Raw genomic sequence first — 228,946 nt, 5'->3', positions numbered from 1 at the left:
GAACAACTAAAGACAACTAAGCCATCTCAACTGTGGGCTGGCAATGAGATGAAGGCAACATCATGAGGACCTGCCGTCTAAACATGGTTACTGGGGCATATTTGTGCCACGGTAAGCATGATGTGAAGATTAGGTCTTAGTCAACGAGTAGACTCCGTGCAGTCAATGCTTTGCCTGGTATTTAATTCTGATTGCATTGGTTTTATATGCTTACACTGACCCCAGTGCTTTGTTTGATAAACAGTACATGTGCACCTGCTGGATGCTTCCGATGAAGTGGATTCTGATACCCGAAGGTTTATGCAATCACAAATGTGTTCATCTTTAAAATGCCACCAGACAATTCTTTTGCTGCAGAAAATTAGCATGGCTAGACCACTTGGAACTGAATCCCCGATGTCTTGTATTTTGACAATTTTTTTAAAAAATAGGCTGCCTTATAAAAGCAGGTGTTCCTAAAGAAGATAGAAATGGAGAATCTGATGGCCTCCAGATGGAGCTGGACTCCAGCTCCCATCCAACAGAGTTAGAATGGTTAACGACTGGGTGCATGGGAGCAATATTTGAAGCCCATCAGGTCTCCCAACTTGAAGGTTAAATCAGAACTTGGTGCTGCCTTTGACTAGTGATTTGTTCTTACCCATTTTGGAGTTGTCTACTTTTAACGGATGGCACAAAATTTAATAGATTCCCATGTGGACTCTTTTCCAAGTCTGAATTCTGTCAAGTTCAAAGCATGCAGAGTAAGGAAAGAACACTTTCACCACCCTGCTGACATGGGTTGTTTGAATCAGTGTTCATCATAGCTGAATCTCTAGATAAAACAGTAATAAAATGCCTCCGAGCATCTGTGAAGAGACTCCCTTCATTGTGGTAGAATAACGCACAGCCAGCCTCTTTGCAACTAGAAGTATATGGCAGAGGAGAAAATAGGAACTCTTAAGTCCCACATCAAAATTGAACCAATTACTTTAAAATAATCTCTCTCTCTCTCTCTCTCTCACACACACACACACAAACTCTAACAGAAGGCTTCTCATCATAGCACAAATCCAGAAGAACGATAACCTGCAGAGTTTTGAGTTCACCTGGCAATATATGGATTCTTTTGGAGCTGTGAGTTTGATTTAGTGGGACTTTCTACCTCTAGGGAATACTTTCTAAATTGACTTGTTTTCCAAAAGAAGTCTGAATATTGAGTATCAGCCAACAGAGCAACCAAAAGAAAAATGAAAAACACTCCAGGCACTTTGTATATTGGGATTCCATTCAAGCTTTCACAAGGGGTTCCGGCTAGGCCTGTTGGGTCTCCCCACTGGATAGCCTCACTGAATATGGTATTACAAGGAAGAGACAGATGTCAGGCTTGCAAGATATACTTGGCTGCTGTTGCTATCATTTTGCTTGAAAACCCAAGTCCATCAGCCGGTTTGCCATTGAATCAGCTTGCGGTGGGGAGATGTAGACTAAATCTTTGTGTTTAGATCAGGAACGTACATTTAATGTGCAGCCCTTCCACAAAAAATTCCACTCCTGCTTTTCCTCCCAAGGTCCCATTAAGCAATGTTTTTCTTTCTTTCTTTCTTTTTCATTTTTTTGCAAAAGCAAGGAGTGCAGATGGAACATTGCTTTTGCAAATTTTAAACAACTGCTGATCTACTCTGCAAACATCCAGAGATCTACCAGTAGATGTCCATCTACCTCTTGCCCAGAAGCATTGGGGTGGCTAGTGAGTTAAGGTATCAGGAAAGGAGTGACGACTGTCATAAAATCAACCCTGATTCTTCTTGGGAGCAAGCCTGTGCACTTTCTCATTGGAAAGGGTGGCCAGCCGCCCTCCTGCAGGGAAGCCCATCTGCCATTCTAGCTTAAGGAATTCACTACAGTAAGTCTCTAAAGAATTCAAGAATACCCTAGGGCACAATTTGAATCAAAGCACTATTGCAAAGACTGACTGGAATTCATCAAAACAGAGAATCCAATTCTAAATGCCCATTTTAGAGCAGACACTGTCGAAAATATAACTTTCTCAGCTACTCTTCAAGGATTTTAAATGTGTATCCTACTGTCCTGAATAGTTTCTTTAAAACATCTAGTTTATTCAAAATTAGAATTTTTTCAATGTAGTAAAATATGAAGAACAAAGAGAAAATAAAAAAGAGAAAAAAGAAATTTTAAAGAAGTAAAAAAAATTAATTATGCTTTACACCACTCTTTCTATCAAGTAATTATCATCTTATACTCTTTTGTAAATAGGCATGGGGCCCTAGGAAGTACAGACGGGGTTCCTTGCTTAAATGGTGAGTGTTAGTAAATGGAACATAAAAACTTGAGGCCTCTGAGAGAAACACAGCTCTGAAGAGTTATTGTGTTGAGCCCGTGTGTGTGAAATGTTATATGTAAAAAAGAGAACGGGCTAGATTTTCAGATATAATGGGTTGGTCTTTAAAGAAAAAAGAATTTTAAAAAGAATAAAACTGACCCTAGCAGGGACTGGACTGCGGTCAAGCTGGAGTCAGGGTCTAAAAAGAGAGAAAAGTACCCAGCATTGAAGACAAAAAGGTAGGCGGGGATCCAGGGAATAGGTTAGGCAGCGCGGGGTGGGGGGGGTGGCGGCGACGACAAACCTCAACTGAACAACATCCCTGAGTAATGTAGTAGAGTAACCCTACGACCAAATTAACTCGGTTTACGCGTCCAAACCCAAACTCCGTCCCGTGGCCCCTCGCTGGCCCGCTTGCCCAATAACCAACAAGGGTCGGCGTCCGGGGTAGTTTGACCCCGTTCCTGGCTGGAAAAGAGGATGCCAACTCCTCACCCGACGGACCGCTGAACTCGCCCGCCGCCCCACCCCGTTCGCCCCCTCCCCATGCCAGAGCCCCTGTTTGAGGCGCGGCGGGCGCTCGCTTACCTGAGCTGCCCGGGAGACAGCGACCATCAGCAGGATCAAGTCCGCCAGGAAGCGCATCGTGCAGGCGCCCAGCCCAGCCCAGCCCAGCCACGGGCGGGCTCCAGCCAGCCGGCTCCCCCCGCCCACTCGCCCGCTCAGGGGTTCCTCCGCATCCCCGCGCCAAGCAGGAAGAGGCGCCGCTGCCGCCAGACTCCAGCGCGCCCCAGGCGTGAGGACGGACGCACCAAGCGACGGACCGAGGGCGCCCGTGGCCTCCCCTTTCCCTTCACCGGGCAGGGCAAAGGCAAGGAAAGGCGGCGGCCGCCCGGCGCGGCTGCTGCTGCAGCGGCCACGGGGCGCGGGGCGGGGGGGGCGGGGGGGCGCGGTGGGGGGCGAAGACAGATCCGGCCAAGGGAGGCTCCGCCTCGCGCTGGGCCAGACAGGCAGAGCGCCCGGTGCCCTCCTCCGACCACAGCGGCACCTCTCTCCCCACCGGCACGGGAAGGAGTGGAGACGGCAGGGTCCCACCTCGGAGGGGGGAAGAAGGAGCCGCTCCTCTCATTGGCCCTCTCAAGCCGATCGCCTGCCAATACGGAGCGCCGGGGAGGCGGGGGGAAGCCCCTTCCCGGGGCTACTACGTTAGGGAGACACACACGGCTTTACTATGCCTGGGGAATCTTGGCTTAAGGAGGGGGGGGACGGGGGGGGGCGGAATAAACCTCCCGGATCGCTAAATGGCCTCCTTTCACCCGTCGTCCTCTGGAATCGGGCAGTGCCACGTCCTCTGAAGAGCCCGTTAACGGGTCTTAAGGCACCTTCGGTGACCGCTAGCCAGATTAGCGTTCTCTCTTGACCCGGGAAAAGCACGAAAGAGCTATGGGTGGAAAGATGGGGAGATGGGATTTCAAAATGTTAAAAGCTTCATTCAGCCAGCCCCATCGAGGTTTCGGCCAATGCCGCTATTCAGATTTAGGCGGAGTAGAGACAAGAGATGTAGAAACCAAATCGGTCCTTCTGCCAGGCTTTAATCATGCTGGGTTTGCACCATATCGCTGAGCGTAAGCAGGTTGTATGTATTGCGTGGAAATGTACGCTCAGAATGCTAAACCTGGGCTCCAAGGGCATTTCCCCTGCCCGTTTTTTTCCCCCCCCTGCTATTGATGGTCAGTGAAGTTGGAATCCAAATAGATGCTGGCAATTTGGGGTAGAAGTGGAACATCCCCTGGGGTTTTTTTCCCCCCTTGCAGATTATTTCTATGACAATTATCACCTTTGCTTCCCTAGTTGAAATAAGGATAAATTTCTGCAGGGGTACAGTTCTTTTTACGTTTTAACCCAGTTCTTTCCCAAATTAGGAATATCAGATGGGGGCCCTCCAGACATGCTGGATTATAACTCTCTTCATCCCCAACCAGCCAATCCATTGGTCATGCTATCTGGGGATTATGTGTATTGTTGTCTAACGTTTTGGGAAGGGATAAGATTTGGAAAGGTGATCTATTTCTGCTGATGCTATTAGACCTAGTCCACCCACCTTCCAGGGATCCTCAGCCCCCGTTACATTTCTTGAAGGCTGGCTGGCCAGAGGGATTCAACTGGCAATTGGGGAAACCAGCACTCCTTTGTTTCCCATCTGTAAACTATGGCTTGCCTGCTGACAAATAAAGACAGGACCCAACATGGCAGGCCAGATTATGTTGGGGTGTGGAGACAGGGGTGGGACTTAATCACGGGGATTAATGGTTATCCCTGCAATGGGGAGGTTGGGATGCAGGAGAAGCAAATTGGAACCCACTGTTGTTGCTGTGATCTTCCTGGGATGGAAAAAAGCGTAGCACAGGTGAAGTGGACCCAGCCTTCAAAGCTCCTCAGCTTTACCTATGCCTCCCCATCTCTCACAGATAGCAGGGATTTGGAGACGTGATCAGGGCTTTGAGAAGGGGTGTTATATCATTTCACACCCCATGGACCACTTTAGGCCTGCAGTCAGAGGGTGGTAGAACAAGACCGATGTATGCAGATCAAGGAACAGAGGGTTTCAGAAAATTGGACCATGACCACCAAGAAGTAGGTGGATTTTCTTTCCACCACATTATTTTCATCAGATGGTCAGCCTTATAAAAATTAAAGGGTAGTGCAGCCTTCTGTATCCTAGTTACATCCAGATATGCTATATTACAACTCCTGTCATTTTCAACCTGCATGGCCAGTGATGGGAGTTCTAGTCTAACACATCTGGTGGACATCAGGTTGGGAAGACTGTTCTGGAAATAACATATGATAACATCAATGAATTTACACATCATACAGGTGTTGGCCTAAATTGTCTGAAGAGACACACGTCAACCTTTCTTATCAGCTGTATGGCCTGGAAGAATCCAAATTCTTGAATTCCTTAACTTGGGTAGTATATTATTCATTGATAATTAATTATTGTGTCCCACTTTCTGTTTTCAAGAGAGAAACTCCATCTGATGAAAGAAATACAAAATGCATACATACAGATCAAAACATTTTAAAGAAAAGGGACCCCTTTCTCTCTTTTTCATCTATTCTAGAGTGGATGATTCTTGGGGGGGAGGCTGATTTAAGTGGAATCAAGTGGGTGGGAGTATTGAGTTGTTATCATCACTGGATCTCAGCATTGGCCTGAAGAAGGGTGACCAGCCCAGGGATGTGAATAGGAAGGACCCCATGCTTCCCATCCTCTTCTGCTGAGCTACAGAGTTATATATGAAAGGGAGACCACATAGATCTTGGGAAAGGACATTTGGTTGGGGAGCAAGTTCAGAGAGCATAGAAAGGAGCAGAGACATGAACTAATGCCAGAAGTACCCAAGAGTGCTTGCATTCCTCCAATATTCAGGTCCTTCCTCTCTCAGATTGATCCAGCTTCAGAGGAAAGAAAGCTTCCTTTACTTTTCATTATACTCCTAATGACTCCAACCTAAGATGCGGCTGCAGTTCCAAAGCTATTGTTAGCTTTGAAATGCACTGTGGTGGCAGTGCCTGTTCAAACAAGCAAGCAAATGGAAAACAAACAAATATGGAATTGCTTCCCAATCAATTAGGAGCCCACATCCTGATTAACTCCCTCCTGCATCATTAGAACCCATGTAAACACACAGTCGTAAATTCTGAGCTTGCATTCTGGGTATAGAGATGAATTCTGGTGGCCACCAGAGATGGTTCCACCTTCAGTCCAAGGCATTTATCAGTGGCCTAGAAAGGATAATGAGGAGCCAATTGTCTTTCAATTAATAGATTATCTGCTTGAGGGTTTTATTTCTCCCTACAACTGATAAGTTAATATATTTAGAAGTCTGCACTGAAGCACACAAAGAAGGAAAAACTTGTGCTTATGAGATATCTGCTATGTATTAAAGTTTGTAGCTCTCCGGAATATTTCCTATCCATAAATATTCTGTTGCGTTTGTGTCTTGGACTATGGTCTTTTAGTAGCTGTTGTCAGATACAGCACATTGCAAATTGTCCCAAATATCAAAAAGCAGAAGGAAAGAGAGATGTTCCATTTCAATTGTTGGTAAAATCGGCATGTATTGGAGTACTGGGTATCAAATTTCTGCTTTCTAATTGCTAGGGAATTAGCAATCGTGTCACTGAATTTATTAATACAAGCAGTTACCGCTTACCTCCCCTTGTCAGGCTTCTTCACTTTTCTAGCTACTCCTTCTCTTCTTTTTCTTTATTTGTTACACTTATATTTTGCCTTTCCTTAAGGACTCAAGACAATATACATAGTTCTCTTTCTCCTGACTTTCTCCTGACCCTACAACTCTGGGAGGTAGGTTAGATTGAGAGTCAGTGACTGATTCAAAGCCACTCAACTAGCTTCATCATTGATCTGGGACTTGAACTTCGGTCCCTCCAGCCCGAGTTCAACATTCTAGCCATGACATCATATTGTCCTATTGTGAGGCAATGGGCAGTTCCAGAAGGAAGCTGAGAGAGGAGAGATCCCCAAGGATTTGTTTTGAAACTGCTCGTTCATAAATGACTTGGATTTAGGCATGAGTGGTAAGATGGTATCAAGTGATTGATGGGAGCGAATGCAAAAGGAGATTGCAAATAGCTCCCGAAGGATCTTTCTAAACTGGATAAATGGACAGTAAAATACCAAACGCAATCCAAAGTGTCAAGTAATGCACATCAAAGCAAACATTCCTAATAGATAGGCTGACAAGATCTGAGTTGCTTGTTGCTGACCAAGAAAGAAATCTGGGTAATAGTGGGAAGATTAACGCTGTATTAAGTATCATTAGGGAAAGGTCTGGAAATAAAACTGTCAATAATCTAATTCTGTTGTACAAATCTGTGATACAACTGGGCATGGACTACTAAAGATTCTTGGATTGCTTGTATGTTCTAATTGCTGCATCTTAAGTTGCAGAGATTGTGACACTGGAAAAGGTGCATAAGGGAAAACTGCACAAGGAAGTTCACCATGCCAAAGTGGGCCTTTTTTACCTTAGAAAAAGAAGACATCATAAAATGTAAGGAACGGAAGGATTCTTCATGATCCTCTACACATAGTCCTCGATTTATGACCATTTGTTCAGTGACTGTTCAAAGTTATGGTGGCACTGAACAAAGAGACTTACGACCGGTCCCCGGAGTTATGGCCATTGCAGTTCCCCCGTGGTCATGTGATCTACATTTGGGCACCTGGCAGCCCATCCACACTTAGAACTGCAGGGGTGCTTCAACTCCCCCACCCACCTATCTCCCCCCCCATCTATGCCCTTTTGGCCCCCTGCTGCCCTGCGCTCCACTGCCCCAGCTGACCTTCACTGTCTTCTTGCTTCCACTGCTGACAAGGTGTGCCCAGCCTGGCCCTTCACACCAAGAAGCCCCTCTGCACTGCACTGCACTGCACTGCTGGGCCAGACTGGGGCTGGGCTTTGTGCTGCAGCTCAGGGGCTTTTTGCAGCTCCGGAGCCGCAGCAGGGTGCAGGGTGGCCAAAAGGGCACCGTTGTGGGGGGGAGATAGGCAGGTGTGGGGAGGCGGAGGCAGTCCCTTACCTATGGAGGCTCAGGGCTGGGAGGAACCAAGTCTGGGGTGGGTCCTCAGCTAACGACTGGTGGAATTCACTTAACGATGGCAACAGGGAGTGCCAGGATTGCTGCCGCTCAGCAATGCAGTCACGAGACATCGCACTTTACGATCACATCACTTCGCGATGGAAATTCCGGTCCCCGCTTTGGTCGTAAGTCAGCTCCCTGTAGTCCCACGCTCTGCCTGGTGCAGAGATCCCCTAGTATGGCATTGACAGTCCTGACAAAAGGCCATCCAACCGCTGTTTGGACAGCTTGAGCAAAGAAGATTCCATTGCTAGAGGAATACAGAAAAGCAGTTCAGAAATGTTTTGTAGTCTTCTGTCATAATGCCACAATCACAGAGCATCCAGCTAAGTAGAACAGTCAGAGATTCAGGACGGTTGAAAAGGAGACCGTTTACACAGTGGAGACTCAAAAGGATAGAATTCACCACATTTGCAGAGGTGAGTAACAATTACGATGCTGATTTAGTATGGATAGGCTTTTGATCTGGCATAAGGTCCTCCTGTAACATGTAAAAGAGACATTTTAAATTCACATTAGGTTTATGCAGGCATTTACTGGCAGTGTAAGTTGACCTTCCTCCCTCTCCCAGATTCAGAATTATTGATATTCAGGGGGATGTCCACATGGACCTGTCATATAAGTGGTATATACTGTATATATTTGAGTCTTTTGAGTCAGTCTTGACTCCTGGCGACTGCCTGGACTAGTCCCTGCAGTTTTCTTGGCAAGGTTTTTCAGAAGTGGTTTGCCCTGCCTCCCTCCTAGGGCTGAGAGGAAGTGACTGGCTCAGGGTCACCCGGCTGGCTTTGTGCCTAAGGCAGGACTAGAACTCACAGCCTCCCACTTTCTAGCCTGATGCCTTAGCCACGACACCAAACTGGCTCTCTGTATAACTGGTACAGGGATTCAAACCACAGTAGTGATATGAGAGCAGGTAAATCAGCATTTGGGTGGATGTTTTCCCACCATTTCTTGGTTTTTTTTCAGATGTGCTGGGCAATCAATTTTTGCCTAAGTGGGCATGCACCAGAGACCTAGTGGAGATGTATAGAGACGTTGAGACCTATGCCCATGGAATAATCTGCCTGCCTGCCTGCCTGCCTTGTTGGGCTGCGAGAAGGTGCCACAGTTCAGCCATAAGATTAGCTATGAGGCTTGACCCATCATCAGTTGACAGCATCTGTCCTGTACCTCTGATTGCTTGCTGGTGTGCATAGCAGCCATGGTCTTTTCCACTCTTCATCAGCATTCACCGATGATCTTGGCCACAGACGGAGAGCACAGAAGAGCATGGCCAGCAGGCCAAGAACAAATACAGCAGACCAGTGTGGAGTCAAATCTTGTCACTGACTTCTGGGTAAAGTTGCACAGCTTCTGCCAGTTGTATCTCCAAGGTGAACCAAAGAGGCCAGCAGGAAGCTCATATGAATGAGGGTCATGACTTGGGTTACCCAAGCAGGGTGGCGTTAAGCAGAGAGGTGCTGCAGCAAATACACACACACACAAGCAGTGAATGTCTGAATCAATATTGGGACAAGCTTCTCTTCACATTCACTGCTATAGGTGAACAGTGGACATACTCTGCAGGCGCATGAAAGGCACTGGGTCTCAGACCAGGACCCTCAGGAGATAATGGTTCCAAGAACATTACGTGTGCCACAACATGAGAGCATTCAAAAGGGATTCAGGGGATTCAGCATTCCTCTCGCACTCAGCTAACAGAATAGCCCTGTTGGCACGCTACATGCACGCAGTCATTGGTCTGATACAGCTATTGCCTCATTGTGGATTTTTGAAAGATAAACACAGTTTGGGGTGCAAGAGGGAAGAATCTGTAGTTGCACTAGTCCTGGGGTCAGTGGATACACTGATTCAAAGTGGGTAAACTCATAACTGGGGCACAGAACCTCCCCATTCTGCCTGCTGCATCCCTCACACATTCTGGAGGCAGGTAAAGCTTTCATTTTGGTCCCGGGCTTCACCACCAGTTGGAATGCTGTCACTGGTATTCACCCCAAAAAGATGTGTGAATGTAAAAATAAGCGTAACTCTAAGGGGAGGGGTGAAGGAACCAGGAGGCTGACAGGGACAATGTTCTGGGAAGTTCAGTCCAAGCTACACATGGATTGACAACTCCCTTCTCTGGCACCCTGTACTGTAGCACTTCAGACCAGTGTTTCTCAACCTTGGCAACTTTCAGGTGTGTGGACTTCAACTCCCAGAATTCTCCAGCCAGCTAGGAGTTGAAGTCCACATACCTTAAAGTTGCCAAGGTTGAGAAACACTGCTCTAGACATTTATTTCAGTGCTTCTCTTCGGAAAACCATATTGCTATCCTCAGGCTGCAGAGCTCTTGAACTAAACTGATTTATCTTCTCCCTCAACAGAACAGCTTTCAGATATTACTGCCCCCAGACCCTGCAAGCCAGGACTCATTGCATATACTGCCAAAAGAGAAGTGACTTGCTCTGCTTTTCATTGTTTGTTCTTCTACTCCAGCTTCCCCCAACTTGGGATCCTCCAGAGTTACAATTCTAGTTATTCCCATAAATCACAACTGTGTTGGATGAAGATGATGGGAAGGCTAGTTAAGAGTTGAAATTCAGTCCACCAGCCTGGGAAGGCTAAACCAATCTCTCCAATTCTCTGCTGGAGGGAATGTTAAGCTTTGGGCTTCCTGAAACCCAGAACCTTTTATATAGATATGTGTTATACAAGCTAGAAGAAAGATTGTGGGAAGAGGGGGGGGAGTCTTTGTTCAGTTTAAATTGCATAATACTGATGATTTTTTGTGTGTGGGGGGGTGAACAATAGTTTGCTGGAGACAGCAGCAATTATCCTGTTAAAATGTACTGCGTGTGAGACACCTCCACTGTACTAAAGGTATACCTCTTAGAGAAGTAGGCGTGTGGAGCAGAAGGAAATATCCCCCAAAAGATAATCCCCCCCCCCTTTCCTTTTCTAAGGTTAAAGGAGCATCCAGGATCTCCTCCATTTTTTTTATCCTTCAAGTCTTCCTCAGCCAGATAGTAGAAATCCATGATTGTCCAGATGTTGTTGGACATGAGCACCAGTCCTTATGGCCAACAGTCAGGAACATGGGAGTTAGAGTCCAGTAGCACCCAGAAGACCAGGGGTTCCCCATACATGCAGGGCCTTAAAGAATGAGAAACTTTATCACACCCTTCAGCATCTTGTCAAGTGGTACCATTAAGCACAAGAGGGACCAAGCAGGTTTTTCTCTGAACTCTGAGTCTTCTGGCCTTGGCCTTCCTGCTCTGTTGTCACCACGTTGCTTCTGCATATGTTCAGCAGGGAGCAAAATCTCTTTTTCATCTTTTTCCATGCCTCATTCATTTCCTGCCCACAATCACAGGCTTCTTAGTATCAGTGACTGGCTGCCTCCTTTGGACTGTGGGGCTCTGCCCTATGGTTCTAGAGCAGCATTACACCTGAGAGCCTGTAGTAATATTCAAACAATGAATGCAAAGCTGATTGCGTGGGGGTTAACTATACAGCCCAAGCCTTGCTGGATCAATGCAGAAGCAAGCATATGTATATGAATTAATGGGTAGAAATTGTACATCTCCTAAATCACAATGCTTTTCAATAGGATCAGCAAACATATTCTTGCTACTTTTTCCTGTAAATCTTCCCTGAGTAATTTTAACAACACCACCACCACCCAGGGCAGGGGCCTATCACCTTGCATTCTGTAAAACAGAATAATATGGTATATAAATAATACATAGCAATCAAGTGATGAACATGTCCATGTGAGCCAGTGTTAACTGCCCACTGAAAGAAAAACCTTGGAGCAAAAAACTGCTTTAGTGAAGGAACCCATCTTTGTTCCCCATTGTCAATATCTGAGAAAGACATATTCATCACTGACAAATAGACTTACGTTTATATCTTTTACTTTGTCCTCTGAGTCCCCTTGCAGCTGTTAGCCATTATTCTTATGAGCATAGTAAGCATTTATGATGCCACCCGGCCAGGCAGATAATTTTAAATGAGTAGAATACATCCAAATGCAAAAGTGGTCTTTGCTACAGCAAAATGATGTAGCCACAAGTCCATCCTGTTCCTTCCCTGTGCTGTCAGTTCCATACTCAACTAGCTAAATCAGGACTTTGACAATCCTTTTGTATCACAAGATTCTGTCTTGGCATACAAGATGGTAAAATATTTTCAGGAATATTTTTAATCATGGGAAACAGATTTCCATTGAAGTTTTTCTCTTCCCATTCTTGGTTTAGTAGGATTCAGTCTGATTCCAAACCCTGACACTTTCAGTGTCTCACTTTAAGTTAAAGCTTTTCCCCCACCGATGTTTTCATGGCTGCCTTGCATTATAGATTTTATTGCATTGATTCCTGCATCCCAAAATAGTAGACAAGTTGCAGAAATTCAGTCAAATTTCATGAGACCACAGATATTTGTGCATGCACAACCCTACAAATGCCTGATGGATTTCAAAATGGTTATAGCCAGCAGCATTTTGCTAGCAAGATTTACAACATTTAATCTGAATTGTATGTCTGTGTTTGGGTGTGTGTGTGTTATGTGTGTGAATTTAATGGCAAGTCTACTGTGTGCATTGTAACTCCCTACTTAAGGAAGACAGCTTTCCATTCCCTGCTAGTTTCTTTGCTAAATATTATTTTATGTATGTTTTAAGAAGATTTACAGCACAATTGTGATTTTTTTCCTCCAGTTTTACTTGTTCTCAGTCTCCTCCTTCAAGCTATTTACATGTATTCTGTTTGCAGAGATAGAATGCTCAGCTAGAATGTTATCATACAGCATAACTTCCATGAAGGAAGCAAGAGGATAATGTCTTTATGACTGGCTAAGATACTGTGAAGGCTTTGTACTAATAAAGGGAAAGATAGAAGAAAGAAAGCTTCAAATTGCTGAATCTTGCATATTGATTTCAGGTGGCTAAGCTTGAGTTACTAAAGTGAAGATTATTTATTTGAAGTGTTTGTAAAATTCCCAGAATAGCTTAAATATAATCAGTGAGGGGATGAGCCTTTGTCCACAAATATAAAATCAGACACCAACACCACCGTGTCCAACTGTGGATCATGGCAGACCTAGATGTCTACAAGGGTTGTGAACCCTTTAGATTAGTCTGCCCATGGTATCTTATGGGTCCAGAGGTTTTCCAGAGGGCATTTGAGCAGTTATATCTCACAACTAGTTGGTCTGTGGAATACAGAGACAGCCAGAGCAATGGATGGGATCGAAGACCTCTGGCCAGTCACTGATCCCATGCATCTCCTTGGTCAATGAGGAGCTGAAGGAAAAGTCACCTAAGGTGATGGTGGTTAAAAAAAATCAGGATTGGGCTCAACCAAACATGAACAGGAGCTCATGTGTCAGCCTACCAGTAGTGAGATAAGAGTGGCAAAGATGTATCAGTTCTTCTCTCTGCATTTTGCATCCACAGGTTTCCATAGGGTGGCCCTGGTCAGAGTATGCAGGACTCTTTTAGAGAACGATGGGCATGACAAAGTGCATGTAAGCACACTGGGTGAGGTTGCAGGTTTCCTGGCAGATAAACTCACTCATATATGCTCTGGTCTGGTCACCAGCTGGGCAAAGTCCACTTTGGTGGGCAAGGCAATATCTTGTATTGTAATCTGAGATCCTTTCAATCTTGTGGAGCCTCAGGAAGTAGACGGGGACCTCTGTATTCTCAGTTCCGCTCTTTGCAGGATTGATCCATGGCCCTCCTAACTTTTTCAAATGTTTAGATGAGATGTGAGCAGTTAGCTCTGGAAGCTGCTCAGCACCTCTCTGGAGGAAGATATTGTGCTGCCTGTTTTGAAAGAGGCTTTGGTGATATCTCTCCTGAAGAGGACTTTCCTGGACTTCACAACTGTCATCTGGTTTATAACCTCTCTTTCTTGGCAGAAGATAGAAGTAGCAAATCAGCTACAGGGGATCCTAGGTGACACAGATTATCTGAAACCTTTTCATTCAGCATTCAGGCCTGAATATGGGCAAAAATAGCATTGATTGCTCTGACCAGTGACTTTCATCAGCATGTAGATTGGGAGAGTGCAAAAGATTAAGCCTGCCAGTTGCAGGGGACAGTTTTAATGGTTTGATGGTTTTCCTGCTGGGTTTTTTCCCCCAAACTTCCTTCCCCTTTATTTTTAGAGGAGAAGAAAGCTTGTTAACCTAACTTGTACTGTAAACTGGGACCTTTCTGGTAAACAAAGGGTCCTCCATTCTCCCCACTAATTTGCCCTCTGAACTATTTCTACTATCAGATGAGAAGTAACTGATCAGGAAAGACTATAGCCAGTGGTTACAGAAAACTGTTGCACCATAGCGGAGGAACAGAACTGGGTGTGGATTGGAAATAAAATGGAGCAGCTGGAACCTTGAGTAGTAACTATTCCATATACTCCAGCAGATTTGGAGCATACGAAAGAAAATACTTCTCCTGGCATTGCATAATTAATTGGTGGAATTCATTACCAGAAGACATGGTGCTGGTCACCAGCTTGGATGGTTTTATGAGGGATTGGATAAATCCATGGAGGACAAGACTAGCAAGGACTATTGGTGTTGAAGACTCACTGTTCAGTTTACACAGGGAACAGCAGTAGAAGAATAGCATGCCCCTGTCTCTTGCTCCTAAGCATCAGAGAGGCATTGGGTTGGCCAATGTGAGAAACAAAATGCCAGACTAAGATGGGCCTTGGCCTAATTCAACAGGGCTTTTCTTATGTTCTTATTTTGTTGCAGGTTCCCTCTGTAGTGTAATAAAATTCTGTGCTTCCACATTCTCTCTCTTGTGTCTTAATTGTAAGAACAACAACAGCATAACATCCAAAGCAGCAGCCTAAACTGTTGTGAACCTTTTAGGCCTTCCACACTGGTAAAATTTCCAGTTCCCTTAATGTGCTTGCTTTTTATTAGTGTCTTGATAGCCAGCTCTGACAGCTTCAGGCTGGGAGATGGAAGAAAAGGTCCCCATAGATACCTGTAAACATTTATTACAAAGATTTAAATACTGCCCAGTCCTCAGACTCACTTTACAACAGCATTTATGGAGTAGCTCATTCTTACTTCAGAGCATTTTGTTGGAAATCCCAGTATCTTTGTGGTTAGAGTGGAAAAATGGTTGCTTTCCATACCAAAGAATTCTTATTTGATAAAACATGAATCTTGAGCCAATGCACTGTTTTAGTGGTGGCAACATTAAAAAAAATCCCAGCAGACCATGGAGCTTTGAAGGCTCAATTAGCTTGGAAAATAAATAGCTCCAAATTAAATGCTTGAGCAGGGGAAGAGATGGAAGCAAGGCTGATGAGGAAGGTTATTGTTTCTTCATGTTTTCTTGTGCTGGCTATAAAGGTGGAAGTAACAGATTATGATCTCCCGCAGCATCAGCAAAAGAAAGTGGTCTATCAGCATTATAAGGGTTTGCAACGACTCAGCCTGTTACCCACCAGTATATTTTTTTCACAAGAAGCCTCATGTTTTCTCCTAAATACATAAAGTAAATACCATAATCTCCCCTGCATCTGAAATATGCATACGATGTATTGAAAGTTTAGGCTGCCAGGTTATAACCTGAAGCTTGCTCCTTCACCTTTAATAATTTTGTGTTTATTTTTTAAATTTATATCCTGGCCACATGGCTTGTAGAACCTCCAGGGAAGTTTTTAAAATATGAATTCAGTGAAACCACACATTAGTAACATTCAGCACGCTTAAACCCATTGCAAAGGACAATCACATTATCATAATGCTAATAATAATAATTTAAAAATCCATAGCACTTTTTACATTTTATAGCTTAAAAGCAAATAGAATCAAATTCTACTGGACCTGGACAGTAACCAATAGGAGGCTGAATTAAAATTCCATTCTTACACTGCAAGCATAACAGAATGAGCCTGCTGTTACTTTCTGTAAAAGGGGATCCATAAAAAGTATGCACCACCAGGTACTGAGAGATGAATGATACCCCTGTGGCAGTCTTCCCAAGTTCCTCTACTTTTCCCCTTCTCTAAAGCAGACAAAGAATGAGTGATCAAAATCCAGAAATTAATGGGGTGGGGGGTCCCCATCACTGCCAAGAAGAAGTAGTCAGTACTATGAAGAAATATTCTGCATTTTTCTTTCCTTTCAGCTGTCATGCAACTGGACAAAAGAGAAAGTTTTCAGCATCCTTTTCAAAATAGAAAATAATTTTTTGGTGAAGTCCTTATGAGTTGGGTATGGTGTTTTTGAATTTATTTAGTTACTGGGCAACTGAAGGGAATGTGTGTGTGTGTGTGTGTGTGTGTATGAATGTCCTATCTTTCAACAATCATTTTGCCAGCAAGCTCAGCCTTCTGGCTTCCCTCACTTCTATTAAATCCTAAGGGAAGTCATCAGGAGGGAAGTCCTTCCAGGAAGCTTTTTCAGATTAGGAACCCAAGAGAAATTCAAAAGAAATTCTCAAGCATACTGAGAGTAGAAAAATCAAAAGTTTCTCTCACAGGACAAAACTTTCACAAAATTGCAAGCAGAGTTTAGCATAGCCTTAAATATAGACTGTCAAACTAGGCTATTCCCAAAATGTGTGGGCTAAGGCAAGAAGAAATATCCCTAGGGATCACAACAAGACACAATTTGCATCGGAAGGTCGGCGGTTCGAAACCGCGCGGCGGGGTGAGCTCCCGTTGCTCGTCCCAGCTTCTGCACACCAAGCAGTTCGAAAACATGCAAATGTGAGTAGATTAATTGGTACCGCTTCGGCGGGAAGGTAACGGCGTTCTGTGAGTCATGCTGGCCACATGACCCGGAAGTGTCCTATGGACAACGCCGGCTCCAAGGCTTTGAAACGGAGATGAGCACCGCCCCCTAGAGTCGGACACGACTGGACTTTACGTCAAGGGAAACCTTTACCTTTACCTATGATGCAATACTTTGACAGAAATGGAAAGGTCATTTGAAAGTGAGGCATGTGCTAAATCACTCTGCAATCAGTGAGTTCAAGAATATCATTTTCTGCTTAAACCACATTGAGTCAAAGAATATGAGCTAATGTTTAATTAAATTTGGTGGCAGCAGTATTGCCCTAAACCAAGCCAGGAGTACCGTATGGCATGTACCATATCCAGTTTTGATTATGTGAGGCAGCCGTTCCAAATATAGAACCCTCCAGAAGTATTGGAACTATAATTCCCTGGCCAGCATAATTAATATTTTCCTACAGAATTCTGGGAATTGTAGACCTATCATTATCTGGAGGCCATCTAGTTGGAAAAGACTATCATAAGTTTTATTCAATCTGTTTGACCTGTTTTAATTAACCTTGTGCCCTCCCTCCCCAAAGGTTAGACTACAATTCCCATCACCTTCAACAAGCATGGAAACAGAAAATGATACAAGTTGTTTTTTTCAAAAAAAATTATTAAAACTTCAAATAAAATAATAAAAGATAATGCAAACTATGAGAAAAAAAGAAGAAATATGAAATGTATGTGTGTGTGTGTGTTGTGTGTACTGTGTGTGTGTATGTGTGTGTGTGTATATATAAAAGAAAAAAACCCTCTCTCCCCCATAAGAAAATAACTCCTGACCCTCATTGTGGCAAGTATAAACAATTCCCTAATCTCTACACTTCCTCTTAATCAACAAATATAAAATGTTTCAGCCCATAACCCATTTCTTAACAATAGGCAAATCAAATAAGTAACATCTTCTTTAATCCATTTACCAGCAAAAGATCCAAACGAAGCTCTAAGATTTTAACATTAATTAACAAATGTAAAACTCAACATTCCACATCTCACCTCTTCACTCTAACAAAATCCCATTTAAAAATCATAAAATGGCCCCGATGTCCTAATATAAACAATATAGGGGGAAAAAAACACCTGAATTTAACATGACAAAAAGACCATATCTCCTTTGAGGATGATATAAGTTTGATCCAATGCATCTGATGGTCACAAGATTGGGAATAGATGCTGCAGGTTATCTGACACGCTCCTTATTTTGGTAGCACAGTGATACGATACAGGAATGGTATGCTACTGCCATCACTTATTTTCCTTAAAGATTTCTATGCACATATAGCTGAGTGAGTGATGGAGCATCTGCCTTGCATGTGGAATCCAGTCTTGGCCTGTCCAGTTTCAATGGATCTAAAAGAGCAGGGCAGGAAAGTAATCCTGCCTGAGGACTTGGCCAACTGCAACCAACCACCTTATTTGGAGTCCCAAAAGAGTCACTATGAAGGATAACAGTAGCTCCCAAGCCTTTTGATTCTCTCTTGAAAAGGAGAGGTGTACAATTTCTGCCATGTGAAGGTGAGCATATGTTTGGTACTTCTATCTACTCCTTTTTTGGACAATACCCAGATACACTGCCATCTGGGTTTCCACTTAGACTGTCTAAAACAGATGTGAGATTCACCACAGTGGTGCTTATTAAATAGAGCGTGTGTCCCATGCCTTGAAGTTGCCAGTGACCGACATAGCATATTCTCATTTTCCTGGGTGAATTGCCTGGATTTAAGAAGCAGGGTGGTGTGTGTGCGTGTGTGTGTGTGTACTTAGTTGCTATTTTCATCTGCCAGACACAGGTTTGTTATTATTTATATCTGCAAGTACCAAGGGGCAAGCAACATGGGGATCACAGAGTAGATAGATTCCAAAATCTATCTCAAGTCAACATTTACTGTATAAGGCTAACACAAAGCTCACAAAAATGTGCAAGTTGTTGAGACTTGCAAACCTCTGCATCAGACAGGAGGCTCCACAAAGCAAGTTTGTTAAAGTGAGGAGAAGAGGGACTCAGTGTTGAAGTCATGATGTCTGCATGGCAAAAGGACCTTGGGAAGATACAAAAAGCATTCCAATGAAGCTCCATCTCTGCTGCAACATTTCAGGTTGCATCAGGGGACTGCCCTCCAAGCTGTTGGAGTGAAGCAGCAAAGAAAAAAGTTGATCAATCTGTTTTGAAAATATATATTCATGAGCCCGTCTTTATACTTAGGCACAAGGCACAGTGCTTCCTTGTAAGTGAAAAGCAGAAGTGGAGAGAAGTTGGCAGTTTTACCTAGCTCACAAGATTTTAAGCACGGCCCATTCCTTAAATCCCTTTTCCTCTCCCTTCATCTGGTTGGCTGAGAATCACAGCTTGAAGATACACCAGGCTTTCTGAAGCCATGGTTCCTGGATCATCATTGCACCCTTATCTTTTCCAACAGGGAATAACAAAAACATAGGAAAGCCAATTCAGCCGAGATATGCTATTTCACGACAACCTTCCTCTTTTCAAAGTGTGTCTGAAATTATCAGAATGAAGGAAAGGGTGGGAGGGTGGATGACTTTCCTTCTTGTTGTCCTTATGTCAACTGATTCACTCAAGTTATGGGATTGAAAAATTTTGTCCCTTGGGTTATTTTCAGTTCTCCACCCTTGTCTGAGATTACAGAAGCCCCATTGCCTCTGGAAATGTTGCTTGGGTTATATTTCAGAACCATGGCTTATAGATATGAAAACCAGAAGTTTATTTCTTAGAAGCAAGCCAATAGCTTTCAGGGCTGTGAAGCAGCAATAAGTAATTCAATTCCTCTGATTTCAATCAATCTTTCAGCACTTCTAATATCCTGAGGGAAGATTCAGGAAGTCAAACAGACAGCTGCCTGAAATCCATCCCTAGTAAATGGAAATGCTAATTTTGGTTCTCCCTAAGGGCTTCCAGAAATCTGTTCACACATTTCCAAAGCCTATCTCTGTGGTTCTAAGGACTGAAGCACTCGCTTTGAGCTGGTTGTGCTTCCCAGTTTGGGGCATTCAAATGCTGCACTGGAGGTCATGCTTCATACTTATGCAATGCTATCACCAACCTGGGGAATGCCACATGCAATTGCCAAGATTCCCTTACTGATCACATCTGGCATAATTAGCCAGATGTGCTAACAGTAACAAACAGCAGGTCTGACTTTCCAGGAGGAACTCTCTGCTGGCTGGTACTTTTCAACTCCAAATGCTACCACAGCTAGAGACTAGTTTATCAATCAGTAAGGGGGGAAGTGGCAGCACTGAGATTAATTGCCATTCCATTTCCTTCCCTGCTGGAGAAGTAATGGCCTTGGGAAGGGGGTCTCTTCTGCACCGAAGATGGAGCTGTCTCTGGCTGTAGAATCAGCAGCTGCTGGGGTCTGACTGGTTGATTTGTACAGAACATAATTCAAACTGGAGAGGAGAACACCCATCCTCCACCTTCTCAACTTGTTCCAGAACCTTTGAAAGGGACTTTGAACCTAGTCATGGATTTCTTAGAAGAAAACTGGCTGGATTGAGGACCATGGCCAGCTGTTTTCTTGCAGGTCAAGTGTAGAGATACTGTAGATATTGTGTCAGTGGGAGAAAACCATTCCTTTCTTATTTCAGTTCATTTCCCCTCTATTGATGCTTATAGGCAGAGTGGTGAGTGTCCCATGGCAACTCAAATACAAATTCTACATCAAGGAGATCCTTATTTCATGATTTGAATCAGTTATGCAATCAGGTTAGTTTGGGGGTTTTTTTGTCAAATGCTCCCTTGAAGCTGAATTTGTAATGGTATGTGAGAATGACCTTGGGAGACTGGACAAAGAGACGCTGCTAAGGGAATGGTCAGATAAGAGACAGCGTAGCCCACAGCTGGATAGTGGGCAGGGCAAGAGGCTCAGAAGGGACCTTCCCTAGTTTCTTGGGTGGTAAAGGTAAAGGTAAAAGTGGGAGAATTGTACTTTCAGACTTGCAAGATTCTGTCAATGTAGACTTACAATAAAGTAGAATTAGCTCATCTGGTTGTGATTCCTATCTAGTCTACCTGGTAAGGCTGACAGAATTGCAAGGCTTTTGCAATGATGTGGATCTGTTTTTCTTAGCTGAAGCTGCAGAGGGGGTGCCCATCAGCTACTCACATGACTTTTGCTGTTGGCAATGGAAAGGCCATCTAACCAATCATATGTACATCTGGATAACTCTTGTCTGTTTTGCAATATTTCTTGTTCCTCCTTGTAACACTCCCTCTTTAGGTACAAAACACCACCATCTCTAACTCAGTTAAGTCTCTCTCTCTCTCCCTCCCCCTCCCTCCCCAATGCTTAACTAAATCTAACTTACAGGACTTCTGTGCTCTAAAGCAGGGGTCCCCAACCCCCAGGCCATGGACCGGTACCAGTCCGTGGCCTGTTAGGAACTGGGCCACACAGCAGGAGGTGAGCGGTGGGTGAGCAAGCGAATTTACAGCCTGAGTATTTACAGCCTCTCCCCATCGCTTGCATCACTGCCTGAGCTCCACCTCCTGTCAGAGAAAGCAAGCCCATTGGCTGCTATCTCCAAGAGGCTTGAAGAAAAAAGAATAAAAGGTCGGGAAAAAGGAAGCACTTGAATCATCCCAAAACCATCCCTGCCCCCCAGTCTGTGGAAAAACTGTCTTCCACAAAACTGGTCCCTGGTGCCAAAAAGGTTGGGAACTGCTGGTCTAAAGGTAAAATGGAAGGAGTGGAACCTTGGAGAAAACGAAGGACTGATATTAAGTAAAGACTTAAATTTAGTAATGCTAGAATTTTAGCTTTCTAAATCTCCTCCCTTTCTGGCTACATTTTTTTCTCGTTTTGTAACAGTTTCCAACATTTTCACATACACCCTCCCCCCAGCTAAAAAAAAATGCATAACCCTCTCTCTGTACAAAACAGTGACTTTGGAACTGATCCTCTTCTCATTCCCTGCCCTTCTCCCCCCAAAAAATATCACAAACAATCCGGCTGTTTAAAAGGAGGCTTTATACAATTTTCTGCATATTAGAACTTCAGGCTGCACAATTCTGGGAGGCTCTGGGGTGAAATTAGCAAATGCTGAAGACTGGAAAGGGAGAGGCTTGCGGTGATGGGAAGGAGCTTGGCAGATTCCCTGCTGACCAGCATTTTGTAGGGTAAGAGTTGTGTATGAACACTCCCTAGGCACTGGCTTAAATGACAAGGGGACATTTTGTCTATTAATGCAGCCTTTTTTCTCTGAAGGAATGGAAAATGATCCAATTCTTTTAGGAAAGGTCTACAAGCAAGATGCTGAATGCTGGAATGAAGGCTGGAATGGAGTAAGAACCACCACCTTGTAGACATACTGTACTTTTCTTCTTTTCTAAGCCAGCAGAATGCTGGGAAGAAATTATATAAAAGACCTCAGGACTCCCTCACTCCACCCACCACAGCACCATCTCTCTCTAAAAACTGAACGGAATAGGAACAAATTTGGTGTGTTTTGCAGGGAGAAGTCAGAAAAGGAAGGATCATGTCTGAAGATGGGCTAGATATGGCTGGGGACAGAGGTGGAAAAATATTCTAGAAAAATTTCACCCCTGCACCCATATGGGACAGGCACACGGGCAGGGGCTGGAAATGCTGCTGACTCCTCCATTCTAAGCCTCCCTCCTGGTCACATGACTCAGAGCAGAGCTGCTCTTAAGGTGATGGGAAGAGCTGCAGAAGCTGGCTGTGGTGTGCACACCCCCATCCATTCTCATGGTCATGGTCAGGATATTATCTCCAATATTACAAACAGTATTAGCTGCTGGGGAACAAAAGTTAATGGCTGCTGCTTCTCCCTCTGTCCTTTTTATGTTCTTCCCAGTGGCACCTAGTTGGTCACTCGAACATTGCAGACCCTTTGATCTGATTTATTTTGCTTTTCTTAAGTTCCTAAGTTGAAGATACATGAAACAATGAAGATATTTTGCTCGGTTCAGAATATGTGAAGCCTGGTTTTCCTTTGAGGCTGATCATTTGCCGGACAGTTATTGATGAACATCCTAGCATTACTAATATGTATTTCTACCACATGATTTGGATCCCTTTTTTCACCATTGATTGTCTAAAGGGTGAATAAATGATAAATGAGCATAATTACACATGTGTTTCTTTCTCTGGTTGATACACGAAGGAAACAAAAGAAGAAATCTTTTACCAGGTTGCACTATTTCTTGCCTATATAGCTCAGCACCAGAGTTCTGAGCAGAAGCGGTTCTCTAGGGATTCTTTCCCATCACTGCCTCCTTGAGAGCCTTTTAACCACACAGGTCAGGAGGAGAGCCTGCAGCTTTCTGTAGGAAAAATATATCCTGTGCCCTTCAGTAAGAGGCCACTCCATAAAGAGACTGGCTTGAGAGGTGGCTTATTGGCATGTACATTTGGACCCCTTGTTGCAAAGCAAGGTTGTTTCTGAAAATAAAGAACCCAAGGCTGGAGTGGAGAGTGTAAAAATAACCCTCTACATCCATCCTTATTCTTTAAAGTCAAACAGGATGCATCCTAAATTCACTGCTTTACCTTTTAAGGAAATCAAGTAAACAAATCATAGCAGGTGTCATGTTCACTGTTTCAATGTGCACTGTACATCGTAATGTTTCACATGCCATGGTGCTGACGCGCGTTTCTGTTGGGAGGGAGCTGCTGGGAAACCTTGTGCCAAGCTCTGTATCTATGTTCATTTCAATGGAATGTGTTTGGGTTATGTGCTCTGCTCAAGGTCTTTTCCCATGGACCATCAGAAGCCGTTAGGAGCACCTGGGATTGTGAGCCTGGGAAGATTCTTTGAGGGGGAGGGATCTCGTTTGTACCGAGGGTTTTTTAGTTTGCATTTGGCACGCTTTTTCCATTCTCAGCTTTCTTTGTGATCCTGCATACTATTCTTTAATAAATCAGATATCTTTATGATCCTGTTTATGAGTCTGATGGTGTTTTAGAAGAGGCAATCCTTACATAAAGCTGAGAATCATTAAAGTTGTACCATCAGCTCCTACCAAGATTAGTTTCTTGTGAGGGAAAACAGTTAACGATGGCCAAATCCAAACCCATGACCGGGAGACTCGAGGAGCCGTCTGGCTTGATGCCCGAGTCAACGGCCAGGAGCGAAGAACTGAGCCTCACCCCAGAACCTTCAGGTTCACAGCAGCATTCGAGTTCCAGCCTGGAGGGAGAGGGTTCCGAAGAGGGGAGAGCACCAGAGCAACCAGCACCCAGCGAATCGCCCGCAGAGTTGATCACCTGGGATGAAATGGGAGAACCCCAGCCAGGGGCATCCCAGGCGTCCTGGAAGTATAAGTTCCCGCTAGCCCCAAATGTAGAATCTACCATGGTATCAGAAGGGAGACAGCCTAATGCACAAGGGAGGGAGGAATCTCAAACCCCTGAAAGGCTAAGAGTGGTAGAGGCCAAATTAGAATCGATGGAGTACATGCTAAAAGCCCTGTCTCTGTCATGGGGGTGGGGGGGCAGCCGAGGTGCAAAGGAGATTTAGCTCCACACAATCATCCTCCATCCCCTCACTCGGACCACAGCGGAGCGGGGCCGGAGATGGAGCCAGGATGAATCTCCACCCCGCAGAGCTCGTCTATCAGTGTCCTCACCCCGAGACAGGAGAACTACTGTAACCTGGAGCCCAACCACTCAAGCAGCCGCTAATTCAGCTCCAACAGGAGCGGGGGTGAAAGACTTTTCTGTCAAGTTTGACAGGGATCCAACTAGGCTGTCTTTCTTCCTCACTAATGCTAAAAGTTATATGAAACAGTTTGGACCCTGCTTCCCTTCCGAAGAAGCTAAAATAACTGCCATTGCCACCAAGCTGAAGGGACGAGCGGGTGACTGGTATGTTCAATTAAGTGAGGCTAGCTCCCCTGAGCTTGAGGATTTCGAGGAATTCATGTGGGCGTTAAAGCTGCATTTTGAGGATCCTCTAGCCAAGGCAAGGGCTAAAAAGGCACTGAAGGATCTTATCCAGGGCCAACTGTCTGTAGCTGATTATGCTCTGGAGTTTAAGGCTTTAGCTGGGAAAATCCCCAACTGGTCTCAGTCAACCTTAATAGAACGATTTAAAGAGGGACTCAACAGGGACGTCCTGTGGTGGGCGTTGTGTAGAGATGACCCAGAGACATTGTATGAATGGATCTGTCTGGCCGGCAAGGCTGAGCATGCCCAGCATACCTACATGCAAACCAAATGACCTGAAAAGCAACCAGCCACCATGAGGGGACCCCAAAGTGCCACAACTGCTACCCGGCCAGGCTATAGAGCCTGGAAAGAGGAGAGAGATCAGCGCTATGCGAAGGGTCAGTGTCTCTGATGTGGAAAGGAAGGGCACCGAGCAGTTGATTGCCCGAAAGTCAAGGCTGGAGACCGAGCGGGCAAACTGCCAGCCAAATCGCCACCTTCATCGCGGTGGATGATGGCAGCCAAGGGGGCGGCTGACGCGAAGAAGTACCCTACTTCTTGGGAGAGGCTGAAGACGACTCTAAGGAGCCAGTGGGAAACGCCAGCCACCTGCCATGAAAAGCGCCTGCGGGCAGGTGGAGGAGGATGGGCGCGAAGATGCTATGGTGAGTGCTGACTGTCCCACTCTAGCAGTAAAAGTGAAATTGGGCTCCCACACAAAGACTACAGAGGTCTGGGCTTTAGTTGACTCTGGGTGTTCCAGGTGTCTGATTCACCCTGATCTGGTTTCTGCTTTGGACCTGCCTAGCTTCCCCCTCCAGCAGCCTTTGATCTTCACACAGTTGGATGGTTCAACGGCGGAGGGGGGGGGGGGCGGCAGCGACCCATTTCACTGGAACTGTCGCAATGCAAATGGGCAGCCACCGTGAGACTTTGAAATTCATTGTAGCACCCGTGGGCAACCCCTTAGTAATTCTGGGAATTCCCTGGTTGACTTTTCGAAGCCCCCATATAAATTGGGAACACAGAACTCTGACTTTTAAGGATGGGTTTTACCAAGCCCCTACCATGGAGAGGGCTTCAAGAGCGGGGGTTGGAAGGGCTGCAATTGCCACGCCGTGCCCTAGTCTGGCATGTTTAGAGGGCTTGCCCAATCGATACCAAGATTTTGCAGATGTTTTTGGAGAAATGGAAGCAGATCAGCTACCCCCTCATCGGAAAACTGATTGTGCCATAGAGTTGGTTCCTAATGCTCAATTGCCCAAGCCAAAAATTTATCCAATGACTCAGAAGGAGCTTGGGCATTATGGGACTTTATCGACAAATATCTGTCAAGGGGGTTTATTGAACCTGCCAATTCCCCAGTTGGGGCCCCTGTTGTCATGACCTCGTTGCAAGGCACAAAGAGCCTCACAACGTGGATCATGATCATTAAGGAAAAGGGGGAAGAAGATAATCCAATCAGGGATTAAAACAAGCACCCAAAGACACCCACACCCATGATCCCATCAACACCTGAAAAGAGGGACGTCAGAGAAGTGAAGATAAGGAGCACATGGTGCCCCGGAGAACTCAACCGTTGCAGGAAGACAAAGAGGACACCGGGGAAAACGCCCACGCAGCCATCAAGGATCCCATCAAGAGGGATCGGGGCATTGAGGGGTGGGGAAGCCCGGGGCAATACAGGAGGGTATAAAAGGGGCACCCCCACACTACCTACCCCGTTCCCGTTTTTCGATCTGTCAGCTATCATTCCAATAAACCAGAAATCCTTAATACCCATTAAGTGAGTCTGTGTCTTATTGCGAAGAGAGGCTGGCCCTGACATAAAAACGGGAACCGCAAAAAATTTTTTTTCCACCTGGTACCTATCCAACACATTTGTGAGGGACCCAGCCAGGCATGGAGAACCAGGAACCGAGGACGCGCAACCCTTCGGCGCCCGGCGACGAAGCCCCGCTCTCGCAGGGCGGGATGCAGCTGAGGTCCGGGCGATGCAACGCCCCGGTAAGTATGGGACCCAGCTGGGGGGAAGCAGCGGGGGAGGGACCCACCCCGGCGCCCCGGAGCCCGCGAGGCACCGGGGGCGAGACGAGGGGACCCTCTCCAAGCCTACAGGCAACCCCGGAGGAAGCGCGAGACGAACCGCCACCCTGGGCGCTCGAAGGCGAGGGCGCGCCTGGCACCGCGGCGGGATCGAGGGACGATCCGTCCTCTACCACGGCCAACGGCGAGGGCGAGCGGAGCGGTGAAAACCTCGGCGGGAAGCCGGGGACGGCGGAGAGGCTCGACGCGTTGGAGGAAGGGATGCAGGCGGTGCGGCAGATGCTCCAACAGCTGACGGCGGCACAGGGACTCCGCGACGGAGGCGGCACAGAGGCACCCCCGGTCGAAAGGAGGCAGGGCGAGCGGGGCGGCGGTGACGGCGGAACCCGACCCAAGGAGCCCAACCGACGACCTGAGGCGCACCGGGAGGCGAGACGGGGCGGAGACCCAGCGGACGGCGGCGACCACGGCGGGACCCGACCCCAGGAGGCCACCCAACGAGCGGAGGCGCGCCCGGACGTGAGACGGCGGGACAACCTCGGCGGCGGCGGCGTCCGGCCCCAGGAGCCCACCCCACGACGGGAGATGCGCCAGGCTGAGAGGCGGAGGGACGACCCGGCGGGCGGCGACGGCGACGGCGGAGCCTGGATCCAGGAGCCCGACCGAGGGAGAACACCCCGCCCTCCCCCCCGAGCGACGGGACGACGACCTTGCGAGGAGCCCCAGAGAGAGGCACCAATGCCGCAAGAGAACCGGAGACACCCCGACCCGCAGCAGCTCCTGCAGAGCCCGAGGCACGACGCAGAGGGGGCCAGGAGCCAGACCAGGACACCCGCCAAAGACTTTGGCATAAAGTTCGATGGGGACCCCTCGAAACTCTCCTTCTTTTTGACTAACGCGAGGTACTACCTCGAAGAATGGGGTCCCTGCTTCAGAACTGAGCGGGGCAAAATCAATGCCCTGGCCATAAAATTAAAAGGACGGGCCGCCGATTGGTACGTCCAATTGTGCCAATCAGGCGCCCGGGCGCTGCAGGACAGCACTGAATTCCTGCAGGCACTAGAAAGGCACTTCAGGGACCCCCTGGAGCAAGAAAAGGCAAAAAGGGCGCTAGAGACACTTAAACAAAGCCCGCGCTCCGTGGCTGAGTATGCCATGGAGTTCCAAGCCCTAGCCGGAAAAGTGGACACTTGGTCTCAATCGACACTGATTGAGAAGTTCAAACATGGACTCAACTTAAATGTCCTCCGGTGGGCACTTGGCCGCGACAACCCCAGCTCCCTCATGGGGTGGATCCAGCTGGCAGCGGAAGCGGAGAACGCCCACGACACGTTCCTCCACGCAAGGAGGGAAACGCAACAGATGGAGACAGTGAGACCCCCACGCACCAACGCAAGGCAGGTGGGGGCGAGACCCCAACCTTGGAAGGAGGAACGGGACAGACGCTTCGCAAAAGGGCAATGCTTCACGTGCGGCAGGGAAGATCACAAAGCAGCCGCATGCCCCAAAACGACGCCCAGAGAGAGCCCAAGGAGGGCACAAACAGCACCAACCCCAGCGCCAAGAAAGCGACCAGCAGCAAAGGGGGAGTACCGACGCAGACATGGCCCCTACAGTTCAGAGGAGGAGGAAAGCAACCCCGATGAGGCGGCGGGAAACGACAACCACCTGGCCTAAGGGGCGCCGAAGGACAGGTGGAGGACACTGACAGGCACTTCGACAAAGGGGTGAGTGAGGAATGCCCCACCCTCTACGTCCGTGTCACCCTCACCCATAGAAATAAAACCGAAAAGGTCTGGGCACTCATTGATTCGGGTTGCTCCAAAAGCCTCATGCACCCTGACCTGGCAGCCGCACTCGACCTCCGCTGCTATCCACTTCAGCACCACCTGGTGTTCTCGCAGCTCGATGGATCTGCAGCGGGAGGGGGCCCAGTCACCCAATACACCGGAGAAACCGCGCTACGGCTCGGCAGCCACGAGGAAAAATTGGCTTTCATCGTGGCACCGGTGGGGCAACCCCGACTCATACTGGGGATCCCATGGCTCGTGCAGCAAAACCCAGTCATCAACTGGAGAACCAGAGAGATTAAGTTTGCTGACGGGCGTTACCAAGCACCTTCAGGGAACAGGGTTCCCCGAGCAGCCATGGGGGGGGCGACGACGACTGTGGAACACAGAGAGACAGCACTGCCAGAGGGACTGCCGACCAAATACGGGGATTTCGCCGACGTTTTCGGTGAGAAAGAGGCGGACAAACTCCCCCCCCACAGAAAGACGGACTGCACCATTGAACTGGTCCCGGGGGTACCCCTACCCAAACCAAAAATATATGCTATGACCCAGCGAGAGCTAGCTGCATTAAGGGACTTCATAGACAAAAACCTGGCGAGAGGTTTTATCGAGCCAGCAAACTCTCCAGTGGGAGCGCCAGTCCTCTTTCGCGAGAAAAAGGACGGGGCATTGCGGCTCTGTACAGACTACCGCGGATTAAACGCAGCAAGCATTTCAAATAAATACCCCTTACCCTTAATAAAGGACATTTTGTCCCACTTGGTAAAGGGTAAGGTATTCTCCAAACTGGACATAAGGGAAGCCTATTACCGCATACGGATACGGGAGGGGGATGAGTGGAAGACTGCTTTCAATTGCCCATTGGGGGCGTTTCAATATAAAGTACTCCCATTCGGATTGGCAGGAGCACCGGGGGTATTCATGCAGTTAATTAATGAGGTCCTGCGTGACCACCTTTTTAAGGGGGTTTTGGTTTACCTGGATGATGTATTGATCTACACAGAAACAGAACGTGAGCACGAACGCTTGGTAAAAGACGTGCTCAAGAAACTTCGCAAGGCAGAGCTGTTTGTAAAGCTCTCCAAGTGCGAGTTTCACAAAAAACAAATTGACTACCTAGGGTATAGGATTTCTGCTAAAGGGATAGAAATGGACCCCAGCAAGGTCCAAGCCATCCTGGCGTGGGAACGCCCACGCACGAGGAGACAGCTGCAAAGCCTCCTGGGATTCACTAATTTCTACAGGGGGTTCACGCCCAGGCTGGCAGAGACTATATTGCCCCTAACTAACCTGCTAAAGACTAAGGGCTTGGGGGACACGCGCAAATCGAGGAACCCGGGGGCGCTACTGAATTGGACAGCTGACTGTCAAACGGCTTTCGAGAGACTGAAAACCCTCTTCACAGCTGAGCCAGTGTTACAACACCCCGACCCCACCAAGCCTTTTGTGGTGCAGGCAGATGCCTCCGACTTTTCCATCGGAGCCATCCTGCTCCAAAAGGACTCCGACAACCACCTAAAGCCCTGCGCCTACCTTTCCCGCAAATTCTCCGAAACGGAGCGGAGATGGCACGTATGGGAAAAGGAGGCGTTTGCAGTGAAGACAGCCTTGGAAACGTGGCGACACCTGCTGGAGGGGGCCTCCTGCCCCTTCGAGGTCTGGACGGACCACAAGAACCTGGAGGCACTCAGCACACCAAAACGACTCAGCCCGAAGCAGGTGCGATGGGCTCAGTTTTTCAGCCGGTTCAATTTCACGCTGAAATTCATACCGGGCAAGAAAAACTTCTTGGCAGACGCCCTTTCCCGACGGCCACAGGACGACACGCAAGCCTCCGACATCGTAGGAACAGTATGGACCGAGAAACAGCTCGGCTGCCCAGCTGTCACGCGGAGCCAGACAAGGAATCAGCGCACGCCAGCACGAACGGCGGGGAGCGATCGGAGCCGACGCTCAATTTCACCGAACTGGCAACAAAGACTCACACAAGCACTACAGCAAGATACATGGTTGCAGAATAACCAACAACATGTATCTTTCAAAGACAACATCGCCTGGAAAGAGAAAGCCTTGTACGTGCCCGAATCACTGCGGGGGGAAATCTTACACAGAGCGCACGATGACAAATCTGCAGGGCATTTTGGGTTTGTAAAAACCCTCCACCTAACGAGGAGGCAATTTTGGTGGCCAAACCTCAGAAAGGACGTAAAAGACTACGTAGGCAACTGCCCCATATGTGCCACCACCAAACGTAAAGGAGGGAAACCCCACGGGCTGCTACAGGCGGTAGCCAGCCCCTCCCGGCCATGGGAAGAAATTTCCATGGATTTCATTGTGGACCTCCCACCCAGCCAAAGAAAAACTGTGATATGGGTGGTAAAAGACTATTTCTCGAAACAAGCACACTTCATCCCGTGCGCAACTATCCCCTCCGCACAACAGCTGGCACGTTTATTCCTAACACACATATACAGGATCCACGGCGCCCCCTACAGGTTGGTGACCGACAGAGGAACACAATTCACGTCAAAGTTTTGGCGGGAATTTTTAAAACTAATCGGAACCAAGCAAGCACTGTCCACTGCGTGGCATCCAAACACAGACGGATCAACAGAGATCCTAAACTCAACACTTGAACAGTTCCTGAGGGCATTCATAAATTATCAACAGGACAACTGGGTAGACCTACTACCTTTTGCAGAGGTGGCCTATAATAACGCGGTACACCAGAGCACTGGCCACACCCCTTTTAAGGTGGTCTATGGAAGGGACTTTGTACCGATACCAGAATTGCCGCAACCTGAAACCCTGCCCTGCTCACCAGACGATTGGGCGGCACAGCTGGCAACAACCTGGCCTATCATCCAAACGGCCCTAGCAGACGCACAAACAACGTACAAAAAATATGCGGACAACCACAGGGCGGAGGCACCGAACTACAAAGTGGGAGATAGGGTCTACCTCTCCACTAAGTTCATAAAGACCTCGCAACCCTCGAAGAAATTGGCACCGAAATTCATCGGACCTTTTAAAATCATACAGGTAATCAACCCAGTTACGTTCAAATTGGAACTGCCTTACAATTTGAGACGGGTCCACCCAGTGTTTCACTGTGCACTACTGAAACCAACGAGCACATCCAAATGGCATACGGAAGAACCTCCACCCCCACCCATAATGATAGACAACCAACAACATTTTGAAGTAAAAGAAATACTGGACTCAAGAAAGCAAAGAGGAACACTCCAATACCTCGTGAGATGGAAACATTTCTCACACCCAGAGTGGGTCCAGGCACGACACGTCATGGCTAGACAACTAACAAGACAGTTCCATGAGGCATACCCAGAGAAACCAGCACCATAGAACATCTTTGGGGGGGCAGCATGTCATGACCTCGTTGCAAGGCACAAAGAGCCTCACAACGTGGATCATGATCATTAAGGAAAAGGGGGAAGAAGATAATCCAATCAGGGATTAAAACAAGCACCCAAAGACACCCACACCCATGATCCCATCAACACCTGAAAAGAGGGACGTCAGAGGAGTGAAGATAAGGAGCACATGGTGCCCCGGAGAACTCAACCGTTGCAGGAAGACAAAGAGGACACCGGGGAAAACGCCCACGCAGCCATCAAGGATCCCATCAAGAGGGATCGGGGCATTGAGGGGTGGGGAAGCCCGGGGCAATACAGGAGGGTATAAAAGGGGCACCCCCACACTACCTACCCCGTTCCCGTTTTTCGATCTGTCAGCTATCATTCCAATAAACCAGAAATCCTTAATACCCATTAAGTGAGTCTGTGTCTTATTGCGAAGAGAGGCTGGCCCTGACACCTGTGCTATTCCGGGAAAAGAAAGATGGCACACTTCGACTCTGTACAGACTATCGGTGGTTAAATTCTGTCTCAATCTGCAACAAATATCCTCTACCACTAATGAAAGACATGTTAGCCCATTTGTCAAAGGGCAAGATTTTCTCCAAGCTCAACCTTCGTGAAGCCTATTTTCTCATCCACATACGAGCTGGAGATGAGTGGAAAACTGCTTTTAATTGCCCATTGGGTTCCTTTCAGTACAAAGTCCTCCCTTTTGGGTTAGTAGGGGTGCCTGGAGTCTTCATGCAATTGATTAATGAAGTATTACATGATCATTTGTTTAAAGGGGTCCTGGTTTATTTGGACGATGTGCTCATTTACACTGAATCTGAGGAGGAACACGAATGCCTTCTCAAACAGGTGTTAAGTAAGTTTAGAAATGCCAAGCTTTATGCCAAGCTTTCCAAATGTGAATTTCACAAAACCCAACTTGACTATCTAGGCTATAGGGTATCTGACAAAGGCATTGAGATGGACCCTGAAAAAATTCAGGCAATTTTAAGTTGGGAACGTCCCCGCACCCGGAGGCAACTACAAAGTTTCCTAGGGTTCAGTAATTATTATTGGCAGTTTATCCAGGGATTTGCTGAGATTGCTTTGCCCCTTACTGACTTGCTATGTACCAAGGGTTTGGGAGAGACATGCAAGGTGAAAAACCCTGGGGCAGTGCTGAATTGGACACCTGAATGCCAGGCAGCATTCGAGAAGTTAAAAACCCTCTTCACTGCTGAGCCTATTTTACAGCACCCCGATCCTGAACGCCCCTTTGTGGTCCAAGTTGATGCTTCTGACTCCTCAGTTGGGGCTATATTGTTACAGAGAGATTCTGACAATCACTTAAAACCCTGCCCTTATTTGTCTAGAAAATTTTCTGAAACTGAATGCCGGTGGCATGTTTGGGAAAAAGAGGCTTTTGCTGTAAAAGCCGCTTTGGAAGCCTGGTGTCACCTCCTGGAAGGTGCTAAATGCCCTTTCGAGGTTTGGACTGATCACAGGAGTTTGGAAGCCCTCCGCACCCCTCGGCATCTCAGTCCTAAACAAATTTGCTAGGCTCAATTTTTCAGTCGCTTTAACTTCCAGTTAAAATTTATTCCAGGAAAGAAAAACTTTCTGGCCGATGCTTTGTCACGTTTACCTCAGGACTCTGACCATGTGGCAGATATAGTGGGGACTGTTCTTACTGAACCACAACTGGGCTTGGTTGCTGTCAACCGGAGCCAGACCCGTGCACAGGCAACCCCGCCCCCAGCCCCATCTGGGAGGCGAAAAATGCAAGTTCCTTGTCAGTTACAGAAGGACTTTCTCCAGGCACTGAAATCTGACACTTGGTTGCTAGCCAATAGAGACAATGTTTCTTTTGAAGATGGTCTAGCGTGGGTGGTGTTGAGGTTTTCCTACTAACAGATTAAGACTGCTATATGTACCTAGTCATTTTGGCTGGGTGAAAAGGTTGCAAGTGATTGTCTCCTCTCACGTGCTTCATGCAAATCACCTGGGGGGGGAGAAAACCTGCCCAGACTTGTTCTTACTTCCTCTTTTTCTCTCTGCCGATATGTAGCCAAGCAAGGCTTGCTCCAAGGGAGCTAAGTCCTTTAAATGTTTTGCTTTTGTTTTTGCTTTCTGTAAATAAATTATTTTTATAGAAATGCTTGGTGTGTGACTTTTTTGACCTCTCCTGGGCTAAAGGCTTTCCCAGCATCTGCCAACAGGTGGAACACCACCTTTATGTGCCTGAAACTTTAAGGGCTGATGTTTTGCAGCGTTCCCATGATGATAAACTTGCTGGACACTTTGGTTTTGTCAAAACATTGCATTTGGTTCACCGTCAGTTTTGGTGGCCAACCTTAAGGCATGATGTAAAGGACTATGTTGCTTCCTGTCCTGTTTGTGCCATGTCAAAGCGAAAAGGGGGGAAACCACAGGGGCTTCTGCAGCCAGTGGCCAGCCCATCCTGTCCCTGGGATGAGATTTCTATGGACTTTATTGTGGACTTACCCCCCAGTCAGAAGAAAACTGTCATTTGGGTTGTAAAAGACTTTTTCTCCAAACAAGCCCATTTCCTTCCATGTGCGTCCATCCCGTTGGCCCAGCAATTGGCACACCTATTTCTCATCCACATCTACCATCTCCATGGTAGCCCCTCCCGTTTGGTCAGTGACCGCAGGACACAGTTCACTTCCCAGTTTTGGAAATCATTTTTGAAATTGATTGGCACCAAACAGGTGTTGTCCACATCGTCACATCCTGAGACTGACGGATCTACAGAGGTTTTGAACTCTGCCCTCGAACAATTCCTTAGAGCATACATAAATTACCATCAGGACAATTGGGTGGACTTGTTGCCCTTTGCTGAGGTGGCTTACAACAATGCTGTCCATCAGAGCACCGGGCAGACCCATTTTCATGTGGTTTCTGGTCACGACTTTGTTCCCATCCCTGAGCTGCCACAAACCCCTCCCCAGTCTTGTTCTGCCTCTGACTGGGCTGTTAAGTTGGCTGATTCCTGGCCGGTGATTCAACAGGCTTTGGCTGATGCCCAGGCTGCTTACAAGTTCCAAGCCGATAAACATCGTTCTTTGCAACACGATTTCAAAATTGGGGATCACGTTTATCTTTCTACCAAATTCATCAAGTCCCCACAGCCCTTGAAAAAGCTTGCTCCCAAGTTCATTGGTCCTTTCCCTATTGTTGGTCTTATCAATCCAGTTACTGTTAAGTTGGACCTGCCTCACAATTTGAAACGCTTGCACCCTGTTTTCCATTGCAGCCTGCTCAAGCCTGTCCACCACTCTTCCCGCTGGCATCCCCAACCTCCTCCGCCTGCTCCGATCATGATTGATGGGCAACAGCACTTTGAAGTCAAGGAGGTCGTTGATTCTTGCAAGCTTCGGGGCACCCTACAGTACCTGATCCGCTGGAAACACTTTCCTCATCCTGAATGGGTGCCTGCTCACCACATTAATGCTCCTGATTTAGTTAATCATTTCCATTTGGCTTACCCGTTAAAACCTTCCCCTTAATGTTTTCTTTCTTTTGGGGGGGCAGTATGTCATGTTCACTGTTTCAATGTGCACTGTACATCGTAACGTTTCACATGCCATGGTGCTGACGCGCGTTTCTGTTAGGAGGGAGCTGCTGGGAAACCTTGTGCCAAGCTCTGTATCTATGGATTCAATGGAATGTGTTTGGGTTATGTGCTCTGCTCAAGGTCTTTTCCCATGGACCATCAGAAGCCATTAGGAGCACCTGGAATTGTGAGCCTGGGAAGATTCTTTGGGGGGGGGGGGAATCTCGTTTGTACCGAGGGTTTTTTAGTTTGCATTTGGCGCGCTTTTTCCATTCTCAGCTTTCTTTGTGATCCTGCATACTATTCTTTAATAAATCAGATATCTTTATGATCCTGTTTATGAGTCTGATGGTGTTTTAGAAGAGGCAATCCTTACAGCAGGTATGTATGGGCACTTGGATTATTTTATCTCGGAGGGGATTAACCTCATTTTCCTATTGCTCTGATCAAAATGGATAAATTGTGATCAGAATAATGGGGAAACGAGGTTAATCTCCTATTGGACTTTCATCCACAAGCCATTAATAAACCCATGGTGGGATAACACCATGTGTTTAATATTGGCTTGTGGATGAAAGTCCAACAGAAGTTCCTTTCCCACATTTAATAGAAATATCCCCAGGAATCCACAATGAAAGCAATTTGATTGATTGATTGATTGATTGATCAATCAACAACACAACAACAATCACATGATGTGGGTTGCACTGAGAAAGTGACTGGACCAAAGTCATCTGGTGAGTTTGCATGGCCAAGGCTAGTCTTGAACCTGGATTGTCCCAATGTGAGTTCACTTATTTCTCCATCACACCACTCTGGCTCTTAACCTGCTTGGGGTGCTTCAATTTGATGACGCTTCAGTGGAATCACTGTCAGTTCAGTCCATTTCAGAGCAGCGGATTGAAGCAGGTGGATTCAAGTTGCTTCAGAGGCTTTGGAAACGCTTTCCAAACTAGCTCCTGCTAATTTGGAGGTAGTTCAAGAAAAGCTACAAGGTAGGAATGTCACTTCCTTCTATGAAAAATTATGAGGGTGGGGCTGAGTGGTATGATAGGACACTGACATGAATGAATTCTATTGTCTCAGTAAATTCTCTGCCTATCAAAGCTCTTCTGGCATAGCAAGGCTAATATTGTTGTTTATTCATTTAGTCGCTTCCGACTCTTCGTGACTTCATGGACCAGCCCACGCCAGAGCTTCCTGTCGGTCGTCAACACCCCCAGCTGCCCCAGGGACGAGTCCGTCACCTCTAGGATATCATCCATCCACCTTGCCCTTGGTCGGCCCCTCTTCCTTTTGCCCTCCACTCTCCACTCTCATCAGCATCTTCTCCAGGGTGTCCTGTCTTCTCATTATGTGGCCAAAGTACTTCAGTTTTGCCTTTAGTATCATTCCCTCAAGTGAGCAGTCTGGCTTTATTTCCTGGAGGATGGACTGGTTTGATCTTCTTGCAGTCCAAGGCACTCTCAGAATTTTCCTCCAACTCCACAGTTCAGAAGCATCGATCTTCCTTCTCTCAGCCTTCCTTATGGTCCAGCTCTCGCAGCCATATGTTACTACGGGGAACACCATTGCTTTAACTATGCGGACCTTTGTTGTCAGTGTGATGTCTCTGCTCTTAACTATTTTATCGAGATTTGTCATTGCTCTTCTCCCAAGGATAAGGCTAATATTACTTTGAACTTAATTTACTTCTTCAACCCTTGTTTTCATCATCCAGATGCAAGTTTCAACTTTGCTGCCCTTTGTGCTGACACCAGACTATATTTCTCCACTGGTTCTTCCTACCAAATTGGGAGTTCAACACATCTATGAATACAAGCTCATGGCTCACCAGCCCTATAGACATTCTTGGACCAGAATTTATTAATCAATTCTCCATGATTATGCGGGTTTTGGTCTCTTGACAGTGAGTGAATGGGTGTCAGGCTATCACTTCAAGCACTGTCCCAAACACTTCCTATTTGTAAGAATGGTGGGGAGGCCAGACAAATGTTACTGTCTCTATGCCAGCCTCTTTCTTTGCCACCTGCCAATCTCTGTGGCTTTGTATCTCACTCTGCAAGCCTGCTTTTGTTGCCTCTGCTAATTAGCTTGCTAAGCCACAAACCTGCCCTGACAATAATGAGGGGGTCTTGCCAACTAGCTATGCCAAGCTTTCTGGCCTTCCAGAAGACCAAGTGATCTCTGGTAGCAAAGAACACCACCCCACAAGGGCAAATCAATGGACATTCTTCAGTGTCATATGAACCCTGGAACCCCAGAAAAGTAGGATATATGAGTTTATTTTTTAAAACAGGTTTTGAAAACATTTATTTTTAAGGTTAAGACACGTTCACATTGGTTCAGCACAATTCCTTTTCAGGCTTTTTGCTTGGCAGTTTGGGGGCTCTTGTTCTGCCATGCCTGTTATCTTTGCCTTAAAAGAGGTACAGCAGGAATGTTTGAAGGAAGTACTGAATGAAGTCTAGCAGTTGCAGACTTGATGCCCCCCATTATAGCATTATAGAGATGAATCTCAAAATGGCTTACCTTGAATTATTTTGTCCTTGAATAGCAAATGCAGATTGAACCACACTCTCTTCAAATCTTGAATCTCCAGTTCGAACTGAATCAGGGCTGATTTGAACAGATTATTAACAGAACCCTAAGAGGATGCTCTTTTTCTAGCTGTTGTGGCTAATAACCACTTATTGGTGCCTCTTAGCCAGGTGATTTCTCTGTCGGATGACCAGCGTGGGTGGCATTACATGGGTGGGTGAAGTTGCCATACACAGAGTTATGGGAAACAGTGAACGCTTCTCTCCTGCTTTCTGACATGCACAAATAGAGAAATGGATACTTTCCATGAATAGTTGATCTCTCAAAAAAGCCCAACACAAAGGTGGGGAAAGAACAGTTTGTGCACAGATATACATTTCATCCCAAGGCACAGATATGTAATAAATAAATACAAAAGGTGCAACAGCAGAGCAAGCAAGTGGCTGTAAATTCAAGGCACGATAAATCAGGTAAGGCAGAAACCCAAATACTCAGAACTAGACCTTTGAATGGGGTGCCTCCACAGTGACAAATCTTGACTGCTTGTCGGCTGCCCTCCTGCCTTTTGCAAGGGGAGGCATGGTAGCTCATTTGTCTTTGCCTCCCCACTTCCTGCTCACTTGCACTCCTCCCAGCTCTCTTCCTTGCAGCCATTTTGACAGCTCCACTTCTAAAGCTGCCAGTGCGAAGAAGCTTCTTTCCACTTCTGCAAATCCAGCTGCTTTCCTAGACCCGTTTCTCATAGCTGCAGTGTTGGCCTTGAACCCCATTCCTGCCTGTCAGTTGCATGAAGCCTTTGTTAGATGCCTTGCTTCCTTTCCTGTAAGGTTACCCCCTCTGCTCCCCACCCCTGGTTTTGTGCTTTGTGAGAAGTAGGAAACCCAAGCTATGGTTAGAGCCTTCTCCATTGCTCTCTAGAAGCATTGGATGCAGACTTCCATGTTCCCAGCCATGCTGACAGGGGATTATGGAAGTTGAAGTCCCAAACATTTAGGATTACCTGGTTGGTAAAGCTGTTATGCAGCATTACTTGCCTTTTTAACAACACCTGAAGCTCTTGATACAAGCTTTTCATGCCTCCTGGAAAATGCTGAATGGGGCCCCACTCCAGGATTTCCTAGGATCTGAAGTGTCCCCTTAGTTGGCTTTGCTCCTCCTTATCTCTGTTACTGCTTTGCATTTGCTTGCCCTCTCCCTGTGTATACAATCTGCACAAGACAATTAAAGGATGCAAGCAGAAAGTCTCTTTTTATCAAAGACAGAGAGAGTCAGCCTTCCATACAGCAACTTTGCACCTCTCTTAAAAGCACTGGGCGGCTTGATAAAATTGCCTCATGGATTTCATATGGCCTGTGGGATGTCTGTTAACCATCACTGTAATAAACATTCAGCTAGCAAGTGAAATTCATAGTTCTCTAGAGAACATACAGCAACCCATGAATGACTCAAGATTATTAGCACAGTGTGATGGCCGGAACACCTTGAGATTCATATAAACGGGTCCACAGGCTCGCTTGCTCTTTTTTTTCTCTCTTTCCCTCCCCATAAGCACACACTCAGCAATCAAAGATTGTTTTCTTATTTATAAAGTCTCAGTTTCTCCAAATTCTAGTCCTACTTCCAGAGCAACAACAGAATGGAGATGGCAGCACCATGGACAGCACAGTGTCAATGACATCATCTCCAGCATACTACCTTTTTCACATTTCTGGGCATGCTGCTGTGTTCCACGTTCTAACTGATCAGATGTGGTTGAATGTTTTACCCTAGAGAAGTACAAACCTTACATACATGGATAGATGGGTGATGGCTAGAGAAAGAAAAGGGGGAGTTGATCTCTAATTCTGAATTTAGCCAAACCCAGAGAGAGTTGGGCAATTTGGGACAGATTTCTACACACTTAAGTTGGAAGAGCTGTCTCTGATCCACCCTGTCCACCTGTGCAATTGTTACGGCAAATTTTACTGCATTCTGCCAAAGAAAAAATGTTATGATACTTTTTAAAAAGAAAAATCATATTTAACGGACTGTAACTTGAAAAGCCCAGATCTGGTTTCTGTGACATTTGAAGATGAATATTTTGAATATGAATACTCCGCATAATCTCTCTTTCCTATAAATTTCATTCCATTGTGATGAAAAGCAAAAATATTATGGTATTTCAATGAAGCAAATTTGAAAAACATGTCAGTAAAACAAAGAACAAAACAACGAATAACCTTGCATTAGAAATGTCTAGGAAATTTGGCATGCCTTCAATATTCTTGCAAATATTGTCAATTCTGGTAAAACTAACAAACAAGCCAGAGGTGGCAATAGGTATAGATGTTTTCCCCATGTTAGATAATGGAAGGATAGAGTTACTTCTATTTGAAATAAGAAACAAGCCAGAGTGGGCTACAACCAGACCGACATGAGTGGGATGGTTTATCACTACACATTACATCCAGCCCTTAAAGAATCCAGTATTTTCCACAACCCTCATAAATATTTGTAATTTTATGATTTATTAAACATGCTATACTGCCAACCAATGAGGTAGGAAAAAAATAGGAAGTAGATAGAGATTTGTGGGTAGATAGATCAGTGGCTAGACAAATAAGTAGATAAGAAGGGAGAGAGGGAGATATGTAAGGAGACTGGTAAGATAAAATGAAATATTAAACTCTCATACTCCTGGGTGTAAATGTAAGGTTTACCAGATCAATAATTATGTCTAACTTCTCTGTAGGGTTACTTAATTAATTTTGGATGATGTCAGGAAAACATTAGGTTTCCTGACGATGTGAAGTTACTGAATAATAATAATAATAATGCCACTCAAGTCCCAGCAAATAAAATTTGAAGAAATTTGGGTTTCTTTCTAAAATGTGCAGGTCCTTGTGATTGATGTATTTGTAACCATTTAACCCGCCCTTTCTCCAAGGGGCTTAGGGCAGTGGGGATAGTTCTTTTGGGAGCCCTCATTTTTTGCTTTTCTGCTTTTAAAATTTCTTTTAACACTGTTAGCTACCCAGAGTAATGATTTTGAGGTGGATGGCCCTACAGTCAATAAATAAATAAACCCCCTTGAAGTAGCTTTAACTGAGAAGCAGTGGCTGACTGGACTTCAGTGGTCTACTGGGCTTCATGACTGAGTGGAAATTGGAATCTAGATCTCCTGAAGTCCAGTCCTTTGGCTCGGATGAGATAGAAGTGGACATCTGCTTGCCAGAGTAGCAACCTGGAAACCTTAGATGGTGATTAGGTCTGAAATGGCACTTCCTTTGATGGCTGGGGCTTCAATGGCCAATCATTGCAAATGCAGGGCAGAATCCTTATTTTTAAAGAGATCACTGGATCGCTTTTAAATATAGTGGCCAATCCTCTATCATTATAGGACTCTTGGGAGCTTGGCAATAAGAAGGTAGTACTGTCAACACTTTTTAGATTCAGAGCATTTTGGAAGTTGCAGCTTCTTTTCCTAGGTGCTGCAGAGTTTAGAAAAGATGTGGGTTGGATATAAAGCTGTGCAAAACTGGGCAGCCTTTGCTTTTTCCCCTGGGAAGTTATGTTTTGTAATGAGTTGTTCTAGATTTGACTGAAGCCTGCCCCTTTCTCCTAGCCTTCCTGATGGGCCTGCCACTGAAATCTCAGCTGCCACTTCCAATCTGCCTGCCCGTTACTCAGACATCACTGTGATCGGATGAGATATCTTGTCAGAGCTGCTGGTCTCAGCCACAGCTCTGTGGTAGACAGAAATCCAAGTTGAGCCAAGGTAGTATAAGGGTTGACCACAATGACTAAGGGAACAAACAACAACAGGCCTACAAAAGATGGGGCTCTGCTTATGTGGACATTCCATATTCTTCTGCAACTTCACAACCAGTTTTCATGGAGTCATCCTCAACTGCAATCATGATACAAAGGAGATCATTTGCCTTGCACATATAAAGCCCGGGACTAACCTTTCATGTGCAAGTCCATGGCTTTTCCTATGCTTTTTAAAGGGGAATGGCCATAGCTTTCCAGCAGAGTACCTGAAGATGGCCCAAGCATCCACCTCTGGGATCTCTCAGTAGGGCTTGAAAAGTCTTCTGGCTGAAATTCTTCAGATGATACTGGACTAGATGGACCAAGAGCTGTCTGACTCAGTGTAAGACAGTGGCTACTATTTCTATGTGCTGGAGTTCTTGCTTTGCAAGCTGCAATGCCTCTTTCTTCCTAATTTGGCTATCTGTCTCTGTTCCTGGTTCCTCTCTGAATGACTAATCTGTATGAGAAAAGGAAGATAATTAGAAGAAAAGAGGGCAATAGCACGGAAACCTGCATGAAAACCACCTAATTCCAGATGCAGAGAACTGTAATGTCCTAGCAGTGGGAGAAAAACAGCCTGCACATGGTCCTAAAGTAGTTTCCTTTCCTTTTCCCCCCTTACCTAACAGGTTCACAAACAACACATGTCATCACACGATTCAACAGCAGAAGTGATTCTTGTTGTAGACCCAAAACAGCTTATTTGAATTCAATAACTCATTAATTATTGCTCATTCCAGACTGAAGGGTTCCTATCCAACTTCACTGAGTATGGTCTGATTTAGAAAATTGGGGCAACCTTCTTACAGGTCACCATTGCTTGCAAACCTTTGAACGACAGTGGCCCACCAGTGATTTCTTTGACTACATTAACTATGTGGTTGCACTCATCTTGAGAGGGATTGGAGACTTTCTTCTACTTTGCAAAAGAAAACATTGTGCTATGGTCTCTTGGGCAAGAACAAACCAGGAGGATAAGTAAATTAATCATGCCCTACACCCTAGTTTGCCTCTGTAGAATAGGATTAGCTCAGTCTCATAAGGATGTTAGCTGAAGCTGTAAGATTATCCTTCTTTAGAAGGGAGCTATCAGTGTGGATGCATTGATATTTAATTCCACTCAAATCCAAGGTTAACTGTAGAACTTGAGTCTTTGCTAGTCTATTCATTAGCTGGGGGAAAGGAGTCTTCTCCAACCTGGTGACCCCCACATATGGGCTTCAAGTTTCATAATTCCTAGCCAATATAGCCCTCAGTTATATTGGCTTGAAGCCTTGGGAGAAGAAATTCAACAAATCCAGAAGGCACCAACTTGGAGAAGCCTTGACCAGAAAAGGGCATCCTGATGTGTCAACTTGCTCCAAACACTTCTGGATTGAAATAATCTGATATGGACGTATTAAAGAGGATTCCTGAAAATTAGTAAATGTCATCATTAACCAATTTTTTGTCATTCACTGAACACTCCAGATTTGCTTTCACTGAAATTAAATAGCCATCAGATGTGATTGATTTAAGAAAAACCCACAGGGAGGCACCTTACAGACTAAAAGATTTGGGGAGGATAACTCTTTGTGAACTTGATGCACACTGGTAGAGAGCCAGTGTGATGTAGAGGTTAAAGTGTCAGACTAGGATCAGGGAGCCCCCGGTTCCAGTGCCTTAGCCACCAAAGCTTACTGGATTACTTTGGACTAGTCACTCTCTCTTAGTTCAACCTAAGTCAAAGCACTGGTGTTTGGGGGAAAAATAAGAGAAGGGAGCACTTTCTATATATCTCTATCTCTCTCTATCTGTCTCTCTTCTATCATCTATCTATCTATCTATCTATCTATCTATCTATCTACCTATCTATCTATCATCTATCATCTTTTTGCTTCTGAATGAAAGATGGGAGGGAGGGAGGGATTTCATTTACTATGTACCATGGACTTCAGTCTGCAAATCTTTATTTAGTCCTGTGATTTTTCTTCCATAATAAGCTAACACAAGTATGCCTCTGGAAATGGATCTCTTGATGTGATGACTATGGTACTAACTTTTAACAATAATGACAGTTTTATTTGAAGAAAACAATACATCTTATCCTAAAACAAGGTAAGTAAAATTAAGTTTAATTGTGACCAATTAAAACATCCTTAATCCACAATCAGGTATCCCTAAATCAAAATCAAATATGCACAAAACTGTGGGCAAACTTTCACAAAGCAGGTGTAGGGGATGAGAGTAGAAAAAGAAACTTTAAGACGGTTAAATAGATAAAGTGAGCCTGGTCATTGTTTTAAGACATGGTGCAGGAGGATGTGGACTGGAATGGACTAGATTCTGCTAGGTTGTCATGCAGGTTTTCAGCCTTAGGTCTCCTAACAGGGTTTTTGATACTGAAAGTGAACCTGGTTGGAGAAAAACAGCTGGAGGGAAGGTTCAGAAGGCCATCGCTGAAGAGAATCCAGAAAAGCATCTGGTGATCTGGGACAGGGGTGCAGAACATTTTCATGGCTGACAGCCACAAGTGACTGTTGAAAGCATGCCAAGGGACCCCAGTCCCAAACAAGCTGCAGCAGGATAAAGAAATTGGTGTGGCCAGGATCCAAGCTAAATTTGATTTAGTGTATGTAGTTCAAATTAAACTGATGGAATATTGTTAACCCAGTGACTCCTCATAATTTTCCTCTTCTGTTATCGTAAAAAAAGTGTTGGTAAAATTTGGAGTTGCTCTAGGAGCTGCAGCCAAAGCTTTCAGAGCCTACGTATGGTCCTTGGTCTTCACTCCTGATCTAGGACAATGTTCAGAAAAACTTTAGGGAACAACTCAGAGAAAAAAAAAATGGAAGATGGTTCAGAAAATCATCTGAGAGGAGAGTTCAGCAAAGCTTCTGCAAGTTGGAGCAGGCAGCACTGGATTATGTTAAAAACAGTCTTTGATATACTATAATTCTTCTTGTGCTCCTAAACCATACCCATGGTCTGCTATAGTTACTACAAGGGGCAGTCCATTGCTGATGGGCAGGGTTCCGTGGCTGTTGAAGATCACTTAGTCTTCCTCCTCTGCAGCTTTATTCTTCTGACCTTTGCGCTGCAAGGGGTAAATCGCCGCCTTTCTGCATTCTCTCTCGGCTTTGAACAAATTCAAAATAATCACTTTGCTTTTGCCAATCCACAGTTTCTTGTATTTCAAGTTGAGTAGCAGGGCCATTTTCATTCCCAGAATGAGCCCACAAAATTGTGCATAGGATCACTTGCTTGTCGATTTTGATTGCTCAGACACTTTTCATTTTTCTCTGTTCCTTTCTAAGTAGTCTGGACTGAGAAAAGAGAACTTTCTTTTCTATGCTGGTAGTCCTTGGGGAGAGAAACATATAGACTTTTCAATATCCTAGGACCCCAAATGGGCTATTATGATTGTTTTGACTGAATAAATCACACCTGCATGTCTCGGCTATTACAGCCCCAGGAGGATTTTATCCCAGCTGGAAGGGGAGCACCTCTTCAGACCTTACTTTAAGATTAACCACTGAGCAAGAGAAACTCATTGTCTCTTTGTGAACAATTTGCATGTTTTAATCTATTATCCTGCCATGAACCTGCAAATCCTTCTATGGCAGTTCTCTTTCTCCATGTGCCTCCAGCTTGAATGAAGCCTTCAGGTATCACTGAATATATACTTTACCTTCCTGTTTAGTTCAAGCTAGCGGTATCTTACAATGAACAAAAAATAATCAGAGTATGAGACAGAACCATAAAATTGATGCAATTAAAATCAAAACCAAATTTAAAATAAATCTTGAAAATAATTAACAATTAGGAGCTTGGCAAAAGAGATGTGTTTTTGCCATCTTCCTCAGTACTGAGAGTGGGAGCCAAATACACCCCAGGGAACACATTCGATAACCTGGGAGACACCCAGGAGAAAGTTCTTTCCTGCATATCCAAGAGCCAGGCTTTTGGCAGCAACAGCATCTTCAGAAAAGCTTCACCTACCAATCTAAGTAACCAGGCGATTACTTACAGACAGAATGATAAATAGAAGATAAGCAGGCTAATATCTGTAAACAAGACATCTTCCAATCCAGCAAATGATATAAAAAGATCTCTGTTGATCCTTCAGTCATGCTTCAGCCAAACTGTAAGTATCAGGCCTTAAGTTGTTTAGGGCCTTAAAGGTCAACATCAACACTCTACATTTTACAAAGTACAACTATTTCAGTAGAAGTGTCAGATGATCCCTGTTTCTTGTATTGGTCAGCAGCAACCTGAGTGCCACAATTTGCACTAATTGTACTTTCCAGACAATTTTCAAGGGTAGCCCTCATAAAGCAGAGCACCATAGTTGAGATGAATTGTTGGTGCACTCACCTTAATTGTGCAAACTTGTTCCTTTCAGGTCAAAGTTGAGAGTCAAGGATCATTACCAAATGATGAACCTGCTTTTCTTGAGGAGCACAGCTCCATCCAGGGCAGGTTTCACCTCAATCCCAGACTCCAGTTTTCTCCAAACCAACAGTAGCTCTGTCTTCTCTAGATTTAATTTCAATTTATTCTCTCCCATCCAGCCCATTATCAAGATTAGGAAATGTTCAAGGGTATTGATTGCTTCTTTGGAGATAGAAGGAGAAGTACTGCTGGGTGTCATCAGCATACTAATGGCATTTCACTCTAAAACTCCAAGTGACCTTCTCAGACAGTTCCATGAAGATGTTAAACTGCATAAGAGACAAGATAAAACCTGTAAGACAGCATCAGACAGTGACCCAGCTGTTGAACAGTTGTCCCCCATAATGTGGGTCTGACCCAAGAGGAACACCAAAACCACTACAAACTGGTGCCCTCAAGGTTAAGCCCTGTTGACAACACAGAAAGGTCACAGTGGTTGATGTACTGAAAACTGTTGAGAGATCCAGAAGAATTAGCAGTGTTCCATTCCCCCTCTACTAAGGTCATCCCCTAAGGCAACCAAAGCAGTTTCAGATCCAAATGCTGAAGGAAGCCCTGACTGAGAGTTGCTCAGAAAATGCATCTGGAGCTATGAAGCTACCTTATCCAAGGATGGAATACAGCTTATGGCCTATAATTAGAAAGATCTTTCCAGCCAGTGGAGGATATTTTCAGCAAAGGCCGCTATTTTCAGTAGAGGTCCATATTCCAGGAGGTATTAATTACCTCCCTTAACAATGGAACCAATCCCTAACTGGCTGATTTAAACAGTCAAGAGTTAACCAAGGTGCTGATTATTACCTTTAAAGCCCTACATGGCTTGGGACCTGGTTATTTGAAGGACCGCCTTTTTCCAATTACATCTACCCAACCCACCAGACTGAGGGGGAGGGATATGTTATGGGTCCCCCATTAAGGAGGCCCATCTAGTGGGACCAAGAAGAAGGGCCTTCTCGGTGGTGGCTCCCTCCCCCCTGCAGAGATTAGATTGGCCCCCACATTAATGCTCTTCCAAAAGGCCCTGAAGACATGGTTTTGCCAGCAGGCCTGGGGATCCCAGGTTGATGAGGAGCCCATCAAGTGGTTTGTGTGACTGTATTGTTGCCGCCGGGGGGTGGGGGTGCAGTGGGTTTTGTATTTGGGGTTTTATTTTTGTAAGCCACCTGGAGTCACTGTGAGTGAGTTGGGTGGGCATAGAAATCTCTTCAATAATAAATAAATAAATAAAATAAGCAGTAGCTCTCATTTATCCACATACTTAGTCTAAGTCCTTGAAATCAACAAGGTCACCCTATGAACTAGACAAGTAGTTGTCATCGTTATATGACCCAACACCAGAGCCCAAACCAAGGCATATGTGATCAAAGAATGACAAAAATTGCTCATAGCAAACCTCCAACTGTTCCAGCCACCTCCCCAACCTTTTCAAGAAGAAGATGCTTCACAGCACCAAAAAGCATCACCAGTCTGTTCTGTGCAGACACAACAGAGGCAGAGAAGTAGATCCTATTTACTATCCTCACTTCCACTGAGTAAGATTGCAAAGAAGCCTGAAAAGGGGCCCACACCGTGATCAATCCATTTGCCCCAAGGGTTCCTCCATCTGCACTCCATCCTTCTACCTATTTGCTTCATTGTTATCACCCCTCTGGTACATCAAATACTGAGCTTTGCTAGAGGGAAGGGGATGCTTAGGAGTTATAGTGTCAACCACTCAGGCCATCTCCTTGTTCCACAGATCAGTCAAGGCTTCCATAGTAACACCAACAGACAAAACAGAATTTCCCCAAGGAAATTAAGGAACTCATTTGGATACAGCAGGTGACTAGGTTGGACGTTTCACCAATCATACTTCCCTAGAAAGGATTATAGCAGCTGCCAGTCTAAAACTGATCAGAGAGTAATTTGTCAGTCACACAGGAATTTCAGAAGGCTCTTCTATTTTCAGATCACTGACAGTAGCAGAACACAATATCATGTACATGAGACCAGATGCCAGTTGGGGCAAATCCGTGTTTCTCATGGCAGACATGAAATCTTGATTGGGCAACCTCAGCAGGGATATTGAAATCCTCTAAGACAAGAAGTATATGATAGTCCAAGGCCACCACACCCTGGCTAGTTTAGACTGCTTTGCACTATCCGGAGCACCCAGACCAAGTAGCAAAGCCCCAGTGTTGGCCAAGTTGTCAGATGGAGCATGTGATCAGTAAGACAGAATTCCTACAGGCTCTGGTTCCACTCTCAGCTCTGTCCTGCTGCATCAGAGAATGTCCCAGTGGAGAGAGGGGGAGAAATTAAATCCCCCCCACTTTCAGCCAGGCCTTTGAAATACATGCCAGGTCAACATTCTCATCTAAGATTATATCCTGAATAATATATGTTTTACCAGCAACTGACCTAGCATTGAAAGGCAGAACCTTTAACTTGGAAGGTCCTCCTTCACTGTAAAGTAGGTTTCCTTAGTTAGGGCAGCAACCTCCAAGGAAGAGAGGCCAGCCACCAGTTTTCCTCCTGTCCTTTCACTGCAACAGCTGGCTTGCAGCCTCCTACACCTCTCCCTTTGCCAGTTACTAATTCACTACTTGCTCCTTGGCCAAACCCTATTTCCTCCCTCTCCCATCCTCTCCCTCACAGACAGTATCCCACAGTACCAGTGAGCAATGAATAAAACCAGCAAAGAAGTGGTTTTGCTACAAGCCATTCAAGCAAGCCTTGGTATTTTGTTGACCTTGCTCATGCCTTTAATATGCATGAGCCTTAAACAATAGATGTGTGCCTTCCATCTGACAAGAAGCTTTGGAACAGCAAAAGCACAGGCGTCTTTTTAGCAGGTACCCAGCAGCAGGTCTAGGCAACGTTTGTAGATCACCTTCATTAATTTTTCCTCTCTGCATGCTTCTGAATGTTATTGCTGGAAGGGCTCTGGCCTTTTTAAAGTGTCTGCTTTGGTTCTGGGAACCAATTTTTAGCGTTAGAAATATTAGTAGGCATGGAGGGTAAGTGTGTGTAAGAGAAGGAGAAAAGGAGACCAAAGAGAAGCATAATTCATTCTAAGTAGAGGTTCTGGGGTTTTTTCCTCTTATAGAAAGAGGTGTGATACCTTGCAGGTAAGGCAAAATAATAGGTGTAACGCTGTGTAGGTTGCCCTTGATGAGGAATGAGATGGAAAGCTGGGTCAAGACATGTTGATGCTTAATACAAAGAACAAAAGGCACTTTTCCCATTCCATAAACAAAAGCCTAATGGACTGGTAGTTGCATTTTTCTTCAGTGGTTGTTATGGGACGTGGTTTTCCACTGAACCTGGAAGTAGGTGGCTAGCTTGAGAAGTACAAAAACGCTTGCGCTCACCACCAAATCTTACTGTCACCTGAGGCAGCTGCTTCAGTGGTACCTAAGGATAGGGCCAACTCCAAAGGTTCTAGTAAAAGACAGCAGAGGGAACCAGCAAGTGGGGAAAGGGATCCCCAGTCTTATTCACTGCTTCAACAGCAGTTGGAAAATAGCAATATCCAACGTTTTGGCTAAGCCAGGAATGTGCAACTTACTCTCATCTCAAGGAATACACCAAGCTTTGTGGGCCAAAGTGGGTGAAACCAGGACCCATTTGAGGAACTTTGAGCAATGAAATGGGTGCCTTAAGAATCTTCATTGCTTAGACACTGATTTTGCCCCTTAAACTCCCTAGAAATACAAAATGGTCTGAATATTGGGCTCCATCAACTTTAGGGGCCAGAAAAGAAAAACTACTGGAGTTATGTTTTTGCACCCCGGGCTAAAAACGTAACTAAACCATAGCACTGGAAAATCTGAAGATAATTAGCAAATTTGTAGGTTGTGACCTGGCAGTTGTATATGACACAAAGTATGGGCCAGCAGATACAGCTGCAATTTCTTTTTCCCTTTAGACCTCCCGTTTTTCTTTTGGATAGATTATATGGGTGCAAAATGTGTGGCTTTCCACATGGTGCTCTAACTCCCAGCATCCCAGCCAAAATGGCCAATAGTTCATTTCATTAGTGTTTCTCAACATGCTGCCACTGATAATTTATAGCTATCTTGACTATGGGGCTTTGGTATGCTTATTCTCCATGAATGTGTAGAAGTCCCTTTTAATACTGCCCAAATTGGCCTCCAGTCCTGCATCTTATGTTAGCAAATACCCCCATTTGACTGTGGTGTGGTGTGAAGAAGTGATTCCCTTTGTCTATCCTGAGTTTCCCACTGTTTGTAAAGCCATCCTGCCAAGGGAAGGCTGATCCATACGGACCAGCTCTTTGTTACACCTAGAGTGCCTCACCACCTCCTCTTGGGACTTTGGCAAGGACATTTATGAGGGCAACTTTAGAGGGATTAGAGTAGAGACACAGATGCATGGATGGGTGGCCTTTAAAGAACCTCTAGTCTGGAAAGTAGGCAGAGTCCCCTGGCACAGTGTATGCTAACTGAAGGGCCAATGGTGCTTTTCTTGGCATCTTGTTCTTCCTTTTGTAAAGACTTGTGTCTCAGTTAAAGAAGGAAAAACAAAAACCTCTGCCAGAACATTGCTACCATGCAGAAAATGCTGGGCTATCTGAACAAATCGTTCTGGCGCGTGGCAGCTTCTTATGCAGGAACCTTTGACAGGATTTTACTTGCAAAATCACGGGTCAAATAAAATTACTTGTGTTCTTGTTTAAAACTTGGTAGGGATTTCTGCTGCATGTATGGTTGATGGATGGAGATGCATTCTGACCTAGAAGGAGCCCTGTCCTGGTGGCTGATAATAACTTCATAGCCATAAAGCATCGCACCATATGATCTGCATATGTTATGCAAATGAAGCAATCTTTTTTTAAATAGTGGGAAGTGAACTGCATTCTATTTCTACTGACCATGCAGTGGAACAAAAAGTACACATCGCTAGGTGGGTTATCTCAGTCCAGCAGGGTTGCAAAACCATACTGTATCTATTTATCTGGATAAAGGAGCCAGTGAAATCAATAGGACTTACCATTGACCAGACAAGTTGAAGGTGGAACACATACAATGTCCTGGCTTCTGAGACCTCACTGGATTTGCCCACCCAATAGAAGAGAAATCAAGTTTGGATTTTCAGAAGACGCTTGAATTTTCAAAATGTGTCTCATTAAAAGCTTTTGAATAAACCAGACATGGGATAAGAGGGCTTGTTTACCCTTTTATGGATTGCTAATAGGTTCAAAAACAGAAAGCAAAGAGTAGGAAGATATGGATTTTTTTTTTAATGGAGGAAAGGAAGAAGTGGAATACTGCAAGGATCTATGTGGAAACCAGTCCCTTTTCACTTGTTCATCAATGATTTTGGCTTAGGGGAAGTTTGCAAAGGATACTAAAATATTCAGGACAAGGGGTATGTATAGCTCTTAATTGTTGTTCCTCCCTAGCTTGGCTTTCATTACTTCCAGAACAGAGACAGAACCTCCAAATGGCCCGCTCGGATAGACTGAATGCTTTGGGTGACAGTAGGGTTGGGCTGACAGATGTTGGCTTCCTCTGGATACATTTCTGAGCATAGAAACTGCAATCCTGGCAGTCTCCTGCCTTAAATATGAGATCTTTTTTATAGGAAAGAGGCAGGAAAGGGGGGCAAAATGCTTACAAAAAGAAAGGGTGACTTCCTTTCAGCAGAGCTTGTTTTAGATGGAATCTCCAAACCAAGCATTAGGAACAGTCTTTTGGTTCAAAGGCAAAGAGGCCAAAAAGGCATTGTCTGCATAGGGACAAGTTTACATTATAGACAGCAGCTTTGAAAGGCACCTGTATTCCCATTGGGACATCAGCACAATCCAGAAAAGGTACCACTTCTTCTATTATTCTTTCCTTGTCTTTTTAGCCTTACTCTTAAGATAATCTTCTCCACTTAGTGTCATGTTCACTGTTCCAATGTGCACTGTACATCGTAACATTTCACATGCCATGTTGCTGACCTTGTGCCAAGCTCTATGTATCTATGTTCACGTTAATGGAAAGTGTTTGGGTTATGTGCTCGGCTCAAGGACTTTTCCACCGCAACGTCAAGAGCCATTAGGAGCACCTGGGATTGTGAGCCTGGGAAGAGTCTACGGGGGGAGGGATCTCGTTTGTACCGAGGGGTTTTTAGTTTGCATTTGGCGTGCTTTTCTCATTCTCAGCTTTCTTTGTACTTGCATACTATTCTTAAATAAACCAGATTTTATTCAGCTTTTGCTTGTGAGTCTGAGAATATTTTAGGATAGGCAAACATTACATAAAGCTGAGAATCTTCCAAAGTATACCGCTAGCTCCTACCGAGATCAATTGTTGTGAGGGAAATAGTTAGCGATGGCCGAGTCGAGAATAGGGTCCGGGGAGCTCGAGGAGTCAGTTAACCCATTGCCCGAGTCGACAAGTCAGAGTGGAGAGCCGAGCCCCCCCCGCCAAACTTTCATATTACCAGAAGGAGTCGAGTTCCAGCCTGGAGCTGGGGGGATCTAGCGATGGGGGAGAGCTAGAGCAACTGGCACCGTGTGGATCACTCAAGGAGCTGATCAGCTGGGAGACGATGGGAGAGCCCCAGCCAGGGACGTCCCAGGCATCGTGGAAGCACCGTTTCCCACTGACTCCAGAGGTGGAATCTACCATGGTAGCAACGGGGAGGCAGCCTGGCGTGCGACAGAGGGAGGAATCTCAAACCCCTGAGAGGCTGAGAGTACTTGAGGCAAAAATGGAATCGGTGGAGTATCTGCTAAAAAACCTGTCCTTGGCGATGGGTGGCCAGGTGAGAGACGATGGAAGTCCTAGCTTCATGTGTCCATCACCCATCCTCCCTCCCGAACCACCGGCGGAGCGGGGCCACAGACGACTCTGGGATAGATCTCCGCCCTGAAGAGGAACCACTACCGTGTCCTGGAGTCCCACCACTCGACCTGCTGCCGGTTCTGCTCCAGCCGGAGGGGCAGTAAAGGACTTTTCTGTCAAATTTGATAGGGATCCTAACAAGCTATCCTTTTTCCTAACTAATGCGAAGAGCTACATGGAGGAATTCGAGCCATGCTTCCCTTCAGAGAAGACTAAGATAACGGCAGTGGCCACTAAGCTAAAAGGCAGAGTGGTAGACTGGTATGTCCAACTAACAGAGGCTGACGCCCCTGAGCTATACTCTTTTGAAGACTTCTTGTGGGCACTAAAACTGCATTTTGAGGATCCTCTGGCCAGGACAAGAGCTAAGGAGGTGCTAAAGGATCTCATCCAGGGCTCCAAGTCGGTAGCCGACTATGCCCTGGAATTTAAAGCCTTGGCAGGCAAGGTCCCCGATTGGTCTCAGTCAACCTTAGTAGAAAGGTTCAAAGACGGACTCAGCAGTGAGGTCCTAAAATGGGCACTATGCAGAGACAACCCAGAGTCATTGCATGAATGGATCTGTCTGGCCGGGAAGACAAAGCATGCTCAACGCACCTGCCTGCAGGCCAGAAGGCACGAGAAGCAGCCAGCCACAATGCAGGGGGCCCGAACCAGGGCAGCGGCTACCCCATCTGGCCACCAAACATGGGACGAGGAGAGACAGTGACACTACATGGGAGGCCAGTGTATCTGATGTGGAAAGGTTGGACATCGAGCTGCAGACTGCCCAAAACCCAAGGTTAGAGATCGAGCGACTAAAGTGCCGACCAAACCGCCCCACCACCACCACGACGGATGTCAGTGGCCAAGGGGGCTACGGACGTCGAAGAAGAGATTTACTTCTCAGGAGAGGCTGAGGTTGCCTCTCTGGAGCTGGTGGGAAATGCCAGTCACCTGCCCTGAAAAGCGCCTGCGGGCAGGTGGAGGAGGATGGGCGCGAAGATGATATGGTGAGTGCTGACTGCCCCACTCTAGCAGTGAAAGTGAAGTTGGGCTCCCACACTAGGACTACGGAAGTCTGGGCTCTTGTTGACTCTGGGTGTTCAAGGTGTCTCATTCACCCTGATCTGGTTGCTGCTTTGGACTTACTCAGCTTTCCTCTAAAGCAGCCTTTGATCTTCACCCAGCTAGATGGGTTAACGGTGGGTGGGGGTCTGGCAACTCATTTTACTGGAAATGTAGCAATGCAAATGGGCAGCCACAAGGAAGCTTTAACATTTATCGTGGCACCGGTTGGCAATCCCATGGTAATTCTGGGAATTCCCTGGTTGACTTGGCACAGCCCATGTATAAATTGGGAGCACTGGACTGTCAATTTTAATGATGGGTTTTACCAAGCTCCTACAGAAGAGAGACCCTTACATGTGGGGGTGGTTAGAGCGGCGATCGCCACACCGCACCCCAGCTTACCATATTTAGAAGGCTTGCCTGACCTATACCGAGACTTTGCAGATGTCTTTGAGGAAGTGGAAGCAGACCAGCTGCCCCCCCATTGAAAGACTGACTGTGTAATAGAGCTGGTACCCATCGCCCAATTGCCCAAGCCGAAAATCTATCCAATGACCCAGAAGGAACTAGTGGCATTGCGAGATTTTATTGACAAAAATCTGTCAAGGGGGTTTATTGAACCTGCCAATTCCCCGGTTGGGGCCCCTGTCCTTTTCCGGGAAAAGAAGGATGGCATGCTTAGACTTTGTACAAACTATCGGGGGTTAAATTCCATCTCAGTCTGCAACAAATATCCCATACCTCTAATGAAAGACATGTTAGCCCATCTATCAATGGGGAAAATTTTCTCCAAGCTCGACCTTCGCAAAGCTTATTTTCGCATCCGCATACAAGCTGGGGACAAGTGGAAAACTGCTTTTAATTGCCCATTAGGGTCATTTCAGTACAAAGTCCTGCCTTTTGGGTTAGCTGGGGCACCAGGAGTCTTCATGCAATTGATTAATGAAGTGTTACATGATCATTTGTTTAAAGGGGTCCTGGTTTACTTAGACGACGTTCTGATTTACACTGAAACCAAGGAGGAGCACGAACGCCTCCTCAAACAGGTGTTAAGCAAGCTTAGAAATGCAAAGCTCTATGCAAAGCTTTCTAAATGTGAATTTCACAAAGCACGTCTTGACTACCTGGGCTATAGAGTCTCTGACAAGGGCATTGAGATGGACCCTGAAAAAATTCAGGCAATTTTAAATTGGGAACGCCCCTGCACCCGGCGGCAACTACAAAGCTTTTTGGGGTTCAGTAACTATTATCGCCACTTTATCCAGGGGTTCACTGAAATTGCTCTTACTCTTAAGATAATCTTCTCCACTTAGTGCTGTCCACAGACCCTTAACTACTATCCCCATAATCTGGCTAATGGAAGTTCTAGCAAGCACTTCTGGATGGCACTAGACAGTCAATGCTTGACACCATTTCCACAAGGTTGGAAAGACCTTCATTGCCAGGGTTCATTAAGAGTTATTTTAAAAATGTATTAAGAGTTGGACAGTCATGAATAAGGTCATGGGCTGACCTGAGGTCACTCCTAAGTAATTTCATCATTGTCCTCAACAATGTGGATCATGAAGTCAGACATGACACGGGAATTAAACATGAACATATCAATGAAGGACCAACTTGTTGTCCAGCTTTTTGGTCTTCCCAAATGTAGCTTGTATATTTCATTTTTTTTTTAAAAGAAAGGTAGCAGTGGAAAAATGATCAATGAACAGCAAGCGGTAATCCATATGCTCAAATTTGCCACAGGAATAGAAACTTGATTTTTCAAAATAAAAAAGGAGAGGGGGAAGGACGAAAACTACAATTTTTGGACTAGTTTCATGGTCTTCCAGCCTGGTGCCTTTCATGAAATACATCGTTTTGTTCATCAGGATATGCTTTTGTTTCTCCCACCCATTGGAGCTCAAGCATGAGGAGGCCAGAAGGCCTCTGTAGGTGACATTCTCTGCTGCTTATTAATTGCTTTCTCTTTTTCCCAACTTACTGAGAGCCTCTGAGTATTTGGGGTGCTGCAGGCTAAGCAAGATGCTGTGGCCATGTGGCCAGAAGGCTCAGAGATCATCAGCATGCAAGACGTTACCTGCTGCTGTTCTCGGCTTTTGAATACAAGTTGGACTTGGCCCTCAGTTTTGCTAGGCATGTTAATAGCCATTTCTGTTATGCACTCACTCTCTCCACTTGCAGCTCGTGACGCTGACAGAAGAGAGGATGGGAAGGCACAGTAGAGGATTGTGAATATTCAGTGCCTGCCGCGATGACTGCAGCAAACGCTGTCTGAAGATGATCCCTCTGTGAACTGGTGCAGTGCTGGGAAAATGTGCCGAGCCGGCGATTTCTAGAAAGCTAGGAGGCTACAAGCTGAAAGATTTATGAAGGTCATGGTGGATCTCTTGTCCCCCAGAAGGCAAGTCTCCACTTCTTGCTGTGGCTAGGAACAGGATGCAAACGTCAGTCATCAGGTGCCTCCAGGGAGGTTTCTAAAATGTCTCAGAGTCAATCCCCTTTAGGAAAGCCCAAGATCAAAAAAAAAAAAAAAAAGCTCAGTTCACCTGCTCTGTATGCAGATGGTCCCAGCTTCAGATCCCAGTGACCCCAATTAAAAGATTTGAGGAGCAAGTAAGAAGCCTGAAGCTTTCAAGGGTTATTGTTATTCAGAGGATTACAGTTCCATCTGTTCTACCCATTTAATATGAATGTTCCCTGGGTTCACAAACAGGTTCTTTTTTAAAGACTCCCTTGAGTTGAGCTTCACTCCAACAAATACACATCCATGCAATTTTTTTGGCAACTGTATGGAAATGATTTGTCACTACTTTCTCACAGGATATTTTCTGGAGCTGCCTGTCTCATGACTGCCCTGGGATTTCTTGATAGTCTCTTATCTAAGTCTCTTACCTAAGCACTAGCAGGTTGAACCCTGCCAGAGAGATTCAAAAAAATCAGCGTGATTATCACAACTACTGTATGTGATCAAAGCCCTGCCCCCTTTTATGTCTGTCATTGAACCCCTTGCAGAACCCTCCCCCCTTATTTTGGAATTAGATCACCTAGGTGGTGTCACCAATAACAATACCATACAGTTATGTTTTATTGCTCAGAACCCAAACTTCAATGGTAGCATTCCAAACTAATCAAAATCTGTATGAACTATTGTGATTGTGTGAGCTTGGTACACTCTTAGGATGCATTTATTTAAGAATAAGGGTAGGTCATCCACAACTCTCCAGGTGTTTTGAAGTACGTCACCTGCAATCCATTGTCTTTGCTTTTTATGGGAATTACAATTTGAAACATCCATTCTTAACCTCATTCATAAAATCCAGCTAAAGTGTCTTTCTCTAAACTTGTGCTTTCCAGAAGTATTAGGCTACAACTCTCATAATGACAATCACAATTATCTTTGGAGGGCACTCTTACATCTGGAAGGCATCAAATAGTTTGGTGTCTTCCAATGTTTTAAGGTCACATCTCTTAATTTAGAATGTAGCAGAGAATGGTAGGACACATGCAATGTTAGATGAAATCTAGAGATATTTAGCATAGTCTTGGGAGCCCTAAACCTCAAGCCACAAAGGAAAGTGTCCACTGCATCTCTGGATGATTTGCTCCCCTGGTATCCTTTCTTGTGTACTGAGTAAGATTGGAGTCATTACTACTTCTAAATATACGTACATAATGGGACCTCCCCTGATAATTTAGTGACTGTCTAAGTCTGTAATGGTGAAGGCAGTCTGATAGGTATCCTGGTGCCAACTGGGTTTGTGTCTTATATGTCATAATAAAAAATCGGCAGGCAGTGCCATTACTTCAATCAAAGTGTGACATGTGCACAGCCACATGCCCTACTCAGCCAGCTGGTAATCTGTACCTCCTGCAATTTCTGCACCAAAGACATGGGTACTTCCACACAGAGCTCATTAAAGTCATTTAAATGGGAGATTCCCAGCATGTGAACAATTCTAATAGAAGAGAATATCTGGAGTTCCTGATGCCCTCTGAGCTTGGTTGTTTGCTTGCAGACATTTCATTTCCCAACTCGGTAACATCATGACCAGCAGCAAAATATGCCAGCTAACTGTATGCTCCTGGAATGAATCTGTGTTGAATCGATGCTTATCTGGCCTATGTAGAGCTGTGCATTCTCTCCTCTTGATGTTTCAATTAAAATAATGTGGCTGAGTAATATATTCCAGCCACGCCACCAGCCTGTTTAGTCTGAAGAAATTACACTTTTCTCCAGTTCTGTTTTCTCCTGTTGCTTCACCTGACACTGCTTTGATGCCATAAACCTGGCTGATGAAACTGTAATTGCGCTGTGCTGTTTCCTTTTCAGTGCATACTTGTGACTGGTCAGGGTATTATAGTGCTGGGCAAATCTGGCTCACCGTTTGTCAGATTCAATGGGATCCAACTCCCATTGGCTCTCAGGAGCATGATGGTGATGAAGATGGTGATGAAGATGATGATGATGATGGAGTTGCAATATTTGGAAGGTTGTAGGTTCCCACCAATGAAATACTAGCTAGATCAGTGCTCCACAGCACAGGCCCTTCCAAATGGGTCAGGTCTCAACATTATAATATCCGCTCCAGTTCAATCAACTGAGAGCATCCAATAACAATACCCCGGGTTGGTGAAGCCCTAGTTAGTGTTGGATTCAGACTGGTGAAAAGATCTTCTTCAGATTTCTCCCCCATTCAGGGTGCTCATGTGAGCAAGTTCTTCCTTGCTCAACCTTATCTTGCAGAATTGTTAAAAGGATGCACCTTTCTAAGCATCCTCAAATAAGACAAAGGAAAAAAAAGGGGGAATCAGACAAGTTTTACAGTGGCAGCTCCACACACAAAAGCAGCTTTGAGGATTTTTCTTTTTTAAATGCCCTTGTTCACTGTATGTCTAATCACTCCAGACACACACAATTTAAAATGCCCACACCAAGTTTAAGGTCAGGTCTCTCTTTCTTCAAGCAACATGTATTGCTGCAAGCCAACATTTCTAAGGAAAGAAAAAAGTCTGTCTTTTAAAGAGCTCTCTTGAAAAAGGAATCTCTGGTCTCAATCATCTTCTTCAGTATGTGTCCAGGGCCATTTTTGTGTCTGTGCATTACCCGAGTGATCAAATGCTCAGTGCAATCAAACGCTTAAGACCTTTTAACACCATCCATTGCCACTCTTGCATGTATGGAGAAGCAGGTTTAGCACCCCCAGCTTCTGATCACTGAGGTCTTTCTTACCAGCTGCTTTAGGTATGTTGATCAGTGATCAGTTGATCAGTTCATAGCAGGCAGGAACAGGCATAATGGAACAATTGTTCTCTTGGATTAATAATTGATGTGAACGAGATGGAATTAGGGAACCACTGCAGAGAGTCATCACAAACCTTGACTTTGATGGACTTTTTAGAATACAGACATCACTGCTTCTCCACCCCCTGTAGTAAATGATCTAATCAGAGTCTTCTACATTTTGGAAGTAACCAAGTATCACTGTGGTCAGCTTTGGTCCAGAAAAGCTCCAGTTCATATCTCTGCTCAGTCACAGATGGTGTAGGTAATATTGAGGGTAGTCACTTTCTGGGGAGGTAGAGAAAGCTAACAGAGATCATGTGAGATTTAGGCATGTGCTGAGTGTTTGCAATATTGCTGACCAGGTAAGAATCACTGCTAGAAGGATGTTTCAGTTGCATCTTTATGACAACTTTATGTAGTCTGCAGAAACCAATCCAACTTCATATTAGAAGGCTCACCATTTGAAAACTCTCTCAAATATAATGACAGCTGGCCCAGCCCATCTTCCAGATGTGGTAAGTCTTGAGATGTGTTGTGCCAAGACACCCACAAGCCTCCAGCCAGAACGGGTTAGGGTGAGATCTGGGGCACTAGAGATGACACGGCTTTAGAAAAGGAATGTGCACTTTTTATAGCTGGAAGCAATCTGCATGGTGAGGGCTATCTATAGTTCATAAGCTGCATGTGTTCCCCTTAGTTTTGACACCCCAGGAGCCCCTTTCAGCATGATGAGGCCATTCTGTGGGCAGTCCTGAGGAGTGGGCAGTTTTCATTACAGTGCCAGAAAGGAGCATTTCTAAGATAATACAGGGACTGAAGATAACCTTGAAATATGTTTGATTGCCACCCCAGTTACAGCTTCTGTAAGGATGATGAGGATTTTAATCCAGCGTAAGTAGGGATACCATATTGGAGAGGGCAATTACAAAACAAAAAAGACTATTTGACTATTGCAGGCTTATTTCCATCACTAAATCCATTTTTCCCTTCTCTTCTAGGGCTACAGTATCTGGCCTGCCAGTTTGGACTAATGGTTAAGGCATCAAACTAGAAACCAGGAGACTGAGAGTTCTAGTCCCGCCTGAGGCATGAAAGCTGGCTGGGTGACCTTGGGCCAGTCACTCTCTCTCAGCCCAACTCACCTCACAGGGTGGTTGTTGTGGGGAAAATAGGAGGAGGAAGGAGTATTAGGTATGTTCCCCACCTTGAGTTAATTATAAAAATAATAAAGGCGGGATAGTAAATAAATAAATAAATAAATATTGAAAGCACAAATACTTTGCTCTGACTGGAGTTGGCAGGCCAACAATAGTAGCCTGCTTCTCTCACCCCACCCCATTTATCCCTGTTGAAAATTTCTGGGAAATTAAAAGCTTGCCCTTTCTTTTGTGATTTTTTTGGGTTGCTCCTAATAGAAAGGTTTCTTTTTTAAAAGGGGCAGTTTAACTCTACCCTTTCCACAGCCACACATTAATCTAGCTAAGTTGGGAATGAGCAAGCTATTTTCATTTATTAAGTAAGCCGTTTGAGAATTAAGGAACAAGGCAACAGCGTTACTGGAGTTGGTTAGGCCAGAGCACTCCCTCCTTCCCATGGGAATTAACTATGAGGTCTGTGGGAATATTTGCAGCTGGAAAACTGCTTAGCTGGCTTGAATGTTTTAACTGCTGAGAGCTTGGCTAGTTGCGGTGGGTATAAATGTAAACATGTGTGGGTGTGTAGACACACATACACATGTATAAATAAATAATATAGGTTTCATCAATCTCCCTTTCCTTCTGCTCCCTTTTTACTTCCCATTTCTCCCAGGCACCCCTTAGTGGATATATCATGATTAAATAAGATTACAAGAGCTAATCTGCCCATGCTGCTGTTACTGGCTTTGAATTGCATTAATTCTGGGCCTCATTTTATAAGGCAATGTTGACCAAAACTTGGCCAGACATTGTGCAAGTATTCAGACACTAGCTGTTGTCCTTGCCACAGATGGTGCGTAGTCCATAGATTCAAAATTACGATCCCTTTGAAGGTCTGTGTATAAGAGAATCCTGTTTGGCATAAGTCAACATGCAAGTGGGATGTGTTTTACTTAGAGAAGAAGGACACGTACTCTGCTGATGATCAGAGGCACTGTCCTCTTCTCCCCTGCCACCCACTCCCTTTTAAAATATTACTGCATAAGGTCAGGCCCTTGTATTAACAAGGAAATGGGCTCTAGCAAATCCCTGATTATAATTAAGTCCCAAGAATGGCCAAGAATGAATAAAATGAACAGCTCAAGAAAGTATGGCAAGAGACAGATAAGAAACATTTGAATTTAAGAGCCCATTTGCTCTATTTAGCAGTCCATTTGCTGCTAAAGCTAATATCCATTTATAAAAACACATTTCCATTTTGCTGTGAAAGTTGCAGTAGGAGAAGGGAATGCCTTCCCTCTTTAGACTTTCCCATTCACCCCGCTGAGCCTTTATCAAAGCCATTATACGATACGGGCTCTGATGGAAGTATACCCCTCTCTTTCTTAAACTTGCTTTTCTTAAAAACTGCAGTGCTAGCAAATCAGAAACCCTGATGTGACATGATGTTACAGTGCCATCTACATACCCCATGTGATGTCTGTGTTGACATCACAGAGGAAAGCTCAAGCTGTTGCTGACCTCTCACCAACTGGAGAGGAAAAGCAGAATACAATCTTTTGTGGCAAGTGGTTCCTGTTGTAGTATCCACTGATTGCATTTTCACTTCGTGCCACTACTTCATGCCAAGACCCTTTAGCTGTAGACAGAAATATGAGCACGGTTGGTATGAACATCATGAGCTTCTCATTTAAACACTGCAGATGGGGCATTTTGGATTCTATAACATGAAGCCATGAAAGGGCACATTTGTGGGTGGGAAAATATTCCTTAACTACGTTCTTTCACGTTTCAGCTCAGCACTGGTCCCTGTTGTCCAGAAACAGTTTTCAAACCAAAATTAAACCCTGTCTGATGCCAAGAGAGATGCAGTTGGCTGGGAGAGAAAGGCTCAGCTCCAGAGTTATTCTCCTCCCTAAGGCAGAAGAGCAAAAGATGTCCCTTCTCCTGTCAAACACTCAAGGTACCAGCGATAGTTGGTAAGTTCCACATGTGGTTCTTTCCCATCTCAGCAGTAAAAATACAACAACTATCAAGTTGATGTCTTCCCCAATTAGTCTTCACTCCACTTAAGGCTGCCTCTGTTTCAGCAGGAAACATACCGGTTGTCTAACAATCAGGCAGAATTCTTATTACCGCCCAAAAAAACCAAGAGGAAGCCTTCAGTGCTCATACGGCATTTGGGGTGCACTTCCAAATTCCGAACAGCCAAAGTTCAACCCAGCCATCTCCTATCAGACACTGGCCCTAAAATCCTGGCTTAGGTAGTCTCTCCAATCCAGCTGATACAGAAATGGTGGGCAGTCACGTTTTGTGGTTTAATGAAGGTTGTTAGGTGAATACAGTAACCATCATACATGTGTGGACACACACATACCCAGTTTGTGCCACAGCCTGAGATACAAGGAAGCATAAAAATAGGGGCACTTAGCACCAGAGTGTGAGGAAAATTCAGTGGCAAATGGTGAACATGGCACAGTGCAGAAGGCAAAACACTAAGTACAAGCTCCAGCCTTGTATGAGCTGTTGGGCTACAAGGAGCAGGTTAGACTTCCTGGCTAGCAGGGAATCAAGCTTTACAATACCATCTTTCCTCCACAGAGAGACAAGAATTTCAGAATCACCAGCCATCCCTTACAACAGCCTTCCCCAACCTAGCGCCTTCCAGCTATGTTCAGTCTGCAGGTCTCAGAATTTCCACCCAGTTTTCCCTCCCAAGACTAATAGTGTTTCTAGGTTGGGGAAGGATGCCCTTTAGGAATCTGCTGAGCATGGACAGAATAGATAAGGATGATGAGGGACTAGTGAGCATGGCTCCTGGTTCCTCTTTCCAACACGAAGATGATAGTGGGCTTACGGGCCTATGGTGAAATTCTTGTGGTGAGCATAAAGAGGGGGAGACAAGTTCTCTTTTCTACCAGCAAGACTTTGTACGTCTTGCTACACAAGCACCACTTGATCCTAAGACAGGAACCGAGGGTAGTGACTCTTTCTCCCAGGAGGATGCAGACTCTAGGCATAGTATCTAGATAGCTTTTGGTTGTTGGAGAAGAGTATATGTCAATTAATCTCCATGGTAATTGGAAGGAATGAGAAGAAACAGTCCTATACAGATTATCCCAAATTGCCTTCCACTGTCATGTCAAGACACTTATCAGTTGAGTTGAATTCAAGACAAACAGTTTAAAAAATATGGATATCCTATGCTTATTAAATTTTATATCAGTATCATTTTTTTCTGTGGTTGCCCATTGGTTCCAAAACTATTACTCTACTTCTCCATTTTCTCCATCCTTGCCCACTGCCATGCCTTATAGTAGATGGCTGTGCCAATGGATTGCTCCTGAATTTCCAGTTCCCAACATGCTTCAGGCATAATCTTGACATCCCTGTGTCATTTCTGGGTGGAGTTCAACAGTGTAGAATGGGGTCTCCATTGCCCCATCGCTACAGGTGGCCAGAGCTGGCCAATCAGTCCAGTGCTTCACTAAGACGGCATAATAGCACCAATATTGGAGCTGCAAAAAGAGAGGGCCCTGGCTCAGTCTGAGCCCTGTGCAACTCCCCAAGAGTCATAGCCCTGAGGGACCTTGGCCGCATAAATAGGAGGCTGTCATCAGGTTAAATACAACGGCAGGTCTTTGCAGGGCTGACTCCATTCCTGCATCCCTCCCCCCGCCTCCACCAGTGCAGAGAGAAAGGGCTTTTAGTTCTCTCTTTTCTAGAGGTGGTCCATCATGGTCTAGAGGGAGTGTCCATCTCTGGAGGGCTCAGCCACTGAAGCAGACAGGCCCAAGCTCAAAGCCAAACTTCTGGTTGGTATCTCCAAAATCCTGAACAGCCACATCAACCAATGGTAGATGCTCCACACGTTGCGTCACTACTTGTAGAACTGTCCGCTCCTGGCCTTTGCGAACCTGAAAGTAGAGAAAATAATTTCAAAAGCAAAATCTTGGGGGTGTGAAATAATGGCTGCTTCAAGGCATGAAACTGTTCCACCAGAGGCTTCAAGAAAGCAGTAGGATCCAAAATGGTTGAGAAAGCATAACATGCCTCAGTTTAGCAAACACGGACCAAGCAGGCAATGGTCCTAAATTCAGAAAAGCATGGGTATTTTTCTCAGAGTGGAATGGAGGGGAATATTTTATTCTGGTCTTTTAACATGCCTCCCTTGTTATGGCTCACCTGAGAGCTAGAAAATGCTGAAAAGAAATGAGAATGAAAGGGAAGAGTAGAAGCCACTGAAAGGGTTTTTGGAGCAGATGATTTTCCTTCATGCTAAGTTTGGAATGCCCATTGTTCCATCATGTGATGGTGATCTCACAAGTCAAGACCTTCCCTTTAAGGTCTGGGTATAAGCGCTGTGCTTTGCAATCCACAGAGCCATTTCAAGTTGTGGGGATGAATGTCAAGCAGCACTGGGATAGTCATAAGAGATATAAAAGGTGGAAGAATGCTCTCTCACCTGGCAGCCATCATATAAGGCATGGATGGGAGCTTCTGTGCTGTTGTGCATCAACTCCACATCATTGAAAGCCCGAAAATGCAGGGCCTTCAAGTGGCTGCTGGAGTCAGCCTCATACCAAGCAGCCATGTTTTGGCAGAAGAGAGTGAAGTTCTGCCGGGCAATGGCACTCAGCAGGCGTAGGAAAGTGAGTTGAGTGACCAGCACAGGGTTGCCATCTGCATCCACATAGGAGAACTGGGAAGAAAAAGCAGAAGAAGTAGGCAACTGGTGAGTTAACAGAAAAGCACTGTGTTTCTTCCAGTCCACACTGCAACCTTCTCACAAATACAGAGTGGCTACGTTTACACTACACACTAAGTTTTTTTGTGATCCATTTGGCTTTGGCTTAGCATGGTGTGAATCCAGCAATTGCACTTTGTAAACAATGGTTTATGGTTTAGATGTATTGTCTGAACCCAGTCAGTTATAAATCAAAGCTGAAGAAAGATGGCTTAGCCCTGTATATGGTCTTGATACTGCACTGGGCCATGGACTTGATTAACAGAAGATGGGAAATAGTACTGCATGCCCTTTCCAGACTTCTTCTAGGGATAAAAGCAAGGTTGACAGAATGGAAAATGTTACCTTTTTGCCTCTTTTGAAGGTGCTGAACCAACTTCCTGGTTGCTCCCTGCTCCAGGTGGCAAGTCGTACCTAGAGGCATAGATTCCATATTTGTTCCTCAGCTTAGGGTTCTAAGTTCGGGTTCCTGAGCCAAGTAACCTGTTTGAGGTGCCAGGGCAATTTACATAGCTTCTGATCTTTTTCCTGGCCATCCCTTTAGTGGTCAATTGTAGCTACTTACAGCCTCAAATTTCTTGTCAGGGAATAAGCAGGTTTCTCCACCAGCTGTGAAGTTGCAGTAAACTTTGAAGGCATCTCGACTGCATCCTTGATTTGGATCAATCCAGTATTCACCTGAAGAAGAATATTGGGATGTGTGTCAGTGCAGAAAGGGTTAGAGAGACCATGAGGAAGTGGTCCCTTCACAGTCAAAAAGTTACAAGTTTTGCAGAATCTCCCTATTCCCCAGTTACCAAAGCAACACACAGATCCCTTTGGCTATCAGAATTAGGATGCACAGCATATTCCATTCCTATCCCACTGCTTGGAATTTCACCCTCAAACTCACCATCTTTGAGATGAGCATGACAAAACTGAAGCTCCTTGCAGACCCTGGCTGGACTGTCCAGAGTGCCCAGCGGGCATCGCAATTGCTCTACCTCATCACGTAGAGAGCTCAGGGCTGCCAGAACTTCTGCCAGTCCATCGGCATCAGGATCAGCATCCATTTCCCCTGGAGCATCCCCCTGTTCTTCTACTTCCCAGTCTTGACGGCTTTTGCGCCCACTTCCCAGAGGTATTGGATTCTGCAGTTCAGCAGAGCGGCCCTAGATGTAGGAAAAAGAAAAACAGAAAGGAGGATGCAATACATAGAGGAGGATGTGGGAAGTTGTGGCCCAGTGAAAATCCTTCCCAAAAGCCTGTCTGCCTCCATTCACTGGTAGGGATAGAGAAGGAATATGCTTTGCCTCTTATAAAATAATTTACACTGGCATTTGGAAAAGTTAAGGAAGGTCAAGAGAGCCAGTCTGATGTAGTGGTTAAAGGTATCAGGCTAGAAACTGGGACACTGTGAGTTCTGGACCCACCTTAAGCACAAAGCGGCTGGATGACCTCTGGCCAGTCACTCCCTCTCTGCCCTAGGAAGCAGGCAATGGCAAACCACTTCTGAAAATGTTGCCAAATATTGCCTGGACAAGTCCCTATAGTCAACCAAGAGTCAAGATTGACTCAAAAGCATGCACACACGCGCGCGCGCGCGCACACACACACACACACACGGTCAAACCTGATTAGTACTTGGATGGGAGATCACCAGGGAATTCTAAGGCTTCAGGCCAGGCACGGAATTTATAAAACTTCATGGACGAAAGGAAGAGAAAACCATTTCTGAACTGCTATAATGTACACGTCCAGAAGATGCCAGGAATCAAACTTGAATCAAAGGAGACCTTTTAAATTTATACTGCCAAAACTAAAAGCAAACCTTTCATTTTTTGCATTTCTTTGAATTTTGTAACGTGTTAAAAACATGGACACATCCAATGTTTACACTGCTAGAAATGTACACAAAAATGTATGCATTTTAATATCCGTCTCTCCCAATATGGGAATTTCTGTATGCATTTATAACCCTAAAATGTATTATTAAGAGAAAATACATTAAGCATGCATGCCATGGGAGAAGATGGTTAGAAAAATGCATATAGATACAAAGTGCATATCCTAGAGAAAGCCATATAAGAATATAGGTGAATTTTGTGTAGACATTGTAGTAAATCATTCACTTACTGGTGGTCCTGGTGGCCCTGGTGGTCCTGAATCACCTTTTGGTCCAATAGGCCCCTGCAGGAAGAGGGACCAAGATCATGGTACCAATGCACATAATTCCCTTTTTACCACTGGTCATGTTGTCATGTTGTCTCAAGCTTCTGGGAATAGCAGTTTAGCGATATCTGGAGAGCCCAACTCTGCTTTAGTCACTAACCAGATAACCCGTGACCTGTTGGGTCATTGTTTCAGAGATATTTCCTTACCAGATTCCTCAATGCCTTCAGCAATGGCAGAGCTTCTAATGTACTGGAAAAGTTCTTAAAAATTCAGGGAGACATTCAGAGATGTCTCTGCCTTAAATGTAGCCAATTTGAACTGCATAGCACAGACAAACCTCAGGAATTGACCACAGGAAATGTTTTATGACATTTTGTATTATGTCATGAAGTTTTATGGTAATTTTTATGTCATAAAATGTTTATAAAATTTGCCAAATTTCAATTCCATGAGAGTCATGGGTCCCAGATTTTGAATATATTCTGTAAGTTAGCCCATTTGGTTCAAAAATTGTCCTATGATGCACTGTTTCACCCAGTTAAAGGTTACAAAGTATCAAACAGACACAAGAGTTTCATTAGTATATAGGTGTCAGGAGCTAAGCATGATAAGCACTATTCAGAGCCTCCGATAAGCGCACTTCCCTCCCCATGATAACAACAACAACACATATATCAACCAAATGTACAATTTGCAGTACATTTGTTTCCCTCTAGATTACAGCTATCATCTCTTGTTGACCCAGAATTTAAGTTCCTTTGATATAGGCATTAAAAATTAAAGCTATAAGAATAACAACCCATGTATAGACATCTCTGGTTTAGTCTCTTCCTCTTCCATGAGCCCTGCAGTATCAATTGGGACTTACCAAAGAGCCTTTGTTGCCTTTTTGTCCCAGAGGGCCCTACGGAAAGACAGAAAGGATCAACAGGCAAAAGGGGCTCCTGGATGTAAGAAGAGGATGGCAAAATGCAAGGAAACTAAGGAATGAATACAATGTCAGAAAGTATCGATATGCAATGATGAAATAATGATAGTGATGAAATGCTGTAAAAGCAAATGCTTTTATATACAGTAACTGGAGAAGAACAGATGAGAGAGGCCCAGCCACACAAAAGGAAAAATGAGCAGGGTATGGAGGAGGGAGACAAAAGTTGGAGAGTCTCAGGGAAGAAGATCTGATACCAACAGGCCCATATCTTTGGGCATTACTGAGGGGGATCTTTTGAGGAATTATTTTGGAAGCTACCTAGAATCTAGCATGAAATACTTACTGAGAGGCCAGGAGATCCAGGTGGGCCTGGAGGACCAAGAGGTCCAATATCCCCCTAAGGAGGAGGAAAAAGAATGTCAGTATTGTGTGCTTTAGGGGGCTCTTCCCAGCCAGACTGTGAAGAGCCCTGTTCACTTCTTTGCTCCCCGCCCCTCTCCATCTTAACCAGCTTCCATGTACTCACAGGGTCGCCCTTAGTGCCTGGTGTTCCCTGGTTCCCTGGCAGTCCCTGGTCACCTTTCTCACCCATCTCACCTGGGGGGCCAATCAACCCAATGAGTCCTGCATGACCCTAGAAGGAAAAGGGAACTGCTTAGGGAAAAAGAAAGCGAGGGAGCACTCTGACAGAGCTGGGAGAGAACTTTGAAACCAGTGTATATTAAAAGGTATGTGAAATAGGTATGGGGCACTTCACATCACAGAGACAAGGGGCTCTGCACTGTTATTTTGACTAGAAGTATTAAGGAGTGCTGATCTATCTCAGTTGTTTGCTGCTTCTCTTCAGGAGAAGTGGCTTTTGTCAAGCAAAGCAGCCACTTCATTGCTGAGAAGCTGCTTCTCTTCATTGGACTGAAGTAGTCCAATGAAGAGAACACCATCGCTGTCGGTTCATCAAAGCTTTGTGAAAACAAAAGGCCATTTTAAAGTTCTGCACAGCCCCCCCCCCTACATATTCACAACATACATACATACTACTGAATCTTGCTCCCAAGCCAGAAAAAAAGAATTTCCTTTCTCCAAAGTGAAATACAGGCTGTGTTCGTACAATGAATCTATCCATGGTTGCTGCTACTGCTGGGTAGCGATGTACCCTGGTAAGCCAGTGGCAGGTATGCCATGATCAAAGAGGGAGCAGCCATCATGGCAGAAGCTGTCTCTCCTGATCTGCATTTTTGTTTGGGGAAAACATTGCTTGAGGGAAGGGAAGAATCAGACAGACAAGAAGACCCAGAGCAGTCCTATTTTTGCAAGATCATTCTGGGTATTTGCTTCTAAGCAAAGAAGCAGGAAAAGCAGGTTAACACTTCCTTAAGCTTTTATTCTGAGTTTGCTCAATGTAGTTGGCTGGGGGATGTTAGCTTAATCCAAAGCAACTTCAGGTCCATTTCAGATTAAAATTAACCCTCTACAACCATACGACCAGTCTGGGACTAATAGGCTGCTGAGTCAGTCACTCCCTGGATAAAGTCCCCCGATGGGAGGATATGCAGGGGGACAAATTGAATAAATAAAATAAATAAAAAATAAAGATCTACCCCTGGGTGACAGCAATGCACAATTGCTAATGTCTCAGTTAACCTAGATGAGGAGATGGGCTTCCATCAACTATCTTACCTTGTTTGAACAATACAGCTGAACAAGAGGAGTTTAGGTGGTTTGGGGCTACAACTGACCTCTACCCATCCACCCCCTACAGACTGTGTTCACACAACTATATACACACCATGTTGCTCCAGTTAAGCATGTCATGAGAACAGAGCCAACCAGTATTCAGTAGACAGACAGGAAGCCCACATCTTTGCTTAATACAGTATCTGAAACCAGATCACAGAGGGCAAAGCTTTGTAATGTGCTCTGTATTACTGTAGGGCAGCTAGGACCCTAGAGAAGCACAATGGCACTCCCTAGCACTCCATGCCAAAATTCAGTACCAAATGGGCAAACTTTGGCAGTTTGATTTTTTTTTTTTTTTGCTTTCTATTAAAATTAAAGATGGAAATGGGAGTTGGAGGTCACTGCTCCTGTTTTCAACCCCCCCTCAAAAAACCTCAAAAATAGTCACAATCATTCTGAAAATGATGATGTTGGGCTGTTTCCTAGGATTTCTGAGTGGCTTTAAGGATAGAAATGGGAGCAGTTTGCATCCCAAAGGCCTCCTTTTCCCTTTCCCATCCTTTGATCTCCCCCCTGCCAAAAAAAAAAAGGCAAACAATGCCCCTTCCCCTTCTAGTGATATCAATACTAGAATGACCTCTTGTGGCCCTTTGGAAGATCTAGAAGTTGAGTTCTGATCCTCAGATGTTATCTACCCCTGCTTAATACTGTCTTGCTCTCTTTTCATATGATCCATTCACAAGCTTTTCTTAAAAAAAAATAACTTGAGCCGAGATTCTCCCTTCTCCAATAGTGCATTGCTCTGTTGGTCTTGTGTGAGTTAACAACATCCTAAAGCAATCCTGCCTGACAGTTGGTGAGCTCCCCCCACCCCTCCCTGCAAATAGATGTAGCACTGAACACCACCAGATGCTTAACCATCTCCTCTTTAACCTAGCTGAATTACAGCAGTTCTGGGCAGGGAGGCAAATATAAAATTCTTGTTGAGCATCTCTCTAAGGTTCATCAGCTCCCTGGGTCACAAATTATGCAAGGCCCCATCTAACAGTTACAGCAATTGAAGAGGAAGGTTCAAGATTTAACAAGGCAGTTGCTGAAAAAAGAACCCTTTCTAGGACAAGAGATGATTCAGTTTGGAGACTGTAAGGACTTTTATTGTTTACCCAGGTAGGATTTGTCTACCTGTATTTACCTTCTCTCCCTTGTAGCCAGGATCACCCTTGAGACCAGGGAGCCCAGTAGGACCCTATAAAGAGGAGAACAGCTCCATTAAGACTGGAGTTCAGCAAACACCCTCTGGAAGCCTCATAGTCTACCAGCATCTCGTGAGGCCTTCCAGCGTAAGTGGACCCAACATTTTCAGCATTTGGGTCTTTTTTTTATATTTGGGGAGTTTGGGGAAGTTTAAAGGACTACATGTGTGCTTTGCAGAGGCCTAGGCATTCATTTCATTCTTTAGTATCCCTAAATCTTCCCCACCCCAGATGAGTAATGGCCCCATCCACTTTTCGAGTATGGCTTGCAATATGCTGGACAAGGCTGGATATGGCCCTTAGGTCAACAGGAACTGAGCACTCTTGCAGTAAAAGGCCATTTAGAGTTGGAGTCAATAGCAGGCCACCATCCAGAGATGCCAAAAGAGTAGGACTGTTGCTCATTTGGCCTCCCTTATTTTGCTGAGCCTGACAACTGGTTCCTTCATATAAGTCCATCCACATCTATTGTTTGATATGGCATCATTTTATAATGTAATCTTGGCTAGTTCATTAAACTCATAACTAGCAATCCCTGTGTGAATTGAGCCTTAATCAACCATGCACTTTGGTGTAATAACTGCTCAATGAGTCAGAATAAGCAGCTGCTTCCCTCACTTCTTTTCTTTGAAAAATAATTTGGAAAGCCTACTTTACTGCTGGACTGCTTTGTTTTTTGTTGCTGGAACATGCTCCTAACATTGCTCCCCCCCAATACCCATGTAAGGCTACCCTAAGTTGGGTGGAAAGGGGAAAGTGATGGGGACTCAGCACTGTTAACTGATAAGAGTCTCAGAACAAGAACAGCTATTGTGCAGAGGCCATTTCTTTCTGCTCACCATGGGACCTGGGGGCCCTGCCTGTCCTGGAGCTCCCAGTAGACCAGGTTCACCCTAGAGGAGAAAGAAATTGCAACATTAGCGACAAGAATGAAAAGGTTTGGGAGCTACAAAGTAAATCTGTGCAAGGTCCCACGTACACTACATCATTTCCTCCTTGTGAAAAAGGCTTTGTTCTATACCTGTGCAAAACTTTGAGGAGGTAAGCTTGAAGTGGCTTCCCAAAACCACTTTTCTACTGGTTATTGAGTTGGTTTTATATATGATAATTGTCACCAGGATACTTTATGCTTTTTACTGGAAATCATATTTAATTCCTTTAGAAATGACAGCTTCAACTATGGGAGTATGGTGGGGTTTTTTTAATCTGTTCAATCATGTCTGATTCTCAGAGACTGCCTGGACCACTCCCTGCAGTTTTCTTGGCAAGATTCAGAAGTGGTTTTCCCTTGCCTCCTTCCTAGGGCTGAGAGAGAGAGAAAGTGGCCCAAGGTCACCCAGCTGGCTTCATGCCTAAGGTGGGACTAGAACTCTCGGTCTCCCAGTTTCTCGCCTGATGCCTTAACCACTACACCAAACTGGCTTTCATGGGAATACATAACAGTCTAAAATACATTAACTATCTTCCAGAAACAAGTCTGATGTTAATTTCCATTTAACTTGGAAACTCTTTATGGAGTACAATTCTGTACATGGCTTTTTTTCTAATTATTTTTAAATTTTGCCTTTATTATTTTTATAAATAACTCAAGGTGGCAAAATACCTAATACTCTTTCCTCCTCCTATTTTCCCCACAACGACTACCCTGTGAGGTGAGATGGGCTGAGAGAGAGGGACTGGCCCAAGGTCACCCAGCTGGCTTTCGTGCCTGAGGCGGGACTAGAACTCTCAGCCTCCCAGTTTCTAGCCCGGTGCCTTATCCACTAGGCCAAATGGGCTCTCATGGCTTGCCACTACATCTGAGGTTTGGGTTCTCTTAAAATAAGGATTCTGAACAATTTTACTATAATTGTTTATTTTTATGATATAGGCCTCAGCTAATCTAAATTTGGGTTTCAGTAATAGTTAAATATAACAGTTTTGAAAGTGTTGAAATGTTAAAATGGTTGTGAAACTATCTTCATATTTGTTTTAATCCAAGTTGACATATAAGGATAAAAGTGAGGTGTTTCTTTCAGCTGAATAGCTTGTATCGTCTTTTACTTTTATCTTTATCTACTCTGCAAACTTTGCCATGTAACATCTGTACTTTATGATTTCTATGTATTTGTCTTTTTCTCTCTTCTTTTCTTTTAAAATAAATAAACAAATAAACAAGCAATTAATTATTTGAAGGTTTTAGCCATGCTCTAGCCTAAGAGCTGATGTACTGTAAAGCTGGATCAGAACTTGCTAAGAGGAAATTCTTCAATCATCCCTCACTAAGACAAATAAAAATAAATGGGCTATAAACTAAAGGAACAGTGTGTGTGCATCTAAGGAAGATCCATATTCAGCTGGAGCTTTCTTTGACATCTTCACCGCTTCATTTCCCTCAGCTGACAACGTGAACAGCTTTAAAATGCTGTGTGGCTCCCTACTGATGCACCAAAAGCTCTTTGAACTACAGTCACTCATCTGAACGGGATCTAATAAATGACCCTGGAGTTAGTCCATTTACTCCTTAAAACTGAGTTTGTTCCAAGGAATAGGATATTTTTCCACCACCTTTCCAACTTTGCTTTTCCTTGCCCAGGTCTTCTAGCATTAGAAAGACATTTTCTAATTTTTCAACTAAAGCCACCTGCCAGTAATTCAAAGTTCATTGCTTCTGGTCCTTTATTTTTAACTGAAGAACAAATACTCACCTTCTCCTCAAACTCCTTTCACACTTGTAAAGAAACTTGATTTTCTGCCTTAGAACTTTATTGCTAATATTTGCACTTTTCTTCATGCAACACGATATAACATTAAGTTGCAGTCTATTCTCCTTCATCCCTCTTGTCAACCATTTGCCAAAAGGTGAAGGTACTTACTGCTGCACCAGGAATTCCACGCAGACCTTCTGAACCAGGTTGACCTGGAGATCCCTGTGGACCCACAGGTCCCATCTTCCCTGGGGGACCTTCTGTGCCAGGCTCACCCTAAGGGCAGAAAGAAAGACAGAGAGGAAAGACATCCATTTGTAATAGAGATATTTAATTATTTCAAGGTAGTCTGGTGGTTATGCAATATTTTAATGGAGCAGATGGCTTAAGTTAATTTGATTCATTTTGCTTTTTGAGGTGAAGGATAGAGATGGCTATTGTAGAATGACTTGTTGTATAGGATTATCTCAAGATGTTTTGTTGTCTAAAATCAAGAACAACAAGCCCATCTCCTATGCATACCATACACAGAAATGAATTAGACTGACAGTTGAATTTACTTCCTCCAATGCACTTGAGGGTCTATATGGCAGATGTTGTAACACAATGTCTCTCAACTTTAGCAACTTTAAGGTGTGTGGACTTCAATTCCCAGATTCTGGGAGTTGAAGTCCACACGTCTTAAAGTTGCTATGGTTGAGAAACACCGTTGTAACATATATAGATCTGTCTTCCATCACAGAAATGCCACTGCTACTTTTCAGAATCTTCTGTCTGAGATATTTGCCACACCTAGGCCCAGCCCTGCAGAGAACACTGATGCTGCAATAGGTGGAAGAAAAACAAACAAAACAAGAGAGAGACTAGTACTCCTCTATTGGACACCAGAATAAAATTAGCTTGGTTTCTATCACCTTGGTCCCTTTCTCACCCTGTCGACCTTCACGGCCAGCTGGCCCAACAGGTCCCTGGAATAGAGAAACAGAGTCACTGCATAAATCACTTGGATTAAGTTCTTGTGGTTTCACATTTCTGCCCTTCTTCTAGAGAACAACTTAGTTCTTTGCACACCCACAATCTTATTAAATAAACATGTACAATTTTGTTCTGACCATAAGCCCATACAAAAATTAAACAACTTGTTATCGATTAAAAAACGATCAGGCAAATCACACATAATAAAATGGACAGCATACAAATCTTTAGAGGAGCCATGGAACTGGTCCATGGATATAATCAACAGCAACACAGAAATCAGAGATCTCAAAAATCTTCCAAAAGCACATGTGTTGGTATGAATATTGTACATTATTCAGACAATTAAAGAGATGAGAATTCCTATACATTTGCTTAACTTTAAGCAAAGCCAATGAAAGAACTATGATTTTCGAAGTCAACCTCAACCTTCTTTGTAAGCAGGACATCAGTGTAATTTTTTTCAAGGATTCTTTTCATTTCAACAGCTCAGAAACAAAACCTTTATTTTATAGCAGGGGCAAGAAAGAAAAGCTGCATATTTTCAATTTCACCTAACATGGCATATATACAATTGCAAATTATATACCATACTTTGGAATCTAAACTAATCTAACCTAAAATTATAAAGTCAGCCTGCCCAAAGCCACTGTTCTTTATCAGAAGGACCAGTACCAGAAGAAGCTAAATTGGGGGGTGTCCTTGATTCTAGAATGTCCTTGATTCTGGAATTTCTGCTCAAGGAGAGAAGATTACATCTATTTTCAGTTGAGTTTCTGATATGAAATTGCAAGTGCATGATTTCCTCTAAAGGCCTTAGATGCATTTTAATATTGGTTCAGCTTGTTTACAAGAAATGTTTTCCATTCGTAGATGAGAGAGTAGGGCTGGGAAGGAGCCTGACCAAACAGAATTCTTGATTCCCTGGAAGCATCTGTGGGAAGCATTCTGTTTTACTGGCTGCATCATAGGGCTGTATTCAGGTACATCATTTTTTCTGGCAGTTTTTTTTTAATCCCTTAAAAAAGGATCTTGCAAACATTTTCTTTCATGACTTTTTCTAATGTAAGGAGCTTTTGTATAAACTTCTCATAAAGTGTGTTTTCAACATGAATTCCCCAAAAAGTTCATTTTGTTTTGCTTTTGCAAATTACCTTGATGTTATCCTTTATTACATAATTATCTAAGTGCAGGCTTTCTTGAATGGACATTTCCTCATTTTTTTTACACATATCAAATTACCATCTTTTGGCTAAGGGGGCTCTTGTGCCAGAAATATCACATCTTTAATCTATGCCCAATTTTCCTTTAGCTGCTTTATAGCCCATCAAGAAAGTAGTTAATAAGAATTTATACTGATGTACACTAATCTTCTATAGCAGAAAAAAAAAGCATGTGTTCGAAGAAATGAAGAAGTTAACAACATGGATCATTTATGCTATTCAAAAAAAAAAATGAAACTGCACTAAATATCCCGAAATTGTATGACCTAATTTTGCTGGTTGCAGTATATTACAAAAAACTATTTGGTCACAAAGACTGCCTATGTCATTCCCTTCTCTTGTCATGGACCTGAGATTTGGGCCGTGCAATACTTCAGATTCCATTCCATACAAGGGATTACAAACATAGTATCTCCCTGCAACTCCTTATGCAGCCGTATCATTTTCCAGGATTGGGCATCAGCGGGCAACTAAGGGATCCCAAGAAAAGATGTGGTTGCTTTAAAGAGTCATAGACAGATGCCATGGATGTACTGTTGCATGATCTGAACCACCTTTTCTAAGGTATTTCTAAAGCAACACCCATTTGCTTGAGATAGCTCTTTAGATGGGCTGCATAAGCCAGCTGTGCAAGCAGCTGTTGTACAAGGAACCCAGATATTGATGTGCAAGGTGAAACGTTTAGTTGAAACTGCATGTCATTTCACAGGTTTCCTCTGAAAAAGAGAAAGCTAGCAGTACATTGGTTATTTAAAAAAAGAACTGAAAAACTAACAGCCTACATTTATTTAGTTATTTATTTACTGCCTTCAAGTCAGTGTTGACTCCTGCCAACTGCCTAGACAAGTCCCTGCAGCTGTCTTGGCTAGATTTCGGAAGTGGTTTGCCCTTGCCTGCCTCTTGGGGCTGAGACTGGCCCAAGGTCACTAATGGAGATTTTTCCAAAGTACTATACATTACAAGGTAATTGAGGACTTGAAGCTTCTTGGGCATCCTTCCTATTTGTCTTCAGGGATGATAGTCCCAACTTACCCTCTTCCCTGGTGGCCCAGGAGGACCTGGTTCCCCAAAAGCTCCAGGGGGCCCCTAAACAAAATAGAAAAATAAAACAAATAGTATTATTTCTAAGGACATCATTTGGGAACTCATGTGCGGTAGTGTGCAGAGAAATTCTCCTGATCCCATACATGTCAAGCCAGAAAAAAATGGCCCTGAGTTCAGTGGTACTAAGTTATACCTGAGTGGATCAATATAAGATTCCTACTGTATATAAATATCCCACTACATGTGAACGGCTTTCTACTTGTGACAGTCATTATTTGGAGCAATGGAAGTGACCTTTAGGAATATACCAGCATTAATACTTTAAGTGACAACTGTAGAGTGTGCAATATTCTCACATCAAAATGCTTTTAGCATTTTTAATGCTTTCAACTGTTTTCATTTTAGGTTTTCCATATTATTCATCTCAGTAATAGCAGTAATGTACATACCCCCCCACCCCACACACAATATTGATTTATCATAATTTCCCCTGATCTGCCTCCAAATCCTGGAAATTTCAGTTAGCATAATGTTGAAAATTTATTCAGATTTCCTTATTGTCTCCTTTAGAGAATTTCAATTCTCAGATTTTATTTATTTATTTTACTAAATTTAGAAGGCTGCCTGGCTCCCAAATCCCACCTTACAAATTTAAAAATGGTAAACTTGGGGAGGAAACAAAATAACCAACCCAATTTGGATATATACTGAACATGTGGATTCACATCGTATATATAAGGATGGGATTTGAGCTGTCTGCAACTAACCAGGAAAAAGAGTTGAGAATCAATGAAGATGACAACAGTGTGTGGTAGGGGACTTTAGAAAAGGAATGGAAAATAAAACTGCCAGTACTGTAATGTCCTTATCTGTACATCAAAATCTGGAATAATATATCATTCTGGTCACCAGTTTTGAAAAAATTATATAATAGAGCTGAAAAAAATACAGAAGAAAGCAATCAAAATGTGTGTGTGTCTGTGTGTCATACCTTCCCTATGAGAAAACAGTATAATTTGAGGATTATTTAGTCTGGCAAAAAAAAAAGATGGTGGGGAAGATATGATCAAGGTATATAAAATCATGCATGCTCTGGAGAAAGTGGACTTACATCTGTACATAGGTACCCAACCCACTATTCACTTTCAGGATGATCAGTGACATGCAAAGCACAGAAAAGGAGTAAGAAATAGAAAGGAAACTAAACTAAAGATATGAAATAAGAACGAAAGAAAAGGAAATAAAGCTAAATCTAATTCACCACACCTAGAAACTAGGCGACTGAGAGTTCTAGTCCCGCCTTAGGCATGAAAGCCAGCTGGGTGACTTTGGGCCAATCACTCTCCCTCAGCCCAACTCACCTCACAGGGTGGTTGTTGTGGGGAAAATAGGAGGAGGAAGGAGTATTAGGTATGTTCCCCACCTTCAGTTATTGATAAAAATAAAAAAGGCAGGATAGAAAACAAACAAATAAATTCTCTATGCCTTTCCCTACTCTTCTGTTCTTGCAAACTGTTGTTTCAACCACACTCACATTCACTACATCCATTACTTTTGTTGTCTCTGTTTTTGAGGATCTTGTCAACTCCATTCAACTCAGTCTTTCTCTTTCTCTCAACCCATTCACTCTATATATATCAGTTTGCAATTCAGTCCTCACTGATTTTCCCTACATAATCAGAACACCTCAGTGTACTTCTCTCATATCAATCACCTACTTTTGTATTCAATCCACATTCATCGAGCACTCATTCGTTCTTGACCCTCTCTCTTCTTTCCTGTCTTACCACACAAACTTCTTCCCCCCAGCATTCTTAGTTTTATGTTTCTTCTGACATTCCCAACTCTCTCTTCCATATATCAAAGTGGATAGAAGCAGGGCCTTAAAAACATTTTCACTTCTTTTGACAAAGAAATATTCCTCACAACAGATCACATGCTACCCATTACCTTTCTTAACATCTGAACATTTCTCCATCCATTTTGCCATTTTTAATGAATATTTCACCTTCAAGATACATAAATTCATCTCCCTTCACCATGTTTCCATGATTTATGAAAAACTTGCAATGTTTTGCTGCCTTTTCCCTGAGAAATACAACCACCTTGGCCTGAAAATTTAATTTTTAGATTGATACTCCTTATTGCATCATACAATTTATCTACCATTCAGTGCAAATCATTTGCGTTATCAGATGATCACATGGCATTCTTTGCATACAAAACTACACACACATTCCCACCCTCAGCCAACACATTTCTAAGATTACTGCAAGCATTCCTTATTCATTTATCCATAAATATGCTAAACAACCAAGGGCACATCATATATCCTAATCTTTCTCTGCTCAAATGATTAGCTAAGCATCCTATTAATTCTCATGCATGTTTTACTACCATAAACCATCCTTATTGCTTTCAATTCCATATTCATACAACATGTTTCATAATTCAGATCTTTTTATGTCATCATACACTTCCTCTATGCCAACAAATGTGCAGTAAACTTTCCCACATCCTTGCATTTCTGAACAACCTTGTCATGAGTGCCGTTGAGCTGAAGACATCAGCACAACGGCACACATGACAATACCTAGGAAGCAGAGGAAGGGACTTAAGATAAGCAAAGCTCGCACAACAACAGACACAGACCCCGGCCGGATGATTCAGCCATCAAGACACAAAAGAGGAAGAAGGAAAGACAAAGACAGGGCGGATCACGAGGCACACCTGAAGCTGTCAGCAAAGCGCAACGGAGATCGCCCAGCTGACAGCAATCACCGGCCGAAGGAAGAAACAGATTATGGGCAATCCCGGGGCACCAGCAGGGGCCCCGCAACCCTTCACCTACCGGCACAGAAGCATGCAGGACAAAGGGGGGGTGACGCAACCCAAAGTGAGGGGGCGCTGACCGGCGCGGGGTATTTAAACCCCGCACCGGCGCGCTCCCTTCACTCTCAGCTTTTTCTGATCCAGCACTACGCTGAAATAAACCTGAACCTGATTCCCCTGAAACAGTGTCTGTGTTTTACTCAGCGGTAGGCAGCGCATGACATAAAGCTGAGAGTCATAAACTCAGCCTCGCCAAGCCCCACCGGACGCCAACGAGCCGCGGGAGGAACAGACGGCGAGAAGAACACGAGCGGAGGGCGATGCGGCCGAGCCGCACGGCGAGAAGAGGAGGAGGACTGACCGAGGCCAGAGACAACGCGGACCCCAGGAGCCACGGACACCCTCCCGGCCCACCCTGAGCCTCAGCTCCAACCCCGGAGGGAGGCGGAGGCGGAGGCGTCCCGGCCACGGGAGGGAGCAACATACCTCCCGGGACCCGCGGAAACCTCCCCGCCCCACATCGCACCCCAGCCACAGGCGTGGAGCTTCAGCCCAACTGCAGCAAGGACGGCGGAGGACGGAGAGGCAAACCAGCCGAATCACTTCCGAACCGAGGAAGCTGACCAGCGGAAGGGAACGCCTGAACCCCACCGGTGGCTCAACCGTCCAGAAACGCCGACAGGTCCGGCCACAGCTGCGGCGCGGATCTCGGACCGAGAAACGCAAGCCAGACTCGCGGCCATGGAGGCCCAACTAAGGGACCTCGGGACCACACTGCAGTCGCTGATGTCCCCCATACCTCACAACTACGTCCCCGTGCAGGTACACACCCCGATCCAAACCCCGAGCGGGCCTGAGCACCCCCATAGGCCCAATGCTAACCAGCAAGCGCCCCAGGTGGACGACGCCATGGATCGGGAAGCGAGAAGAGGGGACTCACCGAACACCCGGGCCCCAAAGGACTTCCCCATTTTCTTCGACGGGAACCCCGCGAAACTGTCGTTCTTCATCACAAACGCCAGGGAGTTCATGGGGCGGCACGGACACTCCTTTAACTCAGAAGCGGACAAGATCGCAGCCGTGGCGATCAAACTACAAGACAGGGCGGCGGACTGGTACGTCCAAATGTACGAGTCCAACTCCCCCGCCCTCTCTGACTTCCATGCCTTCATCACCGCGATGAAGCACTACTTTGAAGACCCGCTAGCCAAAGAGAGGGCTAAAAGCGCACTCCAAAGCCTCAAACAGGGCGCACGAACTGTCCTGGACTACGCCCTCGAATTTAAAGCCCTCGCAGGGAAGGTCAACGACTGGTCCGAGACCACCCTGCTAGAAATGTTCAAAAGGGGCCTCAACCGCGAGGTACTCCAATGGGCTCTCTACCGGGACGACCCGGAGACCCTGCAAGGCTGGATCCACCTCGCGGGGAGAGCGGAACATGCGCACCGCACCTTCCTAATGGCGACGACAGAAGACAAAACCAACACCAGCCCAAACATACCCGCGCCACACATGGGGCCGGCCGGCTCCACATATCAAAAGAAGAGGTTTACTCGCGGGCCCTGCGGGAGGTGCGGAAAAATGGGGCACAAAACGGCAGATTGCTTCTCCAACCGAACCCTAGCTAGCGCTCCCAAACCCGCACTGAAACCTAGCCTCAAACCAACTAACCTGCCGCCGCCCCCCCACTGCCGAATGACCGGAGCCACAGCGACACCGGACGAAGGATGGGACGCTTACTTGGGGGGGGAGGACGCCGAAGGCCCAGACCAGCCGGTGGGAAACGCTCCCCGCCTGCCCTAAAACGCGCCGCGAGGCAGGTGGTGGAACAGGGGCGCGAATCACTTTGACAGAGCGACGAAAGCTCCATAATAATGGCGGCAATCAAGCTCTCCGCAGGCAACAGAGCCACCACGACCGCGGCACTAGTGGACTCGGGGTGCTCCAAAAACCTGATCCACCCCGACATAGTCGCCAAGCTCGACCTACCTTGCCTCCCCCTCCCCACGCCGCTGGCATTCCACCAGCTGGACGGCTCAACAGCGGGAGGGAAACCAGCCACGATGCAGACCGAGCCGGTCACCCTACAAATGGGCACCTGCACCGAACGAACATCGTTTGTAGTAACCCACATCGGGCGGCCCATCGTAGTCTTGGGAATACCATGGCTCGCGACAAACAACCCGCGCATCAACTGGAAGACCCGCACCTTCCAATTCGACGACGGCGCGTACCAGGCGCCAGTTCTGGTGGGCAGGACCAACCGCACTGTGGGACGGGCAGAGGCGGCAATCCAGGACAACATAGCTACCCCAGAAGACCTACCTGAGCAATACGCTGACTTCTCAGAGGTCTTCGGAGAGGCAGAGGCTGATCAACTACCCCCCCCACCGCAAGACGGACTGTAGGATCGACCTGCTGCCCGATGTCCCCTTACCTAGGCCGAAGATTTACTCGATGACCCCGAAGGAGATGACAACCCTCCGGGAGTTCATCGATAAAAACCTGGAGAGGGGCTTCATCGAGCCGGCATGCTCACCGGTCGGAGCGCCCATCTTATTCCGGGAGAAAAAAGACGGCACCCTACGGCTCTGCACCGACTACCGGGGCCTCAACGCAGCTTCCCTATCCAATAAATACCCCCTACCCCTCGTGAAAAACATGCTCGCCCACCTGTCCACGGGCGGAGTATTCTCCAAGCTGGACCTTCGCGAGGCGTACTACCGAATCCGAATCAGGGAGGGGGACGAATGGAAAACTGCGTTCAACTGCCCCCTAGGCGCCTTTCAGTACAAAGTGCTGCCATTCGGACTAGCAGGGGCCCCGGGGGTGTTCATGCAGCTCATCAATGAGGTTCTGCATGAACACCTGTTCAAAGGGGTCCTGGTCTACATAGACGACATCCTCATCTACACACAGACGCACGAGGAGCACGTGACCCTAGTCAGACAAGTCCTCGAGAAGCTAAAAAGGGCGAAATTCTATGCCAAACCCTCAAAGTGCGAATTCCATAAAGCACGCCTAGACTACCTGGGGTACCGAATCTCCGGGGAAGGCATAGAGATGGACCCCGCAAAAGTCGAGGCGGTGGTGAATTGGGAACGCCCCCGTAATAGGCGCCAACTCCAGAGCTTCCTCGGCTTCGCGAATTTTTACAGGTCATTCGCACGGGGGTTCGCGGAGATAGCCCTCCCCCTAACAGACCTCCTCAAAACTAAAGGGGTGGGGGACACACGGCGCGCCAAGAACCCAGGGACAATACTAAATTGGACTCCCGCGTGTCAAATCGCATTCAACAGGCTGAAAGCGCTCTTCACCACGGAGCCAACCCTAGCGCACCCGGACCCAGAACGGCCGTTCGTGGTCCAAGCCGACACCTCAGACTTCTCCCTGGGGGCCATCCTACTCCAAAAGGACCCCACAGGAGTCCTGAAACCATGCGCCTACCTGTCACGGAAATTCTCAGAGACAGAAAGGCGTTGGCACATGTGGGAGAAGGAAGCCTTTGCAGTAAAATCGGCGCTAGAAACATGGAGGCACCTACTGGAAGGAGCCACCCAACCATTCGAGGTCTGGACGGACCACCGGAACCTTGAGGCCCTCCGGACGCCCAGACGCCTCAGCCCAAAACAGGTCAGATGGGCCCAATTCTTCAGCCGCTTTAACTTTCAGCTGAAGTTCATGCCGGGCAAAAAGAACTTCCTGGCTGACGCCCTCTCCCGACTGCCCCAAGATGAAGAGCCCGCCCCAGATATGATCGGGACGGTCCTATCCGCTTCCCAGCTGGGGATGGCTGTGACTACCCGGAGCGGCGCTCGGAGGCAGCCCAACTCCACGGAGCAACCGACGGGGGGGCAACCAGTGACCAGACGGCGCCACCCGCAACTGCCAGGGGGTATACGCGCGGACCTCACCGCCGCCCTCAAAACCGACCCCTGGCTACTAGCAAACCCCGACAAGGTGACGATGGCACAGGACCTGGCATGGGGGGAAGGCAGAATATATGTCCCGGACTCGCAATGCCAGGTGATCTTGCGCAGATCACACAACACCAAGCAAGCGGGACACTTCGGGTTCCTAAAGACCTTGCATCTAACACGACGTCAATTCTGGTGGCCCGCGCTGAGACGGGATGTGAAAGCCTATGTAGCGTCCTGCCCGACATGCGCCAGGGCCAAACGGGCACCAGGTAAGCCCCCGGGACTTCTACAAACGGTGGCGGAGCCCTCCCGCCCATGGGAGGAAATCTCCATGGATTTCATAGTAGATCTCCCGCCCAGCCAGAAGAAAACGGCCATTTGGGTGGCGAAAGACTACTTTTCGAAACAGGCCCACTTCATCTCCTGCTCATCGGTCCCGTCCGCCCAGCAACTAGCCAAACTCTTCCTTATACACGTGTACAGGTTACACGGATGTCCCGCATGCCCCGACAGGGGCACACAATTCACCTCGAAATTCTGGCGGGCCTTCCTAAAACTGATGGGGACCCAACAAGCCCTATCCACGGCCTGGCACCCCCAGACGGACGGAGCCACGGAGGTCCTCAATGCCACCCTAGAACAATTCATACGCTCATACACCAACTACCACCAAGACGACTGGGTCGAACTGCTCCCGTTCGCAGAAGTCGCATACAATAACGCCGTCCACACAAGCACGGGGAAAACCCCGTTCGAAGTAGTCTTGGGGCGCGACTTCGTACCCATACCGGAGCTACTGCAACCCCCGGGACCCCAAGTGGATGCTAGTGACTGGGGATGGAAGATTGCGGAATCGTGGCCAATAATCACGGCAGCGCTGAAGGAAGCACAGGCGGCCTACAAAGAGCAGGCCGACAAGCACCGGCGCCAGCAACCAACGTTCCAGGCAGGGGATATGGTCTACCTATCCACCAAATTCCTGAAGTCACCTCAACCCTCGAAAAAACTGGGGCCTAAGTATATCGGGCCGCTTCGAGTGACACAGATAGTGAACCCGGTGGCAATACGCCTGGACCTGCCGCACAACCTACGGAGACTCCACCCGGTATTCCACACCAGCCTCCTGAAACCTGCAACCACCTCTCGATGGCACCCAAGCACGCCACTGCCCTCCCCAGTGATGATCGACGGCCAACAACATTTCAAAGTAAGAGACATACTCGACTCTCGCCGTCAACGGGGAACACTACACTACCTAGTAAGGTGGAAACACTTCCCCCACCCAGAATGGGTGGCAGCGCAACACGTCAAGGCGCCAGACCTGACCCGGGCATTCCACAGGACGTACCCTGACAAGCCAAAGGGGCGCCAAGCCGAACCGGCCCCTGAACACCCTTTTCCCCGCGGGCCCCCACCCACCCGCCGCGCCCCCAGGGGAAAGGGCCCCCCAAGCCCGTGACTTGAGTAGACCTCCTCCCCCCCCCGGGACTCACCCTCCCCCCATCCCGGGCCCACGAGGGAGTGACGATTGGTCACCAATGCATGCCTGGGGGCAACGCCCAGGATGCACACATGACAATGGCGATCGCACAATGCAAAAAGATAAGGTTCCTACCTGGAGCTGAAAAGCACCCGACCAGCCACGCCTCTTCCCACGACGAACTGAGCCAAACAAGCAGGGTGTGGCCGGGGCATGCGCACTCCCAGGGTGTGGTCGAGGCATGCGCACTCAGAACACACCCAAAAGATGGACACGAGGTAGAGGGCGGAACACGGGAGGGGCGAAAACACTCCGGTGGGAAATTAAAAAAAAAAAAAAAACTTTTGACAACTCTCCCGGGAAAACCGGAAGGCCGGGGGGGGGCACTATTCGGACGGGGGGCAGTATGTCATGAGTGCCATTGAGCTGAAGACATCAGCACAACGGCACACATGACAATACCTAGGAAGCAGAGGAAGGGACCTAAGATAAGCAAAGCTCGCACAACAACAGACACAGACCCCGGCCGGATGATTCAGCCATCAAGACACAAAAGAGGAAGAAGGAAAGACAAAGACAGGGCGGATCACGAGGCACACCTGAAGCTGTCAGCAAAGCGCAACGGAGATCGCCCAGCTGACAGCAATCACCGGCCGAAGGAAGAAACAGATTATGGGCAATCCCGGGGCACCAGCAGGGGCCCCGCAACCCTTCACCTACCGGCACAGAAGCATGCAGGACAAAGGGGGGGTGACGCAACCCAAAGTGAGGGGGCGCTGACCGGCGCGGGGTATTTAAACCCCGCACCGGCGCGCTCCCTTCACTCTCAGCTTTTTCTGATCCAGCACTACGCTGAAATAAACCTGAACCTGATTCCCCTGAAACAGTGTCTGTGTTTTACTCAGCGGTAGGCAGCGCATGACAAACCTGCTGTAGAGCAAAACTCTGGTCTGTATTCCTCCTGCTTGTCATGGAGCTACATTACCCAGATTTAACTCATTGTCACCTCTCATACCTTTTCAGTCAGAATTCTCCCAAACACTTCCCTCACATGCTTAATCTCCCTGCAGTTTTTGCTTTCAGTTTAGCAATCTTTCCCTTTGTACAGGAAAAAAATATGACATTCCTCCAATTATCAGGCACAGATGCAGTCTTCACACACAGCTTCGCCATAAGTAAATCACATCAATAATTTAACATTTTTCTTAGTAAAATTCAAAACATTTCAGTTTTACTCTTTGACATAATACTTTCATTCCCGTACAACTTTAACATCCTCTTTCCAGCCGTCTCTCACTTCACTTTCATCCCAAACAATTTCATTACTTTTATTCTTAATTCCACTTACTCCGTTGGAGATCTATTCTTTATATTTCCTTCAGAATTGCTTTGCCTTTTCTCTGCTTCTTCTAAACAACCAAAGCTCTGTGAAAAAGCCTATATAGCCTCAATATATACTATTGTTATCAAGGTACGATATGCACTTTTTTTTTTTTTGAAAAAGTGAACAAAAATACCACTACAGAGTAGGAGGCACTGTTTCTCCCCCACTATGTTTTCTATACTTACTGCAAGTCCTGGATCTCCCATGCCACCTTTCTCACCAGAAGCTCCATCCAGCCCCTGCGCAGAAGAAGACAGGAGCAGAGGAAATCAGATGCTGAGTATAGAGAATACAAATGAGTGCTACAATTCAGGGTTTCAGTCACTGGATTTGTCATACTGCATTCTAGGCACCAAATTGCACTTCCCCATTCCAAATTGAAACAAGATTCTGTAGCCATTGACCGTGCTCAGACCTCATCAGGATATTTAGGGAGCTTTACCCTTAGAACTTTTTCCTAAACAATTTGTTAACTTCATCAAACCGTGGCTTCTTCCCAATCCAAGTGAAGTTTTATCTCCAAAACCCTTACTCATATGCATCAGGAATACAACTAAAACCTTTTTATTATTTAAATCATGGATAAGAAACCTCTGCAGATTTTGCTGAACTATAATTCCCAGAATAATTCATCACCGGACCTGCTGGCTGCAGCTGCTGTTAACTATAATTCAGTGACACCTGGAAGGCCACAGGTTCCGCATCCCACTTCTATGTGATTACTCATCCCAACACAAAAAGGAGCAAGCTCTTGCCTCTCTTGCATCCAAATAAAGCTTTGATTAGTCATTTGGAAATCTAAAAAACAGCAGCTCCTAAGAGATGGAAAGGCAAACAAGCAAATCCTAGATCTTGAGGGTTCCTCTCAAGAAAAAGAGCAAAGAATATTGCAGCTTTCATGTAATTAAACGTATGAAAGACAGGATCTGAGCAGGATTCTAGTTTGAGATTTCTCTTTGCCCTTAAAGCTAAGGAAAAAAAAAGTGGTGGCTTTCAAACTTTTCTCCTACTTCTTACCCCACCAAATCATTTCCCAAAGCCAGAAATGAAATGTGACAGTGTTGTGACTCAGTTCAAGGCTGATACTCACAGGAGGACCAGGATCTCCAGACGGGCCTGGGTCACCAGGGAATCCTATCAGACCCTGTGATGGAGAGATGCAAGCCATAAATATCAGAAAGACCCATTCCCATGAAATACCAGTTCTCCAGAGCTGAAAGGAAACTACTCCACCTCAGCCCTAAGTGAAAATATAACCAATTGAAGGCTATGTCAGTTCGTCTTGTTTGTGGATTTCTACACCTCCTGAATTTAAGATCTGAACAGGGAGAACACTCATCTTGAATTATCCCAACTGTGCTAGTGGATTGCAACAGACATCCATGTGGTCTCTTCCAGTTTTACTAATTAATATCAATTTTTGAACTCTCTGAAGAGATGCAGTTCACTCCGCTCCACTACAAAATGAGAGTGCTCATTCTGCTGCCCAATCAAAGTAGCTGTGGAATCTTTCCTGAACATTCCTCTAGAACTGGATAGTCAATAAGGCCATAGAGTCATTTTATGTGTCGTTTGAGATGGAGCTGACACATCTTTTCATACAAGAGATAGGACCAAATAGCTGTTGCCACTTTGAACTTCAGAAACCATTAGCTCACCAGGTTCCCTTTGGATCCATCTTCTCCTGGGGGGCCTTTTTTTCCAGGTGGCCCTGCTGCTCCAGACTGGCCAGAATCTCCTTTTTCACCAACATCACCTTTCACTCCCTGTGAATGTACACAGATATATCTCAGAGTCTCCTACTATTGTGATGGGAGACTCCCACCAGAGTATATCTTCATTAAATCCTCCTTAGAATTAAGCTGCTCACTTAATCCAAGAGAGGGGAGTGACATCTCTGCTCTAAATCAATGTAATCAAGTGACTCAACACTTCAGAGATCTATCTAGTGTAGGGAGACATTGGGTTCCAAGTAGCGTGCCCTAGAAAGAATGGGGAGAGACCACCACATTTGATTTCTCCTTCTCAAAACTCAGAAACTCACTTGCTGGCCTGGCTCCCCTGGTGGTCCAGAGTCCCCTGCTTCACCTGGTTCACCCTAGAAGGTGGGGGGGAAAATTAAAGAATGAATCTACAATCCAGCCATGTTGTCTTTCCATGTTGTCTTTGAGACCTGTTTTCAGAAATGTACACTGAGACACTTTAAAATGTATCCATCAATATCATTTCTAAAAACTGGACTCCCACAGTTTTTACCCATGAACCACTTCATTAGTCTCTGCCAAGCTGCCTGCCCATTTTTCTTTAAATATTCTTTTACTTGAAAAAAAAATAACTACAGCATGATCTTTTATTTCCAATATTGCCTTTGGTTCCTAAAGGCACTTTTAGAACAAAAACAGCAGCTGAAAGCAGCCCATGCTTTGTTTGGAAGTATATCACCTCTCCACACCCTCCCCCCCCCAAAAAAAATGGCACGGTGGACAGTTGGAAAAATCTGGGAAGTCCAAATAGGATGGTGAGGGGCATCCTTGTCAATTTGATTTTGGTGAACGTTTTTATTAGCTATATAAACCATGGCACCTTTTTATGTGAACACTTCTAATACACTCTCAACATTCCAAATACACAATTTTCTCCAAATCATGGACCACAGATGGAAGTTTCTAACCAAGAGAAGAGCCCTTCTGGTTAGAAACTGTCCAAGGGAACAAGATTCAGCTTGTGATATATCCAGGAACTCCAAGAGTCCCTAGAAGTCACTGGATCTAGATTTCCTGTAGTGATCTTCAAAATAACTAGTCTCCACCACCTACTGAGCTGTGAGAATTACTGGGCTTTCATCTTTATTTTCTTGACTTTGAATTTCCAAGCTAGCTCACAGGACCAGATACGGTGATCCTAGAATCCACCTAAATCAGAACCCAAGTAGTTCCAAGATTAAGCATTATTTAAGGAGCATATCAACACCTGGGACAAGTAGTAATTGGAAATAGTTTTACACAGCCTCTTAGCCTTTGCCCCTCCTTTCCCATCTAGAACTGTCTTTTTAATCTGACACTCAATTTATTCATCATGCCATTCTAACCTGCCCATCATTCCTCCACTCATTCTTCTGTTACACAGTTCAGTTCATAAAGTAAGCAGAATTCTTCTGGTTTTTGCTTAGCTAAACCAAATCTATTATTATGCAGACTTTTGTTAGCTTCCTGTCTACAGATGTGCTCTGCAAGCTAAAATGCTTTTCATAATTGTCCCTCTACCAGTTGATAGCCAAAGCATATGTCAACAGTGGGCATACACCAACCTCTTGATACCTCCAGCTTCCATCATATTCTCTTTCCTTCCTATTTACAGTTGCTACAACACTGAATTTGCTTCCTCTTGAATAACTCAAAGCTCCATGTATCTGCTGCTAGCAAAATTCTAGGCTGCCAGAGAAAAGAGCATGTATGCAAATGTTAAGGGGAAATTACAACCTTCCTTTCCCTTGCAGATGCGTGGATGTACTGGGGAAAATGCTGCGACCCATGGTGTTGCTTCCAAAACCATCTCATAGTGACAGGCCATTAATTCATTGGCTTTGTATTTTAATGCAGACTTATCCCACTTGCACTTTCCAAGCCAGCACATGAACTAAAACACAAATCTCCTTCCAGGTATACTCTTTTTCAAATTTTGCAATGCCATTTCCAAACAAAAGGAATTATGTGCAACAAAAATGCATCCAAAAATGTGGATAGAATGAAAGTAGTGTTTCAAAATACACCAGATTAAATGGCCTACCAACATGCATCTATTACGAGAAAGGCATATGAATTTTCATGCATATTTTGGGAGGTGGGGGTGGAGGGAGATCACAAACTAATACAAAAATGGGATAGAAAGAACTTAGAAGCACAATCTGACCTCACAGATTCCCTCTTCCTGCACCGTGACTGCTTCCCCTCAAGAAAAATCCCAAGCTCCCCAATTCTGACACCAAATGCTTCACATTCCCTAGCCCCTGTTGGGTCAAGTCACCTGTATATTACATGGGTTACCCCTCCACCTGAAATATCCTCTCTTGGCCTCACCTTTTCACCAACAGGACCAGGCTGGCCTACCCCACCACGTTGACCTGGTGGGCCCTAAAATAAAAAGACACACAACCAATTCAGAAAAAACACCCAGCCCTAAGTGTTAACTGCTGAGCTGTCTATCTAATCAAACAGCTCAAAGCATTCTCTTCCTTCTTCAACTAATATTGCATCTGTGTGCTATCTGTTGCCTTGTGGTTTTTACTCATCCCCTATTGCCTTATGCCACAGCTCCAGACCAAATAATTCACTGACATTTATCATCTTTGGATGCTGTGAAATTTAACAGCCAGAGCATTTCTGACACCAAGCGATGCTTCTCTTTTTGCATGCAGGGTGCTTCATGCACATCAGAAGGCCCTACATATTAATGGATGCTGCTGAACCCAGGCACTTACCTAAATTTATTTTCAAGGATCCTCATAAGATTACTTGACATGCTGCATTACCTAGGCATCTACCTGCTCAATAGCTACAGCTATTGAGATCTCCTGGGGATGCTTCCCTGGTGGGACCATCCATCCATCAAATTTGCACATCATGGAGACACATGAAACCATTTTTGGCAGTTGCTCCATTTGCATGGACCTACTTTCGAGCTGCTATTGATAAAGGGAAGACTGAATTTGTTTCATGACTGTATTAATTTTTTCTGTCTCTATCAGTTTAATCTATATGCTGGGTTTATTGTCAATACCCATTAGCCTGTTTAATTTACTTCTTAATTTTCTATTCTGTCTTTCGACCTGCAAGGATCCCCAGGAGCATCCATGCTTTATGGTTCTGATTATATTGCATCTAAAACTATTAGAATGAGTAATGGTATAAAACTCAATCAATAAATGAAAAAAAAATGTGGTCACCGTAACCATAATTGTTTTGAAATCATTGTTACAAAGTCAATGGCTGCAGATCATTTCCATTTAGGAGATTACTCAATATGCAGTGTATACATTACACAACAGCTTTCATGTAAAATGAACATGTGAACTCTGTGCTATGAATAAATGCCCTGGTCTATGACTTGGAAAATATCTGGGATATGGTTTAATGTGGTAAATTGGATCTATACAGATATTCTGAATTTTCTCTTGCCTGCCATATTTTCATATTCAACCAAGAACACTTCATAACACGTCTTTCCAATATTCCAACTACAACTGTATTACCAATTCATATAATGTATAGCAACACCTCACAAAACAAAACATCTCCAAAGGATTACTCAAAACTATCAGCCTAATACTTGTGCACATATTGATGCCTCCATCCTTCCCAAGAGGAAGACGGGAATGTGGTTTTGAGTTATCCAGGATACCCAAATGTCTGAAATGGCCCTTCTCCCCCTTTGCTTTACACAGGAAAAGAAATATTGCTCACATCTCCACCACTGGGACCCTGTGGGCCTCGGGCCCCTGGAGCTCCAGGTGGGCCCTAAAGAAGAGACAAGGGGAAAGATTCATAAGTGATCCTGGCAGTAAAATCAAGGACAAGGTCAAAGGTGAAGCCAGAGAGGAAATGAATGGCTCTTACCATTGGGCCAGCATCACCACTTTCGCCCTTCTCACCTGGGGGCCCTGGCATTCCCTGTCAGGGGAACACACACATATACATATTACAGTGACCAGTAGAAAGCATTCCCTTCATTTTCTGTTATTCCTGTCTTCTGGACAATGCTCAGATTTAAAGAGTATATTTGAAATTTGCATAGGGATTTTTTTCTTTTTTTTTAAATAATTGGGAATAAATCTCAGATTTAGTAGGAAGATCAGTGTAGGCATAGACATGCAAATTGTGTAGCATGATTGTGTAACCACACCAAAATCTGAAATGCTCAAATGACATGTTTTAGCATTCCAGATGTCAGCAAACTATGATTAATGTCTGTCCACTTTAAATTAATCCTCAATATTTGGAGGATCAGATTCCCAAAATATCAACTTTCAGCATATCAATTAGCATTCTGAAGAAAGATTGGCTTTAGCTATGAATATCAACCAAAAACTTTTCATATCTAAACTTCAGGGGCTTGGATGTTTGGCTATTAACTCAACAGTTAATTTGCAGAATACATTGTCTAATGAACCATCTAAAGATAATCGTGTTTGCATAACACTAAGCCAAAACAAAGCTACCCAAGTCTTAAATTACTGAAGTTTAACATGTTGTGTGAATGTAGCTGCTAGGTCTTTAGCTGATTTGCCTAAACAAGTTGTGCAAAGCTAGCCACTGAATATCACATAGTGGTTAAGGGATTAGTCTGGGACTGGAGAAACCAAGTCCAAGTCTCTACTCAAACATGGAGTTCACTAAGTGAGTTAACAGCCACTATCTCTCAGCCAACCCTACTTCACAGTGTTATGAAGATAAAATGGGTAATCCCTGTATGCACTGTCTTCAACTCCCAAAGGAAAGCAGGATTTAACTGGGAAAGGAAAGGGGAAAGAGGAAAAAGGAAATCTGATTTTTTTTAATCCTGCCTTAAAGGCTGTTTGATGTTCTCATATTCACCTGTAAACCAGCTGGGCCACTGACACCTGGAAATCCACGGGTTCCTTCATCTCCTTTCTGGCCAAACATGCCCTGTTGCCCTCGGCGCCCAGGCTCCCCATCAGCTCCCTATCAGCAAAACATTGTGTTAAGGGTTAACAGGTCCTCATCTGGCACTTCTCTAGGAGAGCCAAAAATCTGGGATAAATGCAATAGAATGGAAAGCAGTTTACCCAGGCAGGATCTTAACCACTACCATGAGCAGGAACATCATAATAAAGAAAATAGGGATAAGGGAGAGGAGCTGAACAGTGCATGGAAGAGACAAACACTTTAAAAGGAAATGATCTATACGTACTTGAAAGAAAGACAAACATCTCAGGAAAAAAAAAAACTTTAAATGTTATGGTAAGACTCACGGCAGATCCTGGATGCCCAATAGGACCCTGGATCCCAGTAGGTCCCGGGGGACCCTGTGGGAAGAGAAAGAACACCAGTGACACTCATTCCCCTGTCCCTGGTGCTGAATTCCTGCCCTTCCAATCTTTTTAAGAAATCTCCCTGGTCCAACCCTAAAGAAATGGCAAGCAAATGTGGGAGTAGGTTTAAAGGGAAATAGTCAGAAGTTACATCAAAGACTTTGAGTGCTCTCCTTCAAACTCACCGCTTCTCCTTTGTCCCCCTTGCTCCCCTTCTGTCCTAGGCCACCCATTTCTCCCTACACACACACACATTAAGAGACAGGACAGAAAAATCAATGAAACATATAAAGCAGAGAAAGCATCACTGCAGCGATTATTTTCAGGAACGTTTGTCCCACTGACTAAAACCTTGGCTGTGGAAGCCAGCTATGGAAATAATTGCTAGGGAAATCTCAGTAAAGTTGTTGCCAAGCCATGTGTTGCCAAGGAAACAAAGATTGGTCTATGCAGTTGAATGGACCCAGTACGCCTCCCACTTCCTTTAAAATCAGGCCAAATGCAGGTCCCGTACTTTGTCACCATCCTCTCCAGCAAGTCCTGGTGGGCCTGGTGGGCCTGGAAGCCCCAGTGGACCTTGGATTCCATCATGACCAGCTGGACCCATTGGTCCTCGATCACCCTGGGAAAAAGCAAATGCAAGAACGGGGTGAACCGAATTGTCTATTATGGAAAAAGCAGTTTTGACCATGCACAGAAAATATGGAAACCTTAGTTAGACACACTTTGGGAATAAACTTTCTTTAGAATGCTCAATTTCACTAACTGGATGCTGGCACTCAAAGATCCACTGCAGTCCACAAGTTATATATAAGGTACAGACATACAACTCTACATCTGAGTTATTACAGACTGAGGATGCTGATACAAAACTCTCAAAGTGGCCACAAAGCAGCATAAAAATCGGATTGCCAGCAACCAATCAATTAATATTCCCCATTTTATGTGAGGAATAAGAGATAAATACTCAGCATGGGCCAGTAATGGCCAGATTTTTTCCTTTTCAATTTTACTTATAGTAATTTCTACAAATCAGCTTGGGACCTAATGAGCAGATTCCAGTCTAACAAATCTTCACATTTGACTTTGACATTATTTATACTGGGAAATTACAGCCAAAAGCTTGCAAAAGTGCCACTGTTTCATGTGTTGTCCTGCTCTGATGGACAGTTTGCTTCTTAAAGTGCTGAAATTGGCAATTTATAAGGCAAGTATTAACCTCACAGTACTACTTCTTAATAATACGAGTGGACATCTGGAAAACTTCTTCGTACTATTCATTCTTGCTATTTGGCTTCCCTAAATCCATTTTTATCTGCAACAGTTTTCTTTTTCCGAGTAGTATTTTAATCTGATAGGGACACTTCTTTCAGATTTTAATTAAAACTTGGCTAAGTGCACATTTTTGTACACTAAGAAATGCAGAGGCTTGTTCTCCATCAAAAAGACTAAAAGAAAAAGTGATGAAATAGGAGGAAGACATGTTTATATGCACAATAAGTCCAACATGGTTGCTAGGCTGAATTTATACTATCTCACATTGGATAGGGCCAGACCCATGATGGAGCAAGTGATGCCACGCATGGATCTGAGCAGAGGATTTCTTTGCGTTGGAAGTGAAAGAATCAGTGCTTAAGGATTTATTATGGCTCAAGCCCTGGATCCTCTGGTTTCATCTTAAAACCCTCTCTAAGCTGTGCTTCCCAATCTGAAGCTCTCCAACCAGCTGGGCTACATTCTCATCGCAGAGAGGGAGTCGTGACACCTCTGGAACCTGGGGAAGGCTATAATAGGCATTCACTAGATGACTTTCCTTTCCCAAAGCTCCTAGTTCAGCCTTTCTTTAGGTCAAGAACATGGTCTGCGTGTTAATGGAGCTGTGAATGTCTGTTTTTAAAACTGATCGCTAATGGCAAGTCAGTGGCTTGTACTTACCGGTGCTCCTTTCTCCCCTGCAGGTCCAGGCGGTCCTAGACTACCCTTTCTTCCTGGTAGTCCAATGCCTCCAGCTGCTCCAGAGGGGCCTCGCTCCCCAGAAGAACCCTGTCAAGAGGGAATATATCTATGGACCCCATCTCTTCTTATCTGAAGTTATCTCTGATACAGACCTCTCCTTTGAGTCATGTTTGCCATTACCCCTATTAATTCTGGCTGCCACATCACTACCAAGAGTTTAAGACTCTATCTTGCTGCAGTAAAGGTGTCTTCGCTTCACTGATAATGAGTATTTGCATATCCTCTCTCTCCACCACATGTTGGATGTCTCTTGTCTTCCTTTTGATGTTATGGGAAGATGCCAGTTTGCTTACCACGGGGCCTGCTGGACCAGGTGGTCCTTCTGCTCCTTTCAGCCCAGTTGGTCCCTGTGAGGGGAAGTAAAACAGAGGAAGATGACTTTGCATGGAAACGCCTAAGTTTCATCTTCCCTCTTTATTCTCTTTCTTCTTTTGTACTGGATCTCTTAGACCACAAACCTGCAGGCAGGAACAGGAGAACTTCACTGTGGTTGATCAGAGCAAAGGTTCATTTAAAAACCAGTTTCCAATAGCAGCAAGGAAACTGGTCCATGGAATCTTTTACTCAAGGCATACACAACACAGTATTCCTACCTTGCTCATTCCAAGCAAATTGCAACTAGAGGAACAATATATGGAACGTGATGGTTCCAGCCAGATAACCCAGCTAGATTATATCAGCCTGGCGCACCACAGAGCTTTCTTCTGTTCCATGCCTGGCATGACTATCAAGGTCCACATTGATTCCTTTCCATGAGTCTGATGAACACTTACAGTCTCTCCAACAGGTCCACGAGCTCCAGTGAAGCCTCTAATTCCAGGAGGACCATTTACGCCTGGGATACCACTAGGTCCAGGATCACCCTAGAAGTAAAGATCTAGTATTACTGTGCAGATACTTCTAACAGTTTTGATGTGGGATGACTTCACTGGCCCTGCCACAATTTAGACACGACCAATTGTTTCCTTTCATTACTGGCCCCAGGTGGATGGATGCACATGTGCTTTGCTACAGTCCCCCCACAAAGGGTTTATGCAAAGCTAAGCTCTTAATCCTTGTACTGAATATGACAGAAGTACAGAATGCTTATTTCCCTAGGACTAAAACACAGTTCTTCTGAGATGTATATATGGCAATCCATTTAGGTCAATGCTGATACTGGTTTAGGGATGCTCAGTGGCATTAGGGAAATCCATTCCTTTTCACCTGCCCCCACCCCTTGCTTATGACTATGGCACCTACAAGCGCTCACCTTGGCACCTTCCCTGCCAGCAATGCCGGGCAGCCCCTGCTCTCCAGGAGGACCAGGGGAGCCTGGGTGGCCTCTCTCCCCCGTAGGGCCAGTTTCTCCTGTGTTTCCCTGTGATGTAGAGAAGACACAACACTTTTGAGAGCAGGTTAAATTCTGTAGTAATAAGTAGCTATGGGAGTATTAGAAATGCTTTGGGTCATTCTTCAGCTCACCCGTTCTGCATTCGAAAGGTTTCAGCAGATGCTCAATAAGGGTCCAAGGAGGGAATAAGCAAGTCAATCTCTTCTCCTCCCTATGCCTGGACTACACTACTGAACCGAAGGCTTGACGCTTCCACCCCAAGCTATCTAACGGTTTCCCGTATAACATGTAGCTGTCGTATCTATATATTAACTAAGGAGGGAAGCCCATAAGAGCTTGAAAGAAAACTGAACATCATTTAAGCTAATCAAAGATCTCAGTGGAGGATGCTTTTTACAGTATCCGTGGTGGAAAGCTGTCCAGCTCAAACAGCTTCAGTGAAGAAGGCAAAGTCACCTCCCAAAGCAGCCTATTCCACTGCTGCCAGCTCCCCTTGCTAGGAAGGATACTTCATGTTTAGCTAAACCTTACTTCCTTATGTTTTCTGCCTCCCTAATTCTAGTCCCAAAGATGATTTCAAGTCCCGGTATTGGAAGGAGGGGGTGAAAGCAGGAATAATGTACCTCCAGCAGTTTTCAAAACATTTAATGTGAAAGAAGGGGGAACAATTAAATATAGAATACACAGGAAATAATCATTGCACTTAATTAACCCTGATCTAGTGGCATCTGTAACAAAATATAATGATGTCAAAATAACAACAAGTGTACAATAACATCATCGTGCGACTGTCACTAGCAGGCCCCCAGAACACCACTCAAAGATCAAATATAGCCCTCATTCTAAAAAATGTTATATATCCTACTGTGGTAGCTATAAACTCTGGAACCTTTTTCATGTATAGCATCTACTAAATTCAAAAAGGAAATTCTTAATTTTATATATCAAGCTTGCACATGGGTCTCACTGCTACCTTAGTTGCCAGGATAATGTCTCAGCCAAGGTTGCTCAGTTTTAATTATGAATACATGTTTTAATTATTTATATGTGAACTAAAGAACCTCTTTACCTGTGGCCCCACAACTCCAGTTGGCCCTGGTGGGCCAGTTTTGCCATGAAATCCCTACAGAAAAGAGAAAGGAAGATCACTGTACAAAATGACATGAATATCAACTAAGGAGTCCCATGGAGATCTCCCTCATGGTTCGCTCATCCAGGAGCCCAGCAATTCCCACGCCGTATTGGAGGATCACTTTCAGAATTCCAGCCAGTGTGGCCATTAACCAGATTGATTGGGGAATTTTAGGAGTTGAAGTCCAACATATCTGAAGAGTTGTATCAGGTAAGACAAGCCAAAATGCAGTGCCCAACAACAGGGGTATAGCTGAAACCTAGCTGGCTATTTTACAGTTTTCAAGAGTGATCATCTTAGAACTTGTGGAGAAAAAGGTGTGACTGACGTTTTTTTCCTTCAGCCAGTGGAGAAGTAAAAATCATTTTGGAGAGGCAACGATAGAATGCTGAGCCCATTAATGAAATATAGAGAAGGCAGTCAGACAAATTTCCAAGGCAAGAAATCAGCAAAGGGGGACAAGGCGGAAAAGTAGGCTGCTATCCATGGCACCATATGGCAAGAACCAACCTTGAGTGGAGCTCACATTAATACTTACTGGCTCACCACGCTGGCCCGGATGTCCTGGTAGACCATCTTTCCCTACAGGACCCTTCCAAACAGAAATAATTATTTTTTTACAAGGTTGTAGGGGCTGTTCAAAGCCACTAAATTTGGTGCCTGTCAGGATCCTTCCCTCACTTAACTTCATCATTTATTTATTTATTTATTTATTTGCAACTCTTCAAACTCAATCAATCAATGGAAAAACTGGCATATTGTAAAGGAAATGTCAGATTCTGTGAGGGAATGTCCAATAGACCCTGGGAACACAGAGGAGGAAGCAAGAGTGTTAAAGGAGGGAGTTGGGCCATTACAAAAAAGACTCCTTGGCCCAGGGGAGGGGAAAAACACAAGAGGCTCAGAGCAATTCCACCTTAACAGTGCTAGGTGTCATGAGTAAGGATGGCGAGCAGGGGGCTCCCATCCAGACTGTTAAGCGCATGCGTAGCACTGAGGAATTGGTCAGCCATTCAAAGAGACACAGATCGGGACCGCCTTAACCTTTGGGGTTTATATGTCTGGGTTTTTCCCACGCTTCTTCAGTTTGTTAGGATTACTGTTATGTATTAGCAATAAACATTAGAGACCAGTTCCCTGTCTCAGTGTGTTTCCTGGCTGTCAGGACACTAGGTATAAGTTGATCTGGAGAACTGTTTTGACAGGCTTTCAAGGATCTCTCTCTCTCTTTCTAGAAATCCAAGTGGTTCTTATTTCCTGAGTTTGCCTGCCTCCAGCATCATCTTTCTTTACAAGAATAACACCAAGTCCCCTAGACAGTTGTAGAAAATGTACAATGACTGCAGCTCAGCAGTATGTTTAGAGGTTTGCCCAGCTGCCTCAAAAAAGGACAGAGATAAGCTGGAATGGGAGGAAGCATTGCAGGAGAATGAGGGTGTGGTGGGAAACAATCTCATCAGATTACCTTCTGGTAAAAAGTTGCTTTGCAACACAAAATGGCAACCATTTTGTGACAGCAATCCTCCTCCTCTTAGCAGTGATTTGTTGAAAGCATCCATGCTGTTATCTTAGTACTTCAGATAGATCCATGAGCCACAATGTTTTCTGTCCAAGTCAAGGGATACCCAGGGCATACTACTGCCCCAGAAATTCCCCTAAAGCAGTTACCTTCCTTAACTTCGTGCCCTATCTTTCCCAGCAATGTGGATTCTCCATGCTAGTTGGGATGATGAGAATTCTCCTTTAATGTGTATGGAGGGCACATTAGAAGGCTTTAGAAGGCTTCCTTTGTGGGCTATGCAGACATATTCTACACATAGACACACACTTGACTGTTCGAAGGAAAATCTGTAGAAGCTTTATGGATGAAGACTTGATTGGTCTTACAGTTGCAACCGCTCTTCATCATCTATTGTGCTACTATTTAAAATATATGTATCTCACAATGCAGCATAGATGGATAGCTATACTGAGCCAGACCTAATAAAATAGTTATAAGCATGCAATATTTCTAAGGGGAAAAAGTTGGGAAATTTGGAAAATATTGCATGTCCTCAAAAAGCAGACAAGGACTGCACTTTTTCAAGAGTTCTGATCATGAAGATGGAAGGAGAAGAGACTGAAATGTGAAGACTGCCCTCCAGAGCTCTCCTACTGAGGCTGAGATGGGAATAAGATAGCTCTGAAAAGAAGAGCCTTATTAAAGAAGATCTAATAATAAATTCTGCCACCTAGTCCCCTCCAGGCAGCTTTAAAGGAACATGTCAAGCTATTAAACTGTTATGATAGAAATATGCCCCACAATTTTTATGCTGGTTCATCTCCTTTGTGCAATTAATATGTTTTAGGTAAAACTAATTTGGTCAAAATGAATGCCCATGGCAACAAAAAATAAAGGAGGTGGATTCAAATACAGTCATGCTTCAAATGCCATTCTTTAGGTTCTCCAAAATCTGACACTGGTGGCAGTCTTTTAGGTATCTAAACCTTTAGGTATCCTGTATGCCTTACAAAAGCAATCCTAGCCATTAGGGGCGGGCAGGCAGGCAGGCTGGAATCCAACCTCATAATACCAACTGTGCCAACAACCAATTATCCAAGCCACTATTTTGCAGCAAAGTAGATCAAATCTCTTTTATTTTGCAAGTAAAAATATAAGGCTACCAAGACTCTGAAATTCTGCACCTATGAGTTTATTTACTTACAGGTGTCCTGTAATGAACAGTAAGTGGTATTGACTGCTTAAGTCTTTGAATACACAGTAAGTTTTTAACTTGGACTTTGCACTCTATCCATGTATAATTCAAACTGTAAAGGTTTATTGGCTAGATTATAATAATAAAAAAGGACAGTCTGCTCTCTCATACACAACTGTTTTGTGGGGATGTTGATCCTTATCTCTTCCTGTTTCTAGATAAGTAGAAATTTCTGCAAAAGGAGCAGTGGGTTACTTACTGGTGGCCCCTTTAATCCTGGGAATCCACTGGGCCCCTGTGGCCCAGTGGGACCCTGTGGAAAAAGAAAAGTTACTGTGAGATATTCTAACTTCCTATCCTTCTCCTCCCCGCTCCATTTATCACATTGTAATATTTAGATTTCTGAAGTCAGTTCTTGTTCTTCCCACAGACTATACAGGGACCTGTTATGTAGAGATTTTTGCTTTTTGCTCTGGCAAAAGTCTGTCTCAGGAAGAGAAGCTATGACATCATAAAGGCATGCTATTACTGAGACTGTTGGATCCATGGAGACTTCTCCATAGATTCAACAGCCTCAAAGATATCATGGCCTTTATGATGTCATTGTTTCTCTTCCTGAGACAGACTTTTGCCAAAGCAAGAAACTGAGGCTACTGTCCCCAGATTTCCTTCATTTGCAGGGATTTGATCATTCATCTTACCTTTTCTCCTACAGTCCCTGGGGGACCATCATGGCCAGAGTCACCCTGGAGAAAGAGATATTGGTTAAGGAACAGGGGGAAAAAACCCTCCAGATTTTGACTGCAATTAACATCAAGGGCTACCTTGACAAGATAGCAGGGACAAACACAAGCATGGCATCAGTGCAGATAGCGAAGTACACCAGAGCCTAGGCATTCTGCTACTCATCTACATAGTCAGGTAAACCACATTTTATTTATTTATTTACTTATTTATTTATATATATATCAAATTTAGTCACCACCAATCCCACTCAGAGCATGACTCTGGGCAGTCCAGGATTCCTGAGATACCATTTTGGACAGCATCTTTTAAAGTTACTCCACAAACATTCCTGTCTATAGGAAAATTGGCATCTTAGGGAGCAGCTGATAGGTTTTAGAAATAAGATACATCTATCAGCCTCTCCCATACATGCTAATATTCCCACAGACAAGGAAATTAGTGATTCCTTAGTTCTGTCTGGGGGGGCTTTCTTACAGTTTTTCCAATGGTGTTAGTCTTAATGTGTGGGAACATTTGAAAATGAAATCGTGCACCTGTGGATGAAAGGTGTACAATCTGTGCAATCTATACAACCCTTTTGTATAATGTAATTCGGTAGACTCTCGATGCACAACCACCACTTCAGTTCTAGTGGAGTTATATAATTTTATCAGAAAGTTGTGAGTAGGTAGGGTTCAAGGCAGCCAGGCCTATACGCCTGAGAGTGTTCCTTAGAAAATACGTTCGACATAATCCAAGAATAAATAAATGTTTAAAGTCTTGATTTGAGATAGTGGCCTAACACATTAAAAGAGGCTGAACAGGGCTGTGCTCTGTTGGCACACTGGCCACAGGTGATTACATGCATATACCACACTCTGCACTGAGAAATGTACAAGGCCATGCACATCGTACCGAAAACAGACATACCATTGGTCCTGGTTTCCCTGTAGATCCCGGCAAGCCACGTTCACCAGGCATACCCTGGAAGGGGGAAAGGATATCAGCTTTAGATTGGTGTCTGTAACCTGAAATTTGGAGCTGAAGCAGGCTTTCGAGATCCCAGAACAGAGGTGGATTACCATTATTATATGGGCTATTTACTAAGCAGCAAAGCCCTGAGTACTTCCCAGAATTCAGGATCCCTCACTCTTATTTCAGCACTTGTGTGCCAAGTCTGGAGTAGAGGAAGGTAGCAATACAAATAACATCCCCACTGGTTTTTGCAATAACAATGTATACTTCAGCCACAGGGACAAGTCCTCTATCTATAGAATGAATCAATAGGGGAAAAGAAACAAATTCAAGGTTGGAGAAATCATATATGGGCTGAAGACGACACAGACTAAAGGCATGTTTCTGTTTTTCAAAACTGACAACTCGTTCATTTCATTCGAGTGAAACTTTACCCAGTGCAAAAAGGAGGAAAATTAAGGGTTCAAATCCCAAATTTAAGTTTACTTAGAATTTATTTGGGAAACTGGGGGGTGGGGGGGATATTTCAATGACTTTGATACCTATGACATTTTCTTTTGCTGCTTTCTGGCTTTGTTGAACAACCCTTTGGGATGGGCCATTTAATCTTAACACGTTCCTGTGATTTCTCCCCTTTCCCCCATTTTTCTATCTATAAAAATGTCAATAATTTCATAATTAGAACACTGAGTGAGGGAATTCAAATGAGAATATACATTCAACCCTCTGCAAGCAAATTCAAATGTGGAGGATTTGAACTAAGATTCCTCTGAATTAATTTGAGCTTTGTAATGGATATGGCCCAAGTGGCTACTACATTCATTGGCATATTATGGGAGAAAGGGAAGAGACAAGAAATACTGCTTGGCTCTGTTAATGACAATTTAGCTGAACCATCATACTTTTGAGAGGGGTAGGGGAGTTGCAACAAAAAGCACCTTTTCTCTTTTCCAGATATCTGAAGTTAAGAGAGATACTTCTCCCGGCCTTCAGACACATAAACATGGGCAGTCCAACAACTACAATTTTTTAACTGAGTCAGTCACATATGACTTTACAGAATTAAGGTGATGCTGCTCCTTCCTGGCCCTCCCACTAACCCTGTTGCTATTAACGGAGTCCATTTTTCAAAATCCCTCAATCCATGGGAAGCATTTTAGATAAACTGTCCTTCTTCCACTCTCCTCGTAATGGGTTTCCAGAAAATACAAGAGCTCCCTTTCCTCTATTCAGAGCCAGGAACAATATTACAAGCGCTTGGTATGATGTCTGAAAGACAGAAAAGATGCTGCAGACCCCAGGGCTACCCACTGTCATATAAGGAATATGACAGCCCTAGAGCATTGCACTTGCACTATATCCTTTTTTCCACTGTCTCAATATTCTCATCAGGATGTTTGCATCATTGTAATTCATTGTTCAGTGAAGGGATGCGGAATGAGGTAATGTGAAATTTTAACGTAGGACCTCTGCTAGCCAGAGGGCATATATATCAGCCTTTTGTTGATAAACATTAAAAAAAAATCTCCTTGGAGAGTCCTTGGGACTTTGTTAGCATCTGTTAGATGAAAGCTCACCGGAGGACCACGTTGTCCAGTCTGCCCTGCCTGGCCAGCTTTGCCCTTGGAAAGAAGGAAAACAGGAAAGGAGGGTAAGATGGATTTCAAGGGCCCCCCACACACACTACTACCAGGCATAAATGGCACATTACAGAGAGATGCCCAAGTGTCCCTTTATCTCTCATGCCACCTCTAGGATGGACTTTAATGTGCATCACTGCCCATTAACAGAAGAACTGAAATGAAGGTCTAAACTTGAAATGTACAATAGAAATGCTAAATACTGCTATAAATATATCTGCCAAATAGTCAACATCTGGACATTTCAAATGTAAACTTGGATAAAATTTGCCTAAAATTAAGGTTTCTGTTTTATATGCCTTGGTTATGGTTGCTAACACTTATCTAGCAAGTGTACCACCAGATACCAAAAAAAAATCCAATGCAAAACAGGATGATTCTTCCAAACCCCAAACTGGAAAGTCACGTTTGATGAGAATATTTGAAAGTAGGGAACCATTTCCCACTCAGATTGATTTCAGTGCAAACAGCTGATAATTGGGTAATCCTGTTCCTCAGACTGTGCTCCCTTGCTGTGATCCATGCTGAAGTGCGAGCATTAGCAAATAAAAGCACTGCTGTAGCAAATAAAATGAGTCGATAAAATGTGTCAAGGGATGGAGGACAAACAGTCCTCCAAATCCTGATGCATTTGTATTTTGTAAAGAAAGCAAGATCCAGGCTGCAATGCAGTCCCATTTGTTCCTCTCTGGACACGGAGAGGACTTGAGATCGCCACAAGTGTGCCATACGGTTGCTCCTCACAAGGAGACCGCAAGACAGAGATCTCCCTCCGGCAGGTTTAGAGCTCTGGGAGACGAGGGAATAGTCCTCTTGCTTAAACCATGGTTGGTACCTTCAAAAAGGACATGGGGTTCACATACTTCCTTTCCCAGTTCAGTCCCATTTGTTGAATCTCCCCTCTTCCCATATCCTCCTCCTCCTCCTCTCCCATGTTCTGCAAATCTTTGGAGACTGGGAAAAAACCTCATTAGTTCTTCCAAGATGTATTTCCTGTTTCTCTCCCAGTTTCACTCACTCGTTTGCCTTTCTCTCCAGGGAGGCCTAGGGGCCCTGGGAATCCAGTCGAACCCTGTGGAAAAACAACCCAGTCTCAGGGGAGGGCAGGATAGGCTGGGACAAGATTTCTTCCTTGACTCCAGCATCTCCCTCCTGCTCACCTTGGGTCCTTGGCGGCCAGGATAACCTGGCAAACCTGGCACGCCCAGTTTGCCCTGCAGAAAAAGGAGATGATCAGAGCCTACGTGTGTCCAGGGTTATAGCAAACAATCCCTTGCGAGTGGAGAAAGTATGAAACAAATTCCTGCTGCAATCAATGAGTGGGACCACAACTTAGTAACAGGGCTCAGGCCCTGGATACACAGTCTCCTGGGTTGGATTTCTTTCTTCTTCTTTTATGATAAGGTCATAATGAGGAAGACCCCTGCCTGATATTCTGAGAGCTGCTGAATGCCAGAGTAACCAATATGGGGACAGACAAAGAGCTTCCTATGTCCTGAAAGCTCACCTTCTCACCAGCTGGGCCAAGTGAACCTGCTTCCCCAACAGGTCCCACCTGCCCTTTCAGCCCCTCAGGGCCATCCTCACCACGTATGCCCAATGGGCCGGCATCACCCTGTTAAAAGAATGAAAGAGTTAAAAGAGTTGGGCTGATCGTGATGGCTATAAAGTTCTAGTTTCAAAGGACATTCCCAGTAATTCAGAGACATCCATGCATTGTGACTGCAGTCATTTCAGAGAATGATACAATGGACTGCATACGCTAACTATTGACACTAATCTGAGTCGCGCAATTGTCCTAAGGGAGAAATGTATTTGTATTATTTTATCAATCATTTTTGCGGGGGGGGGGGACGAATCCCAGGCAGTTGGGATTTTTCTACCCTTGGAGTTTACTGCATGTATGTGTGTGTACGGGGGTCTCAGAGAGAGAAAAAGAGAGGTGCTTTACAACAAAGTCCTGCCAATGAATGGGAATGAAGATAAACAAAGCTATATATATATCAGGAATTCAGTAACACAAGGCCACTTGCAAGGAAACATCAATGGATGGGAAAATTGCGGATGGCCCTTCACCCACCCATTGATTTTTCTTCCTGTGATTATTTTCTCCCCCTCACAATTGGTCTCTGAAACAACTCCAACCCAGAGAAAGCAAGATTGATTCTGAAGGGGTGAACTGTGAGTTCTGCAAAGCTAAGCTAAACTCTATAGCAGTCTCCTTCTACAAATGCTCCCTTCCCACTATTTACCAAATTTAAATTTAGAAAAACACATTTGTGGAAGTAATATGCAGTTGGAAAAAACATTATTGAACTGGAAATTCTGTTTGTTGTCCTGAACTGTATAGATACTGTAGTAAAGGTAAAGGTAAAGGTTTCCCTTGACATTAAGTCCAGTCATGTCCGACTCTAGGGGGCGGTGCTCATCTCCGTTTCAAAGCCGAAGAGCTGGCGTTTGTCCGTAGACACTTCCATGGTCATGTGGCCAGCATGACTACACGGAACGCCGTTACCTGTCCACCGAAGCAGTACCTATTAATCTACTCACATTTGCATGTTTTCGAACTGCTAGGTTGGCAGGAGCTGGGACTAGCAATGGGAGCTCACCCCGTCACGTGGATTCGAACCGACCTTCCGATTGGCAAGCTCAGCAGCTCAGCGGTTTAACCCGCAGTGCCACCGCATCCCTTACTATAGATACTGTACATCTCATCAAAAAATGGTGGCTGGAGATGCCACAGACTGCTACAAAATGCAGGTAACGTGTCTTTGTCTTGCTGGAAATTTGGACCATGCCATATACATCCAGGTCATTTAACAGGACCTCATTGACCTTCAGCAGCAGCAGATGCTTTGATGCAAACCTTGCAGAGTGAGGAGTACCAGAACTGACGCAGCAACAAGCCTGAGGTGCAGCTAATCAACATGTATCAAACCTGACATCCTAGGATGACCACATCCCAACACATGCCAAGCAGAACATTTTGGATACAGCCCAGATACACTCCATGTCATACTCAGAGATCATAGTATCTAAGACTGGGATGGAGAATCCCTGTCTTGTGGGACAAATATTCTCCAAAAAGAAAAATCCTTTTGTGGCTTTCTAAAATTTGGATTAAAGCTTCTTCCCTGAATGTCAGCCTTTTCACCCAAAGCTCATCTATGATAAATCTTTTGTTCTGTGCACTGAAAAACATAACATGAACTGGCATAATCCCTTTGTGCCTCTCAATGCTTGGGAGGCTGACAAGAGGGATTTTGACAGGATAGCAGAGCTTTGATCCTGTGCAATGTTATCATGTGGTCTCCAAAAGGCGATCATCCTGCTCCTTGCATATAGGAACCCTATCCTTGATTTAAAGAAGGCATGGACAACTTATTTTTAATAGGTAAAGGCTTTCATTTTCAGACATTTAGTCTGAAGACCAGGGGGGCTATGGCCATATAAGCCACTGTATTTTGGGGGATGTGGGCACCAAACAAGGGTTAAGAAGCAACATTGGTAGACTAACGTTTGCATATGCTTAATGCACTCATTGTTCCTCAAGAGTTTAGGCCGCTGAAAATAGGTGGTTTTACTGCCGTTAACAAAAGGGGAGATATGCTGGGGGGCACAAAGGTGGGTCTGAGGCATTTGTAAGTGCCCACGGGTTGTCCAACTAGTGGTATCTGTTGGGGAACAAGGGTGATTAGAGTGATGCAAACAGCACTGTGGTATCACAACACAAGCCCCACCCCTTTAGTTATTCTGACAAGTTAAAGGCTCAGACCAGGAGAAGATTCTACTTCCTATTACCAGTGCTGACTGTAAGGAAGGAATTTCTATAGCCTCAGTGGTGGCATATGCCTTCTTTGAAAAGCTTCCCCACATATTCCAGAGCCACTGGAATACTGGGAGGAACATTGCTCACCCGATCACCTTTCGGCCCCATATCACCTTTGAAGCCAGGGAATCCATCTTCACCCTAGGAACCCGTAAAAGGTCAAAACCGTGAGAATAACAGATATGTCCATCTTATTTTAGTGCTGAAATATGAAGAAAAGATCATACATTTTAATGGTACTCAGAAATCCTTCTACCTCAAATCTACACTTGTAACTTTTGCTCTTATTGGCCAAAAAAGGGGAAAAGAAACAAATAAAAGAGCATATACATCTCTTATGATATAAATACTTGGCTAGTAGACTTGCTGGTTAAGATGTCCCTGCCTGAATTTGAAATTATCTTCACCTACTTTTGACTCTCAGCCGGGTCAGTTATGGCTTACTGTCTGAATATAAGGATTTTAGAGTATGAACAAGCAGTTAATTTATTAGCCAGAAAAATACTTCAAAGATAATATTCAAAAGAAAATTTTCAGAAAAAAACCCCAAGTATGAACATGTTTGGATTTTATTAAGAAGGGAGATTCTAAGATATGGATGAATTTCAAATGTGGGCAATATTTTAACTCTGCTATGAAATATTTTCCAGCTCACCTCTAGCTGACAACCAGAACATGTTCCTTCTCTTTTGAGGGTTGTTTTTTTTTGGGGGGGGGGGTTGATTCTAATAAAGTTATTACCCAGCTGCAGGTTCCAGATTTGTTGCAATCTAGAAACTGAGATAAAAATCCAAGAGAACTAGTCATCAAGGGTTTATACCCAGGTGGAGCCTCAACGGTCAGATCAAACACATGCCACATAATCACTGCGCTGGAAGAAGGTCAAAAGATGTAATACCCGTTCCACTCCCTCCAGTTAAATGTTCATAATCTGTTCTGAGCATCATGTTAGCAATACAGAGAAAGCAAGAGCAGTGAAATGCTATCCTACATTTGATGAAATCCATGGAACCCTTTCTCTGATATTACCTTGCACTCTTTTCAGAAACTTACCTTCTCACCTTTGCTGCCTTTCAGGCCCCTTATTCCAAAGGCCCCCTATGGAAGCATGGAAAAAGATGACAATGGTAGGATTTTTTTTTAAAAAGCCAACTTTAAACATTCACTTTGACATAGAAGTCATGATTATAGGCAGCCAGAAAGCCACATGCTGTGAAGAACATCATTCAGAAAGAAACCAAGGCAGGTCCAAGCAGTCATGCAGTATCTACTAAATTCTGAAGGCTGGCAGTCTAGTTCTTTGCCCTGAAGTAGTACATTCAACCTTCAGGGGAGAGGAGGCTTTGACTGCATGACTGCAGCCACCATCTTGACTTTTTTGACACCTCCTTTGGACATCCCTGCCTCAGGGTTCAATTCTTTTCCTGCTCCTGTTTAGCATCTACATGAGGTTGCTCGGTGAAGTCATCCATTGGCATAGGGTTGGTATCATTATCCATCTCAACCCTTGGTTGGCCAAGCAATGCCACTGAGATTCTGTCTCAATGTTTGGAGGCTGGGGGGGTCTGGATGGGGAGAACAGGCTCAAACTGAACCTTAGCAAGACCAAGTGACTGTGGGTTTTACCTGGATCCTGAGAGTTTCCATCTTTGGTTCTGGATGGGATTGCACTAGCCCAAACAGAGTTGTTGCTCGGTTTGGGGGTCCTCCTAGACTCATGGCTGCTGCTTGAAGAGCAGGTAGCAACTATGGCTTGGAGGCTCTGCATAAATCCATCTTGTGCAGCTGTCATGTTCATTCCTGGATCAGGAGGCCCTACTCATAATGATTTATACCTTGGTCACCTCATGCATAGACTATTGCAATACAGTCTACTTGCAACTGCCCTTGAAGACCACTCAAAAGGTTACATCTGGTCCAGAATGCAATTGCATGAGTAGTTATGGACACATCTCAGTGCACCCATGTAACACCATCGGTATAGTATTTGCAAGCTATGCTGGTTGCTAGCAGGCTTCCAGGTACAATTCAAGGTACTCATTGTTACCTGTAAAGTCCTCAGTGACACATAGACTGGTTATTTGAGGGACTGTCTGTCTCCAATTACTTCTTCCTATCCAATAAGATCTGATAGAGTGGAGTATGCTCCAGGTCCCGTTGCTTAACTAATGTCCTCTGGCAGGACCCAGGAGACATCCTTTCTCTGTCACTATGCCTATGGAACAGCATTCTCCTTGAGATCCAGATGGTCCTGACCCTACCCTCTTTTCAGAAGGCTCCAGATACCTGTTTCCCCCCCAGGCACAAGATCAGGAGGTTTTGTACCCATCTTGATTGTTTCTGCCTTTAGTTCGACATCGCCTCTGGTGCAACATATTTTACTATATTTTAGTGTCTTCTTGCGGTTGTTGTTATTTGCTGTTTCTAATTGTGTATACCACCCTGGTCAGATGTCCATTGGGCAGCTATGTAATTTGATTTCATAAATATATAAATAATAAATAGACTGGCAATAAATGGAGGCTCTAGCAAAAGAGAGAGGGAGAGAGAAAGAAAAGGAGAAGGGGAAGAAATTCCAGTCCAAATGCTCATTCTAGAAGTTGACGGAAAGTGGTTTCTTTTTACCTTGACTCCTCGGGGACCTGGGTAACCAACTGGCCCTGCTGCACCAGATGAACCCTGGAGGAGAAAGACGTTTGAAACAAGTCCGATTCTTGTCTGTCAGGCAGCCTCCCTCCCCACCCTCAGGTTAGTCTTAAAGATGCTAAATCCACCTGTTTCTGGGTTTTTGTTTTTTGGCACTGGTAAGAAGATGGGTGACTAGAAGGAACTCCCCTCTCTAGTTTATGGACTTCAAGTGCCTCTTTAGCAAGCTTATATTTCTGCCTGTCAGAAAGAGGCTTTTTTTTTCCTTTTACCTGAGCTCCTTTCTCTCCAGCCAGCCCTTCTCTTCCAGGATGACCCTGAAAAACGACAGAAGAGACAGCCTTGAGAAGTAATTGCACTGTGAATGCTTGCTTAAAAGTACTCCACCACAATGAAACGGTTGCACTGGGAAACAGATAAAAAACACTTCACCCTTATTATTGATTTTGCAAGTATAGTTAATACACAATAGTGTTAAATATACTGACAGTTCTGGTGGGGATGCGGCAGACTGAAGAGCTGTGCCCACGGACTCAGCAGGCAGAACTGACAATGCAGCAGTTTTTTTGGCTCAGGCAGGTTTTTCCTGAAGCCCAGGAGTGTTTTTCCGGATAAAGGAAAACACCTGGAATCACCCCCATTTGTCCTCTAGAGGGCTGCTTGCAGCCAGAAGATCACAAACAGTGTTCGCGTTTGACTGGTAAGAGCTAGCCGGGAGGTTGGGATGTCACCGTTTCCAAGCCGCGCTGTAGCCTTAAAGGGACACTAAGACCTGCCACCCCATTTCTAAATCACCCAATTTATATTTCTTTTAAGTACACGTACCTTAAGAGAGGCTTTCTACAGCAAGGAGAAGTGGGTTCTCTTGGTGCTTATCCTTGTTTTTGGGATCAATTTTTTTTAAAATTTTTTTTAAAGTTTTGGACTTTGTTTTCTTTCCAAATATTGAGGATTGAGAGTAAATAACTGTCTCCCTGTTGTTATTTTTGTACTAAATTTGAAGATATTAGCATTTTCCTACACGTTGAATCGGCTGTTTTGAACTTTCAGTTTTCTGCTTCTTTCCCTGGGGAACTGTCTGCTATCTTGGTTTGACTTGTGTAAACATATTCTGGAATTCTTTCATATCTTCGACTTTTGCTGGTTAAGCTCCTAGAGGGTGCCATAATCTACTGCATGAGACATGGAGGATTTTACAGAGTCTTTCTCTGACTTTCACTGAGATTTTAAACAGATTCTCTCAATTCCTACCAAGTTTTTATGCAAGGCATTCAGGACATTGTGGAAAAAATGAGGTCTAAAATGTGTCATCTGGTTGGGGATGTCGTGGATGAAACTGAGGAATTTAACAGCAACAGAAATGTCTCTTCTCATAGTGAGATAGGGATTTCTGTTGAAATGCTGGATGAAGATCAGATAGTCGAGTTGGAGAATTAAAGGGAGAGATCGAGTTGCAAGCCACAAGTGAAACTGATCTTCTTGTGAAATGCCATGGAAAAGAGGGGGGCATTACTATGTATGGGAGGTCTCCTGAAGAGAAGTCGGAGTTTTTGAGGGGGGCAGTTGGGCTGTTTGATCTTTTTAAGAAAAAAGCTTTGTGTACATTGTGGAGATATGTAAATGCTCTGGTTTATTTTGAAGTGGGATAAAGGTTGAAGAATACTTATCTGGATTGTTTTTAAGGCTTGGCTGATTTCATTTATCTTTAGTGATTTGGATTAAGATTAATAAGGTATAAAAAATGTCTACTTGGAGGGTTTGGGGTTTATTAAGATTAAGATCATTAAAATGTTGTATTACTAAGTATAATGGCAGACAATTTATGTGCTTTTTAGTTTGATCTTTATTATAGTAGACAGAAATGTATAGAATAGTAGTAGGAAGGAAATCAATGTTATCTGGGGGGAAGTTGATTAGGAGGTTTATATAAATTTTTCTTTTTTTTCCTTTTAATATAAGGGGATGCGGTAGCGCTGCGGGTTAAACCGCTGAGCTGTCGATCGGAAGGTCGGCGGTTCGAAACCGCGCAGCGGGGTGAGCTCCCGTTGTTAATCCCAGCTCCTGCTCACCTAGCAGTTCGAAAACATGCAAATGTGAGTAGATCAATAGGTACCGCTTCGGCGGGAAGGTAACGGCGTTCCGAGTCGTCATGCTGGCCACATGACCCGGAAGTGTCTATGACAACGCTGGCTCCAAGGCTTAGAAACGGAGATGAGCACTGCCCCCTAGAGTCGGATTCGACTGGACTTTACGTCAAGGGAAACCTTTACCTTTACCTTATAAGGGGAAGGAATAACTGTATTTAGTGATTTTTACTATGTGCCAATGGAATGATTTATAGAAATAATATGTTTTTGGTTTAATATAGAGTAAGGGATTGATTATGGAAATTTTTGTATATCCTTGCTGTTAAAAGTCAGAAGTTAACTCTTTCTGTAAGTTTGAAAAAAATTTCTCTTGTGTTTCTACACTTTTTTAGTTTTTTTTTCTTTGTAGTTTTTTGTTTTTCTGTAGCTTTTATCTTTGCTTGAAATTTAATAAAATTCTTATAAAAATAGAGTTAAATATACTGTATAATATAAAATACTATTAAACATACTGTGAAAAAAAATAGGCATAGGGGGACGGTGGGGAGTCAAATCCTAAAATACTTTTACCTTACACTTAAACCTGGGTGTTTCTAGATGAGGTTCTCATTGTGCAATCACTCTGCCTCCTTCACAGGGTTTTTTAAGGGAACATAGTCCAGAGTAGCAGTACAGTGTCTTTTGATGGATAGCATCCTGAAAGCACTCATATGTCCTCAACTGATTCTCTTTGAAGTATTTTGGGCCAACAGCAAAGGAAGAGAAGGTATGGAACTAGGATTTCTTCTGGGCATAATGTAGTGTTCCAGGTGTATCTCTGGTTTGTATCATTCCCCTCTTCCCAGAGATTAGAGCTACTGCAAAAGAAGAAAACTGTCCTGGTTTCATCTTTGAGTACCATGTTCATGAAGATTGCAATAATGTTGGTATTTACCAGAGGTCCATCCACTCCAGCCAGTCCTGGTATCCCTGGTTTTCCTGGAGGACCCTGTGGGAAGAAAGTGGGGGGACATGATCAGAAAACCTGGATAGGACAATCTGAACTGTGACATTGGATTGAGTGATATACTGTAGTTCCATCAGCTCTCATATCTCCTATTAAATACATGACTAAGTATATCCAGATACAGGAGGGAATGTAGACGGAGCCATCGGCAGATTTCTCAGGAACTTGTAGCAGATTCAAGCTGGATATTTTTCTTCCAAATTACAGAATAAGATCAGCAACAAAATGTAATCTTCTCCCACCACAAATTGTATGGCTGAAATAAAGAAAGCTTGGCCTGACCAGGAGGATTATTAGGTAGAGGCACAATGAAATCAGTTTGATCTTGATGGTTAAAGCAAAATTCTGTGCACAACACCCTTTTGCATCAGATCCCAGTGGTGGAACTCTGCTGCCCACTATTATAGCAACCCTGGAAATCAGTATTTTCAGGCTAGTTCTGATTCTACCACTCAGTTACACGCTCCCTGACTCCACTCACCTTTTCTCCTGGAAGCCCAATGGGGCCCTGGGGACCAGGCAGACCCTAGGGAAGAAAAACCAGATAGTGTGGGGAAATGTGACAACTTACAAGAGGATGTTTCTTGTATTTTTTCTACGGATAAGGCATATTTAATGTTTTCAGAGCCCTGGGACTATCCTGGAAATGTCCTTTCAGTTCAAAAATATCTATTCCTCTGCAAGGTCAAATTCTTAATGGAAAAAAACTTGTATTTCGTACAGAAATTTGCAAAGCATTGATTTGTTCCTTTCTTTGATGAAGCAGTTTTTACTGCAGAGGCAATGTGATGCACTTTGCTATAGCAGTTTGGGTGTTTCAAATCAATTCACACTAGAGTTATAAGAGAAGGTTACATCCAGCCATCTCTCCCAGGGCTGGCTGAAGGTCTTCCAGACTGAATGGCTTCTGGATTGCCTGCAGCATGAGCAGAAGCTATCCAGATAAAAGATCTTCTGGGCAGGCTTCAGGCAAGAGGACTCCAAATTGCCTCTCCAAAACTATTTGCCTCCTCTGATGAGTGCTGCAGAGAATATGCTGCTTGCCTCCTCCAGACCACTCAGCAAAGTTTTTGGCAAATGGCCCAGAGTGAGTGCTATAGGACTGCCTGCAATGTCTCTCAAACCTAGCCACCCAGAAGACCTTCTGCATACAGTTAGTCCTTGTTCAGTGATCACTCATTCAGTGACCATTCGAAGTTACCACAGCGCTGAACAAGGAGACTTACAATGGGTCCTCGTAGATGTGGCCATCACAGCGTCCTTGCAATCATGTGATCGGGATTTGTGCACTTGGTGATTGGCTTGCAATTACAATGTTGCAGCATCCTGCAGTCACGTGATCTCCATTTGCAACCTTCACTGCTGGCTTCCGACAAGCAAAGTCAGTGGAGAAGCTGGCAGGAAGTTGCAAAAGGCAATCAGGTGACATCACGCTTAACAACTATGCGGGATTTGCCTAATGATGGAATTGCTGTCATAAGTCAGCGCAGTCATGTGACATCACACTTTATAACTGCATTGTTAGTGATGGAGTTGCTGATCCCAATTACCATTGTTAAGTGAGGACTACCTGTACACCAAGGGCATTCCAAGCTAGCCACCTTCAGTCCATGGTGCAGGCAATCCTGCAGCATTTGTAGCTGTAGCCTGGAAGCACTTACTGTAGTCCAGTGCTGTAAGAGAAAGTTCCTCAGCCTTTTCCTGCAAAGTTTGCTGAAGACGACTTCTCTTGGCCTTCTCCCACTGCATGAGCTCTGTAGGAGAAGGCTGAGACGGGCTCTGAAGGACAGCAAGGGAAGGCAACATGGCCACCTCATTCTGTTCTTAGATGCAAGTGAGCCATGTTGCTTCTTGAGGCAGTTTTGAGGGAGTGTTTCATTTGCCTTATCAGGAAAGGCAAGCTTCCCTTCAAAGAACTGCACCGCACTAGCCTCTCTAATAATGCTTCAGTTTTCTTTAAAGTTACCATGTTCTGGTTGATGAGCAAACACAGGAATATGGGTCTATTCAGATGGCATAACTAAACCTAACCAGGTGCACTTTACCCTAAATATATGGATGAAACAAGGAATGTGAATGAGTCAGTGTTCAATGTGTTTCATCCCAATATCACAGTGGGATGAAGTTAGCACTTCAATGTTTTCTGAACTCTGTTTTTCTATCACATCTGTCCTCACTCTATGAACCCAGCTGCTAATAAACTACACAGTCAGAACCAAATTAGACACCAGTGGGGACTGTCCTCCTGGGGCTAATAACAGCCAACATGGAGATTGGAAAATACTAACAGCATAATCATGATTGAAAGAAAGGGTGAACCCACGCATTTCACCATTGTAACAAAAATCATTCTCACACATGTGATACTCTCCTCCCTGTTCTTTAAAGAAAGACTCACCAGCGAGTGACCTGCTCATGTTTATTCCCTCCCCCCACCACATCCCAGCCCTCCACATGTACATGGAAACAAAATACACACCTGAGATCCAGGGTTTCCTTGTTGCCCAGGTGGGCCTGGTTCACCTGGAATACCCTGAGGATGGAGAACCCTGCAGTCAGCCAACATTCAGTGCATGCACATATTTATATATGTCATAATGGAAGAGACAGCAACATGTAAACAGCAATGGCGCAATAACTAACATTACTAAAGTGGAGAGGACACAGAGTTGAAGAATGAAGCTTCTGGAGAATATCAAGATCCAGTTTCTAAAGCATTTGGGAAACTGATGCTGTGGTGCTAGGGTTTCATTTTCAACTCCTTAATTCTTCATTGAGGGCTAGAGTTTGTTTGCAATACATTCCCCAGGATTAAAGGCTTTAGCTGAGAATTATTAGAAGTAGGGTGGTAGAGACATATTATTGTAGATAAATAAATAAACCTTCTTATCCTATGTGAATACAGACTGCACCTATCTATTTATTGTGGAAAACTAACATTCATGACCCAGTATGGAGAAGTATAACTGAAAGAGCATGAACACTTACTTCCATTCTGTCCCACAGTAATTGTTGGACTCTACCATCAGGCTTAGAATGAGGGAATTGGCGGCATTCCAAGCCGCTGGCCAACCCCCCCTCCCATAGGGATGCATTAGGGGGTTTTTTTTCCCTCCACCCCCACCCTGCCAGAACTAGTCCGCTGTCTAACTTAATCTTTCTTTGGTTGGCTTCTCCCACCACACCAAATCTGGTCCTGTTTGGATCTGTTCAGTGTCCTAATGATGGAAAGACAGACAGATACATTAGCAGAATCCTGAGACCCTTTACATGATTCCTTCCCTGAATCCTGTTACACTGAAAAAAATAAACATGGGAGACATAAAGCTGGATATGCTTCACATAGACCTGAAGTTTAGAAGTATATTGTTTTTTCGGATATTTTAAAAGCTAATGTGCTTATTACAATCCATTGCATTTTTTATTTTTCTTTACCATATTCTTGTATTTTTGCTTTCCTTTGGTTAAAATAAAAGGGAAGAATGATCAGCTCTAACTTCTCAGATATTCTGGTCATGTGGGCCATAATCCAGCAAAACATTTAAATATTTGAAGGAAGGAACATAACCATCTTCAGAACAAGTAACAGTATTTAAAAATGTCCTTCCAAGGACACTGAAAACAAAACAGAAATTATTATCCATCATTACAAAATTGGTTCTCTTGATTTTAAGTAGACATAGTTTTGCACTGCGAAAGGATGTGGGTAACATAACCAAATTATGCTCTTGGGCATTAGGAAGATTCTATTTAATTGAAGACCAGTTTATTTATTTATTTACTGCATATATCGAATTTTTAATGCTAATTGTTATAGCAACCAGTTAATATCTACTAATATTAGGAAACGTATGAATTATAACATGGCACATTTAAGCTGTACCTTTTTTTTCCTCCATGAATTAAATTATCATGCTTAATTTTTTTTAAAAAAAAAATCCACCTTATATTTATCACATCACACATATTTCCACTGTGTTAGGAATATAGCCACCTCTCTCATGTCTTTACAAAGTGCACATATATACAGTAAGAGAAAACAGGATGAGCTGCATCCTTCCATTAAAGCGATTTATTTAAAAAACAACATTTGGATTAGGACAGTAACATTCTACCCAGACTGGAACTCAGTCTATGTTATGTCTTTTCCCCTTTAAAATTAGTTTACTAAATCAAACTGTAATGGCTGGTTTGAAGATTGGTATATTCTCAGGTTGTGCTCTAGAGAATCTTCTCACAGTTTAGGTTGAATTGGATCAACCTATAGTATTACAGAAGAAAACCAAAGCGGATACTTGTTTGGTGTTTAGTATTTATATATTGTTAATACACCATCCTTGCTTGCCAGACAGACTTAATTGCTCAGCCCATATCTGTGAGGAAGATACGCTCTTTGTCAGTTGTTTTAAACATTTTAGATAAACCTAATGGAGAAGCTGTGAACCAAGGCTGAGAACAGACAGGGCTAACATCATCCCCCACCAGCTTCATATTCAAGTCCGGCAGTCCAAATAAAAGAAAGGGGTTTTGCTTCAAGAAATGGCTATTTAAGTAGAAATAAGCACATTCAACTGTTTTTCATTTTTTCATTAGATTGTTTTTTCTCTTTTCTCTGTGGCATTACACCAAATCTAATGATTTTACTTCTCTGTACAAGCTAGTCAATTGTATGCAATTCAGCCTTTATTCCTAGTTTAGGCACTGTTCAAATTTTCTGCTTTGAAATCTTTCTTCCATAAGCTTTCGGTTGAATAATCTGGGGATCAATAACATTCTGAGAAAAAAACTTTATTTGTAGAAAACCAGCACCATCTTATCATTTGCCTGGAGTACTGTATTGTCCTTCATAGTCTAGTTTCTAGCCAAGCAGCATGTATTTCCTGCAGTGCTGAAGGTCTGTAGTTTCATATTTTAGATGGAATAAACTGGAATAGATGTATTGGGTAGCAGATCCCATTTCTTCTGAGATAACATGGAAGGAACTGGCTCCAAGGATCAGCTAGAATTAACTAAATTTTATGCTCATAAAAGCAGGGATGCACCTAATATAGTTAATACTCAATGTGCTTTGGAAAATGATTTCCATAAGCAAAAAGCGATATGGCCGAAGTTCAGAGCTTTTGACTGACGTGGGGTGGGTACCAAGTAGTCTAGCCATGTTCTACAGCAGCTTTTTTCAATCTAGTCACTCTTTGAGATGTGTGGACTTCATCTACCATAATTCCCCAGCCAGGAGGTCCATTGTTGAAAATTCGGGAAATGAAGTCCACATATCTCAAAGAGATCCAGATTGGGTAAGAGCCAAATCACATTGGCACCCTTTAGGCATGCTGTGGGGCTGGAAGAATGAGCTCTAATATTTGCTCCTCAGTTGTTGATGTTTTTCTCCCATTTTTTTTATCCATTCAATCGTGTCTGATTCTCAGAGACTGCCTGGACAAGTCCCTGCAGTTTTCTTCAGAAGTGGTTTGCCCTTGCCTGCTTCCCAGGGCTGGTAGAGAGCGTCTGGCCCAAGGTCACCCAGGTCTCATGGTCTCCTGGTTTCCAGCCTGATGCCTTAACCAGTACACAAAACTGGCACTCTTTTCTCTCATAACTGGTTATAAAAGAGCCCAAAAGTAAGCAATGAGAACATGAATATATGCATGGTGTCTGTTTTAAGATCCAGCTCCACATTCACAATCGTCTTCCAATGTATATCGTATTATTCAAAAATTCTCCAAGACATAGAACTTATGGCCATTTCTCTTTGCTCAGTTTAAGAGCAAATGGATGTAAGGAACATCTGACCTTATCACTTAACATGTTCCTCGCCTCCCTAAACCTCATTTGGTATTCATATTCTTCTGCTATAGGCAGACAACCCCTTTATCATATACCAAGGAAAGTCCTCATTCTCTTTGTTTACCTACCATGTTGCCTTTATGCCCAGGAGTACCATCAATACCAGTGACACCCTGTGAGAGGCAAACAAGATCATGACAGTCAAAGGGAGATTTTTTTACAGAACAATCTCAAATGAAACCACTTTGCAAGTCCAAACTGGAAAATTAAAAATTCTAATCCTGATTTCATGATTCTGTCTGTCTCCATTTTGGAAAACATGGTCAGATAGATAGAACTGGATGACAAAGAATGTACATCCGCTTTGGCAAATTGAGTTCTGTCTCTTAGTCCCTGCACAGTTGTTAATGTTTCCTATCTCCTAATCAGGGTTATGACATTAGGAACACTTCTTCCTAATTCTTCTCTTCTGTGATTTATCTTAACCATGATGCATGTTATGACTGCACTGAGATTATATTTAAGGGTAAAGCTTGCAAACTAAATAAGCAGGAAAATTTGAATTTGACAAATTGTGACTGATACTCATCCAGATAAATTGATACACCATGGTTAAAACATTAAGAGTTTTCATATGAAAGAGAGGAAAATAAGGAAGAGGTGAAGAGGGCAGACAATTTTGCTATCTGCTCTTAATCTACTAATTATTATTCAAAGATCAGACATGTAGGTTCACACACCACACTAACCTATAATAGCTAGGTTCACTCCTTGGGTTAAATTAAATGTGTGCGCTTTGGTATTAGCTTTGAGTACTATGTGTCAAGGGGCTAGCCCAAGAACAATGTTGAATCAGTGTATTCCAAACTCCAGTTCTTTATTTGCTCTTACCATACAGACAGAATCTTGCCAGACTAAAGCTATCCTGACTAACCTAAGGGGAAATAACCCAGGAGACTCTAGGGTGGGGCTACTCTAACTTTCTTTGTCTCTCTGCCAAGACTTTCCAGACTGTGAGTCCTCTTATCTCCCTGGGATGCGCTCCCTCCCTCCTGAGAACCAGCAGCAGCCTCAAAATCCATCACACTGTGCAAATCCAGATATTTGTGATTTATTCAATAAACTATAATAACATAAAAATGAAATCAATAAACAATGGTTTAGTATGATGGATGATCCCAACTCATATGATTTGTTTGGGTTTTGTTTTGTATGATATGTGAACCCAGCTACTGATTTGTAAACCATGGACTGTGGCTTACCTATGTGTGTGAATCAGACCAGTAATGGCTCAATGAAAATATCATGTCTTAGTGTAACATGTGCACCCAGCCAATATATCTGCTCTGGGCTTTCACCATTACATACTGCAGCATGATAAACAGAATTCAAAACCTAATTGCAAATTCAAAAACTTAGTGCTCAAAATTTAAAAGTTATGTTCAGGTTAAATTTCAAAACTTGAACAGAGCTTAGACTTATACATTTTTTTTCTGGTTGTACTTCTTCCCATTCCTTGAACCAATTCCCTGCTCAAACCCCATTGATCATTTTTTAACAGAAGGGGACAGGGAAGGAAATTCATACCAGCTGGCCAGGGGAACCATGAGCACCTCGTGAGCCAGGCAAACCACGTATGCCCTAGGAAAAAAGATGGTTATATTAGGTTAGAAGACTCTGAGGAACATTTTATGTTCAGTGGAACACACTTGCCAGAAACTTGGTTCCATTGAAGAAGAAAGGCATGAGAGCAGTACACCTATCACTCCCCCATTAAAATGGCTTAGATTAATGCCATCTCAGAACACCCAATGAATGTGGTCCTGGCAGCTAGATACTCACAGCTTCCCCAGGCTGTCCTCTGGGCCCTTGTATACCTTCAGAGCCCTTTGAAAATAAGGAGGAGGAAATGAGAAATCTGAGTATTAGACTGTGCTTCTTCCACCCATCTACTCCCCCAGCTATGATATATTCACAGTGGATACATAATGAGTAAATACACTATTTTTTTTTTTCCAACAACCTAAGAGACGGCTTTATACATGGACTTCACCAGATGGACAACACCGAAATCAGATTGACTACATTCTTTGCAGCCAAAGGTGGAGGACATCTATACAGTCGGTAAAAACAAGACCTGGAGCTGACTGTAGTTCAGATCACGAACTTCTTCTTGCACAATTTAGGATCAGACTAAAGAGATTAGGGAAGACCCACAGATCAGCTAGATATGAGCTCACTAATATCCCTCAGGAATATGCAGTGGAAGTGAAGAATCGATTTAAGGGACTGGACTTAGTAGATAGGGTCCCGGAAGAACTCTGGACAGAAGTTCGCAACATTGTTCAGGAGGCGGGAACAACATACATCCCAAAGAAAGAGAAAACCAAGAAGGCAAAGTGGCTGTCCGCTGAGACACTAGAAGTAGCCCAAGAAAGAAGGAAAGCAAAAGGCAACAGTGATAGGGGGAGATATGCCCAATTAAATGCAAAATTCCAGAGGTTAGCCAGAAGAGATAAGGAATTATTTTTAAACAAGCAATGCGCGGAAGTGGAAGAAGACAATAGAATAGGAAGGACAAGAGACCTCTTCCAGAAAATTAGAAACATTGGAGGTAAATTCCAGGCCAAAATGGGTATGATCAAAAACAAAGATGGCAAGGACCTAACAGAAGAAGAAGAGATCAAGAAAAGGTGGCAAGAATATACGGAAGACCTGTATAGGAAGGATAACAATATCGGGGATAGCTTTGATGGTGTGGTCAGTGAGCTAGAGCCAGACATCCTGAAGAGTGAGGTTGAATGGGCCTTGAGGAGCATTGCTAATAACAAGGCAGCAGGAGACGACGGCATCCCAGCTGAATTGTTTAAAATCTTGCGAGATGATGCTGTCACAGTGATGCATGCCATATGCCAGCAAATTTGGAAAACACAAGAATGGCCATCAGATTGGAAAAAATCAACTTATATCCCCATACCGAAAAAGGGAAACACTAAAGAATGTTCAAACTATCGAACAGTGGCACTCATTTCACATGCCAGTAAGGTAATGCTCAAGGTCCTGCAAGGTAGACTTCAGCAATTCATCGAGCGAGAATTGCCAGATGCACAAGCTGGGTTTAGAAAAGGCAGAGGAACTAGGGACCAAATTGCCAATATCCGCTGGATAATGGAAAAAGTCAGGGAGTTTCAGAAAAACATCTATTTCTGTTTTATTGACTATTCTAAAGCCTTTGACTGTGTTGACCATAACAAATTGTGGCAAGTTCTTAGTGATATGGGGATACCAAGTCATCTTGTCTGCCTCCTGAAGAATCTGTATAACGACCAAGTAGCAACAGTAAGAACAGACCACGGAACAACGGACTGGTTTAAGATTGGGAAAGGAGTACGGCAGGGCTGTATCCTCTCACCCTACCTATTCAACTTGTATGCAGAACACATCATGCGACATGCTGGGCTTGAGGAATCCAAGGCTGGAGTTAAAATCGCTGGAAGAAACATTAACAATCTCAGATATGCAGATGATACCACTTTGATGGCTGAAAGCGAAGAGGAACTGAGGAGCCTTATGATGAAGGTGAAAGAAGAAAGTGCAAAAGCTGGCTTGCAGCTAAACCTCAAAAAAACCAAGATTATGGCAACCAGCTTGATCGAGAACTGGCAAATAGAGGGAGAAAATGTAGAAGCAGTGAAAGACTTTGTATTTCTAGGTGCGAAGATTACTGCAGATGCTGACTGCAGTCAGGAAATCAGAAGACGCTTAATCCTTGGGAGAAGAGCAATGACAAATCTCGATAAAATAGTTAAGAGCAGAGACATCACACTGACAACAAAGGTCCGTATAGTTAAAGCAATGGTGTTCCCCGTAGTAACATATGGCTGTGAGAGCTGGACCATAAGGAAGGCTGAGAGAAGGAAGATCGATGCTTTTGAACTGTGGTGTTGGAGGAAAATTCTGAGAGTGCCTTGGACTGCCAGAAGATCAAACCAGTCCATCCTCCAGGAAATCAAGCCAGACTGCTCACTTGAGGGAATGGTATTAAAGGCCAAACTGAAATACTTTGGCCACATAATGAGAAGACCGGACACCCCGGAGAAGATGCTGATGCTAGGGAGAGTGGAGGGCAAAAGGAAGAGGGGCCGACCAAGGGAAAGGTGGATGGATGATATTCTAGAGGTGACGGACTCGTCCCTGGGGGAGCTGGGGGTGTTGACGACCGACAGGAAGCTCTGGCGTGGGCTGGTCCATGAAGTCACGAAGAGTCGGAAGCGACTAAACGAATAAACAACAAACAACACTACTTTTAAAATCCATCATAGAAGATTCAACTGTAAGTGGGAAGTATAATCTGTACTTTTTAGTCCAGAATGCCTAGCATTCTTTCTATACTTCTAGGTAGCTAGAAAATAGGTATTCTGAGTACTTCAAGGTTACTACAGTATCCTTACCGAACTCAAAGGAAATATTGGGATTACATTTCCAAAGGGCCATGTCAGCTAAGACTCTATGTAGTTGTAGTTCCAATATATCTGGAAAGCACCAGGTTCATGAGGATTGAATACAGCTATCTTGAAACACACTTAAGTGTTTTCCTCTAAAACACTCAAGTGTGTGTGTGTATGTGTGTGTGTGTGCATGCATGCATGTATGTATGTGTGTGTTACTCTTTATAAATGGAGAAATACAAAAAACTACAGCACCAAGAAAAATAGTAAAGGAAGAAAACATAAAATTATGATTAAAATAAACTAAATGTTACAAAAAACTAACAAAAAATCCATATAATAAATATAGACAGCAGTATAAAATTAGTTTGATCCTCAAGCTTACCATTAAATCTAGAACATACAGAAACACATTGTATCATCATTTTTAGAGTACAGAGACTTTGCAAAAATAGACAGGAAACATATATCCTTGATCCATTCTTAAAAATCAGGGAAGTAATTTTTTTTCAGTTACGTAAAAGTATCATCTTTGCCATGTCCCAAGCTATATAGGACCAAATTTCTTCATGAGATGCCAATTTTTGTTTTAGAAATATAATTCAACAGCACATTAATATTCTTAATTATATTTCTTCTCAAAATTGTATTGACCTATGTAGTGATTTGAAATCAAAACAAAACTGTACAAGACCAGATCATACGTAAAGAACCTTTCTTTTCATATTTCTTATTTATTTTATCTTATCAAATGTATACTGTATAAGGTCAGCCAACCCCATGGAGACTTTGGGTGGCATACAATATTTAAAAAAAAGTCAACATTAAAAAATCTATTGACCATCCCTTTCTAAACATTCTTTAAGGGGTCTAGGAATCAGAAAATAGTATTTTCTGATGAATTAATTTCATTTAGAAATCCTAAGAAGTGTATTTCAAGTTTTTTAACATGTGGGTCCACCAATTCTTCAAAATTGGATAGTCCGGTTCTTCATTCCACAATTCAGACATATCGCTAATACTTTCATTTTACTTTTTAATTCCTTATAAAATTGAGTTATTAGTTTCCATTCAAGTTCTGCATCTCTTAAGGATCCTAAAATTGCAGGTACTTCAGAGGCTGAATCTGTGCCATACTCTTTCATTAATACATTTTTCAATTGTATATATTCCAAGTAAATGTTACAGATGAGTCATATACAACATGCTATCTCTCAAAGTCTTTAAAAACATTAGAAATCACCTGATTTAGTGCTGACCCCTTGTTTGGCCCAAGCATTTCAATAAAACATCTTTCCCTTTATTTTCAAATGTGGGTTATTCCATAGAATCAATTTATCATGTGATTTGGGATCAAAACTTAATTGTTTACCTATTAATGACCAAATGTGCCTGACAGCTTTCAAAGCTAGAAACCAATATCCCTGTTTAGTACACCTAGACCCTAAAACTTGCCAAGATTTCAGAAGTGTTATACGCTTGCTCTCCAAATAGGCCCAAAGAGAAGAATAATCATAAAAACCCTCATTCTAAAAAAATTAAGATGTTAAAATAAAAGTCCAATGATATAGTTGGAAATCTGGGAATCTGAAGCTGCCATTATCATAAGGAAACCTCAATTTAGCCAAGGATATTCAAGAGGCTTTAGCTTTCCATAAAAAATGTTCTTATTAACATCTGCATAAAATATCTAATAATAATTAACACTGGAGTCCCTCTTAAAATATACATTAATCTCAATATAATATTCATTTTGAGGCATTAATCCTGCCCCCAAGACTTAATGCAATGGTCTTAACCATCAACTGAAACTGCATTTATATATTTAGATATATTTGGTTCAAGACACTAGGATATATTTCAAAAAAGATATAAACCTAAGTATTTTATGGAGTTGGTACAAATTGTAAAACCAAATTTCTTACAATAATCTTTAGACATAATAGTGGATCCCAAAGGCAGCAAATTAGGTATGTTCCAATTAATAGTGTAGCCAGAGTACAAAAATATTGTGGATGACTTCCGTAAACATTGGTAATGACACTGCATAATTATCAAGAATAGTCATAATAACATCAGCATACAAAAACAATTTATATTCATTGTCAAGTGCCACCACGCCCTTAATATCTTGAGACTGTCCAGTAAAAGAAGAGCTTAAGTATAAAACATTGTTTGTTTTCAACATTTCTTTCATCGTAGACTACTTGTCCCAAGGATCTGTCTGCTCAGGATCACCTGTCTACTATCCAAAAATCAGGAAGAGTGTGGTAGCACCTTTTCAGAGTGATGAATTTTATGAAAGGTACAAGCTTTCATAAGAACAGTTCATTTCATCTGATGCATCAAGTGGCTAAATTGATGTAGGATTTAAATGATGATGAAGTGGAAAAGGAGGGAGGGAGGGAAGGATGGAGGGAGGGAGGGAGGGAGGGAAGAAGGAAGACATGATGATTATGCAAATATAGGTTAGATAGGAGACAGGTTACAAGTATCATTTCAATTAACAACTGTAATTGGTTTAAAATCATTGGGTTTGTTGAGATCTTTGGTGATAGCCTGAGCCTTTTTGATGTATGTGAATTCAGTAATCTCTCACTCAATTGTGCTGGCAGTTTTTTTCCAAGGTGGCTACTTTGAGATCTGTAATGGAGTGTCCTGGACTATTATTTTGTTATTTTCACTCCTTTTAAATCCCCATGTGCTGCAAGTGATTCTGGATATTATTCTGAGGTACCTATACAATTGATGCTGGGCACTAACCAGGCCATAACTTACTCCTATGAAGAGAAAGCATGATTTACAGAACACACCTCATTTATTTGCACACTGTAAGAAAAAAATCAGCAAAGTACCTTCCTAGAAGGTTGCCTCCCATGCCCAACACTGTAGAATCCCTGATAAGCTTCCAAAGAAATGCTGTTTCCTAGATCACCTTTTGAGATATGAGTTAAAATAAAGGGCCTGTCCTTACAATAAATACATTGCCTGTTCTAATTAACCTATAACATGAGAGGAAATATTATTTTAAACCTTTACTGGATTGTAAGAGAGTGTCACTTAAAGTTAGGCCATTGAAGTGACATACAAGTATTCAGAATAATTAAATAAACAGTGTCCTAAATGTTTTGCAACATTTAAATACCTTTTCTTTTTTTCTCTTATCATTTCAGTAATATGATATGTTTGTTGGAGCCAATTCAATTAAATATATAGCATCTTTTAAAGACAATCTTCCCCATCCAATGCCTCGGAGATGGACTTCGTCCCCAGTCAATCTGCCATGGAATTATAATGACACATGATTTGGAGGCCTCCTCAAGATGATGTTCTGGACTACAAAACCCACAATCTCCTAAAGGCTCATAGCCCTTGATGGTTGAAATGAAAGGATGCTGTAAGACAGGGCAGGTAAAATTTTTTGCTGAGGTACATAACTTTTTTTTTCAGTCTTAGAGGATCATAAGAGCTGTGATGGTGATGGAGTGACATTACAATGAGGACAGGGCCCATTTTTGGCCCATTTTTGTAGTTCTAATTTAAAAAACAAAACAAAATAGCCAGGGATTGCATTTCTGTTTGGTACCTTATTACTGGCTCCTCAGAGCTGCTGGGTAGGGGAAAATGAAATTGTGATGTTGCTGGTTTGAATGAGCCTGAAAAGTTGGCCTCGTTTTGGTTTTCAGTGGCATGGCAGTAATAACAGAAAAACGGTGTGCTATTTTACTATTGAAACTTTTAAATTATTAAAAAATCAAAATACATTTTACTGTTAACTCTTTTGTTTTAATTATTTTACCATACTTTAAAACAGAGAACTGTTAAGCTTTGATACTGAAAATGCTCAACATGGAGAACATGTATATTTATTTTAATATCTTTGAAATACAGCCATTGTAAATCATATGCTGTAAATTGTTGCTGAATTTTACTGGCTTGAGTTTAGAATGGAGCAGAGGGTAGTGTGTGTAATCCACTGTTCTACAAGGCAATAATACCCCCCATCTCTAAAAGTTCACCCCTACTTTCAGTCAATGCTTACCTTAGCACCATCTGCACCAGGAGGCCCAGGTAGGCCTGGCTTTCCTATATCTCCCTGCAAAGCAATACAGTGGGGAGTGAATGTTGGTGGTAGCTGAGGTAGATGATACTAATATTACAGATATTGTAATGGTATGTGGGAATGACCTTGGGAGACTGGGCAAAGAGACACTGCCAAGGGAATGGTCAGATAAGAGACAGCATAGCCTGCAGCTGGATAATGGGTGGGCCAAGAGGCTCAGAAGAGACCCTCCCTAGTTTCAGGAAGTAAAGAAGACAGGGGGAGAATTGTACTTTCAGACTTGCAAGATTCTGTTACTGCAGCTTTGCAGTAAAGTAGAATTAGCTCATCTGGACATGTTTCCTGTTTGGTCTACCTAGTAAGGCTGACATCAATCTTACAAATCTGAAAGTACAATTCTCCCAATATCTACTTTACAGCCTAAGAAACTAGGGTGGGTTCCTTCTGAGCCTCTTGCCCACCCACTATCCAGTTGCAGGCTATACTGTCTCTTATCTGACCATTCCCTTGGCAGTGTCTCTTTGCCCAGTCTCCCAAGGTCTTTCCCATATACCATTTACAGATACTGGGGTAGACTTACCCTGTTTCCGTTTTCTCCAGGAAGCCCTGGGAGACCATCAAAGCCCCTGTCACCCTAGAAATAAGATGAAAAGCAGATGAGCACTGACAAAAAGAGACCAGTTTTGCAGCCAGGAGATCTCTGCCTGTATTCACACACACAAACCCATACATACGTACATACATACATACTCTTTTCCATGCCTAGGGGAGGAGGCTGTCTTGCCGATCAATTTGCCATATTTTGAAAGGCAACAGTGGTGCTTCTGAATTTAGAAGGAAGCCAAACGTGATAAAGAGGTTTAAATTTGTTAGATCCTAAGGCAGAGGCAAGGATTTGCTATTTTTCTGAATATGTGTGTCTTGGAAACTAGCAGCTGAGACAAATAACACTCAGGAATTCTGTGGTTTGACTTTCAATTCAGATGAACTAACTCAGCTTCAACCCCATCTCCCTTTTTGCAATATGCAGGAAATTAAATGAAATATTGACTTACTTTATGTCAGCAGGGAGACCCATTTTATATCAGTAGTGGACTACCTGTGACTCTATAGATATTGTTGGACTACAACTCCCATCAACCCCATTCTGTTGGGTCAATCATTAAGGATGCACAGAGTTGTAGGATGTATGAAATACCACAGAGTTCCTCTCCCTGTGTTGTAAAGATTACAACAAATCTTTTTTTTTTTTTAATAAGGTCTGATGGGAGAAGGGAAGGATGGATCCCTGCATTTCTTTCCTTTTGAGCAGTGAAAATGGCAAGCATTATGGGTATCAAAGGGACAAAGGTTTGAAGTCATCTTATTCCACATACTAGAGTTCTTGGTATAAATTTGGGGTGTGTGTGTCTGGCAATCTGCCTGTGGGGGATACATGCTGCATTCAAAAATAGAACTATGCAGTTAAGCTCATGTGTAGTTTGGCCTCAAGACTTCCATATGAAATTACATTTTCACTGTTACTAAAAAGACTTCTATTTTCCAAAAGCTTTTGATTCTTTTATCCCAGTACTCAATAACTGCTGAGAAGAAGCTGTGCACACAAAGCCCCCAAATGTTGGATCCCCTCCATTCATTCCTTTATCATCATTTTTTAAGGCTACACAGGAGAAGTCAATGACTTAATGATAAATCACATATCTAATATGCAAAAGGCTCCAGCTTCAGCCTCTTGCATCTTGAGACCAAAATCCTGGACAGCTGCTGACAAATCTCAGACTAGGTTGGCAAATTGCACAGTTTTCTATATACTTACATTTGAAGGCTTTGGCAGTCAAGAAGATGTGTTGCCAATGAGCTAGTTCAAACATTCTTCATGTTCAGAGAGGAATTATATCTCTGAATTCCAGATGTTAGGAATCAACAATAGGGAATGGTTGCTGCTTTCCTACCCTGTGTGTGCACCTGTGGAATTATCTGGCTGGCCAAGTGCTAGAAACTTCATGGCCTAGATGGGCCTGCTTCTGATTCAGTGGGTCTCCTCTTAATTTCCTGCCCAGCTTCCTCTGAGTTCTGAATGGGTTCCAAGACCACAATCACAAAATACAGGGGAAAAAGTTGGATTTTCACGTGGCATGCATACCTATTGGATGAAAATTTCTTCTGAATGTGCCAAATTCAACATAAAAGTGGAAACAACATTTGACTCAACTCTATTTGCACCCTACTACTGTGTTGCTGTTTCAGGAAAGACCAAACCACCATGGAAGTGGGAATCTCAGAGCTCTCTCCCCCTCCTTCGTGTGAATTCCACCCTACAATTAAGGTTTAGAAAACCTTGGGTCCTGTTTCTCCTGGAAGTCCTCTGGCACCATCAGCTCCTGAACGACCCTTTAAAAAAATGAAAAGGAGAAAAAGAATAAGAAAAGGGGGCAGGGGAAGCATTCCTACAGATTAACACCCAGGTGTGTGTGTGTGAGATGTGGTAAATCTTACCCGCTTGCCAATTTTCCCTGGGGGTCCAACTGGTCCCTGTATCCCAGGGGAACCCTGTAATGACGGTTGAAATAAATGAGACCAACAGTTGTTCTACATGTTACTTTTTTTTTTTCATATGAAAATTCACCTCTGTTGGGAAAATGCTGTGCCTTGACTTAACCCTCACATGGAAGTGAGGTTATATGGCCATCAGTGGCAATATGTATTTTACATTCACATCAATAGAAAAGACTTCTTACAGATACCCTAGTCTACAGTACCGATGACAATGAAGTTATATGTTAAGATAAACAAACAATGACTAGTCCAGAATACAACATCTGAATTGCCAACTTATATCAGCAATTACATTACATTTATATACAACTTATAATAAAATTATTCCAAAAAAAGAGAAGATTTTAAAGCCTATTCCCATAAACACACACTCATCTCTTCAGAATCGTAAGAAAAGACTTCTTGTGTGTATCCTGGCCTTCAAGGGAGATTCAAGAAGGCAGAGGTCTTTTTCGTTGTGAATTCTGCTTTTTGAAGCATCTTCCTGAGAAAGACTCAGCTAATTAATTCCCTTCCTGCTGTTAGATCAGAAGCAGAGAACTTGGGGACCCTCTAGACATCGTTCTCTCCATCAGTTCTCAATTCCCATTCATAAGATATGGCCAAGGATTATGGATCCTGAAAGCTGTTTGGGAGAGCTATGGATTCCTCATCCTGGGACAGAAGATGGTCAAAGATCCAGAATTATGTTTAATCTCATTTCACTTCTTTCTACATTCTGAATACATTTTATGACACACTTCTTCGAAAACATTTGTGGGGAGGATGGGACTGAAATAGGGTATAAACATAAATAATGAATAAATCACAAATACTTTTCTATCAGGCATGGGTAGGATGAGGGTATCATAGATAAAATAGTAGGAAAATCTTGCAAAAAGACCTACATTTCTTCCATACTTTATTCCCTATGAGTGTCTTTTCATTCCATGAATGGTAATTGCTTATGATGAGGGGAGGGAGAGAGAGAAAAAAGAAACTGATGGAAAAAAAGAGTTCATCTACTTACATTGCTACCAATGCCAGAATTCTGTCTGCTAAGGATAGCCTAAAAACCTTCTCATTTGAGCATGCCAGGAGAAAAGAGCATATTTGAAATGGCTACAGTGAACCTTCCAAATCTGGGAGAATGGGTGAGTTATTCTGAGTTTTGCAAAGCTGCCTATTCAGATTCAGATTCAAACTTCATGCAGTTCAATAAGGAGAGTGTAATACAGTAAGACAAAGTAAATCAGGCTAGAGAAATTCAAATGTGAAAGACACATACACTGAACAAAACTAAAATGGGCAGGAGATAAAGAAGTGAAAGAATAAGGAGGGAGAGCCAGCCTGGTGTAGTGGTTTAAGCACCAGGCTAGAAGCCGGGAGACCGTGAGTTCTAGTTTCATCTTAGGCACGAAGCCAGATGGGTGACCCTGGGCCAGTCATTTTCTCTCAGCCCTAGGAAGGAGACAAGGGCAAGCCATTGGCAAAATCTTGCCAAGAAAACTGCAGGGACTAGTCCAGGCAGTCACCAGCAGTCAAGACTGACTTGAAGGCACACACACAAAAAAGGATAACAAAGCCTGGCTTGAAAAGAGAGTGGACGTCACCCTGGCATTTTTATACTTCATACTTTGCCAACGTTGTGTCCTCTAGTAGTTTTAGACTTTCACTCCCAGAATTCCCTACCAGCATACCACATGCCCCTCCTGTTCATCTTCAGCAACCAACCTGGGGTCCATCATCACCTGTGTCCCCCTTTTGTCCTGATTTTCCTGGTAGACCCTGCAGAAACAATGTTATAAATAAGTTAATTCCTTTCAGAATCTTCCAAAGATGAACAATCAAACCACAATGAATAGATCCAGGATTTGATGGGGGGGTGGGGGGAACTATTCTATCTGTTAATTCTAAAAAATACCAGCAAAGTAATACATATGAGGGAAAGTGCAGGCATTCTTCTCCTGAAAATCACTAGATTCTCCTCTGGCAGAAGTGATACGTGTTATGCCATAGTTCGCGCACTCTGCTCCTAGTCATCAATGGAGAAGTATGGAGAGTTGTGATTTCACAGCATAAGGTAAATTTGGGGAAATGGTCTGGGGCAGAAAATGGGAGCTAAAGATGTGATCACCTGTGTCACTGGCACCTCTACATTTGCCTAAGCAAATTAATTTTCTATACGTGAACTGCTATTATCAGATACCAGAAGTAATGCAGTAAAGAGAGGAATCAGTTAAAGACATTATGCCCCACTATAGTTTTCGCCCCCCACTTTGCACTCCCTGTGTGTGGGGGAAAAGTCCCATACCTAAGGGCAGTATAGAAATGTGCAAAATTTAGCAATTCATGAGTGGAATGTTCCAGAAAACTCAATAATTTCTCCTTCCAGACCGTACAAATTCTTCTCTGGGCCATGCCATTTTGGGAAGTTCTTGCATGATCCAAGAATGATGATTACTCACTAGTGGTCCTGGCCTTCCTGTAAGTCCCATTGGGCCAGGGGGGCCTTTCATGGAAAGCTGAGAAGAGAAAGAAAATGATGAGTTGCAATAAAATCAAAAGGAACTGGGGAGAAGTTCATTGAGTAATTGTAAGCAAGGAGGGGCAAGAAGATGCTGGCTTGAAGTAGGGGTGAAAGAAGGGAGAGAAAGCAATGTTTGTGTTGAAATGGTTTCATTCATCTTCATTCTTCTGATTGTACCACTACATGTGGAGAAGTGGACAGGCTGGGCTCTGGAATAGTCTTGGTTTTGGCTGAATAGCTATTTCATCTTTAGGCCATCATTGGCCTAAGAAATGAAACAGAAACAACACAAATCAATCTGATTCAAGAAAAGGCATGCTATTCATCTTATTTTAGGGCACGACTACATCATTAACCTAAATTAATTATGTAAAAGATCATCTGTTCTTCAAATGAACTCTCAACCCAGATGCAAATTTAACTTAGGACCATTTTTAAAAAAATCCTAAGTCAACAATACCCAAATCAGTTTGCCATTGGGCTGGGTGAACATTTTGTTTCTCTTCTATATCCTATGATGACTCATCTGCTTATGTCTGATTTACTACACTATTCCTTGAAACAGAATGTGACTTTTCTATATGGGAAATCTTTAGCCTTAGAATGGGTTTGCATGGCACAGGTAACACAGCTGCTACATTCTGGAGTAAACATTCACGACCATGAGTGGCAACTGACAACATGGATGCCCTGATCAAATGGGGAAAAGCCATTACCACTATAAACTTGGCTGGGATGTTAACATTTCCTGTAGTTTTATATCTTCCAAAGGAAAAAAAATCTGTCCCTATTTCACATATGCACACATACAAATATGATTTCAAAAGTGTATGAGAAGTAATCAGAAAACAGGAGTTCCTAGAGAGGCTCATTTTTGTGGGGCTGCTCTAGCCTCTTGTCTTTATATTAGTTGCAAGAAGGGATGGCTAACCCTCTATGATTCCTTTCTTCCAAGTTTGCTTGACATGGATAATCAGATTAACCTAAACCCAAAGAAACACAGAATCATTTGAGATCAAACCTTTGCTGATCCCACAGTTGACTAACTGTTTGTTTATTTATTTGGTGCCTTCAAGTCAGTTTTTGACTCCTGGCAACAGCCTGGACTAGTCCCTGCAGTTTTCTTGGCAAGGTTTTTCAGAAGTGGTTTGCCCTTGCCTTCTTCCTAGGGCTGAGGGAGAATGACTGGCCCAAGGTCCACCAGCTGGCTTCGTGCCTAACATGGGACTTGAACTCACAGGCTCCAGGTTTCTAACCTGGTGCTTTAACCACTACTCCAAACTGGCTCTCCCTTTTTTTGCAGTATACTTTTGTTTATACAGTATACTGATTCTGTCTATGACCTGCTGAAACAAACAGCCTCACTGAGGGGATCAGGACGCTGTGACTTAATAGACAGTCTATAAATGGATTAATAGAGTGATTTGGGTAATTTGATTAGCTGATATTCTGTGATGAGCCATATGATTTAGAAATCACTTGAAAACCCGCAGTATTATTATTTTGATTCATTCATTATTCTTCACATTTTGAAGGCTGTCTATAGGGAGGGTTGAATGCTGCGGCAAAACAAGTTAACTACTTAAAGAAATAAAGTTTTAAAACAAAGCAGCTTAGCGTATGCACATATATTCATACATCCGCCCACAATGTTTACCTTGGCTTGCTGTAAAATAGCCTGGGCTTGGGCCTCCTGGAATGACACCGAAGGGCCTTTAGCTAAGTCACCACGAAACTGGAACTGGAAATGGATCAGTAAGGCAAATTCATGGAAGGGAACAACAGAATAGTGAAGCTATGGCTACATAAACCATTATGCCATCACTATGACACGCCTACCAAAAAAGCAAATCTTCATTTTTAGCATTCTTAAGTGAAAGTATCATGCACATTTTAGTAGCGGAAATATTGCTTTGATGCTTGTTTGGTGCCAGGTGGGTAGGACGTAGGTTCAACTACAGAAAACCCAAAATGTTCTGGTTCTGAAGATCATAAACTTTCCTATTCTTAACAGAAGGACAGACTGTATATTTGAACTGAGCTTATCAGTCTCCAAACTCTGTGAAACTATCTGTTCCGTATCACAAACCTTCCCTCCTGAATACTCACAATATCCTCCTGGGTAAGAGTCTTGTTTTATAATCCATGTCAACACTTTTTTTCACCTAGAATATTTTAAAAATAATGCCCCTGGAAGCTAGAAGAGGGCTCTCTTTTTACATCAAATATCCACAAAAACTGCAAATAGCACCCCTCTAGAATCTGTTTCTCAAAGGGACTGGTTGATGTTGTTTCCTGCAAGTATATCTCTTATTCTCAATTCTGACTCAACTCCCTATATCACCTACTGGCAACATGAGCATTGTCCCAGGAGGTCCACGTAGCCCATCAGCTCCTGGAAGGCCTGGGAGTCCTGGTGGTCCCTGTGCAAAAGTGAGTAAGATACTCCTGTCAATAATTCCTGAGAAACGTTGGGCTAAAAGAAAGCAACATCAAGCTGGGACTTGTCAAAGAGGTATGCTGAAGACGGCACATGCCGGCAATTCTTATCCTCTCTTCCCCACACCCACCATTTTCAGAGAAGGTGAAAAGTCCCCATGGGGGAGATGGAGGAAACTATCATTCCTTTGAACAGCACAGTGATTTCCTTACCTGCTCACCAGGATCTCCGGGAAATCCTGGTGGCCCTGCTGGTCCCATTGGACCCATCTCTCCCTGGGAAGTGATACAGCAGAAAATTAAGATCAATGAAGAAAATTCCACACACAATTCCTCTTTTAAAACAGAAATACTATGACACCAGTAATACCCTACATTGCATCAAATGTGTCTACAGCAACAATACTATGCCTGATTGTACTAAAAATCAGACTGCAGAAAATGACGTTTCAAAATTATGTATACCTTCCTTTTCCTCCCTATGAGTAACAGGAACAGACTGAATAATGCAACTAAATACAAACACCAGTCCCTTAGTTTGCTTCTGCAGATGCACTTGGATTATACCATTTGCAAAACTCTTGTACTTCTGGACTAACATTTCAAATACATAGGGCATGTTTTATAAGTAGTCTACAAATAGGCAACAGAAGCTGACATGACTGTATTGAAAAAAGAACTTCTCAGCTCTAGCTCCTCAAATCCAAGGCTGATTTTTTTCCTCCATCTGACCAAACAGGTACTCCTGTTTGCTTACTTCCTTATAATGAGTTTGAATGGGAGAACAGTTGGTCTTTTCATTCTGTAGAAGCCGAGAATTTGTTATAGGAAGGCAATATTGGGGAAATAAGTATTTAAGAGATCAATGATCAGAATATAGATTGTGACCTGGATGATTTTTGATAGACTGATGAAGGTCTCAGACTCCCAGCTACTCATAACTTTTTTCTCCTAAGTGAGGCTTCTGAAATGAACCTCCAAATGTGCTCAGAGATACCCTGTTCTTTAATTTTTATACTTCTTTTGCAACTGACTCTGGTTGTTATATTTCTGTTTTGAAGAAGACCTTGAAAACAACAGAGCACATGTCATGATTTAACTGTGAGCTCCTAAGCTCTCAAGAACATCTGAAGATCATCAGGATTTCCAAAGTTGACATAGTCCATTCAGAAGCTATGCAAAGGATATCTCTGATCTAGGTATCAGAACAGAATTGACAGTACAGGCATGTCTGGAAAAACCCAAACGGAGAGAATACCACCGTTATTTTCATGCCAAAATATGGGGGTCACGGGAGAAGCCAGAGAGACATTCAAATTCCCACTCTGGGAGTTTTTAGGCCAGTCACTGATCATGTACAAATAGCATACTTCAGTGGGTCATGTTAGTGGGAGTAATCATGCTGTATGAAGTTTAAATTTATATTTTGGCCCACAAACAGCCTGATTGTGTTTGGGATTAAACCACTTATCCCATGCCCTGCAAGCTGGTTTCCTGTATGTTAAATATCTTTTCAAACATCTATGACCAAGATAAAATCCTACAAAAGGCCTATGGCAATCAACCCTCTCAAGGCATTCCTGTCTTTTTGCATCTCCCATCTTAGGAAACTTGGGGGGAAGGCAAAAAAGGGAGCAGTTACTCATGGAGATAGGCCTATCCCCTAACCCTTTTTGTAATGGCACCAACCTGGATTGTGCTATTGCAAATCCTCCCTCCCTGCTCAGAAAGAGGGGAAAAAAAGCCAGGCACACAGGAAGGAGGTTGTCATGAGTAAGGATGGCGAGCAGGGGGCTCTCACCCAGACTGTCAAGCGCATGCGTAGCACTGAGGAACTGTTCAGCCATTCAAAGAGACACAGATCGGGACCGCCTTAACCTTTGGGGTTTATATGGCTGGGTTTTCCCACGCTTTCTCAGTTTGTTAGGATTCTTGTTAAGTACTACTAATAAATATTAGAGACCAAGTCCTCGCCTCAGTGTGTTTCCTGGTAATCAGGACAGAGGTGACCTAAACAACTTCGTAGTATCTGGGGAAACTGATGACATCATACTTATTATGTCTCTTACCTGTGGACCTGGGTATCCAGCTGGCCCTTCAAAAAGCATACCCTGCAACAGAAAGAAAAGAGAAAGATTTACATACCCTGAACCGGGCTAAGAAGGGAAAGGGTGACTATATGGCCTATGAATATTCCCTAAGTTATATGATGTGAATATAGTTACCTTTAAGCCAGTGTTTCTCAACCTTGGCAACTTTAAGATGTGTGGACTTCAACTGCCAGAATTGTGGGAGTTGAAGTCCACACCTCTTAAAGTTGCCAAGGTTGAGAAACACTGCTTTAAGCACTGAAATAAGTCCATGCACCTGTAAGAAAGGATAAGAGAAGTGCTAATGATTCTTTAGCGCCTGAGGTATAACCACTTGCATGCTTATGGTTGAGTGCCCTGCACAAGCAACAAGCTTGTAGACACCACTGTTGAATGTATAAAAAAATAGGTAGCTAATTGTTGCATAATTACACCACCTGTACCTATGTCATATTATGGTGATATGCGCCAGTGATTCTGAATAGAAAATGATGCACAATTAAGCTAACTATGCTCAGGAGAGAAAACTATATTGTGACCTATACTTTACGGAGGGAAAACCCAGCATATCATTGCCAAAAATAAAACAGACACAACATTCAACTAAGATTCAGAAATCACTCTTTGAACACCATAAAGGAGCAGGTTTCCCATACTCATATACTGTAAGCATTTGTTTTTATATTTTTCAGCAAGATTTTTGTCCTCATCCAGGACCCAATTGCTAGTTTCAAGCTCAAATTCCAGGGCATATTGCTGGTATCATCTCTCAACTGTTTGGAAACCACTAGAGTTGTGGGTATTTATTCTGCCAAGAATCAAAATGAGATTGACCACAAATCCCAAGCTACCATTTGGTGGTGAAATTCAGTCTCCAACCAGGCTGATGGATCCTGGCAAAGCCATAACAGAAAACATATCCTACTCACAGGTTCGATGACGGCCGGCTCCCCTTTCTGTCCCTTCAGATTTGGCTGCTGCTACAGACACAAAGAAAACAATTGTCATGATGGCCAGTGGTTATCATAAAGTGAGAATCTGCATTGCCCTAGAGTAGAGGAGACTGAACAAAAGCAATTCAAGATGACTGTTTCTTCAGTCTGATTTACTGCTATCTGCTATTCAGACAGAAACAAGTTGCCATACCTAAAACAAAGGTGGATTTGATTCTGGACTATGTGGGTTGCTGGAAAGAAGTGTGGGATTTTTCTGAGTTTGCTGAACATGGGAACTGGCACTTAGGGCTAGTAGTTGCTTAGATAGGGAGCAATCTCCAGTGATTTCTCCTATAAAGTGAGCTATCCCACTTTTCCCCAGGCTTAATGCATGATGAGTGAAATAGGAGCAAATGAATCACTTAACATCTCCAGACACTGGCAGCAAGCTTGAGAACCGAGTTTCCATGAATTGGTCCCTGGATGCCAAAAGCATAGGGCAAGAAAGCAAAGGCAACATAGAGTCAAGTCGAACAAAGGGATAAAATCAATTAAAATCCCATCACCGTAGTCCTGAGCACCTATGAATTAAGTCTTACATTTTTTATTACCACCAACGGCCCTGAGCAGAAGGATCCGAGAAGAAAGGATTTTTTAAAACAATATTTATTGTGTTTTAATTTACAATGGTTTACAGTGTTTGATCTGAACTAGGTGGCAGCACTGAGGCAATTTTGGCTGATCTCAAGAAGCTAAGCCAGGCTGGACATGATTAATACCAATAGGAAATATTAGGGCTATTGACTAGACTGGAAAGTCCCCAAAAAATCCCCCAAAAAGGCAGCGGCAAGCCCGTTTTCTTCCTGCATATCCATGTGGGTGCTGAAAGTTGAGTCTGACTTGAAGAAAATGTTTGCTGTTGCTCAAAACCAATTTGTTAGCCCAGAAGGTGGAACTGAAATCCTTGCCATGAGAAATAATGCACCGTGGGAATCTGTGATGCACAGCCAGTTCAGCACTGCACTGGACTGAGTCAGAAGGCTCAGAAGATGGCAAGTCCACCCTGATTGGCTGGTTTAAATGCCAAGGTTCCACCCCAGCCTGGTGGCAATTGGCCATTGGGAAAAGAGTGGGTGAGGTGCAGGGACAGGGACAGCCAAGTCATTCATAAATAGATGCTTATGACTAATGTCATAGGAGTCTCAGTGCTCCTAAGTCCCAAATAAAAATAGGGCACTCTTGGCAAATACCTAGATGAAGATAAATATATCCCTTTGAGAAGGAGCAGAGTCTATTTTTTAGGATTTCTTCTCTTTAAACACCGAAAATTCTCTTTTTAAAATCATCTGCAGTGAGCTCTGTGGGAGATAGTTTGGCGTGTTTGGGGCATCTTGCACATGAGAGACATCTGAAAATATGTTTTGGGCACCAAACGCACCTCCTTCTCATCTCCACATATAACCTTTAAATTTATATTTGTGACTTTTTTTAATATAAAGTAAGGTCGTGATTGTGTATATGGAATTAACAAACCCAGCCTGATGCACAGTGGAAGCATGACTGAAAGTGGATTCAGCTTCTTTGATGGGCTCACAATGCTGATGACAAAAATCAGGCACCTGGGAGCAGCTTTCCAGACTATCACATTTTATTCAAAAGCATCAGCTCTCATGAGCTGCAGCTCCCTTCCTCAGACGCATAGACAGGTTAGACTGATGTAGGATTTAAACTGGAGTGAGGTGGAGGGAAGGGAGGGCAAGACAGCATGGTTATGCCAATGCAGGTTACATGAGAGGCAGATTACGAAACACTCTGTAGCTCTGTTGGTGAGCTACCACCCTTTGCTATTCCATCTTCTGATGGATTTCAAATGAGTCTGGGCCTTGACCCTCAACAATCAGTGCAACTGGGGGTCAGGGCCTAACAATGTAGCAACAGAAAGAGTTTATGGGGGAGTGCAAATCAGGAGCAATTTATGTGCAGGAATGCTAGCATAATTGATAAGACTCTCTTTGCTCTGGCAAAGGGAAGAGCGTTAAGCTGGCTCTCAGACTTTACTATTATTTTCAAGATATTCATACAAACAGTATTTCTAATACAAGACAGAAAACTGCCCTTCCCTTCCCTTCCCTTCCCTTCCCTTCCCTTTCCTTTCCTCTCTTATTCCAACAGCTTAAACCGTTTAAATGTTTGCAAGATTATCTTTTAATTAGAATTGAAATAGTTGCATTCCAACTGGTTAAAACTCAGTATGTTTTTGAACTTATACAAGCAAAAACACGCACTGAGTAAAATGGAGCTTGATTCCAAGTAAGCATGCACAGGATTGCATGCTAATGCAGATCCATATCAGAGGAATGCATCCCAGAATGAAATGGGATTATTTTCTGCAGTGCTCAGATTGTTAACCATTGCTTAGAGAGATGTTTGTAAAGTTGCCACCTTGGGAAATTGGAGGGTGGCTTCAAGGCGCTCAGCTGGATCATACTGCTCTGCCTCATTGGCCCCTCGTTGGGCATAGTAGTCTTCATAGACTTTATTGTCAAGTCTCTCATCAAATGCTCTGTAAGTGCCATTGGCATTCAGGTCTGTGTTCTCGTTGATCAAATACTCCTCTCCAAGAAGGTCCTATTGGGATTAGGAAAGGAGACATGAAATACAGCAGAGACTCTCATGATGTATTCAGTGATAATTACTTTGCACACTCACATTGGACTCTTCCTAAATGTGATTCTCTCCCCCCACCCCCCACAGTTACACTCTATTTCCCTTGAAAAGAAAAGAAACTTTGTTCATCGAATCCTGTTTGGCCAGCAGATATGCATATTCTAGAATCTGGGTACATGATTTGGTATGGGATACAGCCTCAAGTATGCATATTCCCCTCCTGAACACAGTATTTTGTTTGATCTACAGACTTTTGGGTGTTTATTTGTATGCATATTTGCCTGACTGTGATTGGATCTAACAAATTATGGAAATGGTCGTATGTAGCTTCTTATTAAATTAGATGGGATAGGGAACATGCACCCAAGATTCAGTCCAGTGGAAGTTTTTCCCTCTAGAATACACATGACAGGGCTGGGTATTAAACAATTGGAGTACAACTGAAGAAGTTATGGATTTGCATGATAATAATGTTAAATGATAAGGGAAATACAATTTGTAGTTTACTCCCATATTAATTTATAAGCGATGGCAACAAAATTCAGACTTTGGGGATCTACTTTGTTTTTATTTCATTTATCTTTGTTTTCCTTTGTTTACCAGAACCTCAAGGTCCACCAAATGAAGCAACAATATATACACTTAGAATTAAAGTAGTTTAATTGATTAATTAATTAATTAAATTAATTAAAGCCGCTCAAGATTTTCTTTGTATTCCAGAAATGAATCCAAGTCCAACCCAAAAATCTACTCTTTGTTACTCCCTTCCCAATTTCATCATTTCAGCAGTATATTTTAGGGTAAGCCATTTTGTTTTATCTATTTTTTCAAATTATATCCCCTCTACCCACTCTTACTATGCTCAAACTGATCAAGGGACAATCAATGTCATAGCTAAAAACTTAATCCAATTTAAAAAGCCTAGCAAGATCTCTCCCAAACAAACCAAGATTGGAGATAAGTCTCAAGGAGCAAATTCCATAATTCTGAAGAAGTGTGGATAAATAATCGGAAGTTCAACATCTTTACTGCAAATCATCTAAAGATCTACCAGTAGATCCCAAACTACTATCTTCCCACTCCTGTTCTATCCTAAACTAGGTTTACACTTCCAATGCATATAGATTAAATTACGGTTTTACTTCTTTGTTTTTGCCACACACTGAGAAGGAAAATGAATTACTGTTCTTGCGTTGGACAAGGGAGAATAGAGCTGCTGCCTTTGAAAGGGAAAGGCAGCTCAGTGACTTCTGTCCCAGACAGTAATAGTTACACTGTACTCTAGAAATGGTCATTTCTTACAATTATCCCATGGGAAATTACTGCAACATACAGCTGGATTTTCCCAGCAGTAATTTAACCACCAAATTGCTACTAGTTATGTGCAACCCCTATGGAGATAAGAGTATGTCCAGTTACTCTTTCAACAGTGAGATCCTGAAAGCACATTCCATCCAGCACTTTCAACAATTCAATACGGCTTTTTATAAACTCTCTTTTGAGGATCTTAAAGAAAAGGTTAGACACTGGATCTATATGACAGGGGTGGAGAACCTGAGGCTGATGTCACTGAACTATAATTGAGTCATGATGTGGGAATTCCAGGTACAATCTTTGCTCAGCATACAGCTTGGGGTGGCTCGAGACAGACAGCTTCCATCACCATGATTTTAACAAAAACAGTTGTGACGTTAGGCAAAAACACGTGGCATAGCTTCTCTGGGACTACAGCACTTACAGGGTGGGCATAACTAAACACACCCAAGTGCCAAAATATCACCACTTATAAAATACATGAATGTAGGGGTTGCAACAGGATCAGTTATAACAGTTTAAGGACTACTTTCTGATCATGGATAATCTTCTTGAAGTTGCAATACAGTGGTAGGTAAGGTCAAAGCCATAAACATGCTCCATTTACACACAAAAGAAGATGCTCCTCTATTCTGCACAGCCAGCAAAACTAAAACTAGGAAGATTTTGGGTGTCCCAGAAGGACCTGCAACCTCAACTGCTGTCATGAGCACTGATGGTGAGCAGGAGGGGGCCCCTATCCAGGGGGGAAAATGCATGCGTAGTACTGAGGAGTTAAGCAGCCATTCAAAGAGACACAGATCAGACCCGCCTTAACTCTTGGGATTTATCTGTCTGGGTTTTTCCCACGCTTCTTCAGTTTGTTAGGATTTTCTGTCTAATGTAGCAGTAATAAACACTAGAGACCTATTCCTTGTCTCAGTGTGGTTCCTGACTGTTAGGACAACTGCCTTCTCTGTACATTGTGCTGGCTCCATCCCCCACCCCAACCGCCACTGTCACTCCTCCCATTCTCCCTTCCTGACAATGCCTCCCCATTAAAGTCAGCCATTGGGCCCCATGAGTGCCCTGAAGAGCCACATTAGTGAGGTTTCTGGATGGGTGCATCTCTCTGGTATGCAGATTGCCAGAAACCTTACTCTGAACATTCCTCAGAGCAAGATATCAGGGACAGCAACTACTCTGAAGAACTTTGCAGCTGCCCAGTGCCTTTCTCCGAACAGCATTCAAAGCAAGTACTAAAGAAGCCCTTGAGAGTGGCTGCCTACCCGTCTTGATGCCTCATTTGCGGACTCTGAAAAGGAAGGTACTAGAGAAGGAGCCACTTTGCAAATACTAAACTCCTAGCCTAATAACTTATTGTGGAAAAACTGCCAGAGCAAGCAAAACATTGAACAACTGGCCGCTCTAGACAGCAGCTTGGGAGGACAATGGGTAGGGACCTGGCCCCAATCCAAATACTTCCCTGATAGCTATCTGAGTAGACCACCTCACTGTACCTAAAGGTAGGACTGGCAATAGAAATTCTTTAAACATGTTATTCTGGATTCTGCATTTTGAAGTGATAAAGTCCTAGGAAAGAGGGACCATGTGCTTGGACTGAAGGCATCTTGCAGCCTTAAAGTCTCTATAGGATTCATGAATTTTGACATAGACCATAGATGAATTAACTGAGGCCCCAGAGCTTCATGTAGACCTCAAAGCATTGAGTGTATCTTCTAGAGACCTTCAAAATTTGATGCCAAATTATACTTTCAGTGAAACAGGTGAAATAAATTATTAAATGCATGAATGGGGAGTAAATTAAATCAAATTAACTTTAGCTGTTTCTGTGCCCATTCACTATATTTTGGAGTGGGGCCTCTGCTGGCTCAAAAATCAAAAGACAGCTTTCAGTACAGAAAAAGTACCGCATCTAGACTTTTCCATCTTTATCTCTATCCCAACAAATGCATTTCACCCCCTTCCTACGTTCTTTAGACTCTGAGAATGAAAGAACACCCCTGGTGCCTGGAAGCCATCTTACCTCATAACGATCTGTAAGGTTAAAGCTAACTGTCATGGTGGTAGAGGTGAGGACGCCAAGCCCTGCATCAGGATTCTCTTCCCAGAACTCAGTTGCTGCCTTTGTCGGACTAGCATCAGTTGGAGTCTCATTCTTGAGGGTGACAGGGAGACATAAGATGTTAAAGAAATCTGTGTAACTTATTTGGTGACATACATTTAGCAGCGTGCACATAGATTTGTACAAATTCTTCAGGGGTTAGAAATATGCCAGCAGCCAAAAGCCAACTAAAGTGGTCATGACATAAGAGAAAATTCAGGCTAAGAATCTAGTATCTTGAAGTTAGAGCAGAAACAGCCTTTCATACCTCTGTGTCTAGAAGATGTTTTTGGAATTTATTATACAAGGTTAAGCTTTCAGTGTAAAATCTCCTGGCATCGTATCTACCAGGTTCCCTGAGGGCCTAAACACTGAAATACATTTGGCAGCACCTACTAGTTAAACAATGATTGCTAGCAGATCTAGGGGAGGAGTTTGGTAAGAAAGGGCAAAAGCTCTAGTGGATCAGAGGCTATGCCATATGGGGAAAGAGGCAGAAATGCAGCTGAGCTTTCAAGCATATTAAGTATGGTCTCTCACTCTGGGACTTACGAAACTCAGAACACCTGGTATGAAAATTCACATTTGGTGCCAATTCATGTATCTGGAAATCTGAAAAGAGACTACAAAATCTACATGAGGAATAGAGTTTCTTCTGCCAATTCACCCAACCCTCCAACCATATCTAAGTAAACTGTGTGGGTTATTGGACATCTATGTGCTGGGAATATCTTCTTCTAGGACTGATGTGCCTGAAGTCCAGTGAATTTTGGTCTACACTACACTGTCATTTTCTGATTTCTATGTGAGCTCATAGCCATTCATGTAAAATCTACATCCAATTTATGTATCCTATGCATTATGTTCACAAGCAAACATCCAGCAGATCCTGAGACAAGACATAACAGCACCCTGGTAAAAGTATTATTTTCCTTTCTCTTATGACCTCTACACATAGGTAAATTTCCCCTGAATTGGGCCTTGGAAGAAAAAAGGATTGATGAATATATGTAACTGCATAAGGAACATCACTCAATTCTAAGAAAGAAATAAAGATTGTCCATTACCACTGCTGAAACTCAGGGAGATCATATAATACTGGGGTTACTCTGATGATTCCAGTAGGCTGCAGGAGCAGGATGCAAAGACAACCGATCCTAAGTAGTCATATATCATGGTAAACTTTTGCAAATGCTTTTGAATGCACCAAGTCCTTCAGTTTAATCTCAAGTGTATCCCAAAGTGGGATCTGAATCTGGATGAACTTGCCAAGGCTTGGAAGCTTTGTGGAAGAAGGCAGGGCCTAGTTAATATTTGGATCAAGTATTAACTTGGATGCAGGAAGAATGCAATGACAAACCACTTTCAAACTACTGCCAACTTTACCTAAAGATGCCCTTTGGTAGAGTTCAAATCCTAATGATTGCATGGAAGCAATCATATGGGTATTTTGGGCAATGATTTGTTGTGTGTATGTGTGTGCGCATACATGGACACAGCCATGCATATACACCCCAAAGTAACTCTTCTAACTCTGTCTTCTTCCATCTACCTTACTACTGACTTAAGCTGCTCCTGAAGTAGTTTCTTTATAGACTCCTAGAACTGCATAGCAGCCACTCCCTAAACATCATTCAAAAATCTCCATGGACAACTTTTGAAGGAGTTTCTTTTGAAAAGGCAAATCAATCTGGCTAGGGTTCTAGAATGTGAGCATTGCATAGGTATCTCAGGATGCAGTAGGGCATGATTGCAAAAATGGACTGATTATGCCAAAATCTACCCAAAGGATTAACTTTGTGGGCTGCAATTTCACTCACATACAAAAGGAATCTGTATAAAAGGGGTCCCATGACTGTCTACTTGATGAAATACACAGCAAACCTGAACTGTATTGCTAGACAAGCGTTTGCAGAGTTAGATGAAATGAAGTGTGCCTACGTTAGGAGAGAGAAAAAATATATATAAGTGGGTAGCGACTTCTTCCTGAGAAAAGATTAGAAACGGAAAAGAGAAATGCTCTGTTGTTGCCAGTGCTGAATAGCCCAACAGCTGTAATTCTGATTCTAGAGAAAGGAACTCTGCCAGCTGCTCCATTTGGCAGAGAAAGGGTTTCCCCTGGCCAAGGCAAGAATGATTCACTGGCAGGATGAGGTCAGCATCCCCCGTTCTGTATTTCACACACTTGGGGATCCTTCCCTGACATAAAAAGATAATTAGTGGAAGACAAGGGGAAAACAAAATGCAAATTTATTGCTTTGACCGTAAGCTAAAACAATCTGAATAATCACAAAGGAAATTCCATCAAAACTCTATTTATGTTCAGATTCCAATATAAAATTATTAAAATGCAATATATAAAGCCTAGTTATGCCAACAAAATTAAACAACAGTGGCATAGTATTCAACTGCCATAAACCTATAATTTATAATCAACTTAGATATGGTTATATTATATTATATTATAATTTATAATCAACTTAGATATATAACCAAGAATAATGGTTGAGTCTGTACCTGTCATGAGTACTGATGGCGAGCTGGAAGGGGCCTCTATCCAGGGGGGAAAATACATGCGTAGTACTGAGGAGTTAAGCAGCCATTCAAAGAGACACAGATCAGACCCTCCTTGACTTTTGGGGTTTATCTGTCTGGGTTTTTCCCACGCTTCTTCAGTTTGTTAGGATTTTCTGTCTTATGTAGCAGCAATAAACACTAGAGACCTATTCCTCGTCTCAGCGTGATTCCTGACTGTTAGGACAGTACCTGTTATTATGGCTGTGAGCTATTTGGTATCATCTTTAACATCCTTCTCCACTGTGTAGATGATGCCAGCAGGAAGTTAGGAGACTCTCCTAACAACCTTTAGACCTTTATTAAAAAGCAGACGGTCAATCCTCTGCAGGTTTAACCAGCATGCTTGTGATTGAGTAAAGTCTGGAACATACTTATCCTTGATATTTTAGGATAAGGGCAGTAAAATAGTGGGGGAGATATTCTATGCTGCCTGAACTGCCAGGACAGAGGCCTAGCTCATATGGAGTTTTTGCTATCCTCCTTTTCAAAGCCACCAAAGTAGAGAAAACAGGGACAGGAACATGGAAAAAAACAGAATAAAATGGGTAAAGAGAGATATGAAATCTATTATCACTAGGAAAGCATTTTCTTCCAGAAAATTTAGGCAGTTTGCAATTCAAAAAATCATTTGAAAGAATTATGAGTAGGAAAGGTATGTAGAAAATACATACATTAGAAGAGTACATTTGTATACACATAATTTTTGTGCATGTTACTGTTTCTCTCAATCCTATGTTGGCTATGCAGTACCTAGAATATTTTCACTACATTTTGGAAGGAGATTGAAAAATGGTGTGTGTTCAGAGGAGAGCAGCCAAAATGATTAGGGACCAGGAAGGAAAAAATTATGAAGAGCATCTGAATATATTTGGCCTGGACAACAGAAGACTGCAGGGAGACATGATAGCTGGCTTCATGTCTCTGAAGGGCTGTCACACAGAAGATGGAGAGGAACTATTTAGAATTGTTGCAGAAAGCAGGAATAAATAACAGTGGATTTAAATTATTTTATCTGGACAGATTTCCTAAGATAAGAGCTGTTCAACAAAGGGACAACCTGCCTCAGAAGATGGTAGACTCTCCTTTAATGGAAGCATTTAAATAGAGACTGCACGGACATCTGTCAGGTATTGGACATCTGTCAGGGATCTGCAGTAGCAGATTCCTGCACAGCAAAGAGGGTTCAACTAAATGATCTCCAAGATCCCTTCTAACCCTTACATTCTACTATGTTATGTTTCCACTTGGCCTGTTAGCTCCTCTGAACAATCAGCGTACCTATATTCTGTACTTCTTCGGTGTGCTAAACCACTGCTATTTTTTTACCTACAGATAACAAAATACAAAACCTGAGAGGGTGATGGGAGTGCTTCCATGATGTTGAGGCATATATTTAAAATATCCTTTGTTTAAAAGTCATTTAATAGTCCAGATTAATAGCTGTTTTCTCAGATTTGTTCTTTGAAGACAACAAGCCCTGCCTATGGTAGCTAAGGAACCCTGTGGTATTTTAATCATAAGCCATTCCGAGAAGGTGGACTGTATACAGGTAGTCCTTGTTTAGTGACAGTTCACAGTGATGACAGTGATGAAAAAGTAACTTTGTGACCAATCCTCACATTTACAAGCTTCGCAGGTCTGTAAAACAAAGGAAAGCTTCAGATCATAAGCACAATTGCAGTTTCACGTAGTGACCACTTTGCTTAATGACTGAGTTGCCTGTCCCAATTGTGGTAACTAAATGATGACTACCTGTATACCATTCTGATAGTTTTTCTATCCTGCAACTGCTCAGCACCAGGATCTAGACAGCTCCTAAAGCTAATGCATTGTTTATAATCACCTAAAGTGCAAAGGTCCATGAGTTCAATTCCCAGTAGAGGGTTTGAACCCCATAGAATAACATATGGCTACTTGCATCTGAAGATTCCCAACGATGATGAAACCAGTAACACAGTGTCTCCTGTTGGTCACTGTAAATGATCCGTATCCATATAACTGGATATTCAATCAATGGAAGATGCTCTGCCATTGGTTTCAGAAGTAACGATTCACAATAATATGGCTCAATGAAAGTTTGCATCCTGCATAACTTTGAATTTTAAAAAATCTTTTAAATTTCACTTTTGAAAAACCTGTACTGCCAGAGGCTGATGCCTTCACACCAGGAAGGAGCCAGCTACAGTCTATCCAGATATTTCCCTAAGATATACCATCAATTCCAGCAGCCCATCCACACAGAAATCTCATCCCTCTTTGCCCCAGCTTTCTGAACTGATCATGGGCACTCTTGGCTTTGACTGATCGTCAGAAGGAGATGTGAGCATGGATCGGCCTGGCACTTGATGGAGGAGAACACGTCTTCAGGCATGAAAACTTACCTGTGTCTGGGACTTTGCAGTCAGTCAGGGCTAAGGGAACTGGAAGCACAGAGGTGAGCCCAGCATTCCTGGAGTCCTTCAACTCCTCAGTCAGAGGCTATTGCATATGACACCATCAGCCCCCAAGCAAGGCAGTCAATGGGCACCCATAAGGGCAGAAAGGTCAAGTGCTCTGCAAGCAGTTCTGCCTGAAGAACCATGGATGATAAAGCAAGAGGAAGCTGCAAATTAGGTGGGTTAGGCGTGTTAGGGGGCCATGGGTTAGGCTGGCAGGGACCCGAAGTTATGAGATCAGCAGAGAGCAGTTAGTTGCACTCTCTACCTCGCCTGGGGCTGGAGTGAGCAAGGACTTCTCGAGGGACTCTTTGTTCCTCTTCTTCTTGCCTCTACCTTTCTTCCTGCCCTTGCCCTTTCCTTTGCCTCTGCCCTTGCCTTTCTTGCCCTTCCTCTGAGGAACATTCTGCACAAAGGGTGGGGGGGTAGGACAGAAGAATGGGAGGAAAAGGGGAAGGGGAGGGGAAAGAGAGAGAGACAGAGAGAAAGAGAGAAAACAGGCACTTGAGAAAGAAAAAACACCTCCCCATTTCCTTAGAACACCAGGAGTCACTATTCAAACATCCAGGCCCAGCCACCAGGAACCCATTCCTAAGAGACAGATTTGAACGTGGCACCAACCCCTCGGGGAACACAGAGGAAAGACCCATCACCCAACAGATCTACTTGGGGGTCAGTATGCCTTTCTGGAGAAGACTGATTTGGGCTGGTAAGAATGCATATATTTCTTTTTACCCATATACACACAATTTGCCCTAATTCCATCCTTTTCAGGGCCCTGGGGAATAATCCTTCTTTTTCTTTCATCTGTCTGTTGATCATCTAAGAGACCTAATGGATCAATTCCAACCAACCCCAGGGAGAAGTAATCCAAACTACTTATTGACCTTATTTTTAGGAGATAAATCCAAGGGCAGATCATTTTATGGATCTAAAAAAGGTGCAAAGATTTCCACAAATGGTGGAATGACTACTGTTATTCCAACACAGGATCCAACTAAAGCAACACAGGGTGGTGTTTCAGCATTCCCACCATCCACCAGATTACTACTATTTACAGTGAAAAAGTTCCAAAGACAGCGATGTCTGCAACACTAAAATGATGGTAAACATGTGATGACATCATCATGTAGATGCTGTGATTATGTACTTGCCTCCTAACCTCCAATCTTGTATGTAGCATGTGCATGATGATGTCATCATCCACATTTCATTATCTCTCCCCAAGCAGGTGCCCACATTCAGACATCTGCTTTTTCCAAACAAGACATTAATATTAACTGATCCCTGAATGTACAAAACTCTGCTTCTTCATTTAGCTGACATGGCTAATCATCTTGACATATCTCATCCCATCTACTTGGGTATTCTCTTCATTTCCAAGAGTCATTTTAAGAAATTTAGGCAGCATGAATCCATTAGCCCTTTTAGCAAAATTTACACTTGCTCAAGCAGAGGGCTTAAAGCCCTTGGTATTATCATTGCTAATCTCACAAGGACATGCCAGTTTATACATTTTTTGATCCCAACTCTACTCATATTATTTCTATCACCAGAACACCTTCAAAATCAAAGATTCATGTGCTGGGAACTTTCTTTACCATGAGTGCTAAGACGTATACTATACGAGGAATGCATCTGAGGATGCCACATTCAACAGGCCCAAATGTCTCAGAGGCAGGGACAAGATCTAACAAATAGACAAGCTTTCATCTTTCCAATATGCCACACTTCCCCAAGGATGTTGGAAAACACATGTTTAAAATAGCCATAAGAGGACCGGAACACAGTGAGACATGAGATCACCCAACCATATAGCCAGATGAGGGATATACTCTCTCCCACTGCTCTTCCTTGTATCATGTATACAGCAGAGGTGGTGGTGGTGGTGGTGGCAAAAACTGTGTTTCCTCTGAAAAGGTCCTTTAGATTGCAACCAATTTTCTCTGTCTTGCCTAACTGAATGGAGAGCAGGAACTGCAACTGGCAAAACCCTAAGTGATGGGAGAAGATAGATTTCCATAAAAGTGAGAGGCCAACAGTTTGTAGAGATGGGGTTACATTCCTCTATAAGGATTTTCCCAGGTAGCTTAATGCCCCTGAAATTCTCTCATTCCCAATAGCTACCTTCTTGATTTTAATAAATCAGCAATTTTAGGTGTCAGATTCAGCCCCATTCACCCTAACAAGATTAAGTGAATCTTTAAACTAATCAGGGGGAGTTTGGGGGCACCTTTTCCAATTAAAAACTATCAAAAAGCATAAACTGTCATGTGCTGCAGCTCACTTCATCAGAAGCATCTGATGGAATGAGCTGCAGTTCACAAAAACGTATGCCTTTTAATACAATTTTTAGTTGGAAAAGGTGCTACCAGACTCCTTCTGGTAGCTTAACATGGCTCTCCTCCTACAATGACTATAAGCTAATGAACAGGAAAAATATAAAGTTGCCTGGTGTAACATTCTAAAATCTACAGTAAATCCTTAGAAGAGGAGAGAGAGCCATTTAGACTAACATGGGGGAAGATAAGCTTTTACTACTTAAGAAAAGGGAGCACGGACTCCAGTGTGCTAACTGACCAGGTGCTAGTTTCATTCTCACAAGCAGATGTCTTCCTTTGGGTTCTTGCAGGGGATTTTGGCACCGAGGGTCATCCCAGGGACTTGGCCAGGAACCTGGCAATTAACAGCTCCTGCCTTTTGGTTGCCTGCCTACCTACCTCTTCTGCATCCTGGGTCTGCAATTTATAGACGAGTTGTCTGTCACAATCAGGCATATAATCCTGGCAATAATGGGTAGCAGCTGCTGGGTCTGGCACAAGCAGAAGCTGTTGGAGATCACCCTGAAGAGGAAGAAGCACAGCACAACCATTCAGAATCTTTTGATGAACACATGATACGCCTATGCATTTTCAACTTAAGGCTTTATTATGTAGGAAAGTTCATATACAATATATCTTGCACTCTTAAGCATGACTCTAAAGAAGAAGTGGGATTACGGTGCATCCATCTAAAAAAATTACACATTTTAGCTGCTGGCTTTTATAGAATATTAACATTAACCCAGATAGTTATAGTCCAGAGCTTAACCTTCCCCTACCATTGTAATGGGCTGTGAGAATAACCCCAGGAGACAGGAGGAAGAGCCGTAGCCAGGGCAAGGTCAGACAAGAGCTATCTCAGCCCACCGAAGGGATGAGGGTGCAGAAAGCATCTCAGAAGGGACCCTCCCTAGTCCTCTGGAAAGTAAAGGTGAGGGAGGGGAGAAGTGCTTTGAGACTTACAAGACTGATGCCAAGCCTTCAAGGTAGTCTGGTCAGGAAACCAAAAGCATGAGTACTAACACTACCTTTATTGTAAGGTTACTGTAGCTGAAACTTGCAAGTCTCAAAGCACTTCTCCCCTCCCTCGCCTTTACGTTCCAGAGGACTAGGGAGGGTCCCTTCTGAGACGCTTTCTGCACCCTCATCCCTTCGGTGGGCTGAGATAGCTCTTGTCTGACCTTGCCCTGGCTGCGGCTCTTCCTCTGTCTCCCGGGGTTATTCTCACAGCCCATTACAACCATTTGCTTAAAACTGGATAAACCTCATTGCTGTGGATCAGTTTAGCCCTGATTGGCACTCAGCTGCTAAGTTCTAAATTGTCTGGAAGCCTCACACAGTATATCCAGATCAATTTAACTATGGCCCTGGATGTACCTAATTCTGATTCCATCTATTTGTGTGCAGGTCTCATCTCACTCCTTACTTGATTTAATATGGGTGGAACAAACCAGCTGATCTGTTAGTCACTCTGAATTGTGTTGCCTTTTAACCCTGCTCAAGAAAGCCAAGCACAGATACATCCCGCCAATTATGAAGTTTGCAAACAATTCTGGGCAATCCGAAAGCTTGGATATTTGTATATTAACCAAAGTTAGTACGACAAAGAATGTTCAATCAATCTTTTTGTCCTCTCCCTCTCTTTATGGCTTGGAATCAGAATGCCAACAACAGCCATATTAAATTATCATCACTGCAGATGTACACAAACACGCTCTCTGATGCAGCTGAACATGCCCCAGCTCCTCTGGCTCAGCCAGTGTGATCCCAGCAGTCCTGGTGGACACAGAACATTTGCTCCCTATAAATCATCTCCCAAAGTATGGCCAGTAGGCCTTCTTCCAGAACAGCCCGCAGAACTGCTGATCCCACCTGCTCAGTTGGGACTCACAATTAATCTGCTCCCAGCATTTTTGAGGTGATGGAAAGGAAGAGAAATTAAGAAGCAAGATGGAGAGTGGACTACAGTGAGTCATAGCCAAGGCATGGGGTCAGGCAGGGACAGAGGGCTAGATCAAGGCAAAATAAGCTGTGTGATTAAAAAAGGAAGCTGCAGGGGAAGGAGCAGAGCAGCCAGAATTGGGAAGATGTCCACATTCCCACAATTCAAAAATAAACACAGAGAAGCATATATACACACAAATGAACCCAAACATCTGCATATTCCAACTATGTACACTTGCAAGAAAACCAAACACTGAAGAACCAGCTGATATATAGATGACAAAAGCACATGGCAGTCAGGCATTTAATATGGTTCAGAGCTCACCTTTATTCCTTTACACATTACAGCCGTGTTTCTCAACTTTATCAACTTTAAGATGTCTGGACTTCAACTCCCAGAATTCCTCAGCCAGTCATGCTGGCTCGGGAATTCTGGGAGTTGAAGTCCAGACATCTTAAAATTGCTAAGGTTGAGAAACACTGCATTACAGTATACTCATGGCTGCATTAGTTATGTGAGTTCCTGAGGAACTCAAGCATCCTCACATTCCTTGCATAGCAGTTCCTGCCTCTGATTATTTTGCAGGTCCCTCTGTAGTACCTACCCAGCCACTTGCATTCCTGACAGCTGCCCCTTCTGGTTGGTGAAAGCCTCCAGGGAGGTGACAAGCAGCTGAGTCAAGGCAACATTAACGTGTCCTTGAGAGAGGGAATGTTACCCCCTCCTTGAGAAGCCACTGCTTGGCCCAGATATACTGGACAATTATCAGCCTTTCTCCAGCCTTCCCAATACCAATGTTCAAAAGCATTAATACTCTTTCTATCCTGTTTCTCCAAAGTCCAGCTTTTGTTTCCAGGATGTCAGAGGGAAAACCATTGTCTGCATGATCACAGCATCTGAGTATCTTCTCCAAGGCCATCACTGTCACTCTACCAAGCACTTCTCTGCAATGTATTTCTTGATTGCTGGTTCCTTTACTGTTGATAGTTGATCCTAAAAGGCAGAAACTATTTATCACTTCAATATTTTCCTTGTCAGTACTAAGGCTGGTTGCTGTATCTATTGTCATTAGTTTGATTTTCTTTAGATTTAAGCTTAGTCCTTTTCTCTTTATTGCGTTTCTTAATTTTCATTATTAGAACTTCCAAATCATTTGTATTTTCAGCTATCACAGTAGTACCATCAGCATAATGAGGGGTTTTGATGTTTCTTCCTCCAGTTTTAAAACCAGAGTCATCTTCTTCCAATCCAGCTTTCCTCAATGTATATTCAGCATATCGGTTGAATAAATAAGGAGAGAATATAACTTTGCCTCATTTCTTTGCTGACCTGGAGCCAGTCTGTTTTGCCATATTCCATCCAAACTGTGGCTTCCCGATCTGTGTACAGGTTTTGCATGAGGACAATGAGATGCTATGGGATTCCTGTTTTCCTAAGCTCATATGGTTTGTCCAGGTGGCTTTCTTGATAAAATAAAGGAGTGGCTTCCCATTGTCTTCTCCCATTTAGTTTGAAATGATGCCTTTGATCACTAATGCGTTATCTCTACAGCATCTCCCTATATTATTGCTGCCCACTATAGGTGCCTGCTTGGTTTAGCTGGGAAGCTGGAATGACCTTCATGTCTTGAGTGGCTCTACTTGGAATATATACTTGGCAAACACTCTGGAGTTCTTTGCTCACCCTTTTCAGAAACACCCCTCCCCACCTCCACGATGAGGCAACACAACAGGACTTGAGGGGGAACAGTGGATGGGAATCCATAAATATGCAGTGAAAACACACTGAGGAGCTCTGAAGGACTGAAGGCATGTGTCCACTGATTATTTAAAGGTGCATATCTGCCCTTCACAGATTTAACTTTACACTTTACCACATTAAAGCCAATCTTGCCACAATGAACATGACTGCAGCATACGCATAGACTTCACAGAACTGGAAGAATGGCATTTTCACAAGGCCCTTTCACCTAGCTATAACTGAATTTGGCAGAACAATGATAGTATATAAAAGTCTTCAGTTCTTCCTGCACTTGCATAGTTTCATCTTGAATCCCACATCCACTAGTACCCAATTCTTCTGAAGGATTAGATGCACGTTTTTTTGTCGGACGTAGACGGGAGGATTACAAGATAGAGAAGCACCATGGAAAAAAGGCATATAGCTTAGGTTGGGAACATTCCTCTGGATTCCACCCCACCTGTCCCCCACTCAACTGTAGGGAGCCCTGCCACCACCTTCTTTACAAAAGGGAGCTGCTCCTCAGCACCCCCACACTGCTAAGCTGACATTTCCAGGCATTCCCTCAGTCACTGCCCAAATCACCAGAGGTAGATGGCCCTAAGCCAAGGTTTTCCAAGCATTACAACAAGAAGTGCTTGTTCTTGGCCACCCCCAAGCCAACAGCCTAGATGCCTTCAAAGATCTTGTGCCCTCTGACATTTATGCCTGGAGAAAGAATGTGTGGGGAGGGGGGGGAGGAGGGTTTTTTTCTCTGCTTCTAGGACTGTTGAAACTAATATTGTCCTTTGCAGACTAGAAATCCCTGAGTTCTCTTCCTGAGAAGTCTAATCCCAGTTAAAAGAAGGGCACGCCTATTCTGGAATGCTACTAGTATACAGAATCTTCTCTGCCTTTTTCTTCTTCTATCCTTTCCTTGGCTTCTATTTCTTGACCCTCTTTCATTAGCGATATTGTCTTTTGAGTTCCCTGTTCTGTAGGTTTTCTGCCTTTTGTGAAATTGTTCTAATCACCACTCTGCCCTTAATCCAAACTGTCAAGATTCCCTTCCTTCACAGATACTTAACTGAAAGCCTTCCAACAGCTTCATTCCTTGGGGAGATGAAGATGATTGTGACTATTATCTATGGCATATACTACCTATGAGCTAATCTTCTTCTCACAAAAGAGTTAATTGATCCCAAATCTTAGCACTGTCCTTTTGGAAGCCCTCTCCCCAATGATTCCCGTGTCTGCTCATCCTGCCTGCCACAAAGTCGGGCCTATTTCCATAAGGAAGGCCACCACATAAAGCTGCCAGCCAGTGTAGGCATACAAAGGCAGACTCTGCTGAGCATTTTCAACCACACAGGCAGCAAGTGCTGGAGAGGGAAGGCTGGAAGCAGATGGGAAGATGGTACTGTGCCCAACTCACTGGCTTTCTATGCTTGGAAATCAATTTGTTTTTCCCAAGATAGCAGAGCAGGGGTAGAGCAGAAAAGGGCACCTGCATTCTGTGAGGCTTTGTAAATGCACAAAAAATATGCTGGTACAATTTGTCAATCCCAGGCTCCTAGCAGCCTCATGGAACCTTGCCAGGCACAGTGAAAGAGATGGCACAACTGGCACAGAGGGAGAAAGATGTGGATCAGGAGATACTAAGGGTCGTTCCATGAAAAGATGACGTGAGGCGACTTGTACTCTAACAACATAATAATTTGAATAAGTTAGCTTCAGCAGTCAAATCGATTTTTTCTTTAGAGTGGCAGAAATGATTTGAGGTTTTTGAATAAGTCCTCCTACCTCAAAAATGTCTTCATCTGGTCGACGTGCCCCTAGCAAGGTGACCCCATCAACGCTGACAACCGGCTGCATGCTTCGCTTCAGGGGTAGTGTTACAGCATCTTCACAGTCAATGCTCAAAGATACACTCTCACCTTTCACACTCAGAGCAATGCGATGCCATCTGCCAAAGACAGTAGAGTTAAGCAAGTTAGTGAGACAAAGAAGGTGTCAGCTTTCTGGGGAATCCAGAGGTAGGTCCAGATGAGTTTCTTACTGTGCAATCATTCTGCCTTATTCACAAAAGTTTTATCTTCCATTTGTAACCCTCCCAAGATCTCTTTTATCTCATTCATTCATTCATTCATTCATTCATTCATTCATTCATTCACTCACAGACACATATTATGGAAGAGATGACAATAGCTGCAGAATGCCTTTCCATTAATAGTGCAATAAGCCTTCCATTTGGAAGCATCCCAGATAGATGCAGTCGAACACACACACTCTGAGCAAAGAAAGAGATAAAGCTTACTTTCATCTAGCAGCAGAATGAGTTTTGCTGACATGCTAAACTGCCAAATATGTTTTATAGGTCCCACCCTTTCCCTTTATGTGAACCACTATATTTCATGAAAAGCCAAGGACAAGGCAGAATACATGAACCCACCTCCAATTTAAACTTTTAAAAAGTGGTTGAAATCTCATGACCAAAAGTCACAAGATTTTACTCTTCCCAATTGAACTTGGTAATTTTAGATAATGTTTGTTTATAGTATTTTTTTTCCTACAGTATGTTTTACATATCAGCTGAAACTGGGACCAAGGGTTGAGGCCAACTACAGATCTGGTCACTCAGAAGAAAAGATAATAGGTGTAAAGAAAAGAGCCAGTTATTGATCTCTTCTGCAACTTTTAGAAGGTCTTAATTTATTCTCACAACTGCCCTGTGTCTGGGCTGAGAGTCAGATGGGGAAAAGAACTGGCTAAGACTACCCAATGCTATTCATGCCTGGGGGGTAGAGATTTGAACAAAGCTCTGACATAAATCAAGCTCAGTATTCTATGCCAGCCTTCCCCTACCTGTACTCTCCAGCTGTGTAAGGCTACAATCCTCACACTGACTAAGGATTAGGGAAATTGTGCTCTAACATATCTAGAGGGTGCCAGGTTGAAGAGAGCTGTTCTGGACATTATATTACAGGCACTGAAAGTGGGTTTTTTTTTTAAGAAATACTGGTAATATTTGATTTTCTTGTAGTGCTTTGATCATCAAGGAAGTGTATTTAACAGTGACATCAGTTGGATAAACATTGATGCATATAAGAAGGGAGAAATTATCCTTTTGTCAAACAATTTTAGCTCTATTAAAATATCAAAGATACCATAGACTTGGTTATTACTAGACTTAACTTATTTGGTTCTTACTAGACTTAACTTAGTAAAGGTTTCCCTTGACATTAAGTCCAGTCGTGTGCAACTCCAGGGGGCGGTGCTCATCTCCGTTTCAAAGCCAAAGAGCCGGCGTTTGTCCGTAGACACTTCCGTGGTCATGTGGCCGGCATGACTAAATGGAATGCCGTTGCCTGCCTGCCGAAGCGGTACCTATTAATCTACTCACATTGGCATGTTTTCGAACTGCTAGGTTGGCAGGAAGACTTAACTTACTTGGATATTATTAGACTTAACTTAGTAATTACTCCTTTTTTAACTACCTAACAAGCTGTACTTAGTAGCTTCTGCAAACCACAATTGTCTAGATTTTGGGATCTTTAATTCTGGGATTAAAATCAAGAGTGTTGGGGTGTGTGTGTGTGTGTGTGTCTGTCTGTCTGTCTGTCTAAATATTACCTACTCTCAATCTGCCACAACAAAGGAAAAAGAAGAGCCTGTGATGCATCCCTTGAAAGACCACTGCAAAAATATTCCTATGAAAAATCACACTGAAACTAAGTAATATTTCAGCCTCGTCCACATTTATATGATAATATAACCATTTCTAACAGCTTCCTCCTATTTTTCCCATCCCAGTATCCCGACTCACTTGCCATCAGCCAAGTTGACTCTGTGAAAGTGAGGATAGTCCTCAGGTGCTGGGAAACCCAGCTGGTCTTCATAGAGGAAGACAGGGGAACGTCCAATCTCTACGCCAAGCTGCTGTACACCCCGTACATCGTACAGGGAAAACAAAAAAGATTGGCTGCCTTTGAGTGCTCTCACTGTGGCTAATATTGAAAAGTCCACTGGGAAGTGGCCATCTGTAAGAGGAGGAGACAATGCATCCTGAGAAATCAACACAGCCAGGAACCAAACCCGCATCTCAACCCATCCCCAAATGGCTCTCACTTTTCACCAGCTTGAGGACTCTGCACATTTCCTAGTAGTCCCACATCCCTGAAGGATTTAGACATAAGTGCAGAATTCAGAAAAACCTTAAAGGTATGCCCATCTAATTTCAAGCCAATCTTAGCTTCCCACATACATGGCCACATACACTGCATGCATTTGCACTTAGCCTTTTACAGTTCTGGAAAGCATGTTCTAGAATACATCTGTCTTCCACACTTTGAGAAATCATGTTGAACACGTGCAGGTGATGAGGCCCTCGGATACATATGTTAACCCGCCCTGGGGTTCGGCTAACTATGCAGATCCGCATAGACAGATTGCTTAGCATTACCAGGAAACAGCTGCCTGGTGGGGGTGATGAAATGAGTCTGGTTCTCCAGGCGGAAGGCCAGGTCAGTTTCCTCCGATCCATTCCTCCGGGTGCAGATCCCAGCAGCGATGGTGACCCCATTCTTGCCCTCCCGCACACCAAATGCCTGGAGCACATCCACAAGGCCATCTGGAAGGGAAGCACAGGACACAGTCCATCCCAGCCTCACAGCAAAGAAAAATAAGGATGGCTCATGCTTTCCAGCTCACTGGTTTTCCCTTCTTGCAAAGCCTGTTTCACCCAAGGCAACAAGAAGATGCACTTAGGAAATAATGGGAAACCTGCCTCAAATCCCTTTCAGCTCTAATACAACCATTGTCTCTCAAGAGTATTAAGATGCAGTTGAACACACATTCTCTGAGCAAAGAAAGAGATAGTGAAAGGAAAATTGCAAAGGGTACCCAGAGAAAGATGATTATTTACATAAGGCCAAACCATGCTGCTTTTATATATAGTTTCTTTGTATGCTGTTTCCCCAAGCAGTGATATTCAGTGTGGTCTTTCCAGGGCAGAAGATGGCAGTGAAGCATATCCTGAAATAATGTATATTTATTTGCTGAATACGAAGCCTCTGAAATAATTTATATTTATTTGCTCAGGTGGAGACATTCAAGGGAAATCAAATCAAGAACATAGGAAGGCAGAATTTGTAACAAAGCTACACCAACACCTTGACTAGATCTTGAAGTACCATTCAAAAAGGATATTCAATCACAATTATAGATCATAAAACCCTATCAGCAGCCAGCTCTGCTTGAAAAGATTAATGAGACAACCATTTCTTTGCTTTGAACAGCAAAGCTATCATAGCCCCACATGAATTCTTCGAAAATCCTTGTCTGCTGCAAAGATGGGTCGGGTCAGGGCATGTAAGTTTGCCAGATAAGGGGGAAAACCTATCTGGTCCCTAAAATATGCCACATGCCTTCAATTTCCAAGAAATGGAAACTGAATTATGCACTTAAAACTCAAATTGTCACCATCACTACATTTTATTTCATGATCAATAATCATTACTAGAACTATAGGCACACCTTAAAATAAACATTGAATGGATGAGGGAAAGATCAGCATGACTCCTTCCTGACTTTCCAGAAGAAAACTTTTTAAAGGTGTGCTAAGCCCTTGAACGAGTTCAGTACTCAGATAATAACCTGCAAAACCCAGATGTTTTTGAAACCTGAAAAATTAACTCTTTCATTTGAATGGCAACATTATCTAGCTTTCTGTGGTCACTGGCCACCAAATACTAAAAAATGTGCAGCCTGATTACAAAGGTTTGGAAACACAAGATTTCCATCCTTGGCCACACAAGGATGATGAACAGCAGCTTGCACTCTGGCCTGATCCAGTGAATGACAGCATACTTTTCCACATCTGGTGAAGCCAATCCCACTCTTGGCTTCATTATCTTATTTTGCCAAGTTCATTCCTTCAAGCTTTGGCTGTGGCCCCAATCTGTAGGCATCCCCAGCACTGACAGCAGCTGTAGGGTATAAAACAACACACTGCTAGCCTAAGCACCTTCTCAACCAGCATTCCTGGCCCTGCCCCACCACACCCCCCATGTTGCCTGATCCATACGGCTGCCCCACTGTAGATATGGAATGAAAGGAATGTTAAGTAAAACATAGTTAAATAAGTCTCTAATACTACTGGCAAACCACTCTCAAATCCTTGGCTGTTAGCCTTCATTTCTAGGCGCATACTTCCAGGTAAGCACACTTAATTGAATAGCAAACATCTTCTAGGGGTGCAACTTAGGGGTTTCTAAACCGGAAGAACTCCAAGCACCTGCTTTTCATTGTACCAAATACTTTTCTATTGTTGTTTATTCGTTTAGTTGCTTCCGACTCTTCGTGACTTCATGGACCAGCCCACGCCAGAGCTTCCTGTCAGTCGTCAACACCCCCAGCTCCCCCAGAGACGCGTCCGTCATCTCTAGAATATCATCCATCCACCTTGCCCTTGGTCGGCCCCTCTTCCTTTTGCCCTCCACTCTCCCTAGCATCAGCATCTTCTCCAGGGTGTCCGGTCTTCTCATTATGTGGCCAAAGTATTTCAGTTTTGCCTTTAATATCGTTCCCTCAAGTGAGCAGTCTGGCTTTATTTCCTGGAGGATGGACTGGTTTGATCTTCTGGCAGTCCAAGGCACTCTCAGAATTTTCCTCCAGCACCACAGTTCAAAAGCATCGATCTTCCTTCTCTCAGCCTTCCTTATGGCCCAGCTCTCGCAGCCATATGTTACTACGAGGAACACCATTGCTCTAACTATGCGGACAGTGTGATCAGTGTGTCAGTGTGATGTCTCTGCTCTTAACTATTTTATCGAGATTTGTCATTGCTCTTCTCCCAAGGATTAAGTGTCTTCTGATTTCCTGACTGCAGTCAGCATCTGCAGTAATCTTCGCACCTAGAAATACAAAGTCTTTCACTGCTTCTACATTTTCTCCCTCTATTTGCCAGTTATCAATCAAGCTGGTTGCCATAATCTTGGTTTTTTTTCAGGTTTAGCTGCAAGCCAGCTTTTGCACTTTCTTCTTTCACCTTCATCATAAGGCCCCTCAGTTCCTCTTCGCTTTCAGCCATCAAAGTGGTATCATCTGCATATCTGAGATTGTTAATGTTTCTTCCAGCGATTTTAACTCCAGCCTTGGATTCCTCAAGCCCAGTATGCCTCATGATGTGTTCTGCGTACAAGTTGAATAGGTGGGGTGAGAGGATACAGCCCTGCCATACTCCTTTCCCAATCTTAAACCAGTCCATTGTTCCGTGGTCTGTTCTTACTGTTGCTACTTGGTCATTATACAGATTCTTCAGGAGGCAGACAAGATGACTGGGTATCCCCATACCGCTAAGGACTTGCCACAATTTGTTATGGTCCACACAGTCAAAGGCTTTAGAATAGTCAATAAAACAGAAATAGATGTTTTCCTGAAACTCCCTGGCTTTTTCCATTATCCAGTGGATATTGGCAATTTGGTCCCTAGTTCCTCTGCCTTTTCTAAACCCAGCTTGTACATCTGGAAATTCTCACTCCATGAATTGCTGAAGTCTACCTTGCAGGATCTTGAGCATTACCTTACTGGCATGTGAAATGAGTGCCACTGTTCGATAGTTTGAACATTCTTTAGTGTTTCCCGTTTTTGGTATGGGGATATAAATTGATTTTTTCCAATCTGATGGCCATTCTTGTGTTTTCCAAATTTGCTGGCATATAGCATGCATTACCTTGACAGCATCATCTTGCAAGATTTTGAACAGTTCAGCTGGGATGCCGTCACCTCCTGCTGCCTTGTTATTAGCAATGCTTCTTAAGGCCCATTCAACCTCACTCCTCAGGATGTCTGGCTCTAGCTCACTGACCACACCGTCAAAGCTATCCCCGATATTGTTATCCTTCCTATACAGGTCTTCTGTATATTCTTGCCACCTTTTCTTGATCTCTTCTTCTTCTGTTAGGTCCTTGCCATCTTTGTTTTTGATCATACCCATTTTGGCCTGGAATTTACCTCCGATGTTTCTAATTTTCTGGAAGAGGTCTCTTGTCCTTCCTATTCTATTGTCTTCTTCCACTTCCACACATTGCTTGTTTAAAAATAATTCCTTATCTCTTCTGGCTAATCTCTGGAATTTTGCATTTAATTGGGCATATCTCCCCCTATCACTGTTGCCTTTTGCTTTCCTTCTTTCTTGGGCTACTTCTAGTGTCTCAGCAGACAGCCATTTTGCCTTCTTGGTTTTCTCTTTCTTTGGGATGTATTTTGTTGCCACCTCCTGAACAATGTTGCGAACTTCTGTCCATAGTTCTTCCGGGACCCTATCTACTAAGTCCAGTCCCTTAAATCGATTCTTCACCTCCACTGCATATTCCTTAGGAATATTAGTGAGCTCATATCTAGCTGATCTGTGGGTCTTCCCTAATCTCTTTAGTCTGATCCTAAATTGTGCAAGAAGAAGTTCGTAATTGGAACTACAGTTAGCTCCAGGTCTTGTTTTTACTGACTGTATAGATGTCCGCCACCTTTGGCTGCAAAGGATGTAGTCAATCTGATTTCGGTGTTGTCCATCTGGGGAAGTCCACGTATAAAGCCATCTCTTAGGTTGTTGGAAGAGAGTGTTTGTTATGCAGAGTGAATTGTCTTGGCAAAATTCTATCAGCCTATGTCCTGCTTCGTTTTGTTCTCCCAGGCCATACTTACCTGTAATTCCAGGTGTCATTTGACTGCCCACCTTAGCATTCCAGTCTCCCGTGATGAAAATAACATCTCTTTTAGGCGTGTTGTCCAGTAGGTGCTGCAGATCCTCATAGAACTGCTCTACTTCAGCTTCTTCAGCATCTGTGGTTGGGACGTATATTTGGATCACTGTGATGTTAGATGGCTTGCCCTGAATTCGAATTGAGATCATTCTATCGTTTTTTGGATTGTATCCAAGCACTGCTTTAGCCACTTTATTATTAATTATGAAGGCTACTCCATTTCTTCCGTGGTCCTCTTGTCCACAGTAGTAGATCTGGTGGTCATCTGATGTGAAGTGGCCCATTCCAGTCCATTTCAGTTCACTGACACCCAAAATGTCTATCTTTAATCTTGACATCTCACCAATAACCACATCCAATTTGCCCTGGCTCATAGATCTTACATTCCAGGTTCCAATGGTGTGTTGATCCTTAGAACATCGGATTCGCTGTTCACCACCAGCACCATCGGCCGCTAGCCATCCTTTCGGCTTTGAGCTAGCTGCGTCATCACGTCTGGGGCTAGTTGAACTCATCCTCTGTTCCTCCCCAGTAGCATTTTGACCATCTTCCGACCTGGGGGTCTCATCTTCCGATGGTATACCGACGTATCTCTGGTTGTACTGATCCATTTAGTTTTCATGGCAAGAATACTGGGGTGGGTTGCCATTACCTTCCCCAGGGATCGCGTTTAGTCTGACCTCTCTGTCATGACCTTCCCGTCTTGGGTGGCCCTTCACGGTTTAGCTCATGGCATCATTGAGGTACACCACATGAATAGAGAATATTTAAGAGCTGATGGCAACATTTGGAATTTTGAGATAATGCTCTGGGCATTCTCACTAAATGTTAGCAATTGAGGATTTGATCACGCATAAAGTAGCTCCTGGGGTGGATCTGACCAATTAGAGACATCCATTTACCAGAAGACAAACCTGTGAGGTGGCTCTTTATCATCTCATCTAACACCCCAAATACTCCTTATCGTTGCTGCCACTGCTGCTTCTCCTCCTTCTTCCTGAACCACTAAACTTCAACCATCCATCATTTTTTTCTTAATTTCCAAGAATCCTAATAGTGCTGAAGGCTGGTGCTTGGCTTTGATGCTTGCTAGCTTCCCTTTTTTTAAAAAAAATTAAAAGAACCTAAAACTGAAGTCAGATGGGGCAGGGAGCCTATTGGGCACCAAGAGAGTGATCTGCAGACACATTCTTGCCATAGGCATCATGTTGTCCACCCTGGCACATTCATCATTATTACTATTCGTTCACCCATATATGTAAAACAAGATTCTTCTGCATCTCCTCCACCAATAGGATCCAAGAAAAACTATTATCCAGTGATGAGCAAAGCAAGTTGTTTCCCGCTTCTTTCTCTCTCCAAATATAAGGAATGCCAGTCATGCTCTTGCTCTCTGACTCTGGCTGCAAAATCCTTTCCTTTCTTAGAAGATGGATGGCACTGTATCAACAAATGAGGATTCTCCATCAAAAGTATTTCCCTTCTCCTATGCAATAGAATCTACAACAAACTTGGGGCCTTAAGTCAATTGCCATCTTCCAGATACAAAGCATTTTGTATGAACATCCTCACATTGGGTTGCTCATGCAGAATTTAAAATCAGCTCCACCGTTTAACAAAGAGTGAGGGGACACCATGCTTGTGCAGACTAGTCTGAAATGATACCTTGTTGCAGTGGTTGAGGCACCAGTCTAAAAATGGGGAGACTGTAAGTTCTAGTCCTGCCTTAGGTATGAAGCCAGCTGGGTGACCTTGGACTGGTCCCTCTCTCTCAGCCCTAGGAAGGAGGCAAGGGCAAACCACTTCCAAAAAGTCTTGCCAAGAAAACTGCAGGGACTAGTCCAGGCAGTCATCAGGATTCAAGACTGACTCAAAGGAGTGCACGTGCACACACACACACACACACACACACAATGCAATTTTGTTCCTAGATAAGTGTATTCAACACCTTTCCTCAATCTAGCGCCCTTCACCAATCTTACAGCCAACACTTTGGAAAACTGAAATTTAAGGAACACTAGTTAGAATAGGATTGTCAGAAAACATAAAACACCTTCCCTCTTTCATGCATATACATGCAGGTGCATTTTTAAAGAAATCCACTAATGTCAAAGGTGTTTTTAAAAGTTCCTGTGCTCACACATTGAATGATGGAATGCATATAAACCATGAAGATGCTGGGGAAGGATTAGGTTACCCTCCTCCACTCTGCACTCTGTGATTTCACCCTGGATCAGGCCACCATGCACTTCTCTTTAGGGTAAATACAAACAGAAGGGCTTCTACATGCTATACATTTCATATGCCGTGTACATGGCCCCTCAGCGTGCTTAAAAAGAGAAATCAATGGCAGTTTGTTATAGAAATATGGAGTCCCAATATTTCCCACCTCCCAGAATTAGGTCTGGAGGATAACTGCTTGTAGCCATTTTGTTTTACTTGAAGAATTTCAGTCAAACCCTGTTTCTTAAACGTTTGACCTCTAATTGTAGCATGCACTCAGGACCTAACTGGAACAGAGCAGAAGACATCACACACTCATCATTGCCACCTTTGAGAATACTGGGAAAGAAGCTGCAGCAAGTTCTTCCCCTCTGTGCCTGGCAAAGTTGCAACATGTCCTGACTCACGGCGAAGGGGGCGGGGTGGGGGAGGGAGAAGAAAGTTTTTTAACCTTTGCAAGGAATGGAATGGGAGGGAGGGAGTAAAGTCACAGTAGCTGTCTAGCAGACCACACTATGTAGCTGTCATCCAGTCTTTTCCATTAAATTCTTTCCAGCCCCAACAGAGAGATGGGAATATAGAATTACTGTCCTCAGAAAAGTTCCATCTCCGTTCCATCTCTCATGCTCTTTTGACCTAGTTCTGTAATCTAGTTCCGGCTGAAGATGGTCCCACTGGACCCATTATCTCCTTTCCCACCCCCACGCATCGGTCCGAGCAAAGCATTCAATGTCGTTTCCACGTTACCTTCTCATCAGCCACGTGCTCATCATTCAAATGCTGGGATGGCAGCTGGGCATGGCATATAGAAGAGGCTCTTTTTTTTTTTTTGTCATTACATTGTGCACAGAAATGCAGAATTGCTCAGCAAACATGAGGTTGAGAATAGAGCTTCTGCCAGCAAGCCTTCTAAAAATGTTACCGATTGCCTGTTACCAGTGTTGGAATACTTAAGAGCAAATACGGTCTTTAGGAAGCAGGAGCAATGAACCAGGAAGGCATCAGTGAATGCTTATCATCAATGTACAGTACAATTTAAAGGCCTGTCACTGTCAAATGTGCAAAAACACTACAAAATCCCATTCTGCGTGTTAGGGAGTACAGGATTTGCATGTGCAGCAGAAAGGGCTAGTATAGCAGACTACAGGGGGGGACTATAGAGTCCCCCTCTTTGGGGGGAGATGGGCGGTGATAGAAATTTGAAAAATAAATAAATAAATACATGTGTCAATCTGTTTTGCAGGTAATTGCATTTCTGACTGTATGTAGAGGATACCATTTTGAACTCCTTCCCATATGCTTTGCATTCACTCCTCACAAAGAGAAAACACCAGGAAAGGTTCTTGTTCAGATTTCTCCCACCCAGATGAATTTCTTTTCTACAGCAGTAAGAGTAGATACAACCTTAGCCTAAGCCCGTTGAGAGGAGAATGGCCAACAGCCATTGAGAGGTCAATGGCCAGCACTGCAACTCTGAACTCCCAGACGAAGGCAGCGGGGGGAGATGAGCAGCTACCCTTGCTTTTATGGACAGAATTCTTTAATTCCATGAGAAAGGTTTTGTTTATTAAAAGAATAGAGGATTACAACTCTAACATGCAGGACACCTCTGCAGAAATACAGTGACTGGCTAAATTATTTTATGCGGGCTTTTATTCCAAAATGATTCATTTCTTGCTTCCCCCCACCACCCTCACCAAATGTGTACATGCCAATGAAACAGACGGCTGCATCTTGCCCTATTTATGGACGGCCATTCATCTGCTGCAACCTTCAAGACTTGAAGTTTCAGGTATGTCCTGTGAATTGCTGATTGCTCATAGACTGATGTTTCCTGCAGACTGTAGAAGAGATCTAAGCAGCAAATTTTCACACAGCAAATAACAAAGTGAGCTAACAGGAATTTGCTTATGAAGAAGAAAAAGAGAATATGGCTGCAAAGCGTACCTTTACTGAAGAATAAGTCAAGGGCTAAACTGTGATGGACCTAATACTGCATGAGATTAAACTGCTGTTTCTCCGTTGAGGGAGGCTAAGTCAAGAAACAGACACCACAGGAATTCCAGGAATACCATTTGATTATTCTAGGGCATAGTAAGAGCATCTTGAAAGCCTGTTTGTTTGCCTTGTCTTATACTAAACAAATTCAAGGCAGAGTTATTTTGATTTTCTTTCTCATGCTTGTTTCAATCTCTGGTCTGTGTAATTGCTTCTCCAAATTCCTCCTTAATGGCTTGTTTCTTCCTTTCCTCCTTAAAGGAGTTCCATTTAGTGGCGTAGCCTTTTTGGAAAGCTTCTGCTCTACTTCAGTCCAGGAGGCTTATAGAATTAAATCCTCCATGCTGTAAGCTGGAGTGAAACAAACTCTGGATGGAAGTCTTGGTGCTGATGGGTGGAGAGGAGGCTACAGTATGTCAGCTAGGAAGGCAGAGGACTCCTGATTGATGCAAGATGTGATGACAATGCAGTTGGCTGAATTCCTGCTGATCTTTGCCATGACTTTGGTTAACAGGGTAATGAACAGAAAGATACTGACTCTTAGAAAAAAGGAAGATACCACTGGGAGATTGGGAGTTTAGGCGACCCCTGCTACAAACAGTTAAGCATTGCCTTTGTCCCATGATGCAAACAGATTGACCTTGGGGTTGCTTAAGTGGGATTTGAAGATCGTCATCACCAACTGTAATGGTGAGAATAACCTTGGCAGACAGAAGGAAGAGCCACAGCGAAGGGAAGGATCAGGCAAGAGATATCTCAGCCCACGGAAGTGGAGTGGAATGCAGGGGAGGGGATGGGAGAAAGCATCTCAGAAGGGACCCTCCCTAGTCCTCTGGAACATAAAGGCAAGGGAGGGGAGATGTGCTTTCAGACTTGCAAGATTCTGTTACTGTAATCTTACAATAAAGGTAGTATTTGTACTCATGGTTTTGGTTTCTTGTCTGGACTACCTCAAAGAGATGACATCAACAAATGCAGTTTCTATTCATGCAGAACCTTTCTAGTACGGCTGAGCTGACCAAGTGTGTTGCCACTTCCAGGAAAAGGAATTGCCAGGATGAAGACAGACACATTAATGCCATATTTGCAATGGAACTGTGATGCATAAAAGGAGTGGATTTCGTTACCTTGTTTGTTTATATACTAGACTCACACGGAATTGCCCAACGTAACTCGGAGAGTTTCGTCACAGAGATAGTCTCAGAAGCTGAGATATTCATGGCTGGACCAACCACTGTAGATGCAGAAAGCCCAGAAACAAGCCCTCTGGACATGGTTTCATTTGGAAGGGAGACAACAAGGAACATCTCTGGGAAGACTGTCTGAAATCAACTACCAATGGATGGGCTATTTGATGCAGGGCTGCAGAGGAATTTAGCTCTGGCCTTGAGAAGGTTGCACAGCCTTGGGAAAGCTGAAAATATGAGAAGGAAAGAGAGAAAATATGAGAAAGAAAGAGAGAAAATATGAGAAAGAAACAGCCCTGCCTTGACCTTGTTGCCCTTAAAATGGGTCAGTGAAGGTTTTGGACAGGTTTTCAAGATTCTGTTAATATACCCTACAACAATAAAGTAGCATTTTTGAAATCCTGCTTGGTGTATCTGTTTCTGATCCAACTTGATGGGTGGACAAGGGTGAGTGAAGAGAAAGACCTACCTACCACATCTGTAGCTGCTCCAACAATGCTGGTTTTTGAAAAATAAGGCCCATCAGAGCATAATGCCAAAGGGTAAAGCCCTGTGACCAGAAGACAATGTGCCCTGATAAATGACTCTACGGGGCTCTGAAAAATAGTGAATTATTAATTAATTTAATTTATGCTAACATTGTGGCAGTCACAAATGAACCGAAGGATTTGGCGAGAGCCCCGCCTAGTGACAGAGTACACGCTGATGGGAAAACGTCCTGCCCAACACTTCTGGAAGCTCTAGAAAATTCTGAAATTCTAAGCTCTACGTGGAAGCATGTATATGATTCACAGAGGCAACCATGAAGGAACATGTATTTGCTGAACCACAACAAGCTTTATCAAGAAGCTTTAAGCTGAATCCTATGGGCACTGGAGATGCAAACCGTGAACTAAGGACTTTGAATAAAGATTTGTGCACTGTAAAAAGAAGTGTGTGCTTCTCTAATGGAGCCTATTATTCTACTTAATGAAAAATCAGGAAGAACATTAGCTCATAAAATTCATGGCTTTTGTTGTGAAAACACTAATACTCAGAATATGGGAAATAAACAAGACGAGCTTAAACTCTTTATCGATCAGAGATAAATCTGAAGCCACCTTGAAAACAATGTGGTAATTACCAGAATGTGTGTGGATTTGTTAAGAACAGGTCTTGCCAGACTAAACTCATTATTTTATTGGAAAACTCCATTAAGACAAAATATATTTTTATTTCAGCAAGCATTTGACAAAGTACCCCATGACTTCTTGATCAGCAACCTACCTAACTATTGTGCCTTTGAGTCCATACTTAAGTAACTACTTTGCACACCTTATTCAGAGTGCTCATCAATGTTCACTCACCCAGTTAAGATGAAGTATCAGATGAGATGCCATAAGATTTAGCCCTGGGCCCCCTGCACTCTTCAATGCTTTTATTAATGATTTGGATGAAAAAGTAAAAGGAATTTGCAGATATCACAACATTAGATGTGATAGCTAATATCCTAAAACATAGGAATAAAAACCAAAATGACCATGCTATATTAACAGAAATGGGCTGGAAATAGTGAAATTTAATAGACGCAAAAGCAAAGGTCTTCACTTAAGAAACAGAGATGAAACGTATAAATATAAGATGGGGGATTACCTAGTTCGGCAGTAGTATTTCTGAAAATAATTTTGGAATAATTGTTGACTGTAAAGTGAATTGTGAATCAGCAGTGTGATATGGCTGAAAAAAAGGAAATTGAATATTAGGCCGCATCAACAAAAATATAGTTTCTAAGACAGGAAATAATTGTTCGTTTTCATTCTGGATTGGTTACGTCTCACCTTAAGAACTGTGCCCAGTTTGGATTCCAGTATTAAATAGAGAGTTGGACTTGATGGTCTCAACGGCCCTTCTAACTCTCTGATTCTGTATTCTAAATTTGGTCCACAGCAGGCAGTGGAGAAGAGGAAACCAGGGAAGGTATGCCTGAGTCATGTTATCCAGCCTCCTTGGGTAACATGACCAGTATGCCAATTGTTCCTGGCAACCTGGCATGAGCAAAACCATCAATTTCTTCAGCTTTGAGGGTAGAGAAACCATTATCTGGGGGACTGGGTATGAAGCACACATACAGTTTGAAGACAAGGGAGGGTTCAAACAAACACACACATGAAAATATTGAAAGAATGACAGTGTTGATGTTTCTAACCAAAATTTGACTACGCAGATAGATTTCCCACAGAAATCCACTGCTTGAGCCAGCAAGGTGGAATCAAAATGGAATTCTGCTTGTATCTTTCATGCATGCCAAATTAATCTTTAATGTGGTTTGACTCTGCTAATGGGAAAATAAATGGAGATAGAGGCATTGTGTGCCAGTATTCCGAGCACAGAGAGGTGAAGAAAATTTATTTTCCATCTGACCAAGAGTTGTACATTTCACATCAAAAGCTAAAGAGGAGCATATCTAACAGGATAGGTTAGCCTTCCAGCTGTCCAGGAGTGTATGTTCACAGATGCAACATGTCATGAAAGACAAGTGTTCATAGATTCTGGTGGCAAGACCATCTTCAATCTGAAAAACACATTTTTTTTCAGTTTCTTAGATCAAGGATGATGTCATGTTAAAGATGTAAGAGCTCTTTACTCAGATTGTACCATTTCTCACCCAAGTGTATACTGAGATAAATGATCACATGTGGGGGGGGGATGCATTTTAGAGAAAGAATGCATATACCAGAAGAAAGCTGCCATTTAAATAAAACTAGTTCAGAGATGACTGGTGGGAAATTGAAAGCACAAATACCAGGTTGTTTCACGCTGAATAGATGGCATATGCTTTTTGAGAATGTTTGGAATCCTAAACTTTAAAAAAAATCTCTAATTCTAGAACATAGAAAGAAAAAAGAAACTGCTGTTGTAATTACTGCATATCAGACAGATGTACATCAACTTAACTTTGGAGAAAAATATTGCAGAAATTTGCACTTCTTTGTATTCTTTAATGGCTGAATCTGGCAAGGTAACAACCAGCTGTTCCCAGGCTAGAGAAGATAGCTACATAAATATGTCTGAGCTGCCTAAGGCTACCAAGATAATTATTTGGAAACCATTTATTTGGAAAGGTGGGAGGTGAAATCTAGATATTAACTCTGGAGCATAAACCTCTATAAAGTCTTGAACTTCTTTGCACTGCAGAGGGCAAAACATCTGTGTTCATATAGCTTCATTCTTGCTGCAATAAAGAGCTTAATTTTACCAAATTGTGCCTGAGAGCTGTCCACCAAGTTAAGCCAATTGCAGAATAAGGGTTAAATGTGTGAAGAGCTGAGATTTCCTGCTGTGTCCTGCTGTGAAGCCTGACAGATTGAGAGGCTGAGGAAGCAGGCTTTTAGAGAACTGGAACAATAGTCAGTATTTGAAGGGCAGAGATTAGGAAGCCTTTGACATGGACTCTGTGCTGAAAGAATACTAAATAAACACACAACTGTGTGGCCTTCCCTCTGACCTCTATCCATTCAAGTTTCCATCTCCATCAGGAACTTAGCTGAGTATGTATTAAGTCAGCACAATTGGTACCCTGTGTGGGATCATGTTTACATATCTAGATACTTGTACTTAAAAGTCTCTAAACATATGGAAGTCAAGTATAAAACCAGCAGGTGTAGTCAGCACACACCAGACCAACTTGTTACACACATATACACACAAGCAGTTCTACATAGAGACCATACACAGTTTGAACATCTCCACAGGGAAGTAAAGATCCACCCAAGGACAGATACATTCACAGCACTTGCAATTTATTGCAATCAAGCTTGACTGATCAAGCAGGGGACGTGCTGTAATTATTGCTCTTCTGCAACCACCCATCCACTGGTTACTAAGCCAACAGTCTAACATGGGTGGGGTGGGATGGTAAGATGCATATCTCCCTGAATTGTATCCGAAAAGTTGCTAAAGCAGCAATGTGATAAGCATCTTCCTTCCTTCTTTTCCCACATGTCACTGGCCATCACACCTACCCTTGACGCTGGATGCTTTCCAGAATCATATTAGGATCCTGTCTTGTCCATGCATGTTTACAGTTTTGGAAGTTGCATAATTACATGTTCTTCTGAATCTCTTGGAGACCCTACTTGAACTGGTCTTAGTGATGGCAATTCACACCTTTGGTACTTCTTGTCTTGACTACTTCAACACACTTAGATCAGCAAGAAAGGCATTTCAAAAAAACCCTGCTACCAGAAGCTCACATATCTAGTATGCAGGATAGGTCTTTCTCCTTTGTGGTCCACAGTCTATGGAATGCAATCCCCCTAGGTGTGTTTGGCCCCAGCTTTCACAGCATTTAAGAAAATGGTCAAAGCCCATCTCTTTCACTGAGCTTTTAATTGTTAGTTGAATTTATTCTGATTTTGCCTTGACTTTAATCATACTGTTTCATTCACAGTGTTTTATAATTAAAATATAGGATTACTCTAGACGATTAGAATACAGACCTAGTAACTGTTAATACAATGGTCTGAAGTAAATTACAGTTCTTTCCAACGAATAAGAGACCCACAACGTTGTAACCAAGAGTTATGTGTGGTGTAGTAACAAGTTCTGTAAGCATACAGTATATTGGGGAAAATATATTAAGGGTTGATGGAGCATAGTGGCTAACCATCAGGAAGATCATGTATGTGAAGTGCTTTTAAGATATTTTAGTGTTATATATGCAATATTAATCAACAGAAAGTTTCAGACAAAGAAATACTTCTCTGTGCAGTAAGAATTGACTTGCAGAATTGACTGTTGAAAAAATAGGATATGATGAAAGCCCTTGAGAGAATGAGACAAAGAAACTGAAAAAAGAAATGAAATATTGCTGGATAAATAAAAACAGCTAATGGTTATTAGGAACACAGAAAGTTACCTTAAATTTGCTCAGAATCTTTGTTCATTGAGCCCACTATTACCTAATGTGACTGGCAGCAGTTTTCTGGGTTCTGTGAAATTTTTGGTATCTCATGGTCCTATTCAATCAACATGCCAGGGATCATACATTCAAAGTGTTCGAATGCAAGACACGTGCTCTCCTACAGAGGTATACTATACCCTCAACATTTGGGGAGGTTGCTAGAGAGCCAGAAATTATACTTGGTATGGATTCAAGAAATCAGGCATCATGCTCTGGCCCTGGGCAAATACTGTACCTTTCATCCGTGAGGAATTAACCCCATCTATGGAACTCTGAGCTCCCTGAAAGGAGGGCAAAGGACAAATTCAGCAGAGCGAATGCATTCTCTGAGCGATAAGCCTGAACTACTCAAAATAGCAGAATATATACACAGTAAGGAAGGATATTCAGACCTTAAGATTTGCAGAAGTACAAAAAGTTCATCACATGGAAATTCCTCAGAAGGGAGGAAAAAGAACAAAGTAGCCCATTAGATGCAACATGACATTCTTGACTGGTGGAAGATGAAATGGGAAGGAATTCTACCTGCTGCCCAATGAAGATTTCATTCGGATTTGTGTATCATGGGAGATTATTAAATCTCCAGACACTTTAAATGAGGGGAGGAAAAAAAGCTGAAAAACAGCCATAGGAAAATGGAAAATTTACATCAGGACCATGGCAGAGGAGAAAGGGGATTTAACTGTACACACACACATGTGCCTCATTTCCTTGATCACATTTGTTCCACAAGGCTGCTATTAGACTGACCAGAAAAAGGAAAATAAAATCTCGGTGCCTGTCATATCCCTTCTGTAGGGCAAACTGGAACAGGGGGAATAGAACTTAATCAGGAAAGGGATGGGATATGGGAGGGAAAGCATAGACACCATTTCCTCTCCATGTACTCAGTATTACGCTAAGGGAGAAAAAGATCTTATCTCTGCTGTAAGATCTAATCACAGATCTCTTGGCACCATCTGTAGTTTGACCCTGATGTTGGTTAAATGATGGAGGAGGGAGAAGGGGCTGGGCTAAGCTAACAGCATGTGGGTCCAAACCGAAGGGCAGAAGCAAAGCTGGGGAAAGGGGCAGGAGAGGTTTGATAACAAAGCTATGGCTTGGGAGCAGAGCAAGAAATCCTGAGCTACAAACGACTTGGAAAAAATGCACCGTGGGTGGTCTCTGGCCGCCTTTAGGTTCCAGGCTTGACCTGTTCTGACCCAGGTCGAGCCAGTCCCAGGCCCCACCCCATAAGGCAGGGTCTCTTCCTTGGGAACTGAATGTGCTGGTACCGAAGGATGGAGGGCTAAACAAAAGCAGTAATGAAGATCAAGTTACAAGATGAGTGCCTGCTTCTCACAGAGTTGGTAAACCCTGGGTTGTACTACTTTACCCTGTATATGGTCAGCATAATTTAAGCTTCTTCTGTGAAGAGCCAAGAAGGAGGATCATTCTCACATAGCTTTCTCTTTATCATACTCACAAATTATTTGGGGGAGGGGCTTTATTAAAATGAAGAGGCATAAAATCACATGAAGTGGTACAGCCTGGACATACACTGCCAGATCTCAATAAAAACTAAGCTTGAATTAAACGTAACAGAATCTGAGCTTAATTTCCCAACATGCCAACTCTGCAGTGGAGTAGGTCCCAACTATGCAGAGAAATCAGAAGATAGAAGTAGGTATCACCACCGGGCTGCATGTAGACTACACCTCCTAGGTACATATGTTGACTCCTTAATGTACCTGGACAAAAAGGGGAAGAAGAGGGACAGAGAGAGAGATGGATTTTATGGTGACCTCTATGAGTGTCCCAGCTCTGCTTCTGACCACTTTCACAATGGGAGCTATTAGTACTTTATTTTATCTAGCCTTTAAAAAGTAGCAAAATAAATATGCAACATGGGACACGGGGGCGCTGCCAGTTAAACTGCTGAGCTGCTGAGCTTGCGGATCAGAAGGTCAGCGGTTTGAATCCGCCTGGCAGGGTGAGCTCCCATTGCTAGTCCCAGCTCCTGCCAACCTAGCAGTTCGAAAACATGCAAATGTGAGTAGATTAATAGTACCACTTCGGCAGGCAGGTAACGGCGTTCCGTTCAGTCATGCCAGCCACATGACCACGGAAGTGTCTATGGACAAATGCCGGCTCTTCGGCTTTGAAACGGAGATGAGCACCGCCCCCTAGAGTCGGACACAACTGGACTTAATGTCAAGGGAAACCTTTACCTTTAACAGCCCAATGGAAGATTCTCATCTTGCTTCCTATTTATACAGAATAGCTGGTTTCTGCTTAGAGTTGAAAATGAAAGGAGCCACTTGACTGTCAACCCAGGTAGGTGAATGGAAGAGACCTTGCTGTCTCTGTTAAGCTGCATTAAGCCACAACTCACCTCTCCTGATTCCTCTCCCAGGAATTTTACTCTCATTCTTTCCCCCTCCCCCACCATCCATACCAAGAAGCAAAACCCAGACATAATAACAGAACAGAGCTTGCAGGCATTTAAAGCCAATTTGGCTAATAAAATTAATGTTCAGCATATATATTTTTTCAGCATTCCAAAAAAGAGTCTAGAGACTGCCCCTGGCCCAGGCAAGGAATACCACTGCTTTGCTTCAGGGACTGTTAGGATACTAACTGCCAGCCAGGGCAGTAACTGCTTTATTGAAAAGGAAGCAAGAAAAAGCAGCCAGGCAGCGAGGCCTTCCTCCACAGGATTCATGGGCCATAGAGCTCCAGCCAGACTTCATGCCTGCCAGATGTTCACAGCTGGGTGTATGTCACCCTTGACTCATCGACACTACCTGCCAAAATCTGGATTTTCCATTCCCAGCTGTAAAAGAGAAATTCCAGGGCAACCCCTGAGCCAATGATGTCAAAACTGCACCACCTATTGTTATAGGCACAGGTGCCCTCCCAGATGACCTGTCCATGGTGCTGAACCACATGCAGTACAGCCCAAGGGAATCTTCATTAAATCTGGAGCAGGTGGAATACTGACTCAGAAAGCTGATTTGTCCTCCGCAAATGCTTGGAAGAACAACATAGGCAGGTATTTCAGTGTGATAAAGTATGAAAGTCACATTAGCATTTTTCAAATATAAAATATTTCACCATGTCATAGAACTAAGAAATGTGTTTTTTTTCCCCAGAGCTCTATAATCAGATCACTTCATGACTTAATTTCAAGTGGTAGATAGCTGGAGGAAAACAGAGCAAAGCATATACCTTATGGGCTAGATGTTCCAAATTCAGTCCCATGAATTTCCTGGTATGGCTGAAAAAGAAGCCTGTCCAAAATTACACAGAAGGGCACAAAACCACAGTTACATTTTAACCTTCTCTCAGTCTAGCTGTAGCTTCCACAGCCCCACAAAAGTTATCAACAAGTTGTATTTTTAATGTGATTAAAGCATTATGCTTTCTAACACTGAGTCTAGCCCTCAGCCCAAACATTTGTGTACAGGTAATCCTGAGCCAATGGTCTGAGCCAGTTTAGGGCAGAGATGATGTTGCTTAGAAGCTGAGCACCAGTTTGGATGTGTCTATGCAGTACTGGCAAGTATTGCCATGTCAAATTTACAGCCCTGTCTTACCAGCACATAGCTGCCTTGTTATCCCAAGTGGCATGAAAATGCAGATCCAGCATTTGGCTTGATGTCCTAAAAGAAGCTGCAGCTGAAGGCATGTTTATTAGTATTAGCTATCCCAGAATTAGGCCAAATAACAGAAGGCAGACAGCTGTGTAAATTCTTGATTCCAAGCTGCCTGCCCAACCCTTGTTCTTGACCACAGCTTTGTATACAATGAACCAAAACAAGCACAGAAATATATTTTGGTATTTTTAGAGAAGAAGAAAGAAGAGGAAGAGGGGGAAGAGGAAGAGAAAAAGGAGTCAATAATGCAAAGTACTGCCTTACATTTTTCCTAATTTATGTTTCTGCCCTTTCCAAACATGGCTGAAATGTCAGTAAGAATGAAAAATATATAGAGAGGAAGCAGAAAGAGCTGGGATGCTGCAGATGCAGAGGAGCCAGGAAAACAGTACTAATAAGAGGGGTGGTAAGGGAAATGTTAAAGTAACTGAGTAACTACTTAATAATTTGCCCCTTCAAAAAAAACCAGCTCAGGTCAAATTTCAGCTGATATTTCAGAGAAGCCCTCCACCAACACTAAGGCCTGAAAAATCTTTAAGATTTTGGAGAGAAGTTAATTTTCTGCAGTTGTTAAAATTTGACAGATGCTCCAGACATACAAGAGGCTGGTGAATGTGAAATACACATTCTCCCATACAAGTCAATCATGCCATGCTGAAGGGCTAAAGCATTTCTTTCCTCCTAGCAGAAACAGGAACAAAACCAAAAACGATAGCTACTGTGGATAACGCAGTTGCACTAGGACTAGGGAAACCAAGCATTAAATGTCCTCACAGGACAATTAACCTTGGCCTTGGACCAGGTATTCTCCTCAGCCTAACTTACTTATTAGCCTAACTTACTAGCCAGTTAAAAGGAGAAGCAGGGTTAGTCAAGTGCAGCACCTTGAGTTCCTGGGTGGAAAGGTGGGATATGAATCCTTACTGTTTCATAATACCTTGCATGGGTAAGATCTCTATTACTATTCCCATTCACAGAGGTGGCAAGAAAGACTGGGAGAAAGTAGTTTGCCTATGGCAAAGAAACCACATCAAAGCTCAGAAACGAATTGAACTTTGACTTCCCAGTTCACAGCTCAGCCTTTTCCCCATTAGTTCTCACCAGAGAGATGGAAAAAAATGTTTCTATTTGGTCACTAGGAGTCGAAAACAACTTGATGGCACAATCAATCAAACAATCAATCTCACCAGAAGCCCTTCATAGTCCCATTCGCTTCGATTGGTAGTCCCATTCTCTCTCTAGCTCTTCTCCAGTTTTGGAGAAGGTCTTTAGGAGCTGCTGCCTACATATTTGCAAGCTTTCTTTGCTATCAAAACAGCTAGAAATTTGCTTCATTTAATTGAAAACAAACATATTCAAGATGTTAAATTCTACATCAAATTCCTTTTATACACATTTGAAGGCTTCCAGATGATTTTTTTCCATGAGTCACAATGATCTCAGAGTTGAAGTGCAACAACATTCCTTTTTTTCGTTTTAATTTGTGCTGTATATAGATGAATGAATCTGAGCTAGCTTCTTCCCCTATCATTATGCAGATCTCTGCTAGTGCTTTCCAACACAACCAGGGAGTCTCCAAACTACACTATTAAATAACATTACATATCATTACTCTGCAATATTACATATCAGAAACATGATCCATTATATAATAGGCCTATGCAAAGGTCTCCTGTTCTTCCCAGCTTCTAAAGGCAAAGTGATTGGATGTTTTCATTTTGCCTGATCTGACTGTCTCCACCAGCAGGTCCATTAGTCAGAAGAGGCTTCTGTGCATGCCCAGGAACCTTTTCCAATGCTTCAGTCATCTCACTGGAACTGCCAGAAGAGGATGCTGTGCATATGCAATACGTGAACAGGGGCCTCTTCTGATGCTTTGTTTGCAATGGACTTGCTAGACGCAACTCTGAAGCCACATGAAGCACCTTTATCAGATAAACTGAATTCACATTGAACCTGCAGGGAGTAAAACTGCACAGCTCCCAGGGCATAAAGCACCTCACTGAGTGGCCACTTTGCACATCCTTTTCAACTTTCCACAACTGATATAGCAAAATGGTTCCATCAACTTTATTGTGCCACAGAGGTGACATCTTCTAAAGCAGAAAATGTGCTTCCTGGGCTCCCAGCCCCTTCTTACAGCTTCTGAGAGCTCTTCAGGGTTATGTTGCCAAAATGTTAATGCTTGATAAAATAATCTCTCACACACACACAAACACACACACAGATTGCACAATGTGTTTTTCTGTAAAAACCAACAAAAAACCATAATAAAAACAAAACTTAAGTCCCTAAAAACTGCATAGGCAGAAAATTTTAACCCCATGGATTCCAATGATATCACTGGATCACTAACAAACATCACCAGCTTTCAAAAATCTTTTTAAAAAGTAGTGCCCTCCCCTACCAAAAAAAAAAAAACTGTCTACCCCAATCGTCAAAAAAGTACAACTCCTCCCTATTGTGCTTGTCTCAGGCAAACCTTTTTAAAGCAAAGTTTAGGTGGGTGGGTGGGTTTTTCATTCTCCCAGGCTTTTTAGGTAATTACTTTTGGCAAACCCTTTCCATTTCATTGTTTTTACTCTTAAATACTGTTTTATTGCTGCTTGATTTGTAATTGCTGTCAATGCTATTTTATTGTTTTAATATGTTGCAAACTATCCTTGAAGTCAAAGGCAGGCCATCTTTTTTGCAATCAGGGGCTGCATTTTTTTTTAATTGGCTGCCAAGAACTGCAGTGGGTGGAGCACTGATGTTATGAAGTCATTAGAGGAAAAGGAAAGGGACTTGGGGGGCACTTTAACCCTCCCCTTCAGGGTTTTTGGATGGGATTTTAAACTTCTACTGTGTTAATACACCTATTTTCCTTTAATACCCTTTGAAAATCAGTGGGAAATTATATTGACATTGTTCAATATGATTTGATACCAAATTTCAATAGTGTAATCTTGGGAGATCTAGACGTTGCAAAAATGGGGCTGATGGTGCTTCATACTGCATGTGTTGCCAGCTCTGGTGCACATGACAGAGAATTAAAAACATTCTATAAAATAAATATTAAGGAGACATAATAACTCCTTTCCCCCTCTCCAGCAATCCTGCTAATCCATGTGGACTAGCAACAATCATATGACAGATTATTTTATACCCTTCTTAGAGACAACATTTGTGGATAACAGTTCTTTGGTTCAGAGTACGGTATTAATAACTCATAAGTTGCAACAACAATAATACCTTCTTTTATTGCTTTCATAAAGATGCAGTTACAGAGAACAACAGCCAAATGCACACAATAAACCAAACAGGGAGTTACCATAATAACATTATCATGCATCTTCCAAAAAATAGGCAGTTTAACCAATCTGCATTTTTATGTTGGAGGGAACAGACACTGCATTCTGTAAACCTTAAATCAGAGATCACATCACCTAATTCATTCTGAACTGACAAGCTCACCATATTGACAGATTACTTTTCCACAAATAGATCATGGTAAAACAAGGGGTGTGGATGGGAGTACAAATCCTAATTTGAACAGATGGCCATACAAAGTCTCGCTGCAACAGTAGGGCAGCAAAATGTAAAATAGAAACATACACACAAATATAGAGAGAGAACTGAAAGGTTTTGATTGTTCCCAGATCTCAGTGTTTAATATAATGGTCACTTCCCCAGAATTGGAATGTGTAATTAAAAAGATATCCTGTGGGTGATGGGTGAGGATTTTCAACTACCTTTGAAGTTACCCCAGACAACAGATCTTCTGCCTCGCCCTTCCCAACCCTGGGGCAGAGGCGTCCTAGTTCACCAGGGCAAATAATCCCTGCACTGCTGTCTGAACAGATGGATTGCGACATCTGAACATGGAGAGTCATTCCCCTAGAACTCCATATACAGCAAACCTGAATTTAACAGACCATTTGGGGGATAGTCATTAAATCCAAATTTACATAAATTATGTTTTTACATTACATGAATCAATGGACACAAAGGAAATAAAAACACCAATTACATAATGAAGCAAATCACATAATTCATGTCAATGGTCTGAACTGTTTGAAATAGTAGACCTTGTCCCTTGTTTTGGGATGGTCTCAGGAAAAGTTTTGTCCGTTGCACCTGAGATCTGCAGAATGGAAGTCCAGAGAACTGGGGATTTACTGCATAGCATTCATATATATCACAATTCCTTAACCTGATGCCCTCTGTATTTGTTGGTCTGTGTTTCCTATATGTCATTGAACATATTGGCTAGGGATGATGGGACTTGAAGCCCAGCCAGATACTAAGTTGATGAAGGTTATTATGCTCACACAGCACATATGCCCACGAGCATTTAACCACATTTTACTCAGCCCAGTTAATGATAGTGAGAGACATCCCTCAGAAAGAGAATGGAGGAGCACATGAAGATTCAGAACTCTGATCTTGACCATTATTTGATGTCCTTGGGTTTGTTACTGCGTGTATGTACATAAAGCATGTCTAGCTGTCATCTCTTTTCCCTGTGGCATTTCAGGTGCAGGCACTGAGCTCATCTGCCTGAAAGACCCCTGGTTTTTCTCCCAGCCATGCCTGAACAAGTCTCTGGCAACCTGGAATGAAGTTGAAGAACTGCCTTGGGCTTCTGCATTTGGGGCCTCTGTTCTACTGATAATGCTTAGCTTTGGATTAAATGTAAAGAGAACAGTGTGTGAGGGACTGTCCCATTCTGATTGAGGACCAAGCCATCCAATAATTTCATGACATCATATACAGTAGCCATTTTTCATCTCCCACTCCCTCTTCCCACCCAGGCACTTATTAGAGGCTGAGATCCCCATTTTTAACAAGTGAAAGAAGGGAATCTTTAAAGCAGGGATGGAGAGTCAGAAGTAGCTGATCCACTACAAAACCTCTTACTGATTTGCAGTAAGTCAGCTGGTCTGAACGATGACAAAGAACCCTGCCCTTCCCATCTAAATCTAATGCTAAAATCAAAAAGCTCAATGCAGAACAGAAGCAGTACATGTCAAGCAAACATATACTGGTCCACAAGGAAAATGTGTGTGTGTGTGTATTTCTTTTTCCATAAGGAATATATTCTTTGTGTATGTGCAGAGGTGTATATATATATATATAAACTATATAAAGGGGAGTCTAAGCTTTAAAGTTCTCCAGAATTTTTCCTCTGGATATCTGATGCAGAAAACAGAAGTTGGATATAAATGAGTCTGTAAGGATTACAGCAGTGTTTGATTTTCAACTCCAGAGCTGACAAACAATTCCTGGGCTGAATACATGCTCAGAGGCAGTTTGTCTCTTAATCCTACATTCTCTTCTTGAGCCATTGTTTTGCACCTGATCCAGGATTAGGTAATCCTGGATTAAAGAAAGGAACAGCTGGCAAGGTACGATCCTTTTGAATCCTGAGAAAAAGGGGAATCAATAAATTAGAGAATGACAGAGACCAGGGAGCCTGAATTAGCAGCTCTGTATCTTTCATTTGTTTTCAGTCAAACTATTTTTGTTGTTGTTAATGTTGTTGTTTTGCCAGCTTCCCTGGAAAAGCGCTCCTGCCAGGAATGTCCCATTGTGAATGGGTGTGTGCACAGAGAGTAGATAATAAAAAAGAATTAAACTTTGAAGAGCCAAAGCAGCAATGGGAAGAAAAGATTAATGCATGTACATTTGTTTGATTTGCACATTTGTGGTCCCCAGCTGAAGACTTTAAAGAAGAGTCTGAATGTCCAAAAGAGTCCAGGCTTGGTCAGGGATCATGGGAGTTATAGCCAAATACCCAGAAGCCACCAGGTAATCTACCTCTGCTCTAGTATGTTATTTTTGATGCTTTTGAGTTGCTAACATAAGCCACTCTGGCAAGAGGTTTGAAAAATAAGAAACAACATAAGAGACAGTTCTTAAGTAGCATGATGGAAAGAAGCATCAATACTGTACCGGGACGCATTCATTCTTGAGAGCTATTGCAACAATACAGTGTTTTTTTCAAAACCTTATTTGATACTCTAGATACTGTTTAATAGGAAAAAGATCCAGTTGATATAACTACACTGAAGTTGATACTGAAACTGAAGAATACACACACACACATAAATAAGTGAGATCTAAGAGAGGAATATGAGGTTTTTATGAGTTTGTTCCCTGTTTCCAATTTACTGCATTTCACTGAAACCATGGTTCCTCCCTGCTTCTTCAAAACACAGCAGCTGATGTGGGAACGGAGAAAAACACAACTCAGAAAGAAAAAAACAAAAAAATGGAACAGAGACTACACTTAAGGAGGGGAAAAAACAACAGTGAAGTAAAACAAACATACAGAAGGATAGAGCTTCAGCAGAATTAAGCAGCAGATTAAAAATAAGAGGGCAGGGTAACAATTCCCTTATGGCTTCTCTTCAGATGCCTGTGTAAACAATACAGATTTAAGCTGATGCTTCCAGGGAAGAGTAGTCCAAGCCTGGGGGGGAGGGGGGTGGATTCCATCAGATCCAATATCCAGCTTCAGTAGAGCTGCATCAGCATAATGGAGCAACCCCTGCCCCATCAAACTGGATCTCAGCTTGCTGCTGCTATCATCAGTCACCCCTCATGCCTTCTTGGAGTTCCTTACTCAACTGAGCAGCAACACTTCCAGACAGGAGCTCAGCCACTATTTGCTTCTGATTCATTGCAAAGAGTTCCTGTCTCAGATTTCCTCAAAGGGGGGATTTAATACAGCAATTCATTAAGAACTGAAGACTGGCAGCTCAGTTCCCATCCATAATCATTCCCTATCCAGAATATATGCCTGAGTGGATGGGATGAATGACTGGCAGAGGAGCAGCACTGGAACAAAACCCCAGAGAGGTGGCAATATGGTTTTGGACTCACTGAGGACTTAAGTTTGAAGGGCCACATCAAGGTGCACAGCCCCCTGCCCTTTCTCCTGACCAGGAAGATCCTGCTGTGAGCAACTACCTGCCTCACCTGTAATGGCAGTGGTATCAAGAGGAAGGCCTCATAGAGGATATGGTGGTCCAAAGATGGAGACAGGATGGAGACTCAGAGAATTAAGTACTAGAGTACATGGTAAATTCCAGTTGAAGTGGGCTGTAGTCCACAAAAGGTATCCTGCAATAAATGTGTTATTCTTTAAGGTATGTCGATTTGTGCAATAAATTCAGCTGCTCTTCTAGAATACAGTTTTATACTGTATGGGAATTCAACCAATTCAGCTGTCTAAGTGTAGATCCTTACACAAGCAAAAGAACACCCACAAAAGCAATGAAACAGAAGGTTTGGGGGAACTCTTAATAAGCTATTTAAGAACTGAGCACACTCAGTGGCCATTGAGTTCGGGAGGAGACAGCACCTAGCCAATCTTGCTGATCTCAGAAGTTAAATAGGGTCAGCCCTGGTTAGTATTTGGATGGGGGTTCACCTGGGAATTTCAGGGCTGTTAGCTGGATGAGGAGGTAAAAAAAAAATCAGAAGGCAACTATGGCAAATCACTTCCATACTGTTGCCAAGTAAAGAACGAAGATGTGTCCATGAAATCAATGGGATTTGCACTTCATTGGAAGGAGATTTCACTTTCACTGGGGGTAAAGAAAACTAGATGAAGAATTTTGGGAAAAGGGCATGGTTGGTTGGCATGTCAGCCGCCATGCCCGTTTTCCAAGATTCTTGGATTTCTAAGACCAGAACACACTTAAGTTACAATGGTCAATTACAAGTCTTTGTTTGGAGAATTGCAAGTTTTGGAACACTGTTCTCTCAGGTAAAATTCTGCAAGATATCTGTTTAAAGTTCTCCATGGCATATTTCTGTACATACAGCAGTTTTTAAGTAAGTTTTTAAAGTGCCACAAATAACATTGTAAGAGCCAGTAGTTCAGAAACAATATAACGTAAAGGAGCCTTCAGGCCTGTAGCTCACAGCAGTCTTTCCGAAGACAGATTTGAAGTATGGCTGAGGTAGTGATACGATTCTGTAAAAGCATCTTATAGAAGCATTCTTTAAATTTCTGGGACATGATATGTGCCTGAAATATCTAATACTTTATCCAAGATGTTTCTGCTTCTGGATAAATGTATTATTGTTGATTCACACTTTTTTTCTGAACCAGTGTTATCTAAAGATGCCTTCTTCTGGGAAATGGTTTTAGAGAAGTTTTAATCTGAGACTGCTTTTTAAAAACCAGGATCTGTAACATGATATCCTAACTGTGAACTTATTCTCCAAGTGTAGATTCTTTTATACTACCAATAAAAAGGGAAAATGTATCTCTAAGCTTGGGGGAAGCCTAGATTTGCCAAAAAACAAAAGAACTGGGAAGGGAGAAAGTTCTTAAAGTAGCCCAATGAGATCAGTGGCATCAAAACACTCTATGATAATTGGCTGTGAGAAGCTAATGAACAGAATATTTTAGAAGATGACACGATGGATAGGTTGGCGTTATGAAAGGGACAAAACCACATGGGGACAGGTCTCATTTGTAGCCTTCAGTACGGGCAAAGAATTACAAGCTACCCCCATCACAAACACACACGCACACACAAGATAACAACCTTTTATTTATGATTAATCCACAGAGACTACTGCCATTTCTTCTATTTGCTGTTAAGGGTATGAAGTTAGTTTAAATCTACCACAGATAGAGTAACATTTAATAACAAATTTTCAACATGTGATCCTATGAAGTAGACATTGGCAAACTGAGATACTGTAATACTAGGACTGCATATTGTTTAAATTGTAACCTATTCATCATATCAGTTAATCACCCTGCCACATAACTTTGCAAATGAATAAAAAATATCATTGAAACAAGAAGTATATTTTCTTTGTTTTTAGGTGTTCCTTACACCCATTTCTCAGGAGACAGCATCTTAAGTTGTGGGGGAAGTAGTGAAAGTCAGTGTGGTTACTCCCCAGCTGCTTTGACAAGCATCTGTGTTAAAAACAATATCCTTTTTTGTTAACTGCAGTAGCTTTGTTTTAAAAAATGGATTAGACTCTTTCAATTTAAAAAAAATGTTATTTTTATCACCGTTATCATCAAGTGATGGAGCTTCCTTTGAGGGGGGTCACAGAAGCCTGCAAAAGGTATATATAATGGGGGGGATGGCTTCTAAAGCAGGTGGCGCCTCCTTTTTTGTCCTAAACAAGCCAGGACCTATTAAACATCCCCTGAAAGAAGCAGCTACTTCTTGGTTCCCAATGAATTTGTGAGGTGAATGCCAAGAACCCACTAGTCCATTGCTTCAACCAGGTTAATGAAGTTCCTTCCCACACCTGCAGATACATTCACCTAAAGCACTGAGCTGAGTTGGTGTTAATCAGTGTTTCTCAACCTTGGTGACTTCAAGATGTGTGGACTTCAACTCCCAGAATTCCCCAGCCAGTAAGGGGTTGGGGAATCCTGGGAGTTGAAGTCCACGCATCTTTTAGTCACCAAGGTTGAGAAACACTTGTGTTAACCTTGTTAGGTTCCGTTTTATTCTGTCCCTCAGTTTGTTGTGGGAACACAATGCGGAAGGCTTTTTGCGCTCTACCTGTGGAACAGGTGATGGGCGGGGAGCTGTCAAATACCAAGGGAGGTCACTCTCGAGGCTTGAGAACCGCTTCTAAGCAGCAGCAGCAGCAATCCCCCCCCCAAAAAAATCTGGGCTGCCCAAAGGACCATCGCTGTTTGTTTAGTCCGCTAAACCTCCGCCCTCTGTGCTAGGCGCTGTCTGGAGGGCGCTCGACGGTCGCCCCCGTCCCAGAGCACACCCTCCCCGAACTGCCCCCTCTCCGGAGCCCAGCCGGCGTTACCTGCCCTCGCCCGGGGAAGTTCTCGCAACAGGAGGGCCAGGAAGCAGATCAGGTGGCCCCGGAGTCCCGCGGGGCTCGCCGCCATCCTCGAGCCGCGCCTGGGCTCTGCCTCGCGTGCGCTCTCTCCCTCTCTAGCAGGGGGGCTCGCAGCCAGCGCCGAGCCGAGAGAGCCGCCTGGCCCCGCCCTGCTCCTCCCCCCTCCCCCGCTCGCACGCTCAGGCAAGCCGCGGCGCTCAGGCAGCCCCGGGCGGGCGGCGAAGGGGCTTCCCGGAACGGGGGCAGCCAGCCCTGCAGACCCACTGCCCGGGCTGGGGCGAGCTTGTGGCGAGGCAGATGCGGGCCTTTTCTGGAAGGCCTGGCTTCCGGCCTTTCCCGTGGCACCCGTTAGTAGCAGCCCCGCACGCAATCCAGGCTCGGGCTTCGTCCTGTGGGGCGACTGGCAGCAGAACTTGCTGTGCTCTGCTCCACAGAGTTTGGCCTCGGTGAGGTCGCCGTGACCCGTTGCAAGCCTCACTTCTGTTTGGGCCAGGGTTCCTCAACCAGGGTTCCGTGGAGCCCTAGGGTAGCACGAGAGGTCACTAGGGAGATCAAGATTTGTTAAAAAAAATATTTCAAATTCGGGCAACTTCACATTAAGGAGGTAAGTTTCATTCTTTATTCTGAGTTTAAGAACACTGTTCATGCATACTTACAGGCCTACCCATGAAACATATAATAATTTTGTAACTTCTGGCCTATATTTGAGACTTAATGTTCAGGGGTTCCCCGAGGCCTGAAAAATGTTTCAAGGGTTCCTCCAGGGTCAGAAGGTTGAGAAAGGCTGGTTTGGGCCTTTCCGGTATTCAAGGGTACCTCATTGGTGAAATAAGGCCTTAAGCCTCCTCCAAGGCCTTGGGTGTTCTGCCATCTATCATTCCCAGAATCCAGATTCAGTTGTGTTCACCTTCTACTTCCTCCTTCCCCCTCCCTTTCTCATTTTGTCATATTTTAAAATACATTTACCCCATCACTAAAATATCTCATGGCTGGATGCTATGACTTCAAAACCAGAGTCTGGGATATACCCCCAAATCCTTGAAAAACCTACCTCTTGTTTAAATCTGTACTTGACCTTTCAAATTTTTCATTTCTCTTCCTTCCTTCATTACTTTGTCCCTCTCTCTATCCCTTCCACCACACACGCCACCATACCCAAACAGTCCCTGACACCCCTTTTCATCGCATTCCTCCTAATTGAAGGGACTGGCAATGATATTTCAACAAGATCTGGCAAGCCACAGATTTTTCGTACCTGCCAGCAGATAACATCTTTCAGAGTGTTGACCGATCCAGAGCTTCCACGATACAGTCTCTTTTTCTCTCTGGAGATGCATGCATGCCCACAATAGCACTCTCCCAGTCCATAGAGCCTCCCTACAATGGAGACTTTGTGTTTGACATGCAGAAGGCTCAGTTCATGGCATCTGTTTCTCCTTTTTAGAGAGCCACTGAAACTCTGTGCAGACAATTCTGACCTAGATGCTCCAATGGCCTAACTTGGCCTAAGGCATTTCCTTTCTTCAGTAAGGATAATGTGTAAATGTTTCCCAGGTATCCCAGTACAGCTGGACAGTAATGAATAAGTTCCAGGGCAGAAAGAGGACTCCAAACTGTATTCATGAGCACAGATTTCAGCTTCAGGCTATGTATTAATGGAGATTTTGCCGACTGCAGAGGGTGACGGCTATAGTTGCAAGGCCATCACAGCATCAGCACTGATACTCTCATTGTGCCTGCAGTACCCAAGGATATGCACATCAAAGTTTTGAAGAGGGGTAGGGAATAAGTGTGCTTTTCTGCAGGGCTCCCTCAGAGCTTAGATTCAGTAGCAGTAGAAGTGGAGCGTTAATTAGTATTCAGCCTTGCAGACCGAGAAAGGCCCCTGGGAATCCAGGCGTGTTGGGACACAGGACTTGAGAAAGCAGGGTAATGAAAGCTATGCAATGCAGCTCTCTCCTCCTCCTCTGCGTTCCTCTGCTTCCTCGGGATGGAACATCTGTCAAGGCAAGCAAAGGAAGACGGGGTTGAAGCACCAGACACCACTCAGCCATGCTGAGCTTCAGAGACTGATCCAGAGATCACCCAGACCTTTCTCCATTATTTATTTATTTATTTCGTCACCACCCATCTCACTCAAAGAGCAACTCTGGGCGTTACACTCAAAGAGCAACTCTGGGCGTTACCTCTACCAATCTCTTAACTGACCAAATCTTTTTACCCTTTAGTGCTTCTTTCTTGCTTCTGTCAATCAACACATCTGATACCATTATTTGAAAGCATACTGGTGTCATGGGACATTGGTGCTATGACCTAGAGCATCTCTAGCTTTGTTCCTAAGGTTGAACGTCCTTCAAACTTTGAGTGTTCATCCAGTCTTGGGGATTTCCCCACACAAGCTTCTTGTCAATGTATCCCAAGACACTACAAAACTCTTACCTGCTTCAGAATTAAGAACCACATGGGGTGAAATTCATGACCATGAACCACTAGAGAAAGAAAGGCCCATGGCAGTAAGATCACATGGTGGGACAGAAGCACAAATACATACACAAATATACTAATTTCCCCATTAATGGCTTAGAGTGTCTTCTAGCATCATCCAGTCATGGTTTGAAGGGATATGAAGCCTATCCTCATTGTGGTTACATTGGCACAATAGTTGGACAACTCTAGAAGATGTTTCAAGTCACTACTGGAGATCTTGTAATAAACAGAGAGAGATGATAGATACATTGACTCTGCTCCTGTGTGATTAAGCAGCTGCCCTATAATACAGGCATTTACATTTTTCTCATCCCTTGTTCCTAAGGCTTGTCAGGCTTTTCCAGCTTAATACTTACAGGTCAGGCAGTTGTTTGAGGCCAAAGATCAGGGCCACAGGCAAAGAAAGGGGAAAACCTGAAGGCCAAACATCTGATGCAGTGTTCCTCTTGCAAAGCAGGACCACTGATGAATGAACTTTCCTCAGATCAGAGAGCAGGTCCCCAGATGGATAGTTGGAATCTATTCCAGTCACTTCTCTGTTTTGCTGGGTACATTTGCTAGATACGACAGAAAAAGCTAGACTCCCTGAAGATTTCATCCTTGCCACTCCAGGTTGGCCAATTTGAGGCAAGATGCTCCATTTTTGTGATACTTGATCCAATCAAAACATCATGGCAGCCTGTTTTCAAATGGAGCCTGTTTAACACTGTTTAGCAGTGTTCCTTCCCAGACAGAGGCCCCACTCAGCTTTTGCATAGAAAAGCAGCCATAAAGTCCAGGCCAGCAGGAAGGATGGGCTGGTTCCAGCCCGGGGGCTGAGGGATGTTACTCCAGCTACAGCTGTAAATATTTGCTGGGAACTTAAAATCTGGGTCAACAATTTCAGAGCTGAGCCAGTGACTCATACCCTAAGGCAACAGGGTGACTCAGGCTAGAGCCCCAAGGACTTTGGGGGTGGGGGGGAAGAAGGGGAGAACAGCCGCAACAAACCCTAGAGAGTTGCCCCTCATCCTTTCTCCACTCTGCACAAAGTTAGGTCCTTGTCTGAGAATATGGTTCTTTATAAAGATTCCTACATCGCTGGTCACAGCTGAAAAAAACATCAACAGCCCAGCCAAAGAATGGGGAAAACGGGCCATGGAAACCCTTCCATATGGCAAGGTTGCCACTTCAAGCATTAAGTGCTGGACAGTATGACAGTGATGGGAACAGACAGAACTGGAAGTCGCTGTAGAAGCCCCTAGGACAGGGATGGGCAATCTGGTCCTCTGGTTGCTGCTAAAGTGGCCCTCACTGAAATGGAAGGGAAGATTGCAAAACCGAAGGGAATAATTTCTCACTGGACTGTATCCAGTGTACCAAACGGATGAGACTGGCGTTAGGGACAGCAACAGCCTTGCTAATCAGAATCAAGCCCATTACAACACCAGTAGCAAAATACTTTGACATTGATAGAAAAAGGGGGAAAGAGAATGAGGAGAGACAAATGTGGTTTTTCAAAAGAAGTGGGAATCATACTACAAGCTGAGTAGAAAGGTGGGTACATATATGGCACTTGGAAAAAAATGTGGGGGAAAGAATAGATTAAGTCTTCTGGGGCACCAATATACAGTGTGTGGGTTGTTTATTTGGTTACTCTGATCTTTGAGTAAGCATACTGTCAGGGGAAAAGGAATGGAATAAAATTTGAATGAAATCAAAAATGCAGGTTACTACAGCTGATTCCATAGCCTTCTGTCTTCTCTCTCATATGTAATTCTTGTTAGAGGACACATTGGCCAGGTTCACCCACTATGCTAAGTCCAAATTCACAGAAACGGCCAAGCAAATAAACCATATTCATACAGTATGTTAGGATGATGGCTGGGTTTTCACATCAAATTGACCAAAAAGTATCCAGCCCCATTGGAACCTAGTCTACCCTGTTTTAGAATTCACATGATCTACAGTATGTTCAGACTGTTCCTTAAGGCACTTGGTCAAAAGGATTGTCCACGTTCTTGGCTACGACTGTCCCGGAGAAGTTGAACCAATTCTCCAATGGCGCATTGAGGCGGCACTTCTGCAACCATGCATTTAGGAGTCAGCGTCGCTCAATTCATTGGAACTCCATTCTGGGCAGAGCAGACATGCAAGATAGCAGAGTAAAGTAAAATAAACATAACTTGGGTCAGATATTCACTAAGTACATTATTTATTTTCCCCTGGACAGATCAAAACAGAGATTTTTATTTCACTGAGACAAATCTTCCAAGAAAGCCAAAGAGGACAGGAAAGACAAATAATGAGAGAGTTCAGTGAATAGAGTATCTAAGCCAAGACATAAGCTCTTCAGAACTTGGATTCAGGGTTAAGGGAAAGCTTCTGCAGATTTAAATAGTTAATGGGATTTAGCACTAACAGTCCTTCTCCCAACTGATTGATTTTTCCAGCCCTGTCAGAACCTGGTCACAGCCAAGAGGGGTCTGTTAAGCCCCTGGCAAGGAAGCTAGTATCATTGTTGGTATATATTGCCATCTAGTGAGAAGAAAAGTGCTCTGAAGAAACAAGACATATGTTCCTATGTGATCCTGAAACTGTTTAGGCGGATGGTGTCATGCTTCCAATGTGTGTTTCCGTTCAAAGGAAATGCATTCAAATCAATCAGATCAGATCAGTTTGAGGCCTCTCATTCAATCAGCTGCCTTGGAATCACTCCAAAGAAATTTAGAGGTAATTTGGAGATTGGCTGGGTTTTCTGGATTTGATTAATAAAATTGGGGTGGAGGTGGGGATAATAAAGTGGTACAATGATATTGACATGAGTAGGCAGCCTTTGATTTTATTTGTTTATATCTTCCACAATTGGTGGCATCTCCAATTCAGGTACTGACTAGTTGTAGATCTGATCATCCTTTTCTCAGTCCATAGTCAGAGGGAATAAAAGAATAGTTGGGCTACATTTCTGTTCCAGTAGAAATATATGCATTAAGTGAACTGTTGGGTGTATGTGCATATCTGTATGTGCGTATGAACCCACCTCTGCAAAATAAAACAAAATATTAAATCAAGCAGATTTTTAATCAGTGGATTTTTAAAGAATGTGTGTGTGTGTGTTTTCAAAATAATTATCTAACCATCTTCATCAAGAGTATGCCAAAGTAGCATTCATTTGAAAAAAGTATAGTTAAAACTTTGGGAGAGGATAAATGTGCATGTTGCCAGATATGTGCAGGAACTAGGCTAAAATTTTAGATCACCTCGTAAAGCATATCCACCAAAGGATCTCTCGATAATGTCAGTTCTTGGTGAATTAAATCCAGTTACCCACATATAACAAACTCTTGCAATTATTGTGTTTATTATTGACCCAACATAAAGCCTCCAGAATCAAAGTTATTCAGAATTCAGTATTTAAATATTAGGGAATTCCTAAAATACAAAAGACAATGAGGATTTTAGTAGGTATGAATAACAGTCCAATCCAAAATACAGAATTAAGGGTAAAATGCAAATAAAGCAATGCACAAAGTATTAGTCATATGGGGTACAATAAATTTTAAATTAAACATTGTGTGGTGGGTTTAAATAGGGCTTGGTCTCAGACTTTTGGCCTGGGTAGGCCCATCAGTTCAAATTCAGCTCCCTTTTACTGATGGGGGAGCTGGATTTACTTGCAGTACATTTGGGCAGAACCGAAGGAGGAGAAAAGGGTTCACAATAATGGTAAAAATGAGATAGGCATCCAAAGAAGAGACGGGGCTCTTGATGACTCTGTAAAAGCTTGTTGCCTTCTGTGAGAGAGTATTTGGCAGAAAAAGGAAGAGGGTTAAAGATAGAAAATTATACAAATGCGAGTACAGAAATGCACATCAAGGGGATTAGGTGATATTTAGGGAGGCACCAGTCTGGAAACAAAAATCCTAAGAAAGAAGAAGAGGGGTTCAAAAGTTTATCCTTCCTAAAGTCCCCCTGGACCAGTTGAAAAGGAGCTGGAGCACAAAGACCTGGATCAAGGCCACAAAAAAAGCATAGCCAAGTCCTGGGTTCCCTGTTCTCATTTCTGGGTTGGAACTGCCCTGCTGTAATTGGCTTTTGCACTGAAACTTTTCTTCACTTCTATCCTAGCAGCCCTGCATAAACCTCCAGAAGGAAGTCCAGAGCAGCCTTTGGGAGCAGGAAGCAGCTCTGTGTGAGAAAACCCAGAGTATTTCTCTCTGCGGTTCAAGGATCATGCCTTGGACTTTATGGCTTCTTACAGCTTATGGTGGGTCCTTCCAGGTTTAGAGTTTCTCTGAGTTTCCCTGGATGATGGGGGAAGACAGAACGTAGGGGTTCTGGCATCTCTTTTCTGTTTGGCTAGGAATGTCAGGTCAGCTAAACAGGGGAGCAGGGTGAATCCCAAACCGCTGACCTGGGGAGGCTCCAGTTTTGAACGAGCAGCAAAGGTTAGTACACACTTGGATTGGTTTTAGCTCATCAGAACAACAAGGCATTTTGGAACAAGGAGACCGGAGTGGGAAGGGGAGACAAGGGGGGATGTCTGTTTGGGAGACTGGCCGGAGAAAACCAAGAAGCAACTGCAAGGAACTCTTCTACCCAGGGAAGCAAGTAGTACCCTCCACCCAGACCCTGGGATCTTTTTCAATACTGAATTGCTGAGATGACTCTCACCCACACTGTTCAGACTTTTGTTACAACAGAACCCATAGGCTGCATATGGCTTTCTGGCACCCCAAGATGTAAAGTTGTGGCTTTGAGTCCGTGTTGATGCATGGCAACTGCCTGGGCTAGCCCCTGCAGTTTTCTTGGCAGGATTTCAGAAGTGGTTTGCTTTTGCCTCCTTCCCAGGGTGGAGAGGGAGGGACTGGCCCAAGGTCACCCAGCTGGCTTTGTGCCTAAGCCAGGACTAGAACTCTCATCTCCTGGTTTCTGGCCTGGTGCCTTAACTACTGCACCAAACTGGCAAATTTGGCAGTAAAATAATCAACTTACAGTGGTACAGTCTCAGGCCATTTCTCCTGTTCCTGCCCTTAAAAGACACCCCAAAATAGTATCAATGTTTTTGGCCATGCCCTTCTGGGGATGTCCTGGTGGTGTCCCAGGAATGCTGGGTTCATACCTGGGGTGCTACAGCCCAATGAATCACACACCAAGGGTAGAGATAAGAACAACTTTATTCTGTGCAGGATAGGCACCTGGGGATTGTTCCTCAAAGCGGGCGCAACCCTCGATCAAATCTCAAGCAAGCATCATGTGGTCTTAGAGGTTAACGAAACAAGCAGATGTCTCCCTAACAAACGTTTCTTATTTCTCAGATCTGCTATATAACACGTAGGCAGCAAAAAGCAAACTTAGATCAATCAAGTCAGTAAATCAGTCAGCCATTCAAGGCAGAGTTACCTTACTCAGATGCCAGAGCAACACTTTAGCTGGATAGATGATTTGCAACATGACTTCTTGTTACTGTGCAAGCTTTTCTCAAAAGGGGTGGAGAAGGCCATACAAAGTATTAAAATGGCTGAAAAGGATAAAATGGCTAGACTCTGGCTCATCACTAGGGTTACCAGATAGCCTCCTGCACCCCTCCAAAAAGTCACAAGGCTAAAGATATTGACCACTCCTGTCAGGATCCCTCATATTTTGCAAGTTGCAACAGAATCTCAGTTGCTTGAATCTCCATTGCTTCAAATACACCTTCATTCCACTGCCATTCTGTACAGGATCACTTAAAAATATTAATGCAGCCACATCAGAACACTTCAAAATGTGAATACAACTGCTTGAGTCACTGGTCAGTTTGGTCCGTTTCTGTTGAGTCTGCTCGTTAATATTGAGGCTAAAAAGAAATTATTTATCCCCCGGGTTATAGTTACTTGCTCTGAGTACAAAAATCCAGATGACTACTATATGGCAACGGAGCAATGTAACAGAAAACTCTAACTTGCTGTCTCCTAGTGGTTATCTGGATTTTTGCAGCACAGAGCTGGAAGGTCTCTTCTGAGTGTCACTCTACAAGTTGTAGACTCGTACAACGATCTCGCAAGGATTAATTTCATTTTAAAGAGGGAGAATAGTGACATGCCACCCTACATTTCCAAAGGCTGAGATGCAATCTGAGGCAGGTCCAACATTTCCCACAATTTAACATAGAGGTCCAGTGAACTTGGTACCAAACATGGACATGAATTAGGAGTTGGCTATAATGTAGCACTTGCTTCAAGCAGTTCCCCAGAAGTTCAGACAGTTCAAATTTTCATCTCCCCTTTCATCTCCTTTGTACATTTGATTTAATTATAGGCAATCTTCTAGGCTTGCATTCACAACCCTGTTACAGAATCCCAATGCAATTTCCGTGTATGCAAGATTTCCTGGATGAAGCAAAAAGCCTTACAAATACCCTGTAAGACAGAGCAGTATTGTTATCCCCAGATGGCACATGGAGAGAAATGTGTGGTTGACAGACAGCTGCCTGCTAAAAGCCACTGAATTCTAGGCAGAATATATTGGGACTTGGAAAGTTCTTTTCTGTTGTCGTTGTTTTAATCATTGTTTTGGCCATTACACTAACCTTGAAGCAATGTTGAAATCTGATGACTGTTGGGTGGTTGTAATGATTAACAGCTCACACAATGGCAAAAATCTATAATTCATTCTCATTTTTTTTCTCTATTTTTTAAAAAGCCCACAGCTTGGCAGCTATTAATCCATTAGAGTAGGCTGGATTCATGGCCTACCAGTGCTGAGCAAAGATAGAGCTGGTGAGAGGGATGAAGAAGTAGAGAAGCTTTGGGAATGGCCAACCCAGGTTTAGAGGGTTAACCATCTGCCCTGTAGGAGTTAGGCACTGCCTCACCTTGTCAGCCTCTCAAGGCTTCCGCTGATCCCTGGATCACATGCTGGGTTGCTCTGTTACTTTCCACCCTGATCCCTTCAGGCACACTTCACTGCTGCTCAGCCATGGCCGAGGCAGCTCCACGCACCGTGCTTATCACTGGCTGCTCCTCAGGCATCGGACTGTGCATGGCTGTGCAACTAGCACGGGATCCAGGAAGGCGATTTCATGGTGAGATCAGGGTATCTGGAAGGGTGTGGGGGTAACTGAGACATGATACTCAGCAGATGGGACATTCTGGTCTTTCTAGATGGGGTGATGTTAAAGGAAGAAAAGTGTGGGATGAAAATTGTGGATGAAAGACTTTTCAGGAAGGGATTCTAGAACTAGAGGTGGGGTTAACTCAACTTTCTTCTCAGGGCTCTATCTGACATCTGGTCTGTTCCCCAACACTCATCATGGCACCTTCATGTCCAGTGAACTTTTGGCTCTTCCTCGTCAACTCAGCCTGAGACCTCTTTGCTCAAAGTTACCCCAAAGTCAGGAGGCCACTTGGCTTCCAATATTATATTTTGTCTGCTTTCTTGTTTTCACACACTTCCCTTTTTGACTATTTTGTGTGCTGTTGGGTCTCCAGCTTCATGTACTGCATCCTCTTCATTTCCCCATTCTTTTCCCTGTCTCCATAACTGTCGCACTAACTGCCCTTTGCTCAACAAATTGGCTGGGTGTGGATGCAGAATGTCTCCAAAGGCTGTTTGTGTACCCAGGCTTGAATGCCAGGAGACTCAGGAATGGTAGGAATGTCACCCAATGCCAACAATTCTCTCCCCACCCCCCAACCTTCCAATCCTGCCTCCCTTGCTCTGTCTGCCAAGGAGGTGGCATTTCAGCAAAATGTCTTGTGCTGTTGACAAGTAACTGGGTGATCAGGGACACACTGAGTCCAATAGGCATCAGAGGTAGATAAGCCTAACACACCAAGGTTTCCTTGGAGAACCTACATTTGTATCCTTACATTGTATGCTAACATGAAAGGTGTGCAGTGATGGAAATGTTGAATGCATAACAGCAGACAATATGCTGGACAGAAATACATGCCACATGGACAAATGTCTCAGATATTTCACGGAAGTGCTGTTTTGTGATCAGGAAGTAGCCATTGACAAATTAATGCTCTGTAATTGTTGTATATGTCTTTATTAAGGATGCTTAGCAAGTAATTTTCACAGCTTATACCCCTATGGTATACACACAAGGGATGTTACAGTAATGGCATTATGCCGAGTCAGCACATGATACATGCACATTGCACATATATAACTCATTTCTGGGCTTGCTTCCCAAAGCTGAGCAACCTTGTGAAGCCCTCACATAAACACAAATGCCATTGCCAGAGGAATTTAGAATTTCCCTTTAAGCTTTTTTTTTTTTCATTTAAATTCCCCTACCAGATAATCCATTTCTGCTCTATTTAATTATATGGGAGGAGATGTTAGCCTCTTTTGTAATGAGAAGGTGGGGGGCTTAATGCGATATTGAAGAGGCAAGTTATTGGTCGGGTGCATGAATAAGGAAAGTTAAAGGTAATGTCAGAGCAAAGACAGTAGAAAAAAGACTGTCGTAACATTTAGAGTCATTTCTCTTCAATCGTGAGAACTAGAAGCTAAACTTTTTTTTTTTAACAATGGAGTCTGAAAATGATAGGGTTCTGCACAGTATCTTAGCTGTTCCTAGCACTGCACTCTTCTGGACACAGAGCTCTGATGTTGCTCCTGGGATCTGTTGGAGTCACCCTCCCAGCTTGGGAGTCACAGCCCCAGGTGCCCCTACCACCACTGGGACCACTTTGGCCTTCGCTTTCCACATCCTCTCTCGTTCCTCCTTCAGGCCCTGGTACTTTGCCAGCTTCTCATACTCCTTCTTTCTGATGTTGCTGTCACTTGGCACTGCTACATCTATCACTACTGCTGTCTTCTGGTCCTTGTCTATTACCATGATGTCCGGTTGATTGGCCAGTACCTGCCTGTCTGGATCTGGAAGTCCCACAGGATCTTAGCCCTGTCATTCTCCACAACCTTCTGTGGAATCTCCCATCTGGACTTGGGAGGGTCTAGCCCATATGAGATTGTTGTTTCAAAAGAGGGCATGCAGATATATTTATATAAAAAATCTAGAGAAAGAGAAGGAAGGATGGATGGATCCTTTTATCGTTCATTCTCTTGACAACAAATTATGTCTCCCTGCCCTCTTTCTCTCCTCTGCCCATAACCACACACACACATGTACAGAGTTCACCCTCAAAGAGGAGATTAGACCCAGAGGGATTTAGCATTATGACCCTTAAGCAGCTTACAAAGCATGAATCCTCAATTACCCTCTTGCACCCTGGCCAACAGCCAGCATTCCCCTTTTTTGAGCAGCTCTTCAGGACTTTGGGCTGCTGCCACAGACTGTCTGGGAGGGCTCCCTAAATGCCAGCATCCCAGTCTTTCTGCTCCTTGTAGCTTCCAGTTCTTGGCTGCCATCACCCCAGGAAAGTATTGAGGAGGTGTGACTTACTGAGATAGATCGTTATTTGTAATGATTGCATTGAAACTCCCTTTTGCACTTCCAGATACCAGGGCAGTGTAATTTGTAATGCATGCATCCAGGTAGGTAGACAATCTCAATCAACTTCTTTAAAGTTAAGACTGTAAGACTGTGGAGATCTAAGAAAATTATTGAAGCTGCATTCCATACACGTTTTCAAGTAAAAGATAAGCCTGTTCCAGGTTTCCAGTGCAATGGCTAATACATGCAAGGACACTGGGATAATTGTTGCATCATCACCACCACCACCATCACCATTACTGTTACTACTTTCTTTAAGTTATTTAGATACCTTAAAAAATCAATTCTGGCCCTCCTCACGTAAAAGTTTCCTATCCTCTACTTGTTATGGTCCAGCCTCGCTTCCCCGATCCACAGAATGAGCAGCTCTGCATCCATTCTTCCTTCTAGTCATTGCCACGATGCGTGACCTGCGCAAAAAGGACAAGCTGGAGGCAGCAGCGGGTGACGCACTCAACCGGACCCTCAGCATTCAGCGCCTTGATGTCTGCAGTGAGGAATCTGTAGCTGAATGCATTAACAGCCTTCCTGAGAAACAGCTGGATGTGTTGGGTAGGTGTTCTGGAGGAAAGGTTTCCTAAATAGGCTGCTGGTTGCTCACATTTGTGACACAAAGCTAAGGGGAAATGTACTTGATACTAAATTATTTTGATGTACACAAGTCCCTAATTTCAGAGGAGCTGGGCTACAGCTCCCATATTCCTGTGTGTGTGAAGGAGTGACAGTGTGTCACAACTATACTGACTGATCATCAGAATTACAATCTGTAGATCACCAGGTAGAGAAAGGCTGCTCTAAGTATTACACTGCATTACACCAGTTCGCATAAGGAAGGAAAGCCGGGCTGGGTTCTGCCCCAAATTCCTTCAAACTAAACAGCATCACCAGATGTTTTAATTGATGGGCTTTGCATTTCCGTCTTTCATAATCCTAGTTCAAGCCCAAGACCTGGGGCTTTCCTTACTGGGCTTGGGTTCAGAGAGTATCAAAGTGGAAATAACATCTTTCCCCCCTCCTCCAAGGCCAAGCCTGACCCCTGCTTCTGGTCTTCCCCTTCAGTCCTTGAGAATCGGCCTCTTCCCAGGCTTCCTCTTGGTCACTCGAGCCTCTTGGCTCCAAGATGAGATGGAGCTGGCATTAGGTAACATAGATCGTTAATATTTCTGACAATATATTCCAAGTCTTTCACATATATTACTCTCTGTGCAATATACAGTAGAGCAGTGTTTCTCAACCTTGGAATTTGGGAGTTGAAGTCCACACGTCTTCAAGTTGCCAAGGTTGAGAAACACTGCAGCAGCGGGTCCAGAGGAATCCTGCCATAACTTTAAAACAGATGTTTCAAAACATCTTTTTTTCCCCTTCACCTGCTTTTAGAGATTGTGATGATTTATGGCCAATACAACATTAACTTTCCAAACTTTCCAAATACACTAAGCACACTTTATTGCGTGCATACATACAAACAAATTGCCAAATTCCGACTGAGTTCCACACTGGGAGTGAGCTCTTGAAATAAGATGCATGCCCTAAATTACTAGCACTGCGTATTTCCATTTGACTGTTAGGAATAATGCCTTTCGGTGTCAGAATTAAAGCCACATTTTATATCACCATATCAACGCAGATTGCACGCAAATATGATCCAAAGTATGCTCATCCCTCCAACCAGATTACTGCACATAAGCAGTTCACAGAACACCTTATAAAACAAGGTAAGGAAAACATAGCATGGGTTCTGGAATTCTTTCCAAACCCTTAACCACATGGGGCTGTTGAAGGCACTTGTATCTCCTTCTCTTTAATGCAGTTTCATGGGTACATTTCTGCACTCCCCTTGTGTTGCTTCTGTGTGGTGGTGTGTGCATACACCCCGGGAAACCCAGGGAGGGCTGCCTATGTTCCACTCTGGGGTGGAGAAGGGAGGGGGCTTAGAATGGAGCATCAGCAACATTCCAAATCAGCATCCAGCTACATCTCCTCTAGGGATGGTTTTCCTGGATTTTTTCATCTGCAGCCCCCACCTTGATCCAGCTCATTTTTGAATATTATCTTTCTTTTGCCAACTTCTCCCCCACCCCCACCCCACCCCACCCCACCCCACCCCGTTCTATTCGGTTTTCAGAGAGCTATTGTTTGCTGATTCATTTATTCATTTAATTGGTTTATATGGCCGCCCATCTCATGAATGTGACCCTGGGCCGCTAACCACACATTGACGTGATAAAAATCAGTCATGGGCAGATGATGGGCAGACCAGACCAAGTCTCAAGCTCCATTACATCCTGTAACATTTTGTTGGGGTGGAAAGAATAAAATCCCAGAATTGGTATCAAGCTTAGAAAAATTTGAACAACTTTATGTAATCTGATGCCTTTCAGACATGCAGACTGCAACTCCCATCATCCAACATGACCAATGCAAATTGTACTCCAATGCATCTACAGGGTGCTGGACTGGGAAGGCCTAAAACACTTGATTCTCTACAAAAAGCCTTCCCCCAAGTAGTAGAGGCAGTATGGTACATAAGTAGACTGAAGACTGGAGAGACTCAGTCAGTCATGAATTGAGGGAGGGAAGAAGAATTGGTATGTTCCTTCCTGAGCTCTTGGAGGAAAGACAGGAAATACTTGCAACATTTTTTTTTAAAAAAAAAGCTCATTCAATTACCTACTAAATTAACTGAAATAGGTTTCCCCTCTTTGGGGGAAAGTCTAGGCAATTCTTGCTTTATTTTTTAATTAGTCTTTTATTCAGTGTTGCATGGTTGACATTTTTCATTTCTTTAAAAGGAACATAATTTAAAAGCAGAGCTACTTTTTTTAAATGAGGTAGAAATATGGCTTGAGGGAAAAAGTGGGGAAAAAAACCTCAGTTGAGAGATTCCCAGTTCGGGCGCTGAGATATCAAGATTCACCCCATCAAGTGAAGAATTCTGTTTCCATTTTTCTAGGTGTGTCATTTGTAAACACATTTAGAGCTGACCTTGGGGAAGGTATGAGAAAGCCATTAAGGGAGGAAGGAGCAAGCTGTTAAGGAGAGAAGAGATTACACAGTCCAGTGATAGAAGGACATGTCCAAAAGAAACTCAAAATAATCCCATTCTGATTTTGTTTAGTATAAAATGGGGCAGAGAGAATTTTCAAGATTCTGTTAATATACCCTACAGCAATAAAGAAGCATTCCTGGAGTCCCTGCAATGTGGTTTCTTGACCTGATCTTGTTCTAACAAGCAGGAACCACGTCGAGACAAGGAATAGATCTCTAGTGTTTTATTACTGCTACAGTAGACAGAAAATCCTAACAAACTGAAGCAGCGTGGGAAAACCCAGACAGATAAACCCCAAAGTCAAGGCGGGTCTGTTCTGTGTCTCTTCTTCGAATGGCTGCTCAACTCCTCGCTACTACGCATGCGTTTCCCCCCCTGGATAGGGGCCCCCTCCTGCTCGCCGCCGGTGCTCATGACAGATCTACCTCAAAGGGCTGAGTATTTCAGTCCTGACCTGGTGCTTTGGCCATGCTTGTGATAACTAGAGTCTTCTATTGCATTGGCTAAGCCCAACCACAGAGTTGCTTCCACGTAGCAGTCACATTGCTTCCCCTTGTGAGTGTCCAGTCCTCAGTGGCAAAGCAGGTGAGCTTTGATTACAAAAATGTCCCAGGGCAACCCTAATCTGAACTGAGGAAAACCACTTCTTCATAGGAATGGCATGCCCATTCCTCATAACTTCTGTAATGAGAGCTGTTGCATGAACATTTGAAAGGAGGAGGAAAAAAAGGGATCCTCAGCAGAACCCAAAGCAGAAATAAAATTGTGGTCTCCACAGAGGACATTGCTGCAGGAGTGCAAGAAACTGCACAACTAGGGGGATTAGTAGAGGATAATGTTGTAAACTCTGGAACCTGTGTTTCTCAGTGAACAATGCTGGTGTGGGGCTCATTGGCCCTCTGGAGTCCATCAGCATCGATGCCATGAAACACATCTTTGAGACCAACTTCTTTGGTGCCATCCGCATGATCAAGGCTGTGCTCCCTGCAATGAAGCAGCGTCAGAAAGGACACATTGTAGTCATCAGCAGTGTCATGGGATTACAAGGTATGAACAGTACTCCTGGCTGGGGATTGGGGTGGGGCCGGAGAGGAAGCAGAGATTCCTTTATCCAAACAATGCATCTATAAATCCTTGCCTAGTGCCCTAGTTCTTATGGCAAAAAAGATCTCATGGTCTCTTGCAAGATCATATTCCTCACATCACAAGACTGAGATATCACTGAGATTAACTTTCAAGGACATCATTAAAAATATTCTGAACAACTCCAATTTTCACATTTGCAGCTCATCTGATCTTGGCAAATAAGGCTCTGCATTTGCCAAGATAGTAACACAATTCTGGCTTTACTTGACTATGAGTCTCTTTCTGTCTCTCACTACAAAATACCTGTTTTATATAAGCTATAATGTGTACCTCTCACTTCAGGACCTCAGTGCCCAGCCCACCCTTTCTCAACCTTTTGACCCTGGAGGAACCCTTGAAATATTTTTCAGGCCTCGGGGAACCCCTGCACATTCTGGCTCAAGTATAGGCCAGAGGCTACAAAATTGTTACAGTCATTTCATGGGTAGGCCTGTATATATGCCTTAATAGTGTTCTTAAACTAAAAATAAAAAATGAAACTTACCTCTTTAATGTGGAGTTGCCCAAATTTGAAATATTTTTTAAAATAAATTGTGATCTCCCAGGGAACCCCTAGTGACTCTTCTTGCAGAACCCAAGGGTTCCACAGAACCCTGTTTGAGAAATCCTGGCCCAACCATTCAGTGACTCTTCAATTTTTTATTTGAGTGCCAAATTCTTGTTAACAGCATCAGCCTTCCCCTGTTTTGAAATATTGGACTTCAGCCCTCTAATTTCCTTCCATAGAAATGAACTAATCACATTGAATGGAAATGGAAGTCCAGATCTGTCCACTTATCTAAAACAATGAAGGACCCCTAGGCTAAGTGAAGAATATAAGAATAGATGGAACAAACTACAAAAACTTATATCCCTTCTGCTTTCTTGCCAGGTATCCCTTTCAATGATGTCTACGCTGCCTCCAAGTTTGCCATAGAGGGTTTCTGTGAAAGCCTTGCTGTGCAGCTCCTCAAATTCAAAATCTTGTGAGTGAATGAGAAAATGACCCAAACTTACAAACAGAGCCAACTCAGTCACTAGGCAGAGCGAGGTGGCAACCAAAAGTAGTAGAAGCTGGGAGTAGGGAAAAGGGGGTGTCAGCAAGATCCTGGAGGGCAGAGTTGCATAGGGCAGTCAGGTTCTATCCTCCTAGAGCAGTGTTTCTCAACCTTGGGAACTTTAAGATGTGTGGACTTCAACTCCCAGAATTCCCCAGCCAGCACAGGAAATTCTGGGAGTTGAAGTCCACACATCTTAAAGTTCCCAAGGTTGAGAAACACTGCTTTAGACTCCCTTGGTGCTCCCAGGTGCAGTGATGGACACTACTCAACACCTTCTGAACCGAGATAGGGTTCGCCATATAAACAGAACTGAGAGGGGAAGTGACCTTGGGCTCAGAGTCCAAGGAAGGGGTCCTCTTTTGTTTTATTTTGTGTTCTAAATACCAGGTGGAAGACCCTTGTACAACATGTGGGCAGCATGTTGGGAGAAGAGGCAATATAATGACAGGCTGTATCAGAACCAGTCTCCAGGTACTGGTTGTTGTTTATTCGTTTAGTCGCTTCCGACTCTTCGTGACTTCATGGACCAGCCCACGCCAGGGCTTCCTGTCAGTCGTCAACACCCCCAGCTCCCCCAGGGACGAATCCATCACCTCTAGAATATCATCCATCCACCTTGCCCTTGGTCTGCCCCTCTTCCTTTTGCCTTCCACTCTCCCTAGCATCAGCATCTTCTCCAGGGTGTCCTGTCTTCTCATTATGTGGCCAAAGTATTTCAGTTTTGCCTTTAATATAATTCCCTCAAGTGAGCAGTCTGGCTTTATTTCCTGGAGTATGGACCAGTTTGATCTTCTTGCAGTCCAAGGCACTCTCAGAATTTCCCTCCAACACCACAGTTCCAAAGCATCTATCTTCCTTCTCTCAGGCTTCCTTATGGTCCAGCTCTCGCAGCCATATGTTACTACGGGGAACACCATTGCTTTAACTATGCAGACCTTTGTTGTCAGTGTGATGTCTCTGCTCTTAACTATTTTATCGAGATTTGTCATTGCTCTTCTCCCAAGGATTAAGCGTCTTCTGATTTCCTGACTGCAGTCAGCATCTGCAGTAATCTTTGCACCTAGAAATACAAAGTTTTTCACTGCTTCTACATTTTCTCCCTCTATTTGCCAGTTATCAATCAAGCTGGTTGCCATAATCATGGTTTTTTGAGGTTTAGCTGCAAGCCAGTTTTTGCACTTTCTTCTTTCACCTTCATCATAAGGCCCCTCAGTTCCTCTTCACTTTCAGCCATCAAAGTGGTATCATCTGCATATCTGAGATTGTTAATGTTTCTTCCAGCGATTTTAACTCCAGCCTTGGATTCCTCAAGCCCAGCATGTCGCATGATGTGTTCTGCGTACAAGTTGAATAGGTGGGGTGAGAGTATACAGCCCTGCCGTACTCCTTTCCCAATCTTAAACCAGTCCGTTGTTCCGTGGTCTGTTCTTACTGTTGCTACCTGGTTGTTATACAGATTCTTCAGGAGGCATACAAGATGACTTGGTATCCCCATACCGCTAAGAACTTGCCACAATTTGTTACGGTCCACACAGTCAAAGGCTTTAGAATAGTCAATAAAACAGAAATAGATGTTTTTCTGAAACTCCCTGACTTTTTCCATTATCCAGCGGATATTGGCAATTTGGTCCCTAGTTCCTCTGCCTTTTCTAAACCCAGCTTGTACATCTGGCAATTCTCGCTCCATGAATTGCTGAAGTCTACTTTGCAGGATCTTGAGCATTATCTTACTGGCATGTGAAATGAGTGCCACTGTTCGATAGTTTAAACATTCTTTAGTGTTTCCCTTTTTTGGTATGGGGATATAAGTTGATTTTTTCCAATCTGATGGCCATTCTTGTGTTTTCCAAATTTGCTGGCATATAGCATGCATTACCTTGACAGCATCATCTTGCAAGATTTTGAACAGTTCAGCTGGGATGCCGTCGTCTCCTGCTGCCTTGTTATTAGCAATGCTTCTTAAGGCCCATTCAACCTCACTCTTCAGGATGTCTGGCTCTAGCTCACTGACCACACCATCAAAGCTATCCCCGATATTGTTATCCTTCCTATACAGGTGTTCTGTATATTCTTGCCACCTTTTCTTGATCTCTTCTTCTTCTGTTAGGTCCTTGCCATCTTCGTTTTTGATCATACCCATTTTGGCCTGGAATTTACCTCCGATGTTTCTAATTTTCTGGAAGAGGTCTCTTGTCCTTCCTATTCTATTGTCTTCTTCCACTTCCGCGCATTGCTTGTTTAAAAATAATTTATCTCTTCTAGCTAACCTCTGGAATTCTGCATTTAATTGGGCATATCTCCCCCTATCGCTGTTGCCTTTTGCTTTCCTTCTTTCTTGGGCTACTTCTAGTGTCTCAGCAGACAGCCATTTTGCCTTCTTGGTTTTCTCTTTCTTTGGGATGTATTTTGTTGCCGCCTCCTGAACAATGTTGCGAACTTCTGTCCAGAGTTCTTCCGGGGTCCTATCTACTAAGTTCAGTCCCTTAAATCGATTCTTCACCTCCACTGCATATTCTTTAGGAATATTAGTGAGCTCATATCTAGCTGATCTGTAGGTCTTCCCTAATCTCTTTAGTCTGATCCTAAATTGTGCAAGAAGAAGTTCGTGATCTGAACTACAGTCAGCTCCAGGTCTTGTTTTTACCAACTGTATAGATGTCCGCCACCTTTGGCTGCAAAGAATGTAGTCAATCTGATTTCAATGTTGTCCATCTCGGGAAGTCCATGTATAAAGCCATCTCTTAGGTTGTTGGAAGAGAGTGTTTGTTATGCAGAGTGAATTGTCTTGGCAAAATTCTATCCGCCTATGTCCTGCTTCGTTTTGTTCTCCCAGGTCATGCTTACCTGTAATTCCAGGTGTCATTTTACTGCCCACCTTAGCATTCCAGTCTCCTGTGATGAAAATAACATCTCTTTTAGGCGTGTTGTCCAGTAGGTGCTGCATAGAACTGCTCTACTTCAGCTTCTTCAGCATCTGTGGTTGGGGCGTATATTTGGATCACTGTGATGTTAGATGGCTTGCCCCGAATTCGAATTGAGATCATTCTATCGTTTTTTGGATTGTATCCAAGCACTGCTTTAGCCACTTTACTATTAATTATGAAGGCTACTCCATTTCTTCTGTGGTCCTCTTGTCCACAGTAGTAGATCTGGTGGTCATTTGATGTGAAGTGGCCCATTCCAGTCCATTTCAGTTCACTGATGCCCAAAATGTCCATCTTTAATCTTGACATCTCACCAATAACCACATCCAATTTGCCCTGGCTCATAGATCTTACATTCCAGGTTCCAATGGTGTGTTGATCCTTAGAACATCGGATTCGCCGTTCACCACCAGCACCGTCGGCCGCTAGCCGTCCTTTCGGCTTTGAGCTAGCTGCGTCATCACGTCTGGGGCTAGTTGAACTCATCCTCTGTTCCTCCCCAGTAGCATTTTGATCATCTTCCGACCTGGGGGTCTCATCTTCCGATGGTATACTGACATATCTCTGGTTGTACTGATCCATTTAGTTTTCACGGCAAGAATACTGGGGTGGGTTGCCATTACCTTCCCCAGGGATTGCATTTAGTCTGACCTCTCTGTCATGTCCTTCCCGTCTTGGGTGGCCCTTCACGGTTTAGCTCATGGCATCACTGAGGTGCTCAAGCTCCAGCACCATGACAAGGTAATGATCCTTTGCTGAAGCTCCAGGTGCTTACATTACCTTAAAGCAAAAATCGGAAGGGCAACTGCATGCTATTTATCCTCATGTGCATCTGAGCTCATCTGTTCATGCTCAGCAACATTTTCAGGCTCAGCAGAAATAGCGCAAAAATACTAATGGAGGAAAAAGGAAAAATCAGGGAAAACTGTTGAGATCTCTTGTGATAAGAGGGAAATATTTCAAGAAGAGGTGCTCTTCTGAAAGTTGTTTTTTTTTTAAAAAATGTTTTGAGGTTTTTTGGGCATCATCAAGAAATGACATGGGTGCTTTGTTGCTTAGCATAAACATAGGTGCACACACTAGCAACCTTGCACAAGACCAGTTGGACCCTCACCTTTATTTTTACCTGTCTCAAGCATTAGCAAAGGATAAGAAGGTTCTCCTATTCTGGGCCATCAGACATTAAAGTATTCTGTGTTCCTGACTGGCTGCATTAGCAACAACAAATAAAACTTTTGAATGAGTGCTACTGATACCCCAGTACCAACTCTGATGCTGTCATTTCATGTCTGATATTTCTAGCACAGAACATATTTCTTAAAAAATAGGCCAAGGGAGCTAACAGGCTATTCAACCAATAATATGTAATTGATAATTAAACAGCCTTAAGTGGTGAGATTAAAATCCAGTCTATAAAAATGGCAGCACAAAACATGCTAGCACTTAGTACCTTCTAAACAGCACAAAACATGATCAATAACCTAACAAGCAAGACATTGTAAATAGACTGTCTTACTTTTTTATAAAAGCCTTTGCCATTCAGCAAAATATCATAATCGAGGGTTTTGCAGCTGTGGAAAATCCTTTTTCTCCCTGGCTAAAGACATTGGATCATTTAAGAACTCCTCTAACTCTGAGCCCATGCCAGGGATACACAGTGTGAGGCTCTAACAAGGCCCGGGGGCGGGGGAAGGGTATCTTACTGAGATGGGAGCCAGGACCATGCAACTGAAGTCCCACCCCTTTTTACAGCACAATGCACATGAAAAAGAAACAGGGCTTTGATTGCCCAATTGTGATTGCCATCTTAACATTTTTAACCCCGCCCTCATGGGCACCCCTGGGTCTATTGCTTCTAATGGACAGCTCCAAGTAGCGATACAGCCTCCATATAACGGACACGCCATAGTATCCAGCTGTCAACCCTTCAAGGTAGGTGAGGTCAAGAAATAGGCATGGCAAGAATTCCAGGAAAGCGTTTTACTGTAGTAAGGTGTGCTTTGTTTTGTTTTGGTGCCTTTAAGTCATACTTGACTCCTGGCAACAAGACTCTGCAGTTTTCTTGGTAACATTCTCAGAAGTGCTTTGCCTCTGCCTGCTTCCTAGAGCTGAGAGGGAGTGAGGCACCCAAGGTCACCCAGATGGCTTTGTGCCTAAGGCAGGACTAGAACTCACAATCTCTTGGTTTCCAGCCTGGTAACTTTAACCACTACACGCAGCTGGTTTCCACTGTAGTAAAGCAGTGTAACAAAATCTTGAAAGCCTGTTCAAGTTTCCCTCTGCCCCATTTTATACTAAACAAAAGGTGGGATTATTTTGAGTTTCTTTCTCATGGTTCCCTTTCTCACTACTGTGCAATCTTTTCTGCAAGACTCCCTCAATAGCTCACTCATTTATTCCCCAAGGTCAGCTCTAAATTCCTTTACACCAAACATTTTTGAAAGACAGCTCTAGATAAAGCATCTTGAAGACAAATGGTAATTTTAGGCTGCGTTCCATATTTCTTGCTCTGCAGATGAGTTGCAGTTCCCAGAATTCCTTGCCTTTGGCCATGTTAGCTAGGAATTCTGGGATTTGCAGTCCTATCATGTCTGAAGAGAACAAAGGTAGAGAAAACTGACATGGCTAAAGCTAGCAAAATCCAACCCGCTCACAAGACAAGGTGATGTATACATCGTACATACAATCTTGCAAGTAAACATTAGATGTGGAAATGGCTCCATGGATCCCAAAACCCATGAATTATCATTCCCCAAAATCTGGTGGATTTGACATCTGCATTGTAAATCATGGTAGTATTCGCGATGTGCATTTGAAACAAGACCTTGCTGGATGCTTTTGGTATGAAATACAAATTTTGCACTGCTGTTGCAAGCCAACATTTGTTAATCATTTAAAAACAAAAAATCTGTTTTAATTAAATTCAGAGTCACCATATTTCTTGTTCACATCCAAAGCCAAAGCTGGAAGAATTGGCAAAGATGCAGTAAAGTACAAGAGTTGGCATGAGTATTGTTATGAATCAAAGGGAGTCATTCTGGGTTAAGCATGTTGCAGCTGGCAAGAAAATAAAGCTGAGAAAACATTAATCGTAATTACTATTATTATAATTCCATGTTCTAAATTTGACTTTCAAAACTTTATCAGTGTGTGAAGGAGGAAAGGAAAAACAACCCTCCCAAGGAAGTATATATATTTCTGGCACAAACTCGCTAAAACAAAGCAAAGGGAGAGTTAAACCTTATATATTGAGCTAGTAGTTGATGGCTGTGCTAGTTGGGGGTAATAGTTGTTGTAGTCCAGCACATCTGGAAGTCAGTGGGTTGGGGGATGGTTGTACAATCCTACAGATGCTTGTAATCGTAGCTGCAATAATTTAATTCGTACTAGATATTGGCCATAATCAGATATCCCATCAACCTGGAATTATTCAGAATTCTGGCTTAGTATGAATGAGCCATATCCTGGTGCACTGTTGTTAAATAAAGCCCATTTGATTCCTCCAGCCAACCAGAACCACTAAGAAAATTGGGCTCTCCTTCCTGAATTTAACATGATGTCTGGTCTGGGACAGACCACAGGCTCGTTTCCAGCCTAACAAGCCAAAACTGGAAGCCATGAACAAACCACTAGACAGCAATGGCTAATTATGTGGGCCAAAAGCAGGCACAGCTGAAGAGTCAGGAACTACTTTCATGACAGCCCCACCTTTGATCAAAGCTCACCAGGACACCGTTCATGTCAGGCAAGCAGGAACTTCAGAAGCAAGCAGGTTAGGGAGCTGAAAGAATAGGGCAAGTGAGTGGCAGTCTGGAAGGGCAGGCAAGGCCCTAGGCATCCAAAAACCAGCAGCTTTGCAAATCTGGTGTCATATTGGCCTGCCAGCATCAAGCCCACTCAAGCCATCAGGAATCAGGGGCTGCTAGATTAACCTGTAGTTAATCACCTGTAGTTCCTTCTTCCAACTTGCAACTCTGATACAAAAGTTTATCAAGATTCCCAAGACAAGTCTGCTGGAGCTTGAACATGTGATGAATTTAATCCAAATCCCTGCAATGTATACTCAAGATAACAGGGCATTATCTGGAGACAACTCCCTTGATCCCTCCTGAGAAAAGTCCTTCTAAAAGAGCACAGATTTAAGAAAATATTCAAAGTGAGAAAAATTGATTCCATGGGGTTGGGGGGTAGGGGTGAGTCCTTGAGTCTGTCTCAGAACAAAACAGGATCTATCAATTTGTCCAAAAAGTGTTGTTTCATAGACATTCACCAAAAATTCCATGCCCATTTATTCCTCAGAAGTCCATTAGTATGCTTCACTGATGAATTAAGAATAATTAAAAGACTCATTGGAGCCTCTGTATGTCTGTTCATAAAAGAGGTCTACAGGTTTTCAGTGTTTCCTGGCCCAATTTGCAGCACTGGCAATAACTGCAACAAGATGGGATAGAATGATCCAAGTGTGTTCTGTGAAAAAGATGTAACAGTGAAAAGCCTCATTGAAGAGGTTATCTAGATTGATAAGAGGAAGAATGGGATAGATGCTCTGGATATATAATTCTTATACGTATTAAAAGCTTTGGAAGCCCACAAAGAAAATAGGCCTTTTATGGGAGACCTGGAGGTGGGGGTGGGGGCAGGGGAAAGGGCTGGTCCATCTGTGAAAATAACATATTGGCCAATTCTGATGTGATGGCCTCAGGGTCCAAATGCTGACTGTTTCTCTTTTTCCTGCACAGCATCTCTCTGGTAGAACCTGGCCCTATTAACACCGAGTTTGAGATGAAGCTGATGGAGGAAGTGGCCCACTCTCAGTTCCCGGGAGCTGATGCTACCACTGTGCACTACTTCAAGGAGATCTACCTACCAGCCTCACATGAAATATTCACCACCCTGGGCCAGTCCCCTGAGTCTGTGGCTAAGGTAGGAGCAGTCTCACAAATGATGTAAGGGGCCTACAGAGGGAAGGCTCTTCTACATCTCTTCCAGATGGATCTTGCTTACCATGTTCTGTTGTCATCACACAAAGCAGAATCCATCCTCTTCCAGTGATCAGTACTGGCAGCTGCGCCTCCCTTCCCACTCTCATCTGCCTACCCTGTTATGCATCTAGTATTCCATGAGTAGCTGCAGCAAGTGAGCAAACAGCAAGCTGCCTCTGCTTTAATCAAGCATTTTGCCTGGTGTTCCTGAATGACCTAACAAGACTCTTGTTACGTCTCACCTGCTTTCTCGCCTGTTTTGATTGGCTCAGGCTCTCCAAGGGCTCAGCCAAAGGGTATCTTTCCTAGTCCTATTAACCTAAGACCTTTTTAACTGGAAATTCAAGGGACTGACCTGGGTGTAATGCAATATGCTCTACCCTTGAGCTATGGCTTTCTGATGCTCAAAAAAGAAGGAATGAATTGTAAGTCAATCTCACGCTTCAGGAACCATGTCTCTAACAGCAAGGAGGAAGCAGAAGAAAGGATGTCCATGAGAGGGAGTCAGCTCCACTGGGGGACTGTTTTAATGATAAAGTGGAAGAGAAATGATTAGGATGAATACTTTTAAAAATATATCAATCCACCAATCTCTTTCCACCTTGCCTTTCAACAGGCTGTTGTGAGTGTCATCGCCAAAGAACACCCACCATTCCGGACCCAGACAAACCCCCTGTACACACCATTGGTAGCCCTGAAGTATGCTGACACCTCAGGTGAATTGTCCATCAGCACCTATTACAACCTGCTTTTCCGTTTCACCAGACTTTTCTACTTCAGCACAAGCTTCCTCAAATGCATTACATGTAGGTGTTTTCGGCGCCAGATCACACCTACCTGAGACCAAGTGGAGAATGGCCTTGACGGTATCCTCATCCCTCAACTGTCTGGCTAAACTACAAGGAATAACCAGATCCATTTATGTGCATGAGAGATTTTACTAGGGACAAACTCACTCTTGTTTTAAGCATAGTAGGTTCTGGTGATCATGTAGTGTGGGGTCAGGGTGATGGGAGGTGGCAGATCAAGCAAGTTCTTCAGGACTAGCAGGTTGATTCCACAGCAAAACCAGAAGGTCCAAATGTCCTGCCCTGTGGGCACAAACACTGGGAAGAGCAGAAGCCCAAGATTCATCAAGGCATATTCTTGCAATGGCAAATCATGATGTTACTTCCAAATGCAGCTTTTAACACAAATAGGAAAGTAAAAGCTATGAAATGCCTTGATTGGAAGCTCTGGACCAGCATCCACAAGTTTCCTCTGTGGTCTCTTTACCAGGTTTAGACCCTCAACAATTGTCTGTCCTGCCTTTTTTACTTAGCCAAAAGAAAATTACAAATCATACAAATGAGTATTATTACAAATAGGAGCTGATTTGTCACTCTGAATCTGGAAAAAATTGCTTGGCATACCTACTTTTAGTGGCCAGCGTAGGGTGGGCAATATTGTTTCAGGTTAGGTCCCCCAGCTCAGCTTTCCAACTGGCCACAGGTAGCCTTTTGGCTATGTGGCAAAATCACTGAATGACACAAGGCTGAAATTCTGTAGTTCAGCTTTGTGTTGTCGAGTTTTTTGCTTTGTACGTAGGCAAGGGAGTTGCATGGTGCCCACTGCCTCTGGCCTAGAGTCTAGCTTGTACAAAAGCCGTTGGAAATGTGCAAAGTCCTTCACTCTACTGCCTGTTCACTTGATTCTTATTCCTCCCTGGTGATCTTTATGGATATAAGGAAAATCATGAATGATGTTCTTGAGATGGCTTACAAATGCTGCTCTTCTCCCAGACCCATGTGATTTGTTGAGATAGCTGTTATGAGCAGAGGTGATTCCATTCCAAACGTGACATTGCCGATTTTAGTATGAGCAACTCTCCATCATTCCGACCTTTCATACAGAAACAAAGTAGAGATGCAAGGATGACAAACATGTCTGTTTGACTTATTTTTGGAATGGGGAGGTGGCCATTTAGATTACCTTTAACAGGACTACCAAAACAGTGCAGAAGGTGCTGTTTTGGGTTCTCTAGAACTCTTTTGGAAGAAAAAAAAGCTACAAAAAAGCAGACAGTGAGGAAGAAACTATCCTTGCTTTTTGCCCTACCTCATCTGGAAAGGGTTCTGGAGTGCTTGAAAGCCTACACACGTTTTTGTGTCATTCTGGTTGGCCCTAATCAAAATATTAACCAACTCTAGGAATTTTGGTCTGTGAGTGCATGAATGTATGTCTGCGGGTCATGTGCCTTCTAGGATGGGGCTAACTGCATCACCATTACAGGGCAAGCTCCAGGTTTCTGTGGATTGTCTCCAGGAGAGCAGAGCTCCATTCACTGTGGGCACTCAGACCGGCAGACATTCCACTACAGCAGCAAAAGAGGGTAGACCTGTTGCTGTCACACATGAAGCCTTCTCCTCCTGGGCCACTAGGTGGCAGCTCCTGCATTTGAATACTGCACTCTAGTCCAAGGAACCAAGAAGGCACCTTTAGCAGCTACAGCCCAACTTTTTCTTCATTGTAACTCCCTTGCTGGCTTCTCTGCTATACCTGGAAGGGGCTGCTATTCCTGCTCCTTTTTCTTGCACCTCCATTGGGTAACCCCAGAAGACAGCTCTAGGTCCCTGCTGCTCTTCTTCCTCTTCCTTGTCCCACTGCCTCAGGAAACTAGGCAGCCTACGCTAGTTGGAGCTTAAATCCACAGCACAATCCAGGATGAGACGGTTGTATCCAGTTGCATCTCTAAGCTAAACTCTACTTTTTGCCCAAAGCAAAAAGCACATTGGAAATAAATTTTGTAAAACATCTCAGGGCTCTGTTCATCCATCCGTCTGACAGCAGGCTAACTCTCCACAAACAGAAAAGAGTGGAGCCAAATTTGCAGGAGGGGGCGGGGGAAGCCAACAAAAGAAAGATGAGAGTTGAAAATGGGCCAGATCAGATTGGGAACTTCAAAGGAAAAAAAATCCCTATTCGTCTCTATGGGAGAAGTGGCCGGGCAGTGGCTCAGAATGCTGCTCATCACTCCATTCTAACCACTGCGCCTGGTCATGTGACCCACAGCAACGCTATTAAAAGGACTTGGTGGTAATACCAGCAGCTGTGGCCTGTCTGTTTTCCAAACAGGGACATTATTCTTACATGTGCATTTATGATTTAATCTCATAACTAAGTAAATCCATTATGATTGGTATATTTGTTTAATCAGGAGACTGCAAATCAGGTTGCCACCCTTGTCGTCCGGTTGGTCTCTTCACTTCTGCTGAATCCACATCCATTTGAAAGCTGGTGTCCAGAAAGATTTTATGTTAATTGGGGGGGAAGCAATGGAAAAAAAGCAATGGTGGTTTCAGTGTCATGTGTGTGCATCAGGGAAGAGCATACAGTAATCTGGTAATCCTATAGCAGACCTCCTAGTGGATTTCCTTCAGTACCCTTGACTAAATGCTTCAGTCTTAATACTGCACAGACTGCAGAAACAAAAGCAGCCCTTTACTGAATGCAATAGTTCTCCCAAATAGCAGACATCTCTTTAGTTCATGGCCTCAGTCATCCCTGTGAATTTTGGGGCCATGGAAAATACAGTCTGCTACCATTTTAACTTCTTCCCTATTTGCTTTGGGTTGGCTGGGGAATTCTGGGAGGTGACATCCACACATCTTAAAGTTGCCACAGTTGGTATACTCTTTTCTCAATGCTGAACCATTTATTTGTTCCATATGCCATTATTTACTCTTGCTTCCTGGTCATCATACAAATGTAACTCCACCTAGGTGAATAATTAGTCTCAAAGAGATGGAAAACCCAAGATCTCGCACCGTATTCAGCCTCTGTCCACCCAAGTAAAGACCTCCTGCATATTTATTTTATTTAAATTTTTATCACCGCCCATCTCCCCCACACGGGGGACCCTGGGCGGTTCACAATAAAATAATCCTAGGGTTGGTGAGGAGTCTGTCGCTTTCTAGCCTTTCCTCGGCAGGAAAATAATCCCAAAACATGAAGACCCCGATAAATCTACAACCCAGAATGTAGTAACACACGTTCCCCAAACAGTGCGAAAAAACAGCCTTAATGGCTCGAGAGCAGGTGAACGATACGGATTTTGAAGTAAAGAGAAGGAAAAATATTAGGAGAAAAATAGTAAGCTTGGGAGAGAAACAGTCAGTTTGGTATTACTGCTGTCTTCTCACAAGGGGCAAGGACAACACTCTGACCTGGAATCCAAGAACGGGCCACCGCTTTCTTGTCCCCGCTCCTAAAGCAAGCTTTTGGGAAAGACCGCGCTGCCTGGGAACTACAGAATCCACCGAGCTCCGCATTTGAGCGACCAAATTACTCGCCGGCAGCCCTCAGTTTCTTATTGGCTACCGATATTACATCACAATTGAGCAAACAAAGGAGTTGATACAAAGAGGGCTGGGAAATACGCCTTCGTAGTTGCTGGCGGTGGAGAAAGAACCATTGTTTGATAGGACGTATCGCATTATCTGGTTGTGCCTCTTAGGAAGCCCATCAAAATTCCTTTATCCCTACGAACCTGCTAGGTTGGTCTGTTAACGATTGCATCCAACTCTGAGGTTACCAACGGAACCGGAAAATATTTTAATGATAAAAAAAATGAATGTGATAAAAAAATGAAAACTCGAAAGCTGATTCTTCCTGGTCTCCTAACGACTCTCTAAGCAGGTTTGGTTTTTGGTCTTTACAGCCCCCGCCTCTTTGAGCAGTTTACTTCAACCAACGCAACCCCATTTCTACCTGGGATGCACTAGTTTTAACCCTCACTTCGCATTTACAAAAAAACGGCAAATCTAAAAATCCTAAGGTTATTGGACGAGTAGCTTTCCATGTAAGCTCCATAGTAAACCATAGCGATGGAGTACTCATAGAAACTCAGCTTTTTTATGAAAAAGTGGGTGGCCCTTAAAAGGGCCTTTTGATTATTTTGATCAATTCGCAGCCGTAGTATTTAACCACCAAATCCGTAGAGAGTGCGGCCTTGGCGCTTCAAAGCGTACACCACATCCATGGCGGTCACAGTCTTTCTCTTGGCGTGCTCGGTGTAAGTCACGGCATCCCGGATGACGTTTTCCAGAAAGACCTTGAGCACCCCGCGAGTCTCCTCGTAGATCAAGCCGGAGATACGCTTCACCCCGCCACGACGAGCTAAACGGCGAATTGCAGGCTTCGTAATGCCTTGGATGTTATCCCGCAATACTTTGCGGTGCCGTTTGGCGCCTCCTTTTCCCAAGCCCTTGCCACCTTTTCCACGGCCAGACATACTTCAACCGTCCACAACCCAAAACCACAGGAAAACGTGCTCTGTGCTGGGGAACAACGAAGTTATATTGTCTGGTTCCCGACCAGAAAGAAACCTTGCTTGAAGAGGCGGTTACTAGTAGCCGCTAAGCCTATCCCGCCATAGGTTCCTGCGGCTCAAATTTATCCAATGAGAAAGGGAAATAGTTCGAAAATACCAATGACAAAGCACCGTTTGACACTGAAAATGCTGGCGCCTTTTTTTTTCTTATTCTACGTATGCTGAAATCCCTTGTTGCTCAAGTGTCGAGTTGAATAATTAAATTCTGTCTACTTCTGTAAAAGAGAAATTACTGGTTTTTTGGGGGGCGGGGGGAGGTAAGGATATGCCTTCGCATAAGAGGGACCGATCAGGTCCAAAATTGCCACAAACTTAACCGTGTGAAAATTGATACAAAACTTGATCGGAATCCTCCTCCCGTTGCCTTTCCTATGAGCCACTTTGTAACAAAAAAAATTGCAAGTCGGCCAAAAGAAAACGAAAATAATTCTTTGAAAAAGGAAATGCGGTTGTTTCGGTAACACTGTAAATAAAGCGAAAGGAGAATGGGAACGTATGGTCTGAAGTTGGTTCGTGTCATATTTAATTCAAAAATTATTTTGCATACCACTCAGAATTATAGATGGTCTATCTATGATGAGTCACAGAAACCGTCTTAACTATGGCTAGGCTGGTGTGGAGCTTTTGATTTTGAATGTTTCATTGCAATGAATTCAGGACTTAATGTGCTTTAGAATGAGCTGGAGGTGCTAGACTTCTATTGTTTAATCCAGGTATTCAGTACTGAACCTGGTTCTCTCTCTGGTCTGAATGCTGGATCATGACACAGCCCCCTAAATGCAGTCATAAGCACTCTCACCCGCTGCAGAGAGCTAGGAATAAGTTTTGGAATGAAGAGCTAAGATTGAAATGTGGTTTAAAATTAATTGGATACTTCTTAAGCCAATCCATTTTCCCAAGCTGTAACAAGGAAGAAGTATGCAGACGCAAGACACAGAGACACATTTTTTTTAATTCCTTATGCCACTCTAGATGGCACATTACTAATGTTGTTTATTCGTTCAGTCTCTTCAGACTGTTCGTGACTTCATGGACCAGCCCACGCCAGAGCTTCCTGTCGGTCGTCAACACCAGCTCCCCCAGGGACGAGTCCGTCACCTCTAGAATATCATCCATCCACCTTGCCCTTGGTCGGCCCCTCTTCCTTTTGCCCTCCACTCTCCCTAGCATCAGCATCTTCTCCAGTGTATCCTGTCTTCTCATTATGTGGCCAAAGTATTTCAGTGTTGCCTTTAATATCATTCCCTCAAGTGAGCAGTCTGGCTTTATTTCCTGGAGGATGGACTGGTTTGATCTTCTTGCAGTCTAAGGCACTCTCAGAGTTTTCCTCCAACACCACAGTTCCAAAGCATCGATCTTCCTTCTCTCAGCCTCCCTTATGGTCCAGCTCTCGCAGCCATATGTTACTACAGGGAACACCATTGCTTTAACTATGCGGGCCTTTGTTGTCAGTGTGATGTCTCTGCTCTTAACTATTTTATCGAGATTTGTTGTTGCTCTTCTCCCAAGGATTAAGCGTCTTCTGATTTCCTGACTGCAGTCAGCATCTGCAGTAATCTTTGCACCTAGGAATACAAAGTCTTTCACTGCTTCTACATTTTCTCCCTCTATTTGCCAGTTATCAATCAAGTTGGTTGCCATAATCTTGGTTTTTTTGAGGTTTAGCTGCAAGCCAGCTTTTGCACTTTCTTCTTTCACCTTCATCATAAGGCTCCTCAGTTCCTCTTCGCTTTCAGCCATCAAAGTGGTATCATCTGCATATCTGAGATTGTTAATGTTTCTTCCAGCGATTTTAACTCCAGCCTTGGATTCCTCAAGCCCAGCATGTCGCATGATGTGTTCTGCGTACAAGTTGAATAGGTAGGGTGAGAGTATACAGCCCTGCCGTACTCCTTTCCCAATCTTAAACCAGTCTGTTGTTCCGTGGTCTGTTCTTACCGTTGCTACTTGATTATACATTACTAATGAGAACTAGCTTAATTCAAAGTGTCTAAATGCAGAATTTCATTTTCAGCCCCATCCTATTTTTAAGGCCAATGCTGCTTGGAAGCGGAGAATTTTTATTTTGGTTATTATCTATCAAGGAACCTGGCAGGTTCTGAGAGAAGAAAGCAAATGTAGCAGATCTAATGCAGCAAACTGGCTTTTGGGTTACTTGAATATTAGTAATGTAGGTCTTCAAACCACAGGATCCTACATTTTAGGAAGATCATTTATGCTACTGGAAGCTGGGACCTTAACTTCTGAAGCATCATTCCCTCCAACACACTAGGCCAAACCACCCAACTTGGTTTGATTGGCCTACTATGAAGAATACCATATAACATTATCTACAACTTTATTAGCACTTTTTCCTAGTCTCAGGACATGGCTTTATCCCAGCATATAATAAAGTGTAAATTTGAATGCTTGAAACTTATTACATTTTATATTAAGATTAATATCATGGCAAAGCAGAGATTCCATGGTTTCTACAGCAGTCACCACTGTATTTGTACTTTACTTTCTAGCTAGCCTGTTAGAGACCAAAATATATTGGAATTAATGACGTGCAGTCAAATAAATGGGAAAAAAGCATGCTTCAAGATGCGGCTGATTTTTTGGAAAGCTTCAGAGACCTGGATGTTTCCCTGGGCATGAAGGTCAGGAAGTTAGTTGGAGCATGTGATGTTATTGATTTATTGATTGGGTTTTGTTTCCTGTTGCCATTATAGGTTTTTTATATTGATGTCTATTTTGTATTTCATGTGGTGTTAGCCACCCAAAGTTGCTATGGTGAGATGAGAGGAGGCATATAAAGCAAACGAATAAATTACCCTTTTTCTCCTGAATTGACCATAACCTCATGCCCCCATCACTGCAACATGCTTGGGCTATGATTAAATTAAAAGAAGGCTAAACTAATAACAGATCAGCAACCAGCCTTAGAACTGACAATGCAGATACTAGAATAGTGGATAGATTCTGCCTTTTAGGATTGTCTATCAACAATAAAGAAACTAATAATCAAGAAATATGCCTCAGGCTAGCATTTGATAGCCTTGGAAATAAATACTCAGATGCCATGATGTATCTATAACTACAAAATCAGAATCATGCAGGCAATGGTTTTCCTCTTGATACTCTAAACTGGGCTTTGAAGAAGCAGGATAGAAAGATTATTGATGCTTTGGAACTTTGATGAGAAGACTCCTCAGAATGCAATGGATAGCCAAGAAAACAAATTGATCACAGAATAAATTAATCCAGAATTCTTTGAGGTACAAACATCCAGGCTCAAACTACCACATTTTGGACACATTATGCAAAGACTTAAGTCTCTGGAGAAGTCCATAATGCTGGGGAAGGGAAGGGAAGAGGACAACCAGCAGCAAGGTGGATAACTCAATTACAGCCGTGTTGGGTACCCAGTGGAAGACTTGAAGGACCAGGATGGGAGAGATCACCCCGGAGCCCTATCTATGGGGATGCTGAGAAAAAACATGGACTTTATGGCACATAATCAAACCACAGTGAGCTCCTGAGAAGTACAACAAACAAATTTAACAAATGAAATATGGAGGAATGTTTTTCCCCCCTCCTGAGTCTTTATAAATATTTATTTATTGAGTTTATGTCACCAACTCCATACAGGCTTACACAGGGGTAGAAAAACTCATCAACTGTCGGATCAGATCCAGAAGCCAGGCTATCAACTCTATGAAACCTTTCCGACTGTTATTTGCATTTCAATTCACCAGAAGCTAATCTGCTTAAAAAAATTAAGTACCTTGAGATGTCAGGCTAAACACTCCTGTGCTGTACAGCTTTGCTCCTTGACAGTTTAACCTGTTCTGTGCTGTAGTACATAAACTACTCCCCTTAAACATCTCCCATGATCTTTTTTTCTTGAAAAGGAAACCCCATCCTTGGATATATTGCTAAGAATTAAAAGCAGGGTCTGGCAATCCCAAGTTTCATGCCTCTTTAATTTAGCACGGCTGTATCAAAGCAGCGACTTAAGCTCTTTCGCGAGAAAGTGGATGGCTCTGAAAAGAGCCTTTGGGTTCTGGGTCGCCTCGCGCCGCCGCCTCACTTGGAGCTGGTGTACTTGGTGACCGCCTTGGTGCCTTCCGACACGGCGTGCTTGGCCAGCTCCCCGGGCAGCAGGAGGCGCACGGCCGTCTGGATCTCCCGCGAAGTGATGGTCGAGCGCTTGTTGTAGTGGGCCAGGCGGGACGCCTCCCCCGCGATGCGCTCGAAGATGTCGTTCACGAACGAGTTCATGATGCTCATGGCCTTGGACGAGATGCCGGTGTCGGGGTGCACCTGCTTCAGCACCTTGTACACGTAGATCGAGTAGCTCTCCTTCCGGCTCTTGCGCCGCTTCTTGTCGCCCTTCTTCTGGGTCTTCGTCACCGCTTTCTTCGAGCCCTTTTTGGGCGCGGGGGCGGACTTCGCCGGCTCAGGCATTCTGGATAAAGCACGTTCTGGTAAATGTTAACAGGACCAGCAACTAAAGCAGCCGCCTTCCAGCAGAAAAACTACCTACCTACACAGCGTACTTCAAAAAGAGCGAAACAAGTTGAGCTTCCGTCCTCCCAATATTTAAAGGCCTCCTATGCAAATAAGGGGAGCTGGACTCCCATGTTCTTATTGGCTGATGTAGCTCCTGCATCACTTTCGCTGCGCGCGCAGATGCAAATTATAGGGCTACGATACTATGGTTCCTATTGGAAGGAGCCGATTTCTATTCTTTCGATTGGTTATGTTGGCAAACCTGTGTTCCTATTGGCTAAGAAAGCCTGGTGTCTGGACAGCCAATCAAACAGTGCAGTTTCAGACATTAGGAAGGCATAAAAGGCCCCCAGTTCGCTCATTTCTAATCACTGCCGATTTGTGTTAGGCGTTTCGTGTGTTGTAGCAGCCTCAGGAGCGACGTCATGTCTGGCCGCGGCAAGCAGGGAGGCAAGGCGAGAGCCAAGGCCAAGTCTCGTTCTTCGCGAGCCGGACTCCAGTTCCCGGTCGGCCGCGTGCACCGCCTGCTGCGCAAGGGCAACTACGCCGAGCGGGTGGGCGCCGGCGCTCCCGTCTACCTGGCGGCCGTCCTGGAGTATCTCACGGCGGAAATCCTGGAGTTGGCCGGCAACGCTGCCCGCGACAACAAGAAGACCCGCATCATCCCCCGCCACCTGCAGCTGGCCATCCGCAACGACGAGGAGCTCAACAAGCTCCTGGGCAAAGTGACGATCGCCCAGGGGGGCGTGTTGCCCAACATCCAGGCCGTCCTCTTGCCCAAGAAGACGGAGAGCCACAAAGCGAAAGGAAAATAGAAGCTGCTCCGGAGAAAATATTATTGAATTTTAAAACCCAAAGGCTCTTTTCAGAGCCACCTACAATTTCAAGTAAGGAGCTGAGTCTGGGGTCTCGAATTGGTGAATTCAGTGTGTCCGTTGCCAGATCCAGAAGCACCTCCCAGTGGCTGGCGCTTTCCTAGCCCAGGCAATTACTTGGCTCGAGACGTGCTCGCGAGTGTTCTCACTTTATTTAGAACAGATTTAGGGAAAAATACGGTTAGTTTCCAGAAGGCTTCAGCTGGTACATTTCAAACATCCACTGCCTAGCTAGTATAAACGATAGCGAGGGGAGGAGGTAATACCTTAGCCAATCGCCGCGTCCGGCAGGAGTTTTCAAACCCGTGTTCCTGCCGCGACTTTCTTTTACGAAAATTCGCTGAACCATATATTCTTTGATCTACAATAACTCACAAAAGGAAGCTTAGCTGCGGAACCCCTTTTCTTCAGTATTAAATCCATTTAGAGATATAGGTGAAACTGCTGTTGAGACAAAGTTTATAATCTCTCGGATTTAGACGACCGAGTTCGTCATTAGCTCCTAATGCAGTTTTATGCTTCAGTAAAAGAAGAATGGAGCCCTTCTTGGAGAGCCCGACCTGCGTTTTGCCTTCATGGGCGCGTCCATGCAGATCGTGGGAACAACGCGGAAGTAATTTGTGGTTGTCTTCTTTCCAGTCTATATCCCTAGGCTTATGTTCAATTAACTGGGAGTAAACCATTCCTTTCTGTGGGATATCCATATATTAAAAAGTTCATCTGCCCAAAGAGGCCTCTTGAAATTTCAGCAGTCAACCTGTATTGTGAACTTAATGCATTTGAAACGCACAATGGGTTTTATGACATAGGCGTTTATTAGATTCAATGTTCACTTTCCGTATAGGAGCTCAATACACAAAAAACGCAGGCGAGCATACAGTGTTCCCCCCTCCGTTTTTCCCTACAACAACCCTTTGAGGTAGGTTGGGCTGCGCTGACCAAATCACCTATAAATTTCTGTGGCTGAGGGATTAGAACCTGGGTCTCCTTGATGCCCTCACACTGGCTGTCATCCATAGTTGCTAAACATTTTCACCCGTCCAAAATTAGAACACTTTGCAAATTATATTCACGCTAAGTGGATGAATATACAGAAAGTATTTTGGAGGCTTTTAAATCTGGGTTGCAAAAATATGGATAACTACCAGGTTGCAGCAAAGAGAAACCAACAACTCCAGATCGGTGGTCCGGATTTTTGCAGCGCAGAGAGGGAGCTTCTACCTGCAAGATATTGTCTGTGAGAACAGCATTTACCCTGAGCTGAAAGAATTTGAATGTCCTGCTGCTGACTATCCACTGGAGTGCAAAAGAGGGAAGAGGTGGAAGACTAGAAACATTGTAGCCAATCCCTTCCAAGCCCGGGAAATTCAAACGTCCTCAGCCAATCAAGAGAGGAGGACTCCGGTATAAATGCTCTGCCTTCAGAGGCTACCTCCGTTTACACGTTTCAACTCCAGTGGGGTCCGTCGCTCTGAACTATGGCCCGTACTAAGCAGACCGCTCGAAAGTCTACTGGAGGAAAAGCTCCCCGCAAGCAGTTGGCTACCAAGGCTGCTCGCAAAAGCGCCCCAGCCACCGGTGGGGTGAAAAAGCCTCATCGTTACCGCCCCGGCACCGTCGCCTTAAGAGAGATTCGTCGCTACCAGAAATCGACCGAGCTGCTCATCCGTAAGCTCCCCTTCCAGCGCCTGGTCCGAGAAATCGCCCAAGATTTCAAGACCGATCTCCGTTTCCAGAGCTCCGCTGTTATGGCCCTGCAGGAAGCCAGCGAGGCTTACCTCGTTGGGCTCTTCGAAGACACCAATCTGTGCGCCATCCACGCCAAGAGAGTGACCATTATGCCGAAAGACATCCAGCTGGCGCGCCGCATCCGCGGAGAGAGGGCTTAGGCCTCCACTCGCCGGCAAGTTCGGCGAGCGCGACAAAGCAATCAAAAGGCTCTTTTAAGGGCCACCCACGTAACTCAGGAAAAGGGCTGCCGCTTCGCTTCCCCTCCTTTTGAAAAGAGCTACCCGCCTAGTAGCGTGCACGTGCAACTACGTCAGGAGGGGGTTGTACTTTCCTTGCTAAGGGCTATAGTACCACTGCTGTTACAGCGGCCCGGGCTCTAGAATTTGAATTTGCAGATATATATTCAACGTAGCTAGGGATTCTGGTTATGGGATCCTGTTTATGCACAGTGACCATTTAAGTGGCGTAGTGCATTGTCAACACCACAATCCCAAGTTTTCATAACTGGGTTATGAAAAGGGGCCCACTGTGGGTATGTCCTTTTTTTTTTTTAAAGGAACAGCATTTTCCTGATTTTAAGAGTCAATGAAACATGTCTAAAAAAACCTGGTTAAAGGCTCATGTGAAATGTCTGCATTTTATCCAGGACCTGGGGCATTAGCTTGGCTGTAAAAATAAATTACGTGAATTCTGCAGATTCATGTCGATACCCAATTCTTTAAGGAACCCAGCTGTTATTTTACAGCAACCTTTCCCAACCTTTTGATCCTGGAGGAACCCCAGGCCTGGGGGAACCCCTGCACATTCTGGCTCAAATGTAGGCCAGAAGTTGCAAAATTATTATATTTGTTTCATGGGTAGGCCTGTAGATATGCCTTAACAGTGTTCTTAAAAATAAAGAATGAAACCTCTTTAGTGTCAAGTTGCCTGAATTTGAAATAATTTTTTAAAGAAATCATGATCTCCTGGGGAACCTGAGTGACCTCTCGAAGAACCCCAGGCTTCCATGGAACCCTGGTGGAGAAACCATTTTGCGGGAATACCCAGGGATTCATTCTCGGAGGATACTGTCTGGGGTGGGCTGCATATTCTGTAACTAGCAGGGAGAAAAGCCTAGTGGATGTCAGTAAGGCCTGCATCTCAGTAATCATGTAGTGTATATGACCGTGCTACAGTGCTTTAACACATTTCTCCACTGCCGATCTCAGCAACTGACTTTACTTCTCTCGTACAGCTTTGTAAAGATTTTAATATTAAGTCCCATATTTCAACAGCGTTCTTCGATAGACCAGTCGCAGCTAGTTTGTTTGCAGGGAATGTGTTTCAACTGGCTTCTGCTAGAGTTGGGCAGTCTCACCGAGACAGAAGGTACTGTTTGCATTTTGGATGCATGTGCTCAGCCTGTTCAGAGGGCTACTGTGGGAGATTTGCCTCTGCCCAAAATGGCTGCTCTGGTGGGCAAAACCAGTTGATTAAAAACATACATTCATAGGAACTACTATTCCAGGATGATCTCTGCCATATCTGTAGAACCTTTGTGGGACCCAAAGTTTTGGGGTGTGATGCTTTTCCTTGCAGAATGTCTGCTTCTTTTTATTAAAATGATTTTTTTAAAAAAAAAATTAGGTTACTCTGATTATGGAGCATTATGGAAGTGATTTGAATCCATGGGCCCCAGAATGCTTACCCCAGACACACGGTTTGTCATATCAAAAATCCATCTCTTCCAGTATTTGTTCAACAGAGATCAATAAGCTGCTGCTGCTTAGCTCAAAAGCAGACAGTGTGGAGACTGACATCCTTGTTTCTACAGTACTATTCTGTCTATGTTGGCTGCACTTAACAGCCGTGACTGAAAAATATTGGCAGATTGGCAGTCTACCCTTAATGAATTTGTTGGAAAGCTGGCTTGCTTGTAGAAGCACCTGCTGTTTGTTGACGGACTTTGTGGCTCTCATAAAAAACCAGGAGATTCTGCAGGTTAGGCAGGATTTGGAGTCATCTCTGAGCTTTTTGATGCCGCTTTCGCACCTGAAGGATGAGAACACCTTTGGGATGGTTTCTTTTTTCCCCTCGCTCCTTCAGAAGACCGGAGCGTTTCAGCACATGGAGAAGCTGCTTGAAAGAAATAGGAGATACTCTCAACCGCTTCTTCCATCCTCCTTTGGGAGTGTTGCATTTTATGCATGAGTTCAAATAACTAGAAAACCAAAGACATTCCATTAGAGAAATTCTATATAACACAGATCTGTAAGGGACTCCATAATTACAGGCTAGGACATGATTACTGTTTTGAAAGGAAATTTAAATGGGAAATGCTGCCAGACCAGCTTTTCGGTATATTTGGAAATGTGTGCCTTTCACTCCCAAACACTCCTGTCCATACACAAAGTGACACAAATTTAATACATCTCCTTAGTTATTCCTACTGTCTCATGTCTGTCCTAGAAAATTACTGGTGCTTGTCTTCAGCAGACATTTCTGAGGCATTGTTCATGATCTGTCATTGCTTTGGGGAAAGGCAGAGAGAGAGAGACAGAGCTTACTTCACATTCTGTTCGTCTCCAGGGGCTCTCCAAAACAATACTGCAGGAGATTACTGTTGTGGAAAATTCAGAAGTCCAGAGCGCAATGCTGAGAAGAAAGAGGAACCCCAAGCAAAGGAAAGATTTTTGTAGGAGTTGAGGTCTGCAAGGCAGGAAATCCTACTTTGATTTGCTGGCTGGTTTGGGGAAGATAGGCAGATCCTCGTCAGTGTACCCACTGTTAGGACAAATAGCCCTTTCAGCAGCTGAGCTGAGCAAGGCCACTGTTAAAGGAGATGGAATGCTGAGGTCATCAGTTGATGGAAGATAGAAGGTTGGGGTGTCTCACCTCCTTACTATGTTGCAACTCCCTTGTAAGGGCTGCCCTCAGGCT

At 43.5% G+C, this 228,946-nt stretch overlaps 6 protein-coding genes across 7 annotated transcripts in view; 3 read left to right on the top strand and 3 right to left on the bottom strand.

Moving 5' to 3' along the window:
• Nucleotides 1-62,871: 62,871 nt before the first annotated feature.
• COL5A3 (collagen type V alpha 3 chain) lies at nt 62,872-188,611 on the bottom strand. 2 transcript variants are annotated; one of them, XM_063293983.1, is made up of 67 exons: nt 188,463-188,611; nt 160,377-160,544; nt 159,741-159,954; nt 157,718-157,880; nt 152,650-152,772; nt 150,198-150,335; nt 144,840-144,971; nt 141,275-141,460; nt 138,827-138,877; nt 137,877-137,918; nt 136,021-136,083; nt 135,717-135,791; nt 135,026-135,109; nt 133,307-133,363; nt 132,573-132,626; nt 130,800-130,853; nt 130,641-130,694; nt 128,884-128,937; nt 128,283-128,336; nt 121,635-121,679; nt 121,380-121,433; nt 119,921-119,965; nt 116,488-116,541; nt 114,490-114,534; nt 113,937-113,990; nt 111,188-111,232; nt 110,895-110,948; nt 109,323-109,367; nt 108,357-108,410; nt 105,948-106,055; nt 105,601-105,654; nt 105,459-105,512; nt 104,378-104,422; nt 102,756-102,809; nt 101,801-101,845; nt 101,359-101,412; nt 98,942-98,995; nt 98,341-98,394; nt 97,191-97,298; nt 96,712-96,801; nt 96,232-96,285; nt 95,858-95,965; nt 94,437-94,544; nt 94,108-94,161; nt 93,863-93,916; nt 93,465-93,572; nt 92,487-92,540; nt 92,334-92,387; nt 90,951-91,004; nt 88,919-88,972; nt 88,533-88,640; nt 87,965-88,018; nt 87,060-87,113; nt 77,247-77,300; nt 74,931-74,984; nt 74,185-74,292; nt 72,169-72,222; nt 71,269-71,322; nt 68,926-69,033; nt 68,743-68,796; nt 68,337-68,372; nt 67,430-67,483; nt 66,207-66,465; nt 65,880-65,992; nt 65,660-65,728; nt 65,033-65,269; nt 62,872-64,484 (listed from the first exon to the last, which is right to left on the bottom strand). In XM_063293983.1, the coding sequence occupies exons 1-67, from the start codon at nt 188,545-188,547 to the stop codon at nt 64,338-64,340; spliced, it is 5,385 nt and encodes a 1,794-aa protein (XP_063150053.1). In that variant the 5' UTR covers nt 188,548-188,611; the 3' UTR covers nt 62,872-64,337. The 2 variants fall into 2 exon arrangements, with proteins under 2 accessions (XP_063150053.1, XP_063150055.1); XM_063293985.1 differs by lacking the exons at nt 62,872-64,484; nt 65,033-65,269; nt 65,660-65,728; nt 65,880-65,992 and having other exon boundaries at nt 66,351-66,465; nt 68,997-69,033.
• Nucleotides 188,612-197,924: 9,313 nt separating this feature from the next.
• Nucleotides 197,925-214,895, top strand: RDH8 (retinol dehydrogenase 8). The gene is made up of 6 exons (XM_063296588.1): nt 197,925-198,030; nt 200,803-200,964; nt 204,329-204,508; nt 205,479-205,572; nt 213,311-213,494; nt 214,170-214,895. The coding sequence occupies exons 1-6, from the start codon at nt 197,925-197,927 to the stop codon at nt 214,392-214,394; spliced, it is 951 nt and encodes a 316-aa protein (XP_063152658.1). The 3' UTR covers nt 214,395-214,895.
• Nucleotides 214,896-218,424: 3,529 nt separating this feature from the next.
• On the bottom strand, nt 218,425-218,845 carry LOC134490737 (histone H4). The gene has a single exon (XM_063293982.1). It carries the CDS (start codon nt 218,823-218,825, stop codon nt 218,514-218,516), a length of 312 nt encoding a protein of 103 aa, XP_063150052.1. The 5' UTR covers nt 218,826-218,845; the 3' UTR covers nt 218,425-218,513.
• A 4,101-nt stretch (nt 218,846-222,946) lies between these two features.
• Nucleotides 222,947-223,406, bottom strand: LOC134490736 (histone H2B 5). The gene has a single exon (XM_063293981.1). It carries the CDS (start codon nt 223,374-223,376, stop codon nt 222,996-222,998), a length of 381 nt encoding a protein of 126 aa, XP_063150051.1. The 5' UTR covers nt 223,377-223,406; the 3' UTR covers nt 222,947-222,995.
• A 398-nt stretch (nt 223,407-223,804) lies between these two features.
• Nucleotides 223,805-225,025, top strand: LOC134490733 (histone H2A type 2-C). Its single transcript, XM_063293979.1, has one exon. The coding sequence runs from the start codon at nt 223,847-223,849 to the stop codon at nt 224,234-224,236; it is 390 nt and encodes a 129-aa protein (XP_063150049.1). The 5' UTR covers nt 223,805-223,846; the 3' UTR covers nt 224,237-225,025.
• Nucleotides 225,026-225,113: 88 nt separating this feature from the next.
• The window catches only part of LOC134490734 (uncharacterized), a 9,390-nt gene continuing 5,557 nt past the window's right edge, over nt 225,114-228,946 (top strand). Inside the window, exon 1 of the mRNA XM_063293980.1 lies at nt 225,114-226,103. Within this exon, the coding sequence (XP_063150050.1) occupies nt 225,775-226,103 (329 nt within the window). The 5' untranslated portion in view covers nt 225,114-225,774. The remainder of the gene's footprint in view (nt 226,104-228,946) is intronic.

Source organism: Candoia aspera, chromosome 2 (assembly GCF_035149785.1).
Source record: "Candoia aspera isolate rCanAsp1 chromosome 2, rCanAsp1.hap2, whole genome shotgun sequence".
In the NCBI taxonomy this organism is placed as follows: domain Eukaryota; kingdom Metazoa; phylum Chordata; class Lepidosauria; order Squamata; family Boidae; genus Candoia; species Candoia aspera.
Note: the sequence above shows the minus strand (reverse complement) of the source record. Positions and strands in the feature narration are given on the sequence as shown.

What these genes read in the sequence shown, in the direction of transcription:
- COL5A3 (XM_063293983.1), bottom strand. Translation starts at nt 188,547, where the DNA reads ATGGCGGCGAGCCCCGCGGGACTCCGGGGCCACCTGATCTGCTTCCTG. An exon ending in AAGGCAGCAAAGGTGAGAAG is followed by an intron (nt 108,411 to 109,322) that starts GTAAGTTTCTGA and finishes ACGGGTTCCTAG; the next exon opens with GGTGAAGATGGATTCCCTGG. An exon ending in CTGGTCCTGTTGGTGAAAAG is followed by an intron (nt 88,973 to 90,950) that starts GTGAGGCCAAGA and finishes CCCACCTTCTAG; the next exon opens with GGTGAACCAGGTGAAGCAGG.
- RDH8 (XM_063296588.1), top strand. Translation starts at nt 197,925, where the DNA reads ATGGCCGAGGCAGCTCCACGCACCGTGCTTATCACTGGCTGCTCCTCA. An exon ending in TCCAGGAAGGCGATTTCATG is followed by an intron (nt 198,031 to 200,802) that starts GTGAGATCAGGG and finishes TCTTCCTTCTAG; the next exon opens with TCATTGCCACGATGCGTGAC. An exon ending in CTCCTCAAATTCAAAATCTT is followed by an intron (nt 205,573 to 213,310) that starts GTGAGTGAATGA and finishes TTTCCTGCACAG; the next exon opens with CATCTCTCTGGTAGAACCTG.
- LOC134490737 (XM_063293982.1), bottom strand. Translation starts at nt 218,825, where the DNA reads ATGTCTGGCCGTGGAAAAGGTGGCAAGGGCTTGGGAAAAGGAGGCGCC.
- LOC134490736 (XM_063293981.1), bottom strand. Translation starts at nt 223,376, where the DNA reads ATGCCTGAGCCGGCGAAGTCCGCCCCCGCGCCCAAAAAGGGCTCGAAG.
- LOC134490733 (XM_063293979.1), top strand. Translation starts at nt 223,847, where the DNA reads ATGTCTGGCCGCGGCAAGCAGGGAGGCAAGGCGAGAGCCAAGGCCAAG.